Genomic DNA, 263,210 nt, shown 5'->3' on the forward strand with positions numbered 1-263,210 from the left:
CTCCAGGGACAGAAAAACCCATTTGGGTCCCGGAACGCTGCACGAGACCAGTAGACGCAGACTCGGGAAGGAGCAACGACCCTGGGACTTCAGGGGGAAATTGACTCCTATCTTCAGTTGGCTGGGTGCCAGGGTCAAGTCGCCAATACAGGTTCACTACCAACGCCTGGAGATGGACGACTCCGCCCACGAGGTGTACTTACGACCCATCCGGAGATGAGATGTAACTGGACAGGAGCCAATACCCGAGCCCTCCTATGTATGCCTGCTTTTGCCCAGGTCCCTAATTACCCTGCCGACTTGGTGCCATCATCCCAGACCCTTACGTTCAGAAAGCTCCCTGGTCATAGCTATCCCACTGGCAAAGATGATGACTGGGATCCACAGTTGTGTCCTGCTGGCCATGACATCCTAACTGAAAAGTGTCCGTTTACGTAGGACAAGAGCTGATCTTGTAGTACCCAGTGACGGGCAACTTCCACGCTTGCACTGCAACCTAAGCCAGGGGAATGGGGTCTCCCCAGAGACGGGTAAGCAGTGCAGGGGCGGTGGACGACCTAAGACAGGGGCTACTTGATTCCCATTGACATGCAAAAAACAAAAAAGGGGGACTTGCTGGTAGCAGGCCCACCCTGGCCCCTGGGGACTCAACCCCCAGTTCTTTGTTATGCATGTCAATGTGGCCAGCTCACAAGGCCATGACGCGGGCTTGCAGTTCCCTGTTTATCTGCCTCGCACATATGTGTCTCTCGGGAACATCTTGACCTGTTCGAGCCTCCTGATAGGGGATGGTGACATGACGGTAACCCAAGGACGCAGTTATTACTCTTCCCTCCTCACTTTTGAGTAATTTCCCACAGCTGTTAAAAAGATATATAAGGGGAACAAATCTGGCAATAAAGCGCGCACATGCTCCCTCCTGGATGAAGAACCTTGGTGTCCTGTGTATTTTTAACCCCGCCGTCCCTCGCCGGACTCGGCTCCGTTAGCCGGACGCGGCACCTGGCATGTTTTAGCTATAGATATTAAAGATTGTTTTTTTTCAATTCCAATTCATCCCGAGGATAGTCCACGTTTTGCATTTACTATCCCTGCATTAAATCATGAAGGTCCTGATCAGAGATATGAATGGAAAGTACTCCCTCAAGGGATGGTTAACAGTCCAACTATGTGTCAAATATATGTTAACAAAGCAATCCAGCCACTTATAAATCAAAATCCTGAACTACAAATATTTCACTATATGGATGATGTATTATTGGCACATAAAGATAAAAACATATTGCTGGAATGTTATGCCACACTTACAAACTTATTAAAAAATTATAATCTAGAGATAGCAATAGATAAAGTACAATTAAATTTTCCAATTAATTATTTAGGAGTTCTATTATCCTCAACCATGGTCCGTCCACCAAAAATTCAAATACGAGTAGATCAACTCAAATCACTTAACGACTTTCAAAAGTTATTGGGAGACATAAATTGGATAAGGCCTTATCTAGGTATACCAACAGGAGAGTTGGGACCTTTATTTGATATTCTAAAAGGTCCATCCGATCCAAATTCACCCCGCATGTTAACTCCTAAAGCAAGAAAGGCATTAAAAATTATTGAAACATATATGGAAAATATGCATTTGGATAGAATTGATATAAGTTTGCCTTTATTATTTATTGTACTACCAACAAAAAATATTCCTACAGGAGTATTTTGGCAAGAAGGTCCATTATTGTGGATACATTTATCTTATTCTCCTAACACTATTCTTACTAGGTATCCTGAGGCTGTAGGACAATTAATACTCAAAGGAATAAAAGCAGCGAAGGGAGTGTTTGGAATTTCTCCCAATAAAATTATTACTCCATATACTATGGATCAAATTGATGAGTTAGCTAATGAGTTAAATACTTGGGCAATAATCATGTGTAAATCTAATGTTACATTTGATAATCATTTACCATCTAATCCTTTGTTGTCTTTTTGGTCTAAGCATCCTGTAGTTTTTCCTAAAATGACAAGAAAAACACCTATCATGAATGCTCCAAATATATTCACTGATGGGTCTAATAATGGTACAGCAGCAGTAGTTACCCCAGATCGAACTTTTACATTTTTAGTACCAAAACAATCAGCTCAAAAGGTAGAGCTTAATGCAGTTTTACAAGCTTTTTTGATGTTTAAAGATTCTGTATTCAATTTATTTTCTGATAGTCAGTATGTAGTTAATGCTATAGTATCTCTTGAAGATGCTGGTAGGATTTCCCCTTCTTCTACTGTTTTCTCTTTGTTTTCCACTATACAAAGTCTAATCTGGGACAGAAAAGATCCATTCTTCATAGGACATATTAGGGCACATACAGGATTGCCTGGAGCCCTTAGTTTAGGCAATGATTTAGCAGATAAAACTACACATGACATACATATTTTCTCTACATTTGAAGAAGCTACAAATTTTTCATAAAATGTTTCATGTTAATGCTAATACTTTACAAAAGCGTTTTAAAATAACTAAGGAACAAGCCAGACATATAATAAAACAATGTCAAAATTGTGTGACATTTTTACCACAAGTTAATCTTGGAGTCAATCCTAGAGGACTGATACCTAACCATATTTGGCAGATGGATGTCACACATTTGCCAGAATTTGGAAAATTAAAATATTTACACGTTACAGTCGATACTTCTTCCGGATTTTTGATGGGCTCCCTTCATGCCGGAGAAAAAACTAAAGATGTTATAGCTCACTGCTTACAAAATTTTGCCACTGTGGGCGTTCCTAAACAGTTAAAAACCGATAATGGTCCTGGCTATACCTCTACCTCTTTTAAACAATTTTGCTAATCATTTGGTATTACTCATATAACAGGAATCCCATACAATCCACAGGGACAAGGCATAGTTGAAAGAGCTCATCAAACTATTAAAACATACTTATTAAAGCAAAAAGAGGGAATTGGAAAGGGGTATATATCCCCCAAAGATAAACTTAAAATAACGCTTTTTACTCTAAACTTTTTAAATTTGGATTCATCAGGACTTAGTGCTGCGGAAAGGCACATGTATCCAAAAAATGTACATCAGCCTAAAGTGCTTTGGAAAGATATTCTAACAGGACAATGGAAAGGTCCTGACCCAGTGATTGTCTGGAGTCGGGGCTCTGTTTGTGTTTTTCCACAGGGAGAACAGCAGCCGATTTGGATTCCAGAGAGATTAACTAAAACAATTTCTACAGATGGAAAAGAAGATGATTTGACTCAAATCCATAACAGCTGATATCCAGAACTCCAGCTTGGCCATTCTTACATCTGCGACAGTGATTAACCAGGATGCTTTTTTCAATAGCTATTTTATTATTGCATTTTTCTACATCATAAGGTTCTATTTTTATTTTTTGAGCTCATACAAACCTAGGTTAATGTTTTTCTGATCAGTTTTATTTTTTGACTGTGGAGTTTTTAAACATTGCAATGGAGATTTCACCTAGGTAAAGCTACAAGGCCTTTACTATTTTCTTATGTGTTGTACGTTTGTGTACACTCTTGTGTTTTGTGTTGTATGTCTGTATGTGCGTATGTCCATATTTCTTATATGAGGAGCGCTCATGAAAAAATGGATCTGAATTATTATTATTTTTTTTATTCACGTGATTTAAATGGTTTAATTTAAATTAGGTAAACAGCTGTTAAGGATTGTTTTTAAAGTAGGTTAACAGATCTGTTTGTTTACTTTCACCTTTCCTTTTCATTATATTTAATAATTCTTTTCAGGATAATGTCTTTTTAGCATCATTGCCAGAATTCCTATCTTCATCCCAGTGCTGGTGAAGACAAAGATAAAACCAGACTACAGCTTCTGTGATAGCTATCACAGTAAACTGTATAAACTGATGCATCAATGAATTTAACTCAACAAGTAATGCTCAATCAAGGAGTCAACTTACTTTGGGAGGAAACGGATTTTGGGAGGAAATGGACATATTGATAGATTCCTCCGCTTTGAACTGCTTGCAGAACTTGCCTGGACTATGTAACTATCGTTTGGTGCAGCGAATTGTGGTAATGCTGGCATATCTTTGCTGATGGTGTCACTAGTGATGCAATTTTTATTTCCTTGCCAGCACACCCCATGTTAATTGTGGTAGTGCTGACATATCTTTGCTGATGGTGTCACCAGTGATGCAATTTTTCCCAAGGAGCCGTCAATTGGCTTGGTGTCGTGGCATTTCTGTATCCTCCTCCCTTCTGCTAGTGATGGTCTAAAATTTGGGGGCCAATGGCTTATGCTGGACCGGTAGTCAGTGACGGGTATGATCCAATTGCAGTGGTATCAACCTAAGACAGGAGGCTGACGCCTAAAGGTCAGTTTTCCGATGACGGGTAAGAACCATATGTTGAATTGGACAACCTACCAGGCACGGTCCTTAAGCCACATTGCTTGTTGTTTAATTAATCAGAAGGGGGGAGATGCTGGGAGCCATTAGCCAAGTAGGTATGACAATTTCCTTGCCAGCGTACCCCATGTTGCAGTGACATTGAATGTAGGTGACCTTGCTTAAGGACCAGGGCGGATTAGGGTGTTCCCGGTTTAGGATAATTGGGTTTAGGGCATTCCAGGTTTAAGATTATTCCTCCTGGGAATAGGGCGTATCCTGCTGCCTGAGTTCCCCTTGAGTTCTCACGGGATTCAGACAGTAATTTTTGGGAGATAGAAGCCCAGTGGAGGTGGATTTGGGCAGAGAACGTGGATTTCCCCAGAACGTGTTTGTAGACGGCTAGTGTGAGTTCGGGAATAAAGAGTTCTATTTGAATCTACAAGCTGTGTGGTGGCTCGTGATTGTGTGCCCAGCCAGACTGCGGCATTTGTGCCCAGCCAGACTGCGGCAGCTCAGCCTTTTCCTTTCATGGAATCTCAGGGTCACTCCTGTGCTTCTCTATGGGCCAGTGTCAGCTTCCCCACAGCACAACAGTTTCAGGGCAGTCCATGCTGATGTGGCAGCTAAAGTTTTCAAGATCCAGTGTCCCTGCAAGTAAGGAGATCACAGCTTTTTATGACCTAACCTCAAAAATCATTCAGGATCATTCTATTGCAGTCTGTTAGTTTAACGTGATAAAAAGCCTTTCCAATTTCAAGGGGGGAAGGAAATATATATCAAGTGTCAATAGAAGAAGTGTCAAAATCACATTGTATAGGATGAAAAATATCATCATGGCCATCTTTGACCTCAGCAACTTCCAACATCCCATTGTTTGGATGTGTTAAATAAAAATCATAGGAGGCCATTGTTTTGGACTAAGATCCCACACTGGGCTCCAACAGACCGGACTAAAAATCAAAATGGAGTCACCCATGCTGAAGTTCCATATCATGCAATGAAAAATAAGTTCTTATCTGACCTAAAAATTCAGGAGAATGAGACAACCAAATTTCCCAAACAGTCCCATTGGTGTGACAATGAAGTTCCCTCTGCATATATCCTTCAATATTTTAATCCTTGCAAAAACTAACCTAGAGTAATCTGATATTAACTACTGAGTAAGAGCCTGTCTCAAAACAAAAAAAATATATATATATTAAAAGAACTCGGAATGTAGCTCAGTGGTAGAGTACCCCTAGGTTCAATCCCAGTACTACAAAAGTAACTTTAAATAATCAATCTACTTTGTGGAGAAAGCAATGTCTTGATGTACACCAATACACCAGGGATTCTGGTCATACAAACAAATTAAACAAACTAAACAAGCTAATGCTGATGATGTCACTGTTTCTACAGCCTAACATATAAAACCCTTCTCTCAGTGGCAACTGGTGTGGAACTGAGGGCACTGTGGGAAGGATACTTGTCACTTATCCAGCCTGCCACCACTGGATAAAATACCATGAAGGAAAGCAGGTCTGCGACGTGAATCACCTTGAGGAAAAAAAAAATGCTATATTTTCAGCCTATCACACCTAACTCTAATTGGAGCAGTCATTGATCTCTTGTAAGCTTTCCCTAATAAATCCTGTCTAGCATGCTGTCTCTGGGCACTTTATTTGGCCTTTCAGCAACCTACCCCATTAACCTGGCACAGCTGAATTGTGTACACTATTCCATCAAAACATTTATTCTATTTTATGGAGTGATAAAGCTAATCAAGATCTTTAAATTGTTGTGTAGTTCTGTCTTTTGTTGGGCATATTGTCACTTATTTAGGCATTGATGGACTTTCATGTTGCTTAGATTCTTACAAAATTCTTAGATTTTATAGTTGTTACTATTATAATTTTTGAGGTGACAGGGATCACACCCAGGGCATCACACATGGTAGGCAAGTGCTCTACCACTGAGCCGCATCCCCTGCCCCGTTCTTTTAATATCACAAATAGTGCTTTGCATTCATAGGTGTTTTTCTTCTGCTCCGTCTCCCACAATTCTGAGTAGGGATTGGTTCTTCATGATGACTTGTGTCTACTGTGTGGCAGGGGGAAAAGCAACCATTCTCGCTATTGGTCTTGAAGGGAAATTAGGCCAAATTATTCCAGAATGAGAGAAAATGAAAGGCCAAATAGCTAGGGAAAGAGAAGATTTTTGGAAGCTTCCCCCAAAACTGAAAAGGAAATTGAGTTTTTCATGATCCTTGAGTGAAGAGGCCCTTTTCCCTCTCCTGCATGGGTGGCTATTGGGAGTCTGGGAGTAGAAAGCCCTAGCCACAGCAAGAAGATTTGACCCCCCAACTGACAGCAGAACTGCTCCTGGCCTTTCAGGGCCTTGGATGAGGGGCGTATTTGTGGTAGCAGAGTGGACTGAAAGCCAGAGAGCTTTTATGGGACTAGACTAGTTTAGACCAGCAGGGCTTCACATGACCTGGGGTGAACCATCCGTCATAATAATCATTGGGATTGCATGTCCTGCCAGCACTGTTGGGTGGGGTATTGGAGCATATAAAATTTGACTTGGAGAAAGGAAAGAAATGTGACTCTTAGATCCAGGGGGAAGGGAACACAGATTACTTCTGATATAAATATTTAGGCACTGAAAACGATCTGTTATTTGACGTTTCATGGAGATGGCAAACCCTAGCATCCAGATCTCTTCTTTCAGAAACATGGGTTAAGAGCTGTGGGAAATGGTCACTCAAAATGAAATAGGATCTTTGCATTAACATACTGACTTACTTAGGATTTCTTTATATAAACTCAAATTTTTGGATGGCCAGGATAACATCTTAAAGAATTAGTGATGATCTTGTTCTATCTTTCTGGTCAAGTTTTTGGTTAAGAAGAAAAAAACAAATTTGCAAAGATTTAGTACACAAATATTTATTTATGAGGGGCTGGAGTTGTGGCTCAGTGGTAACTCACACGTCTGGCATGTGTGAGGCACTGGGTTCAATCCTCAGCACCACATAAAAATTAATTAATTAATTAATTAATTAAATAAAAGTATTGTGTCCATCTACAACTTAAAAAAAGTATTAAAAAAAACAGAAGAAAAAATTAGAAACAGTCTAAATAATAGTTGTAAATATGTTGAATAAATTATGGTACATCCACCCAGTGAAAGACTATGAGGCCATTAAAAATTAATTGGTAAGCTCAATATGGTGACACACACCATGCTTGGGAGGCTGAGGTAGGAGGATTGTGAGTTCAAAGTCAGCCTCAGCAACTTAGCAAGACCTTAAGTAATTTGGTGAGACCCTGTCTCTAAATAAAACATAAAAAAGGGCTAGGGATGTAGCTCAGTGGTAAAGCACCCCTGGATTCACTCCCCAGTACCAAAGGAAAAAAAAATCAATTGGTAAACCGGACATGGTGGCACATACCTCTAACCCCAGCAATTTAGGAGGCAAGCCAGGAGAACCAAAAGTTCCAGGCCAGCCTCAAAACTTAGTGAGACCCTGTCTCAAAATAAAAATACTACATGAGGATGTAGCTCAGTGGCAAATGCCCCTGGGTTCAAACTCCAATATACCAAAAAAAAAAAAAAAAATCAACTAGTAAAAAGGAACATTTAATGGCAGAGAAAGATGTTTATGTATTGTTAAACAAACAAACCACAGCACAACCATAGTTTTGTTTAAAAAATTATATGATTGGAGGGGCTGGGGATGTGGCTCAGCGGTAGAATGCTCTCCTAGCACGTGCAAGGCCCTGGGTTTGATCCTCAGCACCACATAAAAATAAATAAATAAAATAAAGATATTGTGTCCAAATACAACTAAAAAAATTTTTTTTAATTATATGATTGGGAAAAAAGGTTGCATATCAAGATGTTTCTCTGGGTTATGTTCTTTTTGTTTACCTATATTTTTTTAATTTTCTACAACACAAAGACATATTACTTTATAAAGAGATAATTAAATTTAATCATAAAGATAATTAAAGTTTTGAGTTTAAAAAATGATAGGGAGATAAATACAGCTGTATTACTTTTGCTTTCTACCAAGTATTACTGCCTCATACTTAGCTTACATTATTAATTTGCTACATTTATTGATAACCAGCTGTCAACAAGGTTTAATATATAATCCTCACAACAGTTCTATAAGTAAGTATCATTGTTCCCCTCAACTTGCAAACAAATATAATAAGAGCAGAGACTAATAGTTCTCCCCCAATCAAAGTTTGAAAATTATAGGAAAAGAATTTGAATTCAATTCAGCTGTCTCTGGTTCCAAAACCTGAGTGTCCCCTTCTGTCCCTTGTCTTTTTGCTACTGTTGTCAAAACACATATATTTAAGACCTGATTATACCTGACTTTTCAGGATCACCCTACTATGGTTTGGATATTGTTTGAATGTGTCCCCCAAAAGTTCATGTTCTAGAAGCTTGGTCCCCAATGTGATGGAGCTGAGGTAATGGAACTTTGAAGACATAGACCTAGGCTTTTCTTAATTTTAGTACTGAATTCCTCATTTTAACATAAGTGCTCTTTCTAATCCAAAAGTTATGTTCTTTGGGGATTCTATGCATGGGGTTAAACTGATGTTAAAATAGTTTGAAAAAAAAGCATCAGTTTAAGTCCTGTAATCATTTCAAGTGTATTATCCATCCTTCAAAATTAAGTTTATGAGATTTAAGACAATTATGTTTTCATTAAGTTCTTTTGTTATGCATGTAAATTTCTTTTTTGTATGATTAAAGAAAGATTATGATAAAATGATTAGTTCATTTATATTCATTTTTAGCAATTACATAAGAATTTGAATTTCCATATTTGAATTTGTTCATTCCTGTGAATGATTTTCTTTCTTTCTTTTTTTTTTTTTTGAAACCCTCAAAGATTAAAAAGAACTATCGGGTTTCCTTAAAAATTACTCATTCATTTAAAATAAAAAAGAAAGAGATGGGATCTAGTGGAAGGAGATTAGGTCATTGGAAGCACTGGCCTTTAAATGGATTAATGTAGATTTTGAGGTAACCTAAGATAGCAGATTATTATAAAAAGAGAAAGCCAGGTCCCTGAATCCCTGTGGCTCCCTGTCTGTCTCACATGTCATTAGCCAAAAAGTCCGCACTAGACCCGAGCAGATGCTAGAACTATACTCCTGGGTCTCCAGACTATAAGCTAAATAAACTCTTTATAAGTTTCCCAGCATCAGGGAGTTTGTTTGTTTGGTTTTGGTTTTGGTTTTTGCTCGGGGTTCTTTATTTTTCAGTACTTGGGGATTGAACCTAGAGATGTTCTACCTTTGAACTACATGCTCACTTACCCACCCACCCACCCACCTGTTTTAAAATTTTGGGACAGGCTCTTGCAAATTTGCCCAGGCTGTTCTTGAACTTGCAAAACCTCCTATCTCAGCCTTCTGCGTAACTAGAAAACAGGCTTGTGCCATTGTGATAAGCTTCACCATCAGGTGTTTTTCTGTTATAGTAACAGAAAACATACTAAAACATACTCCAATTTTCCAATGTTTTAATAATAGATTCCTTTGAGAATCTAAACTTGAAAAAAAATGTACATAGGTTAAAATGCACATAAGGACAAATTTTTAAGGCCTGAACCATGGACCCAGGTTAGACTCTTAAGGTAAAACAAAGAGGACTTTGCAAACCGGCTAAGCTCTACATATACAGACCCAACAGGAAATCCATCCAGCTGAATATAAAGTCACTAAGTCAGCAGGTGACCGTACAATTAGAAAGTGACATCAACTCAAGGTCAAGGGTAAAATGAATGCAATATGGAAGTGAGCCACAGAATGTATAAAAAGAGGGTGGAGACCAATAAGGGTATTCTGGAACTTGTAAGGGCTGGCTGACCTAGGAGGGAACCAGTCTCCTGTGGCTTCACAGAGGAAGAGGAGTTGGGCGAGCCATGGAGGAGAAAGGTCTTCCTTGAAGAAGTAGAGGCTAAATCAGGATATAATGCCAGGGAAGTGTCCTGAAGCAGGAGGCCCAGTGCTGAGTTTCCCACAAAGGCCCAATGCACACAGATTCCCAAGTCCACACCACTGCTTCTCGTGCCTCCCTCTCCCACTCAGTCAGCATGTCCTCCACATTCTATATCTTGCTTCTACACTGTCTCAGTTCTCTCTCTTGTTTGCACCTGCTTGCTGACTTTTAGCCTCAGGTTTATCTGCCTATAAAAATACTTATGGGTAGATCCCCTTTACCATGTCCTCCTCTTACATACCTGCAATGGCATGACACTTACCCCCTATAAGGTAATCCAGATCTTTTATAGTGAAAATAACTAATATAATAATTATTAAATATCTACACTAAATTAAACAATAGAAAATCGCTTTTTGGGTAGGATGAATATAGTCATTGGAAGTTTTAAAGGGTTTGACTTAATATACACCAGGTACATAACTTTACATTATACCCTGCATTATCTCATTCAATCTTCATAATATCCATGTAAAGTAAGTCTAATTTTACAGATAAGCAAAGCTAGGTCCAGGAAAAATTGACTAATTACACAGCTAGCAGATATCTGACCCAGACTCAGTCCCAGGTTTAACACTAAACTATCTCTTTTAAGTACTCTGAGTGCTGTGTTTTTATAATAACCTATGCCTCTGTCCTGATAGCTTATCCTGCTCTCTAGAACCTTCCTGAACAAATTGGCACATTACCCTCACTTTCAATAGGTTTTTAGAATTTCCTTCTAGTTGAGCACCCCCAGCTTCTTTACCATGGCTCTTGGCAGAAGTGATGAATATCTTTTGTTATTCATACACATCTTCTTCTAGGCAACTGGTAGAGCGCTTCATACCCCACACTGGAATCTGTGGCCACTAATATGTCCACCAGTCCATTCACATTCAAGCAGGTCCTCAATTTCAGAATTCTATTCTTTCCAAATTGATACCTCACAAAGAACCTCTTCTTAACCCATTCATTCCTTTCTTGTTCCTGTTATTTTCTTCTATTCTATCTTATTTACCTCTAAACTTGGACTCCAAAAAAAAAAAAAAAAAACCTGTGGGATGAATGGATAAAGAAAATGTGGTATATATACACAAAGGAATATTACCCAGCCATAATGAAGAATGAAATTATGGCATTTGCCAGTACATGGATGGCAGAACTCTATAGTTATGCTTTTTTAAAAAAGATGCAGAACTCAAAAGGAATGAAAAAAATATTCAGAAAATAGTGAATTTACAAGAAATATAAAACTTCCTTACAACATTGTTCATAATGCTATAAAATCAGAAACAACCTAAATATCTAACTAAGGGACAATAGTTCTCAATTGAGGTGGTTTTGCTTCTCGAGGGGCATTTAGAAATGTCTGCAGATATTTTATTTATGGGAGGGGGGTGGTTACTGGGGATTGAACTCAAGGCACTTGACTATTGAGCCACATCCCCAGCACTATTTCATATTTTATTTAGAGACAGGGTCTCATCAAGTTGCTTAGCACCTCACTTTTGTTGAGGCTGGCCTTGAACTTGAGGTCCTCTGCCTCAGGCTCCCAAACCACTTGTCAGCAGGTATTTTAGTTGTCATAACTTTTCGGAGTGATATTGGTATCTAGCAGGTCGAGGCCAAGGTAAGCATTCTCAGTGTCCAGGACTGCCTTTCACAACAAAAAATTACTGAATACAAAATGTTAATAGTGCCAAGGTTGAGAAACCCTGCTGTAGAGGGTGGTACTGTGTGGCATTATGGTCCCTCCATACAGAGGAGTGCTCTGTAGTCACCAGAATGAATGGGAGATCCTCGGAAAGATGTTCATATTTAGCAACACATGTTACAGTCTAGTATAGATATGTATTCTCAAACTTTTTAGAGAGGTGGGAAAGAGCATTTGGACAGAGTGCTCAGTTTACTTTGGGAGTGTTTGAAGCTTTTAAAAAAAAAAAAATGATGGGTAGAGTGCAGTCTGGAGACACTGACAAAGGAGTGTAGGAGCAGTTGCAGCTGCTTTCCGAGGATGCTTTGGAGCTTTTAACTGAAACTAAGAAAAATATCCAAAATAGATCCAAGTCTGTAAAAACAGAAGCTGCAGCAAGAGGATTCAGTGCCAATGCATCAACAAAAAAGACAACCAGAGCTAATGGAAGGAAATCTTCCTGTTTTTGTGTTTCCCACAGAGCTAATATTTTATGCAGATGATCAGTCAACACATAAACAAGTGTTGACACTGTACAATCCCTATGAGTTCGCCTTGAAGTTCAAAGTTTTGTGTACTGCTCCAAATAAGTATGTTGTCGTTGATGCTGCAGGTGCAGTAAAGCCTCAGTGTTGTGTGGATATTGTGATTCGTCATAGAGAGATGTTCGATCCTGTCACTATGGTGTAATCGATAAATTCTGTCTCCAAGTTTCTGAGCAAAGCCAGAGGAAGGCTTTAGGAAGGACAGAGGTTGTTGCTACTCTTCTCCCATCTGCAAAAGAACAACAAAAGGAAGAAGAGGAAAAAAGAATAAAGGAACATTTAACTGAAAGTTTATTTTTTGAACAATCGTTTCAACCAGGTCTTACCACAATGGCTATACTTAGAACGTGAGCAAGGATTTCAACCAACTTCTGAGTAAATTTATCTTGAAAATATGAATGTGGACTGCCTTTTATCTCTATTTCACTCCATTAACATGCTACAAACTATTGAATGATTTCAAATAACTGCAAATGTATAATATATATTTTAAATTTCTCTATAATTTTATTTGAAGGATGCCAGCACATTATGTTACAGACAGACAGCAAGGCTGCTTCTGAGTGACACCTAGGAAACTATTTGAAGAAACTTTTTTATATCTATACCTGTTATGCAAAAGACTTTAAAACATTTAAAAAAATGATGGGTAAATAAATTGTAGCTTATTCATCTAGTGGAATACTATACAGCAAGGAGAATGAATGAAATTACTGTTACACATAGCATATAGATGAATATCACAAACATAACTTTGAATCTGAAATCTCACAAAACTAATCTGCAGTGTTTGGAGTTATAATGTTAACCATGGGTCAGGTGGACACCTTTGTACACAGTACTAAATGTGTCCAATGCCCAAAGAACTTATACTCTACAACAAAAGAAGTAATCTACTTTCTAATAAAGTTCATTTACAAAGTTCAAAGTGCCAGCCACTGTTTATGATCATGCATTCTACAGTGGTTACAATGTAGAGACATCAAGGAAGGGAAAGTAAGGTTCATCCAGAAAGTAAAGTGTTCTTTTGCTCCTTCCTGGTGTGCAGGAGGGGCACTTCAACAAGGATTCTGGTATTTTGAGATTCACTGGAAATGATAGTCTGTGGACCACCGGGTGTATTTCTGATGGACAGTCCAAGAAGTTACAGGCTGGAGCCAGAGAAAACATATTAAAGGTCAAGTACATTGAAGGGAAACAGATTTTTAAAGGTAGGCCTCTATGGAAAGGACAGATTGTCTCTGAGTAGCAGAATTATGGATGATTTTAATTATCTTCTTCATGCGATTTTCTACAGAGAACATGTATATTTTTGTAATAAAAGAAGAACTATGAAAGGTGTGTTGTTTTTATAAGGACCCTTAGAACAACAGAATCCGAATCATTGAAATCTAAGATTGAGAAAAACTTTTGCGCAGAAATTGTGAAATCTGGCCCCTCAAGTGCCAGACCTGTAATGGATAGGAAGGAAGCAGTCTGAGTGGCCGCTGGGCAAAGTGAAGGCAGATACCCAAGAGGCTTTGGGGAAAGGGGGGGCCTGGAAGAGCAGAGGAGGCTGGTGGACAGTCATCTCCCAGCTCCTGCCATTTCTGCCATGGAGGAATGTGGAAAGGGCTGTTAGATCTCATGATTCTCCAGGAGAAGCCAAACAAATCTTCTAAATAGCGTTAGGCTTTTGTGTCAAAGGTTTAAGGAAACGATCTTAAAGGACAGAAGAACACATACATAGATAATAGGCTAGGCTGTTCCTGTGAGGCCTATTGCAACCTCCTGCTTGAGTGGTGTTTAAGTTTGCCTCCTGCTCTGTGCAGAAATCTCTTCTCTGTTTTAGCAGATCAAGGTGAAGAGGGAACTCTCACCTCCCACCCTGGGCCCAGCAGCATCTGGAACACACTGATCCCCATAATCCTTGTTCTTGGGAAATATTAATGACTTAATCTCCCAAGCTCGCTCTCACTCCTATGTGTCTTTCTTTCTCAGTGAGATTTCCATGCAAGACCCAGAGAAGTCCAGATCAGAGCAGGGCACGTTCTGACTCAACTTGCCACAGACTGCAAAAGTGCCCTCGTAAGTCCTCAGTCCCAGCGCCTCCAGAGAAGTAGCCAGAGGGATTCCCAGCCATGGGTGAGGTGACAGCAGAGGAGGTGGAGAAGTTCCTGGACTCAAATATTGGCTTTGCCAAACGGTATTACGATCTCCACTACAGGGCCAAGGTCATCTCAGACCTCCTTGGGGCCAAGGAGGCAGCTGTGGACTTCAGCTACTACCACCCTCTGAGCAGCGTGGAGGAGAGTGAAATCATCTTTGATCTCCTGAGGGACCTTCAAGAGAACTTGCAGGCTGAGAAGTGTACCTTTAATGTCATGAAGAAGCTGTGCTTCCTCCTGCAGGCAGACCGTATGAGCCTGTTCATGTACAGGGCCCGAAATGGCATCGGGGAGCTAGCCACTCGACTCTTCAACGTCCACAAGGATGCCAGCTTTGAGGAATGCCTGGTGATGCCCGATTCCGAGATCGTCTTCCCTCTGGACATGGGTGTCGTGGGCTATGTCGCACAGTCTAAGAAGGTCATCAATGTCCCCAACACAAAAGAGGTACTCTGTTCCCCATAAGAGAGGGTGGTGAGATATTATTCAGTGGGGCTCTGGGTACAAATGGGTGGGGAGCTGCTGGTCACCAAGTCTGGGCTGATGACAACACGGTGCCTCTAATTATTTACTTATTTTATTTTGAAAAAAGTTCAGACTTAACAGAAAAGTTTAAAATACTACAGACAACTGGATATTTTCATCCAAATTCACCAATCATTTGTATCTTGTCAAATTTGTTTTCCGACCCACTTGAGAGGAAGTTGCAGACATATGCCCCTTTGTCCCTAAGTACTTCACTCTGGATTTCTAGAACAAAGAAAGGTTTTATATCGCCACAGTATAATGACTGAATTCAGGAAATGCAACATTGCTGCAGTATTATCATCTAACCCACAGGTCACTTTCAGGCTGTGCCAACATCCCCGTCATGCCTGTGCAGCCCTGTCTCTTTAATCTACTTTAGCCGGAAACAAGTCCTCAGTCAATCTTTGTTTTCCATGGGGCTGATGTTCTTGGAAGTCACAGACCAAAATATATTTTCAGAAATGTCCTTCATTTGGCCTTGTCTGATGTTTCTCTATGATTAGATTCAGGTTGTGCACTCCTGGCGGGACTATCATTGGGGTGATATTGTTTTCCTGGTTGACATCAGGAGGCAGGATGGATGGCTGACTCTCTGGTTTCTGGAAATGTTAACATGGATCTCTTGGTTAAGCACTGGGCTCCTTCTAAGAGTCCAGCAGTCCACTGGATTCTACCAACAGTTATGACAAAGTTCTCTTTGGTTACCGTGGGCAAATCATGTCTCCTTTCTGGACATTAGCTTTCAAAATCTGCTATGCAGGGTCCACATACTCCTCTTCACCGGCCAACTCCAACACATCCTTTTAGATTGCTGCTTAAAAGTCACTTACTCAGACTGGGTATGGTGGTGCATCCCTGTAAACCCAGTGAATCAGGAGGCTGGGAGGCTAAGTCAGGAGGATTGCAAGTTCAAGGCCAGTCTCAGCAATTTAGCTAGGCCCTAATTAGCAAGAACTTGTCTCAAAATTAAAATTAAAAAAAAAATCGGGGTGGGGGTGGGGGTGGGGTGGGGCTGGGAATGTGGCTCAGGGGGTAAGCACCCCTGGCTTCAATCCCCACTACCTTCCCACCCAAAAAGTGTCACTTACTCAGGAAGGCTCTCCTGATTCCCCTGTTATAGAGTGACCTTCCTGAAATCGCTCATCGCAATAAGCCCGCAGCCAGGGCCCATGTCTGATTTATTCCCCAGGCATTTATCCTAAGATCCAGCACAATGCAGGTGAGGAAACACAGCATAAAGATCACAGCCAGGTAATTATGCAGTAAATGTCTTGAGCCCATGTCACACCCAAAAGAATGACTGCCCCATAGTGGAAGGCCCATGTGGGGCTCACTTGCCATCACATTGGCCAAACCAGGAGCCCAAGTTCAACTATTTCCAAGATTCAGAACCTGGACTTTTTGTGACTTTGTCCCTACCTTACTATGGCCTTATTTCAGATGAAGGATCTTCTTAAGTTAAAAAAAAAAAAAACGGAGAGGCAGGGGGGCATCAGAGATAATTTTATTCAACTGTTTTATTTAATATTTAAGAAAAACAGATCCAGGAGATCTCAGAAAGGGGATCGTACAGGATCACCAGAGAGTTATGGCCAAGCCAGGACTCCATACCTACTATTGCCAGTATTCAAGAAGGTCATCAAGTCCAGGCTTGAGCCTCTGTGGATACACACCAGATGGACTCCCTCATGGCGTTAGTTTCTCCTCTTATTTCCCCTGGGGCTTTCAGTTTTTCTATTTTTTTTATGATGAATACATAAATTGTAGTTTACTCATCCAATGGAGTACCATATAGCAATGAGAATGAATGAATTTACAAATATACATAATAATATAGATTAATATTGGACTCCAGATCCTACTCAAAGAGTCTTTCAGGAGGACTTGTCTAACTGGATTGGAGTCTGTTATCTCTCCAATTCTCTCCAGACTTTAATTGTACCCCACAGGATTATCTTATTGCTTTCATAACCTTTGATAGCATAACTCTTAATATCTCTGTCCTATAGATGATGAAATTGAAGGCCAGAAATAATATTAAATAACTTTTTCAGAGTCACACAGTAGAAAGTAGCAGGCAGGGATTTTAAACTGGCTTTTTTTTTTTTTTTTTTTTTTGGTACTAGGGATTGAACCCAAAGGTGCTTTACCTCTAATCAATATTCCCAGCCCTTTTGTTATTTTGAAAAATGGCTTATAATAATTGCTGAGGCTATCCTTGAACTTGCAATCCTCCTGGCTCAGCTCCTGAGTCACTTGGATTATAGGTGGGTGCCTAGTTACTCTCTGGCCTTTAGACCATGGTCTTAACTCTGGTGTTCTATACTTTCTCAGTATCTAAAACATGAGGGCATGGGACTGTGTGTCCAAGAAAGGTCATTTCTAATCAAAGAGAAGAGAGTTAAGATCTTATCCTTTGAGATGAGATCTGGGTGTGAAATCTGTCACTTTCTAAGAATATGTGCTTGGCAAATCACTTAGCCTGATTGGATGGATTTCCTAATTTATAAAACAGTGATAAGAGAAGCCTGGGGCCCTTCTTCCTTTCTGTAGCAGGAGGTTTCAATCATCTGACTCTTCATATAACTCCTCCATTATTTTGGGGGACTCCTGTGCATATATAATTAATTAAATGATCTTTTCTTCTGTTAAAGTGTTGTACATAAATTTAATTTGTAGCCCAGGCAAAGAAGTCAGAAGGGCAGAGGGAAGCTAGTTTTCCCTCCCTCTATTGACTCTCGAATTTGGGAGGTCTGCTTCAGTTTCCTCTGGTAAAAGAGGTTGAAAACACTAACATGTATCTCAGGGTTGTTATGAGGATTTAATTAATTAAAATTTATACACAGAACAGTGATTGGTATACAGTAAAAAAAAATCAAAGATTTTGATAAATTCTATTTTGATAGATAAGGAAACTGGCACAGAGGGCTTAGGTAATTTGCTTTAGATAACAGCTAGTTGCTGGGCATGGTGGCACATGTTTGTAATCCCAGCAATTCAGGAGGCTGAGTCAAGAGGATTGCAATTTCTAGGCCAGCCTCAGCAACGTAAGCAAGGTCCTAAGCAACTAAGAAAAACCCTGTCTTAAAATAAGAAATGAAAAGGGCTGGGATTTAGCCTAGTGGTAAAGCACCCCTGGGTTCAATCTCCAGGACCCAAAACTAAAAGCGAACAAATAAAAAGCAAACCGCAATAAGAGTTATCATCCAGCATTGTAAGGATTAAGCAAAATTATTCTTTCTCATCTAGTAGTGTTCTTGGCACATTGTAATGGCTCCCATTGGTGGTTCCCATTCCTTATTTGTATTATTATGTTGTTAAGGACTTATTCTAAGTGATAGGTACTTCCCTGGGTCTCTGTGGAATATGAAGAAAAATCTAGTCTTATCTTTCTAGAGCTCTCGGTTCAGATTCTGTTTGTGGGAAAGCAGAGAACAAAGGTGCTGAGAGCTTCTGTAGACTCTGGCACTATGGGATGGAGGATCTTAGAAAGGTCCTTGGATTTCCCATATCTAAGCCTAACAGTTTATGGAGCCACCGTGCTAAGGGATGGCCTGTTACTTTCTCTTCAACCCTCAAAGTTCACCCTGGCAGCCAAGCCTGTCCTTCCCTGGAAGCTCTTGAGTCTGGGACAGTCTCCCTAGCTGTGACTCAACCCCGAGGGCGAAGTCAGACCAGTATTTGTGTGTTGTTTGCTTCTGTCCTCCTCGGGAAATCTTACTCAGTTCTTGCCTTTGGGCAGGACACAGTCTTGGCTGCCAAATAGAAACTGGAAGTGAAGCAGGGGAGGAGGAAGATGTTATGGACCAGGGTCTGGGTTGTCCCTGAAACCTCAAGTCATACTTTTAGCCCTCAGTGTTGGCAAAACCTGGGGAACGATTACAATCACTGCACTGTTGGGATAGGAAAACACGAATGGAGTTTTCCACGCTCTAACGTACCTCCCCACCCTAGAAGACTCCTACTTATTCTTGGGGTCTCCTTAGGAAGACTTGCAGTTAGGATTGCCAAGTAAAATATAAGATGGCCAGTTACGTTTGAATTTTATATAAGAAAAGAATAGTATTTTGGTATAAATATGTTCCGTGCAATATTTAGAACATATGACTAAGGAATTATTTATTACTCACCTGAAATCCAAATTTAACTGGGTATCCTGTATTTCCTTACTAAATCTGAAAACCCTACTTGGCACTCAATATTTATGAGTGTATTAAGCTCTAATTCTTTTTCCTAGCAGGAAAGCCCATGAAGCTGTCTGTCCCCAAGCACAGTTGTCTTATTCACCACAGGTGACCAGCACCTAATCTAGTGACTGGGACAGAATGAGACGCTCTTTGCAATTGACTGAGTGAGTGAAAGGGTGGACAGCAGCCCTTTCCCAGCACCTCCTGTGGCCAACCAGTCCCATTTTTGAAGGCTGAACCCTGATAGGACAGCATTCTAAGACACTCACGTTTAGTCCTTCCCTTCCTGGAGATCTGGGACCTGGCAAACTAGACAAGGAAACAACCTCCAGAAGGGCCTGAGCCCTCACTCTGTTTTTGCCAAAGGGGAAACCAAGGCTCAGAGGGATTCCAACTACTGACAGTGCATTGAGTAGCTCCTCAATCCAATCCTAGAACAAGCCCCTCCCTCTCTGGGGCTCCAAGATCTGTGAAGGGCTGCTTCATATTATGGTTTGAATTGTATGTTCATGTTTTACAGGATCCCCTACTATATTGTGAGAACCCAATAAGTTCATATTATTGGTCTTGGCATCCTAGTGCCTGACCCAGAGCCAGGCTCAATAAATATGAATGAATGAATGAAGTGATGAGCAAATCAATGGATAAACCAATAAGTCAGTGAATGAATGAGTGGAGTGACTGTGGCACTTAGCAGTAAAGGAGTTGGCTGTAAAATGAGGGGGGTGAGAGTGTATTGTGGCAGGGCTGATGTAAATTACTGAGGCTATATGTGAAAATTGTCTGGCCCTGAGCCTAGCCCATCATTACTAAATCATTAACAGATCTCATCATGGGATACAATAAAGCTTAGCACTGTGAATGTTTGAAAAAGAAAATTGGGAATCAGGAATGAGAAGGGTGCTACATTGCTTTTCAAAATCTAAACTGTAAAATAAGTAAATAAACAAACAAATAGATAATAAAATCTAAACTCTACCATGTCCTCCAAGACCCTGATGAATGCGGTTCCTGCCCCCTGTCTAACTTCCTCGCCCTCCATTCTCCCTCTCCTTCTAGATGCTTCAGCTACACTGATCTTTCTGTTGGTCAGAGCTACCAGGCTCATTGCCACCTTTGTCTTGCATTCTTTGTGCCCCTTGCCTGGCTCCTTTCAGCTCTCGGCTCAGCATCACTTCTCTAGAGAAGCCTCCCTGACCACCATCATTAACCAAAGTGGCTTCGGCCTGTCACCTCTTCCATCACTTCCTACAGCATCACCCAGTTTATTTCCTTCAAAACTGTTATACCACAAGCTAGAGGGAGAATGCTTACCATGAACCTGCTTTTTGTTTGTCTTTCCCATTTAAATGTAATTTTTAGCACCCCTCTTGTTCACGGGTATGGCCCCAGGCTCCAGAGCAGTTCCTGCATATAGAAGGCACTTTGTTAATTCTAACCAAATAAATGGATGACTTTGTGCTTTTCCTAGCCAGGCCTCTGATTCCTGAGCTTTAAAATAAATGGTTTGAGCTAAATGTCATCTAAGTCCTCTTCTGCCTCTGATCATCTGAAAGTGTATAATATGATGATTTAGAACGTACTGAACACATGCAGATGACAATGATTGCATAGATGCCAGTCAGTTGGTAGCTGGAGTGCTCATGAGGGAGTTCCAGGGCTGGTAGATTCATGGAAAAGAGGATTCTGGTGGATTTAGAAACATCTGCTTCAAATGCAGGCAAGGCTCAAGGGTCTGCTTTTCCTATTAGAGGCAAACTCACTGCATGAAATGAATGTGAGCATGCCCTATCCTAACCCATACTCAGGAATTCGTCAGTGTCCTTAGAGAATGACACAGAAAACTCTTCTTGGCTAATGCCTCTTTAGAGATTTTGCTTAATCCTCAAATGCTAATTCAAGTAGAATGCTACAGGCTTCTCTTAATTCCTTTACCCTTCACCTGGTTTAAAACAGCTTCACTGACAAGGGCATTGTCTATTTAATCTCACTCTAACCAGAAGAAATCCAAAAACGAAGAATATACCCTCAGAATTTTTGAATCATGGGAAAGATTTGGCAGACTTGGTTTTAGAAAAGTTCTATGAGCCAGGCACGGTGGCACACACCTGAAATCCCAGTGGTTTGGGAGGCTGAGGCAGGAGGATTATGAGCTCAAAGCCAGCCTCAGCAACAGCAAGGCGCTAAGCAACTCAGTGAGACCCTGTCTCTAAATAAAATACAAAATAGGGCTGGGGATGTGGCTCAGTGGCCAAGTGCCCTGAGTTCAATACCTGGTAACCCCTGGAAAAACGTCAAGTTCTATGAATTGGCTCTGTGAAATACATTTCCATTCTCACAAAGGCATGTGCTGTGCATGTTTGGGTTGGCTTGTGTCCTAAGCCACACTGAGAGTTGGGAAACTCATGGAGGCACCAGCAGCAGAAAGGTGCATTCTTTCAAATTCAAGATAACAATCCAGGCTCTGTCTCTTCATTCTGCACACATGGACTGCACCACAGCCTCGACTGGCTTCCCAGGCTGCTTTCAGTGGGGGATGTGAGGGGATGTCTCCTCTGCATCCCTATAACTTTGAGTCAAGCTCTATGTCCCTGTGTTACTATTACTGATTTATCTGTGAGAGGCCTGAATCTTAGTCATCTCATATTCCTGGTGTTTGGCAGAGGTCTGACACATAGTAGGGCTTCCATTGAGATTTATGGGGAGGGGATATCTGTTGAACTGGCTATGTGGTACTGAAACTAGATGTTAGAAAAGCTGAAAATAACAAATCCTTTTGTTCAATGACCTTGACCCCATGCTATCCACATCCCGATTTCTGTGAGAGGTAGCAGAACTGAGGACAGGTTCTGAAGTCAAACACACACACACACACACACACACACACACACACACGTAACATTAGCTTCGAGTTAGTTCCCCCTTCTGTAAGATGGGCTCATGGTACCTATTTCATTAGCTGTTAGGAAGAATGTCTTACTTAGCTTTTCATTGCTGTGACGAAAATACCCAACAAGAATAACTTAGAGGAAAAAAAATGTTTTTGACTCACAGTTTCAGAGGTTCAGCCCATGATTGTCTGAATCTATTGCTCTAGGCCCAAGGAGAAGCAGAACATCATGGCAGAATGGCGTGGTGGAAGAGAGAGCTGCTCAGCTCACAACAGAGGGGAAGCAGAGAAAGAAAGTGCTCTGCTCACCAGGGACAAAATATAAACCCCAAAGGCACAACCCCCTTACCTACTTCCTCCAGCCACACCCTGCCTGCCTACAGTTATAACCCAGTCAGTCCTTTTAAATTATTAATCCATCAAATGGACTAATCCACTGGTTGGGTTACAGCTCTCTGATCATTTCATCTCCTGCATTAACACAGGAGTTCTGGGGGGACACCTCATACATATCAGGAAATGAAAACGAGATGATGAAGGTAAAGCGACATGCGCAAATACCTGCAAGTGATTGTCATTATGATACTCATTCAAGATTCTATTTTGGGCTTAATTGTCCTGATCTCAAAAGCCTCCTCCAAACCTCCCTCTCTAGAATGTCCCCCCTCCCATCCTCAGGCCCCTACAGGTCTGTGTCTCAGACCTTCTGGATTTTGGAGACTTCATCTCTGGCAGGAGTCATCTCTGGTTGCCCTGCTCTTGCCCCAGGGGAGTAGATGGCAATGCCTTCATTCCCTCCTCAATGAAGGGCTCTGGGTCATTTTACTGTGCTTGCTCTGCATTTGCCTTCTCATGTTGGTCTCTGCTTTCCTTCAGGATGAGCATTTTTGTGACTTCGTGGACAACCTCACAGAGTACCAGACCAAGAACATTCTGGCTTCCCCTATAATGAATGGGAAGGACTTGGTGGCTGTATTGATGGCTGTGAATAAAGTAGATGGACCCCACTTCACCAAGGGAGATGAAGAGGTAAGAATGCTTTAGAAGCTGCTGGGGTGACCATGCTGGCACATTCTCCTAGCTCATGAGGTCCCCCAAACTGTGCTATTTGGCTGGCCTCAGTTTTCCCAACTGTAAGACGGGGATTGGTCTGAGGCTCTCTGAAAGAGGTGGGATAGGATAATGGTGAAGACGCTAGGTTTTGCAGTCAGGAATAAAGGAAAAATTGTTCTTGCTTTTCCAATCTCTCACTGACTTGGGCAGGTCACGTAGCTTCTCTGAACCTGTTTTCTTATTTGTAAAATGGTGATGATTTTACAGAAAGTAATAGCTGTCATTAATATCCTCACATCAACATTCTATATTCTGTGAGTTTTACATTCATAATGCAACATTTTATGAGTTTGCTTTCTAAATAATCCTTCTTCTTAAATCATTTCTGATGAAGCTTTTAAAATATTCAGACATTTGCTGATGGCAAAAGTGGCCAGAGTGTGGATTTTTCCTTCTCATCTGCTCCTCCTATGCTGTTTGATTTTTTAGATTCTTCTCAAGTACCTCAATTTTGCAAATCTACTCATGAAGGTTTACCACTTGAGTTACCTGTACAACTGTGAGACTCGGCGTGGCCAGGTAAGGGTTTGGCTCTAGGAATGGACTGGACATGTCCTTTTACTGAAGCACTGATGTGGTTAGAACTGGCAGGACAGGTCGGAACGAAGGTGCCTGGGAACCATTCTACAGTCTCCAGTGAGATCCCCAGTGGTATCAGGCAGAGGAGGTTTGTAAAGCTGAAACCCAGAGTGATTATATACACAAAGTTTCAAGTTAGACATCTTGGATTTTAATTCCTGCTCATTACCTACTCCTACACCCTGAGCATATCAGATGGCCTCTGAGCTTTAGTCTTCTCTTTTGAAAAACAGAGCTAGTTATGGTACCACCCTCAAAAGATTGCTATCAATAGTAAATTATGCCAGGCTGGATGGCACACACTAAAATCTCAGCTACTTTGGAGTCTGAGGCGGGAGGATCATAAGTTGTCCAACTTGGGTAACTTAGCAAGACCCTGTTTTAGTTATATAGCATGCTTAAGGCCCTAAGTGGAATCCCCAGTACCACCACTCCCCCTCATCCACATAAATGAGATAACATATGTAGGGCATTTGTGTCCAATTAATATTCATTAGTTTTTTTGTTTTGTTTTGTTTTTTGTAGTACTGGGAATCAAACCTGGGGCCTTGTGCATGCTTGGCAAGTGCTTTACTACAAAGCTACATTCCCAGGCCCTTTTTATTAATATGTTTATTAATAACATATAAGATAGAAAACGTACAGAGTTGATCACAGTATAAATCAGCCAGTTAATTCACCTCTTCAAGCCTCAGTTTCTCAATCTATAATATCTATTTCTTCAGGTTATTGTGTCAATTAGATGAAATAAACTCAAAAATAAAAACTTAAAAACTTTACAGGATTGTTATTTTTATCTAGCTGAGTGAACTACTGCTCTGGGCCTCAAAAGCTCTGTATACTTTTTTGTATTTCTGTAGATACTGCTGTGGTCTGGGAGCAAAGTCTTTGAAGAACTTACAGACATTGAGAGACAGTTCCACAAAGCCCTGTACACAGTCCGTGCCTTCCTCAACTGTGACAGATATTCTGTGGGTCTCTTAGACATGACCAAGCAGAAGGTGAGAAAACTTCAAGGTCAGACATTTCCAAAGAAAATCACTGCCATGACCAGTGTGTCCAGTCTAGCAGGTTCTGGCAAGGGGCTATGCGGGATTAGAAAAATAAAGACTCACAGATGCAGATTTTGAAGATAAATAGCTGGGATCAGGTGGAGTGCTGCTCTCTGATGGAGAAGCAGATCTAAAGAGATATGCCAGCAATCTTTATTTATATATATCTCATTATCAGGCTAAAGACTATGCAAGTATTATTCTTGGTATCCAGAAAGTTACAGGGATGGAAACATTTATGTAGCTTTTACACAGTTGAAGTTTATCGTTGCAATATTAGGAGCTTTGTGTAGTTCTCAAAAAAGTCCATTGTTTAAAGTTACTGTTAAGTGGGCAGCTTCCAAAGTAGTGGACCTGGTGAAACACTGTTGTTGTCTAGCAGGAGAGTCCCTCAATTCCCAGGAACTATGTGCCTGATATCAATGTCGAGGCTGATAAGACTCGGCATCCTGCACCCTTGCAAAGGAACACTCCCAGGCCCTAGGCTTGCCACAGCCATGAGGTCATCAGAGACCCCAATCTCAGACACTGTTCTCCCATTCTCTGTCACTGCTTTCCCAAAGAAGAGTCTTTTTTTTTTTTTTTGTCACGCATGCCATCGCACAGGGAAGAGGCTGGGGAGTTTGCATGTTGTGAAATTCTTACACAGGTCCTAACTGAACATAGGCATTCTGGCCTTTAAAGGGGAAAGGTTACTCTAGAGCTCAGGTGGGTTAAAACAAGCCTACACTCCCTGGTCATTTAGAAAGGAAAGTGTAAGTGAGAAGAAGGTTGGTGAGGTGAGTGAGAAGTTTTATTGGTTGGCAGTCCAGAAGAAGATTGCCAACCTCTGGATTTCTTAGAAAATGTACTGAAAGCTGGGTATAAAACTTTCCTATAGTTTGTCAAACCCAAGGTCAATGGAAGTAGAGACAGGTGCTTCATCAGGTCCTTAAAATGCTCAGGGGCCAGATTTGTAGCCCACATGGCAGCTAAGGAGGCAGAGTTTGATGCGATCCCAAGCAATGGTTCTCAACTATGTTCTCCCATTCCTTTATTCATCTCTCTACCTCCTGAGACTAATCATTTTCTGTTTTAGAGGAGAGCTTCTGATTGTCCAGATTTCTCCTGCACAAGGTACAGGAGGACTCAATTTCCTTTTATGAGCCTTGTTCTACTGAGCATGGTGCATAGACCATTGCGCACCCTCCTCATATGGAGTGGAGTGCATCACAGAATCTGGGGTTGGAAAAGATCTTAGTTTAGTCCAAAGGCCTCCAGATTTGACAGTTCATCAGAATCTACTGAGTGGCTGAGTCAAATTGCTGGGCCACGTTTTCTGATAGTCTACATCTTTTGCTTAGTGTTTTATAAACATCTGTCCATACCAATACACATCAATTCTTTTTAATAAGCCTTTATATTGAAGCATAACATAGACCCAGAAAGGGGAATTATCACAGACTGAATATCCCTGTGTAATCACTATCAAAACTAAGCAATGTTACCAGCCCCTCAGCAGTTTCTTTCAAACCCTCTTCAATATTCCCACAGCTGCCTCCCTGAAGGTAACCACCATTAGACATTGACCACCATATTTGTTCTGCCTATTTTGAGATACATTAAATGGAATCATACAACACACATTCTCCTGTGCCAGGTTTCTTTTGCCCAACATTTTGGTTATAAGGTTCATCTTTATTGATCTATGTAGCAGTTTAAACTTGTGGAATGTTCCAACATATGAATAATCCACAACAATTTATTGATTTCTACTGTTGAGGAAATTTGAATTTTCAGATCTCGGATGGTACGAATATTGCTATTGTGAACGTTCTAGTATGTGTCTTTTTTGATCAGTTGTACCTGTTTCTGTTAGGTATTTAGCTAGAGTGCATTTTGGGGTAATAGCTTTAGAAGCCATTGCCTATCTGATTTTCCAAATGATTGAACCACATTTTGTACTCCCACCAGCAACGCATAGGGTTTCCACTCCAATACTTGGTGTTGTCATTTTTACTAACTTTCCACTCTGGTGGATATGTGGTGTTTTTCCTTTTGATGGTAACATGTATTTCCCTAATGACTGATGAGGTTGAACACTTTTTCATGTTTACTGACCATTTGGATATCCTTTGTTGTGAACTGACTGTTCCAATCTTTCCCCATTTAAAAAAATTATGTTGTCTTTTAAAAAAATCATTGATTTGTAGATATTCTTTACAAATTCTGAACACAGGTCTTCTGTTGATTATATGCATTACAAATATCTCCCCCGGCTCTGTGCTTCATTCTCTTAATGATGTTTTTATTGTCGTTATTTGGTACTGGGATTTGAACCCAGGGGTTCAAATCCCAGTACCAAATAACCACTGAGCCATATCCCCAGCCCTTTTTTATATTTTATTTAGAGACAGTGTCTCACTGAGTTGCTTAGGGCCTCACTAAATTGCTGAGGCTGGCTTTGAGCTCATAATCCTGCCTCAGCCTCCCAAGCTGCTGGGATTACAGACACGTGCCACCATGCCGGACTTAATAGTGTGTTTTGATTAATATAAGTTCTGAATTAAAATGTAATCCAGCTTATCAATATTTTTTTATGGCTATTGATTTTTGTGCCACATATAAGAACTATTTCTTATCTCCAAGGTCATAAAGATATTTTTCTGTGTCAATTTCTAAGAGTTGTATTGTGTTAACTTTTACATGTAGTTCTACAATCTACCTAAATTTTTTAATGTATAGTGTGAGTAAGGCAAATATTAATTTTTCCATATTGATATCTAATTGGCCCAGTACCTTTTATTGAAGAAAGCCTCCTTTTCCTACTATTCAGTTGAAAAGATCATCTTTCTCTATCATACCTTTATCATCAGTCAAATATGTGGGGGTCTATTTCTGGATTTTTGTCTCATTGGTATGTTTATGTTTATATATTCTTCTATAATACCTTACTGCCTTGATTTTTTAATTTGCAAACATACTTCCTAGTTATAAAAGTAGCTGTAAATTTTTTGCTATATGTTAGATATTTTCACCATGTTTTATGTCTCTTATATGACTTTCTGTATTTTTATTTTCATATTTTTGTTCTTCAACTTGAATATTTCTTTTGTTTTATCTTTTATTAATCACCTAGCCTCTCTTTGATTGTGTCTAATTGACTGTAAAACTTTATATTGAATTCTTCATTTCAGCTATTTTTTTAAATTTTGTTTTTCTTGGTGTGAGGGATCAACCCAGGGCTATGCATATGCTAAACACTGGACTACTAAGCTATATCCCCAGTCTTCGTGTATGTTTTTTTTCAATTTTAGATTTTCCATTTTATTCATACATACTTTCTCTTTCTCTCTGTAATTTCCAGTTTTTTGTTAAGATTCTCTCCCTTTGTTTTTCCTTCCTCCTCCTCCTCCCCCTCCTCCTCCTTCTCTTCTTCCTCCTCCTCCTCTTTCTTCTTCTCTCTCTCTCTCTCTCTCTCTCTCTCTCTCTCTCTCTCTATCGCTCTCGCTCTCGCTCTTGCTCTCTTTGTTCATCTGTGGTGCTGGGGATCAAGCCCAGGGCTTTAAGCATGCTAAGGAAGTGCTCTGCTACTGAGCTATATTCCCAGTCCTCTATATTATATTTAATTTCTTAGACATAAACACGATTACTTTAGAATCTGAGCCGGCACTGTGGCACATACCTGTGATCTTGGTACTTTGAAAGCTGAGGCAGGGGGCTGGGGATGTGGCTCAAGCGGTAGCACTCTCGCCTGGCATGCGTGCGGCCCGGGTTTGATCCTCAGCACCACATACAAACAAAGATGTTGTGTCTGCCAAAAACTAAAAAATAAAGTATTTAAAAAATTCTCTCTCTCTCTCTCTCTTTAAAAAAAAAAAAGAAAGAAAGAAAGCTGAGGCAGGAGTATCACAGATTCAAGGCCAGTCTCAGCAACAAACAAACAAACAAACAAAAGACCAAGGTAGAGTCTGTATCTGAGAGCAACAGTATCTGTGGATACCTTCTATAGACCTGTTTCTATGATCTGTTTCCCTTCTTGATCTTTTAGTTAATTCTTATCTTTCACATTTCTAATCATTTTTGTTAGACCATTAGAGATATGTATGAAAAATTATAGAGATGATTTAAAACTCTGGAACAATGTTATTTCCTTCCAAAATGGATGATTTTACTTCTGGCAAGCAATTAGGTTGCTTAATCAGGGATTATGCTGCTTTCAAGCGGGTTTGCAGTCTCTGTGAGAGCTGGTCTGCTTCCGGTTCAGTTGTACTCCAGGATATAAATTTTGCAGGAGGGTGTGGATCCCAGCCTAGGGTGTTTTCAAGGATTTCTCTTCCTTGACAGGCCCTGAATTACAATTTTGTCCTTGACCAGTGAGTCATCTGTCAGCTTTTATCAGTTTCTTAGCTTCTCAACAACTTTGGCGTCAGCAAGTGGGTTGAAATGAAAAGTAGAATCTGGTCAGGCTTCTAGCACTGGCATCTTGGCTCATTAAGTGCTTGCTGCCTTGCTAGCTCTATGATTCCTTAAATCAATGTTTTTACATACATACACCCCAAATTTTGCAATTTTCCTATTGAGAGGCTTGATTTGAAATAAATAGCCATGATTAATCAAAGTAAAAATCCCCTTCTTTGTTCTGTAGTTCATATCTGAGGTTTTTGAATAGTCTGGTTAATTTATCTTTCCCCTGTTGTTGGGCATTAAATGTATTTCTAAATATTCTTGCAATTAAAGACAAAGCTGCAATAACAACCTTAAAGTTGAGTCCTTATGTACTTAAGTGAAAATGTCTATAGAGTTGTAAAAGTGAAATTATTAATTTTTATTTTGCTTTTCTCAAAATTTTTTGTCTAAGGGCTATACAATTTTCATTCTCACTCATACTGCATTAGAGTCTTTTTTACCAAAACTCTTACCAATTCTTGACATCATACTTTCCACCCCCTATTCATATGGGTAAAAACTGGTGTCTTTTTTCTTCCAGTTTTTTTTTTTTTTTTCCACTGATTACTCAGAAGAGGAACTATGTCCTTTTGTTTGTGATTTGATTTTTCTTTCTCCATGCACTTCCGGACATATCACATGTCAATTGTTAAGAGTTGTCTGTTTCTTGTTAATTCATAGGAGCGCTTTGTATATGATGGAGATCATACATCTGTAACATGTGCTGTAAACTTTTTTCCCTATAAATTATATTTTAACTTTGTTTATGACATCTTTCAACATATAGAAGATTTAAAATTTATTTTATGGCTTCTGAGCTCTATTTTTTATTTAGTAAAACTTCCTTACTGCCAATGTTATAAAGATAATCTGAAAAAAATCTCATGTGTTGACTTTTAGTGTTTTTGTAGTATTTTGGGTGGTGGTTGTTGTTTTGGTACTGGAGAATAAACCCAGGGGGTGCTTTACAACCTACATTCCCAGGGATTTTTATTTTTATTTTTTTTTTTTATTTTGAGACAGTGTCTTGCTAAATTGCTGAGATTGGCCTCAAACTTGTGATCTTCCTGCCTTAGCCTCCCAAATTGCTGGGATTACAGGTGTGCACTAACCCAGCCTTATAGTTTTGATTAATATAATTTAATCTTTTATTTATCTTGAAATTAAGTTTATGATGTGAGAGAGGGGTATATATTTTTTTCCTTCTATGTTTCTCCACTTAAAAAACAGCCTACCTTCAGGATTGGGGATTCAGTGGCAGAGTGCTTGCTTTATACATGAAAGGTCCTGGTTTTGATTTTTGGCACTGAAAAAAAAAAAAAAAATAGAAGAAAAGAATGGTCTACCCTCTAGCCATTCTTTAGCATGCCACCATTTTGAATCCTCTTTATTATATATATTGCATTTCCATGTACCACATAGGCTTATTTTTCTGATTTTACCTTTAAAAATAAATAGCTCCTTACACGATTCTGGTGTAGTTGGCCATATACTATGATATTAGTATATGGACTCTAATTCTAGTGCAAATATTTATATGACTTTTATACTCTTGAGTCATATATTTTTGCCAAATATTACTAATTCCAGCAATATACTCTTGGCTTCTCCTTCAGGAAGTAGCAAATAAATTAATCATACGGATAAATGATTCCTTTTTAACCAAAATAATTTGTTTTCCTACCTTTCCTGCCTTCCCTCTTTCCCTTTTTATTTTAATTTAAAAAAATTTTTGATAGAGTCTCACTATGTTACCTAGAATGACTTAGAACTCCTAAGCTTAAGTGATCCTAATCCTGAGTAGCTGGGACTATAGGTGTGCACCACTATGCCCAGTTCTTTTGTTTTCCCCCCTTCAGCATATTTATTTGCAGTACTGGGGATTACCCCCAGGGCCTCGTGCATACTAAGTACACAGTATACTACTGAGCTATATTCAGAATGCAATCAAAAGAATTTCCAAGCTGGGCACATGCTGGTAATTCCAGCAACTCTGGAGGCTGAGTTAGGAGGATCATAAATTCAAGGCCAGCCTCTTATTTTTGAGACCCTGTCTCAAAATAAAATAAAATAAAAATGTGTTGGAGGTGAAGTTCATGGTAGAACACTTGCCTAGTATATGCAAAGCCCTGGGTATAATTCTCAGTACTGCAAAAACAAATAAACATCAACAACAAAAAATTCTGCATAGTCAAATTTCCACCAGGCGCACACCTTAATCCCAGTGGCTCGAGTGGCTGAGGCAGAAGGATCAAGAGTTCAAAGCCAGCCTCTGCAAAAGCAAGGCGCTAAGCAACTCAGTGAGACCCTGTCTCTAAATAAAATACAAAATAGGGCTGGGGATGTGGCTCAGTGGCCGAGTGTCCCTGAGTTCAATCCCTGGTACCAGGGATTGTACACTTCAAGTGGAGTCATTTTATAGTATCTTAGCTCAGTTTCTGTTGCTATAACAAAATTCATGAAGCTATATACTTTTTAAAGAAAAGAGGTTTATGTAGCTCATAGTTCTGGAGCTGAAAGTCTTAAGATTGGGCACCCCATATGTTTGGCCTCTGGTGAGGAACCAGTGGCAGACAGGAACACATGTGTATAACATCACATAGTGAGAGAAGCCAAAAAAATCCAGGGGCCAGGTTCTCTCTTTATAACAACCTGGTCTCTCAGGAACTAACTCGGGTCCGTCAAAAATTAAATGACAAGGGCAGCATTACATATTACCTAGCCACCTTCCACAAGGCCCCACCTCCTCAGGGTTCCATCACCTCTACATTGTCACACTGGGGACCAAGTCTCCAGCACAGGAAGCTTTGGGGGATATACTGAAAGCATATCCTAACCATAGTCTATGATACATCAGTTGTATCTCAATAAAGCAATTAAGAACAAAAAGAGAAGAAGGGAGGGGAGGGAGCAAATGAGGGAGAGAAATTTGCCCCACTCTCCACCCGACCCTGCTTGGCCATTCTCTTCTCCTGGTACAGCCTTTAGATCCACTCAGTGTTTGGCCACACAAAGCATCAGCCCAATGTACTTGTTCTTCTGGGCTCCTCTGGCCTCTCCAATCTCCTTCCACCACTGTTTCAGTTCTTGCTCCATCTACCTGAGTACTCGATTGTCTCCTTTGTGGAGTGGTGAGTTCCTCTAGGAATAAATCGTGCCTTATTTATCTCTGTATATCTAGCAACAAACAGGTTGTGGGGCTCAGCTAGGCCCCAGTTTAGATCTTCATTCAGAACTGAATTTCTTCCTGTTGCTAGTCATCTAGAAAAAGGGCTCAACTGGGCAGAAGGCTGAGGACATGAAGGCTGAGTTCCATGTGGACTCCCTTGTGCTTGTCCTTTGGATGGTATGAGAACAAGCAAACCATCACGCTAAGATGTGTTGTTCAAACAGGAGAGAAGCAAAGGAAAAGTGCGGTTGGCCTCCTACCCATAATAACCCAGGCTAGCCAAGTACAGTTTGTGCCTATGTATTACAGCTTAATGAACAGCCCTGGAGGTGGGAGGACCCAGACTTGACCCAACACAAGGTTTGCAGCTCTGTCTGCAAAGGAAACCCAGCGCAGTAGCAGGCCAGAGACTGTGTGGGGTCCCACTGGCTCCTCCTCTTGAGACTGCGTGACCATACAGATCCTCTCCAGGCTCTTTTCTCTCTTCTCTGCCTGTCTTGACCATGTGAAAAGAAAACTTGAGGATAAAATTGATGTAACAGAGCTTTCTTGAGTAAAGAATGATTCATGAATTGGGCAGCACTCAGGGCCAAACGATGTCCAAGAGACATCTGTTCTGCAGCATGCTCACTGAGGTTTTTTAGATTGAACTAAGAGGTAAAATACAGACATAACTTGACTTGTTAAAGGTAGACATTTGCCTGATTTGGACCTGATCCAGTCAGTTGGCTGCCTGGGATTGGCTGAAACTTCTATTTGCTGTGAAAATATGTTCCTAAATTGGGTTTTTGTTCTTTTATATAATAAGTTAGGTTTCGCTTTGTATTGTGGGAACTCAAATTGCTATGCAGGAACCCAAAGCACAGAGACAGCCTCAGGCTAATAACCTCCAATTTATTTTGATTAAATAGCTCCTCATTTTAGAGGCGGCAACCTTTCTTGTTGGATTTATCTGTTACATTTGGCACCATTGTGTATTTTTTTCTTTCTTTCCTTCTTTTTTTTTTCTTTCATTCTTTCTTCCTCCTTCTTTCCTTCCTTCCTTCCTGTACTCAGGATTGAATTGACTGAACCATATCTTCAGCCCTTTTGGCTCAGGGTCTCACTAAGTTGTTTAGGGACTAGAGCCTCATTTGGTTGCCAAGGCTGGTCTTGAAATTGCCATCCTCCTGCCTCAGCTTCCCAAGTCCCTGGGATTGCAGGTGTACACCACTGTGCCCAGTTTGGGCACCTTTCCAATCAGTACACACACATCTGTAACATCATTGTTAATAGATTATTATCTACTGATGTTGTTAATAATTATGTGCCATATTTATTTTAATAAGTCCATCTGGTTGAACATTTAAATTGTTTCTTATTTTTCACTGCTATCAATGGTATTGCAGAGGGTAATTCTTCCCATCATGTGTTAGTGTGTCTTTATGGTAAATTCCTAAGCCGTGGAGACCCCACTTTCCCTCTTGCGTCCCACAACACTGAGGGTGCCCCAACTCAGCTCCAGTGTTTTGGCTAACAATTAGACAAGCCCGGTTCTTCAGTATTTTGTAGGGCAGATGTGATTATCACGTAACTGCAATTAGTGATTCCAGTGAGTCTCACTGCTCTTCCATGCTTGGATCCCAGCAAGCTCTTCCCACCTTCTGGATTTTAGTGAACAGATGATTCATATCTGTTAACCTTCTTTTCTTAGTCTCTTTTTCTTTTTTTTTTTTAATATTTATTTATTTTTTAGTTTTCGGTGGACACAACATCTTTGTTTGTATGTGGTGCTGAGGATCGAACCCAGGCCGCATGCTTGCCAGGCGAGCGCGCTACCGCTTGAGCCACATCCCCAGCCCAGTCTCTTTTTCTTTACCTATTTTCAAAACACCTAAACTGATTCCTTCATTCCTAGGAATTTTTCGATGTCTGGCCAGTTCTGATGGGTGAAGCACCTCCCTATACCGGTCCCAGGACCCCGGATGGAAGGGTAAGTCTCTCTCTAGCCTTTTCAATATAAACAAATGCTTAATAAAATTCAAATATAAGACACAGTAGGCTGCTGAAGGACATTTCTTTTTTACACATGCTTTTATCTTCTCTGGGTTTGTTTGTCTCTCTTGAGTTAGAATAATTCTTCACAATCACCCAGGCCTGTCTTTTGCAGGGTTATCTTTAAATACTTACTGAAGTTTCACAGTAACCTGGTGACGTAGATTAAGGAAGAAATCAGTATCCTCATTTCACAGGTCTTCTAAATTCTAAATTCTAGAAAGACTTTTGTTGTTGTTGTTGTTCAATGCTGGGGTCAAATTCAGTGTCTCATGCATGCTAGGCAAGCACCCTACACCAAGCTATATCCCCATCCTGCATCTTGCAATAGGGGCTCATTCTAAAAATGAGGTTCAATATTTAGAATGAAAAATTGAGATGCCAAAAAGATGTGCATGGGATGTGGATGTGACACATGGCACATAGAACTGGCACTCAAACGGCCTACAGAACCTGTTGAGTAACTGAAGAAGCTTAGCAGGAACCTCAGAGGATCAGAAAATGTGTTAGTCAATTCTCCATTGCTGTGATAAAATACTTTATAAAATCAACTGAAAGAGGGAAAATTTCTTTTGGCTCATGGTTTAAGAAACTTTACTTCGTGGTCACTGGACTCTGTTGTTTCTGGCCCTGTGGTCAAGAAGACCATCATGGCAGGGAGCATATGGTGGAGTAAAGCTGCTCACCTCATGGTAGCCAGGAAATGGGGGGAGAGAGAGAGAGAGAGAGGGAGAGAGAGAGAAGCCTTATAACAAAGGCCCTCTGCCCAGGCCCACTAAGCTAGGAATCCATCAATGGATTAATCCATTCTTGAGATCAGACCCCTCATACTTCCATCACTTCCCAAGGCCCCCCATCTGAACATGGCTGCTTGGGGACCAAGTCTTCAACACAGGAACTTTGAGGGAACATTTAAGATTCAAACCAAGCTGGGTGCCATGGTGCACACCTATAATCCCAGTGCTCAGAAGGCTGAGGCAGGAGGATCACGAGTTCAAAGCCAGCCTCAGCAACTTAATGAAGCCCTAACAACTTAGAGAGACTCTGTCTGTAAATAAAACATTTTTATAAAGGGCTAGGGATGTGGCTTAGTGGTTAAGTGCCCCTAGGTTCAATCCCAGCTATAAAATAATAATTATGATAATAATGATGACCATGATGATGATGATAAGATCCAAATCATAACAGTAAGAAAGACAGTCTTATTCTGAATTGAGTATTAGTTCAGCTCTCTTCCCATAAGAATCTTCATTCTGTGTGAAATGGTATATCAGTTTCTCCCAGAGGCCTGATTCCACCCAAATAAAGAGCCCAGAGTGTGCACTCACACATGCCTGTATGACTGTGAATGATAAAGAGTCTTAATTCAAACTCTGGAAATTCAAAATTAACACCTTTGTGAGCTTCATATACACGACAGATGAGATTTCAAACTTGGAATTTATTTTGTCTGCTATATTTTATCCAAAATGACCTTTGTAAACTGTTGCCATCCAGTTTCAAATTATGTTTTTGCCCACACAATTTTATGATTGCATTTCCAAGGCTGAATCAATGCTGGGGATGTAGCTCTGTGGTTGAGTTCTTGCCTAGCATGTGCAAGATCCTGTTGTGCCATCTAGGGGGGCTGGCTTCGTAGTCTCCATTTAGCAAAGAATTGAAGAACAGTACACAGAGACAGCAAATAGGAAGTAGGCTTATTGCAGAGATGACAGAGATACAGAGATAGACATCTCCCCAAAACCCTAAAGCTGGGAATCCAGTGGAGGAGTTTTGGCCTATTCTTTTTATGGAGTCTGGAATTTCCTCCTTTCCTTATCTACTCCCTTGTCCATGTGCTCCTCACTATTATTGATTAGTGCCTTCTCTGTCCACGTGTCTGTTTTTGTTTTTCTGTTGGATCCCCCACTTAGGAGCACAAGTACAGAATTATCAGTTTGTTTGGGTCCCCCATTTGTGTCCACGAGCACTTTTATCAAGCAGGAAGTTGACATCATCGGAAGACCTTCTCCATGCTCATTTGTTCCGGCCCAGCTCCCAACCTCCTCACTCGACATCTTGCCCTGACCACCTAAGCACTTCTACATCTCCCTCACTGGGTTTGCACAAAAAATAAAATAAAATTTAAAAAAAATGCATCATGTCTTGCTGTCAATACTATTTCAAAAATACTATGTCACGATGGGCACGATGGTGCATGCCTGTAATCCCAGCGCCTTGGGAGGCTAAGGCAGGAGGATCACGAGTTCAAAGCCAGCCTCAGCAAAAATGAGGTGCTAAGCAACTCAGTGTCTCTAAAGAAATACAAAATAGGGCTGGGGATGTAGCTCAGTGGTCGAGTGCCCTTGAGTTCAATCCTAGGTACCTCCCACCCAAAATATTATTTGGGTTATCCTCCTTTTTTCTTTTTCTCTCCTTTGGTGCTGGGAATGAAATCAAGGGCCTTTGCACATGGTAGGCAAGTGTTCTGCCACTGAGCTAAGGCCTCAGCCTGATGCCCTTCCTTTTCAAAGACAGCTTTTAATGTGCAGCTTTTCCATGTTGGCAGAGTTGATGTGTTCTCACAGGGCTTTTTTTTTTTTTTTTTTTTTTTTTTTAAGAGAGAGCAGAGAGATAGAGAGAGAGAGAGAGAATTTTTAATATTTATTTTTTAGTTTTCGGCGACACAACATCTTTGTTTGTATGTGGTGCTGAGGATCAAACCCGGGCCGCACGCATGCCAGGCGAGCACACTACCGCTTGAGCCACATCCCCAGCCCTCACAGGGCTTTTTCTCCAGCTCATGTACAATGTGAACCTATATATTTTGGAAAGCTAGAAGCTGGAGAACTGGAATAGAGATCCTCATAACGTTCGACAATACCAGCTTTAATACACTCTCATTGCCTTGGCTGCGTTGATATTCAGCTCTCAGAGCTGAGCCCTTAGGTCAGAGGTCAGAGACCATCTCCAGCTCCAGGTCAGCCAGAGAAATGTCAGGAGCTAATTCTTCACCCTCAAGCAGATTGCAGCACGTGTAGTAGCCTAGAGCAAGGGAGCCCCCCACCCAGGACCCAGGAGGCCAAGAGGCCCAGGGGAATCTGGAAGATCAAGAAGCTCTTAAGAGCTTAGAGGCGGCCATGCAATGGCACAGCATGATATCATTGTCCAAGTGGCAAAAATGTTATCTGATGGCTTTGGAACTACATCTAACATGAAGTCACAAGAAGACTGCCTTTCAGTCCTGCAACAAAAGGAGGAGAGGAAAAGAAAGACAACATGGACTTTGACCCTTTCAAATCAATTGATGTGTCGCTTTATTGTGTGCCAGGAAGTTCTATATAGAGGCTCTTACAGCACTGCTTTCAGATCATGGTCAAGTGCAGCTCCACTGGAACAGATGGCAGTGTGTGTTCTGGGGTGAGTTCCAAGGACACCTGAGAGAAGTCCTGCACAAATCCATGGTGGATCTACTGAAGAAACACAGCAGAGGAGGTCAGTCAGCCTTGCATTTTGCCCATTTAAGAATGACACGTAACTGTTCTGAAAGTAGCAGAGACTGCAGACAGCTGTTTATTTCTGGGGACAAAGAGAACGTGATTAGTCCTGCTTTAACTGGATCATCTGATTTTATCATTCTGATATGTTTGATCAGAGGTCACAATGAAAGCTTTAGAATTAATGGATGCAGGTGCCAGGCTTGGTGGCACACATCTGTAATCCCAGCAGCTTGGGAGGCTGAGACAGGAGGATCACCAGTTCAAGGCCAGCCTCAGCAACTTAGCAAGGCCCTAAGCAACTTAGCAAGGCCCTGACTCTAGATAAAAAAATAAAATAAAAATTGCTGAGAATGTGGCTCAGTGGTTAAGTGCCCCTGAGTTCAATCTCTAGTACAAAAAAGAAAAGAAAAGAAAAGAAAAAATTAGTTGATGCATCCTATGGTAGTGAAACGGATCCAACCAGCTATTGAGTTACCCACTGAAATCCTCTCTAGCTTGAAATCATTCAAGAGAAGAAATTAATAGACAATATAACCATCCAGGACAGGGACAAGTACTCTTGGAGTTAGAGATACACTAAAAGCTTTTGAAAATGGAAGCTATAGAGATTCTAATAGTCTGAAAATTTGGATATATTGAGATACTTTCTTCATTGCTAAAGCATGGAAAAGGACAAAATTCTCTAACTCTGGAACAAGAGAATGATAAATCTCACTTCACAAAAAGGACAGAAACATGGGCTGGTTGAGAGCACACCTCTGTTGGAGTAGTTTGCAAACAACTATAAAAAAATGGGGGCTGCATTGAAAATTGTCACAAACTGAGCATGGTGGGGCACGCCTGCAATCCCAGACACTTGAGAGGCTGAGGCAGGAGGATCACAGGTTCAAGGTCAGTTAGGGCAACTTAGTAAGTCCCCGTTTCAAAATTTAAAAAAAATGAAAAGGGCTGGCATAAAGCTCAGTGGCAGAATGCCCCTGGGTTCAATCCCCAGTACACACACACACACACACACACACACACAGAGAGAGAGAGGAAAAATAAAGAAAATTGCTACAGTTAAGTCACAAGAAGGATCCCAGTTTGTGAAAGAATTTGGTAGAATTACAAGTATTTCACAGTACTGAGCAGACTTCCAGGGAAAGGGAGACCAAAGAGGAGATGATAAATGCTTTGACCTTGATGACCACTAGTAGTCAACATGGGTCCAGTGAAATGTGCCTCGCCCTCCAGCGTCTGTCCCAAGGAGCATATCAGTGGTAGAATCCCAGCAGATCCCTGACTTACAATTAGAATATATCTAGAACTTAATCCATGAGCTTTGACTGTTAAGAAAACCGGAACAAAGCCAGACCCAACCCTACACTTTAGTTTGTTATGGGGTTAGCACAGCCGTCAACGATGAAGATCCTAAATGCCACTTTGGACAACTTAAAAAAGAGGATTATCTTACTTTACCTTTACTCCATGGTGAAATTGTTCTTTTATCTTGTGGGAAAAAAATGATTTTTAAAAAACCTTCATACATACAATCAAAAATACTTTTTATCTGCTATAAATCTTCAAAAGTTAATAGAAGTAGTGAAAAAAAAAATTTCTTTCCTCAAATCCTTCCCCATCTCAGTCATCTGAGGTTTTGTCTTTGCAAGAGTAAAGTTGTCATGGAAAAGACCATGGTCCAGGAAACGAGGATTGGGGTTTGGCTGGTTGCTTGATTTTAGGCTGAGCTTGACCAAATAGCTCCTCAGGTCCTCCACCTCCCCAGCCACTGGGTGTTGTCCATGAACTCATCTCTGAAGTCAGCCCCAGGCCTTAGACACAACTGTGAGGAACACACGCAGGGGCCTGAGCTGGGGACCAGACAGATATCCACAGGACTGGCCAGAAGTGGATCTTCTGGCAAGGGTGTGGGCTTGGTGGGAGAAAGCCTGAGTTCTAGCCTTTGCTCCACTAGCTCATCTCTCTGTCTTGGAGAACAAACCTCCAGATGGCTGGCCTTCCTCATCTGACACACCCGCCAATTAGGCTTACCTAGCAGGGCCTGGTTCTAACTCAGAATGCTTTTCCCTGTGGTAACCGTAATTGCCATCATGCCTTTCATGTTCCCTGTTATCATTGATCAGGACTCTCACATTCATCTCCCACATTCATCTCAGAGATACGACTTTTGTTTGGGAGCGGTGGTGCATCCCTATAGTCCCAGTGACTCCAGAGGCTGAGTCAGGAGAATCCCAAGTTCAAGGCCAGACTCAGCAACTTAGCCAGGCCCTAAACAACTAAGTGAGACCCTGCCTCAAAATTAAAAAAATAAAAAAGGCTGAGGATGTGGATTATAGCTTATATATCTTTTTGTTTGAATTCCAACCCCTTGAGTCTCCCCAAATCTTGGATCTAAAACTCCCTCATAGCAGCTACATCTTGCTTCATCTCCTTTAAAAATTAAAATGGTGTGTATTTTTTTTAATTATTAAAAAGTTATATAGGCTAATTAGGCTTCATGAAAAAGCAAAGTTTTTTTAAAAAGCGCTAGTTTTTAAACTGCTGCATCTCTGTGCACCATGGTCTGGCAACAGCTATACTGGTGACTTTTCCAAAGCTCCTTGTGTTACAGTGTTAGTCACTTAGTTCAAGGTAACAAAGGTGCCCTTGATGGTTCTGTTTGGATTTCCCAGAGTCTGGTGAATTTAAGTGTGAATGTGGCCTTGTAGGCAACAGACTAAGCTATAGTATGTTGAAAAAGTCCTGTTTACCTAAAGCACACTGGTTTTTTTGTTGCTTTTTCTGAAAGCACATTGATTGATTCTGCTGTGGGTTTAAAAAAAAAAACTGTTCTAGAGAGTCTCATAGAGACATAGGTAAGGCAGCTTGCCAGGCACGGGAACCTGGGGCTTGCTGGGGAGTATAGCAAGCAGCCAGGCCAAGGGCAGATGGCCTTAAGGCAAAGACATGAAGGTAGTCAGGAAGGTCCTAGAACTCCCTGGCCAGGGGGAAACAGTTTTGCCAAAGCCCCAGCAGATGACATGACTATCTTTTCTTTTCTTTTTGGCACTAGGGATGAAGCCCAGAGATGCCACTGTGTTACTTCTCAGGTTCTAATTGTTTATTTTGAGACAGGGTTTCACTACATTGCTGAGAGGCTCACTAAATCGCTGAGGCTGGCCTCAAACTTGTGATCCTCCTGCCTCAGCCTCCCAAGCTCCTGGGATTACAGGTGTGTGACAGGCACTATCTTTGCTTTTTTAGAAAACCATTTACAGGATGCAACTTGACTATTTAAAATGCTTTGAGTTAGAGGGAGCTCAGTCATAGGGTGTTTGCCTAGCATGCACGAGGCCCTGAGTTTGACCCCCAATACCTACCTCCCCTCAAAATTCTATACTATTTATTGAAAAAGCAATACATGAGCACAATGAAAAGCTCAACTCTTACACATTGAAGCTTCCCTCCCTCCTGTTCAGCCTCCCCAGGCAGCCACAGTGCTAGATCCATCTTTCTGGGAACGTCTGTCTACACACACATCCAGATATTCAGAAGTACATATTCTACCATCACCACCCTCAATAAATGTGGTGATTCTATTTTGTGCCTTGCTTTCTGAAGTGCATATCTGGGCATCTTTCACTATCAGCACAGGTGCAGCTGGAAAATTGCTAATCATCCCTGTATGGGCACAGATAGTTCGTGGCTTATGATGGTTCAGCTTACAATTTTTTGACATTAGGATGGTGGAAAGTGATCTTCATTCAGTAGAAACTGAACTTTGAATTTGAATCTCTGTCCTGGGCTAGCACCATACAGTATTGTATTCACTCACAATGCTGGGCAGCAGCAGGGTGCCATGGCTCCAGCCAGCCCCCGGGGTCATGAAGGTAAACTGCTGACACTCCTGTTGCTAGGCTAGAGTGTTCAGTAGGTTGGGTGAATTTAATGCATTTGGACTTAATGATATTTCCAACTTACAATGGGTCTATTAGGATGGAATCCAGCACAGATTGAAAAGCATCTGTACTCAATTTTGTTTAATCCCCTTCCTAATGATAGATACACAACTGTCTCCGGGCTTTTTGTTTTATTTTATTTTTTATTAGTTCATTTTAGTTATACATTATATTGGGGTTCATTTTGACTTAATTATACCAACATAAGATAAAATTTGCTCAATTCAGTCCCCAGTACTTTCCCTTCCCTCTCCGCCTCCATCCTCTGTTCCCTTTTCTTTCTTGATCTTTCTTGTATTTATTTATTGCTTTTTTAAAAATTTGCATGCTATGGAGATACATAAAGGTGAAATTCACTATGGCAAATTCATGTATATGTACTTAGAAATCTCCAGGCTTTTTAGAGCAGTGTGGATGAGACCCCTGGATGGGGCAAACCATACTTCCACTCATAGTTGGGGATGTATCTACAGGATCACTGCCATATGTGGAGTCACTAGCTTAAAAGAAATGTGCATTTTAATCTGGAGGGATATTGCTAACTATTCAACTGCATTCTTAGGGTCACAGCTGGGAAGAACTTTAAAGATTATCCAGTCCATTTTTTTTTTAATCTCTTCCATTTGCCTTTAAAACAGTCAAGTTGACTGGGCACGGTGGCACACTCCTGTAATCCCAGTGGCTCAGGAGGCTGAGGCAGGAGGATCATGAGTTCAAAGCCAGCCTCAGCAACTTTGTAAGGCCCTAAGCAACTTAGCAAGACCCTGTCTCTAAATAAAATATAAAAAAGGACTGGGGATGTGGCTCAGAGGCTAAACACCCTTGGGTTCAATCTCCAGTGCCAAAAAAAAATCAACAGAACAAAACAAAAAAACAGTAAAAGTTGGCAGCAGCTGCCTTGACCAGGAGAAAACAGAGAGGAGGAGGTGAGGAACAGGAGTGGGAGAGAACACAGAGAGCTACAGGACCTGTGTATCCAACTTGGCTTCTATTTTATGTACTTTATGTGATAAGACCCTGAGCTTTGTTTGGCGAAAGAGGTCTACTGCTTAGCAACAGCTTCGAACACTAACTTAATGTTACAGCTGGAGACACTGAGGCCAGAGAGCACGCATCATACAACCAAGACTGGACCCAGTCTTTTCGACTCAGTGGAGTCCTAGCTCCATGCCAGTCCTTATGCTGTGGGGTCACCTCGCCTCCCACTTCGATGCTTCCTATTCTGGGGAGCTCTCCACTCCCAGGGCAGCCTACACATTGGGGCAGTGCAAAAGCTCTGCCTTTGTTGGTCCAAGTTTGCCTCTTGGAAATGTTCAGTCCCGGCACCATGACCAGCAGTGGGCTTTAAGGAGCAAGGCCTCAATTGCAGGAGGCTGAAGAAGGTCATGATCATCACTTTCCTGTCACCAAATGGGCATTCAGACATTCTTGCCTGGGTCAGGAATTCTCTGAGCCTGGAGGACTGGGGTTGCACCCACGTATCTACATTTAAATATCTAGGACGGAAATGACACAGCAAAAAGTCAGCTGATGGTAGGTGTGGAGGAGAAAGGGGGCCAGAGCCAAGGAGGCCCCCTGTGTGGAGGCTGGCTGGGTGAACTATGATTCTAAATGGATGGGAACCTCCGTTCACCTTCCCCTCCCTTTTCTGGACTCTAGCAGCAGTCTTTATCTCTTTCTTCTTGCCCTCCAAGTTCAGATCCCCTTGGAAAATTTCCCATCCCTCTTCTCAGCCTCAGATCCCACTGTCAGCTGGTTGCACAGAGAAGCACACTGAATCCTGAGGGTCAGCTGAGGACAGTGATCACCAGAAGCTAGCAGGGAGCACCCTCAGAGGGAGGCATGGCAAGCTGGGTGCTTCCTGAAAACCACAGGGCAAGTGACAGAACAAGATCTGGGAGTCCAGTACTCCCCTGCCCTGGGCATGTAACAAATTCTGTGTGTTCTTTTCCCTCTAAAACAACAACATCAAAAACAGCAAGGTCTGTCTCATGGTCACACTCCTTTTGAAGTTCTGTCTCTCACTCTTAATGTACTATTTTTCTATCTATTTTGCCAGGAAATTAACTTTTACAAGGTCATTGACTACATCCTGCATGGCAAAGAAGACATCAAAGTAATTCCGTAAGTTTCATCTCAAAACATGCAGAATTGTGGGCACCTTACCTACGTCCATAGGATACTCATTCCCGAATGAACAGCAACCCAACCCAACGTAGCCAGGCTCTTGGTTAGAGGCAGAGAAAGCAGTGGAGGCATTGTGGAAAGGTAATGACGCAGGGTAGGAGATGAGACCTGATAGGGGAAGGGATTTGATCCAAGTCGCAAGGGGCCAGTTGTTAATCAGGGGTTCTGAGTTCCAGGCTCACAGCCAGTGTTAATAAGTAGGCTGTAGGGGCCTCAGTTTCCCATTTATGGAATCAGTGTATGGGATCAAGTCAGGGTGTGTTCTTTTCTCTCCTTCCCTGTCTTTCTTTCTTTTGTTTGTTTTTTTACAGTCTAGGGGATCAAATCCAGGGCCTCCCATATGCAAAGCAAGCACTCTAGCATAAAGTGGCATCCCCAGCCCTTTTAATTTTATTTTGAGACAGCGTCTTGCTAAGTTACAGGAGTGTGCCCCCACACCTGGCAGATCAGGACTTTTCAGTAGTTTTCCAAGGAGCTGCTTCTGGGGTCCAAGAATGGAGTGCAAAAGCATGATACTGGCAAAGAAAGTGACTCAGCCCGAAGGAAAGGTTATTTTCTACTATTCTCTTCAAATGTGACCAAGAAGGATAATGAAGAGGACAGGAAAGGACTCTATAGAACCTGATTGTAGGTAGCAGGGACTCAAAGACTGTTGAAGAATTGAACAGTGCACTCCTGTAATCCCAGCCACCCAGGAGGCTGAGGTTTGAGGATTACAGTCAAGGCCAGCCTGGGCAATTCAGCGAGATCCCGTTTGAAAATAAAAAAATTAAAAGGGCTGGGAGTGTAGCTCTGTAGTAGAGCACCCCTGGGTTCAAAACTCAGGACCGTGAAAAGAAAAAAAAGAGTTAAACATTGGCAGCCCTTTGTAGCATTGACCTGATCTGTTGCCTGCAGAGCATTTGCAAAAACTTTGTCACCTTCTTATCTATTTGAATCCTCTCCTTGTTCCAGGATCCACACCCACAGAGCTGTCTTGAGACAGGGCTCTCTTTCTCAACTTACTTGCTCGATCCTTGAGACTGCAGTCAAGCTCTGTGAGAGAGTCGTGCCTTTTGTCTCTTTCCCCTGACCTCTAGTTCACCTGAAGGGACTGACTCTATATTGTCCTAATCGTCAAACCAATCCTCAAACTGTGGGTGTAATTGGAAACGCTGATTGTACCCTGGCCACCAGACCAAAACTAACGATTTTTTATCTTTTGCTAGTTGAGGATGAGAAGTTGTGTCAAGTTCTTCTGTTTCTAGTTTTTTTCTATTATCTTCCATTCCTGCTTGAGTAAGAACTGACTCTGATTCTGGTCTGAGCTCATCTCTTCTTTTTAACCTTGTCAAATGCATATTCATCTGCCATTCTGTTTTCTAACCCCTTTTCTAGAACTACAAGTTTATTAAACTCATTCCCTGGGTTGGAAATGATCAGTGGTCAGTAACTAGCTCCCCCATGTTTTATCATCACTTGTCAAACATCACATCTGACTAGCCTCTGTTAGCATTACCTTCCACAAAAGTAACCTATTTTAGACTTTTTTTTAATGGCAGTATTCTGTTTCTAATACTTTTTTTTTCCCTTTGGCTAAACTTGGTATTGAATCCAGGGGTACTCTACCACTGAACTACATTCCCCAGTATTTTGTTTGGTTTTTGAGACAGGATCTTGCTAAATTACCCAGGCTGGTGTGAATTGCAATTCTCCTGCGTCACCCTCCTGAGTAGCTGGGATCATAGTTATGCACCACCATGCCCGCCTAATATAAATTTTGAATCAGCAGGATAGGCTACGTTGTGCTGTGGTAACAAGGCCTTGAGATCTCCATGTTATAAACAACAGAGTTTTATTGTCCCATCCCCTGTGTTGCCATTGCCATTTGGTGGGTGTGGTTGGAGCTATAATGAATGGAATTGTGGTCAGACAGGGACCAAAGCTGATATATCAGCTATCATTTTGAACCTTGAAGTTTCAAACCCAGAGGAAAGAGAGAAATGAGGAAACACCCTGGCTTGTAAAGTGTCCATCTGAAGGTGACACATCACTTCCACTCACTCACATTTCAATGGCCAAAGCTAGTCACACAGTCATACTTAACTTCAAGGGATAGACAGTGCAACCCGACTATGTGCCCAGAAGAAGGACAGCCAGGATGTTGATAAATACTCTGAATGGCTCACAGCATTTGCCACCCACACTAACAGAGGGGAAAACTGAACAGTAAATCAATAATTCATCTAACCAAAAGAAGGCCAAATATGGGTTTAGGAAAAAACTGAAAGGTAGGAAAAATAGAAAGTACAAGTAAAATTGATATTTAAATCCAAATATAGCAATAGTTTCTTTAACTATAAATCAACTAGATGTTCTATCTATAGAATAAAGATTGACAGACTGGATAAGGAAAAAAACCTATTGCATTTCATTGATTCTGAGAGGCACAAGTTTCTACTTTTTGACATTTATGAAGCAAAATCAATGATATTGTACAGTTGCTGTGAGCCACACAGCAGTCTCCACGTAGTTATCTTTGCCTGTGTATGTGTGAACTTGGTCATAAGCATATATAACTTCACTTGAGTTAGTGTTGAGCAACCACTACTGGATGCTATCCACAGGGAATTTAATTGCCACATAAAGTAACAGGAAGAGCTGGGTGTGGTGGTGCATGTCTGTAATCCCAGTGACTCAGGAGGTTGAAGCAGGAGGATTTCAAATTCGAAGCCAGTCCCGGCAACTTAATGAGGCCCTAAGCAATTTAGGGAGACCCTGCCTCAAAATAAAAAAAATAAAAAGGGCTGGGGATGCAGCTCAGCAGTTAAGCACCCCTGGATTCAATCCCTGGCACCAAAAGAAAAGAAAAAAAGTATCTGGAAGAGACAATGCTATGAACCGGGTACAGTAATATGACTAATTCCAGTCACTCAGGAGTCTGAGGCAGGAGGATCCTAAGTTTGAGGCCAGCCTGGGAAACTTAGAGAGATCTTGTCTCTAAATAAAAATATTTGGAGATGTAGCTCAATGGTAGAGCACCCCTGGGTTCAATCTCCCATACTGAAAAGAAAATGATTTTGCTCTAGGGGTATTGAAACAAAAGTTGTCTTGAATGGCACAGTAAAAATAAAATTTCAAGTGAAAAGCACTACAACGCAGATCAATCAGCAGCATTTTATCTTTCTCCGTCACACAAAAAAATTGGTTCCTAAAAAATGATTATTTCCAGTGGACAAAGTGGTGTATACCTATAATTATGAGGAAGTTAAGGCAGAAGGATCACAGGTTCAAAAACAGCCTGGACAACTTATCGAGACCCTGTCTCAAAACAAAAAGGACTGGAGAGGAGATGTATCTCAGTAATAGAGCGCTTGCCAGCATATGAGAAGCCCTGGTTCAGTTCCTAGTCTCTCTCTCTCTCTCTTACACACACACACACACACACACACACACACACACACACATATATATTACTTCCTAGATACAATGAAATACCATATACCTTGTCCAGTACTGGGGATTGAACCCCGGGGGCACTCTACTACTGAGCTACATACACCCCTGCCTTTTAATTTTTTATTTTGGGACAGGGTCTTGATAACTTGCTCAGGCCTGCCTCAAACTTGGGATCCTCCTGCCTCAGCTTCCTAAGGCTGGGATTACAGGCATGTGCAAATGTGCCTGGCTATAGAAGACTTATTGGAAGGATAAGAATAAAGAAGTTGAAAATAAAAGCTTAAAAAGATACATCATATGAATGCTAACCAAAAGAAAACTGGCATAACTATATTATACTTTTTTTTTTTTTTTAGTGCTAGGAATTGAACCCAGGGACTTGTGCATACACTAAGCATGCCCTTACCACTGAGCTGCACTTCAGCTCTGGTGAAACTATTTAATATGAAATTTAAAAAGATGTTATACTGAATAACATTAATAGAGATAAAGGTAGTCCCTTTTTAAAAATATTAGTTGTAGACGAACACAATACCTTTATTTTATTTATTTATATGTGGTGCCGAGGATTGAACCTAATGCCTCACACATGCTAGGCAAGTGCTCTACCCCTGAGCCACAACCTGCACCCAGATAGTCCCTTCTTAATAATAAAGGGATCAATCCACTTTGATCATACAGGAAGACATTATACTTCTAAATTTGCATATATCTAAAAAATATAAAGCAAAAACTGGCCAAAATACAAGAATATATAGACAAATACAGGTTCACTAGTCACTAGGAGGAGAGTAGGACAGAGTATACAATATCTGCGTAGCACAGATAGCAAACATAACCTAATGCATCTATAGAGAACATTGCTCCCAACCTCCCAAAGTATAGAACACTCAGTTTTTTTTTCAAGCATATAGGCAATGTTTATAATATTTGCTTATATACTGATCCATAAAGCAAACCTTAATAACTTTCAAAAGATTGAAATCATACTGGGAATGTCCTTTGCTCATAATAAAAATATGAAATTCCAATTACAAAAAAATAATCAGAATCTGGATGCGGTGGTGCACACCTGTAATCCCAGTAGCTGGGGGTTAAGGTGGGAGGATGGCAAGTTCAAGGCCTGCCTCAGCAACTTAATGAGACCCTGTCTCAAGAAAAAAGACTGGAGATGTAGCTCAGTAACAGAGCATCTGTGGGTTCAATCCCTCGTATCTCAGAAAGCACAAACACAAACAAAAAATAATCAGTAATGGGCTGGGGTTGTGGCTCAGCAGTAGACCGCTCGCTTAGCACGTAGGGCAAGTGCCCTACCACTGAGCTAATCCCCCAGCACAGTGACAAATACATTTATAGAAGAGACTCCATTTCATTAATTTTGCAGAGAAATGAAAAAGAGAACCACAATGTGTCACCATTAGAATCCACCAGAAGGGTTATGATTAAAAAGCATGGAAATACTAAGTACTGGCAGAGACTTAGAGCAAAGGTAACTCCCCCTGATGGGAGTGTCAATCACTTTGGAAAGCAGTTTGACCTTTGAAGAGATGCACAATTTTTTTTTTTTCCAATCCTGGGGATTGAACCCAGGTGTACTCTGCCACTGAGCTGCCTCCCTAGCTATTTTTATTTTTATTTTGCTATAGGGTCTTACTAAGTTGTCAAGACTACCTTCAAATTTGTGACCTCCTGCCTCAGCTTCCCACATCACTGAGATTACAGGCATGCACCACCATACCCAGCTGAGATATGAACATCTTATGACCCAGTATTTCTACTCCTAGGAATATGCCATATAAAATTGAGAGCATATACTTATTGGAGTGTTCCTAGAGGCACTGTTCACATTATCTGTTTACATTGGCAGAGGAGATGCCCATCAACCCTTGAATGGATAAATTGTTCTATTGTTCTGCATGGGGAAATTGCATGTCAATAAAATGAATGAATTATAGCAATATTAAAAAGAAGCCAACCAGGTGTGGTGGCAGGAGAATTACAAGTTCAAGGCCAGTCTAGGTAACTTGTCTTAAAATAGAAAATATGAAGGACTAGGGGTGACTTAAAATAGAAAATATGAAGGACTAGGGGTGTAGCTCAGTGGTAGAGGCCCCTGGATTCAATTCCCAGTTCTGCAAAAGAAGAAGATAAATGAAAAGGAGAAGGATCCAGATAGAATAAAATAATTATACATTGTGTAATTCTATCTAAATGAAGTTGGAAAACAGGCAAAATCAAATTAGAAGGTATAAGACATCATACTTAGGTGGTACAACTACAGAAAAGCAAGAGTGTAATGATCATGCTAGAATAATTATTACGTTTAGGGTTAGGGAGAAGGCTATGATTGGGAGGGGCATGTCAGGAATCTCCAAGGTGCTGAGAATGCTGTTCTTGACATCTATATGGCTTCATATGTATTCGTATTCTAATGCTCAATGAATTTTAATGCATTTTTCTCTGCATATTTTTCTCCCAATAAACAATCAAAAAGTAATGAAATTATGCATCACTTAAGAAAGGAGACACATTGATTTAGTTAGTTAGTTGCTTATTGTACTGGAGATTAAACCCAGGTGTGCACTACCACTGAGCCACATTCCCAGCCTTTCTCATTTTTATTTTGAGATAGCCTCTCTCTAAGTTCCAGAGCCCATCCTTAAACTTGCAATCTTTCTGCCTTAGCCTCCTAAGTTGCTGGGGTTACAGGTGTGTACCACTGCACGCAGCTAGGAAGGGGACACGTTTTGAGAAATGCTGGGCAATTTTGTCATGGTGTGAACATCATAGAGTGTGCTTACACAAAGTAAGATGGCTATGACATCACTAGATGATATGATCTTATGGGACTTTGTTCATATGTGTGGTCCACTGTTGACCAAAACATCATCATTTATGACACATAACTATAGTACCAAAAATTATAATATTATTATTATCTCCACCAAATATAAAGCATTTAGCTTAGTCACTAGTGCCTGGCAGGAGCTCACTGTAGATGAATTTTCAACTCTCTATATAGTATGAAGCTACTAACTCCATGAGGAAAGTAATGGTTTGTGTTTTTGCTCAGCAGTCAATAATAATCTGTGAAATGGATGTTGTCACTTTTCTTCGGTCCCCAAAAGACCCTACATTGAACTTCACCATTTGTCTTTACAGGAATCCACCTCCTGACCACTGGGCTCTAGTAAGTGGTCTCCCCACTTATGTTGCCCAAAATGGCCTGGTAAGTAACACAACTTGAAAAGGGGAAAAGTTTGATTGAGATGAAAGAATGAAGGGATTTCGGATGCAGCAATGGAAAAAATGGGGGGAAGTGTGGATCTCCAAAGCCCGAGTCTCTTGTTTTTCAATTTACTCGATAGAAGGTCCCTAGAGATAAACAGAGAATTGACATTTGGGCAAATATGAAACGCAGAGAAATAATCTTTAGACGAAAAGATGGTCACTGACAAATGTGTCAGGGACAAAGTCATGACTGGGTGGTCTACCAGGCTCCCCAGGGACTAAGTCTCAATCTCATGTCAGACTTAATTGCCATTGTCCACCTCCCATCCCCATTGTTTCCAGCCATGTCACACAAAGCAGAGCTCCAGAGCTTTACCTCCCACCTTGCCCCATTCACTAAGGCCAAGGGTGAAGCAGTGGTGTCTCCTGCGTCCGAGATTAGGGTCATGTCTGCTGCACATCACCCCCATATTTGGTCCTGGTCACGCCTATATCCTTTCCCCAGAACATACTACACAATGGTGCCCTGTGGCAAGGTGTTTATTTATTGAGCATTTTCTATTACAGACACTGTCATAGGCTCTGAGGATGTAAAGGTAGATGGACCACGATGTACTGTTTCTCTTCTGAAACTCATAATCGAATGATGAGATGCCTTTATTAACAGATATTTATACTGCGATGTGATAAAGCCACGATAGAGGATACAGAATAGGGGACTCATAAACCAGTCTTCATTTCCTAGAGTGTGTTGGTCTGAGTTGAATTTGAAATCATTAGTTCTTAGGCAGGTGGGGGCAGGAAACAGGATTCCAGGTAGAGGAAACCTCATGGGTGTCAGTCAACTCTCCATTATTGTAACAAAACCCTGAGATAATCAGCTTATAAAAAGGAGAGTTTTATTTTGGTTTCAGCCCGTGGTTGGTTGGCTTTGTTGCCTTGGGGCCTCTGGTGATACATCATGGAGGAAAGCTTAAGGTGGAGCTAAGCTGCTCACCTCATGGCCAGGAGGCAAAGAAGAGAAAGAGGAGCGGTGGGTCCCACAATCCCCTTCAAGGACACGCCCTCCAATGTCCGTAAGACCTCTCACTTAGGTCCCACCTCTTCCCAATAGTTTCCATCACTTCCTGAGATCCCTGAGTTGGGGGCAGAGCCTTTAGTATATTGGCTTTTCAATCCATATCCAAACTATGGACAAGCAACATGGGCATAGGAGTTTGGAGCAGCACACTGTGTGCAGTTTAGTGTTGCTGCTGTGTTAAGTTTAAGACAGCAAGACAGGGAGAGAGGGGGCCAGATAAGGCTTTGGATGCCATGTCCAGAGGGTAGGACTTGAATCTACAGGTGATGGCTTTTAAAGCAGGAGACCAGTACAGATGCTTTTCATCTTATTTGTTTGGGTCTTATTGTTGTTGTTTGCAATACCAGAGGTTGAACCCAGGGCTTGGTGCATGCTAGGCAAGTGCTGTGCCACTAAACTACCTCCCCAGCCCTGCTTTTCATTTTAGCAGGATAATGCTGGCAGGTCCATAGAAAATGGATCAGAAGAACTAGGACTGGAGGCAGAGTGACCAGTGAATGATTCAAGTAAGGGATGATGAGAATGTCAACAAATGCAGTCACTGTGAAGAATACTGTCATCACTGCCCATGGCCATCTACGTAGTGCTACAATGAGGCACCAAATAGATGTTCTCTTTTAATACAATATTCAACAAAGACAAGATGAAAAGGAGATAAGAGGCTGACCTGATATCCAGAGGGCAAAACTAGCAGGACTTAGCCTTGGTGGGGAGCAGAGAGGATGGAAGAGAGAAGAGTCAGAGCTCATTTTAAGCTTCCAGACTGAGAGTGCTGCCATCAGGTTTGGATGTAAGATGAGGAGGTCAGCTTTAAACAAGGTGAGATTGAGACATTCTTCAGGAGCAAGTGATCAGCAGGTAGATGAAAGTACAGTCCCCACGCTATGGAGAGAGAGGAGGGGTGGATTAGGAAGCTATCAGGACCAGGTAGTATTTGAAACTATGGTGTTGACAAAGTCACCCAGGGAGATGTGAGGAGCAGTGGGTTCCCAGGGTGCAATATTGGAGGATTTCAGAATTTCCAGAGCAGGTGGAGAAAGGGGTGTATGTAAAGGGGGGAAGCAGGAGGAGAATTCAGAGGTGTTTGCAGACCCAGGAGAGGCAGTCATGGAAACCAAAGAAGTAGAAAGTTTCAACAAGGAGAGAGACCAGCCAGGTGTGGTGGTGCACATCCATCCTCCCAGCTACTCGGAGGCTGAGGCAGGAGGATTCTGAGTTCAAGGCCAGTCTGGTCAGTTAATTCAGACACTGGAGGGATGATGAGAGGATGAAGAAAAGACAAACAGACACACATAGAGAAAAATCTGGGGCCAGGTGGTTTAAGCCATGGCCTGGTGAGGCTTGTTTGACACCAGAGCTAGCTCAGCACATTTATTATACAGGTTTTGTCATCAGAAGGTTATTTGTGAGACAGTTTTAGCAGAGCAGGTAGTCTGAAGGATGCAGCGAAACTTGGGAGACATAGAGGTCATCTTGTTGTGCCCAGAATTCTCTACCCCCGGGAGTTGGTGTCTGAATCCAAGGTTCTGACTGTTAGAGCCACACACCTTTGCACATAGCCACCCCTGGCCGGCATTACCATAGCAACTGGGGAATCTTGACCTGCACTTTTGCACAGTCAGCTCCCAGAGCAAATGCAGCCATAAGGGAATCAGGGACCGGGGTTCAGATCACTTCTCTCCACAGTGAGACTCTGTCTAAAATAAAAAGGGCTGGGGATGTAGCTCAGTGGTACAGCACTTGCCCCACATGAGCACATGGATTCAGACCCCAATGCAGAAAGAAAAAAAAAAAAAAAGGAAAAGAGAAAGAAAGACAGGCAGATAGACCAAATGCAGCACAGTGATCTGGTGAGACAAGAACTGAAGGCCCCATCATATTTGTCAATTAAGAGGTCTTGGTGGCCCAGATAAAAGCAAATTTGGTGGCAAAGTGGAGGCAGAAACTAGCATGTGGTCCACTGAGAAGTGGCGTGCAGTAAAAGGTAGAGAAGGCAAGAGAAAAAGGGAGAGTACCTGTGGGTGGTTGCTATGGAGACCACGCTGTGTGAGGGAAGCATTTTGAGGATGGGAGATACCCACGCTGGCTCATGGGCTGAGGGAAAAGGGCCCTCGGAGAGGTTGCTGACCAGGAGAGAACAATGGGAATGGACGGACCAGGTCCAAGGAGAGGCAGGAGGACGATAGAATGAGTAGGCAGTCCTTGGACAGGATCTGGGCAGCTCAGCCTCTGACACCGACAGTCCACGTCTGTGTTGACGGGCAGGGTTGCCGCAAGCCCATGTAGTAGCCTTTTGAGAAGTAAAAGCAGGCCCTCTTCTCAAGGGAAGACTACAGCGAGGTCAGGAGCATGGCTCTGCCAGCAGAGCCCAGGCTGGATCTCAGGGCCAGCCGCCCCTCAGCAGGTGCAGTATGTACACTACCCAACTGCAAAGGCGGCCAGCCGCAGGAGGGAGCAGATAAGTGTCATTTGGTTCCTTTTCTATTCTCATCTTTTTGGAAGAGAAATCTAGCAATGTAGAAGCCAAATTACAACACCTGCCATTTCTTGTTCTACTTTGAGGTTTCTACCCCAAGGAAAAATGCCTTCCTGCCCAAGAAAGCAAAACAGAACCCCAAATGTACATGAATCAAATATGTTTTGCATAGCACTGTTTCAGATTAGAAAAAGCAACCTGGATACAACCCAAATGCTCAACAAAAGAGGAACGGCAAAATGATGGCAGCACTCTCAGACTGGAAGCTTGAAATTAAGGGTACGGCAGCTTGTACCCTTAATTTTTGCAAAGTTTAGAAATAATTCGAGGTGGAGACAATCCTGAGAAGTATTCAGGTTTACAAGGGGACTTTTCTTTCCAGTATCCTCTCTTAATAATCCAAAAGGATCTCCGGTGTAGCTACCTGTGAAAAAAAAATGTGAATGCTGTTGGCAAGGACATGGTGTTTGTGAAAAGAGCAGGCCCTTTACCAGGTGCCCCTCGGGGCTAATGGCAGTCCCTCTTCCCTCCACTGCTTTTAGATTTGCAATATCATGAATGCACCTGCCGAGGACCTTTTTGCATTTCAGGTAAGTCGTTTTGGATTTGTTCTCTTAGTCACATGACTTCCTTCTCCATTCGAATCCACCGCTTCCTTGGGAAGCCCTCTAAATGGAGTGAAACCAGGATGGAAAAAAGCCATGTGCCAGTGGAGGTGGGGAGGGAGCTGGCTGGGCCAATTCCAAGGTCTTGTTCTATTTCAACACTCGCACTCTTTGCCTTCTGGCCTCAGGACCTTCACTTATGCTGTTCTCTCAGCCACCACCCTCTCCTGTCCAAATTCCCCGTGTCCTTCAGTAACAATCTCAAATGCTACCACTTCTATGAAATTTTATTCTGATTTTTGTGGCTGTGTATAATTTCTTTTTTGAAAAGTGCATGGAATATCGTTTAGAATTCCATTCAGCTTTGGCTTTTATCATGTAAGAAATGCTGGTGGAAGCCATCTTCTGGGCCAGGCTTTGGCACAATCTACTCTGGCTACCATAGTGGAACAGAGAGACCTGGTGGTTGTCTTCGTGGGGCTCATAAGAGAGACACCTGAGTAATGGTCAGTAGAAATGTAGGGGCTAGCCTGGTGCAATGGCACAGGCTTGTAATCCCAGCAGCTCGGGAGGCTGAGGCAGGAGGATCATGAGTTCAAAGACACCCTCAGCAACCTAGTGAAGCACTTAGCAACTTGGTGAGACCCTGTCTCTAAATAAAATATTAAAAAAGGGCTGGGGATGTGGCTCAGTGGTTAAGCACCCATGGCTTCAATTCCCAGTACCAAAAAAGGAAGGAAGGAAGGAAGATAGAGAATAGAGAATGTGGAGAGGAACTCTCAGGAGCCCTGACCTGACCTGAGAGAAATCAAGGAACATGTCCTTGAGGAAATTATTTGTGAGTAAGGAGAGGGGAGAAGGCTGCAGCAAAGAGATGGATAACTGGAAGGGATAGCGTTGGCCAGCAAGTGAGAGACTTGCTGAGTGAGAGACTGAGAAGGTGTGGCAGGAGCCGATTCTAGAGAAGTGGATAAAAAACAGATCGCACAGGGCCTGGAAGGGCATACCAAAGGGAGAGTTCGTCTCTCTTACTATTTTCCCCTTATTTCATTTTTTATTATCCTTAGTTTTGCCTTGGACTAATTTCTGCCAGTATAATATTGGCTTTCTTTGATCAAGGAAGGGTTGGTTCTTATCTTTCTTGACATCCTCAGCTCTAGATGTCTTGTCAATGTTCTTTGGGTTGAGCATACCAACCATAAGAAAAACAAATCATTAGCAATCAGGACACAATTAAGAAGGAGATAAAAATCACTCAAGAAAAATCTGTGCTTTTTTTTTTTTAAACTTTCCAGTTTATTCAAATACAAATAACAAGTATCATCTCACCACCTTAAGAATCTTGACAATTCAGAAATGGAAGATACCTACTCCAGGAAAGATACCTACTTCCTTGACTTCTGTCTTTCCTCTGGCTCCTAGGGGACCATAAAATACCACACTGCAGTGACATTGCTGGTTTACTTTACGGAAGATGAGCCACCTGAGGAACATCTGCCTTACTTGCCTTGGTTTCCCCAGCTGGTAGCTTGGTTTCTTGTACATTGTAAATATTGATGAATCAGTGAAAATAGAATCTAGAAATGAGTCACGTTATCTCTGTTTGATAATGATGAAAGCAAGGCTCCCCACAGGCATCCTCAGCTGACCAAGAACCTCATTGCTTAGCAAGGCACACACTCTTCCCCATCTGTAGGTAGGAAAATCAAGGCCTAAGGAAATAAAATTCCAAGCCAAAATTACACAGAAAGTCAGGCCAAGGGCAAAGAGTTAGAGGATATAGCCAGGTGATTCATTCAAAATTATGAAAACCACCAGCATTTGTTTTTTCAGTGCTGGGGGTTGAACCCAGCGGCTCTTTACCACTGAGCCATACCCCCAGAGCTATTTATTTTTTTTTTTTTGTTTTGAGGCAGGGTCTTACTAAGTTGCTGAGACTGGCCTTGAACTTGTGATCCTCCTGCCTCAGCCTTCCAAGTGGGATCACAGGTGTGCGCCACCACAACTGACCCAGAATTGTTCTCTGAAGCCAGCCAGTGCCCTGTGGTTTTCTCCTATATATGAAAGAGAACTACACTCCCTGGCATGTTTCTGCACATTACTGTATCCCTGGTACACAGTCCACTGCCAGGCACCTACAGCCCTGAGATCGCAGGGACGGAGACAACGTGGCTACCTGGTTTTGTATCAGGCACTCCACCAGATGGGCTGTTTGCTCAGGCTTCTGTGGCTGATACTAAATCCATACAAAATCCAACAAGCTCCACCCTCTTGCCAACCCCTCTCAGCCAATCAGGGTCACACCACAGCCCAGAGTCCATCACAGCTGCCTATACAGCCCAGACCCAGAAGAGAACCTAAGATCTGCCCCTCTCTTTAGAAAGAGCCTCTGGATGATTCTGGATGGATGATCAAAAATGTCCTTTCAATGCCGATTGTGAACAAGAAGGAAGAAATTGTTGGGGTGGCCACGTTCTACAATCGCAAAGATGGGAAGCCCTTTGATGAAATGGACGAGACCCTCATGGAGGTATGGCGTGCTGGGAGGTCCTTGCAGCTGGGATTCGGAGTCTGCTTGTGGCCAGGTGTGGCTTTCAGAGCTGCACATTGCGACAGGAAGGCCACCTGAGGCAGCCTCGACCACCATCTTCTTCACTCTCGCTTCTGCCCCACGTGTCATCAGAGAGATCCATATTCTGCTTTTAAATACCATATTTTAGAGTAGTTTTAGGTCCATAGAGAAATTGAGCAGAAAGTACAGAGTTTGCACATAGTCCTTGTCCCCATGTGGCAAAGAAGAGTCCCTTTTTGTGAAGCTCTTACACATAAAAATGATGCTTAATGTCTGTTAGTGCTTTAAGAAGGCGCATTCACACCATTGTTTTACCTTGTCCTCACAACAGCTCTGCATTGTGGGCCGCGCACAACCCCTGTTATAGCTGAGTAAAGAGAGTCCCAGGGAGTCTTGCTCTAAGAGTCAGGATCAAAGCTGGGTGTTCTGTCTCTGAGTCTTCCTTTCTTTCTTTTCAGTCTTTGACTCAATTCCTGGGCTGGTCTGTCTTGAATCCTGACACCTATGAGTCTATGAACAAACTTGAAAATCGGAAGGATATTTTCCAAGACATTGTAAAATATCATGTAAAGTGTGACAATGAAGAAATTCAGAAAATCTTGGTGCGTAATATTCTTTACTTGATTTCACCTTAGTAGAGACTAGCAGAGTTGAAGTGAGACTTGAAGTCCACAAAGGCACAGCTTGGGTGTGAGTTTGCTCAGTCATGTCTCTCCAGCTTAGCACAGAGATGTGGCAGCCCTCAGATGACGGATGGATGAGTCCCCAGAAGGTGGTGCGTACTAACAGCTCTTTGTGGCCTGAAGACAGGTATCCCTTGCAGGGTTATCTCAATCTGGGGCCTGACCCTGGCTTAAGAGCTCTAGAAACTCCACTTTTCACTGAATCCAGTGTTGACTTTGTACTGGAGACAAGATCAACCAACATAGCCCCTAATATGAGAAGAAGCCTTATCTGATATAGACCAATGGACCATGGTCAGTTTCTCAGAGCCTCACTCTGTGGTTAGCTCACAGAAGACCCAAGAAAGTCACAGAAAAGTTTGGTGTGCAAAGAAGTAGTTCATAATGAATAAGGAGTCCTTATCACTTTACAGTTTATAAAGCAAATTCACATTTGGGCTCTTTTTTGATGCTTTCAAGTTATTAGTCCCATAAGATGGGCAGGATAAAGATTTCTATCTTTATTGTAAAAAATGAAGAAATCAAGGCCCCCAAAGTGGAAAGAACTTGTCCCCAAATCACCTAGACTGTGAATAGGTCTCACTTAACCTTTATCATAATAATGAATAAATTCTCCACTTCTCTCATGAATGGGCTGTCTCAGGAGGTGATGAGCACCCCAACACAAGAGTTATCCACATAGACATTGGATAGCATGTATCAGGGATGCTGTAGAGAACATTGCTCCCTGGAGTGGGAAATTGGACTAAATGCTTTCAAGGATATGTGAGAATTGTTGATTCATTGTTCCTGAGGTTTTGGTCTTAAAGAGACCAAGGTCTTAATAGTACACTGAGTTAGCCAAGTGGTATTGGCTATGATGCCCAGCCAAGCTCCCAAGACCTTGGCTTATAGACCTCTCAAGTTGAAAAAAACATAGGTCAGTATTCTCAAAGAAAGTTTCTTAAGCTGTGAAAATAATGTAACAAATTGATCATTTAATACCAATATCTGATAAATTCTGAGGACAAAATATCCAGTTTGGATGATTTTCCTCATGGTTAGCTTGACTCAGTTCATAAGTTTCAGTCAAATGATGGATATGTATGGAGGTTTAGCCTAAGTTGAAAGCTAACAGATTTTACTCTGGGCCAAGAAATCAGAAACAAATAACTGGGTCCAGGTTCCCTGCTCCTCTGGCATCTAGGGAATAAGCCCAGAGAGAGAAGTCACCCAGAGAGAAAGTGCCAGGATCATGGCCAAATCCTTCTTACTCTCAGTCAGTAATTAAAACAATAAAAATATTAGCAGCATTATTTTATTTTGGTGCATACTATGTGCCACATACCATGCTAAGTGTTTTACATGCATTATTTAATTCAGTTGTGCATATTTTTTAAAAAATGACTCTGTGGCTGGAGGTGGTGGTACATACCTGTCATCCCAACCACAGGAGAGACTGAGGTGGGAGGATCACAAGTCAGAAGCCAGCCTTTGCAACTGAGAAAGACCCTATCACATTAAAAAGTAAAATAAAATAAAAGGAAAGAATTGGGATGTAGCTCAGTGGTAGAGTACCCTAGGGTTCAATCCCCAGTACTGGAAAAAAAATAATAAAAATTAGAAAAAAAAATTACCTTGCACAATTGATATGTGCTGTATGTGCTACAATGTCCGATTGCACAAATTTTAACTTACTGGTTAAAGGCTTTAATTATCCCCATTTTATAGGTGAAGAAACTGAGCTTCAAATGCATTTGATAATGCAGAGCTCAAATTTGGATGCAGGTCTCCATAGCGCCAAATCCCGTGACTTTGAATATGCTCATCAATGAATGTTGAATGGCAGTTTCTTTGAGTGGGTGGTTCTGATGCAAAGACTTTGAAGGAAGGGGAAAAATGGAAATGGAAAAGTGGAGGCATATCAAGTTTTCAATATAATAACATTTCTTTTTCTCTCCTGTTTTGGGGCTGGCAGAAAACCAGAGAGGTGTATGGGAAGGAGCCATGGGACTGTGAGGAAGAGGAGCTAACTGAGATCCTGGTAAGAGGAGCCAGCACAGAACAGGCCCTGATGTGTTATCTGCTCAGGGTGCTCCTGAGCGTGTGTGCGTTACTCTCTTCAAAGCGTGTTCCTACCACTCTATTCTGATCCTCCCAGGACCCCAGGATGGAAACAGGGTGGTGGGTAGCAGGGGGACCCAGGAACACTTCCTATCCCCTAATCCCTTGACTCCATTCCTTTTTCAGCGGGGAGAGCTGCCAGATGTAGAGAAATATGAAATTAATAAATTCCACTTCAGTGACTTGCCCCTCACAGAACTGGAGCTGGTGAAATGTGGGATACAGATGTATTATGAGCTCAAAGTGGTGGAGAAATTCCACATTCCACAAGAGGTGAGATCAAAACAAACATCTGTGATTTTTCCGTTTTTTTTTTTCCCCCTTGCTTAGGAAAAAAATAAATAAAGATCCCTCCATTTGTAAAGTACCTTTAAAAGAGTGTGCCCTCAGGTGTTTGGGGTTTAAAGCAGTCGTCATGTTGCATGGTTGAATTTTTTATTAGAAAAGAGACACGCTGTTCCTCTGAACTTGGGATCTTCAGAGCTTTGGTTTCTTGCAGTGGGTTCTGAGCACTGCGTTCTGAAGGCAGGGAATAAATAGATATCTGACCAGGGTGGGAAACGTGGGCTAAATCCATTTTAATCAGGGCTCTTTCCCTGCAGGATTCCTTATGAGTGTTCACTGAGTCTGGGTGATGGGGACTGGCTAAGACAGTGGGATGGGAGGTATGCATGGTCTTCAGAGTTTCCCAGACTTTCATTAAGTAATGGTTCTCAAAGTGTTGCTTCAGAGTACATCAGCACCATCTAAGAAGTTTCTCTCTCTCTCTCTCTCTCTCTCTCTCTCATACACACACACACATACACACACATACACACACACACACCCCTAGAACCGATTTTAATAAACCCTCCAAGGTAATTTTGATGTTCTCACAAATTGGAGAACCACAGGATTAAAGAACCCTTTTTGCTGCTGCTGCTGCTGCTGTGAAGCACCTGTGTCTCTGAGGACAATTGCTCTCTGAGGCACAATTTGGGAATCACTGATGGACGCTCGACCCGCGGGATAAGGGGGATGATTCTCTCTTACTTTGTTTCTAGCAACAACAGACATCTTCATAGCATGGAGCAAAGTGCTTTCATAGCATTTCCGCATCTGTTGCTAGTTCCCACCTCCTAGTGTCTTCTAGCAATGGAGAGCCCTGGGCACCTGGGCAGGTGTGCACTGTCTCGCTGACATGGGTGTATTCGCAGGCCCTGGTGCGGTTCATGTACTCCCTGAGTAAGGGCTATCGCAAGATCACCTACCACAACTGGCGGCACGGCTTCAACGTGGGACAGACCATGTTCTCCTTGCTGGTGGTAAGCAGGGCAGGCCTGGTCCGCAGGGTGAGAGGATCTGCCTGGGCTGTGGGCCCAGGTCATGTGGGACAACCTCATGCAGACTCCATATGGCAGTGACAGCATTGTTATCCTCTACCGCCTTTTAAGAATTCCAAAAGTAGTACATGCATAAAAGAATCCCAAGAATAAAGAAATGAAGAGAATACAACATGAAAGGAAGCTGCAGTCTATCCCAATCCTGGTCTGTTATTTGGAGATAACCAAAGCACAAGTCCTTCCAAATTTTCTTTTTGTATACACTTGCATACACACACACACACGTACAGAAACATGCACACCATTTATTTTGTTTATAAGCAATGGGATATTATTCTGTTTTTCATTTGAAAATGTATATTATCACATTCTTCCATTTTATAGGTAAATCATACTCTTTCATTATATATGCATACATACATATAAAACACATTTTCTATTATATGCAACACACCAATTTTACCATTTTAATCAATTTTGCATGTATGATTCAGAGACATCAAGTACATTCACAGTGTCATACAACATGTACACTAAAACTTTTCATTGTTTCAAACTCTATACCCATTAAATAATAACTGCAACTCTCTCTATTCTGCAGTCCCTGATAGCCCCTATTCTGTTTCCTATCTCTATGAATTTGACTACTCTAGGCCTTCATGTAGTGGAATCAAACAGTATTTATTCTTTTCTCTCTGGCTTAATGTCTTCAAGGTTCATCCATGTTTTAATTTTACAGCTGCATAAAACAGTCATTCTTGATATCCATGGGTTTTTTTTTTTTTCTAGGACTCTCCTCCCCACACATACTAAAATCTGCAGATGCTCAAGTCCCTTATATAATGGCATAGTATTTCCATATAAGCTGCACAATCCTCTTATATACATTAAATCATCTCTAGATCACATTTAGTACCTAATAAAATGTGCCGCAGTCTGGCTGGGCACAATTCAGGAGCCACTTGTCAAAAGAAACGAACTTTATTTTTAGAACCACACACTCCAAACAAAACTGCTCCTCAGAAAAACCCTCAGAGCCCACCTGCCACCACAGGCTTCCCACAAGCCTCTCTCTCAACCTCAAGCCTCTCCACCTCCCACAATCCTCCTGCTCTTGAGGCCGATTGGCTGGGTCGCGTGGGCGGAGCCAAAAAAGTCCCCCAATGAGCAGCTCCGTGGTCTGAAAGGGCAGGGAAACAGCCCAATGAGCATCACCGCAGAGGAGCCAATCAGCTAGATGTTGCTGGGGCGCTGTGAGCCAATCATCAGCTGGCAGTCTGAAAGTTTGCTGGGGCCCCTTCAGCTGTGGCTCTCAACAAAAATGGAAATATAAGTGGCTGGGCATAGTGGTGTGTGCCTGTAATTCCAGCAATTTAGGAGGCTGAGGCAGGAGGATCACAAGTTCCAGGCCAGCCTTAGTAACATAGCAAGGCCCTAAGCAACTTATGAGAATGTGTCTGAAAATAAAATATAAAAAGGGCTGGGGATGGGCTCAGTGGTTAAGTGCCCCTGGGTTCAATTTTCAGTACCAAGAAAGAAAGAAAGAGAAAGAAAAAAAAATGATATTAAAAATAGTTATTATGTTGTAATGTTTAGGGAACAACTACAGAAAAAAGTTAGTATATGTTTAGTACAGACAGATTTTTAAAAATACATATTTTTGGTCTGTAGGTGGTTGAATCCACAGATGTGGAGCCCACAGATGCAGAGATAGGGCTGTTTTTTTTTGTTGTTGTTGTTTAAATATACCATGATTTCTTCACCCAGCACCCAATTGTGGGTGTGGACATTGTTTTCAATCTTTGCTGTGACAAACAGTGCTACTGTACCCTCTGGGGGACAGACCTTCATGCGTTTGTATCAGTACTTTGGGCTCAAAGGGTTCCAGCCCTTTATCTTTCATTGGAAAGTGTTCCCCATGCAGGGCATGACACAAGTCTGCTTGGGCTCACATTCCCTGTCCTCATTCCTTTCCCTTCAGGGCTGGAAATGTCAGGTCAGAGCAGGTACTGGAACCCAGAGGTAGGCATTCTAGCCAGGCCACTGCCAGAGGTGACAAGGACACAGCTTAGATCTGCTTTATTCCGTAGGATCAAAGTCAGCATTGCCTCTCCAGAACCCTTCCCCAACCCTTCTCCAGCCTCTTCTCCAGCACCAGCAGGAACAAGGGTTAACTATGTGGAGAAGCCTCAGGAAAGGAGGATTCCTCCGGGCTGTGCTTAAACCAATAGACCAGGTTTGGGAGGTTTGCTTTACCCATCTGGCCACGTTCATAAACTTTCCAAATCCTGAAACCTGATGGTTCCAAGTTTCTCAAAAATCATCCAGAGCAACATCCTCTACCCCCACTGTGCAGATTGGGATACTGAGGCCCAGAGGCGCATGAACCCAGCTAAGGTCACCTAGTAATAAGTGGCCAGCTCTCCCTGTTTGCCTGGGATCATCCCAGTTTCAGTATGGAAAGTCCAACTTCCTGGAAAACTCAGCCTGTGGTAAAGCTCTGCTCACCTCAAGGTCAGAACCATGTCGGTCAGCGCCAGGCTTTCCCCCAATCTGCCCTCTCAGCCCTGCTTCCAGCCCCCCACAACACAGGAGTGACTTGTACCTCTGATTGTCCTTCCAGACAGGAAAGCTGAAGCGATACTTCACTGACCTAGAGGCCCTTGCCATGGTCACTGCTGCCTTCTGCCATGACATTGACCACAGAGGCACCAACAACCTCTACCAGATGAAGTGAGTTAGCCCTTACTGGCTCCCCGCCCCTCCCCAACCCTCACCCCAGGATTTATCACCTAGGTCTTTATGGTCCTCGGGCTGGGTGACCAAGGAAAAGGCCCACTGTCCACATCTTCCCACTTCCTTTTGCCCTTGGGATCCAGCTCTACTCCTATGATAGACAGAATAATGGCCTCCTAAAGACATTCACATCCCAAACCCCAGAGCACGGAAATATGTTATGTTGACTTACATTCAAAACAGACTTGCAGCCAGGTGCGGTGGCTCACACCTGTTACCACAGTGACTTGGGACACTGAGGCAACTCAGTGGAGAATTGCAAGTTTGAGGCCAGCCTGGGCAACTTAGTGAGACTCTGGGTCAAAATTAAGTTTTTTAAAGGGTCGGAAGTCAGTGGTAGAGCACTTCTCTAGCTTGTGCAAGGACCTGGATTTAATCCTTAGGGCTGGGGGAAAAAGAAAAGGTGGGAGGGGGACTTGGCTGATGTGGTAAAGGAACTTGAGGTATAGGAATGGTCTAGATGGACCCCTTAGAGTCCAAAGGGTTCTTGTAAGAGGGAGGCAGAAGGTCAGAGAGGAGAGAAGATTCTCCCCTAGGATCTCCAGAAGGAGGCCACCCTGTGGACTACTTTAGACTTCTGAACTCCAAATCTGAAAGATAATCCATTTTTGCTGTTTTCAGACATTAAGTCTGGGGCAGTTTGTTACAACAGCAATAGGAAACTAGGACATTAACTCCCGCACTCTCTCCTCCCCGTCCTAGTTTGAGCCAAGATGTTAGTAACCGATAATGTTCATTTGTTCACGTGTATTCATAATGCTTCTCATGTAGTTGGTGAACTACGCTGGCCAAAGGAAGTACCATGGTGAGCAGAACACACAGTGCCTGTCCTCATAGTGCTTATATTCCAGCCTGCCTCTGAAGCACAGTCCTTGAACTGGTCTCATTGGATCCTTCTGATCACCACATGGGCTGGACAGAGTAGGGGCTAGTGTTATCCCCATGACACTGATGCAGAAATGGAGGCCTGTAACTCACTAATAAGCACTAGGATTCATTCTTCTGAGTTTTTTCAATAGTCCACGCTGCTCCAAGGGTGAAGATTGTGTTTACAGTTTACACTGTGGGAATCCAAGTATGGAGTATAGTGCTCATCACATAGTAAGTGTTCAACAAATATTTATTACACTTAAAAAATGAACAAACACACTGCTGGAGGGAATTCAGTGGCTTCCCCTTACGAATGGAGGACTAGGGCTTTGCTGATCTTCAAAGCATGGCCCGTGCCAGGATGAATGGATGGCTTCAGGGGATCCATAAATCTCTGTAGCTGTGTGTGGTATGATATGGGTTTGTTACTTTTTCTGAGGGTAAGGGTCTACACTGCTCAGCAAATTCCCTAAAGAGTCCGTGAGCCAGACTAGAGTCAGAATCACTTGTGGAGAAAAGCTAAAGACAGAGCCAAGAGATTTGGTGTTTGGTCCTAATTTTCCCTCGTCTCACTGTGCAAGGACCCGTGCAGAATCCTTCTCAATCTTGAACTTCAGCCGTTCTACTTGCAGATTTAGAGGTGTTGGGACTGGATAATAAAGTCCTTAACCTCCATCTTGACCCTTCCATGTTGATTTAACCTCCCTCCCTCTTTTTCTTTCTCTTTCTCTCTCAGATCCCAGAACCCACTGGCCAAGCTCCATGGGTCCTCCATCTTGGAAAGACATCACTTGGAGTTTGGCAAGACACTACTGAGAGATGAGGTAGGACGGGGCTGAGGCCTCATCTCAGAAGAAGCCTGAGCACACCCAGGCAGCCTTCTTGCATTGGCCTAGGCTGCCACGAACTCCCGCCATCTAAGGTGACCACTGGGAGGTGGCTTACTACAGCCAGCATCGTTTCTCATATCTCCCCGCTGGTTTTCTCTTTAGAGCCTGAATATCTTTCAAAACCTCAACCGCCGACAGCATGAGCACGCAATCCACATGATGGACATCGCAATCATTGCCACGGACCTCGCCCTGTATTTCAAGTTGGTATTTTTTTCTCACTTTAATAACAAGAAGACCAATGATTATGAAAACAATAACAAACATAGTTCCAATTGATCTTTATTATGTGCCAGGCTCAACACTATAGCCCTGTGAGTTATCATTCCTCTCATCCTGTGGATGGGGAAACTGAGACCCAGGGTAGGAGATTTGCTAAAATCCAATAGCAAATCGGCACAGTCTGAGTTACAGCCTGTCTTCACTCCCAGCCATTGTTCTAGTTTGGCTAAGTGTGTCGATTTCATCAGTCCCCATCTGAAATGAGAAGTGTTAGCAGCACAGGTATGTCTTAACCTAAGACTTGCTTCCTTTAAAAAGCTGATGTGTTTCGTAGGAAGAGGACGATGTTCCAGAAGATCGTGGATCAGTCTAAGACATATGAAAATGAACAGGAATGGACACAGTACATGATGTTGGAGCAGACGCGAAAGGAAATTGTTATGTGAGTTGAAACGGGGCTAAGCCCTGACCCTCGACAGCTAGGGTCGTGAGGTGGGGGGCTGCATTGGTAGATCTTGCTGCTTTTAAAAGATCTGGGACATCTTCCATTTTGGAGGCCTCCAGTATATTGGGGAGGGGGCAGTTATTCCCAAACCAAATAGCACAAGTTATAATAGAGGTTTAGTCTTTATTTTAGCACTAAAAATATAAGAAACCACATCATTTATTTCTCTGTACACAAAAAGTGTAAAATACAGGATTTGGGTGGCAAAGTGATATAACTTTCAAGTTTTGATAAAACAACAACAAAAATACTATTCTATCGATGGTTTGTGTGATACCTATGTGTCACTTAAAATATGTAGGCTTGAGCCAGGCAGAGTGGCACATGCCTATAATCCCACCCAACTGCTCAGGAGGCTGAGGCAGGAGGATTGCAAGTTCAAAGTGAGCCTCAACAGAGTCCCTGAGCAACTTAGTGAGACCCTGTCTCAAATTAAAAAATAAAAAGGGTTGGGGATGTAACTCAGTGGTAAAGCACCCTGGGTTCAATACCCTGTACCAAAAAAATAAATAAAATATATAGATTTAATGTTTTAGGTGTTCCTTTATATATGATAATGTCCCACCATATTGTTGTGCTATCCACAAATTAGTTTTATGTTTTGAATAAAATTTATAGTGCATGCATTTCAGTTTGTGTATCTCCTTTCAATTCTCACAAAGTGCTTCTGTGATTCATCTCGATTGATGATGAGGTGAAAAGTATAAATCTGTGGTCTTTTTGCAAATATGTAGCCCAGGCCAAATGGTTCCTGCTTTTCTTTGATGGGTTCACAGAAATGATGTTGGTAATCAAGAAGGGTCTCAAGGGAGGATCACCAGGTCCCAAGGAAGCATTTCCTTGTTTATTCATCCCCTGATCCTTCTGTGGAAGTGAGCTGTGATTAAGTCACAGCAATGCAAATTTCTGTACAGAGGAGAGACAGCCACTGGGACAGGGAAAGGAGGGCCAAGATGCTCCTGCTGCGGCCCTTTAGCTGTCCAGTCAGGCCTCTAGAAAGGTCCCCTGATCCTGGGGAGCAGCATGACCGGCTCCTACTCAACAAGGGTGCAGGTTCAGGTTGGGACTGTTCCCAGGAAGACCAGGAGCTGTCCCATCAGACATTTCAAAATGGTCCAGCAAAGAATTGAATCCATTGTAAGATTGGGAAAAATTATCTGTTCTCCTAATTAGGTATTCATTTAAAGTGATTCCAAGAAAAATACCTACTGTGCTTTGGAGGAATTAGGAAGCTGATTCCAAAACTCTCATGAGGAATATGTATGCAGAAATCATCAGAAAATTCTGAACTAGAGCAGTAATAAGGCAGGTCGGTCCTAGGCATGGTTAGTTGTCAGGTCAATGGAACACGCTTGAAAGACCACGCGTGTGCTAAAAGCGGATCTCCTACCGACGGAGAAAGCATAAGATCTTAAAGGGCACTGGGACAACTGGGTGGCCTGTACAACAAAGTAAATTCCAGACAAATAAAGAATTTTTAAATAATAAGGGAAAGAGAGAGACAGGATGGGGAAAGTATGAAAGAATTAAAAAGAATAATTTCAGAGTGCGTTTTCCTAAGTACGGACTAAAATTCACATCATAAAAATAGGTGGATAGATTTGATGGCATAAAAATTAAGAATTTCTGCACAACACAGAAATTCAAGGCCAAAGTCACAAGGCACGTGATAGGCTGTAGAAAACATTGCAACACTTCTGACAAAAAAAAAAAAAAGAACTCATCTCCTCAGCAAAGTGTTAATACAATTCAAGAAAGACTAACCCAATCAAAAATGGACAAAAGACATGAACAGATGTTTCCAGAAAACTTATTTTCAGAGGGATGAAAAAAACCAATGAAAAATGATGACCTTACTCCAGAGAAGTTCAAAACAGAACTGCAGCAAGTTGCAATTTCTCGCCCCTCCTCTTGGCAAAGATGAAAATATTTAACCCACTGTGTTGGCCAGAGCCAGGGGAAACAAGCGATCTCATTCACTATGGTGGAAGTATACAGAGGCATAGTCCTTATGGAGGACAACTGAACATTACCATCAAAATTGCAAATGACCCTACTCTTCAACCCTTCAGTCCCACATATTTCCCCACCAGGCATTCTCCTACATGTGCACCAAAGAGTGCATACACACCAGGTGTGGTGGTACACACCTATAATCCCAGCAACTCAAGAGGCTGAGGCAGGAGGATCAGAAGTTTGAGGCCTGCCTCAACAACTTAGTGAGGCTCTAAGCAATTTAGGGAGCCCCTGTCTCAATTTTAAAAATAAAAAGAGCTGGAGAGGTGGCATAGTGGCTAAGTACCCCTGGGTTCGATACCAAGTATCTTAAAAAAAAAAAAGTAAATATATATGTGTGTGTGTGTCTGAGTGTCTCTGTGTGTGTATACATATACATAAAATATATATCTAAAAATATGTATATATGTACGCACACATGATTTGTATTCCCAGAAAATATTGAAAACAACCTGGTACACAACTGGTACCCAAGTTACAGAAGTGACAGTGCTTTCATACAATGGAATGTCATACAACCTTTGCAAACAAATGATATCATATAAAAGATGTGATGTTCAATTTTTTTCAAAAGCCAGGGGCAGGACTTCGGTTGTAAAAGGCAAGATAGTCTTAAGCAGGAGTCTTCAGGCTGAGACGCACGTGTTCCCAAGGGAACCCCAAATCTCCCAAACATGAATGGGCATCAATAGCTTTAAGGGAATCAGTGTTCTTTCTTAATACTAATCACCTGGAGAATGCAGACGCACAGTGGGTGGGGCATTCCTTCTCCTCCCACTTTAACAAAAGAAGATAGGTGATACTAGGTGGTAATACGAGGAATGGAACCCAGGGCCTGCAAGCATGCCAAGCAAGTGTTCCACCACCTAGCCACATGATAAGCCTTCATTTCACCCTTTCTTGTAGCCCAGTGCAAAAATCTTTGGGTCATCAAAACAGAGGTATTCTTTGAAATATTGGTGACTTTTAAAAATTTTAATTTAATTTAAAGGTTTCTTTTTTTTGTACTGGGGATTAAACCCAGGAGTACTTTACCACTGAGCTACATACCCAACCCTTTTTATCTTTTATTTTGAGACAGGATCTTGCCAAGTTGCTTAGGGTCTCAGTAAGTTGCTGAAGCTGTTTCAAACTTGTGATCCTCCTACCTCAGCCTCCAGAATTGCTGGGATTATAGACATGCACCCAGCCTAAAGTTTTTTGTTGTTTTAAAAGCAAAACAAGGTATTGAGAATGGAGGATTTTGTCCTGGGATATACGATGAGTTGGCAGCATCTTTCATTTAAAATCATAGTTCCTTTAATAATCATAATTCTTTCAGAAAATATATCACTGCCCAGGGACCATAATATTAGAGCAAAGGCACATCAGAATAAGTACTGAAGGTGGCAGCTCCTGATTTTATACAGACTTCTATCTACATTCTATAGCTGTCTGTCTTAGTCAGCTTTCTGTTACTGTAACCAAATACCTGAGATAATCAACTAAAAAAAGAGGAAAGGCTTTGGTTTTTGGTTCATGGTTTCAGAGGTTTTAGTCCATGATCTCTTGGATCTGTTGCTTTGCAGCTGTAGTGACAAAATATATCATGTAGTATTGCATGGCAGGGGAGGCCCGTTCACCTCACGGTGGCCAGGAAGCAGAAAGCTAGGAAGAGGAAGACCCAGGATACAAATTCCCCTTTAAGTATATGCCACCACTATCTCTCTTCTATCTTCTGTCTTCATGTCTGTCTATCTAATTTACCTACAAACCTGTTCATCTATCTATCTCTACCTTCCTTAGAATTAAAAATAGAAAAGAAAATAAATGAAAAAACTTAAAAAAAAGATAAAGTGAGTATCATTGGGACACACTCTAACATGCTTATTTGAGTTGAAAAATAAAGTCAACTTCTTTCTGAGAGAAACAAGCCTGATCTGGTTGCTTTAGTGACAGCGAAAGGCTGGCATTTCCTATGACATTGGATGGCAAACATTTTAATAAATTAAATAAGTGAAACCTGCAGCTTCCAAGTCTTGAAGAAAACACAATTGAAACTCATCATAAGATAAAAGCATTTTATTAAAAAGCACTGCAAATATATATTAAAATTAACATTTTTAATTTATCTAACCCATTCTCAGTGTCTACAGCTAACCCAAGTATTGCTGAGAAAATGTCAGGGGTGTCATATGAAAAGTCTTGGCTAAATCTTTATGGCGTGCTTCCCAGAAATTGAAGAAATAAAAGATTCTTAAGCTTTCTTTCAATTAAATGGAAGGAAAACATAATTGAATTGTCAGCTGATAGGTCATTCAACATAATGATCACAGTATAATTTTTTAACAGTTTACTTGGAAGAATTCAAAGAATTGAGTGATGTTGTTATAACTAAACTCCATTTTCAGGGGTTTTAAGTACTTACACTTATAAAAATGAAAAATGGGCATAAAATAGATGCTGATTCAGTCTAGCGATAAAAAATGTTCATTACTTAATTGATTGTTAAAAAATAACTGTGTCCTGCAGGGAACAGTGACTCATGCCTGTAATCCCACTGACAATGGAGGCTGAGACAGGAGGATTCCAAGTTAGAGGGCAGCCAAGGCAACTTAGGGAGACCCCTGTCTCAAATCAGTGAAAAGCCTGGGATATAGCTCAGTGGTTGGTAGCCCTGGTGGGTTCAATCCTCAGTATAGAAAAGAAAAAGAAAATCCTATCTCATTAAAAGATAAATTCCTAAAAACAAACTAGTTTTGAGTTTTAATAATTATTATAGGAATAGAAAATATATTTTGGTGATTTTTTTATTAATTTTGTAATAACAAAAGAAAAATTCTGAACACTTAAAGGCTTATTGTCAAAGAAAACAATCTTAATTATATAATTTCAACTAATGAATGTATTCAGTTACAGATAAGTGTGAAAGGGTATCAGTGAAAGATTCTCTGGCATATGTTTGCATACATACAGGCAGACACACATATCCATACGAATGTACACACACAATATCAGGATCAAATTCTAAGGGGGAGGTCAAGTAGAACTGTGAGTTTACAGAGAAGACCTTGTGTGTGTATATATATATATATATATTTTTTTTTTTTTTTTTTTTTTAAACCATGGATGATGGGTTATTATCAAATTGCTGTGCTCTTTAGATTCCTTTGGACCTAAAGAATGATGTAGCTGTGCATGGTGGTGCTTGCCTGAAATCTCAGTGCCAGGAGGATCTCAAGTTTAGGGCCAGCCACGGCAACTTAAAGAGATCCTGTCTCAAAATAAAAAATAAAAAGGGATAAGGATGTAGCTCAGTGGTAAAGCACCCTTGAGCTCAATCCCTTGTACCGCCCCCCCCCCCACGCACACGCACACAATCACACTCACTGATGTAACAGTTTTATTTTTAAATGTCAGTATTTATAATATGGCATAAAGGGCATAAATTAGACCCTTGGTAAATATTTGAACCTGTGATAAAATAGTTTAAGAGGTACAAGAAGGTAAGCACTTTTCAAAAATGTTCAAGCTAAGCATGTTCAAAATGCTGAAGATCTAGAAAGCAGGGTTTTGCAACCTCAGCACGGTGGACATTTGGGGCCAATAACTCTTTGCTGTGGGGGCTGGTGGGATGCTGAGCAGCATCCCTGGTCTCTCCTACTAGAGGCCAGGAACAGCCCCTCCTCCCCAGGGGTGACTGTTGATTATCTCCTGAGAAGCACTCTATAGAGCAGTTTGGGGTCCATCCATTAGTTGTATAATTAGAACTGCTTTTGTCCCGGGTAGAATGGGACAGTCATACACTGGGGGCTTTGGTGCCAGACAGCCTGGGTTCCAGTCTTGGCTCTCACTGTATTGGTTGCCTGACCTTGAATTGTTTACTTCACCTGAGCCGCAGGTCTTCAGCTGCTCAAAGAAGATAATGGCCCAGCTCATGGACCTGGTTTTCCCAGTATGAGTCTGATAAGCCCCCCCATCCATGTGATTCTGATTGATATGATAAATTCAGACGTGGTCATTCTTATTAACACGATTGGAACTCAGAGCAGAGCATGGCCTGATCTCCACACGCCAATATTCCCTGTGCTTGTGCATTGCCCTTGAATCATGTTACATTTTGCAATCAAGGTTGTAGATCAAGGATGAGGGCTGGGTTTTGCATCTCCAAGGTTCTAGGGTTTCTGGGCATTTCTGCATTCTAGCAGTTCATGGGCATTTCTCTTTTGAAACTCAGCATATCTTTTTCTGTGTCCCACAGTCTCTCCCCTGACAGTACATATTTTGTGGATTTTTGAGCTGGGGGTAGGTGGAGTGTTCTGCAGCATTGCTTAGGTAGAAGGTGGTGGTAGGCACTTCCTGTCATATAATAAGACATATGCATTTGGCCTTTGTCCCCAGTTCCTCACACAGAGTTCTTCAGACCCTTGGAATTTCCTGAGTGATGGGAGTATCTTTTGTTCTAATGAGGTCACTCTTGGCAAGACCCTAGGTAACTTCATGATGGGGGCTGGTCACCAGAAAGACCAGGCCTTTGTTAGAACTTGGTGTGTCAGCCCTGCCTCCAACCTCTAGGGAGGGGACAGGCTAGAGATGGAGTCATCCTCCATGGCTCGTGGTGTAAGCCATCATGCCTGTGTGAGAAAACCTTCAGGAAAACCTCTGTACCTGGGAGTTTGGAGAACTTCTGGGTTGGCAGGCACACAGAGGCTGGCATGTCTGCGTGCTCCCCTTCTTCTGCCCCGCATCTGTCATCTGGCTTTTCCTGAGCTCCGTCCCTCATAGTAAACTGTAAAGGAGAAGTAAAGTGTTTCCATGAGTTCTGTGAGTCGATCCAGAAAATCATTGAACCTGAAAGAGGATTATGGAGATCTCATCATCCCAACATGGTAGCCAAGAGAGACAGATACGTGGTGACCTGGGATGTGACACACAGCCAGCCTCTGAAGTAAGGGTGGGCTTCAAGGCCTGAGCCCTTATACCCATGGAGTATAACTCCCGGTAGTTAGCGTTGGGATTGAATTGAATTGTGATAAACAGAAACATTCTGAGATGTCCTAAATTTAGTTACAAGGTGAGGGACGGGGGAGAGGAGAGGTAAGAGAAACTATTCAGCTAACAACTTCAGCCAAATCAGCAACAACAACAAAATACCTACTCCATGTTGCTAACCAGGTGTGGGGGTGCACACCTGGAATCCCAGTGATTCTGGAGGCTGAGGCAAGAGAATTGAAAGTCTGAGGCCAGCCTGGGCAGCTTAGAGAAACTTTGTCTCAAAATAAATAAAAGGAAATAAAAGAGGCTGGGGATAAAGCTCACAAGTAAAATGTCCCTGGACTCTATCCTCAGTGCAGCCAAAAAACAAGCAAGCCCTATCTATTCTGTGTTCCTACATATATTGAAACCATAACTCAAAACCTTGGAAGAATGACCTTGAAGGTGCCATCACATTCTGCTTATATCCCCAAGTGAGAAGCAAGTGCATCTCCGTGCAGACTATTCTATTTCCAAATTTACCCACTTCACATTGCCCACCCCTCTTATCTCTAGCCCATGTGGGTTATAGAGCTTTCAATCCCCCAAATTTAAAAAAAAAATACTCTTTACTCTGGCTACAGACATTTTTCCAGCTGCTGCTGGTAGTTGTGGGAACTTGTCCCAGAACCTGACCCTTTTCCTGGCTAACATCTGTCATGGCTCAATAAACCTTCTTATTTCAGAGATCCCTTGATCTGTAGTCTTGGTTTTATGAGAGGAAACCCCAGTGGTCCTTCCGGTGCTTTATCTCAGAGTGCTCATGTCATGAGCTTCCTGTGGTCTGACGTCCACGCCTGACCCCTTGATGTGTCAGGAACCAATGGACAGCCGCTGGACTCTTGCACAGCAGTTTCTCGTGTTGGTCGCCCTACTTCAACGTGTTTAGTCTTGGGCCAGGTTGCCTAGGAACTCTAGAGAAAGAGTGTGGCTGCCCAGGCATCTCCAAGCCCTTTAGTGTCTTTACTTAATTCCAGCTTTTATTCTTTATTTTCCCCCCTAAGTACTGGGGATTGAACCCAGGGCCTTGCAGACATGCTAGGCAAGTGCTTTATCCCTGAGCTACATCTCCAGACTTTTCTTGTTTGGAGACAGGGTCTCTCTATAAGATGCTGAGGCTGACCTTAAATTTGTAATTCTTCTGTGACTCTTTGGGATTGCAGGCATGTGCCACTGTGCCTAGCTGAACTTCCTTCTTAGATGCCATGTCTACCTGGACACTTCTATCACCACCTCCATGTCTTGCCCAGACTTTGCAATGACTGTTTTGCTGGGCTCTCCAAGTATGTTCAGTCCCTTCTGCAGGAATTTTGCAAATCTGACCGTGTCACTCTTCTGCTCAAATGTTCAGTACCTTTTCCTATTGCCCTGAAGATGCAGACCTGCCCCTCCCTCTGCCCAGGCCCTGCTTAGGCTGCACCTGCACATCACTGGGGCTCCTCTCCCATCGCTCCCTCCTGCTCACCGAGCTCCTCCCACCGCTCTGACAGTGCCAGGCTCCCTTCACCAGGCCTCTGGCTCCAAGCATTCTCTTTGCCTAGAATTCATCTAGAATTTTTCCTTCATTCTGTTGCTACCAAGTTAATGGATTCACATTCTATAGTTGTCAGCTCAAAGGACACTTCATCAGTGAAACCCTCCTGACTTCCCAGGTCCACATTGTCATCCCCAAGAATGGACCCCCTTTCCTCCAGAGCTTGTGTTTTTAGGTGTGCAGATCCTCAACACATCTGCAAGCTCTTGGAGTGCAGGGATTACGCAAACTCACCCCCACGCGGCATCTGGCACACATCTCTGCATAGGATGGATAGATGGGTGCTCCCTGTGGTCTACCTCCTGATGGTCCCCTGTCCCCATGCTCTCCACTGCACCTCTGCCATGGTATCCTTTCTTCTGTCCCCATCTTGGAGAGTGTCATAGTCAGCTTGAGCTGCCATAAAAAATAATCATAGACTGAGTGGCTTGAACAGTAGACATTTATCTCTCCCAGTTCTGGAGGCTGGAAGTCCAAGATCAAGGTGCCTGCTGAATTGGTTCTTCTGTTGCTGTTGTTTTTTTTTCCGGGGTTGGGGGAGGTTGCTGGGGATTAAACCCAGGGATGCTCTACCCCTGAGCCATACCTCCAGCCTTTTCATTTTTCTGTTTTGAGACAGGGCCTCACTAGTTGCGTAGGGCCTTGCTAAGTTGCTGAGACTGCCTTTGAACTTGCAATGCTCCTGCCTCAGCCTCCTGAGTTGGTAGGATTACAGACATCGCACCACCGCGCCTGGCCAGAGTTGGCTTTTGCTGAGGGCTTCCTAGCTGCAGACAGCTGCCTCTGACTGTACCCTCACGTGGCAGGAAGAGGAAGCTCTGAGGTTTCTTTCTCTTCTTATATGAGCACTAATCCATCATGAGGTCTCGACCCTCATGACCTCATCTAAAACGAATTATCTTCAAAGATCCCGCTTCCTAATACCATCACATTGGGGGTTAGGAATTTTATATGAATTTGGGGAGACTCGAGCTTCAATCTGTATCTATGAGCTCCTATGCACCCCCAAGTTCCTGCTCTACTGTCATCTCCTAGATGCCCTCTGGGCTGAGCCAGTGGCTCTCACCTTTGGATTTTTTCTTTTCGGTGACTTTGAGCTCCTCCACACCTCTCATTCATGCCCAGCCTAGCTCCCAGGGCTCCAGTTCATGTTCAGCGATGGTGCTGCCATGAATGTAATGCCTGTCTTTAGGGCCTGAGGTTTCTGATTTGCTGTTCTGGCACCTAGGTATCTGCCCCCAACCCTCTGCACACACTGAATCTCTGTCTATAAAACAGTTGGGTGCGTTTCCCCACCTCTGGGAGTGTTTTTCATGTGATCTCTTTTGTCAAGGAAAACAAACATCCAATGCTCCCCTAAAGCCACATCCTTAAACTTAATATGTGAACAATGACAGTTACAGGAAGACAGAGACTTTTGCATGCATGGCTGAGCATGATTGATTTAATCTAGCTGCTAGTGAGCTTCACATGTCCATGACACATGACCCTAAGCATAGGCCACGTATTCTGCTGTCACTCTAAAGCATGAAGGTGTTTCTAAATGTTTGCATTTCTGAAAGCTTAAAGAAGTATGTGAATTTTTGAGGCTAATGTAATTAAAGATTTTATTTAAACTTCTTAATACTTGATGAGTGACTTTTTTCTTACAGCCTCCCAGACTAGCCTCTGTGAAATGTGCCAGGTTCAGCTGAATGATTGCAAAATCACTCAAGCAGCAAGTTAAATCCAGAGCTCCAGCCTCCTTTAACTGTTCCCTCTCCTCTGCTCCTGCCCGGCCTGCAGGTCTCACCTATGGCACTCCCTGCTGCAGACAGGGGCTGCTGCAGGTCAGCCCTGTAGCCCTCCTGCTGCTGCCTGGGTTGCTGCTCCCTCCTTCTTTCCCACTTTCTCCTTTCGACTCCTTCCTCTGTGGGCTCCCAACACGCCTTCTTACGGCGCAGCTCTGAGGAAATGGTGGTAGGCTCCGAACCTTCTCATACCCTCCACTGCTTACCAGATACAGGGTACACACCACGTGGCCCTGGATTATCTTCTCTGAAATGCCTTCTCAAATCTCTGCCCCACCTTGTGCTCCAATTCTTTGTTTCTCTCCCCTCCCTTTCATTTTATGTTCTCTCCACCAATGTCGGAACACCTGTCCACCTTTCCATCAGTGAGAAACTCTGCTGAGAGTTCACCTCGGGACCCTTTCTCCCACCCCATCCCGTTCTGCTCTCCTTCACACACAGGGCCCTTGCTCTGCCGGTCCTACTGCTCTCTACCCCATGCCTATTCAACAGGGGCCCATAGCCTCTGGTGGAGCCAAAGGTGGTTCTTGAGGGGAAGAGGGGAAGATCTTAGATGTTACAATGGTCTGTGGCTGTCTGAGCAGATATACACTGTATCTGTGGAATTAAGAGTTCATAGGGCTGGGGATATAGCTCAGTTGGTAGAGTGTTCGTCTTACATGCACAAGGCCCTGGGTTCAATCCCCAGCAACACACACAACACACACATAAAAGAGTTCACTGTGAGGGCAATTTAAAAATATATATATCTAAAAAGGATTTTTGGCAGTTAGGGCAGGGGACAGAAATGAGAAAAAAAAATTGAGAAACATTGCTCTTTATGCTCAGCCAGGGAGAGGGATTCTGCAGGTGTGATGAGATTTAAATGAAATTGATGGACCTGTGTGGTGGGGCACACCTATAATCCCAGCGGCTCAGGAGCCTGAGACAGGAGGATCACCAGTTCAAAGCCAGCCTCAGCAAAAACAAGGTGTTTAGCAACTCAGTGAGACCCTGTCTCTAAATAAAATACAAAATAGGGATGAATATGTGGCTCACTGGTCGCGTGCCCCTGAGTTCAGTCTCTGATACCACCCCCACAAAGTAAAATAAAATTAAATTGATAGTTATTCAGTGCTTAGAATGGTGCCCAGTGCATAGAAAAAACACAATATGTTTTTATTGTGCACATACGGTGTCTGGGCACTACACAGAGATTTTTACATATATCGTCTCATTTAATGTCATACTTACCCTGTGAGGGAACTACCATTATCATCAGACAGGCTTAGGGAGCTTGGTTTCCTGGTTTAATGTCAAATCTCTGATAACCAAGAGGCAGGAATAAAACCTCTGTCTGACTTCAATGCCTGACCCAGGACCCAATAGGGAAGTGAGCTCTGTCCTCACAACAGGGTGAAGTCACCTACTATTGGGGGACAGAGAAAGAGAGAGCAGTGAATTACCCATACATGCAGCCTGAAATTGCCTTGATCTGATGGAACTCCCCTGTGTGCCCAGGGCCATGATGATGACCGCCTGTGATCTCTCAGCCATCACCAAGCCCTGGGAGGTGCAGAGCAAGGTATGGGCCCCTCCTGACCCAGAGGCGGGGAGCCCGTCCTGCTGACAGCAGGTAATGAGGCCTGGAGTCTCTCAAGTCTGACCCAGAGTTCACGCACCTTTGCTCCAGCCACCTCTGCCAAGACTGAGGAATTTGCTTTCTGTTTTTTCCAGTGACAATAAAAAGTGGGGGTGGCAGGGCAGGGGTGGGTTTATCTTTGTTGCTAAGTTGGAAACACAAGTGGGGTGGAAGCAGGGACAGGATTGGGGTTGGGGCTCTGACCTGGAGTGTGTGTGTGTGACAGTGTCTATCTGTTGCAGGTGGCTCTACTGGTGGCAGCGGAGTTCTGGGAGCAAGGCGACCTGGAGCGCACAGTGCTGCAGCAGAGTCCCATTGTGAGTAGACAGGGGATGTTGGCTGATTGCTAGGCACGTGTGATCTCATCCTGACCCAAAGACATAACCCCTGGCATAGAGATGCATGACCTTACCCTAATGCACGGCGCCCAGAGGGTCCCTGATGGCCCTCAACCTCATTGCCTGAGAACAGATTAGAGATGCAGATTCACAGGCCTTCCTTCCAGAAGCTGGGCGGGGGGGCAGCTAGCAATATGTGCTCTGATGAGCCCTCCTGTTGGAGGACCTTGTTCTGGTGCAAGTGTCCTTAGCTCACTCAGCTGCACAGAGCCTGAGAAGCGGACACCACGACTTAGAGTCTTGTCACTCTTTCAGTGCCAACAGTGTAGGGGTCCACCTCCCCTGGGCCGGTGCTGACAGTGCAGAGTGAACAAGGGAAGACTTCATGAAGCTGTGAGCCTGACACACTTGAAAGTTCCCTTGGCTGGGACAGTCAGCTGGCTTCCTGGGAGGCCAGATACAGGGTGTCTCAAAGACCCTGAGGGCAGAGCTCCGAAGTAGAGGAGAGTTTGGAGAGGAGGGGGACAAATCACTCATGGGGAACCAACTAAACCAAGAGTGTGTAGGGGTGAGGGGCCTCCCATAGGAGAGAGCAAGAGGAACAGGTAGGGTCATGAATGGGAGCCTTGAGGGCCAAAAAGAGTTGCGGTTCTTGCTGGGAGCAGTGGTGCCTGCCTGTAATCCCAGTGGCTGGGGAGGCTGAGGCAGGAGGATCTCAAGTTCAAAGTCAGCCTCAGCAACTTAGTGAGGCCCTCAGCAATTCAGTGAAAGCTCCTTCTAAATAAAATATTTAAAAAGGGCTGGGGGATATGGCTCAGTGTTAAGTGCCTCTGGGTTCAATCCTTGGTACTAAAAATAATAATGTGTATAATCATAATATAGACAAAAACATGCATACATGCATATAACCACAATATCCTCACCACACTCACAAGATTAATAATTATACTTTAATATCATCCAATCCTCAATCTCTGCTCTTTTTTCTTGATTGAGAAAAAGAATTCAGTTGATTTGTTCAAATCAGGACCCAGTCAAGGAACAGACTGTCCCCAGTTATTATGTCTATTAAGTCTCTTTTAAATCAATAGTAGGTTCTCCATTCCTACCTGCTCCCTGGCTTTTTTTTTTTTTTATGACCTTTACTTATTGAAGACCATAGGTCTTTTGTTGTGTAGTTTCCTACATTCTGGATTTTATAGATTTTATCCTTAGGGTATTATTTGACGTGGTCCCTATTCCCTCTTATTTCTTGCAAAGTGCTAGTCAGATCTGAAAACTTGGTGAGTTTAGGATTTAAATTCTGTTTAACTTTTTACTATTTATTTATTTATTTATTTGGAGGGGAGACATTTGTTGAGTATTTTTCAGAAAGTAAATGCATATTAAAGGGGAAAACATCCACCTTATCATAATATCTAGTGTGAAGATCTTCCCCCCTCCCTATTTATTTCTTTTTAGCAAGAATGCTTCATTAGGTAGCGTGGGCTCTTACTGCCCAGTGCTGTTAACTCTTTCTCCCCCTGACAGCCCATGATGGACAGAAACAAGGCGGATGAACTCCCTAAGCTTCAAGTCGGCTTCATTGACTTTGTGTGCACCTTTGTCTACAAGGTAGGCCCTGGGCTTCCTCAAACCCAGATAGATGTCTTTGTTAAGCCTGGGATCCCTAAGACTTCAGGGATAATAAACACAGCAAGGTAACCAGGGGGGATACTTCACGAAGTGCTTTCCATCTCCAGTGGCATTTGGACCTCAGAGCAGCTCTAGAGGGACAGGGTGATTGTGTCACCAGGCTGGAGCCTGGAGCTTAGCACACCTTAGTTGTTCAGTAAATTTTTGGGGGCCAGATGATTCAGCCTGGTTTCAGACAGGGGAAGAGGAAAGAGCACACACATAGCCTCCTAAACTGGTGGGAATGTGACAGGCCAAAGTCCAGAATTTTTCTTGGATTTTTTGTTCAAGGTTAAAGTCTCCCTCTGGAGAAACCCACTGCTTCCAAATGCACCTCCACTCTCCACTCCCTTTAAATTTTTTTATTTTGGTGACATGATAGGTGAAGAGACAGAGTTTAGAGATGAGCAATGCCAGGTCCACCTTCCCTGGACCCAGCCATGAGGCAGACTCAGTAGTCTAGGGCTCTGGGCTCTGTTAGCAGCCCCTCTTCTGCTAGGAAGGAGATGCACAGATACCCCCAGAGGGCCCGAGTGACCCTCTGGTGCAATGCAGACCCACGGGGCCCCTGGTCCACAGGGCTGCGTGCTGACACTCGCCCTACCAGCGGTATTATGATGAAATGAGGGAGTCTGGGCTTTACCTGCGTAATCACAGCTGTCCTTAGGGTAGGCACGGTTCCTGTTCTAATTTCTGGCTGAAAATGACCTGCCCGAGGTCACAGAGCTTGTGGCAGAGCTTAAACACCTACCCAGGCATCTCTGAGCTCAGCTGGCTCTGGCGGGGACTCTGCTGTAGTGTGTCCTTACCAGGGAAATCCACTCCATCCGCCTGCATGTTTCCTCCCCTATACATGCAGGAGTGGTGGATCTTACACATCCTGGGATCTTCCCAGGACCAAAGGAAATAAACTGCTTCATGAACTGTAATTTGCTGTGCTCACAGCATCATTTTTTTAAAAAAATTTTTGTTACTTGTATACAGACACGATAACTTTATTTATTTGTAAGTGGTGCTGAGGGTTGAACCTAGTGCCTCACATGTTCTAGGCAAGCACTCTACCACTGAGCTACAACCCCAGCCCCAACAGCATCATTTTTTATCCTTAGCATTGTAAGAACCCTGAAGAGTCACCTCAACATCTCAAAATCCCAATTGCATTCTGCACATGTTTACGGTATTTTTGTGTCCCAGACCCTGGGGTCTACCAGGGCCACGCCAAGAGATGAGGCTGTAATGTTCCTGCCCTCTCCAGGTGTCAGCCTCTGGGTGAGGCAGGCCAGGGGAATCATTTCTAGCAAGTGAGATATGATATGAAAGGGCTTTGGGAGCTGGGCGCTGCGGCGCATGACTGTAATTCCAGTGGCTAGGGAGGCTGAGGCAGAGGGTCGCAAGTTCAAAGCCAGCTTTAGCAACTAAGTGAGGCTCTAAGCAACTCAGTGAGATCCTGTCTCTAAATAAAATATAAAAAGGGCTGGGGAGGTTGCTCAGTGGTTAGGGCCTCTGGGTTCAAACCCCGGTACCAAAACCAAACCAAACAAAACAAAAAAATGGGGTAGGGGTGCTCTGAGAGGGTCCAATAGGGAGTCTGATTTACCTAGGGGGTCAGAGCCCACAGTTACAGGACACTGAGGAACAGAGACTTGGAGTGCCCAGAGGGCTCCTGGTGGAGAGAGGCAGGGGGCCCTGAGCTGTGGAGGGCGTAGACACCCTGGTGAGGGCTTGTCCCTCACCCCGAGGGAAGGCTCTGCAGAGCACATTACCTGGGGAGGAAAGGCATCATGGGATCCCGTGGATGGGAGGTCCAGTGGGCGCACCTGCATCCAGAGACAGCACATTCTGGTGTCCTGCATTCCTAACCGTGCCTGACCTCAGGCTGGGCCCCTGGGGCATGGCCTCTGGGCCAGAGGCTCATTCTCTCTCTGTCCCAGGAATTCTCCCGTTTCCATGAGGAGATCACCCCCATGCTGGATGGGATCACCAACAACCGCAAGGAGTGGAAGGCGCTAGCTGACGAATATGAGGCCAAGATGAAGGCGCTGGAGGAGGAGAAGCAGAAGCAGCAGGAGGCCCAGCAAGGTCTGCCCAGGGGAGGACAGGAATCCATAGCCTGCTGCACCTGCTTTGTCCCTATTCTGTGTAGGAGGGCACTGAGGCCAGTGGTCACTGTCAGCTAAGTGGCAGAGCCTGGTTATCAGATGGAGGCCTTTGGGCTCCAGGCCTCCCAGCTAGAGAGGCTGACTGAGGCTGTGGACACCCCACCCCAAGGCAAAGGAAAGATCTAGAAAGGTCAGTTGAAAGGGATTTTAGAGGCCATGTTTCCAGCCTTCTGAATCCTGCCTGTGCGTACTACAGAGGCTCTGTGCCTGACACGAGACTCCCACTCAGCGCCAGTTAGGTCTTCCTTGAACTCACCTGATCCTCTTTGTTGAAGCTTCCATCCAGCTTCAAGTGGGATTTGTCTGCTCCAACTCTTCCCCAGTGACACTGCCACTCGTCATTTCTTTGATCAGCTCCTCCTAGGACTTGGCTTTGAGTCCCTGCCACACCCTGAGTGCAATCTGTACTCTGTCCCTCTTACACATGGTCGCAGTCAGGTCCACAGCTCTGCTCTGCTCTGGGCACTGAGATATGATCCTACATGGGCAGCTGCAAATATGGAGGCACCCTGTTGATTTTGCCAGTTGTTCTTTTCATACCTCTGAGGGCCTCCTACCCATCACAGTCATCACAGATACGTACAGCTATTGCAGTTTTCCAGAAAATGGCAGCAAAGTCTCTGGAGGAAGAAGTGTTTTTCTCTAATTTGCATAAATTATCTTTTGAGCTTGTGGCAGGTTTGTGTGAACTTGTGGCCTGCATTTTTTTTTTCAAATATATACGTGTGTGTGTGTGTGTGTGTGTATTTGAAGTGCTTAAGACTTTCAGGACCTTACACAGGCTAGGCAAGTGCCCCACCACTGAGCTATGCCTTGAGCCCCTGCATTTTATTTTTAATGTGAATCTCCCATCCATATTTTAAAATTTGGATAGTTCAAATTTAAAAATACAGATTTCCAGCTTTTCTTTTTAAAAGATCAAGGCCTGGCCACATCAGCCTTTCATTTCTGCATAAGTGATTGAAGCTGAGTGGGTCTCTCCAGTTTGTCACAGTTGCTAGTCCCCCCGACTCCCGTGTCTCCCAGACATTAATGCCAAATGTGGATCATCATTTGTTATCATCTCTGTCCTATTTGTGTGTGTGCGGCGGTGGGGGGGGGGGGACTGGGGAATTGAACCCAGGGGGTGCTCTACCACTGAGCTACATTCCCAGTCCTTTCTATTTCTTTGAGACAGGGTCTCCCTAAGTTGCCCAGGCTGGGCTTCAATTTGGGATTCTCCTGTCTCAGCCTCCCAAGTAGCTAGGATTTCAGGTGTGTGCCACCCACTTACATGTGGTTTGCCTTCTGCATGTGTGGTTATCTGTTGGTGTCCTAAAGCCTTTGAGTTTTCAACTCTTAGAACAAACCAGGTCAAAGGGGAAGCCCACTGCAGCCTCAAACCAGAGTGCTTAACCACTGAGTCACATCCCCAGCTGTTTTTATATTGTATTTAGAGACAGGGTCTCACTAAATTGCTGAGGCTGGGTTTGAACTCATGATCCTCCTGCCTCAGGCTCCCAAGCCACTGGGATTATAGGTGTGTTCCACCAGACCAGCTGCAACCTCCTTTTAATCTGTCATGATCTCTTTCCTGTCTGATTACAGCAGCCTCCGGAAACCAGCCTGCAGGGAATCCTAACCCTGGGGGTGCACCTGCATCCAAGTCCTGCTGCATCCAGTAGCACCTCCGGCCACTGCTGGTCAGAATGGCACCATCTATTCAAGGAAAGAGGTCACCCAAGCCATCAGAAAGTCACACACCTTGAAAAGTGAAAGCGTCGCGGGATTTGAGTGATGATGGACAATCCATTTACATCTCATCTAGTGGGTTTTGAACATTTTTGTTTTCTAGCCTTGAGAATTGTCCATTAAGCTAAAACCAATATTCTAAGTTTCATAGACATCAATTAGATTCCAGGTTCACCTGCTTGCATAGAGTCATTTTTGTTCTTATACTTCTGTTTAATGTTTCATTATACAAGTTCTTGGTTACTCTCAAAAGTAGAAAATTATAAATTGAGGGCTGGGGTTGTGGCTCAGCGGTAGAGCGCTTGCCCAGCATGTGTGAGTCACTGGATTCGATTCTCAGCAGCATATATAAATAAATGAATAAAATAAAGGTCCATCAGCATCTAAAAATAATATTTAAAAAAAAAGAAAATTACAAATCGAATCCCCAGGTACCCACCACCCGGATGTGAATATCAAGATTTGGCTACATTTACTTCATCTTCCTTTTTACATTTCTTTTTTTCTCTTTTCTTAGCTGAAATACTTTAAGGTAAATGTGACATACCTTTTCACTCCATATCTTTTCACTCTTCCAACACATCTTGAAAGAACTAAGGGATTTTTCCAGCATAAGCAGGGATTCACACATAGCACAGGAACAGCTCGTGTACGCAGGGATAGCCGTGCAGACCAGTCCTGAATGACAAAGTCCTTCAATACTGGACATGGAGCCCCAGTAACTGTGAGTGCTGTCAGCCGACAGCCTCAGTGCCAGCCCCTTCAGGGTTCTCCTCAGGCACAGGGATACTCTTTGCATTTCCGGAAATCAGCCTGCAGGGAATGAGTGCCCTATACCCAGCGACTGACTCATGCTGGAGAAGCCTGGCCATCTTGACCCACCATGAGGAACTCTGCAAGGCCTTTCTAGCTCCAGGTCTCCCGCGGGGTCCATCAAGGCTGTTGATAAGTTCCCATCACCACTCCCCTCCCTTCCTCTCCCCAGGTAAATCGCCAGGCTTTCCTTACTAAGCATCCTGCAGTCCAAGTATCCCTTTGAGAGTCTGCTTCCTGGGGAACCCAACTTGTGGCAACAACCCTTCATCAACTTCCCCTATTGTCACAAAAATGTCTTTGAGAGCTGATCTGCTTGAATCTGACCCAAACAATTTTCACACATTGAATTTAGTTGCTGTGTTCCTTTATACTTGCTAGATTTTAGGAAGACAGACGTATTCTTGAATCTTCCATTGATTTCAAGGTGTATAAATAAGTTAAGGTAAATCATTCTTAATTGCAGACCTTCAGTTTCAATTCATGGCATTCTGTCGGTTTAAAAATAGAGATTATTTCTTTAAAACCAAATCAAAGTACACTCTGGTGGGTCAGCAATGCCTGCCTGGTACAAGTAGTATTCATGCTATAGTAACCGTGTTGAAAAAGGCAAAAGAAAATGAAAGTGTGGTTCAATCCCCAGCACCAAAAAGAAAACGAAAGTTGAAATTGGCAAAAAGATGCTGAAAAGTCTGCTCTAAGCTTCTGCTAATTGTCCAAACTCGAATTTTCTTTCTACTGTTTTCCTCTCCCCAGCTTTATTGAAGTAGAACTGACAAATAAAAATGACTTCTATTCAAGGTGATGATGTTCTGATAGACCTATATACGGGGGACTGTCACATGATGGAGCCAACTCATGTCACTACCTCGCACAGTACTGTGGTTCTGACTCTAAGTCTCTATCAGTGACCAACAGTGGTTCTTTCCTCTTTTCCTTCTCCAGGGACTCATGTAGAAGCGAGGTCACTGTCCCACATTCTGGACTGATGTCTTTGTTTCTGTGATAGTGTACAACACATTCCTGTCCCCTATTCTCTTGCAAACAGACATTTCTCCCACGTAGGTTTTGCAGAAGCTGATTGGTTAAAGCAGTTGCTTTGAGGAGGCGGAACCACATGGTTTCCCGAACTATTCATAAATCCCCAGTCTACTCTAACTCCTCTTTTTATATAAAGGGGGAAATTGAAGACCAGTGAGAGGCTGGAGCTGGGCCAAGTTCATGCGGTTTCCAGGCTTCCCTCTAGCACACAAGAACGCAGTATGCAGGACACACACCACTGTGATTTCCATAGCAGATCAATCTGGGTTCCTGATGCACAAGCCCTGACCTTATTTGCAGGCCATGTCAAAAGGGAGATGGGCCTGGCCTCCCATCTTTTAACTCCCAAGCTAGATTTTGTCCTGCCACACACAAGAGCATTGGTCTTTTAAGCAGGGGCATGTCCCTAAGCATATTATGTGTTGTGGTTAAGTGGCAGAGTGGAGAGGAAAAAAAAAATTGTCACTCATAAACACACAAGCATTGCTGCTGGTAGTCTTGGCTTTGCCACTACATTACTGAGTCCCTGGGACAAGTTCCTTCTGTTCTATTTCTCAGCCTTCTCAACCCACCAACTGAATATCAGGCAAGGGCCCTGCCTCTCAAACAGGGCTATGGTTAGCACCAAATGAAACTGCAATGATGAGGATCATGGTTAATGTTTACCAAGTGCTTACAGTGTGCTAGGTACTGTGTATATTCAACTTTGTCCCCACAACAACCCTAGCCCCATTTATCACATGAAGAGCAAACTCAGAGAGGTTAAGAAACTTGTCTAAGGACAAACAGCTGCTAAGTGATGGAGTCAAAACTCAAAACCAAACTGCCTAACACCAGAACCCCAGTTTGTAATCCTTTTCCCTATACCATGCAGCTTCTGATAATCAGTTTTTTAGAATGTAAAGGACTTTGAGTATCATCTTGTTTCATAGTTGGGAAAACCAAGAGCTGAAGAAATGGTTCACATGATACAGAAGTGTGATGCAGAGTCAGGTCTCAAACCAAAGGCAGGTCTTGAGGCTCTATGGTTGCCATTGTGTTCCTTGCTCCATGGGTGGTGCCCACTCAGACGGCTGGTTGGTGGGGCGGGTCGCCCTGCAGTGAATAGAGCAGAGTCCCGTTCTCCCAGGGCTTACTTCCCATCTAATGGGGTAAGGGGCAACAGACATGGGGCAGCAGTCACACAGAGGCCCTTCCTAATGACTCAATTCACACTGGAGAGCTCTTCTCTATGTAGAAACATCCCTGTTCATTTTAATGGGAAAAATTATGATCCACTCCCCTCCAACTTGAGAAATCCAAACAATTTTCATAGACTGAAAATTATCACCTGAACAAGGAGAAATGCTTATATACATAATAAACAACAATTTGAGCTGGACATGGTGGCACATGTCTGTAATCCCAGCAGTGAGGCCCTGTCTCTAAAATAAAATATAAAAAGGGCTGGGGATGTGGCTTAGTAGTTAAGCTTCCTCTGGGTTCAATCCCCAGTACCAAATAAATAAACAACAATTTGAAAATGGTTTTTACATGACATGAAATGTAACAGGTCATTGTACCTGTTCTTGTTTGTGTGTAATTATCTTCATTGACATTTTGACCTTTGGGGGGCTCATGGGCATCTTGTATACAGACTGAATTTAAAAATCAAGTTCAATTACCAAAAAGCAACTTTAGGGCAAAATGAAAGTTAAACTCTTTTAAATAACGTACATGCATGGGATGCTCTTGGAAGATGACCCTTGCTCACCCAAACATGGCACACGGTTCAGATCTGCTCTCCATGAGACACTTTTGTAATTATGGGGTGGTGAGTGGTTTTGCCTGAAACTGTCAAAATATCTCCTAGAGTACATTTATGTAGTGTGTGTGAAAAACAGAACAAGGAGGTCTTTGTTCAGGAAGTGCCACATGAGACTGCCTGTGCGGTTATTATGAACCGTGAAGAGTACAGTAAAGAAAGGTAGAATAGCTAAGAGAAAGTGACACTGGAACTGGAATTGAGTCCCCATTTAGTGGCCAGAGTGTCCTCAATGAGCTCACAGAACCAATAAAGAAAGACACACCTGGGCAGGGCTGTGGGTGGTATTGTCTTTTTAATCTCCATAGTGTATTTGTTAAGTTTATTTATAAGCAGATCACTTCACTATTTACAGTACATGAGCATAGAGATTCTACAGTTTTTGTGATGTAAACAATAACTCCACCGTGGGAGCTTGAGAAAAGAAGCCAGTTCTGAAGTATTTACAGACGTTAAAATAGAACTTTATACTCACAGAATAATAATACATAGAGCAATTTGGTTAAATTATCTATGAAACTATAGAATCTGACAATGTACAAATACAGGAAAACATTTTCTCATTTAGAAGGTAAGACAGATAAATCACACCAGAAATAAAATAGGGACGATGACAACCACAGGAATTAAAAGCAAAGAAGGTTTCTTCCTTGCCTCTTACGGATAAAGTATTTATATAAATAAGGACACAACCCAACAAAATGGAAAAAATATATAAAAATCCTCTACCAATTAAAAAAAATAGCAAAACTAAAAACTCGATTCTCAATCATTAGCAGTGTCCTTTAAAAAATTAAAGTTTAGCTTTCTATTATAAATAACAAAGCAGATGTGTCCCTCTGTGTAGGTGAAATTCTTGCACCTTTCTCAAGAAATGCATCAATGTAATTTCCACTCACACACTACACACACACACACACAGGTACAGATGTGTGTCCACGTGCATACGCAAGTGCACATGCGCGCGCACACACACACACATACACACACACTTCACAAACACAGCCTTACACTCACACACCCCAGGCTGTAGTTACCTTTGTTGAGCTTCCTAATAAATAATGCCCCCTACAGTAGTACCCCTGGGGATGACAAAACCTCACAAGTTTAGCCACTCCCTGGTTTGACCCTGTCACAGAGCCAGGGAAAGCCCTGGCTCCCTATTGCTCAGAATTCTCTAGGCTGCATGGTCACACCAAGAGAAAAGGATTTTGAGTCCAAGATTTGGAAATGCTGGAAGGGACCATAGGGACCACCTTGCCCCATCGATTAAGGCTAGCTACAGACACCGTCTCTAGACGCCTGGGGGTGGGGAGAGGGAGCTTGTGTTGGTTTCAACATTAGCAGCTGCCTCTGGAGGAAGCAGACTCGCTAAGCCAAAGTTAACAACATGGCACAAGGAGGTGAGGGGGTGGGCGTGAATTTCTGGAGCAGATTGTACTGAGCTGGACTTCCGGATGGTCGCCTTCCCCCCAAACCATCTGGAAATCCAGTGTTCCATTGCCCTGTGCCACATAGCACCCGACCACACTCCCCTTGGGATTTCCAACTAGTTTCAATCGGAATCAGAACATCCCTCAAGAAACAAAGTTGGGAATAGTTTATGACTTTGTATTCCTAACATAAATACATTGGACAAGAGTTTTAAATACAAGATACAAAAACAAACAAAAAAACCTGTTTGGCTATTTGGTGGACCACATCAAAGGTCATGGCCAGCGCGCCCCCCAAATCCCACCAATCCTCTTTGCTTGACCTGAAGGTATAATGTGGGCCACTAGCAGAGGTTCACTTAACAAGGTCAGCAGCTGGGCTGCCAGTATTGCAGTTACAGTAAACCCCTCCCGGGCACCTGGATGTAGGGTTCACTCTTATCTTCTCTACTCACAGGATACCTAATGCATTTCTCAGATTGCATGAGTCTAAGTGGCTGCTTCTAGAATCTTCTGACCCTGGTGTCACAGTGGGCTCTGAACACACAAACAGTTCACTCATGCCATTATATTTAATTCCCACAGTTGGAGCTGGAACCGCAATACGGCCAGCGCAAGGGATTTATTTGTCTTCTCTCTGAAAAGTGCTGATAGATACGGTCTTGGACACTAGATGGCGAACGCGTATTGATAAGGCAAAGTGCTGAGGTGGAAGCTGACCAATTCCCTTCACAAGTACCCACTGAACAGGGTTGGCAAAGCGAAAAAGGAGGCTCTTGGGGAAACCTTTGATAAAAAAAAAATCACAGCAAGGAGGGGGTTCTAGCTATATGAACACCTCTTTGAGGAACTGTGGCACAGCATAGGCACTGACCACTGACAAAACCATATTTTACAGGCCCCCAAGTTGGATAGTTAGATTTCTGTACTCCTGGATGTAACAAGCCATTCTTATGAAAAAATTTGCAAAAAGCTGTCCCCCTCAATCCTGAAGCCTCAGTCACTGCTGCTATACCATTAGAAACAAAAAAACAAAAGCTGCCCTAAACATATGCAGTGTGATCCGTGCCTCCTGTTGCCCCATATGTTTTACAATCATTTGAAAGAAATGTGTGAAAAGTGCCTAAGTTAAGCTGTTGGGGGTGGGGGGAATAGTGTATTGCTAGAATTGTCTGAGAAGAGAGAAACAGCCAGTGGTCACAACAAACATTCAGATTAAAAGCTATTCGAAGGGGACAATGACAGGGTTAATGTGAGATTTGACATCACCACCTAACCACGCAGGGGAGAACTAAAAGTTCCTTACTGTCCCCACTAGAAACTATGGCTTAGATCTGTCCTGGGGAGCTGGCCTCCTCATGTAAGGCAACTCGGCCAGAACCATGTGGGGCCTGCTGCGGGCTGGCGACCGTGCAGAGAGCCCTTACCCTGGACTGGAACTGGGCTCGGCCAGAGAATGGAATTGGTTTCACAGGGAGTGATGAACTCCTCATGTTCCAGGATGGGAATGCACATATCATTCAACAGTCTCATTTGCTGGATGAAGAAGCAGGGGCCTAGGGCCACACCTTGGGGTTTCTTATTCTCAGATGGCTTATAGATAAATGATTTGCTCCATGAACCCATTTTAATCAACGGGGCTATTTTTAATCTTTTTACAAAATTAGGTATCAAGACCTAAACCCATCATTCCCTGTTTCTAGGGCTTCCAACAAAGGCTAGCAAAGGGCGGCTCCTCCTACTGGCTCCCTGCTGGGGCTGCCATCTTGGAAGGCCCCTCTGCTTTCCTCCCTCACACCTGCCACCCTGTCCCAATGCCTAGGACAGCACCTCACGTGGTCATAGGAGACCTATATTTGCCAGTGCAGAAACATGGAGCCAGGCTGAAGTGTTGGAGTTTTCTCAAAGTGCTTTTATTGGTGAATGCAAAGTCAGCTTCTGCCTACTTCCTGGGTGTCCTGCAGCTGGCACCCAGGGCTCCCCTTTACCCCACGTCTGTTCTGGGTCAAGGGCACCCCTGTGCATGTTGACTTTTCCAGCTCACAGGCTCTCCCTCCATTTACCCTGTACCTCCAGACTCTGCAAACAGTCCTGGAGCCCATCTCCGTGTGCAAACACCTCAGGAACTTTGGGACCAGCTTTAACATATTGCACATAGATACTGGTTGGTTTCCTACTGCCCCATTGGGAAGAGGTGAGAGAGTCCTTCTTTGGCCAATGAAACAGTTTCACTTTACTTTGCTATTCTACATCCGATTTCTTTCCTTGGTCATATCTGACACTGGAATATGGGATTCCCGCAAACTGAGGACAGTTGCTAAATCTCAAATGCTAAGAAAAATACTGAAATTTTGACATGAGTAAGTCAGATGGACACATCTCTAGGTTGATTCTCCTTCCTGTTTGGGATGACCCAACTCTCAAGATACAGGCTCAGCTGACAATTCAGCTGAACTCAAGGCCTACAATGGATCATGGCCGGAGCTGTCCATGCAGAAGGATGGGCTTCAATGCCTGCCCTTCCCCTCCACTCACCTCCCGCACAGGGGCCTCAATCGGTATACTGCATGTCGAGGAAAAGTCACTCTTGAAAATCTGACCAGCAAGGCTTTAGGCCATGAAAGACATCAGGACTTGGGGACTCAGTCCTTGAGGCTCAGAGCATTCTTCCTTCCCACATTTCACTCTCGGAACCCTGCTGCTTTCCTGAGGCTCCATACTCCGGGCTACCAGATCTCTGGGCAGATGTAGACACCAGATAGGTGCTATCTGGCTCAGAGCAGTTTTCTGGTTGGGGTGGGGCAGGACGTGAGGGGGAGGGAGTGGGGGCCTGAGCTGCACGCCATCCACTCATATCCTTTACCTCTTTGATGCATTTTCCTTCAGTAACCAGAGCCCCCTAGAGTGAGGATTCTGATTCAGCCTTGTACCGACTGAGGAAGGAGATGGAAGAATTCCACTTAGTGGTTGGATCAGACAGTTCTGGAAAACACCAGCACGGCACAGAGATGGACAGTACAGCTTGCCCTGCCAGGGCGGCTGTCGACACAGTCTACAGGAAGCTGTTATGGCAAATTACATGTAAACATCATTGAGAGCAAACACTAGGACAGAGCTACAATGAGATGGTTGCCAATGGCAGCTGCTCCCTCTGGGTTACTCCTTAATTTGGTGGGAAAAAGACCAAGGTTGCCTCATCCTGGAGAAACCTTGGAGTCTCCTTGGTAAATAATACACAGCACCGAATGGGTCTTCCAGATAGAGGTTGTCTACAAGGCTGATCAATGATAGGCCTTGTTGCCTTTGTTCTATGGGATGACAAGCAGAGACTACTGGACGCCCTTAGCAGGCATCCTCTCTATCAGCAGCCCCCAGCCTGACCCTAGGCACCTTAGGGTCCAATGCCAGCCACACTCAGGTCCCTGTTCTGCTCAAGGATGTTGTCTAAGTGACTTCAAGTGCCCTATACTGAACTGGTGTAAAGGGGCAGCTTCAGCTGACCCGGAAGCAGGGGAGAGACTCATCTTTTGCTAAAAAAAACAAACAAACAAAAAAAAAAAAACTGCATTTCTTTAAGCTCAGGAACCACTGGCCCAAAGTAAAACCTCTGGCCTAGTGCAATGGAGGAAAAAGCAGACATGGGGCTTTGAGATCATCTGGACTACTTTTCCCGAACTCTGTGGCCTAGAGAGGAAAGAGGCTGAGCAAAGTTACCAAGGAAATTCTTAGTGGTGTCGGGACTCAGCCAGTTCTCCAGATGTGAATCTAGTGTCTTTCCCATCCACAGGGTGAAATCTCAAGTTTCCTCCTTGATGCATGCCAACTAGGTCTTAGTGGAAGCAGCAGCAGGATTTTAATTCTGTTTCATTCCATAACCATTGATTATGTGCCTTCCATGTGTGATGCAGTGAATGGCTATGAAGGAATTTAGAATGATCTGTAGAAAGTCCCTTTTTTGGTTGATCCTTATAAGCCTCACCTTCTCTAAATATGTTCCTGTCTGCTTGCACTCCCTACCTTCCCTGTGTGTCACAGTAGAATTGAGAACCTGTTGCTGAGGAATGGCTTTAGGAAAGTTTTCTTTCATAGATTGAGGGCATGACAGACAGGTATGGGCAAGCATGAACCCTAGTCAACATATGGCTCTGTATGATTGATGAAAATCTCCAAAGATTAGACCAGGATATCGAATAGATTAAACTCTGATCAATTTGTAATGACTGCCCAGAGCACTGTGTTGTGGACTAATAGCACATCTAAGGTTCAAAGAATCAGAGTGCTATGATCGATTAGTTATGTCTGCATTGGCCAAGGATGTGGGAATAGTTGTACATGTGCTGGGTATTTGCCATCTTGAGCTAGACATTGCCTTAACAGAAGTTAAGACTGTTAGAACTGCCTAATTCTCCCTCTCAATGTATTTTATAGAGAAGGAAACTGGGGTTCAAAGAGGCCAAATGACTTGATGCACGTGAGTTCAAATTCCCTATGTCTGCAAAAGCCATCTCCTCCAGCCTTATCTGGGGGCAGGGAGTAAGTTCACAACCCAGAACAAGAGAGTAGGCTCAGTTTACCTACTGAGGTATTTTTTTTTTTTTAATCAACTACCAATCTCCAAAGACTAGGCCTGGCATTAGCAACAGATTAATTTGGCTAGTTTAGATTTTATGAATCACTTTCAAACTTTTTTAAAGTGGCAGGACCTTTTTCTTTCCCTTCCAGATGCAAAAATGTCCCAATAAATCCTGATGCATGAAAGAGATCAGGAGGAGTCACTGTATGAAGCAGAATCAGTGAGCTCATATTCTGCCTGGTCACAGTCTCCCTCCTGAATGGCTCCAAGGCACCCTTAGAACATTAAGCTGGACGTGGCTTTGACGTCGCTCAAGAACACAAAGTTTGAAGCAAGCTTGGAGAATGCTTGTTGATCCCCAGTCCTTGGGGCCTCCTCCTGCTCCCATGCCCTACCCCACCAAACAATGTTACAGATGAAGAAAGGCAAAGGCAGGAGGATGGGCTGGCATCTGGCCCCCAAAGGATAACTGCTCCTAGCCTATCTGTTTATCCCACCACCAGGTATGTCTCAAAGCCCTGATGGTATGTCCATAGGCTGAGGTAAGCCCCAGGCCTGCTCAGGATCAGAGCCAATGGCATGCCCAAGCATGTGCTGGAGCTGGAGTTCACCCAGGGCTGGTAATGTTGAGCTGGCCCCAAAGGAGTCCTTAAGCCTCTCTGGACTGTTGCCCCATTGAGCTGAATTCACCTCTACCAGTGCCTGAGCTTTGTGTCTTTACCCAGCTACCACAGCAGCCTGGGACCGAGAATCAGAAGGCTGGTGTGGGTCACTGCTCTGCCTTCTCTCTGGCTATAGGACCTCTGGCAAGTCATTGTGCCTCACAGCACACTGCCTGCCTCTCCTGGAAACAGGTACAACGTGCTCACCCTGCCTTCCTCTCAAGGCACGAGGGTGTGAGCACTCACAGGCAGGCACTCTTCAAGTGTGAGCTGGACACTAGACAAGGGCTGTCATTGTAATTTGACCCAAATTGCTCAAAACAGGGCAAGGCTTGGTAGAAAAGATGGAGAACCTTTCTCCATGGCTCCTAGTCATGGCTGCAGGCCACGATCCCCATGATTCCTGGGGATCAGCCTATCAGTTACCCAGCACCCAGGGCAATCTGGCCAGGGGAGCAGAGCAGCTCAATGGCAAACACCTCATGACAGTGCATAGTTAAAAATCAAGGAAGCAATACAATAATCCCAGGCACAGTACATCTGAGCCATAAATACATTATTTTAAGGATATACTTTTTTTTTCTTCAATTAAAAATGAGTTTATAATCCTGATTCTATTCACAAGTGACAATTTCATCATCACACACTACAGACAAGAGATGTTATGGTGAACACAGCTGCAGGTCTACAAGAGGAAGTCAGTCGGGCAGGAAGGGCAGAGGGTGACTGACCCGGCACTTCGCGGCGCACCCAGGACAACCCGTCAGAAGCGGGGACTCTAATGTGGCAGTGGAACATCAACACCATGGAAACTCACAGACAGAAGCAGCTTTGTGCAATGTAAACATTGATCTGTTTTTTTTTTTTTTTAAAAGGACAGCAGTTTCAAGTCTCTCACGCTCGCTCGCTCGCTCTCCTTCTCGTATACTTGTTTCTTTGAAAACGTAAACATATTAGAAGGGCCTTGTCTGAGGTATTGAGGTATTCCTCGAAGGTTAAGGCTGTGATCAATGCAGGCTCTGCTGGGCCTCTTTCAGTAAGCTGTCGAAATCCATGGCTTCGTACTTGCTTTTCCCAGAGGCGGGAAGGGCCTCTTCTGGATTGCAATCTGGGGGTCAGGGAGAGGGGAAGGCGTGAGCACCGTGGAAATGTGGGATGCCCAGCAAATCCATGCTTGTCCATGGCTCTGTGGAGCGGATTTGGCCCCAGGCATCAGAGAGCAGGGATGAGCCCTGGGCAGTGATCATTGATGCCATCCTGCTATGGTGTCTCTGCCACACCATCAGCATCTCAGAGCCTCCACGGCCCTGTTGTAGAACAAGGGGCCCCTGGACTAGGACATTCCAGAGCTCCTTTCCAGCTATGACATCCTAGAGTCCTCCTTCCTCACAGCTTCTTGCCCTTTAGTTTCCTGTTATTGAGTCACATGAGGGAGGGCCAGCAAAGCTGGGATCTTGACCTTGTGCAGACAAGGGAACCCAATCTTACAAGCCTCCTGACACTCACCCTGTACTCTGAAGCCCACTTCATGCTCTCCCCTACAAAGAATTCTTTCCTACACTGCACTTCTGTGTCCGTCTTCATCAATATGTACCCAAAAGGCAAGTGCATGATGATGGTATTATTATACCAAGGTCCACTAAGGGGCACAGCTACTGCCTTGTCAGGAGTCACCATGGAAAGCCCCTTCCTGGACCAAGGCAGCAGTGGCCCTGTGAGTTAAGAGGGCCAGCAGAGCCAGGGTTCCCAGAGGCCAAGGGAGATTCGACAGTCCTTAGTGCAAGTCACAGGACAGGACCCAGTGGGCCAGAAACCAGAAGAAAAACAACCTGGTAATAGATCAAGAGCTGCAATTATACCCAGTCAGCACACAGGGCTTGGGCACGGAGCCACGTCTAGAAGGGGCATTAGGTCAGGGTATCATTAGAGGAAGTCGTTGCCCCTGATGCTCTGGGTCTTACCAGATGTGGCAGGGTACTTACCATAGTCAGTGTATCTGGGCCAGCAGAAGTGCCGGAGCCCCCCAGAGCTCAGCTGGAAGGAGGGCTCATTGCGCTTGCTCAGGGCAGCGCCATTCCTCAGGGAGAGGGCTGCATGCTCAGAACACCGGTAGGTGATGAAGCCGTACTTCTCGCCTCTGGGGGGGAAAAGACAAGGGGACCATGTTTCCAGGCTGGCCTGGTGGACATTGTCAGAGCACGCATTACAAGAAAAACAGAAAGCCACAAGGATCTGCTGCCCACATCACCCAGCCCCCTAGTCAGAGAAGATGACGTTTGCTGGGCTGATCTCTGCTACATGATAATGAGAAGATAAGGTCATTGGTTGAATGTTTGTGAGGTCAGGTGTGAGGCACGTGTTTGGCTCTTTAGGTGACCCTGTAAGGCGTGTCATCTGCACCTTATCATAAGGAAATCACTTGCTGGATTCAAGGAGCTACTCAAGGGCAAGCCACAGAGCAGGGATTCAACCCAGTCCTCCCAAGGTTAAGGTCAGTGCTCCAGGCACTCCCTGCATCTCCCACTCTTGCTGCCCCTGCCCCTGACCTGTACCATCCTACTACTGTGCCATTCCCACCCACAGTAACTAAGGGGCCCGACTTCTCCACATCCTCACTAGCACTTATTTGCTGTTTTTTCAAGCCATCTAATGGACATGAAACGTGTGACCGAGAAACTATTTCCTTTGATACTGGGGATTGAACCCAGGGGTGCCTTCCCACGGAGTAACATCCCAGCCCTCTTTATTTTTTTTATTTTGAGGCAGGACCTTGCTAAGTTACTAAAGTTAACCTGGAACTTGAAATCTCCCTTCCAGAGTTACTAGGATTACAGGTGTGTGCTATCATGTCAGTAAGAAACGGTTTTATTATTGATGTTCTTCATTATTTTTATTTATTTTGTTGGTACCAGGGATTCAATACAGGTGAGAATTGAGACAGGGTCTCATTAAGTTGCTGAGACTGGTCTCCAATTTGCAATTCTCCTGCCTCAACCTCCCAAACTGCTGGCATGACAGGCACTTGCCACCAAGCCAGGCACTCATTATTATTTTTAAGTCACAATTTAAAAATGCTAATAACTTAGTTTGCAGGTGTAATGGGAGATAATTTAGAAAAATTTCAAAACTGATAGTTTTGACATCTCAATTGTACATTCATAGGCAGCCTGTTCTTTTTGCAGTTTCCCTGACAGACGAAACACTGTTTCCCAAGTGAATGAGGAAAAACCAGAGCTGCCTGCAGAAAGGAGGCCCAGTATTTCTACTGCAGAGGAAGGAAGTGGTGTGAGTGGCATCAGGACCAGGCGGGGCAAGGCCCCTGTGCAAGTGTGTCTTCCAGCTGCCAACGGCTGTTGTCCTGCACTATCTCCAGGGCAAAGGCCCTGGAGTGGACACATGGGTTTCAGTTTTGTTTTTTCCAGGAAGGTGCTGCTCAGTTAACTTGTCTGAGTGCCCCCAGAAGGAGAGTAACAGAAAGAATAAGCATGCCTGTCATGGGTGTTCAAAGTTTAGACAAAGGAACACATGGGGACTGCCTGGCACGTAGTAAACCCTCAGCCATTACTGGCTGCATGACCAATGCTGCAGGCTAAGGTTGGATGTTGTTGCATTTGTTACACACAGACCTTCTCAGGTGCCTCCTATGCACCCAGCCCTGGATGGGGACCTGAGTCTGACCTGCCTGTCTTGACTCACCTCTTACTTCTTGTCAGCACCTGACACTCTACAATCTCGCCAAACACCTCGAAGCGCTTCTTCAGCTCTCGGGAGCTCATGTCACTGGAGAGATTTCGAACGTATACCACGCGGCCTTCACCCTGCTCGAGAAGGGGGACAGAGAGGGACTCGGTCATGGTCATTGCTCCCATAGTCTCCTCATCCCTGTCTATGCCTGGCCAAGCAGCAACACCAGCTAGAATCAGAGAGAGGACAACACCAGAGGACCTGCCCTTGTATGGAGCAGGGGCTGTGGCGAATGGAGGGAAGTGGCCTCCAGAGGGAGCAACTGTACACATGAAGGCGGCCAGCAGAGGCTGGCTGGGAGGGAGGGGGCTTATCACCCTCAACTGAATTGCACATTAGGAGCTTTCTCGCTCATGTTTGGAGTGTGACAGAGAGAAGCTGGGTGGAACCACAGGACACTAAGGACGAGTTAAGAGCCAGGTGGTTTTGCAGGGGTCACAGCAGGCTGGAAGGAAGGGGGCCTTAGGGCTATGACAGCCACCATTGTCTTTGATGTTTTCCTGCAGGGTAAGGTGGTTGAAGCCGCAGAACAGATATTGTGACAGAGAGGTCACCTCTAGGAGAGCTTGGTGCTATGCCAGTAGGTGCTCAGAACAGCCTGGCAGAAGGAGGGGGTGGGGAAGCCCAGGCTGCAATCTCCCTCTTCCCCTTAAGATCTGTGATTTGATCTGGTTGAAATCACTGCCTGGACACCTGTGCTCCTGTAGGCAAAAGAGCAGAGTGTGGTTTGGACACACTGTATTTCTCCAGGAATAGGCCATACTCAGCACTCCTCTAGCCACCCCACCTGGACACCCATAGTGTCCAGATGGCAAGAAAGAAAAGCAGGCCTGGGCTCCACAGCAGAATCGTGACAATGGTCACAGGAACTGTAAGCCTCATACCATGACATGTCTGCGTGCAGCTCTCTAGAGAAAGCCCCTACTCCCAGCCTTCTGGAAGTTTCTGGCATGCTTAAAGCCCTTTCCTGCCCCCACCCAAACATTCTGCTCCTGAGTTTTGCTTGTTGCTCCTTTTCACGCCCCCAGACCTGGCTCCATGAGACCCCTTCTCCCAGAGACCCCCTTCTCCCCAACCACTCATGCAAATGTACCTCTTAATAGTCCAAACAGAAATGTAAATTTCAGACATTTTAGACACGATGTTAATTTCACAGTGCTTATCCCAATCCTTAATTCCATTGCTTTCTCCTTCGTTTACAAGTCTATTGTCTTTCCCTTCTGCCCCAACCATGTGATGAGGGGGCCCTTGTCTGTTTTACATGTTGATACTGCCCAAAGCATAGGCTGGCACTAGGCTTGTCAAGACAGAGGCTTGTCAAGCAGGGGAGGCTTGTCAATCATGGGCTAGAGAAGATGCCATGCTCAGCTGTGGTTGTAAGCACTGCTTGCACACAGCTGTGCACCTCTGGGGCATGCATCTCTGGTGTGTACCCTGCTCCCTGAAGCACAGCATCCAGTGGGAGTCATCTGTCCTTTTGCATTTCTGTCCTACTTTCCCTCCCTCCTCTCTAGTGGTACCACACAGCTGGCTGGCTACAGCTCCCCACTGCAGGCTACTGATGGATCTTTCACAGCCTGGGGACAAACTCTGGGAGAAGATCAGGGAGGTGGGTAGAGAGGGGGGAAGGCTCTTTTGGTCTTTTCGCTCTGATTAAGTTGGGGGAAACCTTAGGAAGCACCAAGCCCAGCGTCCTCATGTGCAGATGACAAAACTGAGGCTCAAGGAAGATTAGGACCTGTCCAAGATCACACAGAGGGTAGTGGCAGGGCTGGCTTGTGACACAGTCAGCCTGGTTCTGCTTCCCACTACTCCACCTCTCCTCTTGGCCTCCTCAAGACCCCTGAAGCTAAGCTCTAAATCGCCACCAACTGTGTACCTCATGTCCAGCCTATTGGCTGAACTCTGCCTGGTTGCCACTTTTAATAGCCTTAGGTGACCCTGGTGATATTCAGATGAGAAGATAAAACTGTGTTCTGTGGGCCACAGTCCCTTAGTCCAAAGGCAGGGGTTGAAGGCTGAGCGGCTCAGCGCTCTCAAGCCTGCTAGCCCCATTTGCTCAGGGCTCCTGGGGGCTCGGGGCTCGGGGGGGCCCCAGATCACTTACAATGGCCTTTTCCCGCCGCTTCCTGGCGTGCCGGATGCTTGGGGTTCCGTCTGAACACGGCCCTCTGCTCTCACATCTGTCAGTGAAAAGCAAAGCAGAGGCACTCACTCTCCGGAAGGAGCTGGACGGGCGGGCGGGGCACGGGACTCCTGGGGGCGGGACTGCTGGGAGGCGGAGCTTCTGGGGGCGGGGCAAGGACTTCTCTAGGGTCCATCAGAAGTCCAGCTTCCCCTGGGCGATGAGAGCCCAGGGTCTTGCACTGGCCTCTAGGCCTAGACACCTGGACCGCTGGGGCACTAATTATGACCCCACCCTTCTGTGCCTTGCCTTTCTCTGCCATTAGGGGTGGAAAGGGCTAAAAATCCTATGAAGCATGTTTTCCAGATGAAACACCAGAGCCTCAGGTTCAGGATGGGATCTGCCTAAAGCTAGAAAAGGGAGAGGTCTGAGTGAAGAGATATTCTGGCTCCAGAACCAATGCTCTCTACTGATTGGTGCCCCAGCCAGGAACAGCTCCCCTCTTGCCCTTCCCAGCTCCCTGTGTCTGGCTGAGCTCTGGGGCTTATCATCCACATACTGCAGCCCTCCCCACTCTTCCCTACTCCAGTCTGAGTCCTTGAGAACAGAACTTAGAGGATAAGAACACTGGCTCAAATAGCCAGTGTTAGGGCCGGGCTCCATCGCCTGCTGCTGGGTGGCCTTGGACCAGTCACTTAAGCCCTCTCAGCTCTACTTCTTTACCTATAAAATAGAGATAATCAATTGAGTCCACCTCCTCCTTGGTCATTGGTGAGGATTAATTTTTTTTAAAATGCACATAAATGCTCCACCCAGGAACTACAATAAACACTTGCTCAGTTTTTTTTTAAATTTAACCTCTCTAAGCCTTAGCTACCTCATCTATAAAATGAGGATAAAAAGCAGCTAGGCCCTCCACATGCATCTGTGAGGCTCAAATAGGGTAAGAGGTATGTGATTTGCAAATTTTAAAGTGCTATAGAATAGGGCTGGGGTTGTGGCTTAGTGGTGGGGCACTTGCCTTGTACATGTGAGGCACTGGGTTCGATCCTCAGCGCCACATAAAAACAAAATAAACAAAGATATTGTATCCATTAAAAAAAAAGTGCTATAGAATAACTGGTCACCACTCATTTGCAACAGAATTGGTCAACATTCCCCACCTAAAGGGCTAAGAGTGTCTGGAAGGTGTTGTGGAGTTCAATTTATGCTATTAAACTAGCCTCGACATGCTGCTTATTGCCTGAGACTGGATAATGGTGAAGACAGTGGGGCTGGAGAAGGCCAAGTAGTTTGCCAGGCTTGTCAGGTACCCAGCCCTGCCCAGCAGCTGAGCAGGGACTGAGATAACCAATTTATTCCTTCTAGTGAGCAGACAAAGCCAAACCTCCACATGACCCAAAAGTGAGATGAGAAAAGGAGAACCTGTGGGAGTTCCAGAGAGGGTCTCAGCTCTGGGCCTGGGATTGCAGGCCCAGCTCTAAACCTGAGCCAAGCAAGTCAGAAAGAGGTCAGAGAGCTTCTGCTCTGGTCATGGGGAATGGCTTCAAGGTCAGGAGAGCTCTGGAAGTACTCTGAGCAAACCTTCACAAAGGATCCTGTCTTGTGTGGAAATCAGTTATTTCACAGCAAAGCAAGGCTAGAACTGAACCTTGACCATGGAGGGTTTCAAGGCCAAAGCTGCCCCTGGAAAGAAGAATGCAGCCAGAAAGACAGGCCCAGAAAGACATCCTCAGAGAGGTCTGCTGGAAGACAACCGGGACCCATGTCTCCCGCCTTAGTACGGAAAAGGGCTGATTAGAGAAAGTGCTAGGGAACTCATTTTGAGTAACAGATGATTTAGGGCTTCTCAATGTTGGTTTTGTGAGGAGTTCACGAATCCCTAAAATTGATGTTTATGCACAATTTAATGGGGATAAAGGCCTTTACTTTAAGGAGATATTCAAACAATTAAGAGCCATGGGTATAAATGTGCAATTATAAAGCTGACTTTTTCTAAGAAAAGGTACATCTATATGACCTGAATTCTGATCTCAGAGGATGGCACTTTGGCAATATCATCATTACCTGGGAACTGGCTAGAAATGCAAATTCTCCTCTCCCTGCAGACTCAGGTACTTGGTGGAGCTTCCAAAGCAGCGCCCTAAACCATCCAGGTGATTCTGCTGCTCTGGAACCAGGAAGGCCACCTAGTGGCCACTCAGGCACACCTTGGGCACAGGGGCAGGAAGGGCACTGATCGCCCATACCCCTGCCCAGGATGAATCAGAGAGCAGCCAGTTCCTCCAAATGTGCCAAGCCTCCATGCTCTCTGCCTAGCTCCCCAGCTGACTTTTGGACTGGCTCCCTCTCTTGTCTGGTTCAGTGCACAAAGATGGTGTGAGCAAACAAGCTCATGACGCATAATCTCTCCACTGGGCTTTTAGAGGGGCGGCTCATGCTGAAGTCAGGAAGCAATGCACAGTTTAGGAGGCCCAAGAAATGGGAATAAAGTTCATCACTGCTTTAATCCAGGTATTTTTCAGAACACTAATTATTTTTTTCCTTGTGATACTGGAGATTGAGTCCAAGAATGAATGAATGGCCAAGAGACCTGGAACACACCTGAGTGCCACATGCCAGGCTTTGCTTGCCTCCAGGAACACACCACAACTCACCCAAGAGGGGGCTATCTTCAGGGCCTCTGACCAGCACACAGCCACACCAGGAGATGCAGCCCTAGTATCAGAGGACTTTTCCCACATCTCCTTCCTCCTCTGGCACCCTGGGGAAGGGAACCCTCAGCTGTCCACTGCCCCTCCCGAGGTCGCCCAGCCTTACCTGAAGTTCCTCCGGGTGGCTGGTGACCAGGAGCGGCAGGATGAGGAGCCAGAGCTAGAGCGGCTTCTGGAACAGAGCTGCCGACTGGCCTTGCTGGGTGGGCTCTGGTAGGGGCAGTGGTCAGAGCGAGGGGGGCTGACCCCTGAGTCCTCTTCTTCATCGTCCTCCTCCTCCCTCTCCTCATCTTCCTCCTCCAGGAGGAAGCTGCTCTCACCACTGCTGCTACTGCTGTCCTCAAAGACCGTGTCATATTCAGGACTCTTGCACGAAGCCAAGTCTTCGTCCTCCAGAGCTGTCTCCAGCAGCCCAAAGTGCTTGGTGAGGCTGGCGCGGATCTCGTGGTCTCTCAGCTGAGCGCTGTCCTTGGGCGGGGCGCTGGCCTCACAGCTTCGGGCTTCCTCCTTCCTAGAGGCCTGCATTTCAGCCTTTGAGGAGGCACCTTGCTGGGGCCAGTCCTCAAGATGGACCCCAGATGGCTCCCAGGACCTCAGCACCTTCCTCTGCATAGTGCCCTCTGGTCTGAGCACCTGGCAGTAATCATGGTCTCCAAAGGAACAGGAGAAGGGGCGCTTCTGGCCAGCCTGGGAGGCCGGCTGGGCCGTGGCATGCCGCAGGTGGGACAGAAGCTCGCTGCGCTCTGGGTGCTTCTTGGGCAGCTTGTGGGCAGGCCCGGTGGTGGCCATGAGCTGGAGAGCCTCAGGGGCGGGGGTGCTGGGGGCTGTGTCTTGGCCCAGGCTGTGCTTGATGTCCGGCTTGAAGGGGTCCTCCTCGGTGGGCTTGTATGGGGGTGTGGTGGGTGGGGTGAGTCCTGCCCAGCAAGGGGAGAAACACATGCAGTGAAGGCAGCTTCCTTCTCCAAGGAACAAATCCCAAGCCTTAATTTGGAATTTAGGATGGCAAAGAAGTGGCTATGTGCCACCCCAACAGACAGAGGGTAGGCCTCACTAACTGATCCTGCACTACTGCTTCAATTCTGTGGAGTTGGCATGTGACAAAACGAGTGTGCTGTCCCTTCTGTGGGTTGGTAATGGTAGCAAAAGCCCCCAAGTCATCAGAGAGCTTTTCCTGTTCCACCTCCCATCATCCAAAAGGGCCTGTTCCAGGTGTCTCCCAGCATGCATCAGGGCAGGCTTCATGGGCAAAACTGCCCACCTGGATCTGACTACCATCGTGTTCTTGCTGCTCCTGCACCTGACCCTGGCTTCCGTTCTCCCCAATGCACCAGAGGAACTTGCCCAGCTCCTCCTCTCTGGAGCTTCTGAAGGCCTACAGGGTAAAGACCAGACACCTCTGCATTTTAGCCCTTTTGTGGCTGCTTTTCCTGACCTGCCCTCTACCACTTAGAAAGACCAGGTGACCAGCATCTCCAGTGTGCCCTGGGAATTCCACTCCTCCACACCTCCACCCCTCTGCCTGGCTGAGTCTCTTGCCAGGCACACCCTTCCCCTTTGTCTTTCCAGTGTCCATTCATCCTTGAAGGCAACTCATGCCCCTTGCCCTGCACTCTGCCCAGCCCTGACCCTCCTGTGCTGTCAAAGCTTTTATGAAATAAACGCACATCAAACAGCGCTTGACAGGGCGTGAGTCTGTCCCTCACAAGACTGCGGGCTCCTCCAGGGAAGGAGGAGGACGTGGGACATGCATGGCCAGGAGTCTTGCCACGCCCCCAAAGGCACTCCCCCAGCTGCGCCCCCTGCTCACCTGCCGTGCCACAAAGCTCCACTGTCAAGGTCTGCTCAAAGCTCTTCTTGCCAAAAGGAGGGTCACTGATGGGGGCAGGGAAGACAGAAAGGAAAAGAGGGGGTCAGTAGCAGGCTCCCACTGCCCTGAGCATTTGGGGGAGGGGGGGTGAGGAGATACTAAGATGGATCCTGGTTATGCTGCCATGGAAGGGGTGTGGGGCACTGGGAGAACTTGCTGGGGGACCCTACCCTGGCTGTTGGAGGAGTTCAAGTTGCTTTTAGGAAACTCAGGCAAGGTTTGCTGGAGGGTGAGGAGAGGACAAGGTTGGCCTCCTTATTTTGACAGATGGGGCCACTGAGGTACAGAGGGGGAATGGAACTTGCCCCAAGTCACACGGCATTATCAGTTTTTCCCTCGGGAGAAAAGCACTCTTTGCAGCGTCCTGGGGAGGGCAGCTTATGAAATGGCCTGATGAACCCCTCCCCAACACACAAGTCTAACAAGACAAAAGCTCACAGAATAATATACCAATAATTTCTAAAAATCTACCTTTGTGACAAGGCCAGCATGAGGCACCTGGGAGAGTCTGAAAATAAGACAAAAAAAAAGAAAAATGAGCTTCCCTAACATGGCATCATGAGCAGACGTTTCCCCTCCAGAGACCTCAAATTTCCGGGGGGGGGGGGGGGGCAAGCACAAAAGCCCTTTGGGCAGGTGACCCAAACACCGTGGCCATGTTAAGGAAGGACAGGAATAGCTCAAGTCCACCTCCATCCCGGGGTCTTGGCAGGCCCATCACCTTGACTCTACAGAAAGAGTAGATGGGCACAAGGTCAACCCCTTCTGGCCACTGAGTAGCACAGTGGCAAAGAGCTCAGATCCCCTTGCCCCTGTGGGTTCTGGACAGTCCTGCTCAGGGCGGATCACTACACAGCTCTGGGCCTCACTTTCTGTGTCTTCAAATGGAGATGATCACTGTGCCTACCACACAGGTTTCTTGGAGAAATCAAAGGGGAGATCTGTGTCACATTTCAGACCAGTGCCTGGCATGGGATGTACCCAATAGAAGACGATCACCACTGTCATTAGCATTTAAAATTCAACTCCACTGTGGAGCTGAACTTACGGACACATCTCTGCCACATCAGCCCTGGTCAGTCTTCTTCGGGCACCTACCGCAATTTGTGATCATCCTCCTTTCTGTTTACTTTTGGATTGCCTGTCCCCCTCACTGAAACAGGCCCCAGGAAGGCCAGCATCTTGCTCTCTGTTCTTTAAGCAGTACCTTGACCACGCATGATGAAAAACTCAGAGGTGTACTGGTGTCTTCCTGAAAGTCTGCCCCAAAAGCCCAGTGTACAGACAGGAAAGTGGGAAGAAATCCAGAGAGGGAAAGGGACCTGCCACATGGGGTTGGGGACTTGAGCATGGGGGCTCCAGGGCACACCCACCCTGCCCCTCTCTCGTAGACCACTGACGCTTACCACCTCTGGAAGGGAGGCGCGGGCAGCTGGGGTCCTCATCCGTGTCCCCACACCCACTCTCACAGGGGCTCTCCAGGGCAGAGATCTGGGGTCCTCGTAAGAGCTGCTGGTCTTGGCCATTGTCCTCGTCTGTGGGGCTGCCCAGCTCTCCTGCCATGTCATAGGCCTTGGGAGCCAGGCATAGCGAAGGCAGAGCACCTTGGGGCTCTGAGGAGACCAGCAACTCATCAGTGAATGTCAGCCAGGGGCCCAGCTCGGGGTTCAGTCTCCGGGAGCGGCGCACTGGGCACACAGAGCTCTCCAGCTTCTTCCCCAGCCTGGCCCACGGCAGGCCTCGGCCCGGCCTCTTCCTGCCCCACTCCTCCTCCTCCTCTTCCTCCTCCTCCTCCTCTTCTTTTTCTTCTTCTTCCTCCTCCTCTTCTTCCTCCTCCTCTTCCTCCTCCTGCTGTAGCCGGGTAGAGCGGCTAACGTCCCCCTTCACCTCCAGGCGCAGCGGGCGCAGGCTTGGCCTGGGCCCAGTGTTCTTGGGGGAAGCCGCCACCCTCACCTCCTCCACTGGGGAAGGGTGAGCGGGGGAGGCCTGGTTGTCCTTGGGGGGCCTGGACCTCGGCCGGGGAGTGAGGGAGGCATAGACAGGCGTGGCCAGGCGGTAGGGTTTGCTGACATCGCAGAGGACATCTTGAGCCAAGAGTTCCCGCAGGATGGAGAACTCAGCCCAGGAGGCTTTGGAGTGGTGCCGGGGCCTGACCCTGGAGGGGCTGCTGCATGGCTGGGGGGGTGGCTCTGGGGCCTGTGGGGGCAGCTTCCTCTGGGGGAGGCAGTAGGTGTGCATGTATCGAATGAGCTGCACCATGGCCTGCACGTCCTCCTGGGGAACCTGGGCACTGGGGCTCGCCCTGCCTGGTGGCAGGGAGTCCCGGGGAGAGGCTGGAGCTGGCTGGGGACTCAGGCAGTCCTCCCCTGGCTCCTCCTCCTTCTTGGCAAGGAGCTGGGGACTCGGGGGCAGTGCTGGCTGCAGTCCCCTGTCGGGGGAGGAGGCTTTTGCCTGGGAGCAGGACGGTACCGAGGTGAGGTGCTTATGCAGTTCTGCACAACTCCTGTTGGGAGACCGCTGCATGGGGGCCTTCTTATCCTGGGTGCTGTCCGTCTAGAATGAGAAAGAGGCCAGAGTGAGGAGGGAGGGACACACTACTCCCTCTGCCCCATCCCCACGGCCAGAGCTGGCCCAGTGTGTTGCGCTGCATCATGGAAATAGCTAGGTTTCCTTCCCTCCATTCCCTGCCTTCAGCCCAGAGCCTGGCACCCAGCCATATTTGGTTGGTAAAGAATGAAAGAATACCCAGCCCCTAACATGTCTCCCAGCCATGGAATTTGGCCCTTGCAGACCCTGCCAGATGTACCAGAGGCCTGCTGTGAGCATCCCACATCCCCACCCCACACCCATCAGCAATAGGGCCAGGAAGTGGATTGGTGGCCGCCTGGGGTGGGCTGTGGGAAGGATTCGCAATAAACAGGGATGTCGGGAAGCATTCTGGGATGATGGGTATGTTCTAAAACTGGACCATGGTCATGACTGCCCAAGCGTACAGAATTACTAAAAATCATAGAATCGTTCTTTTTAAATAGGTGGCTTTCCAACACTCTGGGGGCTGAGGCGGGATGATCACTTGAGCCCAGCCTGGGCAACCCAGTGTGATTCCCACTCAAAAACAACAAACAGGGGGCTTTCATGACGTACAAATGGCACTCGAATAAAGTTGGTATAAAAAGAAAACAATTTAGCAGCTTCCCAGAGCCCAAAGGATAAGGGGAGGCTCCTTGGGCAGGTATCTGAGGTCCTCTGTAATCTAGCACCAGCTGATGTCACTTGAGCCTTCTCTGCCCCCCTCGCCGTCCACTTCCCTCCCAGGCCCAAATGTGGTTTTGCTGGGGCTTTCTAACAAAGGCTGCCAGCTGTCTCTCTTTCTGCTGGGCCTCCCAGCCCTGCAAAGGGCAGCACTGGCTCATGGAGGGGCTTGGTTGCTGCCCCTTGAAAAATGAAACACACAAGAGGGTAGGCCTTTGGGAGGTAGTGTAGGGACAGGGGCCTGTCCCCTGGGGACCCCAGCAAGGGGAGAGGCTCCCACACTGCACCCCTGTCAGGCAGGCACCTGATTCTGCTTCTAGAGTGCAGAACCATGTGCAGCTGTCCCCTGGAGGAGTGTGCAGGGGCAGGAGGCAGAAGACTGAATGTGGCTTTGAGGAGCAGAAACCCCTCCTCCTTAGGCTTGGACAATGAAGACCAAGAAAGAAAGGGGACATGCTTTAGCCCTTGGAGTTCAGAGCACCAAACTCTCCAATGGCTTCCCAGGAAAGAAATCCTAGTGCTCTGTTGACTGTGGCCTTCACCTCTGAGGATGATCCTACTTTGGTCTGTCACCCTGTTAGAACTTGAGCCCCACGCTGGCCGCACCTTCCTCGGTCAGCTCTAATCTGTGTTAATGTCTATCAGTGCCTGACGCACAGAGGCATGTCAAAGGCCAAGCCCTCCTTCCAGGAGCGCACTCTGCAAGGTCTATGTGAGCAGCAGCAAGAGAGGCTGCTGGGGACCAAACCTGCCATCCCTAGCCAGGGGTGACGGTGGTGCCCTAAGAGGCCGCCTGGGGTCTCAGGTAGACTTCTGGGCAGGTGCAGAAATACCTTGACACAAGACCGCTGACTTCTAGACCTGAGGCTGGCCTGGCGCCAGGTGGTCCCCTCCTTCTGGATGTCAGAGCTTGATGTCGGGGAAGATGTAGCCAGGAGAAGCTTCTGCAACTGGGGGAGAAGCAGAGGGAGAGATGCTGGGGCCCGGCCATGGCCAGAGATACAGAGGACCAGACAGCCAGCCCCAAGGCTGACCACGCCCTGATCCAGCACCACCAGACTATGGGGAGAGCATGTGACAGACTAGAATGATGGTCCCAATACAGTAAGTACAGGAAGTTGATTGGCTAGTGATCCTAAACACACACAAATGTCCCACTATCTTGTAAGTCCTTTCAGAATCACCAACCCAAGAGCTTAGCAATGATTTTGAGAAACCCAAACACATCATGGGCAATGCCTACCCATCCTGCTGTTAAAACAGTACCAGGCAATCTGCATACACTTGCACTAGACACATACATGCACGCGAGTGCACACACACACACACACACACAAAATCTGGGAGATTAGGTACCAAAATGATTCTCTGATGTGAGATTCCAGCTGATTTCCCTTTTGTTCATTCACACTACCTTTAAAAATTTAATTTCTTTGATTATGTAAGTAATACTTATAAATATCACACACACATACCACAAACACTAAAATGGAAAATTAAAAGAAAGGCTTCCTCCTAGCAGGGTGCAGTGGCTCATGCCTGAAAGCCCAGTGACTCAGGAGGCTGAGGCAGGAGGATCAAAAATTTGGAAGCCAGCCTCAGCAAATTAATGAGATCCTGCCTCAAAACAAACAAACAAACAAAAATAAATAAAAATAAAAACAACTGAAGATGTGGCTCAGTGGTAGAGCACTTCAGGGTTCTACACACACATACATACACACAGAGAGTCTTCCTCCTGCCCAAGGTCCCTTTCTCCTTCTCGGAGGCAAGTGCCACTAACTACTTTCTTGTGACCCTATCCCGGAGGTGGTGACACTGATCATACAAGAATACACATGGATATGTCACAACCAACCCACTCAGATATTTTTACACAGGTGGAATAGTGTTACAGTTAGCTCGTTAGACTTTTGTTCCAGGTTTTTTTTTTTTTTCTACAAAGATTGTTGAACTCCCCTGCTTCTGAGCCCCGTGGGCAGGCGCACAATGCATCCAAGCTGAGAGAACAGAGGCTGAGCACATCTGCAGGTTCTGCCCAGGATCCATCAGAGCCGAGAGCTAGGCAAGAAATGTGATGGAATTTTACATCCTGGGGGACATGCCCCCAAAGCACCCAGCGAACACTAAAGGCTGGGCCTCCTGAGGAGCCCATGATCTTGCTATACCCCAAACCACACACAGGCCTGTGACTCTCTGATTTTGGATTGGAAAATACCCTTGGCATAACAAGGACAGGGAGGCAAAATGAATGGACCAGAACCTTCTTTTTGACTCTCAGAATATAACAGAAACTGCTGACCTCAGAAAACACAGAGACATGCAGAGGTCCATGGATCCTTCGAAGTCCATGGGTGGATATTCTGGGATCCAGGACAAGACCTAGGGTCTGGATGACTTCATTGGGCCTTTCTAGAACTGGCAGTATACTGAGAGCCTAGACAGTGAGTCTGGTTCCTAGAAGCGTGAGCCTAGAAGCGTCTCTAACAGAAGTGCTCAGAGTGTGGGGTGAAGGCAGATGGAGACTTGGCCTGGAAACCACCTTTGACCAGCAGGGGTCGCTCTTTGCCTCTTTAAGAATCGGCACTGAGGATTCTTGTTACTTCCAAGGGTTGTGCCAGGACTATGAATTAGCTAATGTCTAGTGAGCAAGCATATATGTCAGGTACTGTTCTAAATGCTCCCTATGTAATACCTGCTGTATAGTCTCCTAATAGCCTTTGAGATGGAACTATTATCCAACCCGCATGGGTCAGGAAACTGAGTCAGAGAGGCTTAGGGAGGCTGTGTGCCTCAGGGAACCACAAGCACTGATTGGCAGGGATGGGATTCACACTCAGGCAGTTTAACTCCATTCTGGAAGGAAGCAGGGTCCCATTAGCAGAAGCCATGATGTGAGATTGGAAATATTCTGTGTCAGCACATAGTAGGTACTTACTAAATATTTCCCACTGCTTTGAGGACCTTAAAGACCCCAAAGAGAGAAGACAGAGTACCTTCAACCAAGATTCAGAAGACCAGGGTTCTAGTCTTCGCTGGTGCACCAACTTTCTGTTTGACCTTGGGTGAAGTCAGCCTCAGAGTTGGGCTTGGTGGTCACCAAGGACCTTTCCAGCTCCAACTCCCTGAGACCTAAGAACCCTCCCAGCCCTGACAGGTTCTGGTTTTCCGGCTGTGCCTCATTGGCCCCCAGGAGCCACAGATCCAACGTGAGGGAAGAGCCCAAGACAGGCAGCACGACTCAGCCTGAGTGGAGGGCAGCCCCAGCAGTAACCCACGAGGTCCAGACCCTTTGAAAATCTGATCAAAGCTGACATCTTCTCCCCAGGAAGCTGCTCTTCCAAGCACACATTCCGACACTCCTCAGACACTCTCACAGAAGGCATTTAATGTGCTGGTGGGAGTGTAAGTTGGCATGATCTCTTTGACGGGTAATCTGGAAAGATCTGTCTAAACTGAAAAATCCTATCTCCACGGACCTAGGGGATCTGTTTCTAGGAATTTATCCATTTACCCGGGGCAAAGGCCTACATATGACGGCAGCACTATTGGGGACAATGGTGGAGTTAAAGGAATATAAATATCCATCTGCAGGGACATGGTTAAACAGATGTGACACATCCTCAACCAGGAACACTATACAGCCACAAGAGGGACAGCACAGCTCCATACGTTCATTTGGAAGAGTTCCCAAGACACATTTTAAGTGAGAAAGTAAGGTGCAGAATGGTGGAGGAGCAGGCTTCCTTTTGTAGTAAAAAGAAAAAAAAAATTAGGTGAAGAGGAAAGTCACATAACAGATCGGTAACCATGGTTACCTCTGGGGAAGGACAAAGCAATTGTGAGAGGGCTGAGGAGGTTTTGCTTTTAACTGTCCACACTTCCTGCCTGGATGTTTACCATGTGTACATAATCTTTAGGAAAATGTTTGCATGCAATTTCAAGGATTTAACATAGGACTAAGGTCAGTCTTTGAAATCCCAAGGAGCCTACAGAATGTAGATGAAGCGTAGTCCCACTGCACAGGAGGGAAAGGTGAGACCCAGAGAGGCCTCCCACCTCCAGTCCAGGCCCTCCTCTGGAAACCACATCACTGTGATGCACAGGCACTCAGGTTGGGCTGGACTGATGCTTTGCACTCCCACCCCTACAGACAGATCCAAATGGCAGCCTCCACCACTGTCTCACTGGAAATAGGTTCTCACCAGCGAGAGCTCATCCACGTCTGAGGCTGGGGCTGGGGGCCTCTCCCTAGCGGGGCTGGGGGGCGCAGACAAGGGGGCGGGTGAAGCTGCGGGGCAGCATGGTGCATCTCCTCCATCCAGGACCGGGAAGGCAGCCAGCCCCACGTCATCTTCAGGGATGTCATCCAGGGTCTTGGTGAGCGCGGCCAGGAGGGCCTCATTCTCACTGTCGATCTGGAAGGAAGTGGTAGAGAGGGTCAGTCACCTGGGACATAGCTGCTCACCCTGCTGGACCACCACCCTCCTCCTGCCAACCCTCCCCTCCGAGTCGCCGACTCCAAGGATCACAGAATTTTGTCAGCAGGCAGTAGGTGGGAATGGAAAGGGATCTGCTCTGGAGTGGAAGACGTGGGGCAGAAGTCTGTCCACCTGAGTGAGGCTGCTCTAAACATGAAGAGCAGGAGCTCAGTGCAGGCCCTAGCCACCAGGACCCTGGGGCCCAGGCAGGGTGAAGTTCAGAGCTCAACAGTGACAATGATAAGCAGAACAACAAGAAACCAGCTACCATTTCTTTCCCTGGGGGACCCCAGGGCTTGCTGTCCTTGCTCATGCTGGGTGAAGGGGTGGGTATGGTGGTCAGGAGCTCTGGGTGAATCCCAGGGTCCACACTTAACAACAGTGGGCCCCTGGGCAAGTCAGTTTCCTCCCCTGTCAAACGGGGAACAGTTCCTACTCCAAGAGCTTCTTGTTGGGGACTAGATAAGTTAATATAGGTAAGATGCTTCCAAAGCAGTTCCTGGCACAAAACAAGCACTCTCTATGGCTTCTGCGCCATGATGACTATACCGCCATGCTCCCATGTCTATGCTCATGACAACGAGGTGGGGGGCGGGGTGGTGACGATTCCCCCACCTTCCCTCCCCTACCACATGCCTACTCTGCACCCAGCTTTGTGCTGGACACTGGTACACTGGTAATACAGCCCCTACCCTCCCTGCGCTTACCCTCCAAAGGAGAGTAGAGGAAAACAAGGAAAGAATCAAGACCATTTCAGAATGTGGGAAAAGCCATTAGGAAAATAAAAGGACGCTGTAATGGAAAGAAAGAATGTGGCCGAGGCTGAGGGCTATTTAGGCGGGCCACAGGAGCCCTCTCTGTACAGCTGACAAACTTAGGCTCAAAAGACAAGCAAAGAGCTTAGGAAAGAAGACCTGGGCAGAGGGGAAAGCCAGTGCAGAGGCCTGACTGAGGGACGGAGGGAAAGGCTTTGTCAGTGCCACCTCAATCATCCTACACCTCCAACGAGGGCAGCACTTTCTAATCTTCATTTTCCAGGTGAGGAAACTGGCTCCCGGCATTTCAGAAACCTGTCAAGGGCAACCCAGCAAATGTGGGGCAGAGCCAGGTCCTGGACCAAGGGCCCCACACACAGGTGCTCTGATCTCTGAGGGTGAGCATGCACAGCCCAGCCCTGGGCCAGAGGTGGGAGCAGAGATCACATTGCTTCCAGGTAAGCCATGGGGGCCTCAGTCGGGAACCCCTGCTTCCCAAGCCTGTCCTGGCAGAAGCACATGCTGTCACATGATGCCTCCCGCAGCACGCGTTCCCACCCCGGGTCAGGCTGTTTATCCCTTCCTCAGGAAGTTCATCTGAAATACACATCTCGTGACGGCCTTTTGGCTGCACTAAATCTGTTCCAAGCCTTGCAGCCGGAGCAGCAGCTGAGTAACTGGAAGGGGGGACACGGGGAGAGGAGAACAAACGCATTTGTAATTTTTAGAACAGAGCTAAGAATAAAAGAAGGGTCAAAAGAAGAACTTGATGTGGCCAGCCCGGCTCAGCCCTGGGGCTAGGGGCCCAGAGACTGTGGCTCTGGCATGTAATGAAGGCTCACCTGGCTGCCCCCATGCCCTACCTGCCAGCCTCCCGGGCACTCAGGCCAGACGCCCAGTGTTGGGTTCCCAGAACAATTTGTCCCACCTGATGGTGAGTTAAGATCTGGGAACTCGGGGCCCAGTGGCCATGTTTGGAGCTGGTCACACAGGGCTCTGCCACTGACAGGGTAACCCTGATCAGATTGTTCCCCTCGTCTAAATCTCATTCCCTTTCCCACAGAATGGCAAGATATGGCCCCTTCTGGTGTCCCCTGCAGGGCTCCAGGCAGGCCACGCCTGGAGTGGTGACAACAGCACCTAGCTCTGTGCCCTAGCAGCCGTTAGGGAACAGCCGGGTTGTTGAATGAAGGAATGAATGAACCGAACAATGAACAATGGCGGGAGACTGGGTTCTTCCGTGTCTCAGAGGCCAGCGTCTAGAGGGAAGCCATCCAGAAATGACATCACCGGTGCTGGATGGGATGAGAATTCCCACTCTTTCCCAGGAACTGCAGTAAATGGCCCAGAATTATTGTGGATTATCACACATATCAGAGCTGAAAGGGCTCAGGGTGATGTAGTGACCAGGCATGTCAAACACGTGGCACCATACCACTAGGTGACCGTGGTGCTGGTGGCTTCCATGCCAGTTTCTCTCTCTTGACACAGGGCTCCAGGCTACAACTACTAATCAATCGTGGTCGGTGCTCCTGAGAAAATCTAGCTGCTACTCTTTGGGCTGGAGGGGCCTGAGACCCCAGGAAACAGATCTGTCAAGGTCATTAAGCAAGTCAGGGATGGAGTCAAGGATGAGAACCTGGAACTTAGAGCGCTAACAATGGTTTTCCAAGCGCCAGGCCCAGGGCAGAAATGAGTAGGAAATGGCAGAGACCTCAAGAAGCACCAACCAGGTTAGGTGAAAATAAAAATGACTAATGAAAGCCCAGTCCCCAAGACTGCTCAGCTTGGGAACAGGCAGGTGGGGCTAGAGGTGCAGAGTCAGCTGGGAAGAAAGGCCACACCTGCCCAGGCCGGCCCAGCTCCCTCCAGAATAGGCCATCCCATAGGCACCCTAAGATAACACATCCCAGGGAGCTGGCCACCCTCTTCTTTTTTCCCTGGGCCCATTAGCTCAGCTCCCCCTGCTCCGCTTAGAAGCCGAGTGCAAATTAATGGAGAGTTAATCAGCTGAGGGAGGATATTAATAGACCCAGCCCCACCCCCAGCCTTCCTGAGCTGATCTCAAGCTGGAGGAAAAGGAGCCTTCGAGACATGTGAGGGAAATGCTTCACTGGGGAACGAGAGTGGCTTGAAGGAATGGCTCAGAACAGCCTTTGGGCTGTCAGGGCTAAAAGAACACTTGGAGATCCTCCACTATCCAGGGCCTTTCACTGAGGCCAAGAAACTCAGAATTACCTCTCCCCCATTTTTCTGGGGGAAGGTCCATGATCTCATCAGAGTCTAAAAGAACTCAGGGACTCTCCTTTGTCCCCAACAGATTAAAAGCTACTGATCCAGTCCATGTTCCCTCTTCACGCACACATGGGAAAACAGAGGCCCACCAAAGGGCGCTACCTGACCAAGGTCACACAGCACAGAATGGTCCAACACCTGCTTCATCTAGAAACAGTTACCAAGTGCCCTTGTGCTCCAGCCCTAAGAACCCCGAGGCACACAGAGAAATGGAACACAATGTCCCTGCCCCCAAAAGTTGTCAATCTTTATAACTGTAGCTTGTTCTTCACCCTCCCAGACTGTTTCCATAGCAATAGTGCCACTCAATTGTTAGAACACAGCTCGGACACAGGCAGCCAGGCGCGGTGATTCCCACTCGTCTCAGGGGGCCCCCGGATCCCAGCCCAAGGCTTTTTGTTTGGTTTGGTTTGGCTTAAAATAAATAAATATATATATTTAGTTGTTGATAGACCTTTATTTTATCTATTTACATGTGGTACTGAGAATCGAACCTAGGCAAGTGCTCTATGGCTGAGCGCCAGCCCCAGCCCATTCAAGGTTTTGATACTGGTTGTGTCTGACCTGTGGCAGGAAAGAAAACGCTGCAATCGAGTCAGTGTGTGAGGGCCCCAGATGAAGATCACATTGTCCCACGGTCTGAAGACACATGTGTACTGGCTGGTCACCCACAGAGGAAGCCACTGCCCAGCTGCTTCAGGAGGAGGCAACTCTAGAGCCAGGAGTCGAAGGGTGTGTTCACTGGATGACCACGTAGTAGGCCCTGACAGCGTGCAAGGCCCAGGACATGACCCACAGTATGGACACAGACCCACAGAGTATGACGGCTGTGTGGGGGTGAGGGCGGGCCCTATGCACACAATCAAATGCACAGCAGGTGCACAGGTGAGAAATGGACAGAGCCGGCCTTGGGCAGAGCTCTTCCAGCTGGGAGGACCATCTTCCTCACTGAGCTGGGGCCCAGGGGCTATGTGGGGCTTACTTGGGTCTGAAGCCATTCCATGCAATACAGGACTACAGCAGAGACCTGCTGGGGGCGGGGGGAGTCTGGCCAGAAGGAGTAGGGGGGCCAGTGCTGTCTAGGTGAGGACTGTCTCAGGAAGCAGTCAACACGCTCTGTACATCAGCTCTGCGCAACTCGAAAGCATTTTCAGAAGTTGGCCTCCTAAAGAGGGAAGGAGCCACACAGGGAGGGCCGCATCCTTGGTGTTCAGAGAAGAAAACAGAGGCCCCGGATGGAGCCAGGACCTCGGCCCAATCCTGTTGACTCCTCACGGGCGTGGCAAAGGGGTTCAGTGTAGCAGTGATGGTATGGGCTCCTTGATTTTAGCCTTTTCCCTGACCCTTCCTACTGTGTGACTTTGGGCAAGTTCCTTCACGTCATTGAACTTCACTTTTCTCACCTGTAAAAACTTACAGCTAGAACAGGGAAAATCTAGACTCTTGGCCTGGTGCACAAGATTGCATGGTCAGGCCCTGCCTACCTCTCCTGCCCTTTGACCTTCTCGTGGCTGCCTCCTTCTCTTCCTTGGGAGGCCTTTCCTGACCACCAGCCTGCAGAACCTTTTCTATTCCTGGGCTCATTTCCTCTAGTTCCCTGTCACAAGTGACTGCAGCTGTTTCCTGGTCTGGGGAAATGCCTCCTGCCAGCCCGTGAAGTCCACTGATGGACACGGTGCCTGACACACAGGGAGTTGCGTGATCCTTTCTAGAAGGACTGGTAAAATCTGTCAGGAGGACCACCTGAGATGGCGTGTGGCACACCAGCAGGGCCTGTAGCACAAGGTGTGGTCAAGTTTCCACACAGGCACAGACAGCCACATCTCCGTTCCCCAGTCTTTAATGGGGGAGAAAATATAAAGAATGAATCAGAAGGAAGCCAGCACCCAGCTTCAACAGGGCCCAACCTATTTCATCCCCTGCCCTCCATGCCTCACCCCCACACCCACGCACTCAGAGCTTGCTTTGTCCCAGGCCACATATTCTTCCACCTAAGAGATCAACCACCGTGAGCCCCCAGGGCACGCGGGGTTGAGAGGTCTATGCACAGTGGTTCTTGGCACTGCCTTTTGTTAAGCATACGCAGTGCCAGTGCCACTGTAGGCCCCACCTGGAAGATGGGGACAGCTGTATTTACAATTGAGAGTTGTCAGGAGAATTAAATGAGTTAATATATACACAGGGCAGTCCTACCACAGAACAGGTGCTCAAGAAATGTGAGTCCTTCTCAGAATGTCCTGGCTCAGAAGGCAGACTGGGTTTGAGTCAAGTTCAGCTACTGACTTAACTCTCCAAGCCTCAGTTTCCCTATCTGGAAAATAATGGCGCTGCTTCATGGGGGTTCAATGAGACAATGTAGAAAACAGACTTTGGAGCCCCCAGCCCCAGAGGGTATGACTCTGGGAGGTATAGAGGGACAGGTTACCCCAACCGTGACTTTCTTTTTTTGTACCAGGGATTGAACCCAGGGGGGCTTAACCCCTGAGCCACATCCCCAGCCCTTTTTACATTTTTTATTTAGAGATAGGGTCTTGCTAAGTTGCTCTGGGACTCACTAAGTTGCTGAGGCTGGCTTTGAACTCATGATATTCCTGCCTCATCCTCCCAATGTAAGCCATTGGGATTACAGACGAGCACCTCGGTGCCCGGCTCTAGCCCTTACTTTATGGAAGTGACAACACAGGCCAGATAAGTGGGTGAGAACTGGCCCAAGTCAGGTGCAGATCCAGAGGAAACAAGGTCTCAAGAGACTGGGTGGGCAGGAGACTCTTGGCATGAGAGGGTATAGAAGGTAATGCAGCAGGGCCAAGGACCTTGGGGGCACACAGGAGTGCTGGCACTGTGGTGGGCTGGTGAGGCTGGGAGGGCCTACCTGGAAGAGCTCGGAGTCGTCAGGGCTGTACTGGCTGGGCTCAGTCTCAGAGGTCTCCGGGCACCACTGCAGCTCTCCAAAGCAGGTGGCAGAGTCAAAGTCGCTGGCGTCCAGCTGGGAGAGGTCGAGCTCAGGAAAGTCAGCGCAGAGTTGCTCCTCCCCAGAACCCCCACCCTGCGGAGACAGGAAGGAAAAAGACAGATCAGAGCTGAGCACAGCTTGACCCATGCAGGGCCCTCCTACACAGGATGCTGCCAACCCGGACCCTTGGCCATGGCCAGATTTTGCCAAATGACCCAAAACTATTAAGATCCACCCCCCCCCCAATCATCAAATCGACCAGTAGCTAAGCCAAGCCTGGGGGTACAACCTCCCTGGGGCTCTCGCTCCTCCTCCTCTGCACTCCTACACATCCCTCAAGCCCTGCCCACACGGCACCTCTTTCCTTTTACTGAAACTGTTTTGTTGAAAACTTGACTAGAGCCTGTAAACAGAGTTACTCCTTTATACAGCTGCCCCCACCTTCAAGAAAACTTCTTTTTTTTGAAGAGAGAGAGAGAAGAGAGAGAAAGAGAGAATTTTTTAATATTTATTTTTCAGTTTTTGGTGGACACAACATCTTTATTTTATTTTATGTGGTGCTGAAGATCGAACCCAGCGCCCCGCGCATGTCAGGCGAGCGCACTACCGCTTGAGCCACATCCCCAGCCCCTGCAAGAAAACTTCTTAAAGCTAACAATCCTCAATATTAATGAGGAAACAAAATATAGCAGCAATAATAGCTGACATTATTGAATGATGACCAGATTCTGGAGAAACACTCATGTTCTCAGGGACTTTAGAGGGTTATCTGTGATATCTAAAACACACAAGGCCACCCATTTCAGAAGGCAAGAGGCAAATAAAACCATAGCACCCCTGTATCCTGAAACACTGTAGAGAATAAGGCAGATCTATGGATCATCTCCGAGATAAATCAAATAAAAGACTAAGTTGTAGAATATCCACAGGAATATAATCCCACATGTATAAACAGAACGAAACAACAATCAAGCTACAGATTGCTCTATGCCGCATAATAAATATCCAAACACACCTGCCTGGCAGTGGGGGGTGGGGAGAAGGGGGTCAGTGGGACTCTGTAACAGCAGGTGGTCCCAGGACCCGTTATATCAGCATCATCTGGGAACTTGTTATGTCAGAAATAATGCAAATTCTCAGGTGAGGACCAGCACTACTGAATCAGGGGCAATCACTTTCTCCCTCCATTTCCCAAGTTTAACTGTCACCCACAGAAGGGCTGCAGACTCAGAGCAGCCTTGCTGGGAGGCTGACACAGCAGTGGGACACCACAGGGACAAGGAGGGCTGCCCGGGCCGGCAGATCTGAGTCGAGATTTCCCCCTCCTCAGCCATGAGACTCTGGCAGATCCCTTCATCCCTCTGAAACCCAACTGCCTCATCTGTAGAATGGGGACAGAAACAGCAGTACCTGCCTTATGGAGCCAAGAGCAACTTACAGCCTGCTCCAGTAGGTGCTCAGTAAGTCAGCTAACAGTAATGACACCAAATAATGGTGACGACAACCACAATGATAAAAAAGGTGTTTCACGGCAGGCAGAGAGGGTGGGACCTGCCGCAGCAAAAAAAGAAAAAAAAAAAAAAAGGCAAATGGGTGACACTTAAGAGAAACAGGTTTTGCTCAGGCCTTTTCCTTAATTGTTCCCACTTACAAGACTTCATCAATTATGAATAAATGTATATTATTAGCTCAACTTGACACAGGAAAAAGGCTTTTATCCAAATTTGGGTCAAATGTCTTAATTGGCATTTTGCAAGAGTCCTGCCTGTACGGGCAACATCACAGCCACATCCTCACAAGTGGCCCATCTCTGGCTTTCAAGCCAGGCAGCACTGCGCCCAGCAAGTCTCTGTCTACAAGGCCATACCCCACCCCTGCGCTCCACCTGCCCCTTCTTTCTCCAATCCACACACATTCAGCAGTCCTAAATATTAAGTTCTGAGTTACTGTGAGCTGGGTCCTGTGCCAGCAGCTGCAGCCAGGGGTGAAAGAGACACCACTGTCCTCTTGGATCTCATATGTTGGGGGGACAGGAGGATGATATTAACAAATAATCACTTAAATAAAATGCAATTACAGTTGTACTCCCTTATCTGTGTTTTCAGTTGCCTGTTGATCCACTGTAGTCTGAAAATATTTAAAAGAAACTTCCAGAAATAAGCAACTCACTAAGTTTTACATGGGGGGGGGGGGCGCATTCTGAGTAGTATGATGAAATCTTGAGTAGTTCTGCTCTGTCCCACCAGGACATGAGTCATTCCTTTGTCCAGTGTATCCATGCCGTATAACTACCCACCCCTTAGTCACTTAGTAGCCATCCTAATTATCAGATACACTATCACAGTATTGCAGTGCTTGCATTCAAATCCAAGTAACTTATTTTACTGACTAATGGTCCCAAAGTGCAAGAGTAGTGACACTGGCAACTCAGATACACCAAAGAGAAGCCATGAAGTATTTCCTCTAGGTGAAAAGGTGGAAGTTATCCACTTAATGAGGAAAGGGGGAAAAAAAAACAAAAACATAAAACCCTATGCTGTGGTTGCTAAGATCTACAATAAGAATGAATCTTCTATCTATGAATCTGTGAGGAAGGAAAAGAAATTCATACTAGTTTTGCAATTGTACCTCAAACTGCAAAAATTATGATCACTGTGCTCAGAAATGCTTAGTTAAGATGGAAAAGGCATTAAATATGTGTATGTACGCATTGGGGAAAAACCAGAGTCCATAAAGGACTTGGTACTATCTATGGTTTCAGGAATGTATCCCCTGAGGAGAAGGGGGAACTGCCTTACAAATTGCAACTCCCAGAGGAATAGATGAACACTTCTGAACCTGGTTGGGAACCTGAAGACGAGAGGGAATTGGAGCTGCCTTACCCTGTGGGTCCCCAAGGCAACCCCAGTCCCCTGCAAGCTCCCGTCTGTCAACCACTTCAGTTATAAAGCACCATCACTCAACAGCTGCCCCCACCCCAGGAGACTTAGGCAGATCCTCTCCTTTCCTCCTGGAAGCTCTGTCTCCTTCACACCCAATCAGACTGAAAGGATGTAGCAGCTTTTGCCTGTTCTAGGCAGACATTTGATTTGTTTCTAATTTTCGGTCTTTATGAGTTAAGTCTTCAATATTTGTGTGTAAGTCTTTGTGTGGACATATGTCTTTGTTTCTCTTGGGTAAATATCCAGGAGTGGAATTGCTGAGTTATTTGGTAAGTTTATGTATAACTTTGTAAAAATGACAAACTGTTCTCCAAAATGTTGTAGCACTGAACACTGCCATTGGCTGTAGGAGAGCCCAGCTGTTCCATACCCTCACCAAGACCTGGTATTGTCAGTTGTTTTAATTTTAAGCATTTATCCAGGGGGATGATGAGCAAAGGCACTGCAATATACAGACTCGGTCCCTTCCTTTGTTTGATGCCATCTTAGTGGGGGTAGGGGATCTCATCAATATTTCATGCAAGATGGGGAGCAGCGTTCCGGGGAGAGGAACCTGCAGGGGCAAAGACAGTAGGGACTAAGCTAGAGGCATCAGTGAGGGGAAAGGCAGGTGGGGATGGGATCAGGGAGGGATTGTAAGGGATTTGTTTTTTCATTTGTTTGTTTGTTTGTTTTGGTACTGGGGATTGACTCCAGGACCGCTTAGCCACCAAGCCACATCCCCAGCACTTTTTATGTTTTATTTTGAGACAGGGTCTTGCTGAGTTGCTTAGGGCCTAGCTAAGTTGCTGAGGCTGGCTTTGAACTCACTATCCTCCTGCCTCAGCCTTGCTGGGGTCACAGGCATGCACCATCACACTTGGCAGGATTGGGTACTACTCCAAGTGAGATGGGGTGGGGTAGCCCAGAGGCAGGAAATAGCTGAGGCCATTGGAGCCATCCAAGACAGGTTAGGCAGGGGCTGGTCATCACCTAGGGCCCGTGGGACACAAGGGAGGGCCAAAAGCAGAGATACAAGGGTGCCGGGCAAGAGGGGGCCTCCCTGGCCAAAAAAAGTCCCCCCATGATAAGCTCTCTGGGGAGCTCTTTCACTGTGCTCCTGGTTCATCCCTCACCCCAGTTACTCAGAGTGGCTACCTTTGTAAATCTGTTTCCTGCAAATAACCTTAGAAGCAGAGTCATAGAATCAGACCAGCCAGGTCGGAGCAGCTCGGAGAGGTGACGGGGTAGAGGTTGGGGGTCATGGTGGGCAATTTGGGAGGTAGTGACCCTCCAAGAACCAGTTAAAGCTCCAGGCACACTCTCCCAAGATGCATGTGCACACACAAAATTTATATACAACTTTCAGGCCTTCACAGATGCGGCTTAAGAACCTCTGGCCTGGCTGATCTTTACTCTGCAGATATGGAAACTGAGATTCAAGGAGGGAAATGGATTTGCTCAGGGTCATTAGTGAGTATCCTTCCCTTGAAACCATGCCATGCCTTCTTTACAAAATGCTCATAAATGGCCAAGACGACTGCACTTATTGATCACCCATAGGGGCTTGACATACTGCAAGTGTAACCAGCATGTGAAAACCAAGAAACCTCAGCTTCACGGCCTTGTCAATTAGGCCTAAGACCACTCTCTGGCTAGAAAGCATCAAGCACTGCATTAATGGTGATTTCTGGCCTTCTCTGTACTGGAGAGGCTTTTGAAGGGGTGCCTTGAGTGACCCAGTTCTCTTCAGTCTGCACTGAGGTCTTCTCGCCCATCCTGGCTGCTTTCCTCCCAGAGGCTCTGCTAGTGGGGCTGGGCGGGCAATGCAGGACTAATAGCCTCTCCACTCATGATCCTCCAAGGGCTGTGCTCAGCGCCACATGCGCTTCCTCTTATCAGTCTCAAACAACCATGCAAGGCAGGTGCTGCTGTCCCCTCGTCACTAGCATTACTAGTGGAGAAACTCCAAGATGGAGTCACTAGTGTTAGTACGCTAGGGCTGCCGAAACAAAGCACTACATCTGGGTGGCGTCAACAGAAACATCTTATGCACAGCTCTGGAGGCTGAAGTCTGAGACCAAGCTGTCAGCAGGCGCGGCTCCTTCTGAGAACCCAGGGAAGGTCTGTGCCAGACCTCTCCTGGACTTTTTTTTGGGGGGGCGGGGGCAGTTACTGGGGATTGAATCCAGGACACTCGACCACTAAGCCACACTCCCAGCCCTATTTTGTATTTTTTAAATTTAGAGACAGGGTCTCACTGAGTTGCTTAGCACCTTGCTTTTGCTGAGGCTGGCTTTGAACTCACGATCTTCCTGCCTCAGTCTCCTAAGCTGCTGGCATTAGAGGCATGTGCCATGGCGCCCAGCTCTCCTGGGCTCTTTGATGGCAATCTTCTCCTGTCTTTTCACACTGTCTTTTCCCTCTATTGGAATCTGCGTTTATCCAAATTTCCCATATTGGATCAGGGTTCACCCTAAAGACCTCATTTTAACCTAATTATCACTGTAAAGATCCTGTCTCCAAAAAAAGTTCCATTCTGCGGTCCTGGGCATTGGAACTTCAATGTGTCTTTTTTGGGAAGACAACTGAAAAGCCACAGCACCCCAGATGTCAGAAAGGTGAAGCTGAGATTCAAATCCAAGTCTTTTCTCTCCCTACAAGGCCATCACCCACATCCTGTTTCTGAAAATGAGAAGCACCATTCAAGGCCATTTATTCAGAGTTACAGATGGGGAGGTAAAACTTCAGACCCAAGCTGGGAATGGCCCAAGTCACATGGCAAGTTCATGGATGAGCGAAGTCGAGTCTAGGACCAGACGTGCTGCACTGTGCCCAGCTCCTACCAGCCTCTCACCATGTCTGCTGGTCTCCTGGTGCCATGCCTTCAGCAACACCATGCCCCCCTATTTGAAAGGGCTGAAGCTTCCTCAAGCCAGGGAGATAAATGACCCTGGCAGGGGATTAATGGTGTTTCATCCAGACTCTCACATAAGTGGCTTCATTGGAAGCTTGTGTATCTTGTTGGAAATCGATTCCCTGCTTAAGAGAGAATGCATCTTCAGGAAAAATTGGTGGCTCCACTTTCCTGGCTGCAATCAGCAAATGGCCGAGCTTGGTGCCTGGTCCAGAGCCGATTTTTAGAATTATTGGTAGAAGGAAGCAGGAGGGGCGGGAGGGTGGCCCCAGTGGCAGCTTGGGTTCCAGACCTGTCCGGTATTCACCATGTGTCCTTCAGCAGGTCACCTTCCCTCTGGTTCTCACTGTCCCTCTGGAATAGAGAACTTTAAACTAGCCAGACCCTCTGGACCCTGCCTGCACACATCTTTCTTTTAATCCATCTCATTTCTGGGATCCATGGAGGCTTTGGGGAACTATTTTGGCAGAACTCAGCATCTAATGAACAGATCAATGAGTGACTTAATAAGTAAATTTCCAGGGGGAGGCAAAGGGCAGAAAGAAGGTCTTGAAATGGGAAGAAACCTAGAAAAGGTGGGCAGAAGGGCAGGCCCTGGCTCCGCTTCTGACCGAAGACTTCGAGATCAAGACATCAGCTTTCACTGCTTGTTTCTTTCTTTGTTTCTTTCTTTCTTTTGATACCAGGGATTGAACCCAAGGGCACTTAACCACTGAGCCACATCCCCACCCCTTTTTCTATTTTTTATTTCGAGACAGGCTCTCACTAAGTTGCCTACGGCCTTGCTAAATTGCTGAGATTGGCTTTGAACTTGAAATCCTCCTGCCTCAGCCTCCTGAGCCACTGGGATTACAGGCATGAGCCACCACACCCAGCCATTGCCTGTTTCTAAATGCAAAGTAGGGATTTTTTTTTTTTTTTAATTAGTCATACCTTTCCCCGGGGCTCTTACAAAGGTAAAGTAACATAGGTTGGGAGCCCAACATGTGTCGGACACACCATGAATGGTAGTCACAGGTTGCTATGGTCTGACTGTGTCCCCACAGAACTCATCCCCATGGTAACAGTATCAGGAGGTAGGGCCTTTGTGAGGTGGGTGGTCAAGATAGACACAGCCTGGCCAAGTGAGTCTGAGTAGATACCAAGAATGGCTGGAGTGTCCGTTGGGACAAGGGGGCTCAGTTGGTTGAGTTCCACTACTTGTGAAGAGCCTGCCTGAAGAGGAAGCCAGCACGGGCGACGTGGAGAGAAGTGGGGAGGGGGGGGGCTTCTGACAAAATAATCTGTCACTTGTCACACTTGGAGCCAGCTGTGCTTGAAGCCAGCAATTCTCTGTGCTTTGCCATTAGGAGAGCAAATCATTTCCCTTTCTAGATTTCATACCAGTGGGAATTTCTATCACCTATCAATGAAAACGTGATGACTAATTTATCTCTCCCATTAGAAAAAAAAACAAGATTCTCACTGTCTTCTAAGTTAATACAAAACTGCTAAAGAAGATTCCAGAAGGACAGTAGCAAGAGTAGCTGAGCTTAGTCCCCAATGAAATATTAAACAGCATCATCAGAAATAGGACTCAAACCATGCACATAAAGTAAAACTCCAGGAAAAGTTGAAGAAAGGAGGGGCTCTAAGCCCAGCCTGAAAGGACCAAGCACCATGAACTCAGAGATAAACCAGGTCACTGGAAGGGCATCCCCTCCCCCACCAAAACTCTCAAGACTAAAACCTTCAACCTGGCACTCAAGACCCCTTCCCCATGGAAGCATCTGGCCTTGGGCCTACCAAACCTGGTGATGGTCAGTCCTTTACAGCAGATCCCGAGCTCCAGCCAAACAGGTACCTGATCAGGGTTTGGTTTAAGGTAACCCAAGAAAAAGTCCCCAGATAAGAATGAGTCCTCCTGTTCAGAGAGCAAGATGGGCCGTGCTCAGAACTAGGCCACTTGGCTGTGCCTGACCTGGCCAACTGTGAAGGAGCCAGTCACCAGTGTGCAGCTCTTAATGACAGGCAGAACAAGAGGGAAGAATCCTGGGTCCCGAACACCGCCCTTGGCCTCTATCTGTCTTGGGGTCCCAGAAGACTCAACTTGGAGCTCATCTGGCCTCTGGCCATGTTGGGAGTTTTCTGTTACTTGCAACCAAACCTAATCCTATCCAGGTCCCCTCAGACTTTGGTACAATGCCTACCATCTCTTACCCGACCAGCTGGTTGGGTTTACCAATGCTCTCTGTCCTCCCATCCACATCCTTCAATATATATGGCACCCACCAGCGGGCCTGCTCCCACCAGCTGAGCTGTCTGTGTACCGGGAGCCAGTACCCATTTATTACTACAATCACAAAATTCAATTAAATTGTTTAAACACAGAAAATATGAGGACAAAAGAAGAATTCTCAATGAAAACTAAGTAGAAGGCTGTGGAAGGATCCAATAAACTTGAGTTGCTAACACAAAAACCTGCTGTCAGATTCTTTGTGGATGAGATCATGGTGAAAGATTAGGAGACACCTGTAATCATCTAGGATTCTGCGCTCACACAGCTTGACCAATGTCTAGTGAGTTCTTGGTCTGTTGGCATAAATACTCAAACTGGAAATTGGAGCCCTGGCACTGTGGGTGTGGACCCTGCAGGAAAAATGACTTAGAATTTCAATCCTGGCACCACAAAGAGTCCTGTACTGAAAGACCAGCAAAAAATGAACGTGCAGGTCATAGGCCTTCATTAAGATGATGTTAGGCATTAAGTTCTGTGATTCAGTGCTTTACCTGACCTTTTCCCAGGAATTCCTCTCCCTAGCCTCCCCCTGACCTCCCAACTACAGTTCCCCTCTCATCAGATAAGAAGGTGCCGATTATACAGGATTCCAGCCTTCCTAGCACAGGAAATATAGCCTCAGGCCAGACTCCCGGAACACAGCAGGGTGTGGGCACTAGAATTGTCTGCAGTCACTGCAGTCACACTTTTAGAGACCAGTATCTTATTTTGCAGATGATGAAATGGAGGTTCACAGAGAGGAAAGGAGGAGTCACCCAAGATCCACACAGCCAGCTCCTGGCAGGCTCAGGACAAACTGGGATCTCCCATGTCTCCTGTCCAAAGCTCTTTCCAAGGCCAAGTGTGGTGGCGCACGCCTGTAATCCAGCGGCTCTGGAGGCTGAAGCAGGAGGAGCGGAGTTCAAAGCCAGCCTCAGCCATTTAGCAAGGTCCTAAAGCTACTCAGTGAGACCCTGTCTCTAAATAAAATATTAAAAAGGGCTGGGGATGTGGCTCAGGGGTTAAGCACCACTGGGTTCAATTCCTGGTACCAAAAAACAAAACAAAAAAAAAACCAAAGCTCTTTCCAAAATGACAGTCCACTCACTTTCTCAATCGCTGTGGCCCATATACCCACATTAGATTCACGCCCCCCACCTCACCCCACCCCACCTTAAAAGGTGAGGGAAAAGATAGAAAAGGAAGAGTCCTGGGGCAGCTTTATTTTCTTGGTCCTCTTCTCTGCCCCTGTTGCCCCCAGGCAGCCCCCATCCCACAGGGGTCTGAGGCCTTGGGGTTACCTGAGGTGGCGCAGCTCCAGGATAGCCTGGCAGATCCCAAGACCAGCCTGCTCTCCTCTGGCACTGAGGTCTCAGAGGGCACCCCCTCTCCACCTTTGGCAGCATGGATCCTGGCATCTGACCAGGCTCAGGAAAGCGATGGTGTTTTTAAACAAGTAAAGGTTGAATTATATTCTGACACAAGTGCAGGGCGTTTGGGGGGCTGCGTGCTCTGCACATTGTGTTTGCCTGCACTTACAGTCAATTTTAGGCACTTGAACTCAAGGGCCTCTTGAATTCAAAGGCGAGTGCCGGAAAGGCACTATAGCTGCCAAGTGATGGGCAGGTAGAGTGGGCAGGATCCATGCAGCCAGGGCTGCCCTGGCCCTGGCTCTAATGGCTAGTTACAGGGTGCTAAGGCTCTGCGTCTGCAGACCAGCCTCCTGCATGAAGTGCTGTGGGGCCTCAGCCCTGGCCCAGCCCTCACCTCCCTAGACAGCTCCCTTATCATCCCCAATGAAGTGTCGCTCCCACATGGGCTTCCCCGGCCACTGGACCCAGCTCTGGCTTCCCAACACCCTGCTGCAGTTCCCTCATTTTTCACCTGCCATTCCCTGAGATTCCCTCCACTGGCCCTTTCACTGTGTTTTAAATTGTGAGAAACAGCCAGGTGTGGTGTTGCACACCTGTAATCCAAGGCTTGAGAGGCAGAGGCAGGAGGATTGTGAGTTCAAAGCCAGCCTCAGCAACAGTGAGGCTCACTAAGCAACTCAGTGAGACCCTGTCTCTAAATAAAATACAAAATAGGGCTGGGGATGTGGCTCAGTGGTCAGAGGCCCCTGGGGTCAATCCCTGGTATTAAAAAAAAAAAAAAAGTGGGAAATACACATATACAACATGAAATTGACCATTTTAACCATTTTAATAATTTTTGGCATTAAATACATCCACACTGCTGTTTGCTCATCACCACCATCCCCTCCAGAATTTTCTCCCATTTTAAATTCATCTACTTGTTTATTGTTGGCTCCCTCAACCACACGGCAGAAGCCGTGTCTATCTTGTCCCCTGGGGTATCCCCAGTGCCTGGCACACAGTAGGTACTCAATAAAGATGTGCTCAATAAACCTAATGAGTGCCATGTAAACTGTCAAGGGAGTTACACAGAAGCGAAAGAGCACAACTGTGGGAACTGTTTCCATATAGCCCCAAGACAAGGTCAATTGCCTGGTAGCCTCAGTTACCAGATAACAATTTCATGTCTTGTCAAACTCTACGGGGACAGAACCGCTGAGAGCTCCTTTTCTCTCCTGGTTCTAGACCCCTCTGCGAGGTCAAGAATGAAGACATACGATCACATGAGCCACCTGACACCAACACTCCCTGTTTCAATACCTCAGCTCTACCCAAGACGGCATTTTATCAGTGGCTGAAGGGCGGACACAAAAATAGACTGTAGGGATCAGATGCCACCCTCAGCTGCTCTCTGGACACTCAGGAATGGTTGAAAGGCCTTGGGAGGCCTGGGGACCCGGGGCCGGGGTGGGGTGGGAATGCACAGTAGTACACAGGGATCAGAAGGTAGAGCCAGAGTCAAGAATAGGGTGCCTTGGGCACCCAAAATTTCCGTAGTCAATTTTTAAATGCGATATTTTTAAAATAGGCATCGATGCAAAAATTCCATCCATAATTAATATAAATACTTACATCCTAAATAAAGGCAGGATCAGCACTGCCCCTTTTTCCTTTGGCCTCAAGTTCCAGTATGGCTATGCGTGACACTTGTGTTGTTCCTGCCTTTAAAATTTTTATATTTTGTTCAGCATGTACACATTCCCCCCAATTATTATGTTTTTTAAACACTGAGTTAAAATATCATTTATTTTGATTGCTGAATTTTTTGACATTCCCTTAACTTGCCTGGAGCCAAGTGCCTCTTAGCCTCACCCCGGTCTCCACCTGGGGAAGGGGGAACTGTTTGTCCAGGTGACTGAAATGGAAGTGCACCCTTGGTCATGTCACTTGGGCCTCTGATTCAGTATCTCCACAAAGGGACCTATGAACCTGGACTTGCCATGAGATTGTCCGAGCCAGGTCTGGTGAGGTGTTTTGGGTAGAAAAGTGTTTGGAAAACTGAGTCCTTCTCGAGGGTACTGCATGGGCTCTCGGGCAGCGGGTGCTGATGGTTTTGAGGAGAGCTGCAGAACATTTGCCCTATTTACAATGGAGTGAATATTGCTAAATGAAGAGTTTGCTTAAGGAGAGTCAGAAATGACAGCAGATCCCTGGTTCTCCTCCAAATCAGGACACCCTCTCCCATACCCACTTGCTTCCTGAATGAGAAGGAAAGCAGAGCCAGGCACGTTGGTGCGCATGCCTGTAATCCCAGTGGTTTGGGAGGCTGAGGCAGGAGGATCTCCAGTTCAAAGCCAGCCTCAGCAATTTAGCCAAGCCCTAAGCAACTCAGCGAGACCCTGTCTCTAAAGAAAATATGAAAAAGGGCTGGGGATGTGGCTCGGTGGTTAAGTGCCCCGGGTTTAATCCCCAGTGCCAATCACTCACTCAATCAATCAATCAAGGAAAGCAGAGTTTTGGTTGGCCCTCGGGAATGTGCCATTCAACAGACGAAAGGGCCATCATCAACATTCCAATCACACACTGGCAGCCGCTTTCCTTCCTTGCAATAATTTCTGGGGTTTTCTTAAACATGGAGTGTGCCTGGAGGAAGGGTGGAAGGCAGCCCTCCTACTGTTTTAGGTGGATGAAGGTATCTGGTTTGAGTTAATGAGAAAGTTCTGGAAATGGAGACTGGAGATGACTGCATGGCATGGGGAACATACTTATTGTAAATATCACATGTATTTTGCTATGGTAAAACAAAAATTTTAAAACGTCTCAGAGACCTAAAGACTTGCCAACCCTGCCAGGTGTGGTGGTGGACACCTGTAATTCCAGCCACCCCGGAGGCTGAGGCAGCAGGATTGCAAATCTGGGGCTAGCCTCAGCAACTTAGTGGGACCCTGTCTCAAAATGGAAAATAAAAAGGAGCTCAGTGGTACAGCAACCCTGGGTTCAATCTCCAGTAGCACCAGAAATTTAAAAAAAAAAAAGGAAAAGAGAAGAAAAAAGGTAGCACATTCGCCCAGAGGCCTTCTCCAGGGTGCTGCCGTGTCCCTGTTCCCTGTCTCTGTTCCCATGTCTCGAGTCCTGCCTGCCAGGAGGACAGAGGCTGAGGGAGCCGGGCCAGGGCTGGGCTGCACAGCCCTTGGCCTCTTAGCACTGTTATAAATAACACAGAGACAGGCAAGAAGGGGGTCCTGGCGGAAGAGTGAAGGTCACGCAGCCCCTTTGTAGCATCTGAGAAAATGTCACGCTCAACAGGCCAGGGAGGTTCAAGCTCCTTCAGGCTGGGGCTGCCAGGATGACTGTGGCCTTGCTGTGGAGCCAAAGCCCTGGGGAAACCCGCCTGCCCAGGACGGGCAGCCTCGAGGTGGTGGCTCTTGGGGGTTCTGAGCAGGGAGGGACAGTAGGTCCCTGAGGAGTCCCCCTTCCCAGTGGGCTGGGGCCTGGGCAGGCAGAGCCCAGGCCAGGGCTACACACCTGGGCTTGTGACCTCCCCAGGGAGAGGTGACTCAGCAGTCCTCCCCCACCACTGCCCCTGCAGCTGCACAGGGACGGCAGGGGACCTACAGCCCCATCTGCTCTGTGGTTCCCATGCTGGGCTCCCTGGGAAACCCCTGCCTGTTCTCCACTCCCACAGCCCAGCCAAGGCCCTGGGCTTTGAACAGGGAGGGTTTAGGAGGGAGTTAATGAGGTTTTGCGTTTTTATGAACCAAGAGCCGGCCATCCAGTAGAAAGCCATCATACTCCTGTTTAACCTCAGTGGATTCAATAGTATGTGCTTGGCAAAAGCCACATTTCTATCTCTTTCTTACACAGGAGAAATAAGGCAATGCATTTTGCATCTGGACTCTATATTTGCACAGACTCACACACACATACCTATTATTCATACACACTATTTCATGGGCAATTTAAGAGCTTTATGAGGTTAATTTGACCAAAACCCCAGATTAAACCACCACTTCCCAAGTACATAGTTCCTACCATTCAGTCTCTAAGCAGCTCATAGGAGCCCAGCAAAGTGGGCGCGCCCCCATATTACAGATGGAGAAGCTAAGGCAGGGAGGGGAGGGGATAACACGCTTTGCTGAGCTAGAATATGAATCCAGACACAAGTCCCAAACCTATTACTGCCCCCTACTCAGGTTGACCCCAGCAATTAATGACACTGCAGGAAGAGTTCATATCCTTGCTCTGTGCAAGTTCATGTTCAGCAGACTTAGAAATAATGGAGATGGGACAAAGTCTTCAAGGCCTTTTTGTACCTTTGGGTGTCTTCTTGGGTTCAGGAAGCCCAGGCCACAGACCTTCGAGGGATGCCCAAGGAGGACCCGGCAGGGGCTTGCCCACCACCCCAGCACTCAAGGCAGGACTGAGAAGGGTTCACCCTCCTATGGAGAACACTCCCCTGAGATCACAAAACTTGGAAGTCTTCATGAGGCCTATAAGGCCAAGATCAGGCCACCCCAGGGCCTGGCCTGCCTGCTCACCCACCATCTGGACCCAGCCAGGAGGCCATCCCAACACCCAGATCCTCCTCCCTCACGATGGCTGTGGGTTAGCCTCGGCACCAACTCAGTGACCGGCTCCCCTCCAGAACACAAGCTGTGAGGGGAGGGCCACCGTGTCCTCCACCGAATCCCCGGGACCTTCAGCAGGTGCTCCCTGAACCTTGGTGGGAGGTGGTGGGGCCACTCCCAGGTCCCCTGGCATCTTGCCTCCCGCCTGCCCCTGCACAGTGTGGGAGAGGGTCCTTCTGCCTCTGTGTGTCCCCGTGGACAGCCTGCTTCCCTTCTGCAGCCAGATGATGAGAAACACAGACCCACGGCTCCCAGATAAAGCTGGTGGGAAACAGATTCTCTCTGTCCCCAGCAGGCCCTCCTTGTCATGTGGCCAGTGAGGGCCAGAGGCCAGGGGGGAGGCTCAGCAGGCCCTGCGGCCCAAGGCACTGGCTGCTTCTGGCCACCATGGAGTCCACTTGTGCAGAGTGAGAACTGAGCATGCCCAGGAGCCTGTGTCCAGCGACTGGGTCCCAGGGTGGGCGCTGGTGTTCCCACACTCCCCGCCCCCAGTCTCCGCACTGCACACTGATGGACAGAGGCACCCAGACTAAGGCAGACGGGGACACAATCCTACAACACCTGATTTCATCTAAGCCTGACAGGCCGCAGGCAGGGAGTCAGGAGTCCTCAAACACACAACAGTGAGATGGAGCCCCTCAAATCCCTGCATGCATGTGACACCAGAATCTACTTTTCTGCCCTACTAGGATTTTCCTGACCCACTGGGATTGGGGATCCTGGGGCTCAAAAAATCCTTTCAGCTCTAAAGTAGACATTCTCCCATTTGTTTCTCACAACAGGGTCAAGGTTAAGCCACTTTCCCAATAGGAAAGCTGAGGTTCAGAGAGGGAAGTGACTTGCCTAAAGTCACACAGCTAAATTAAAAGGAAGCGTGGGACTAGAATCCCAAGACCTCTGGCTCCTGGTTGAAACAGTAACAAAAAACACTGACCTGGGAATCACAACGCTGAATTCTTTGTGCTAATGGCAAGGGAATGTGGACGGGTTCCTCTACATCTCTGAGCCTCAGTTCTTTGTGTTCCAACACTGGCCAGACTTGGAGACCATGATCAGTCAAATGGGGCCCTGGGACATGCAGGGTCAGCATGTGACATCTGTGCATGATTGAAAGTATATACCAAGGGGAGGAACCAACCTAGATGCCCTTCAATAGAAGAATGGACAAAGAAACTGTGGTATACATACACAATGGAATACTATTCAGCATAAAAAGAGAATAAAATCATGGCATTTGCAGGTAAATGGATGGAGTTGGAGACTATTATGCTAAGTGAAGTTAGCCAAATCCCAAAAAACCAAACGCCGAATGTTCTCTCTGATAAGTGGATGCTGATCCATAATGGGGGCGGGCGGGGGGCTGGGGGGAGCATGGGAGGAATAGAGCAACTTTGGATAGAGCACAGGGGAGGGTGGGGGAGGGAGGGGACAGGGCGGGTAGGAAAGACGGTGGAATGAAATGGACATCATTACCCTAAGTACATGTATGAAGACACGAATGGTGAGACTCTACTTTGTGCACAACCAGAGAAGTCGAAAAATTATGCTCCATATGTATACTATGAATTGAAATGCATCCTGCTGTCATGTATAACAAATTAGGATAAATAAATAAAATTTTTTTTAAAAAGTATGTACCGAGGGACGGAGCGTCGCGGTGGTGCATGCTGCACGGTGGGCAGATGTGTGGGAGATCTGCTTGCTCCTTGATGAGCTCCTCAAAGTGTGGTCCCCAGAGCAGCAGCCGCAGTCTCTCCTGGAGCGTGTTAAATACCACAGCCTCTGTGCTGCACCTCAAGCCTCCCCTGCCCATCAGGATCCACTTGACAAGATCCCCCGGAACATGCGCACATTCAGGGTTCACAGGCAAGAAGTTCAGAATCAGTGAGACCCAGAGAGCGATGAGGTGCCAGCCCCAAGTCCCCCCAGCCTGCTCTCCCCATTAGTGGAGGGGAGACCACACTGCACTCCAAGACACTAAAGGCCAGCAGGCCAGCGACAGTGACCCAAGTTTTCTCTCCCTCCCAAGAGGCTGGAAGGAAGGAAGGAAGGAGACCTCTGCGTTCACTGTGTATCTGGGAGGCCAGGAAAAGACCCCACGGGGGCAGCAACAGATGGGGACGGGGTGGGAGCACAGAGGAAGGAGGACAGGGAAGGAAGTCAGCATAAAAAATAAAAGCGACTGCAGGGCCCAGGCAGCTCCCAGGAGGCAGGCGACATGGGAAGCCCTGGGCCCTGGCTCACATGCTCAGTCAGGAGCTGCCAGAAGCCAGCAGGCCAGGAGGGGCAGAGGAGTAAGGCCCCCACAGCCAGGCCAGACACAGCACTCAGAGTCACTGCAGGAACCATGCAGGAGCTGGGCAGTGGACCTCACCCCAACAAGGGCCAGCCTGGAGAACATTATGTCAACCAGAAAAGCTAGACAGTGGGACTGAGAGGTGTAATCCTGGCCAAAGATGGAACCTCTTTGGGCTCAGTAAAACAGCATGAGAATTGTCCCCTCTACTCCCTTAGAGTCTTCATGAGGAATTAATGAGCAGAGATTTTGCAAAGCACGTGGTGCCAAGTGCTCAAAAGACAGTGGCCATTAGTGAGTCCTGAAACAACAGCTGGAACAGCAGCAGCCTCTCTGGGCAGAAGAGCCTTTTTGCAGCTTCCTTACCACCCCATCACTGAGCAGACCCTTAAATTCTGAGACTGGCTCCATCCACACCACCACCAACTCACACCCTGAGGTAGCCATGGCTTCCTGCCTCTGCTTGGGTCCCCCTTCTAGGCTGCTGGACATAGAGCAGCCACGGCCACAGATGTAAGATGTAGATCTGAACCACTGGCCCCTCCATTCCATCCCAGGCAAAGACCAGATCCCTGTCTGTGGTCTGCAAGGTCCTGAAGGGTCTGGTCCTGCACTCTGTGAATCTGCAGACCATGCGAGGAGCCCTGAACCTTCTAGAGCTTATCACGGTGGTAATGGAATTTTTAGTAACACCCACTATTGTATCCCTGGCTCCCAGCACATAGTAAGTGTTCAGTAAACACTCGGGGAGCAAATGACTAGGCGCCCGTGTGTTCTCTGTCCGCCATATCACCATGGGTCTTACAAGGTCAGGACATCCCCCCATCTACACGGGGGGGAAAACCCTGAGGGTGCCTGATCTTCAACCCACGCCCGTGACCCCCAGGGCCAGCACCAGAGGTCCAAATGTTTCTAGATCTGATTTTCTTGAAAGCAGCTTTGGGCCACAGCCAGGGAAGGCGTGTGCCGCCGGCCTCGGAGCGAGCGCAGATGAAGCCGTCTGGCCCGGTTGAGCCAAGACCGGGACATGCCAAGATTTAAAAGCATCCGGAACCCATTTATTTATTGTTGTTCTTGCACTTCCAGGCTATTTTGAGCTTCAGATTGATCAGTCGGTCCCTCCTCCCTCCAAATAATTGCTCCTGAAACACCCAAGATGCACCTGGCCCCACCTGGCAGGGCTCAGCTACCCCACCCTATCCATCACAGGACAGGTCAACGGCAGGAGCCCAAACAGGACTGTCTGTTCTCCATCATCGGAGGCCTCTGTGAGTAGTAAGTGCTTTCCCTGAGACGTCCCCAACAGTCCCCAAGGGAGGTATTATTAGCGCCAGTTGAGAAGTAGGGAAGTTGGAACTCAGAGAGGTGAAGAAACTTGTCCTGGATCACACAGCTAGGAAGTGCTCAGGCTGGCATATGACCCCAAATCTTCCACATACAAACGCCAGCCTCCTGGTACCTAGTTCTCTTGTCGAAGCTCCCCACATGTCCCCTGGGTTGCTCATCTCTGAGTTCTTGGTACCACCTCTGTCACCACATGCAATGGCCACCAGTGCTGTTGCACCACTGGAGAAAAGGTACCCTCTCCACACGCACGACTGTGGCCACATGGGCTGAGTGGAAATGCAGGTGACACTGAGTGACCCCACTTGTTATTCAAGCGAGGAGTGGATGAGTGGGTCATCTAGCTGTCACAGCTGCACACACAAGGAAACAATTAAGAGTCTGAGCCGGGGGACGTAGCACACGCCTGTAATCCCAGCGGCTTGAGAGGCTGAGGCAGGAGGATTGTGATTCCAAAGCCAGCCTCGGCAACAGCGAGGGCTGAGCAACTCAGTGAGACCCTGTCTCTAAATAAAATACAAAATGGCAGCTCAGTGGTCGAGTGGCCCTGAGTTCAATCCCCAGAACCAAAAACAAAAAAAAAGTCTGAGGGAAGAGGAATGAGGAGTTGATTGGGGTGGAGGAGAGCAGAGAATATTCACTTTCTAGTTAATGTCCTTTGCTCTTTGAAGGTTTTTATTTACTATATACAGGCCTCAACCCAACCTTCAAACCCTACTGCTATCCCCATGGAGGCGGCGTCCCTCGTCACCCCAGCTTGTCCCTCCTCTCGGGATCTCTCTGGGCATTTAGGCCACTGGGCCTGGTCCTCCAAGGCCTCAGGAGGGCAGAAGGCCCAGTGTCTCCCTCCACACCGGGCTGGGCCTCTGCTGGAGGCAGGGTGGGAGTGGGCCCCAGAATCCTGAGGAGTAAATAAATAGCTGCTTTCTATCTTGGTCCATGGCCTCCTGAAGCCAGAGGAGCTGGGGGGTGGGGAGGAGAAGAAGACAGCAGAGACTCAGGGTAAATTCCTCTCCTGGCTGCCTGCCCAGTGCTTGTCCCTGGGAAATGACTCAAGCCCCACTGATGCCAGCAGACAGTCCATTTGGGCCCTGAGGTCACCAAACCTCATCATGGCCCTGCTTATTAAATACAGAGGTGCATGAGATAAAGCCACCACTTCTCGTACTGAGGCAGGGATAGATGGGGAATCTGTCTCCGTCCCTCTCTCCCCCTCTGCTCACCGAGGGTGCTTTCTGCCGTGGCTGAGGTGGCTCTGTTTGGCTCTTGGCCTTGGTTGGAGCTTTGCACCTGTCCCATCTCCCCCAGATGGTAGGAAAGGATCTGTTCTGGGCAGCAGCCCCCTCCTGAGGCCATCGGAGAGCTGGGCAAGATTTGGCCCCTAACCGTTGAGCCTCTCCTGCGTGCCAAGTACTTCACTGTCCAACAACCAAGTAAAGGCAGGCAGATAGGCCATCCGGCCCATTTTGCAGATGAGGAAACGGAATCCCAGGGATGGGAAGTAACATGCTGGAGATCACAGAGCTAAGGCAGTGGTAGTCGGAGCTCGACCAAGGTCTGCTGTCGAGTGGGCCAACCCAAGGCCGAGCAAGGGAAGGGCCAGAGCTAACTGCACCAGCCAGGCTACATGCCCACGGCCCTCTGCCTTGGCTCGGTGAACACCTGCTCTCAAGGAAGCATGGGGCCAACAGTGGGGATAGGACAAGGTGTACCCCTACTCAGAGCTCCATTTACCCCCAAGATTGACCACCATGGAAAGGTAGGTCATTTAACTGGTAAGGAAAACATTTCCTATTATTAAAAAAAACAAGAGCACATTAATGACTAGGCAGTAAAGGCTACATTACTGTTTTGACAGATAAGATATAAAATGTTTTTTTTTGCAGTGTGGGCTCTGTTTAAACCAGCTGTAGATTTAGCAGTGACAGACTGTTAAGAACATTGATTTTGGAATCAGAAAGATCTACATTAATTTTTGGCTTAATCACTCAACCAGCTGTGTGACCATGACTAAGATACTCAACCGCTCTGAGTCTTAGCTCCTTCATTTGTAAAGTGGGAATGAAGGGTAAGATCAGGGTCGCATAGTAAGGGGCCTGGTCTTTTCATTGAGCCAAGGGTCCCTCTGCAATGGTAAAGCCTATAAACTACTCAGAATGTTCACGGATGCATAAAGTAAAAATAAATGTTTTTAAATGCATAAAATTAGGATTATAAAGGAAACCAATAATAAAACAATACATTTATAAAAGATTAAAAGAGTGAATTTCTGGTACATTTTCCTTATTAACATATTAAGTAATGAAAGCGAGTGGCAAGTCTAATTATTACCTATAATTTCAAAGTAGCAATGAGCCTAAATATTTCTAGAAAACTGCAACAATTATAATGTGATATGAAAATATCTGTGACTTGCGATGGTGATAGTCATTGGCACCACTGGTACTGGTTTCCCCCGCCACACCCCCCCACCACCACCACCTACATTCAAGGAAATGCTAGATTTCAGTTAGAGGTTAATGCAAATGAACACAATTCCTCCCCCACCCCCCACCCCACCCCCTCCAGTTCAAAGACCTGGCTGGCTAGGCCAGGCTCTATCCCCAGACACAACAGGGCTGGTGGTCCCACCCGTGCGCCCACAGGGGTAGCTCTGCGCCTGTGCAGGGCTCAGGGTAGGATGTGGGTCAGGCCAGGCTGCTGGGGAGAGAGGGAGGTCCGCAAAGCTAATCCAGAGCTTAGGCCAGAAGAGGGATAAGCCCCTGCCAAACACGCACAGGGGCTGCCTCGGCCCAGAGCAAGCGTACATGAGGTCCCCTAGCCTGTCCCATCCCGCGCCTTGGTTTGTCCCCTTGGAATGCTACTCCCGCCCAGTCCGTTTCCCTTCGGATTTCCCACGTGGGGAACTGGCCTGGCAAACCCCACTCAGCTGCTCTCAGCAAACTTAGGCCCCGCCCTGGCCCTCGCCCCGCCCACTGTAGCCCACCCATTGGCCAGTGTCCAAGACACAGCACTCTCATCCCTATCCCATACCCGCCCACGCTGTCACTATCTCTTACAAAGACTTGGAATAGATGCTTACCTAGTGTTCCTCTCCCACCCTGGTCACTCCAAGTTGGCCTCTCCCAGAGTCACCAAAACCACCTTTAAAACATGGAAATAGACAATGTCCTCCCACTCTGATCAGAATGCTCCCAAGATTCTCCTACTGCACAGAGAAACCCAAATGCTTCCTGCTCCCGGGGCCCTTGCTGGCCTCCAGCATCCTCTCCTGCCACTTTCTGACTCATCTCCCCCACCCCAGGCACCCTGACATTCTTTACATTTGTAGCTGGCCACTGCCCCCACCCCTGGGCCTTTGCACAAGCCATTTTTGCCTGGCTGGCTCCTTCCTCATGTTTGGATGGAATGTTACCCCTTCCCAGAGGCCCTCCCAGACCACTTCAGAATGACCCCTCCCATCCCCTCCCTCACACTCTCCCTCCTGGGGTCTAAATAAATGGCTTCCTGATCCATATCATTGTCTGCAATGATCCGGTCCACAGTGTGTTGTTTGTCCACCCCCACCAGACTGAAAGCCCCTGAATGAATGCTGTCTTGCTTCCCACTGGATCTCAGCACACAGTAGGCACTCTTCAGATTGCACAGAGTGGGCATATTTTGTGTGGGGAAAATGAGCTAAGCTCTTGGCATGTATCATGTCATTTAATCCAGCGACGGGCATCGTTCCGGTTTTACAGAAGAGGAAACTGAGGAGCCCAGTGGGGTTCCCCAGCTGGTTGAGGGATGTCTGAGCCCAAAGCCGGGTTCTCAATCACTGTTATTACACTGCTTAAAAAGAAACAAAATCACGCGCCCCACTCCTACTTAAATCATCCCCACAGAAGACGCAGGAAGGAGCCCACAGAAAAACAGGGACAGGTGGGGCTATGACACTGCATCCCAGGTCCCCTGATGTGTCACCTCATCCTGCTCAGAAGCTGCAGCCCCCAGGACCCTGGGCCAAGGGCAGCGGGCTGCAGGCTACAGCACTCATGTTGGCCTCAGATGCGCAGGCAGCGCCCTGGAAGCTGCCCCTGCTGCCCTCTCCTCGGTGCCCTTTCAGGGCCTCCAACCTCCCGATCAGGTTTCCAGAGCTGTGTTGTGCCCTTGGCTTAAGAAATTCCCCCAGGGAGACCTGCCTGAGAAGCTGGAGGGCCAGACCACACACAACCCCCAACCCTGCCCCCCGCCCCACACACACAGGCACAGACCTTGGAAGCCACTTCGTCCAACCTCCTCCACCTGAAGCTTTACTGGCCGCCAGGGCTGCAGGCACCTCATGGGGGAGGTCCTGGCTCATCTCCATTCTCATCTCCACTTACAGGAAAGGAAACCTGAGGCCCAGAGAGGTTTGCTAACTTCCCTGGGAGACACCCAGCTCAATGCGTAGCTGAGCTGGGTTTGGAACCCAGGAAATCGGATGCCCTCCACCCTTACATCTAACCATTATGCTTGAGTAAGAACAAAGGCTTTTAGCAGCTCAAAGGGAGGCCCAGGTGGCAGAATTCCAGAAACGCAGAGTGACAAGGAACCTGAGCCACAAGGGGCGCCATGCTCCTGTTGTTCATGGGAGGAAACTGAGGCCTGGAATGGGGGAGTCTCCTATGGAGGATCTGGCTGACCCTCTGACCACATCAAGCTGTCCCCAGAGCCCCCAACTCCAGGTAGGGCACAAGGGGGAAGGCACATGCACGGGGCACCAGCACAGGACCACAGCCCCATGGAGAGGGCTGCATTCCGATGTGGTTACGGCAGGGAGGGCAGGTGCTGGGCAGGCAGCGCCCATCACAGCGGCCTAGAGGCAGCTGCTGTGCGGAGCTTGCCCTGAACAGAACTCCCTGTGACCCTGTTAGCCCTGTTGCCGTGGGATGGGCTTGGCCAGGACAACGGCCTTCTTATATAGGGTAACACAGGAATCCTTCCAGTTCAAAGGCATTGGGCACAGAGAAGACAGGCTCCATCTCTGCCCTTTAGAGGCAAGCACACATCTGGGCCGTCTCACTCTTGGGAGTTGGCTTGTGCGTATGGTAGGCACCAGCGCACACGACAGAGCCAAGCAGAACACAGTGCACTGGCTCGGCCTTCCCAGACTGAGTTCCACCACCACGGGCTCCGGAGAAGGCCCCTTGCCTCTGGGGGCCTTGGTTTGCCCACCTAGATACACAGGATTCCAACTAGACCCTAACCCCCTTCCTGGCATGAATCTACAGTAACTATGGATCCCAGACCTCCTGAAACTTCCCGTGCCCTGAAGCATCAACATGGGGGCCACAACACCTGCCAGACTGCGGGATTTCACCCCTTTCTGGCCCTTGTTTAACCGAAGCTGTATTTGAACCCTCCTGAGATACTCAAATCATTGAGGGCTGGCAAACGCTTTCTGTAACGAGCCAGGCAGTGAATAGTTTAGATTTTTGAGCATTGATTCTCTAACTACTCCACTCTGGGGTGCAAAAGCAGTCACAGACCACCCATCCCACAGGGGCAGGGCCAGTTTCCAATAAAACTTTATTTATAAAAGCAGGTGGCTGACTGGATTTGGTCCATGGAGCTGTATCATAGTTTGTCAATCCCTAGAATCATCACTGCCCACCCCCCCCGACACACACGCGCGCGCACACACACACACACACACACACACGTTCTTTTCTTTGAGACCATGCTGTGCTGTCTTGGGGCACTGAGGTCTTGAGAGCAGATCTCTGTTCAGCGGGTCAGGCTGAGTGCCACCCCCCATCCCACCTCCAACCCCTGCAGACACACACATTTGACAATCTCCCTGCCAGGAACTGTTATGCTATATCCTGGGGACTTCCAACCCTCTCTGCTTAGATACTGTTTCCAGTCTACAATGACTGGTCAAGAATCATCTCGGGAACAGCACAGCCTGGTCCGTGATGGTGTTCTGGCCACTCAGAGACGGAGGCTGCGGGGGAGGCTGCACTCCAAGATGGAGGCTGCGGATGAGATGCATCAGGAGGCACCAACACTGGCAGCCCAAGGTGCGGCGGTGCAGGGCTCTGGGGTTTTCCAGAGGACAGAGGATGTCCTCATGAAGCCACTTCCTCCTGTCTTCCGCTGGGACTGAGTGATACATTTCTCCCTTCTGGCAGGAAAATGTCTCCTCTGAGTCAGGGGCTCCTCCTGCCAGGCAGAGCCACCCTCCTGCCCACGAGGAGCTGCCCGGAGCCTCCACCCTGTTCTCAGGAAGGCAAAGAGGAAAAAGCAGCAGCAGCCACCCCACAGGACCAGTGAGGGGTCACCGGGCCAGCAACACCCAGGGTGGAGGCAGAGGGACCCCCGGGGACCCACAGGGGGTGGGGTGGAGAGTATGCCCACCCCCTGCCCCGCTGACCAGAGGGAGCAGCCAGCACCTCTGCGTCTTCAAGGAGAAGAGCCACAGATGTCTTTTGTGGGGTTCAAGGGCAGATGCACAACACCAGCAGGTGGAAGCCATTTCCCCACAGGAGGAAGAATGTCCAAGTGAAGGTGGCGACACCCCCTTTGCTGGGATTTATAGAGAGGTTGGCACTGCTGACCTCAAAGGGGGACCTGAGCGCCGTGGACGGCTTGAATCAATCCACACAACGCGGTAATGAGATTGTACTCCATCCTGGCTCTCATCCTCAGCATCCATCTCAAGGTAGAAATTAATATTAGCCCACCTTGCAGATGGGAAGACTCCAAAATGTTATAAAAGGGAGTCAACAGTAGTCCAGCCAGCCAGAATTACCCACCCCAGCTCCCCAGTGCCAGCGCCTACACCAAATCACCCTCCTGAGCCAGTCACGGTGGTGGCACACCTAAAATCTCAGCCACTCTGGAGGCTGAGGCAGAAGGGTGGCAAGTTTGAGGCCAGCCTCAGCAATTCAGCAAGACCCTGTCTCAAATTAAAAAATAAATAAAAAGGACTGGGGAACGTAGCTCAGTGGTAGAGTGCCTCTGGGCTAAATCTCCAATGCAAATAAATAAAAATAAAATTCGCACTCCTTAAATGAAACCAAGAGCCCCAGCCCCACCCCCATTCCAGTCCTCTCCTCCCCAACCCAGCCTCACCCCCATCCCACAGGTGGAATGAGTTTGTTCTGGAATAAAGTCTTAGGTTTTCTTTGACCCCTCTTCCTGCTGGGAAATCTTCCATATCTTGAAGATTTCTGCCCGCCTCCCACTTCCCCATTCTACTCCATAAGCCTCCTGGGGGAGATCTGGAAGAGCCCTGAGCACTATTGATGCAAAGTCTATTTGCTAACTCCTGTTTTACAGCCGAGTCCTGCCCCTCCTCACCCCTTATTCCAAAGGCTCAGAACAGCACCCAGCACCACCTCGGTGCCTCCGTACATGCTGTTCCACCTTCCCCCACCACGCCCTGCCAGGTGAAGCTGTTCTCTGCACAACTTCTTCAACCCTCTGCCCCTCAGCGTCTTGCCCAAGGGTCCCCCCATCCTCCTGCCCTGCTGACTCCCACCCCCATGGCTTCAGCATCACTGCTAACAGGGAAGCTTGGACCCCAGACAGTGAGTTGCCATGTGCCCCAGGGATCCCCCCAGGGGCCTGGCAGGCACTGGTTCATCCCATGTTTGTTGAGTGACTGAATTTTATAGACATATCCTTTTATATATAAACGGAAAACCAGCCGGCTCTGGGATATGGCCCTTGTTATCTTAATCTCTAAAAAGTTATAAAAAGAAAGGAAGGGTACCAGGGAACACCAGACCAACCTGAGTAAAGGCCACTTGCTGTCTCTTTCCTCACTGGGCCTTCGTTCCAGACTGTTTGCAGAGGGCAGTCCCCCAGGAGAAACTCCCTCTAGCCCTAAGGATCCCTGCAGTCCATTCTGCAGAAATGGATTTTTGCTGCGAAAGCAAACCCCAGCACCACAGTACCAAAGGCGAAGACATGGCCAGCTTGCCACCCGCCACCCAGACCAGCCACACTGAAGCTCCTTGCACACCTCCGCGGACAGGGAGCTCCGAGGGGCAGGCGCTTCTCCAGAAACTCCAGCAGGGACTCGGGCTTAGAGCTTTGCCGGGTCCTTCTGCAGCCCCAAGAGAATGGAGCCCAAGAAAACCCAAAGGAATCAAAGTTTGTCTTTTGGGGTGCTAGGAATCAAAGAATACTCTTTTTTAAAAAATTTGTTTTAATTAGTTACACATCAAAGAATATTCTTAAGAAGAGACTCCGGCAAGGTGGGGTGGTGCACACCTGCAACCCCAGCAACTCAGGGGGCTGAGGCAGGAGGATAGCAAGCTCAAGCCAGTCTCAGCAACTTAGTGCCCTTGGATTCAATATCCAGTACCAAAAATAAAAAAGAGACTCAGGATTCCTCCAGGTTTGGCTCTAACCAACTGCTGCAGAATCTTTCTGGGGAAGCTTGTAAAACTGTGGTGTCCTGGGCTTCCCCCACCAGAGGTCCTGAATTCCTGCGGAGACCCAGGAATCTGCATTTTACCCAGCTCCCAACTGGAGAAGTAACCATTTTTGTCCACCCCCAGGTTCCTGGGGCCAGGAATCTGTGTCTCTCTCACCGCGTGGAGGCTGGGCCCGCTGCACAGCTGGGCTCCCTGAGTGACTGACAGGAAGCTCCTCAGTAAGAGCTTCCTACTTGCTCTTGGCTTATCTCACCAGGATTCCAAATGCAGGCACCTGCACAGGACACCCAGGACCAGGGGACTCCCCCAGGTGTGCTTCTCTTGCTGCCATTTCTTAAGCAGCAAAGGCTTCCAGGAAGCAGGCTGCAATCCAGCTCACTCTGGATCTGGCTGGTTTGGGGCTGTGGCAGCAGGAGTTTGGGTCCAGCTGCTGACTGCAGGGCTGAGCAGGGCCAAGGCAAAGGTACAGCCCCCAGGGTTAGTGAGTCCCACGTTCTGTGGGTGGGAGAGTGGTGGCTTCCGCCCACCCAGGAAGGGAGAGTCTGCTCAGAGCTGACCAGAGCATCATTATTGATGAGGCCGAAGAAAGGTCCTGATCCTGAGAAGGAAAGACATGCTGACTACTTTGGGTCCATTTGACCTCTGCACTGTCACCCTCCATCCCCACCCCTCCCCGCCCCGCCCCCGGGCCCCATGCTGAGTATTTCATGTTACCAATCATAACCCTTAGGTTATCCCATTTATTCCCTACAGTAATCCTACACAGTAAGTAGGATTACACTCTCTATTTATAGATGAGGAAACCAAGGCTCAGAGATGTTAAGTAACTTGCCCCAGGTCACCCAGAGAGGAAGGAGTAGAGCCAGGAAGCCACCCAGCAGTTTGATGGATGATTGGGGGCAGATCCTTAGGTTCTACTGCTTCCCCTTCCTCATCTCCCTCAAGGTCTTGGAAAAGTGTCTCAGAATCCTGCAAGGTGTCACACAGACCAGAGCAGACTCATTTCACCTCCATGAGGGTAAGGAGGGTTGGATTAATGAGGCATCCCCTGAGCAAGGAAGGACTTGGAAGTGCTGCTTTGAGAGAAGTACCTTAATGAAGGAATTCAGAGCAGTGACATCAGAGTCTGGGTCTGAATCTGCTCTACAGCTGTATGATCTTGGGCATGGGACCTGACATTTGTGCCCAAGTGTTATTTTCTATGAAACAAGGCCAACGATAGAAACGACTTCATAGGGTTGTTCCAGGGATCAAATGAGGCTATAAACAAAGCACTTAGAATAGTGTCTGGCATGTAAAAAGTATCATTTAACTGCCTGCTGCTATTTTAGGTAGGACAAAGTGATTTCATACTTATTACTTCCTTCAGTCCTCACCAACAACCCTGCTTCATTCACGGGGCCAAAGGGTTTGTCCCACCTTGCAGATGAGGAAAGTGAGTTTCAGCAAGGAAAATGACATCCACGAGAACATACACCCAGAAGCGTAAGTCTCCGAATTTGCAGGTCACTTCCCAGGTGAGCCCCTACCTTGCACTGGTCTCTTTTGAGCTGGGAGATTGCCCTAATTTGTTCTGTTGATGCATGTCTAATGTCAAAGAGCTGAAGGAAGTCCATGAATGGCCCACACACAAGGAACAGGCCAAGAATCTCAATGGCCTTCCCCAGAGCAGACATTACTAATCAATCTCAAGCTTCCCTCCCACTAAGCCACAGCAGAGCCCTGGATTCCAACACACAACTCTTTTTCGGGGGGGTTGGAGGGAGGCAGGTACCAGGGATTGAACTCAGGGGCACTTAACCACTGAGCCACACCCCCAGTCCTATTTTAGATTTTATTTAGAGACAAGGTCTCGCTGAGTTGCTTAGCGCATCAGAGGCTAAGTCACCAAGGCTGGCTTTGAACTCGCCATCCTCTTGCCTTAGCCTCCCAAGCCACTGGGATTACAGGCGTGCACCACCATGTCTGGCTTCCAAAAACGCAACTCTGGACAGACATTATCAGTTGATCATAGATGGGAGACAACCAGACCCAAACTTTCTATGGTATATGCAGAGCCTTGTATCCAAACTCCGGTTATTTCTGAATCTACTTATGACTGGAAGACAGGATCCGTCAGTCCTTGTCCCTACACATGTCAACCTTTCTGCAGTTCCCACTCATAAATTATAGTGTCCCCGTGGGCAGAACGTGATCACAGCAGCATCCATCTTCCACCTGGCTTAGCGCTGTCCCCACAGCTCCCATCAGGACTGCTGACTCACATCTGCAGATGGTCTTGGCATTCCGCATCAGCGGGTCTCCATGGCATGACTGTGGACACTGGTGAAATGTGTGATAAGCAATCTGTCACTAGTCACACTTTAAAATCTTAATCTGAAGAATGATTGGGTATTTAATATAAAATATAAAAGTGAGGTGGTTTGCAGGCATGTTCTTGTCCCTCCGACACCTCTGAGGAACAAGACCTCCCATTCCAGGTCTCGTGGGTCAGTGAGACTGGGCCCATGTACATCCTCTTACTCCGGTCCTGGGCACTCAGAGAGCCATCATGACTGGCTCAGGTCTGTACGCACAGCCCCACTCCAGTCATCCCATGGACATTAGCTAGTGCTACTGTAAAAGAAATACTCTTCTGTTGTCGTTGCTAAACCGATTCACACAAAACCTTGTAGCCATTTCTTCCATTGACTGGAAAAGCCCATAAGAAAATGGAGCCCCCATAGAGGAAAGTAGAGGTGACTGATAGAGTTCCTGGACCCAACCCAACCAGAACCTCACATATTCAGTTATGGGATCCAATCAATTCCTTTTGGAGGGATGACTTTTAATCAGCTCTCTGACACTTACAACCAAGACAACCGACAGCTAAATACATTCTGATGTGGGTGGGAAAGAAATCGAGAGGGGACGTGGCACCTGCAGTTTCTTCTACCTGTGCCACAGTTGGTGGTAACCTGGGCATGCCCAGGCAGGCAAGTCTGTGTTCTCCAGCATGCATGTTGCCACAGGGAAAGAATAGGTTTGAGAACCAGTGACCTTAACCCAGTGGTTTTATTCTAATGTCTTTTGTCTACTAGTGACTTTGGGCACCTAATAAAAGCCAGAGAGGTTGATGCTCAGGCCTGGAAGGAGATTCTGCTTTTATTGGAAGGTGTTGATTCATTTCCCAACATTACTGCTGGTTGCTAGTTTCCACTCTAACCCTGTGAATTCTCCACCTTTTCTACTATGAAAGGGATTCCTCCTCTTGACCTCCCAACCTTCAGTTCTGCAGACTGTCCTCAACATGCATGTGGTGCAGGCTAGACATGAGGCCACCCCTGTGCCAAGGTGTCTAGGAAAATATCTGCACAAATACCTGTCTCTTTACCTTGGCACCTGCCTCTGGGACATCTTCCCATGGCTACTCCCTAGGCCAGTTTGTGACAGTGGGCACCAGGTGGAAGGGAAGAGAGATGGGCAGGTTGAACTATGTGTGGTCTGTATTTTAGGGTAGGATTGATGAGACCCAGTACTGGGCAAATCGAGGGCCACAGGGAAAGAGAGTTAAGGAGTACACCTTGGCGTCAGGCCTCAGTGCCTGGTAGAACTAGAGAGGCAGGATGGGAATGCAGGGCTACAGGGAGGAGCTCCATCTTGCATTTGCTGAGTTAGAAGTACCTAAAAGTGGGTAAGCAGAGCCATCTGCCTCTCAGGTGATCTGTCACACTCACCTGGCCCAGGCTAAACTGAACATGCGTGCAAGTGTGCAGGCACTGAGATGAGGCGGGACAGGGAGAGCAGGGGTGTTAAGATACTCCATTTTATAAAAAACTACAGGGCAGAGGCACATGCTCTCTCCTCTGATCCCCAAAACATCCCTGTGAAGCTGTCTCCCCATTTCCCAGATGAGGAGCCCAAGACCCAACAAGATCAGATGAGTCCTCCAAGGTCACAAGTCCAGCCCATGTTTTCTGTCTCTCAGGTCCTATGCAGTTGTGGTTAAGGTCACTGGATCCCCTTTATTCTGACACCTACTCTTAACGAAAAACTATGCCCAGGCTTAACTGAGTTCCAACAGGAAAAAGGGGCACACAGGCTGGGGGTTGGGGACACATTGCATCTCTAGTCTCATTTGTGTCTGTGTGTCTGAGAGGAAGTTAACTAATTGGCTTCTGGGGTGTTGAGGGTGGCAGGCAGGGGAACAGTGGTGAGGACAGCCTAAGCAGGCCAATGATCTCTTTCTCTCTTATCCCCGTGTGACATCAATACTAGGACCCAGGAGTTCCAGTGCCTGCTCCAGAGACCTCTGCTCTGTGTGCCCTGTCCTTCTGTCTCTCTGCAGGCTCAGAACGCTTGGCCGGGCGGCCCCACTGGCTGCCTGCACACAAGCCCTTTCTTCCTTTCTTCCCTTGTGCCCCCCTACCTCTGTCCCAGTGGACACTTGGCAGCCCCCCAGAGGCCCGCTGGGAGTCAGAAGGGAATGCTGAGCATCTGGCCAGAGCCCAGGCCAGCGCTGTAGGGTCACATCAGGGCACCTGCTAATGTGTGAGACCCTGGAGCCAGCGGCACTGTGATTGGCTGGCGAGGCCACGCACCCAGCCGCCTCAGCACCCAGGACCACATGACCCCAAATCCCAGCTATAAATAGATGAGAACCTGTCAGCCCCCCTGCCCATATGCCTCTCCCCTCCCTATTGGCCAAGAACAGAAAGAAGGGCGCCGTGAAATGATGCAGAGGGCCCGGATGCTCAGCTCAGCAGCTCTGGGCCCAAACCCTCTGCTGACCTCAAGGCAAATACTCCATTTTCTAGAAATCCAGAAATCTGTCAGCTCTCCAGGCCCTGCTCAGCCCACGTCTTTGCCTCTTCCCCCGGTAACTATCTTGGTGTCGCTACTGCTTTCAGCCCCCAGATTTCTGAGTCATTTGGATCTCACTTTTATAGGCTGCCACCAACCAGGCATTCATTAGGAACTGGATCTGGGGAGAAGGAAGGGTAGGCATGGGCACATGTGGATTGCCAACATCAGCCTTTGGGAAAAAAAATAAAATAAATAAATAAAATAAAATTGAAAAATCAGCGTTTTTACACCTTACTGAAGATCATAGAGCACATGGGTGCAGAGAAGGGATCAGACTACTTGGCCCGGTCATCCCCAGGATGACCACGAGCCCTACCTAGCCCACCACTTAAGCTTCTGCTTAGGCATGCTAGTCCAGAGTACCCTCCTTGCTTCTCTTCTCTTGATCCTCCCCTGGCCCCTTCCTGGGCTTAGCTCACGACCACCTCCACTAGAAGATGTTCCAGGCTAATTCAATTTAGCTCACAGCTGCCCCAACCCCACTCACTACCCGCCAACGCACGCTCCCCTTAATGCACCGACTGAGTCACTTGCTCGGCCCTGGCCAAGAATGACATTAATGGTTATTTTCCTTTCTTTAAGAATGGTAAATAGACCTACCTCATAGGTCAAGCCCTATCAGTAGTAGCTGTCACCGTATGGGTAAAGATCAGAGGGACAGCATGGGGATGGGTCGGTGGCGCTGTCTCCCCCAGTGACTCCATCAGCACACATGCCAGGTGCTGCTACGCCTGCCTCAGTTCTGGCCCTCCACTCTGCTGCCCCCAAGACTCCAATCCCCAAAGCAGAAACGCAGCTATCTAGATCAGCCAGCTTGGGCTGGGAGAATAGGGATTTGCCCTACCCTGCCCGGCTCCTAAATGCCAGCGTGGTAGCAAACACAACTGGGGACTGGGGCAGGTGGAACCACAATGATCCCCTGCTGGCCTCAGTACACGCAAAACACAGAGGACACCGGAGCGGGCGCCTCTGCTCATCAGCAATGTGCCTAGAGACAGACACGCGTTCTGTCTCCCTTTCACAGGAGGAAACACAGGTTAAATGACTGTCCCGAGGTCATTCAACAGGCCTGGGCCTGGACCCAGATTCCAGAATGGCAGCCACCCAGAATCAGCAGAAATCATCCAGTCCAGTGCCCCAAAGGACCAAGCAAGGATAGCCAACCTGTCAGGTGACCACCCCATGTGCCCTGTCATGCTCCCCATGACAGGAAACTCCCTACCATCCACAGCAGGCCAGCTCATCCGACTGGGGGTTCTTCCGGCTGCCTGGAAAGCTCCTCCTCAGCCCACACTAGATCCTCTCCTGTGACCCCCATTCACCAGGGCACCCCTCTCCTGTGGTGAATATCTGCAGGAGGCTCTCACACCCTCCGTGGAAGCTAGTGTCCCTCCAGATCATACACTTGAACAGTAGTTGCCCACAGAGAAGAGCTGGCTCAGGGTCCCCTTGCTTTTTTTTTTTTTTTAATATTGTTTTAGTTGTTAATGGATCTTTTATTTTATTTTTTTATTTATATGCAGTGCTGAGGATTGAACACAGGGCCTCACACATGCCAGGCAAGTGCTCTACCACTGAGCCCCAACCCCACCCCAGCTTGCTTTTTAGTCCGTGTTCTCTGAGAGCGCATCTGTTTGCCCACTGTGGATGGAGTCACCTCCCTAGTTCTAGGCCCCAGGCTTCTATTAATGTAACCTAATGTTAGAACTATCCGTACTTTTTTGAGATTCCTGTTTCACACTATCCATCCTCCTACCTCCACGTGAAAACACCCCTTCTCTGCCAAGGATCTGCAAAACCACAAGAGGAATAACAGCCATTAAAGCCAGAAGGCCTTACAGACCCTCATCTAAACCTCTCTAGGCCTCATAGTTCCTGCACAGATGGGAGCTGTGAGGCCTAGAGAGGGAGAAGAGCCCTGTCTCAGGCCTGGTGATGACAGTGCACAGTCAGACCCCAGAGATCTTCCCCAGACAAGGCCTCTACCCCAAAAGTCATGTTCAACTTGAAACCCTGCACCCAATGCCAGGTCAGGAGGGTCCCACTGAGGGCTGGGAACCAGGGAGGTTGAGAATGTGAACCCTACAGCCTGGGGCAGGCCTTGGCCACACGTGGCTCCTGCTGCCCTCCCCATACAGCCCATGGTAAGCTGGAAGCTGGGCTGGGGGTGTGCTCTACCCTGACAAAATTCTACTCTCCACTCCTGCCTGCCCCCCCACCCACCCCCCACTCTGCAGCTCTGTAGTAGTGGCCTTGTTCCTGTGGGCCTAAGGAGTCCATCCTTTGCAGCCTGCCCAGCATGGGAAGCCCTTTCACCCAGATCTCTTTTCAGCTTCTCCAGCTAGGGGCAATCACTGGCTGCCAGGCAGAGGGGTTAGGAAACACCACCATGAGACGGGAGCCATCTGGCCCAGCTCAGTCCACGTGGAGGGGCTGGGAAGGGGCTTCATCTACTCCTTTATCAAATGTCACAGGGAACAACACCCCCCCCCCAGCTCCCCTCCCACGCTATCCTAGATATACCCAGGACCAAGACACCAGGACACAGGGTGCAGCACTGTCCTACATTCCCACCCTGGGGTGGGGACCTTTCTTGTGTCTCCCTATGTTCTTGCCACACCAGCCTCCTCCCGCGTTCCCTCTGGGCTCTTTCAGAAAGATATTCTAACATGAGGTTACTCAAGAAAGAGTCAAATGCTCTTCTTGGCAAGAGGTCTCAAAAGTCCCTCCTGGAACACGCCTTTCCTGATGCCCCACACCGTTTCCTCCCTCCCTCGTCTCCCCACAGCTGTCTGATTAGCCACTGTGTTTCTGTGTCTCTCAACAGCCCCCCACACGCGGCAGTCTATTGCTCACGGTCGGGTCCTCCGCGCCTGGTATGCAGGAGTCCCTCAATACAGACCTTCCAGAGGCACAAATGTTGCAGTGGGGCCTGAGGCGGTGCCGTGACACTTTGGGGTGAGGGTGCCAAAACTGAACCTGGAGGGAGGAAGAGGCAGCCCCTTCCCCAGACACAGGAGAACCTGATGCTTTCCAGTCACTGAGAACAGGCAGGCATGGGGCACCCTCACCCTCTACACCCTCCCACCCCACACCCCTGCCTCTGGGCCTCGCACATGCTAGGCGGGCACTCCACGGAGCCCCATGCCCAGCCCCCTCGCCCCTGTCTTAACAATGAGAAGACAAGTTCAGAAAGGTTCAGATCTGTTTGAAATGGTGCAGGCAAGATGCTGCAGTGAAGGGATTCAAAATTCAGGGCTCTCCCACAGGCTGCCACTGGATTGTCCTGAGGAGGAATCTGGACTTTATCCAGAAGCTAATGGAAATCCCAGGAAGACCCTTCTAAAAACCAGGTCTTGTTGGGAATGGCAGATTTCTAGGGTACTGACTCCCTGGAAGACTGGTCTGGGAGTAAGATTCCCCCACAAACACAGAGGCAAGGTCTGGGTCATCACCACCATGAGATATTTCTAGAATTTTCTGGATGATCTCTTTCCACTGAATCCTAGAAACTGGAAGACTGGTTCATGATTATACAGTCTGCCACACTTCTGTGTTCTCAACAAGGAAACTGAGGTCACGAGGGCCAGATTTTGCCTGAGATCACCCAACTTCAACTAGGCAGTGACAGATCCAAGCTGTCTTGTCTGGGGTGCTGTTGGGAGAACCCAGAAAGAAGGGGCATGAAAGGCTGTGACCTGCAGGAGGTCCCAGGAGGCTGAGCTGGGGCCTTGGGTGGAAGCTGAAGTTATTACTTGTGTCTCGTAAGGAAGCCCTTGTGACAGTCAGAGCTGCCCAAAGATGGTCACAGGCAGCCTTACGAAGTGGTGAGGCCTCTGTGACTGGGCGTGTGCACCATGACTACCCAGAGGGAGGGCAGGATGCAAGCACCAGTGGCCAGCAGTCTCGATGAGACAGCTTTGACTTTGAGAGCCTAGCTTCTGCCCTGGTCTCCTCCTGCTGCCTCCAGGGTCTCTCTGGCCACTAGAGATCTAGGGCAAGTCAGGGAAACCCATAGACCTTTTCGCCTCTTGCCACCTTCCAGGCTGAGAGTAAGGACCAAGAGACTGAAGGCTCTGGCCAGGAGCATGGGCCTCTTCTCACACCCTTGCCTTGGGGGCTCCCTTTCTTCTGTCGTGCCTACAGACCCAGGCCTGTGCGGAGTCCCGAGGCAGGCTCGTACATGTGGGCAGCCGGATCCCGTGTGAGTGTTTAAGAAGAGAGCTTGAAAATCCCTGCTTCTAAGTGCTCCCCTCTTGGGAGGCTTGAGGCCCTGGGGGGAGGATGGGGTGGTGCAGCTCTCATGGGGAGAGGACCAAAGAAGGCAAGAAGTTAGGATGCAGGGGGAGGGAGGCTGCCTAGCCGTTTCCTGAGGAGACCCAGGCTGTAAAAGGAGAGAAGAGGCCTCTGTGATCCATGGGGGACGAGGCAGCCACTTAACTCTTCCGCCCAGCCCAGCCCAGCGTGGGAGGGGAGTGGAATTTCCCAACGCATTCCTGGGCTCCCAGCCAAACGGCCCCCTCCCACCCCTGGCTCTCAGCACAACTCAGGCAGGGGCAGCCAGTGGCCCAGCGGGCGGTGGCTAATGCAAGGAGGGGTGGGCAGAAGAGGAGCAGGGCTCTAGAGACTGGGGAAAGGGGCAATAGGGGCACAGGTCTCTGGACTTCTCTCTGAAGAGCAGGTTGCACATCTGCAAAGCGGGAGAAGCACGTGGGAGTGCACGGTCCCTACGTGTGCGTGCACATGTCATGGGATAACTGAGAGAACAACTCTAAAGCCAGAGCACATGCTAAGTGCTTGGTAAACGGTACACGAAACACACCACGAAGCTGCCTCAGAACCAGTAACAGCAGCAGATCTGTCCCCGCTGACTCCAGCCCTGGCCTCAGACAAGTCGAAGTCCCTTTCTGAGTCCACAGCGGACAATGCAATGCCAACCTCCCTCTGCAGACTGAAAAGAGCGGCCTGGGAAGGAGAGCTGGGCAGAGGGCGGGGCAGGTGCTGGGTGGCCAGAGCAAGGGTGTGTGCACACGTGTGTGCAGAGTTCAGGGGCCTGGCCAGCCTCGCCCTCTTGACTGCCAAAGGGAAAAGGTTACTGGGCTGTTTCCCTCATAAACCGAGAACCACACACTGTTCAAACTTGCCCAAAGACCCAGAGCTAGCCAGTGCCGACCAGGGACCGGATCTCAGGTCACTCTGCATGGGGGCTCTGGTAGGTCACCCCCTGAAAGTCTTCATTGCATTCTAAATGCAGCTGGCACCAAAGCGCCCCCAACCCTCCCCATGCCCCCAACCCTCCCCACACCTCAAACGTAATTTCAAGATCCTCTGGGGTCAACAGGTGCCAACCACAGGTGGCACCACTGCTGGGGAGCATTTGGGTTCCACCTCAGCATAGCAGTGTGATTCAGGGGCTGAGGATAAGAAGTGTCTTAACTGCATGGAACAGTCCCACACGATGAAAAATGGCCCAGCCTAAAAAACTATGGCTTCCCTTTTTGGGAAACACTTTTCCTAGTGCAGAGGGAAACAAAAGCCCAGGGAGGGAAGGCAATTTCCCCACAACCACACAGCAAGCAAGCAATGGAAATGAGGCTATAGTTCACGCCTTTCTATTTCCCATCCAGTGTTCTATGACCTTCACCAACCATGCCGTTGCCTTTTCTATGATCCATATTATAACCACAGCAGTGCGGAAAGGGTCTGCAAGAAATAGACTAGTATGGGGAACTTTATAAGCTCGGAGGACAAGGAGTGGCGGGGGTGGGGAACAGCAGGGAAGGAAGGAGGTGGAGGGGAAGAGGGGTGGGCAGTCTGTGCTCCTGGCGCTAAGCACTAGGGGGCAGTGTTGGCCTCAGACAGCTTGGTTGTGTAGGGAGAATGTTAAAAGGAGGCCAGCCAGGGGGAGATGAAAGGACTCCATTAAATATTGATTTCTATTACACTTGATTTACTTTCCTTACAGACAGTCCAGTGAGTCTATTGCCACAACTCCCTCCAGCGTTGCCTGGGGAGGGAGGTTTGAGCAGAGAGAGAGAGAGAGAGAGAGAGAGAGAGAGAGAGAGAGAATGAGAATTGGATCCAAAGATGGCTGCAGATCAGAAAAGCCAGAGCTCCAGAGCTCCGGGGACTTCCTGCTTCCCCTCCTAGGACACAGGAAGGAGAGTGGCTGTCACTAGCCAAAGGTCTCACCACAAAGTGCACCCAGCAGCCAACTCTGTGGCCCTTTCTAGATTGCTTAGATGTCTCATCTCAGAGGCGTCTGAGGCCCAGCCATGCTCAGAGGTGCAGTGACTGATTAGCCCCTCTTCCATGGGTGCTGGAAGTGGCATTTCAGCCCTTGTGCCATCTCAGTCGTGACCTTTATTCTGTCCACAAAACACCAAGTGCCTGGCCCTGCTGCATCCTCCAAGCAACCTAAGCAGCGGGCAGGGCAGGGGCTCTCTGGAGCCCCTTCAAAAGGAAACTGTGCAAGGTCACACAAGTCCATGAGGTGGTGGGAGCAAGAAGCTGGGACTTCACGGCTCCGGGCATGACCCAGAAGTGCATTTTCACAGCTGCAGTTACTGCTCTGAGGGGTGAGAGTTCAGCCACGCGGGGCTGTCAGGAGGCTGTAAGAGTCCCCAGGCAGGGAAATGCCCTGCCCTGTCCCTACACACCCCTCACACACCCTTCAGCTGCCCATGAGCACATCAAGGCAGGGTGGGGGCAATTCAAGGTAGAGTTGCATAACCAGTTCCATCCTTGGCATCTACCCTAGAGCCGCCAGTGCCTGTGCAGCGCTCCCTGCTCTCCAACAGCAGGGACCTGCTGCTCAGCTGAGCTCCTAGGAGCCCATCTAGAACCAGGGAAGTGCGGAGAGGCAGAACCCAGCCTCCGAGCACACAGCTCCAAACTAGCAGCCTCATCTCCATGACTCCCTTGAGCAGGTCCTGAAGAATGCCAGTCACTTTCTGAGAAGGCTGACAGGGACTGGCTGCAAATGGCATGTTGATGCCAGTGCTGGGGCAGGAGGGAGAAGGGACGGGGCTCAGGCCTTACCCAGCAACCAGATTACAAATGAGGCAGGACCCCAGTCATGTTCATCCACGAGGGCCTCACACCCCAGAAGAGCCTGGCTCCTAAGGCATATGGCCTGCATGTGGGATGAATGAATGAAAAAACAAATGAATGTCACAGCTGGGAGTCAGAGATCAGCCCAAACTCCAGGAGTGAGGTGCGCACCTTGTAATCCCAATGGCTCAGGAGGCTAAAGGAGGAGGCTAAAGCCAGCCTCAGCAACTCAGCGAGGCCTTGTGTCTAAAATAAAATATTAAAAAGGGCTGGGGATGTAACTCAGTGGTTAAGTGCCTCTGGGTTCAATCCCAGTACCAAAGAAAGAGAGAGAGAGAAAGACCTTCCCAACCCATTCCCCATAATGCTGAGATGCCAATAACTGGACAGGTGGGTCACCATGGATACAGAAGGATAACAGGAACAGCACATCTTTACTGGGTCCTTTCTATGTGCTAGGCCCATCACTGAGCGCTTCCCTCTACTGTCTCATTCCAACTTTGCAAGCTTCCAGGGTATGTAACATTGTGCCACCCGCCCCACCCCACCCCATACCCTGCTTTGAACTCTCTACTGTGGTGTCCCCTCATGGCTGCTGCACTGTGCTGCCCCCAGATTTCCCATGGGGCCTTGGATGTTCATGTCATCATGGCTCTCCAAGAGGACATTCAGGTCAGAGCAGAGAGGGGAACCCAGGACAAACGCCTCATCTGCTCTCCTAACTGGGCTAAAATGGCCAAACCGGCGTGTAGTCTGGGCTGGAGTCCTGAGGCACATGGCCAGAACTTTCGGTGCTGCCTGACAGGTGTACCGTCTGCCATGGTGCCCAGCATAGGGCAGCCTGGCAGGAGGGGCTAGGCATGCTGAGCCCTGCCAGCAGTCACCCAGTTCTATGGGTCACCATCCAGCAGGCAGCCCTGTCCTTCCTGCAGAAGTACACTATGCTCCCACAACCAAAGACCTCCCCGCTCTTCCGAAGCTGCTTCTCCCCAGGCTCCAGTTGCCAGCCGGCCCCACCTTGGTCCTCCCTGGCTGTTCTAGCTTCATGACACTCTCAGTGTGCACTCCCACAGATGGGGACACTTGATTACTGTCCATCCTTCCCCCGCCCCTACCCCTTCCAGGAAGGCAGAGATGCTAGGGATCCTGTTCATTTGCTCAGTTCTGCAAATGGTGGGCAATCAAAACTGCTTATTCAAGCAAGGAGCAAACCCCAGTGGGAAGATCAAATGCACAGGAAGTTTGGTAGTGAGTATTCCCAACAGCAAGGGCCAGCAAGAGCCCAAACGGGCAGAGATTCAGGGCTTGGACAGGCAGTGAAGAAGGAGCCAGAACAGGCCTCCTAGAAAAGGAGCTAGGTTTTGCAGGGTGGAGAAGAGTTCAGTCATTTGAAGAGTAGAACCTCTCATGAGGCTGAGGTACAGCTTCTTTCCGTGGGGAAGGTCAGGCTGGAAGAAAGTAGCTGGGTAGAGACCAGGCTGGGAAACAGTCTCTGAGACTAGAAGCTGGCATGCCCACCCTTGCCCAGAGCAGGAGCCAGAGTGTCTTCCCTTCCATGGGCAGCAATGGTGGAGGAAGGTCAGTGGCCAGGGGCTGTGCACCAATCCCACAAAACTTGCTGTGGACAGGTGCTAATGGGAAGCCAGGGGCAAGTGTTGCCGCCCAGGGGCTTCAAGAGGCACAGCTGTGCTTCCTCTGCAAGTGGATTTGAAAAGACATATAGGTCTCACCCATCTATTCAAGCCACCACCACAGTGATCCCTGCCCCATGACCCCAGTGACAGCCTGTATAGTCATCCCAAATACCAAGAAGGTGCCAACCGAAAACACCAAGCCTGGACACGGCCAGCAGAGTGCAGGATGATGTCCAATGAATACCAAGCACCGTGCTCTGGAAGAAAACAGCATTGCCACAAAGACCAGCACCCCTGACACCCTCCTGTGACAGACATCAGCACAGCCCAAGCCACACCTTGCACACTAGGTATGGTCACCATCTGTCCGCTGACGCAGGATACGGTCAGGGTGAACACGGCACAGTATCTTCACAAGGTCACAAGCACTTTCCCATCAAATCCCACTGTAAAACCACCACCACCCCGTAGGCTGTGCTGGACCCTCTAGAATCCAGGTGGACACCCGACTGTACTGACGGGGCCACCTCCAGCCCTGCTCCCCATGCAGAAGCCAGAGCCAGCAGGAAGGCAGGGGCACCTGTGGCCTAGGAAGGTGGCTTAGGTGCTGTGGAGAAAGGTTAACTGCAGGGGGCTCTGGGGATGAGGGGCCCATCCCCACTACAAGGTGAATCATGTCACCCAATAATGTCCACAACCTAATCCCCCAGAACTGAGAAGATGCTACCTTCAGGGCAAAAGGAACTTTCAGATGTGATAAAAAATAAGAATCTTGAAATGGGGAGACTATCCTGGATTCCTTGGGTGGGTCTTTATAAGAGGGAAGCAGAAGGGCCCCAGTCAGAAGGGAGATGTAATGACGGAAGCAGAGGTTGAAGCCACGTGACCGTGACCGAGGAAAGTGGGCAGCCCTGAGAAGCTGGAAAGGCAAGGGAATGGATTCTGTCCTGCAGCCCCAAGGAAGGAACGCAGCCCCGCTAACATCTTCACTCTGCCCAGTGAACCCCATTTTGGACTTTTGCCATCCAACACGACAAGATAATAAATCTGTGTTAGGCCACTAAGTTGGTGATGACGTGTTACAGCAGCCATAGGAAGCTAATGCAACCCACATTCAATGTGTAAGTGAAAAAACTAAATCCCAGAGAAAGGGGAGTGGCTGGGGGTCCCTCAGCTGTGAAGAAAGACCAAAGGACAGGCAAGGCTCATTCCTGCACCCTGAAGGGAAGAGCTTAGACTGTCAGGTGTCCAAAGGGGACACCATGCTCCAGGGAGAACATCCCCCTATAGCTGCTCAGTGGAGCAGACACAGCACTGTCCAGGGAGGCCACGAGAAGCTCTTACCTGGGGAAAAAAAACAATAGCAAAAGATATCCATGAGTCCATGATTTCAGAAGGTTTTAGATTTTTGGAACTCTGCTATATTGTGAATGAACCTCAAGTCTCCCCCCGTAATTCTAAGATCTGACTCCGCTGATGCTGCTGAGACTCGAGATCATCTCACCACACCCTCCAGGCTTCCCAGTGCCTCTGTGGCCTCAGAAGAAAAATCAGGAAGAAGACCTCCCCTGAGTCCTGAATAAACCATCACTTCTAAACAATTATTTTATTATCAAGGAATCTTTCCAGTCCGCCTCACCCAGACCACATTCCCGGAGCAGGGTAAAGAGCCAGAGGCACAAGAACACATGTGTAGGCTCTGGCCCTTCGCTGCACAAACAGCCCCTGGTACCTCCCTGCACAAACACCCCCTCAGGTCCCAGCGTCACCTCCCTAAACCTGACACCCCAACCTACACCCTGTTCTCCCAGCAAAACCAGCATGGGAAATGGCCCTGCATGTCCAACTTTCCAGAAAGAGAACTGTTGTTCTGCAATACAGGGCAGACTTCCTTCCCTGGTGTTGGGGGACATCCTTGCCAGGGGCCAGGGAGTCACTAGAACAGCTGTCTCCCCACTCATTGAGGGGACCTGGTCCTCATTTCCATGACACCCACACCAGGCTAGTACCACCAGCCAAACTGACTTGGGAAGGAAGAGGCTGGTTCTACCCCCTGCTTTCAGCCCTGCCACCCTCTCCATGCACTGGGATGATTCCCGTCCCAGGTTCTCAAAGTGCAAGCAGGAACCTGGCTTGTCTCAGAGCCACTCAGATAAATAACATCCACTTTCCTCAAAGAGGCCACCTGCCTGATTTGGAGGGAGACAGATAATCATCCCACATTTGTCTCTGGTGGGATCCAGTGAAATCAAGTGGCAGAGTTTTTGGGAGAACCCCAGCCCCTAGGGCCAAATCCAAAAGCACAGTCCTTAAATACTGTGGGAGCCAGCAACAGGACAGATTATTGGCCTCACCATGGTTGAGAGGTTATTTACTTACTAGTTGAATCACAGTGTCTAGTCCAAATTTTAACTCTGTCTTAAACAAGCTGTTTGTTGTCAGGCAAGTTAGTAACTTCTCAGTTCCCTTTTTGAAACATGATGCTAATAATATTGTGCTCTTGCCAGGCACAGTAGTGCACGCCTGCAATCTCAGTGGCTTGGGAGGCTGAGACAGGGGGATTGCAAGTTCAAAGCCAGCCTCAGCAATGGTGAGGTGCTAAGCAACTCAGTGAGAACCTGTCTTTCTAAATAAAATTCAAAATAGGGCTGGGGATGTGGCTTAGTGGTTTGAGTGTCCCTGAGTTCAATCCCCGGTATCCCCCCGAAAAAATACATACACACACACACACACACACACACACACACACACACACACAGTGCTCTTGTTGTAGAGGAAGGACTTGGAAGGATAGATGCAAAGTATTAATCAGATTGTCTGGCTTACAGAAAGTACTGTAAATGTGGATTAGTCAATCATTAGGGCTCTGCTAGGCCTGATATTCTGTAGTTAACTTGATAAAAATACATTATTTTAGCCTGTCTTTCCTCAATACCCTGTAACCACATAACTTTAAATTTTCTGATTGATTTGCTTCATTTGGACTCCTCCATTTTTATTAAAAAAAATAATGAGCATAATAAATTATAAAGAATTTTTAATTATTTTTAAGATTTGTTTTGTTGTTGTTGTTTTACAAATACTAAACTTGCAATTTGGGTGGCAGATTTCTTGAGGGCAAAGTTAACTATAAAGTCCAACATTTGCATGAGAATTCAGAGGTAATAAAACTGTACATGTCACAAAGAAATTTCCATATGCATTCTTTTTTATTTAAAAAAAAGAAAAAAAAAAAAGAAAACTATGGGGCTGGGCATGTGGCTCAAGTGGTAGCACGCTCACCTGGCATGCGTGTGGCCCAGGTTCGATCCTCAGCACCACATACAAACAAAGATGTTGTGTCTGCCGAAAACTAAAAAATAAATATTAAAAAAAAAAAAATTCTCCCTCTCTCTCTCTCTCTCTCTCTCTCTTTAAAAAAAAAAGAAAACTATTAAAATGGCAACCTTAAATAAATTAAACAATTACTATGTGCAAGGTAATGTTAAAAACATTAATTCATTTGGTTTATACCCAAAGGACTTAAAATCAGCATAGTATAGTGACACAGCTACATCAATGTTTATAGCAGCTCAATTCACAATAACTAGACTATGGAACCAACCTATGTGTTCCTTAATAGATGAATGGATTAAAAAAAAAAGTGGTACATATACTCAATGGAATATTACTCAGCTTTAAAGAAGAGTGAAATTATGGCATTTGCCAGTAAATGATTGGAGTTGGAGAATATCATGCTAAGCGAAATAAACTGATCTCACAAAACCAAAGGCTGAATGTTTTCTGTAATATGCTAATTCACAATAAGGCAGAAGTGGGGAAGTAGTGGGGTGGGGAGGCACTAGGGAAGAATAGTATTACCTTAGATTTGGTAGAGGGAACTGAGGGAGGGGAGGGGAGGGGAGGGGATTTGGGGATAGGAAAGATAGTAGAATGAAATAGACATTATTACTGTATGTATATATATGACTTTATGACCAATGACTCTGCAACATGTACACTCAGAAAAATGAGAAATTATATCCCATCTATGTATGATATATCAAAGTGCATGAATGCATTCTACTATCATGTATAACTAATTAAGACAAATTTTAAAATTTTTTTTAAAAAGTAAATTGCAAATGCTCTCTTAGCACACACACACTACCTTAACTGTAAGATGGTGGCTATGTTCATTAGCTTGATTGGGGATCATTTACAATATATAGGTACACCTTCAGAATGGACTTTTTTATTCTTGGTACCAGGGATTGAACCCAGGGTTGTTTAACCACTGAGCCACATCCCCAGTCCTTTTTTTATATTTTATCTTGAGTCAGGGTCTCGCTGAATTGTTTGGGGCCTTGCTAAATTGCTGAGGCTGGCTTTGAACTTGCGATCCTCCTGTCTTAGCCTCCCAAGCCACTGGGATTATAGGCATGTGCCACCGCACCCAGCAGAATGACAACTTTTGTCAAGCGCCTTAATAAAGCTGGAAAAAGAATAAAATAATCACAGAGTCAGAATTGGATCCCAAGCAGTCTGTCTTCAGGACCCACAAAACCTTACTCTTAATGATGGCCAAGGCTGTTCTTGACTGTTGGGCAGCCCAGGTCAATGGGATCCTGCCACACACTGAACCAAAGCCCAGAAAGAAATTCCACTCCTCCCCTCTCCTCCCTGGAGGCAGCCTGCACAGCCCCTGGTGCCTTTTGTGACTGCAGGGCAGGTGCAGGAGAACTTCCGTAGGACAATGTGCCACATTTGCATAGCATTTGAGCTCTACTTTCACTTTACAATGTACACAACCTCAACCCAAGTCTGTCCCAGGCTTCTCCACACCTGCTTCCCTTCCCCATAACTGGCGATGATGACCCCATGGCTGCGGAAATACATTATTCCTCTTCTTCTCATTTAATTTTTGAAACTACCCCAAGGTAGATGCCATAGCACCCTCTTTAAATAAGGAGGAACAGCTCGGAACTGCAGCAGAAGCCTATAATCCCAGCAACTAGGAATGCTGAGGCAGGAGGATGGCCAAGTTCAAGGCCAGCCTGGGGAAATTTAGGGAGACCCTGTCTCAAAAAATAAAAGGGGGGGGGGGGGGCGGGGTTGGAGGAGCTGGGTATATGTCTCAGTGGTAGAGCAACGCCCACCCCCAACTCAGTTCCCAGTATTGAAAAAAATTTTAAATAAAAATAAACAGGAAGGAAACTCAGCTACTTGCCTCAGGTCACACAGCTTGTCAAGTAGCAGACTACTAATATCAAGGTTGTGTCCCTGGTTTAGGGGCACTGCAGCAGGGGTAGCCCCATCTTTGTCCCCACTGCAGTAATTCTTCCCAGGTGCCTCTGCCCAGAGCCCTCTGCCACCAACACAGTGCTTTCTGCCTGGCTGGAGCCTCCAACAGCGTGCTGTTTGCTGTTCCACTGAGGGCCACTGGCTCAGGCTGTGTCCACATGGCTGAGCCCAGGCCTGGAATGGTGTGTACAGAGGGCTCTCCTGCTTCCTCCACACCCACTCCTCGGTTTTCTTCCCAAAATAACACTTCAACCCACCAGATGAGTGAGCCGAACAGGAGACATGTAGCAGAAAAGTCCTGGGTTCAAATCACGGCTCTGCCACTAACAAGCTGCCTGACAAGGAAATGGCTCAGCCACGCTCACTGAGGCTCAAGATCCAAGGCAGGTGTGGGTGGTCTCTTGGTGGCCAAGTCCCTCCCCAACTCCAAGGCCCAGCCCTGCAGATGGCCCACACTCCTGGAAGCCTGGTGAGGGTGGATCATTCTTAACCAAATGCACTTCCTCCCGTTTGTGAGGATGGGGCAGGAGGAGTCCCATCTTTGCAATGAACCAGACCACCCCACTCGGGGCTCAGTCCTGCCTTCATTTGTATGCAGATCAGTGTGACACTGGTCAACAGCTGGTAAGGCAGGTGACTTAACCCTCAGCCTCCGGCTCTGGCTCTCCCCAGGAATAGGAAATGGCAGTGTCTCCTCCGCCCCCTGTTCCTGGGAGTCCCCCTCACCAGGACTCCTGAGACAGGCACTGCCCCTTTTCCAAGTAAATAAAGAGGCAAACAAGTGCCAATTACTCGCCTGAGGTCATAAGTAAAACTTAACTGGCTCCCAAAGAAGAGAAAGAAAAAAAACCACAAAACAGAATCTCAAGCCTGGTCCACGAGGAATCCTACCTGCTGTCATCAAAAGGGCAAGTTAAAAAACTGAAGGCCATGGAAAAGACCTTCTATAAACCTTAATGAAGATTAATAAGACCTTAATAAGGACAGATTATACAACAAAATGCGAAATGAAAATGTCGCAAAGACAGCATGAGCAGATTTTTTTAAAAAAAATTTTTTTGGTTGTAGATGGACACAATATCTTTATTTTATTTATTATTATTTTTTATGTGGTGCTCAAGATTGAACCCAGGGCCCCGCACGTGCTGGGCAAGCGCTCTCCTGCTGAGCCACAATCCCAGGCCCCATGAGTGGATATTTTTTAAAAGGAAAAATGTATATGGGAAGAAAAAAAAATGTTCATAGTGGTCCTTCTACACAAAGAAATCATGAGTGGTTTTTACTTCCTTTGGAAGAATGTATCTGTACTTTAATTTTCTTTAATAAAGATTTAATTCCTTTAAAATTTAATAAAATTTTAAAAGTAAGTTTGTGTTTTAAATTTCAAAAACAAAACAGGAAGTCTCAAATGAGACAAGGGAATTGTGAATGTAGAAAATTAATAGCCAATTCTTTAATTATGTCTTCTAAAATGTGACAAAATGTACAATTATTCAATATTTGTCAAATTAAACTCAAAGCAAGATGCAACCTCACAACAGAGATGCAAGACATCATGGAGCCTGAAAGGAAGACTCTAGAATATGGGCAGGGCTGGCCTGTGCCATCGCTGAATCCCCAGTTGATGAACTACTGGGAAGCAAACCCTAACCGCCCCACCACTCCTCCTCCCAAAAGATGGCACTGCCTGGGCGCATGACCACACAGGAGATTCCACGAGGAAGTGCATCTGTCAGCCAGGTCCCAGTATGTGTCTTTGAAGGTTATGTCTCCCAACATGAGCTAATGTGCAACGTCAGTGATAAAATATAATCCTAATCTAACAATCATGCAATTCACAAGGCTGCTTCTTCCTCTTCCCAGTAGACTTCATTACACTCTGTACAGGGATGACCTGCTCCCAGCACTCATGGAGCCCTTCATGGGCTGTGATTCCATAAGTATTTGTTAAATAAGTGAACAAAGTATGTATGATGGATAAAGACAAATGAAAAGTGAACGAATGGATGAATGAGTGAATTCTGATCTACCATGAAGGGAATGACTGGACTTGCCCCAGTGACAGGACCTTTGGCCTTACCACGGTGAGCTGTACCCGCACATGGCCTTACACTGCAGACCTATCCCAGCACCCACTAGCGCTGACCACAGACAGTGCTGTGTGTGCAGCTTTGGGAGCAAGGGTCATGGGATTAGGGGAGACAAGGAGAAAGGTAGCCACTTCTCAGGTGTGGGAGGGAAAGATGAATCCAGGCCAGAAAATGTCCCAAGCTGCCCACCTAGACTTTTTCTAGAACTCAAAACTCCAGGGATATGAAGACTCCCTATCAGAATAGCAGCGTCAGTGGCACCCAAGGCGCATATACTGGCCTCACCCCTCCAGCCCTGTGATGGTGGGAAGGGCCCCAGGTCTGGCTACACAGGTTTCTCTGTGTGGTGACCCTGCCTTGCACCCAGCTTCCAGCTCTAGGAACCTCCCGTTCATTAAGCTACCCAATTAGCCCCTCTGACCTCCACTCTGCACAGCTCTCTGAGCAGCCGGGCATTCAATCGCAGATCCAAGAGTGAAAATTGACTTTGTGTCTACGGTGGCTGCAGACGCTGACACCATTCGATGGAGGGCCAGCGAGGAAGCCCTCATCCATCAGGACAGCCTGCCAGGGACCCTCTGACTCCAGGAAGACCTCGATTCTGCAACTCACAGAAGCCTTGTGGATTTTACTCACTTCAAGTAAACAGTGGAGCGCAAGCGATGGCCCCAAATGTATTTATCCACTCACTTCTCATGGCTGGCGTGGCCATCCTCTCAGGAGCGACCTGCACGCACTTAGACCTAGCACATCACCTGCTCTGAACAAATGCTCCAACACACCAGCGCTCTTTCCATAACCTCCCTGTTGTTTGTGTACTTTGTGAAGAAGGACAAACTCCACAACTCAGGGCCTTTGCACTTGCTTTCCCACTGCCCAGAATGCCTTTTCCCCCCAAAATGGCTCCCTTTTTGATTTCTCAACCTTGGGCATGAGCATCACCTCAGAGAGGCCCCTGGACACCCTTCTCTAGTGCACCCTTCTACATCACATGTCCTTTTTTATTGACTTCACAGGCTTGAGCCTAGCTGGAATCTTCTTGTGAATTATCTGGCTCCCTGTGACAGCTCAAGGAGAGTCCTGGGAGTGAGTGAGCCAGTGCTATAATCCTCAGGTCCAAGCACAGTCGTCGGGCCACAGAAAACAGCATTAAGCACAGACAGGAAGGGCAGCATGCTTCCCTTCCAGGACAATTAATAACCAGGAAACCCAGGTCAAGAAGTCCAGGAGCCAGACCCGGCCCAGGAAGCATCCAAAAGCCACCAGATCACAGGGCAGTCAAGGAATCTCAGGTGGCCTCTGCTCATAGGCCAGCCAGGAAGGGCCCAGCCACTTGTGGTGGGGAAGGGGTGGGGTGGAGGCTGAGTCAAGTTTCCTAGGGTTAAACAAAAGGAGCATCTCATAGGACGATCAGTAGAGCCTACTGTGACAGGAAAAATCCCCAAATTTCCTCAGGACATGTGTCCTACAGCTTTTAGGAGGGGCCCCACAGAATCTACATCAAGACCCAATGATGGACCCCAAGGCCAGGGCTCTACTTCTTTTCTATTAAATCCCCAATATCTAGACAGTATTGGCACATAACAGGCACTTCAGTATGTTTTTTTTTTTAAATAACATTAATTTATGAAGTACTACTCAACATGCAAAACTCACTGATTCTTCAGACAGGACTCCTGTTACTACCTCAGGGAGATGAAGTAATATGCCCAAAGGCATGAGAGGGCCAAGAGAGGCCTTGAACTCAGCCATTCAGGCCGCCACACCTCCTGCAAGGCCAAGAATACAAATGACACCATCTACCAAGCTCCCAGCAGGTGCCCGGTGGGCAGGGATTTGGCATTATGGTCTCAGTGACCCTCTCCATGGCTCTGTGCCCTCCACAAAGAAGACAACCAAGGCCCACAAAGGTTGAGCCCCCTGAGCAGGGTCTGGAGCTAAGATCTAGCTGAACAGGGGTGCCATCCTAGGCATTTTTCAGCTCTGAAGATCAGCCATGAAACAGAAATGCTGCCATAGTTGTTGGGATCATTTATTGTGAAAATAAGAATGCTCTCAAAGAAACTCCACATTGCCCATGGCTCCTCCTAGAGCAAGACAGATCAGGGCCTGGTTACCCATCAGGCCCAGCCTCTGAGGTGTGAACTCTGCAAGGACCTTCTTTCTCTCAGCCTCAGTCTGTCGACCTGTTTAACCAGATGACTCAGCTCTAAGGTGTTGGGTATCTAAAATCTAATCACTCAGAAATCAAGCGAATATTAATGCGATATTATGTTGCGACAGCTTTCTATAGTTTATAAAAAACACTTTCATATGGAGTATCTCATCCAACAACTGTGCTATGGAACTAATATGTGCACTTTACAGCACAGAAAAGCATGTCTCAACTTAAGTGACAGTCACACTCCCATAGTAGATAGGTGGTGAACCAGAGTAGGGACCCTAGCCCTAGTCCAGGGAACTTTCTGCTCCAAACAGGGCTGCCAGAGGAAAGAGGGGCACCCAAGAAGGGTGCAGGTTCATATCAGTTTATGTGGGGTACAATAAGCTCAACCACACAAATTGATAAGGGACGAAATCAACAGCCTGACAGGCAGTTCATAGGAAAGTAAACACAAGTGAGTCTTCTCCATGCAAGAAAGACAGCAAATCAAAACCCCAGAGAGAGACACCAGATTGACAGAGATCAAAAAAGTTGAATAACATAACAGGTTGGGGATGATGTAAAGAAACAAAATTTGTCATTCATTTCTCTGGAAACAAACTGATAGAATTTTTGTGAGAAATATGGCAACATTCATCAAAATTTAAAAAGCATACATCCTTGGACTGGGAAGAGGGGTCCAGGTATTTATCCTATGCATAAACTCACATGTGTGCAAAATGATACCCTACAAAGATATCACTGCAGACCAGTAGCATGAAATTAAGAATAACCTGTCTGTCCAACAGAAGACTAAACAAACACTCTGGCCAAAAAAATGAGGTGGAGCTTTACATATTGATATGAGAAGATCTTTACAAAATAGCAAATGGAAAAATGCAAGCTGCATAAACTAAGCAGTTCGGAGTTTGCTTCTGTTGCTATTAAAAAAAAAAAGAGGCAGGAAGTCAGACCATCTATCTGCATGTGTCTGCATGGCTTATCTCTGGAAGAACACCTTAGAAATTGGTAGAGAATTGCTCTGGGGATGGCAACACAGGAATGGGAATACAGGGGATGATTTCCATTTGCAACTCTTATAATTTTTTAAACCAGGGCCTTTATTACATTTTCAAAATACATAACAGCAAATCCATTTGTCTCTTTCCCACTGAACCATGGTGTATGCTGAAACTGGCATGAAAATTAGCTGATGGAGCAGCTGGATCTTCCTGGGGGAGGGGGTCTGCTCCCCCACCCCTACCCCCCTGACCCTCACCAGTCTCTTCCCCTTGGGTCTGCTCCAATTGCAGCCCGCATCACAAGGTGGATCAGTTAACACTTCCAACAGCCTGGGTGAGTAACAGATTCTAAATCAGGAAGCCTGGGTTTGAATGCCTTCCCTCCCAGCAAGGCTGTTTATCTTGATCTGTACCCATCAACAAAACTATGCAGAGACAGATGCAGTATACAGTGTGGACTCAAAGCTGCACCTTGAGGGTAACTGAAGCCTGAGGTAAATGGCTACCAATCATGTGAAAGACTTGGAGGTGATCTGATATTGTCTAAACCAGGTTATTATCTGAATTACAACAGGGAGCCGCAGCAGGAGCCCTGGTGTGCACAGGCTGCTAAAGGCACAGCCCAGCCATACCTCTGCTTATGACTCTGTCTTGGAATGAGCTTCCAGATCCAAGATGAGTGTGTTCTGACTACTAATACTGCAGTAACTGTTCCCATTTTATAGAGGAGGAGATAGAGGTTCACATGGTGGGGCAATAAACTATGACTACATTCTTGTTCTTTCTATCTCAAGGCCGCGGGCAGAAATCAGCCCATAAATGAGGGCTGGGAAGCAGGAAAAGTGTGCTCAAGGAGGGAAGAAGCTTGCCTTGATACAGCTTACAATGTTACGTTTTTTGTTTTTTAAAGCACTGCTTAAGACTGATTGTTTCTGGGTGCAGGGATTATTTTTACTTTGTTTCCTTTGTCTATTTGTATCCTCTGAACTTTCAACAAATTAACATTTGCCACTTTTCTTTTCACAAGAAAAAATACAGTGCAGGGGCTGGAGATGAAACTCAGTGGTAGAACATTTGCTTATCATGTGCAAAGTCCTGGGTTCAATTCCCAGTAACAAAAATAAATAAATATGTACATACAGATGTGCACGCACACACACACACACACACACACACACACACACACACACAATTTCTATCAAAAAGTTGAAACACCAACTGCTAAGGACTATTTCCTCAAAAGAAGAGACTATGGGGTAGGGACAGCCTCATTTTCTCTGACAAATTAGTCCCTATCATTGGAAATGTTTAAAATATCACTTTAAAAGATGTTTCAGACATTAATGTTTAGTTTTTAAAAATACATGTTCCGGGGCTGGGGCTGGGGCTCAGCGGTAGTGCACTTGCCTGGCATGTATAAGGCACTGGATTCGATTCTCAGCACCACATAAAATAAATGAAGGTCTATCAAGAACTAAAAAAAAAAAATTAAAAAGTGAAAAAAAAATACATGTTCCATTTGTTGAATAAAACAATCAAGATACAAATGAAAAAAAATCCCAGGCAAGAGATAATTTCTCCAAAACACTTTGAGCTTGATGATAAACTATGGCACAATTAAATAAATGTCTGAGTTATATCAATGTAAAATTTTTTGTTTTAAATTTCATAATTTTGAGCTTCCATTTCCTAGACAAAATTGCTTGTACATTAGCTTGTTTTGTTCAGCTCGGAACAGAGCCTCCACTGGATATGGGTAGATCCCATCTTCCAGGCTGAAGCGGGGCCAGGCCGCCTGCCCAGTACCCAGTTGGTGCCCTTGGACCGCCTGTCAGCCCACAGTCACCTAACTCACCAGGCTGCCCAATCCTGTATCTGGCAAGGGCCAGGCAGAGTTGGGTGCCTCTTGGCCACATGGTACAGAGATTATGGTCACTCTTTCCACTTGATGTGAGCTTTCTTTAAATAATTACAGACCTCATAGTTGAGCTGACAAGTGGCTCTGTGTGAAAGACACCAGGGACAGGGCCCCAAGAATGGCCATCCTGAGTCTCAAAGAGCACCCACAGCCAAGTCTAAACCCCCAAGATATCTGAGAGTTCACGAACCACCTTCCCTCCCCTATTAAAATACTTTTTAAACTAAAACAGAGAGAAGAGTTATAAGGCAATTGGATTTATAAATTAAAATAAATGTTCAATACAGATAAAATAGTACTGTGAGGAAAAAGAAAGAAATCATTTTAAACATATAATCTATCACCGGAGGACAGATTATATATTTGAATGACTCGCTCTTTAAAAAAAAAAAAAAATGTGGCCTAAAGTTCCCAATTTTCACCCAATCTTGCCACCCCCGTTAATGACTTATCCAATGTTCCATGATTCACTGGGGAGGTTGGGAATCGGGGATTCTCTTGCCTGGAGTTCCTCCTCCGCTATCTCCTCCTTCCAACCCACTGTTTTTGGCACATGATCCCTTGACAAATTTCTTCCAAAGAGCAGTTCAAAGAGAAGTAGCACCTGTCACCAGGAAAGGGGATCCAATCAGGGCAGCTAAGCACCTGCAAGTGTCTTTGCCTACTGCATATGGGGGAAACACATCACCCATCCTAGATGGGCCTGTTCCCTGACTCCATCTGTCTGCAGAAAGTCCCCTCTCTCCTCTCTAATACCTGGCAGTCCTGCTCCAACCAGCATTGACCAAAGCAACACAGCCCGGTGATTCATAATCTCAGGCTTGTGACACTAAAACAGCTGCTATATAGAAAGATGAGACACAGATGGCAGAGATAGGAGAGAGAGGAACTCAAGCCCAGAGAGGGGACAAGATTTGTCCAAAGTCACACGGCAAAGAGGGACAGCCCAGGCGGGCCCCCCTCCAGACTCCCAGGCACAGCACAGCTCTCCCGGCTCAGGGCTAATCTCCAGAGCAGCTGCAACATTCTATTTGTTCTTCCCTAACTCACAATCAAGAGGAATCCATGGAAGTTACATTTTTCTGGGGGAGTTTCACAGTTGCAACTGTTACAAAATCACACAATGAGAGGATGTTGCAACTCCAGAAAGTCTGGCGTTTATTGCTCGAAGGAGAATTGGAGATAATTTGGGGAACTCAGCCGAGGCCAGGCCCAGACAGGAATGGCTGAGGGGCTCCTTTCAAAAATCATCCCTTCTCCACCAGGCAGACTTGAGGGGTCAAAAACCTCACATTGCTGTTAAGTTCCTGCAACGGTGACCTTATTGAGCAAGACACTTCAACATCCCTGGACCTTAAGCTCTTCACCTACAAAATGGAAACGAAAAGCCTCACAAGGGTATGAATTATGGATGAGCAAACGCTGTGTGAATTTCACAGCGACGTGCCACGAGGCATAACAGTAGTGGTCATAATTATTATGGCAATAATTATCATCATCATTAAGTCGGCTGAGGGCTTACTCCATAAAGTAACCTTCACCAACGACAGAGACTATTGCTCTATTGGACAAGGACTTTGAGGCAGGACTACTGAAGAGAACTTGGGCCCCAGGCTTCCTGTCCATCCTGGGGCAAATCCCACATGGCTTCCCCTCAGCTTGGGGCCTGCACTGAGCTGTGCAGATCACAGGTGACACCACTCATTCCACCAGCCTATGAGACCCAGGGGAAACCTAGTCACTCTCAAAGTCACCCTCCTCCTGAAACCCTCCCAAGACTTCACTTCTCCAGAACAGCCACCAGCTGGGACTGGAGCTGGAAAGCTTAGTGTCACTACTCGTGACTCTTCTAGGCACTTGGTTCATCCTGTTCTGCACCCTCACGGGTATCCTCCAGGAAGCTCAAATCTTCCAGCCCCACGGCCTACCCTGTCACCCGCTGCTCATGCACCAGCCACACAGGCTGCTCCTTCCCTCCCCCACCACGTCAGCCAGCTCCTGCTCACCCTTCAACACCCTTCTGCTACAAGAGCTATCTGGACATTCTCCACTGGCCACCCTCCAGGGTCTTCTGCAGATCTGTTTCCAGGGCAAGGAGCAGGGCTTGCTCAAATCTGCAATCCCATTTTCCCGCAGAGTGAGGGATTGCTTCATAGATAGAAAAAGAATAAGGAATCCAATGCTTGTCCACAGTTCTGAACTCATGGGATCTACAGATTCCCTCCACAAGCTGTCATCAGGCCATCCAATCGCTGGTGATTAGTGATTATTAATGATAATAACAACACCCAGATGCCACTCCACGCTCTCCAGAGACTGTATCTGCTCATTTTCAACCACTCTTTGAGATGCATAGTTTTACCCCATTTCACAGGTGAGGAAACTGAGGCCAAGGCAGAGTAAGTGACATGCTACATGTCGCACAGTTGCTAGTGTCAGACCCTGTTGTCACCTGACTCAACTGTTCTTGGCCTCTGTTCTATTCTGCCTACTCTGACCCTCCAAACCCCAAGCCCCAGCTGTGCTCATCACCTGGGACAGTGGCTGTCTCACACCTGGATCATTAAATTTCTAATTCTGGGTAAAGGAAGGATTTCTTCTGGGGTGCACTCTCAGCACACACCCCCCCCCCCCCCGCCGCTTGTCTCTGTACTTCATCCTGGAGCCCACCCTGATCTCCCCAAGACTTCCCCGACCCATCTGGCTACTCTGGCCAATCTGGGTCTACTCTGGCTCCAAGGAAACTGTGGCAAAGCAGTCTCCACCCAAGACACCCTAATTGTCCTCTGGGCTTTCCAGCTACAGTGCCTGGCCCAGGACCACCACCCCTACCACCCCAGGAAGGCGAGGCTACAGACCACAGGAGAAGGTTGTCACATTCCTGCGGAGGGGGACAGGGAACAGACCAGAAAGTACAAGCCAGGCAGCCTCTCCCTCAGCCACTAGGACAAAGAGCAAGAGCCAGAGAGAACTGGAGGCCCAGGGCTCTGCAGGGCAGGTACCTGGGCCACACCCACAGGATAGGGAGGAGCTGCGGCCTGACCCCAGGGAGAAAGTGCTGTGAGGTCACTGGGGCACTGGGGCAGGGCTTCTGAGCAGGACCCTGATCCCTCCTGCCTTCTGGCCCCTGGGGACCTCTGCATGGTTTGGTCAACAAAGGAACAATATCCCCCAGCCCTACTACTCCCCTCTGAGCCCTAGGTCTCTCAAGTGAAAAACAGGGTGCCAGAAGGGTTCAATGAGCTCAGCATAGTGGCCAGTCCAGATTAAGGGATTAGCTCATTCATTCAGTGATACACAAGAATAAAGTGAGCTCTTACCTAACAGCTTAAGCAAAACATAGCTCAAAATGGTTCAAAGAGCTGGGCGCTGTGGTGCTCACCTGTAATCCCAGTGGCTTGTGAGGCTGAGGCAGGAGGATCAAGAGTTCAAAGCTAGCCTCAGCAACAGCGAGGCGCTAAGTAACTCAGTGAGACCCTGTCTCTAAATAAAATACAAAATAGGGCTGGGGATGTGGCTCAGTGATCGAGTACCCCCGAGTTCAATCCCTGGTACCTTTCCCCCCACCCCCACAAAGCTCCAAGGCCTAAATGAAAGACCTAAAACTGTAAAATACTTAGGAGAAAACACAAAAGGCAAAAGACTCATGACATTGGATTAAATCATTTTCTTAGACACAACACCAAAGGCACAGGCAACAAAAGAGAAAATTGATAAACTGGACTTCATGAAATTTTTAAAACTTTATGAATCAAAAGACCCTATCAACAGGGTAAAAAGGCAACTCACCAAAAGGGAGAAAAAATTTGCAAATCACACGCCTGATAAGAGATTAATATCCTGAATACATAAAGACCTAAAACTCAACAACAAAAACCCAAACAACCTAATTCAAAATGGCCAAAGATATGCAAATGACCAATAAGTGCAAGAAAAAACAGCTCAATCACTGGGGAACTGCAAATCAAAACTATAATGAGATAACACCTCACATTCATAAGAATGACTCGTATCAAAAAAAAAACAAGTATTGTCCAGTGTGTAGAGAAACTGGAAGCCTGGAGCACTGGTGGTGGGAACATGAAACAGTGTGGCCCATGGGAAATAGCATGGTAGTTCCTCAAACAGCTAAAAATAGAGCAACCATAGGATCCTGCAGTTCTACCCCTGGGTATATACTCAAAAGCACTGAAAGCAGAGACTCAAAGTAGATCTTTATACTCATGTTTGTGGCAGCACCATTCATAATAGCTAAAACATAAAAACAACCAAAGGTCTCTCAATGAACACAGAAACGAGATTTAAGCACAAGCCCTCAAAGGAATATTCTTCCACCTTATTAAAAAGGAAAGAAATTTTGACACATGCTACCATGTGGATGAACATTGAGGACATTATGCTAAATGGAAATAAGCTATTTCAAATAAATAAATAGAGAAATATTGTATGAGTCCATTTACACAAGACACCTAGGGGAGTCAGAGCAGACAGGCGGTGCAAGGGTGGCTGTCCAGATTGGGGAGGTGGGTGGGCAGTTATTATATACAAAGTTTCAGTCTTACAAGGTGAAAAGAGTTGTGGAAATGGATAGAGGTGATGATTGTACAATATCAAGAATATTTAATGTCGCTGAACTGTACCCTTCAAATAGCTAAGATGGTGAATTTTATGTTACATGTATTTTGCTACAGTGAAAACAAATCAGTTGAGGGGAAAGGAAGGAAGGAAGAGAAACATTGGGTGAGTGCCCAGCATGTGCAGGGCCCCAGTCTAGGTCCTAGGGATGCAGTGGGAGCCACACAGGCAGCACTACCCTGCAGAATTTCCTTGCATGTCCTGGAGTATGACATGCCTTAAAGAGAACTGGATCCTGGAATACATGGTGGTGGGAAACGGAGGGTCAGGGAAGGCCTCTCTGAGCAGGTGGCACTTAAGGACCTGAAGGAGGGGAAGGGGCATTTCAGCAAAGAGTCTCATGGCAGAGGGAACAGCAAGTGCAAAGGACCCTGTCACCAGCAGGCAGACTCCGGAGCCCTAGCAGCATGGGCAGCTGATGGCCGTGACGTGAGCATCAGAAGTGGATTCGTCTGCTGCTCTCCCTAAACTGCTCTCTGGCCTGGGACATTGACCAGCACCCTCTAATCTCTAAGGGTCCTGATAAGTCAAATGACCACTGGTCTAAGGGTCTGTAGATGGTATACATTCCCTCTGGCTCCCTCTTTCCCCCCCCCTCTTTCAACCCACCTGCCTCTTAAAGTAGTCCCCATTCAAATAGGCTGTCCCACATGCGGGCCTGTGGCTGAGGCTTGAGGAAGGTAGATGTGCGATAAAGATAAATATCTGAAAATGAATTAGCGGTAGCATCCTATCATGTCACCCTGGGGAACTCCGTGTTCCCATCCGTAAAATGGGAACACTACCTCTTGTTCCCACAGGACTGATGTGAAAATCCAATAGAAATACCAGCAGATAAGGAGGCTAACCTGCTTTATTCAGGCTCTATAACTCGGCTTTTCATCTGTCCCCTGGTCATTCATCAGCTAAATGCTATCCTTTGTTCTTAACTATAGCGGGAAAAACAGGGAGAGGAGGGAACCAACAGAGTTAGTGCCAGACACTCTACAAATAGTATCCGGCCTTTAGGGCCGGAGCAGGGGTGTCATTGGAGGGAGCTTTTAAAAACAGAAGTTCAAGGGCCTGTGCACAAAGATTCTCTTTCAAAAGGTCTGGGACAGCCCCCAGATGCGTAATTACAGGTGTTTTAACTGCAGAGCTGATTCTGATGTGCACTCATGGTGGAGAGCTACTGATTAGCTCTCCTGAGCCTGGAAGGTAAGTCCTATTATTACTCTCATTTGGGAGCTGGCTAACTAGAGCACAGAACAGCTACCTAACTCTGTAGATCACACAGCTAAAAAGTCATAAAGCTAAAGTTTGAACCAGACAGGTGGACTCTGAAGCCAAGCTCCATTAATCACTAAGCTACACTATCTTCCGAGGCCAATCAGTGTCCCCAACGCCCGGACGCACACTGTAACCCCCATGCAGCCTTGGAAATCTGAGAGACAATATCTCATTTTCAGACTGTGCTAACTTTCAAAGAAAACTTTATGGCCGGTCTAACTCCTCATTCATCTGGCATCATGGAGGGATAACATGTGCACAGTAAGCAAAGTTTATAAGTCACTTCAAAGGCTAAACTTTTTTTTTTTCTGCTTTGGATAGACTTCCTATTTTTTATGGTAATATTGAAATACACGGCATGATCCTCACTCCCTCAGAGAACACTGAGCAGAACAGACCTGTCCTCAGGCACCAGACACCGTTTTTATGGCCAATTCACTTTGCACTTTCATATGTTAAGATATTCAGAAAGCAGGGGATGGTGTTAGGTTCCTCTGCCCCTTCACTAACTGGGGCCCCCAACGTCACCAGGGCAGCTATTCAAAGGTCTGCCCCTGGTACACCTCACCCCTCACCCCAGGACTACAGAATCACACTAACAGAACAGATTGGCTGCCTCTTGTGTCATGAGGCCTGGACCTGACAACCAAGCTTGAGAGAACTGTATGCAAACTAAGAGTGAACTGGCCCTAAAGTAGGAGGGCCAAGGGGTGGCACATACAAGGGGATTCAAAGAAGCAAGGACAGGTCAACACAGCATGGAGCTAACCCTCTTGGAGACTATGATCACTGGTCCCTGAGTTCCCCCTTGCCCTTCACCTCCCAGGGCCCCTCTTTCTTCTCCTGAGGCCAGTTCCTCTGCAGTAAGCAGCTAGGTCATGAGCATGAGGCTCCTTGTGAACTACTGGTTTCAATTTCCCTAGAACATGGGGACATTTGACCAAGCACCTCCCTGCACTCTCAAGGTTCCTAAAGCTCAAAGCCCCTCCCCTGTGGGATCAGAGCCACTGGCTGGATTCCTGACAGTGGTTTGACATTCCACCAAGCCCTGCCCTCTACAGGGGTATTCTGATAGGGGTTTCTAGAGGCTCCACAAAGTGTTTGCCTTTGATTCCTCTGTGTGCAAGGCTTATCTTTGGTGACAAGGGTAGTGTGCCTCTTATATAATACCCCCACACTCGTATCACCCACTTATCATAGCAAGGCTCCAAGTACAGAGAAGGAGCCTATGGGGACAGGCAAATGTTGGGTGAATTTTCTGAAAAATCAAACAGCATTTGTTCATTCATTGAGTCATTCAACAAATATCTATTGGGGGCCTCTGGGGTGCCAGACACTGTTAAGACCCTGGGGGATTTGATGGTGAGGCCCGCTTGCAAGGTCTCCTTTCCTTAGGGAACTCCAGTCGTGACTGGGTAGAGAAGAGAGGAAGGCAAAGAATAAACATGAACAAAGGTTGTAAGAGGCAGAGGCCTTGGTGTCACGTTTAACCAAGCTCGGGAGAATACCAGGGATGGGGACAGGCCTGTGCACGGTGGGTCCTGAGCAAACAGGTACCCTCTCCAAAGAATCCTCTCCAAACCAAATCCTGCACCCCATCTTGGCTGGTGGGCTTCTCTCCCACATCCAACTCACTTCCATGAGATCTACTGCAGAGGCACACAAGCGCACCGCCACCCACTGGCTGCACCTCGGACGCCTCGTCACCCCATTTCCCATTCCAGTCCTTTCTGTGTGCTCAGCCAGATTAGCCACACTGCAGTGGTCAGGACCATGTGCTTAGAAGACAGGCAGTTCCTCTGCAGTAAGCAGCTAGGCCATGAGCATGAGGTTGAAATCCCAGCCCCCCCCCCCCCCACTGCCTGGTCAGGTGATTTGGGGAAAGTCACTGAAATTCTCTAAGCCTCTTCTTCCTCATGCATCACAGAGGTGACCTCCCTGGCAGGATGAGGTTCAACATGACAGTGTACCTAAAGGTCCTTGATTAGGTCCCGGCACATACCAGGTCATTTCACATGATTACTCTTAACGACGATGATGGTGGGGCGACAAGCTCTGCACACTCCTCATTGCCTGCCAAGTCAAACTCCTCACCAGGACAGAAAGGGGAGCAGCTCAGTGGTAGTAGAGCAGGTGCTGGCATGAAGGAAGCCCTCCCTGGGTTTGATCCATAGCACCAAAACCCAAAAAGGAAAAAAAAAATCCCTCAGCAGAGTATCAGAGAGCACAAGGCAGAGAATGCAACACACGACTCTAACACAGTGCAGAATCACAGAGCAAAAAAGAGCGCATTCGTGAGAGGGGAGAACCAGAGAAGGTGGCACTGGAGCTTGGCCTTGGGTCATGCAGCTGGAGATGACAGGAGTGAGGAGAACAGATACTTCACAGGAGGAGCTCCAGAAGCTGCCTGGTCTAGGAGAGGACCTGCAGAATAGCACCAGTGCTACCAACTCTGGGCACAGCCTCTGTCCTCCCCACTGTGACATGGGATAATAGAGATGATCCCATTGAGATTAAAAGGGATGATACATGTGAAGAATTTAGCACAGGGAACTGGGGTGGTGGCTCAGCAGTAGAGCACTCACTTAGCACGTTCAAGTCCCCGGGTTCAATCCTTAGCACCACATAAAAAATAAAGGTATTGGGGCTGGGGATGTGGCTCAAGTGGTAGCGCTTGCCTAGCGTGCATGAGGCACTGGGTTCGATTCTCAGCACCACATAAAAATAAAATAAAGATACCACCTAAAACTAAAAAATAAATATTAAAATAAAATAAAACAAAGGTATTGTGTTCAACTACAACTAAAAAATAAAATATATTAAAAAAAAAAAAAGAATTTAGCACAGGGGCTGGCAGAGTGGTTTCCTTGAAAGTGTTAGTGATAAGGCCAGAGTTCACATTATGTGGTTGTGCTCTTGCCACAGGGGGTACAATGGAATTCTCTCTCTCTCTCTCTCTCTCTCTCTCTCTCTCTCTCTCTCTCTCATTTGATTTGACAAATAGATGGACACTTGGATGGATGGGCATTTGGGATCTCCAGTGCCCTGTCCAGGAGTCTACGTCCGCAGGCCATGCAGGGTGGGTTGCAGATGCTTTGAGCAGGGGCTGCTGTGTGGGATCACCAGCAGGATGAAGGCCAGGCCACCCTCAGTGCCAAGAAGCCAGGGCAGGGCCCTCTCCAATGTTCTGGGTACCACACTTCCCCGGAAGGAGCCAGAGACCAGAAATAAAGGCGTGAGCAGCCACGTTGCCAAGGCTGTTTGCCATGGCAACATCAGGGAGCGACTGGTGGGCCGGCTGCTGCAACTGCTCAGGGCCTGGTTCCTAGCGTCTCCTCGCTCTCCCTCTGCTAAATGACTGTGTTCTGCCAGGCAATCACAGGGAAAAGGACGACTGCTGAGCTGTCGCGGAGCATCCATCTCAGCCAACAGGGCTCGCCCAGCTGAGTTTCCAGACAGTGGGTCCCAGACAGTTGAGTTCTGCTACACAGAGCCAGCCCTGGCCACGCAGACCCCAGCAGAGGAGCCTATTCTGCCTCTGACGGGGACCTGGGGGCATCCCTCATCTGTTCCCCGTCTGTATGCTCACTTAAAGGTAAGAACATTAAGCATGTCGGTCTCTAAGGCACACCCAACTCCCTGAAAGCTCAAGTTGACATTTGTGGATTTTTTTATTTTATATCATTGTCATTGTCATCTTAATTTATTGAGTCAAGCAGTGCTATAAGCTTTCTGTGTCCTCTGCAATTACTTTGAATTATCCTAGGAAGCCTGTAATCCCAACAACTCAGGGAGGCTGAGGCAGGAGGATTGCAAGTTCAAAGCCAGCCTCAGTAATTTAGCAAAGTCACTAAGCAACTCAGGGAGACCCTGTCTCAAAATAAAATTTAAAAAATAAAGGGCTGGAGATGTAGTTTAATGGTTAAGCACCCCTAGGTTAAGTCCCCAAAACCAAAACACACACACACACACAAATGAAAAAAGTTATCCTAAGAAGAACACACTATTATTATCACCAATTGTGTATATGAAGCAACAAGGATCAGAGAGATTAAGACATTTGCTTAAGGTCACACAGCTAGGAAGTGGTAGAGCCCTGATTGAAAACTTAGGCAAACTCCAAAGCTTAGAATTCTTAACCACTATCTGTGTTTCTTCACCTCTTTTCAAGTGGCATCTAACTAGATTCAGTTTCCTAGAAGTCAGTATTGCAAAATTTGCTAAGGCGAGATTTCCTCCCCAAAATATAGGGGAAGCTGGGCGTGGTGGCACACGCCTGTAATCCCAGCAGTTCTAGAGGCTGAGGCAGGAGAATTGCAAGTTCAAAGCCAGTCTCAGCAACAGTGAGGTGCTAAGCAACACAGTGAGACCCTGTCTCTAAATAAGATACAAAATAGGGCTGGGGATGTGGTTCAGTGATCGAGTGCCCCTGAGTTCAATCCCCAGTACCACCCCAGACCACCACCACCACACAAAAAAAAAAAGTACAGGGTGAGAAAATAAAATATTCTAATAGAGGAACCTCAGAGCCTAGACAGGATCAAGGGCCTAGAGTTCAGAGTCAAAAAAACAAAGAGTAGAGCTGGGGATGCAGCTCAGTGGCAGTGTGCTTGCTTAGCATGTGCAAGGCCTTGGGTTTGACTCCCAGCACCAAAAAAAAGGAAAAAAAAAAAAAAGAAGAAGAAGGAAAAAAAAATTATATATATATAGTAAAGTTGCCCAAACCTGAATCCTAGCTGTTTGGAAGGCAGAGGCAGGAGGATCAAAAGTTTGAGGCTACCCTTGAAAACTTAGCAAGACCCTGTCTCAATATAAAAATGAAAAGGGCTGGGGTATAGCTGAGTAGCAAAGCACCCCTGGATTCAATCCCTGGTCCCACAAATCAGTAAATAGCTGGGTCTACATTATATTCATCTCCTTCCATAGTAAGGGCTACTAGTGATTGAACATCTCTAAATACTTTCCAGGCACTGATTCAACTAGTCTTCACCAAAACCTTTTAAAATGTGTGCTATAAAATATCAGCCCCATTTTTTTAAAAATATTTTTTAGTTGTAGTTGTACACAATACCTTTATTTTTATTTATTTATTTTTATGTGGTGTTTAGGATTGAACCCAGGACCTCACATGTGCTAGGCGAGTGCTCTACTGCTGAGCCACAGCCCCAGCCCCCCAGCCCCTCAGCCCAGTTATTTAGATAAGAACCCTAAGGCACAAAGAAATCCTATGCCAAGGCCACAGGACTGACTGATCCTAAACAAAGCCCAATTCTAAAACTCAAAGTCCTCGAAGTCCTCTAAATGATTAGGGCAAATGTTTGTTTTCTTACCTTAAACACAGAGAAGTAATTAAGGCTTTGGGAATATTTAATCAATGACTTTTCCCTCCCATTTGTAAAAGTCTTTCTGGTCTACTCTAGATCAGGTGGCATCTCAGTCTCTGTCCTAAGAAAAGAGCAGCATGGGGAGTCTAGCTGCCACCATGGCCCTGTGCACTGTGCCCAGCCCAGCTGTGTGACCTCAGCCCAGGGCCCTCCTCTCTGAGCTCTACTGACCCCACCCCACTGCTTCCAGGTGGGCCCTGCTTCTTTTACTGAATGGTCCTAATAAGACAATCCAGTCACCTGCAAGAGACACAGATGGGGCCTTCGACATTTAGTAACAATAAGAGCAGGAGGAAACTGTGGCCTGTCCAGAGGTGCTGGTGGACCTTACCCCAGTGGCCACCCAGTGTTTCTTACAGGGATTCCCACCCCAACCCTCCCTAAGAGCCATGTCCTAATGCTGAGCAGGAACTGATCAGGGAGTCAGAGGCTGGGGCCTCCCTGGGCACCTCAGTGCCTTCTCTGCTGAGAAAGCAAGCTGGATTTGGAGCTGTCCGAGGGCCCACCCAAGCCAGGGGTTGGGGGGGGGAGCTGCTTGAAGTCCCAGGTCAGCCACTCACCAGCTGTGAGACCCTAAGCCAGTGATCCAACCTCTCTGCATCTCAATTTCATTGCAAAGTGAAGAAAACAACCAACCTTCTGGGGTTACTGGGAGAAACCCATGTCATAGCATCAAAAGTCTCTTTACGGCTGGGCATGGTGGCGCACGCCTATAATCCTAGTGGCTCGGGAGGTTGAGGCAGGCGGATCATGAGTTCAAAGCCAGCCTCAGCAATTTAGCAAGGCCCTAAGCTACTCAGCGAAGCCCTGTCTCTAAACAAAATATGAAAAGGACTGGGGATATGGCTCAATGTTTAAGTGCCCCTGGGTTCAGTCCCTGGTACCAAAAAAAAAAAAAAAAAAAAAAAATGTCCCTAAGTCTATTTACAGCTAAACTGCACTCTCAGGGGTGAGATGACATGACATGTGGGCAGATGAAACCAGAGTGGCCCAGGAGTCGGTAATGGTGGGAGTTGGGTGGTGGGGGCTGGGGGTTCACTACACTGTCTCACCACTGTCTACTCCGGGACAGGCGACATTCTCCATGGTAAATGTACAGAAGACAGAGTTCTTCTCAGAGCACACACAAACACACAACACTCTTCTGCACTAAAACTCATCCGTTCAATGGGCAACCACAATGCCGATCTGGGATAGAAACAGTTCTTTCTTGCCCTCCAGAGCCCTCGGTTGAGTTGCTGGTCCACTCTAGGGGCAGTGAGAGGCACAGCCTGGGGGTAGCAGAGGAGGACCATTGGCTAGAAGGGCATCCCAGAGGACAGGCTTTCCACCTGGGCTTAAAGTTCAGGGGGGCTCTGTATGCATTAGCAGGACAGGAGGACGGTGGCCGCGGACATTCCAGTTCCCTTCCTGGCACTCATCCACCCATCCATCCTTCTGCAGCACGCAGACTGCGGAGTGAGGAGGACTGTGTGCCTGAAGAGGCTCTGTCTAGCACATGCACTCGCTCCTGGGGACGAGCGCGAGGCTGGCTGTGTGCCGGGAACTCGCCTGTTCCATGCCGGCAAAATGGCAAAGGAATCGGACAAAATCCTTGCCCTGGTGGAGCTCAAGGTTCTGGAGTGACTCCCTAAGTGACACAACCCACACAAGTGTGTCTGTCCCTTCTGCTTCATGTACGCCAGGCACATGCCAGGGGACCTGAGCCCAGGTCGTCACTTGATTTTCACCCACTACTCCTCACCACCTCATCTGGCAAGCACCGTTACCCATTATCTTCCCAGATGAGGCCAAAGCTGGGGTAACTGACCCAGGGAGGGCTTACAGCCAGCAGGGTGCCACCGCATCAGGTGGCTCTGGAGGGCTGGGCCAGAGCAGCTGAGATCCAGCCAGAGCAAGGGAATCCCTCAGCAATGGCAGGGCAGCTGGGCCTTACAGGATGAGTGCATAAGTGTGGAAATGGAGACACAGGAGGCCCAAAGAACCCTGTGAGTCTATTCTCCTGCTTCCTGGAGGGAAATCCAGGGCATATTTTGGAGTGAGCCTCAGAAGAACATGCTGTTATTATCTCCAGTTTTTGTATATAAATCAACTGGGATCACAGAGGTTAAGTCACTTGCTCAAAGTCCCACTTCTAGTAAATGGTAAAGTCCTGATTTAAAAATTAAGGAAACTAGACAACTCAGGATAAAGAATAACTCTTCAACTTCAAGTACCTGAAGGCCCTCAAACACTAGGTTTAAAAGTCGGGGCTTCAATTGAAAAGCACTGGAGAGCTGAGCTATCAAGCCGTGAAAGACATGAAGGAGCTCTCGTGCAAATCACTAAGAAAAAAAGTCAACTAAAAGGTTCCATATTGGTTGATTCCAACTATATGACACTGTAAAAAGGCAAAACCATGGACACAGCAAAAAAGATCAGTGGTTGCCAGGAAGGAGGGGACATAGGAATGAACAGGTGGAGCCAGAGGATTTTTAGGACAGTGAAACCACTGTGATACTACACTGAGGGATATGGGTCATTATACACCTGTCCAAACCCACAGAATGAACACCACCAAGAGTGAACACAACTGTAAACTGTGGGCTGTAGACAGTAACAACGTGTCCATGTAGGGTCATAAACTGAAACAGGTGGACCGCTCTGGTGGGGGCAGTGGGTAATGGGGAAGGCTGTGTTGGCAGGGATATATGAGAAACCTCTGGACCTTCCTCTCAATTTTGCTGTGAACTTAAAGTGTCTCTTAAAATAATAATATAATAATAATAATGCTGGGCACGGTGGCACACACCTGTAATCCCAGTAGCTCAGGAGGCTGAGGCAAGAGGATTGCAAGTTCAAAGTCAGCCTCAGCAACTTATTGAGGCCCTAAGCAACTCAGCAAGACCCTGTGTCTAATAAAAAGGGCTGGAGATGTGGCTCAGTGGATAAGCACTTTGGGTTCAATTTCTAATACCAAAAATAAATAAATAAATAAAAATATTTAAAAAATAGTGCTATCAGTCATGCACTCTAAGAGGACTGATCAGGACCAAGGACAAATAGGAGAAGGAAAGTCTAATAGGGCAAAGATCTATCCCATAGTAATTTTAAAAATCCAATTGTGAGTGGGACAAGGACCTAGACCAAAAGAATGGGAAAGAACAGAAAGATCAATCCAATCCTAATAAGTCTACATCAATCTAGTGTCCAAGGGATGAATCTGAAGCATCCATTCAATTACCTTGGAGGAAGACAAACAGGAACGGACCCTGCACATTATCTTCTAAATGATTTTATTTGGGTTCCATTCATTCTTACAAAATAAAAATTATGCTCCTCTTGTTTACATTTATTAAAAAAAAAAAAAAAAGATTGCAGACAGAGTAGTTAGCTCTAGGCTTGATCCTGTCCTTCTAAAGTGTTTCAAAGACAGAATTCCAAGTTTTAAAGGCAATAGGTCAATGCTCATATTATATACATCATATTATTTCATTATAATGGGCCTGAGAGCAAAGGCCTGTTATACCCATTCCATAGATTATGAAACTGAGACCTAGAGAAGCAGAGGGAATTCAGAGTTCTGCCTTCTTCTCTACATATAATGTGCCTTTATTTGCCCAAGGTGCTGGAAAACAAGGATGAACAAAAGCAGAAAGCAATCCCTGTCTTCGGGGAGTCTGGGGTCAGGTGGGGTCATCACCCATTAATCTTGGCTCTTCCACTTACTCCAAGGCTGTGTTGGCAGGTACTCTTCAGTGAGTTCTCTCAAACTGTGAAATCTGTAAAACTGTAAAAGAGCACCTACACTGTACAGCATCTTTGTGAGAATGAAATAGAACAGTGCAAACAAAAGGCTCGGCAGAGTGCAGTGATCTGGAGGATGCTCAACAACTGTGGCTGATGGTGACGATGAAGGAGAAGACAGCCCTGCATGCTGCAATGTTCTTGCCGTGACCTCACTTCCAAGCCCAAGGCCCATTTGCAAGGCTGCTTCTGACTCAAGCCAGTATTCCTTCTATTATTTCAGGGGGAAAAAAAAAAAGGGTGACTCATACCATGAACTAGTGGAGCTCTAGGCTGGCCTGCACCAGCTGGAGAGAGGAAGGCCCCAAGGTGAAGAGGAAATATGAGCCCCCAGGGCCCGGCAGCTTTCCTGGGTTTCTTAGGCACCCAGATCATTAGCACCAGCCAGGAAGCCCAGGGAAAGTAGAGCGGAGGTCTCTGGGGAATGTGTTCCTAGTTGAGCTCAGGTGAAGAAATTCCTTCCTCTGATCTCATGCAGACAAAGTGTGGGCAAATGCAGCCAACCAGGGCTACACTTCAACCTGCTGCTACGCATGGCAAGAACCCTGACTTGGCAGGTTGGCCCTGGCTTGCAGAGCTGTGGAGGCAGTGATATTCCAGACCTAGCAAGGAGGCACGAGGACTTCGAATCATTCTCCCAAGTCTTCCTTCCAGAGGCGAGGGCCCCTTCTGGGTGTTCAGTTCTAGCTTTAGAACCCAGAGACAGATACCAATTGCAAAATGCACCAAGTTCACAAACACAACTTTGCTGGTAATAGAACCACAAATGGCCATGATCCTATTGGGGAAAGCTCAGCATCACAAATTATCCAACAAAAACACATTAAAACAAGAAGGATGCCAATTTATTGATGAACAGACTGGTAAAAATGCAAATACCAAGAGTTATCTGGGTATGGATAAACAGCATTCCCACACACTGATGGGGAGTGTGTAAATGAGTACAATCTTTCTAGAAGGCAATCAGATGTATGTTTATCAAATGCCTGCATAGTTCCCTTGATGGAGTAATTTCACTTCTAGGAATTTATACAAAGGAAAGAAGGCATACACACAAAGATACTCATTTCAGTATTGCTTACAATAGCAAATAAAATAAAATAAAATGGTAAACAACTTGAATAAGCAAAAATTTAAAAAATTTGTTGAATACAATGAAAACCAATGAAATACATATAGCCATTAAGATATCAAGATATTAAGTAAAATATTTATTGATGTGGACAAATGTTCACAGCATACTGTTTAGAGGGAAAAAGGCAAGTTATAAAACAGGGTGAGTCCAAGTTACAAATTGGCATAAACAGAATGAATGACTCTTTTTAAAAAATTTTTATTTTTTTAAAGAAGTGGCCAATATGAGTAGGAAATAAAAAAGTATGGAAATATATATATATATAAAACTAACAGTGATTATCTTTGGATAATGTTACATATTATTTTTACACGTCTATTTTTTTCTTAATCCTTAGCAGTAAAAATGTTTTAACAATTCTATAATTATTTTTAAATAAGGTGTTGGACTAGATGATTTATAAAGTTCCTGCCATCTCTGACATTTTGGGCCTCCATGACTGATGCCCCAAGTGACTTCAAACAACCTATATTTAGTGTAGGCTTTTGCCCTCAGCTGCAGCTTCTGCATTCCTTTCTCCATGCACTCGCTGCCCAGCTGTCTCCCCTGTCAGCCTGGGAGCTTCTTCTTGGCAGGGCCCAGCTGTGCCCCTGTGTGTAATCCATGTGCCTAGCCAAGAGCTGAGCAAAGAACAGGGCTCAGCACACTGACAGGTGTCATGCCAGCTCAAAGAAATAAAAGGCACAATTCTAGCATCTAAAATCTTACTGGACACAGGACTCATACAATAAAGTGCTTGGTTGTAAAAGGCAATAAAAACCAGGAGAGAAAGCAGGGCAAGCAGGGCCAGGAAGGCCTATTAGAGGAGAAGGCCATGCAGGATAGGTGGGCAAGGCACTCACGGCAAGGGGCACAGCCTGAACAAAGGTGAAACCAGCCCAAAGTCCTTTGAGATGCATTCTTTAAACCTTTCCAAGAAACTTTCACAATCCTTGTTCTGCTAAATTTTTGTACTTTGGCCCCAATGGGTAAAAGTTGAGTCTATCCTAAACAGAAGTTCTCCCTCTAATTTAGCCCCAGGTTAGACATTAAAGACAACAAAAATCTTTTGGACAGGACAATGAATGAATTACATTTTTATCCACTTTCCCCAACCCTCCCAAGGCAAGAGACAGAGAAGGGAAGAGTTTAGGAAGGGTTGTGAGGAAGAAGGGGCTGTAGGAACAATCAGACATCTCACATGCAAACATTGCTCACCCCCACCACCAGTCATTGGATTCTCTTGCAGGCACCAAGTCCCATTTGACAGAGGGAGGAATGGAGGCTCCCAGAGTTACAATGGCTTGCTCCGGGGTCACCCAGCCAGAGAGTGGGGAAGGTGACTCCACTCAGGCCTTCTGACTCCAAGTCCAGTGCTATTTCGAGGTAACACACAGGACCTGGAGTCAGGAGCCCTGGGTGGCTCTGTCACCCGCTGGCTGAGTGGTCCTGTACAAACCGCTCACTCCTCGGAGCCTCTTTCCCCAACTGTAAAATGAGGAGGCGCGCGAAGGCCCGCCCAGGTCCTCTTCCGGCTGGGCTCTCGGAGCCTTCTAAGGGTGACAGCAAAGCTCGTCCTATCAATTACATTTCCCAAGTTGGGCCGGCAAAGATCATCATAAGATCCTCGGCTTGTCACGTGGTTTAAAAAAAAAAAAAAGCAAACGTCCCAGATTAACTTTCACTGCACTGCTTCTGCTGACAACTGATTACCCAATTTTCTAGTTTCCTTGGGTTAAATAGTCCTGCTGGGTAGTCTAACTGGCAGCTAAAAGAGCAAATAATTAATTATTGGTGAGCCAATGAAGATGGAGTTAAAACCCACGTCCAGACCGGACAGTCCTTGCGGAGAATCCTCACACCAGTCTTCTCAGTCTATTTCAGGCCTCCCTCACCCGTGTCTTAGTGTAAAGGGTTGGAAAAGACCCCAGGCAAGTGCGAGATTGGGGGGGGGGGGGCGGGGACAGCGTCTTCCCAGAGGCCGCTCCCCACTGTCACCGTCTCCAGCCCAGTCCTTATAGTCCCAGACTATAGTCAGGAGGTCCTGAGGCTGGGACCCGCCTTCGGCGCAGACACTGGCGCGGGGCGTGTGACGGAGCCCGGCGACGGCGGCGGGAGCTCCACCGCAGTTTCGTCAGAGGTAAAGGTACGCGCCTGGCGCGCGCAGCGTGTGCACACACACACACACACACACACACAAACATACACACACAAAAACACACACCCGCGCACAGCCCTCTTACCAAACACTCCCCACGACCTGGAGAAGCGCGATCACACGCACCAGCCCCTTCGGCTTCTGCCGAGAACCCAACCCATAGCGCCTGCCACCGACCACAGGGCCCCGGACGCAGGGGTGTCTGCAGAGGGCCAAGACCGGCCTTTTCCCGCGCGCGGCGGGCTTCTTCTCAGCTACACCCCGCGACGCCGCGCCGTCCTAGCCGCCAGCCCGAAGTCGCCACCCGGAGTCTACCGGGAGCCGAACGTCTCCGCTGCTGCGTCCCCCTCCAAGTCGCGTCTCACCGCAAGGAGTCAGCTTGCAAGCCTCTCCCCGCCCACCCGGTCCCATGACAGCTGCTACCGCCCAAAGACTGGCAGATTATAACAAGAAGCAAAGTTTCCCTCTCTCCTCCCACCTCCCGGCCCCCCTCCGTCTTCTCCCTCCCTTCCCGTGTTATGCAAAACGGGCCGGCACCGGCGTTCCCACTCCAGGTACCAAACCAGCCCCCGCGAGCCGCGCCCGGTTCAGCAAGGCGGCCCCTCTCCGCTCCCAGGCGTGTCCCCGCATCCGGGGTCTCCTCCAAGCATCCACGGCATCCCCAGCCTCCCGGTGTCCCGCAGTCGGGATCCCGCAGAAAAAGCCCCAACTCTGGAGCCAAACTTTATACTTGCAACAGGCATGGGGTGGGGAAAAGGGGGAAAAGGGTGGGGGGCGCACACGCCTTGCGCAGACATTTTCCGTAACTGCTAGTCCCAGCAGTACCCTCCCCCAGGTCTCCAAAACACCAGCTTACTCGCCCTCCCCCTCCCCCGGCACACCAGAGCACCCTCTCCTGTCACGCGCGTGTCGCCAGTGGGGCTCCGGGGCTCACCCAGAGCCCGGGACGCCGCCTCGCCTTCCCTTCCCCCTGCATCAAGGAACGCGCGCCGGGGCCGCGCGCCGCAGGGGGACCCAGGCGCCCCCAGACAGTCCTTCCTCCCCCATCCTGCCTTGCTTTCCCCCGGGGGGGCTCCGCCGGATAGCGAAACCAGGAAGGCGCTATCTCCGCCCGCATGCCCACGTGCCCCGCAGACCCCTATGCCCTTACCCGGCAACTGGCAGGAAACTCCGCGCTGCTGGCGCGGGTGGGGAGCTATGGGGGGCCAACAGCAGCACTTGGGGGACCGGAGGCTGGAAGACAGGGAGTCTCCGGGGATGGGGGTAAGAGCCGGTGCCGGGGCCACAAGTCCACGTGAAAGTACGGCAGCAAGTGCCGGGCGCTGAGGGCGCGCCTACAGCACCCCGCGCCAGCCTGAGGGTCCCTCACACCTTGGCGCGGCTCCACCTCCCCAAAGAGGCGCGGTGCCCCCAGATCTGCCCGCGGTGGGGGGGCAGGCTCCAGGTGCCCCAGGCTAGACCCTCCCCAGCAGCCGTGCGCCCCCAGTGCTTCAGCACGCGCCGGGGGACCTCCACTTCCCTACCCCTGTAACGGTGCGCATCGCAAGGCGGTAGAAGGGGGGCTCTGCAGCCTGGAACCCCCGATCTCCCCAGTGCGCCCACCGCTGCATGCCGGCCTTCACGGCTGCAGCTGCATCCCCTGCAGCTCGGCACTTCGGCCTCGGCTTGCGGCTCCGGCTGCCCGTACCTGCGTGTCGGCGAGATAGTTGAGGAAGAAGGAGGAGAGCTCTTCGTCCAGCAGCGCGCCGCAGTCGTTCCCCGCCATCTTCCAGCCGCGGCTGCAGCGTGCGGCGGAGTCAGCGCCGAGCCGGCCCGGGGGGAGGGAGCGAGCGAGCGAGGGAGGAGGCAGCGAGGCCGGCGGGAGGCGGAGGGCGGAGCTCGGGTCCCGGCTGCCGCAGGGCCTCTAGCTGCGGGGGCGGGGCCGCACAGCGGCCGCGCGAGCCAGGGGTCGCACCCCGACTTTCCTGCGCAGCTTCTGGCGCCCCGACCCGGTCCCGCAGCCCCCAGCAAGGAGAAAAGCACCCGCAGCCAGGTGGCTGTGCCCCAGCCAGCAGCCGGATGCCTGCGCAGCAATGCGGGCAGCCCCCCACTCCTGCCAGAGCGAATCACGTTGCGTTAGCGCTGGGCGGGCACTGCGAGACAACCTGCTTCTGCACAGCTTGGGAAACTGAGGCTCAAGGAAGCGTAGAATCTTCTTTGAAGCACAATGTGCTTCAGTCGCAGGAGGAAAAAAGCTCCGAAGACCTGAGATTGTCTACCCGGCTGCAATACCAGAGAGGGAAGGAGATACACAAGTCAAAGGCAAAGAAATCGAGGGAGGCTCCACGGAGGAGGTGGCATTTTTATTCTTTCTTTGAAGAATGCGTTGACCCATAGTCCGCTAAACTCGATCATCTCTCTCTTCCAGTGTCACCCAATAACCACCATCACCACCACCCAAAAAAATCAATGACTTCTCTTCCATAGCCAATAATGTCTTCAATTGACTGGGCTCCCATCAACTTCCCCAGACCGGATGGCTTTCCAGTTCTTGGGATGAAACCTCTCACAACCGGCCTCTATACCCAGCAGCTCTTCACCTAGTAAAGGCATCTTCTGGGCATCTTTTTCCACCACCCTTCAGACTATCAACCCAATGTCTCCCGTCCCTCCCTCATGGGCTCCCTTAGCTCTAGAAGCCTTTCTTTGAATACTGGTCACTTATCACTTTATGTTTTGTTTCAGTGAAGATGTCCGATTGATTGATTGATTGATTGAGTGATTGATTTTTGTGCCAGGAATTGAACTCAGAGGTACTCGGCGTTTGAGCCACATCCCCAGCCCTATTTTGTATTTTTTTTAGAGACAGGGTCTCACTGAGTTGCTTAGTGCCTCGCCATTGCTGAGGCTAGCTTTGAACTTGCCGTCTTCCTGCCTCAGCCTCTGGAGCCGCTAGGATTACAGGCATGTGCGCAGCTGAAATACATGATCTTTGAGTTTCTCCTTCCTGGACTCTAAGACCCATGAAAGCAGGCCCCAAATCTGCTTCTGCGTTCGGTATATTTCCATAGCAGTTTGGTATATCTTCATAGTGGTGTTTAATAAATAGTATGTTCTCTGAAAAAGCTGGAGGACGTGGATGCCCCCACCACCACCATGCACATGGTACAGATGAGGAAACTGACAGTGGCAGGAAGTACAGAACCACTGCTCAGGCCTCCTGACTTCAGTCTGGAGCTCTGTCATTAAGCCCTGCAGTCTGCCAGGCAGAAGGTGACATGCCACCTGGGTGAAGGCGGGAAGATAGAGGCCAGTTTTATTCGGCATGCCTGCCTCCTGCCCTATTCCCACCCTGTACTCATGAGGACTGCCCCACCCTGCCCAGCAAGGCCTCCTTTCCAGCCAGAGGAGGAAACAGTCCCCGGCTCACCTGCTCAGACTTGAACAGCAGAGCCAGAGCTTCCTTCTCCAGTCTGAGGTTCCCAGAACCGCAGGGTGTGATTTCACTCTTTGGGCTTCAGACCAGCATGCTTTTAAGGAACAATGCATGCCAACCAGGAGCCTACATCTAGCCTTGGAGCACTGGACTGGGAGTCCCGGAGTCCTGGGTTCTGGTCCAACCCCCCTGCCACATCTTGTTCCAGTGTTGGCCATTCAGGAAGTGAAGAGCATGGGCAATGGAGTCACCCTGCCTTGTTTTGAATCCCAGAGAGTTATTTGGTCTCAGACTTTGGTTTCCTCATTTTATACAAATGCAGATCATAAAATTACTTACTTCATAGGGATGTTATGATGATCAAAGAGATAATATATGTAAAGTGCTTGGCACAGCGCCTGACCTAGGAGGGAAAATGCTAAGCTCTCTGGTCCTGTTTCCTCATCTGTAAAAATGGGGATAAATATAAATCCCTTGAAGGGACCACTGACATTACTTATTTGCCTTCCTCCCAGCACTTACAGCCTGTTAGCTTAACTTGAACTTGAATCTTGGTGTAAACTAGCCAGGAGTTATTCTTTCACTTTAAACTAAAAAGATCATTTACTTAATCTCTCAGAGACCCAGTTTCCCCATCTATTAAAATGGTCACTGAGGGTGGCCTGTGGGGAAGGAACAAGAAGCTTTTGAAAAGAAAGCCGGATAACTCAGGTGAGGTGCCTTCTCACCTAAGTGCCTTACCAGCCCCAAGCCTATTCCAAGGACACAGAGATTAGTGAGAAAATCCCAACAATGGTGCTGCTCCCCTTAGGGACCTTGTAAACACTGAAGGAAACATATATGATATACATGACTAGTGTGACTCTACATCAGCTCTACATCATGTACCATCACAAGAATGGGAAGTCATATTCCATGTATGATATGTCAAAATACATTCTACTGTCATGCATAACTAAAAAGAACAAACTTTTTTTAAAAAGAAAAAATATATATATTGAATGAAAAAATTGTGTGTCAAATAAATTGCTTGGCCTCGCATCTGGCAGATAGGAAGTGCCCGTCATCACCATCATCATCACCATCATCACCAAGGACTTGAACTCTCCCAAGGCCCTCTTTTGCTATTCCTGCTGGACACCAGTTTCCAGAGACATCCCCATGCAGCTCGGCTCTTGATGGCTGTGGTGCCCTTTATAATTCAAAGGCCAAACTTGGAGAGTCCCCCAGGCCAGGCATCTCTAGTCATGGTCACGCAGCAGCCTTCAGAGCCTTGCCAGGGAAGGCCTCCACACCACTTGCCCAGAAGCTTTTTCTTTTGTTTTTACAATGGCAATGTGGTTAGAAAAGTTATAAAATGCCCAGTTTCTGGGATTTTTTCACAATCTCTGTATCCTTGGAACAGGCAAAAACTTAAGGGAGAAGGTACCTCTCCCAAGTTATCCAGCTTCCTTTTCAAAAGCATCTTGTTCCAGGAATTCCTTCCTTTCAGGCCTCCTTCAGTCTCAGCCTATCAATCACCTCTCCAGTTCATGCAGGAATCTGAAGTTCTTCATTGAGATTCAAGACCCTCAAGAACCCTTAGAGGTGAGTGTGATGGTACACGCCTGTAATCCCAGCAGCTCAGGAGGCTGAGATAGGAGGATCACAAGTTCAAAGCCAGCCTCAGCAAAAAGCGAGATGCTAATCAACTCATTGAGACCCTGTCTCTAAACAAAATACAAAAATGGGCTGGGGATGTGGCTCAGTGGTCGAGTGCCCTTGAGTTCTATCCCTGGTTCCCCCACCCCTCCCCCCAAAAAAATAAAAGGAAAAAAAAAAAAAAACCTCAGGTGCTAGACAATCTTAAGCCATTTGCCTGCTCTCTGCCCTCAGTGACTTTTCCCCCCTGGGAAATTTAAGAGGCCCAAGGCTGCAGGAGCCTCTGTAGACCTCCCAGCCCAGATGTGCTGGCAATTTATAGGTCTCAGCCAAAACTTTGCAGTCCTTCTGTAGTGAGCGTGTGCCAGACACCTGAGCTCACAACATCTCTAATCCTTTCAACAACCCTCAGCAGGGTGAATCATGATGTCCAGTTTATGACTGAGGAAACAAAAGCTTAAAAGGGGTTAAAGTGATTAGCTCCAGCGCAAGCAGCTAGAGACTCGGCTGAGATTTGAACAGAGATCTGTGCAGCTAACTGCCCCAGGGAGACTGGAACGGTGGCACATTTTTTATTTTATGACCTCCAAGTGAAGGGCAATATTAATGCCAAACTTGGACTTCATGTGGCTCCACTTCTACCTTCTCTGCTTTTTTATTGGCCTTGCCTCCCCGGAGAGTAGTGAAAGTGAGCCCTGAGCACAGTCTGCAAAACCCAGCCCTCTTCCAGCTCCTCAGCAATGGCAAGGGGAAAAGCAACCTACAGGGTTGGGCTTGACTATTTTAGTCTCTACCGGCAAATGCTCAAATGTGAAAACATCAGCATTTTCTCCCTTCTGATAATAGAAGAATGCTTTATTCAGATACTATGGCTGTGGTTCTCCAACTCTGGAGGGCATGACAGTCACCTGGGCCCTGTCACCAGAAATTCTAATTCAGTGGGTCTAATGGGATTCTAGTTCAGCCTTAATAGATTCCTCTAGATGACTCTTTTGCAAAAGACTACCCACCCACCATTCAGCAGATGTTTAATGAGCACCAGCTATGTGAGCTATGTGCCAGCCATGGAACTCGGTGCCACAGATAAATCAATGAACTCCACAGCCGCCATCCCTGCCCATGTTCAACACCAACTACTTTGTAAACTTGTATTGAATGAGGAAGGGAAGACATGGTCTTGATCATCACTGAGGTTTCTTGCCAGTGACCCACGACTCTGTGATTCTGTGGCCCAGGCCAGATTGCCAGGTGCTCACCAATTTCCCAGCTTCTGTCCAGGAGGCAGGGACTCCTGCCAAGAGAAAGCCATCTTCACCTTCCATTGAGCAACAGGACTTGGGAACTGTCGAAGAGCAATGGAAAGCGAGCTACCCACCTGCTTCATTGTAAAGACAGAGGAGTGCGGTCTGGTCACATGGCCCCTCAGTGGCACAGCCAAGACCAGAAGCCAGGACTCCAGATCATGTGTGAACTGCTCAGGCAGCCTCCATAGGACAAATTTCTTTTCAGAGATGATCCATTGGAAAGATATCACATAGATAGTGTCATTTAAGGGTCTCAGTTATGAACTTTTTTTTTGGTGAAGGGGACTACCGGGGATTGAATTCAGGGACTTTCGGCCACTGAGCCACATCCCCAGCCTTACTGTGTATTTTATTTAGAGACAGTGTCTCACTGAGTTGCTTAGTAACTTGCTTTTGCTGAGGCTGGCTTTGAACTCGAGATCCTCCTGTCTCAGCCTCTGGGGCCACTGGGATTACAGGCATGTGCCACCACACCCAGCAGAGTTAGGAACTCCTGAAAACCCTTCATAAACAAGGCAATGTCTTCTTTTTCCTATGGCAGTAATCTGTGAATTCACCCATATATTTGGGGAAACATTTAACAACTCACTTTCTGTCTCACATGCTACAAATGTTTAAAGGTTTTCCAAATCCACAGGTAAGGGGCACAAAGTGCTCTCCAGTCAGCCAGGACTGTTTCTCAGTTTTGCAAGGACTGTTGTCCATGTACCCTCCCCTGCCTCATAAGTGTCAGTCAGCAGGAGTAGAAAAACATCCATTTTTTTCTTATCTCTTACAGGGAAAAAATCCTAGATAAAACAGATAAGATGATAAAACAGATAAGATGATGTTCCCCAAGGTAGGATTTTTATAGGGCTCTTCTTATACCCATTGAATAAAAGGAGAAAAAAAGACCCGAGATGTATTTTTTTGTGTTTACAGAGAGGTAAATTCCACCAGGTTATTGTTAAACATATATGTGTATTTTATATATGTACACATATATCTGTATTAGAATGGTATATAATATGTATGTAAACTAGAATGGCAACATTTTAAAGATACAGTAACTTAATATTAAAGGACAACATAATTATGTGTTGTTTCTATTAGATAAAATTTAGTAGACCTATCAAATAAGACAAGCAGATGGAACAAAGACCTTAGTTCACTGTCACTTACTGGCTTTGGGATCTTGGGAAAAATCACTCCTTGGGAAACATCGTCTTATCTGTTTTACTTGACCCAGAATTTTGTGTGGATCAAGTTCACCTTATGTAAGACTTGGAACTTGACATTCATTATTCTAAAGTATCAACAATGCTCCTTTGGGGGAGTTTACCTTAAGAGTTTGGTTCAAAACATGGTGTGTGTACATACTTTGATTCAACAAACACTTTTAATTCTGGGGCACCAGGCACCATACTCCACGGTGATCACGATGCAGTCTTTCTTCTCACTTAACTCACAGCTCTGGTCTCCACAATGTGCGAAGGAGAGGAGACTTGCCGTGCAGTTTGGTAGGGTGCAGTAATTTCTTTAATGGAGAAAGTTGGGGGACCAGAAACTGGAGATGGTAATGACAAATCTTTTTTCCACTCTGAGATTCATGTTGTCCCTCTGCACAATGAAGGGCTTGAACTGGATCAGCCATCCCAAACCTCCTGCGGATGGGCATCTCCTGGGTCTCTGCCTGAACTGTGAGATGTTCGGGTTCCCTCTCTCATCTGCAGGAAAAGTCATCTGGACTGTCCGTAGTTTGGCAGCAGAGGCAGTTGGAGTCAGGATACTGAGAGGAGAATCCAGGTCAGTAGGCCACTCCAGGAGGTTTTTTATATGGGGAGTAATTGCTTGGGCTCTTAGAGCAGCCAGGAAGACTGCAGGATCCCAGAAAAAGGGCGCGGCTTCGCAGGCGCAGTATAACATGGTGGGGACAGCATCTGGAACAAGCAGGGAGAATCAAGGGTGGAGCGGAGCATCATGGGTACACTCCTGCTCTCTGGGCTTCCCTAAGAATCCTGATGGACACTTCAGGAAAAAAACAAGGAGAGAGTTGGTGTCGTAGCTCAGTGCTAGAGAGCTTCTAGAACGCACAAGGCCCTGAGTTCCATCCCTAGTACCAAACAAACAAACAACAACCAAAAAAAAAGTTGAGAGAGACTATTCCACCTTTGATCAGAGTTGTTTTATTGTTTCATTTTTAAATGATAAATTATTTTAAACTATACAGGTGATAGATACAATTATACTATCCTTGTATTAGAAACAGAAAAAGGACAAGTGTCTCTGACCACTCCCCTCTTAAGAGATGCCCACTATTAATGTTTCATGAGTGGTCCTCCAGATCTTTTGCTTGGATTTAGACTCATTTAGGTTTATAGAGAAACTCAGAGTTTTGTTTTTACAAAAATGGAAACTTACTGTAATTAGTATTTTGAAATTTCCTTCTTAGTGTGTTGTGAAAGTCTGTCCATATTAATATATATAGATCTTTATTTATTTTAACTTAAACTTATTTTCTAACTGGTACTAAAACATAAAAATTGTACATATTAGCCAGGTATGGTTGTGCATGCTCGTAATCCCAGTGCTTCAGGAGGCTGAGGCAGGAGGAATGCAAATTCTAGGCCAGACTCAGCAACTTAGTGAGACCCTGTCTCTAAAGATAAAGGGCTAAGGATATGGTTCAGTGGTGGAGCACACCTGGGTTCAATCTTCAGTATGGGAAAAAAAAGGTACATATTAGTGGGGTACTTTGCAGTGTTTCAATACATGATTATATTGTGTAATGTTCAAATCAGGTTAAACATACCTTATCATTTCTCTAGATGAAAACATTCAGAATTCTTGCTTTTAGCTTCTTGTATCTCATCCTTTAAATGGCTGCATGCTATTCCCCCATGTGAGTGTAGCATGGACTTCCTTTGTAACTATGGGTCCATCATGATTCTAGACTTGCATTCTCTAGATGATAATATGGTTCTGGTTATATCACTGAAAAATAGGCATAGGGGGAGGGAAGAATGGATGAGACAAAAGGGAATGGAGTGGGCTGGGGTTGTGGCTCAGTGGTAGAGCACTTGCTTAGCATATGTGAGGCCCTGGGTTTGATCCTCAGCACCACATTTAAATAAATAAAATAAACATAAATAAAGGGAATGGAGTGGGGCTGTGGTTGTAGCTCAGTGGTAGAGCACCTGCCTGGCACATGTGAAGCACTGGGTTCAATCCTCAGTACCACATAAAAATAAATAAATAAAATAAAGGTATTGTGTCCATCTACATGTGTGTTTTGGAAGTTAGAGATTAGTAAAAAAAAAAAAAAAAAAAGAGAGAGTTATAATTTTTTTAAAAGGTGGAATGGGAGCTGGCACTATAGCTCAATAGGTAGAGTGCCTGCCTCGCATGCACAAGGCCCTGGGTTCAATCCCCAGCACCACAAAAGAAGAAAAGAAAGAAAGAAAAGGTGAAATGAAGGGAAGGGAGTGGGGATGGGAATAAAAAAGATAGTGAGATGAATCAGACATAACTTTTGTATGTTCATATATGCATAGACCACAGTGAATCTCCACATCATATATAACCACAACACCAGGACCCTAATTAGAGTAAGTTATATTCCATGTATAGGTAATATGTCAAAATATATTCTACTGTCATGTATATCTAAAAAGAACAAATTAAAAAATTATTATTAAAAAAAGGAAAAATATGCAGAGTTTACTCAGAAAATAATGACAATGGATTCATTCAGCTAACAAAAATCTTTGGAATACTTGCTTTGAGTCTTCATCTTTGAATACACAATGAAGCCAGATCTGCATGTATGTGTTCAGTGAAGAACATTAATCATGTTGCTGCCTTGTTTGAAATTCATTCATCATTCCTTCATGAGCAGCCTACTTTGCACCAGGCTCTCTGCTAAGCTTTGTGGAACCATGCGAGTTGTGACTCTTCTGATTGCAATAAACAGAAACCTCTGCTCAAACTGGCTTTAACAGATAACATATTGGCTCTCCTAGTGAGCACATGAAGAGGGAGGAGTGTTGTCAGGAAGAGGTGGATGCTCACTTCCAGCTCTGCTGTCCTCCGCGCTAGCTTTCATCTGGAGGCAGATGCTCTCCTGCCGATGGCAAGGTGATGTGTTCCCGACCTATGCCCCACCCTCTCAGCAAGGTCCACAGAAAGAGCCCTCATGGGCATCCAGCAAAATCTTCGATTCACTCTGCATCCATTTGGTACAAATGCTCATCCCTTGGCTGGTCTGGGCTCTAATTGGCCAATATTGGGTGATGTGCCTACTTCTGGATGCAGGAGTGAAGCAGCTCCATATAAATCCCTGAAACCAGGGATTCTTAAGGAACCATTAATTTGTGGTTTTTTTAAAATTTTTTTTTAATATTTACTTTTTTTTAGTTTTCGGCGGACACAACAGCTTTGTTTGTATGTGGTGCTGAGGATCGAACCCGGGCCGCACGCATGCCAGAAGAGCGCGCTACCACTTGAGCCACATCCCCAGCCCCATGGAACCATTAATTTGGATGAGAAAAAAAAATTATATCTCTTTTTACTAATTTCTAACTGAAACTTAGCATTTCCTTCTGTTATGATTGTGGTCAGCAAGTTACAATAGTATTAAATATAACCATTATCTGGGCTGGGTTTGTGGCTCAGAGGTAGAGTGCTCACCTAGCATGCATGATGCACTGGGTTCGATCCTCAGCACCACATTAAAAAAATAAAATAAAGATATTGTGTCCACCTATAGCTGAAAAATAATTTTTTAAAAAATATACCCATATCTTTGGTCTGAGAATATAGCTCAGTGGTAGAGTGTGTGCTTAGCATACGCAAGACTCTAAGTTTTATTCCTAACACCAGAGAAAGAAAGTACATATAACTTTGTCATTAATAGAAATCACAGATATTTCATATTGCATTGCAGTTGTTACAGATATCTCAAAATATCATTAGACCAACTAGATTTAATGTGTTAGTAAAGAATTACATAGATTTTTATATATAAATTTTTCGTTCTATCAATTTGATGGCTAAGAATTTGATATCTAATAATTTGACAATTGCTTTCTTTTAGACCATATGCCATATATATTACACTTTCAAAAACATCAATCTAAAGAGAGTCCATAGGTTCTCATAAACTACCAGAGGGGGAAGACAGTAGAATGAACCTGATATAACCTTCCTGTGTCCATATATGAACACACAACCAGTATAACTCCACATTATGGACAACCACAAGAATGGGAAGTTATACTCCATGTATATGTCAAAATACATTTGTGTATGTCAAAATACATTCTACTGTCATATAAAACTAAAAATAACAAATACCTGTAATCTCAGCTGCTCAAGAGGCTGAGGCAGGAAGATCACAAGTTCAAAGCCAGCCTTAGCAACAGTGAGGTGCTGAAAACTCAGTGAGACTCTGTCTCTACATAAAATACAACATAGAGCCAGGGATGTGGCTCAGTGGTCGAGTGCCCCTGAGTTCAATCCCCAGTACCCCCCACCCAAAATAAGAACAAATAAAAAATAAACTACCAGAGAGATCAGAGCGGCCCACGGCAAAAAAAAAAAAAAAAGTCTGTATATAATGTAGGAGGTGGGTATCTCCCCAAAGAGAAAGCAGGTGCCTTTGCCAGAGGAGGAGAAAGGTGCTGAGCCAGCAGAAACAGCAGATGTCCACTCCAAAGATAGAGAAGAGCTGGATGGGAGCTCCCTCCAAGCCAGCTTGACTGCAAAGCTCCTGGAAATGCTTCAGTACAGCCTCTTCATTTAAAGATAAGACCAGCTAAGACTGAAGAGGACCAGGACTCACCAGAGGCCATTCAGCCAGTAGCAGTACCAGGTTCAGCCATGGCTCCCTGCATCTGTACCTGGCTGTCTCACTCCAGCCCCTTCAAGGTAAATGGTGAGGATATAATAAGACCCCCACACACATTCCAATAGTGTACATGACAGGAGAAAATGTGTATCCTGAAATGCTTATATTAAAGAAGAAGAAAGATCTCAGGTTGATAATGTAACCCTCCATCTTAAGACACCGGAAGAAGAGCAAACTCAACCTAAAGTGAGAAAAGGAAGGAAATAATAAAAATTTGAGCCAACATTAACCAATAAAACCAATAATTGCTCCTTTGAACAGATCAATACAAATTTAGTCTGTGCTGGGGATGGTGACACATATCTGTAATCCCAGCAATTTGGGAGGCTAAGGCAAGAGGATGGCCAGGAGAGGCTGGCCTCAGCAATTTAACAAGGCCCCAAGCAACTTAGCAAGACCATATCTCAAAAGTTTAAAAAAAAAATTAAAGGGTTGGGGATGTAGTTTGTGGTAAAATCTCCAGTACCACAAACAAAACTTTAGTGAAAAAGAAAGAGGAGACTCATATTGCTAAAATAAGAAATAGGAGAGGGGATATAATTACCGATCTTACTGAAATAGAAAGGTTCATAGCAATAATTTAGAAAACCCAGAAAAAATGGACAGATTCTTACAAAAATACAGACTATTCTAACTTACTCAAGTAGAAACAGAAACTCTGAATAGGCCTTAAACAAGAGCTTGAACTAGTAATCAGAACACAACCACAAAGAAAAACCCAGACCCAGATGGCTCCACTGGGAATCTATCAAACATTTACAAAATTAATACCAACTCTTTACAACCTCATCCAAAAAAGTCAAAGAGGAGGGAACATTTGCTACCTCATTCTCTGAAGGCAGTATTTGCTTTGTTACCAAAACTAGACAAAAACACCACAAGAAAAAAGAACTATAAACCAATATATCTTACAAATATGGATCCCAAAACAGTGCACATGAGAATTTAATGGCAGAATTAAATATCATAATAGAAAGATATGTATAAAGATGTCTCTGGTTCCCAAAAGATTCCAATCACCAAATGCAATAAAAGATAATGGAGATATATCAAGTTAAATTTAAGTATAAAAGTACAGTGGGACCATTTTGGAAAAATATGCATGGACAATTCGTAAGAATTTTTTGTTCCACCCAGGCACAGTGTCACATGCCTGTAATCTCAGTGGCTTGGGAAGCTGAGGCAGGAGGATCTCTAGTTCAAAGCCAGCCTCAGCAATTTAGTGAGACCATGTCTCTAAATAAAATATAAGAAAAGGGCTGAAGATATTGCTCAATGGTTGAGTACCCTGGGTTCAATCACCAGTACCCCCCCCCAAAATGTTTATTGTTCCATAGCAGGATTAATAATACTAATATGCCCTATGTCCCCTATCTTTTTGCAGTTATTTTGAGGATCATTTAAGATAAAGGAGGTGCAAGCATTTTAAAGCCCTCTAGTAGGATAATTAACACAGGGCTCTTCACAGTTAAAGAGCATAACGCTATTCATAAAATCCATTCTGTTTCTTTTTTTTTTTTTTTGGTGAGGGTTCTTGGGGATTGAACTCAGGGGCACTCAACCACTGAGCCACATCCCCAGTCCTATTTTATATATATATATTTTAGAGACAGGGTCTCACTGAGTTGCTTGCTGCCTTGCTTTTGCTGAGGCTGGCTTTGAACTCGTGCTTCTCCTGCCTCAGCCTCCTGAGCCACTGGGATGATAGGTGTGTACCACCGCACCTGACCTCCATTCTGTTATTTACAGTGAATTTTCTGCTGCCTCATGGCCTTTGCACCTGCTGTTTCCTTGACCTCAGATGCTCTCCCTCAGCTCCCCTCTAGCCTGCTCTCATCCTCATGCCTTTTCCAAGTCTCATTTCCGAGAGGCCTTACCTGGCAACCTGATATAAATTAAGTATCTCAAATGATCCTGGTTATTTATTTACTTGTAAGACCAGAGAAGGAGGAGGATCGGGAACCTTTATATCCTATGGTACCCACCAAGGCCCAAGACAACTGTTGCCTCATTGAAATGCCGTTAATGAAGAGTCATCCACATCTCTAGGAAGCAGAGAGCCAGGCCAATTGTACAGATGAGGAAACTGACACTCTGGGAGAAATGACTTGCCCAAGTTCCAGAGACAGTGAGAACGATCATATAATTTATTATCCTACACGAGGAGGCTTTTGCTCTGGACAAATACTAAACTGGACAAGACGTGGGATGACAGGTATAAGGAGGGACAGCAAGCAAAGACATGTGCTTACATTTCAGAAGGAGGACTGCACACTGGCAAGTCTAAGCCACTGCATTCCTTCCACTATATCCCGAGTTCTGAGAAAAGTCAAGTTCAGCAAATTACTTTCCCCACGTGCGCCTGATCCACAGGGAGCACTGTCCTGCATAGCCCTTGGAGCGGCTGAACATCACGCCTCTTTGCTGACTTTATTGTTGCCCAGAAGTCGTGAAGAGGCTGTTCATAGCAGGAGCCAAGATTCCCTCCACTACAGCAGAGGCAACAATAGAATGAATAAAATTAAACCCACATCTCCTTTGTAAAGAGGAAGGACGAGGTGAAAAAAAGACTTAGCTAACTCAGTACTTACAGAGGGTTTGCTCTACAGAAGTCTTATCTCAGCACCAGCCCAACAGCGTCCCTGCCCTTTGACCAGGTCTCCCTGTTCTTAGGAATTCACCCCAAAGAATGAGGGAAAAGAAGAGAGAGCGCTAACTAGGCAAAAATGCTCTCTGAGGTGAGTGGGCAGGAGGACTGAGTTCAGAGCCCTGTGTCAATCAGGTGTTGGAGCCCCATTCTGCCAGTGGGAGGGTGTCAGCCTCCAGTCCCATCCATCCTCCTGGCACCAAGGGTAGGGGTCTATTTCCCTCTGGACTTTGACCAAAAGGATGCAGCAGAAAGGATGTTGTGCCAATTCTCGGGCTGGTTTTTAGGATGCCTGGGAAGTTCTGATTTTGCTCTCTAGGAAGCCAGCCACCATGGAAAGAAATCCAGCTAATCTGCTGCACACCGAACACGTGGAAGGAGAAGAAAAAAAAAACCTGGAAGATGAGAAACCGCACAGGGACAGAAACCCAGCCAGCCCTGAGCCATTTCAGCCTCCCTTGCTGAGGCGCCAGGCATCGAGTGAACCGTCTTGGATCCTCCAGCCACGATACAAATACACAGGTTGGAACCCTGGGCAGCAGAGACAAGCCAGCTCCACCAAGCCTGTCCAAATTGTGGGATCATGAAGAAGTAAGTGGTTGTTGCAGCTTTGAAGCCAGTATTTTTGGGGAGCAATTTGTTATAGAGCCTTAGATAAGTAAAGGACTGGCTGTATGAATTTTGGCAAGTTAATAGAGTAATCTGAGCCTTAGTTGCTTCATCTGTAAAACGGGATGATTTTAGTACTTACCTTACAGAATTGTGCTGATGCTCAAAGGCCTCATAGTAAATATTTAGTGATTTTGTGGATTATCTAAGATATAGCTGGACCTCGGGAGCTACAGATTCTGTATCCACAGGTTCCCTATTCCCAGATTCAACCTTCCAGGGATTCAACCAACCATGGATTGAAAATGTCAGGAAATATTCAGGGGAAAAATTGTACATGTATGGAACACATACAGACTTTTTTCTTATCATGATTCCCTTGACCATACAGTACAACAACTACCTACATAGTTTTAACATCATACTGGGTATCATAAGTAATCAAGACGTGATTTAAAGTATATGAGAAGATGTGCATAGGGTATATGCAAACACAGTGTCATTTTATAAGAGGAATTTGAGCATCTTTGGATTTTGGTACCCTCAATGGGCCCTGGAATCAATAGCCTGAGAATACTGAGGGATGGATGAGAATGTGACGCGATTTCCTTCATGAGTTAAGTTTCCATGTTACTGATGGATTTCACTGAGTAGAATCATATGGAACCATTAGAAATCCCAAGCATACAGTCAATGCAGCAACTTAATTTATTGAATAATTGAAGTAAAATAATAAATTTTTAAAAAGAAGAGTAACACAAGTTGGGCATAGTGGCACATACCTGTAATACCAAGGACTAGGGAGGCTAAAGCATGAGGATCACAAGTTCAAGGCCAGCTTCAGTAACTTAGTGAGACTCTAAAGCAACTTATCAAGACCCTGTCTCAAAATAATAAATAAAAAGGGCTGGAGATGTTGCTCAGTGATGAAAGTGTCCCTGGGGTCTATCCCCAATACCAAAAAAAAAGAAAAGAAAAAGAAGGAGGAGGAGGAGGAGAGGAAGGAAGGAAGGAAGGAAGGAAGGGTAACACAAAAGTCTGGTTAAATGTTGGAAAGCAATGTGAAGAAATAAAACTGTCAGTGGGTTTGAGTGGTCGGCTTTATATAAGAATTTACCTTTAGGATTTCCTTAATGCTGACTGCAAGTTCTTATTAATAAATCATCGTAATGCAATTTCCAAATGGGAATAAAAAGATAAAAACATTGTATTTGAGTTCAGATTTTAGAGAAAATGTTCCCTACCAAAATTTACTTTAATTTGATCTTCATAAAAATAATTTAAGTGCAATTATTAAATAGAAAAACTGGTCATTATGTAATTTGTCCAGTGCTATTATGGGCCCAGCAGGGAAGTGTTTGCATTCCTTCCTTTATTCAATGAATAGCAAAATCCTGAGCCAGAGGGGAAGGTTTTCCATGCATTTGTTCTTTTTTTTTAATATTTATTCTTAAGGTTTTTTAGATGAATACAATATCCTTATTTTACATTTATATGGTGCTGAGGATCGAACCCAGTGCCTCATGCATGCTAGGCGAGCACTCTACTACAACCCCAGCCCCTCCATGCATTTGTTCTTTGATGCCTGTAGCAATTTTACAATGTCAATTCTGTTATTAGCTCCATTTCACAGATAAGGATATGATACTTTAAGAGTTTAAACTGCTTGCCAAGTCATTCCGCTTGGAAGAGGCAGAGCTGAGATTTGAGCTCAGAGCTCTGGAGTGTCTTCTCCCAGAAACCCTCACCTGGGCCTACAGCAGTACTCACTGTGCCAAATGTCTGTGGACTGAATAGGTGAACAGGGATGATCGTGCAAGTTAGTCAGCAACCAGAGGCCGCACTCTCACCAAGCAACAGTGCCGGGTCAGAAAACCTGGACTTGGTTCAGCCTCACTGTGCCGCCCATGCCACTGGCCTCAGGCTAGCCTCCCAGGCTGAATGAGGGATTTGGGAAGATATTTGGAAACGCCTGGCCCTGGGACCTTAATTTTAACTGATTATCATCAGTACTTTAATCCTAAAATCATACAAAAAATATGCCAATTGTACTCAAATTCTATTCAAAGTAGCAAGAGTCCCAAGATACAGATTCAAAGAATGGTTCTACTTTTAAACTGCTTTGGGCCGTATTTCTAGTATACTGACTCTCACTTTCTTTCTTTCTTTTTTTTTTTTTTTTTTTAGTTGTAGATGGACTCAATACCTCTAATTAATTAATTAATTAATTAATTTAATGTAGTGCTGAGAATCGAACCCAGTGCCTCATATGTGCTAGGCAAGTGCTCTACCACTGAGTCACGACCCCCGCAGGTCTCTCACTTTCAGACAATAGCAAGCCCAACCTCTCTCACCAATCATGTGGACTGAGTGAAGTAACCACTGGAAATAACCAAGTACGCAGTAAATACATATGTATCAAATGAAGCCATCATAATGAAGAATCAATGGAAACTTACATAACCTTTACAATTAGCATAAATCTGTTTTGATGTTTTCTAATCACTTAGCAAATCTTAGACGTTTCAAACAGCAGAAATGATAGTTTTTGTTGTTGTTGTTGTTTTGGGTACTGGGGATTGAACTCAGGCACTTGACCACTGAGCCATATCCCCAGCCCTATTTTTTGTATTTTATTTAGACAAAGGGTCTCACTGAGTTGCTTAGTGCCTCGCCATTGCTGAGGCTGCCTTTGAACTCGTGATCCTCCTGCCTCAGCCTCCTGAACTGATTACAGGTGTGCACCACCATGCCCAGCACACTTGCCATGAGGAAAGGAAGTGAACTTGTAGCTTCCAAGTAGGATCCTTTAGACAGGGACAGGTCTGCGTGGTTCATGGTTGCCTTCTGGGTCAGCACAGGTCTGGACCACAGAAAGAGTTCAGTGAGTGTGTGAAGAATGAATGACCTCATGTCCACAGCTCTGTGATGTCACAGTCAGAGCCAGGGTGGAAGTACCTCTGAATACTCCCCAACCTCTACCAGCCACTGTCACCCTGCTGGGGAGAGTGCTCCTCCTCATTCCTCTCTGTACCTTGGGCTTAGTTCTATTGAGCACCAACACCTTGAGAGAGAAATTTTTCTTTTTTAAGTATCTGTCACCCCAAACAAGTCTGCAAACGGATCAAGGCCAGGGCTAGCTCTTCATCATCTTGGGTACATCAGATCTCACAGTGATTGACACAGAGTAAGGGATCACTGAATATTTTTAAACTGAAATGAGTCAATAAACAGATCTTAGATATTTCAAACAGCAGAAATGATTGCCTTAAAGTTATGTCCAGTTTTTTTATTTGTGTGTTTATTTGATGCCTGTAGCAATTCTACAATGTAGCAATCCCTGCTTGGTACCAGGGATTGAACCCAGGGGCACTTAACCACTGAGCCACATCCCCAGCACCCCTACACACACACACCTTTTTTTTTTTGTATTTTATTAATAGACAGGGTCTCACTGAGTTGCTTAGGGTATCACTAAATTGCTGAGGCTGGCCTTGAACTATGATCCTCTTGCCTCAGCCTCCCGAGCCACTGGGATTGCAGGCCTGCACCACTGCACCCGGCTAAAGTTATATCTAGTTTATATGAATTGCCAAAGCAAGTGGAAAGGTGTTCTATATTATTAATCATTATGGAAATGCCACAGGAAACTCACAAATACTATTACTACACATTCTCAGTGATGACTAAAATCTAAAAACTAACACTACCAACTGAAATTCAGCTCTGACCTTATTGGTCTCCTGCCTAAAAATTCTTTCATGATGTCTCACTACCCCAAACTGAAGTCCAAATTCTTCAACCTGGCTCACAGGGCCCTCTGTGACAGACAATGGATTGAAAGATCAGCTAGTGGGTATTGTTGTATCCCTGTGGGCTGGAGTCGAAGAAGGGACAAGAAAGAATGGAACTGAGAGATGTTTAGGGAGCAAACCACCCTGGATTCTGGCCCTTTCTATATAGCCCAAATCTCAGTTTCCCCAGATTATCCAGCCATGAGATGGGTGATCTCTCGAGGACCTTTCAGTTCCAGGGCTGTGATTTTATGCTTCTCACTATGTTGCTCTCTGACTTTGTCTCTCTGTGTGCTCTTATCACTCAACAGACACCTTTAAGAAAATTGTTATCTGCAGATATGAGTCAGAGATTATTACCAGCTCATCTGCAGGAGGCTTCACAGCCCATCCTGCTGACAAGATTCTCTGCCCAGAGGAGCTGACAAGACTCTCTACCCGGAGGGTCATGTTACTGACCTGAAGTGCAAAAGAAAGTCTGGTGAGTGTCCTTTGAAACGGGACAAGAGGGAATGCACTTAGAACCGTGGAGACTCTCCTAGAGGATGCATGTTCTCTGGAATCTAGAAAAAAGGATCGAGGAGGAGAAGGCCTGGCCCAGTGTCTCAGATCTCTCTGATGCTCTGTGTCTGAGGCACTGTAAACACTACTGGGAAGTGTTTTCTTCCTGGTCAAGTGGAAAGGTCACTGAACTGGCCATAAATCAATGGGTCACTCTGTCTTGGCTTTACCTTGACAATGTGGGTTGACCTCAAGCTCAATTTCTTTAGCAGCTAGTCAAACCCAATAAGGACAACTCAAGCTCATCCAACATTTCACATTATTTTCAGATTCACACAAGCAGTAGATGTTGATTAAAGAAAAGTATAAAGCATGAATAATCAAAAAGAAAGAAAAAAAACCTCAATCTTACAATCCAGACATGAGCAGATGTTTTTCTATTTTAACCAAAATGGGATTGCAATTGCATATCCTCTTCTGTACCCGATTATTTTCTTTTAACAATATATTGTCAACATCTTTCCGCATCATTAAATGACACTTGATGTGATTGGATGCCCCTGGGTATTCTCCAGTTGAGGCCAGTCTCTGTATTTCATTTCACCCTCCAAAGACATAGATCCAGTCCCAAAGAGCTGCCAGGTGCTGTGTATTTACTGGACACTTTGTGGGCCACAGGGGAAAGAGTTAAAATGGTCACCATCCAATAAGCACCTGTAAACATCCCACTCATTAGCCATTTCTCTAAGGTCTGAGTTCCTTGCTCCCCACCCTAACCTCCCCAAACAACCCCCAGTTATTCCATTCTACTTCTACCCCATGCAGCAAAACAACAGCCAGGCAGGATGCCCCTTAGAAGTTAATTGTTCCTCACTTACCCATTCAGTCCTTTGATAAATGCTGAGCGTTAAATGGTGGGCATTGTTTTGGGAGCTGAGGGACTCATCACTGAATAAGAGGAAAAAAATATTAGTTTTCATGGGACTTTAATTCTTCACTGCTCACAAGTTCATTGAGAGAAATCCTATTATTCATTTAACACTCTCCTCTTTTTTGGACATGTAGGCCATTTCCAGTCTCCTACATCTCCATGACGAACAATACTGAGGTAATGACATATGTCATAATTTTCAAAGATCTTGCTTTTCTCATGATAATATTAAGAGATTTCACTAAAAAGAAAGAATAAAGGCTAAGAAAAACCAAGTCATTTCTTCAAGGTTATATATCTGGTTTCTTTTTTTGGTGGGGAGGGGGTGTACCAGGAGTTAAACTCAGAGGCACTCACCCACTGAGCCACATCTCCAGCCCTATTTATATTTATTTAGAGATAGGGTCTCAATTAGTTGCTTAGTGCCTCGCTTTTGCTGAGGCTGGCTTTGAACTTGCAATCCTCCTGCCTCAGCCTCCTAAATCACTGGGATCACAGGTGTATGCCACTGCACCGGTCTTTATATCTGGTTTCTTGGTGGCAGATTAAAAAGCATATTTTCAGGAGGAAAACATAAATCCATGCCACCTTGAAGCACCTGTTTCTGAATTCCTTTCCCATGACCGTAGCAACTGGAATTTACAGAACACTTTCTATGAGCTACCAACTCCAACAACTTCCATCTCACTTAATCCTCTTGCATTATCATTCCCATTCCACAGGTGAGTACAAGGACAACAAGTGACTAGAAGAAGCCCAGTGAGTCTGACAACAAAGTCCAGGCTCTGAAGAACTCCCCTTCCTTGGCTCATGGCTTTGGGGGTTCCTGACTCCCACCATAGCAACCTTGTCTTACAGTCTTAAAGCCTGCATGGAGGTTTGCTAATGCTTCTGACAAAGACCTTTCCTACACTGGCCAGTTATTCGAGGAAACCATTTTTACCAGAGTACCTTAATAATAAACATCATTCCTTCTCTGTGATATTTTTACATTTTCACAATCTCATATGCTATTGCTCGGTTGATTCTCAAAACAAAACAACAACAACAACAAAACTCATCCTTCAAGGCTCAATGGAGCATTTACCACCATACCATGGTGCTTTTGGACTATCTATCTGTTTCTGACCCTGAAAATAAGACCAGGTCTTATTCACTCCCAATGAATGCCAAGCACCATATCTGGCTCATAACAGGTATTTTATAAGAGTTTGTGAGTGAAGGAGCACATTAGACACTCTGCAGATTCCTGGGTGGGAAATGAAGGTTTGAAATCAGGGTTCTTCACTCCAATTCACCACCACAAGACTTTTTCCAACACCTTGAGCTCGGGCATTTCAGGTAGTGAGTTCTGTCTGATATTTTATTGCTGAAAATGGGTGGAAGAGTAGATAGAGGACAGAAAGGAAGGAATAATGGGAGAAAATGAGAGGAGGTAGTGAGAGAAGGGAGGAGGGATGGGAAGGTGAACAGTGGATAGAAGCAAGAAGAATGGATGGACGGATGAGTGGATCCAGTGTTGGCTTATCTAGAACCTCCCTTTGGAATCACATGCCCAGAGAGCATCAAGTAGGGGAGTGCTCCTTTCATTGAGATTTTGCATTCTAAGCCTTAACCAATATTTCATATGCTAGGTGAACCCAGGGATCATAAAAGTGATTAAGTTTGTACAGATAGTCAAACTTGATAGTTAGGACTCCCAAACTGAATCTCTAAAGGGCGGTGAAATCAATTTTCATAGAAGCATTTGCTTTCTATTCCATCAAAGAGATAAAGTTATATGAGGCACGGAAGAGCAACAAGGAAACAGAAATCTTGAACAATGCTATAAACCAGCTCGACCTCATAAACATCTCTCGACCACTCCAATTAACCAAAGTAGAACATACATTCTTGTCTAGTGTACACAGGACATTCTCCAGGCTAGACCCTGTGCTAGGTCAGAAAACAAATTTCAGTAAATTTAAAAGGGCTGAAACCATACAAAGTATGTTCCCTGGTAACAATGGAGTGAAATTCAAAATGAATGACAGAAATTTGGGAGATTCACAAATATGTGGAAATTATTTGTGGAGTTGGAGCATTAGTGTCGTAAAGGAGTTCAAGTTCACAGAACAGGAAGAACAAGGTGGCTCTCTAAAGGCCCATAGCCTGTCCAGGCACCAGGCACTGCTCAGAATGGCTGCAGGGGTGGTGAGTGGTGCTGGTAAGAGCTGGAGGGGGATCTGCACAGGTGGACTGCAGCCTAAGAGCTGAAGCTTGAGTCTGAAATGTGGGAGCTGAGGACCTTATCTGAGCACAGAGGAGAGCCGAGCTGATATTCAGATGTATAGGTCAGCATATTCCCTGCCTAAACTGGCTAGATGATAAGATCTTCTGAAGAGCTGGATGAAATGCAGATGTCCAGACTCAGGGACTGGAAGGTTTGATTCAGTCATTCTGGGAAATGTAGAGGGGAGGTTGGGTAGCAATCCGGGAGCGACAAGCGTGGTTTTGATCTGTGTCCTTCACATCAGGGCTGACTGAGTCCTCTGAGTCCTCTGTCTACCATGTGTCAAGTTTAACACTCTTCAGTTTTGTGGGACTGGTAGCTAAACAAAGCATGGCGATATGTTCTGTGGCGTGATATGCAGGAGAATCAATAGGAAAACATCTCCTACCCCAGTGACTCCAATCCCAATGAGCCCAGCCCAACACTCATGGGACTGTGGTCATCTCCTCTCCCTCCAGCCTCGTGTGTGCTGGGGAGAGGCAGCCCTGCCAACTGGTATGAACTTTGGCCCTTATGTTATCACTTTTCCTGAGAAATTTAAAAGTGGCCAAGCAATTCAAAGGTCTTTTATGACCAAGAGGACAAAAGTCAGCTCCAGCCATTAGCCATTGATTACTGCTCACCACACCTTGGGCGAGATCCTTGCTCTAGTTTGACAGAGTGAAACTCCATTCTCAGGGTTATTCCAGCAAATACCGGTATGATGTCAAGAGGCCTTATCACACTCGGGTTTGCTTGGAGAGGGAAGCCCTCTAACTTCATACTCATTAGAGTTGTGTACGCTGGAGGGAAAGAGACTCCATTTCCTGCCCCCAGACAACAGATTTACACTTAAAACAGAATTCTCCTTCTCCTCACAGGAGTGTCAATAGTCATCTGGATCAAGAACTTTAAAGAGATCCGGACCCCTTTGCTGCAGCATTTTCATTTCTGGAAAACTGGTGTAAGGAATGAATTTCAATCTGGACAAGGCTCTAGACAAAGTGGTGGTTCATGTGGCCTTATTTGTGCTAGCAGCAAAATGAAATGTCTGTGTTAGCAACCTACGGATTGCTAGCGTTTATTGCATCAGATTGTTGGCAAAAGCATTTTACCTGCATTATCTCACTGAATCCTTTCAGGAGTCCCATAAAGTAGATACTGGTGTTATATCCCATTCTACAGATAAGGAAACTAGCACACAGAGAGGTTGACCAAGATTACATAGCTAAAAACACATCAAAGCCATACTGTTAGCAGCATGAAAAATAGGTTTCTGTTAAGATGCTTTTAAAAGGATCAAAATTAATGTATGAAATGTCACGAGTAGATAAAAAAAAAACTGATTTATTTTTAAAGACTTCAATGAAATTTTTGAAAATACTATGGAGCTTCTCCTAGGTTGTATGACTTTTGGAGGTACAGTAGATGGAACCCAGGGGCTCTCCACCAATGAGTTACATCTCCAGCTCTTTATATTTTTTATTTTGAGAAGATCTCACTAAGTTGTGGAGGCTGGCCTTGAACTTGGAATCCTCCTATCTCAGCCTCCCGTGTTGCCACCATGCCTGGCATTTGTGTGACTTCTTTGGTGGGGAGTGAGATGGGTTATGTCTACTTTTAACAGTAGAAATACAGTAGAAATTCAGAGGGGGGATATGAACTTTTTTTGTTGTTTTATAATGGGAATGCATGCCAGGCATGGTGATACATGCCTCTAATCCCAGAAGCCTGAGACAGGAGGATTCCAAGTTCGAGGCCAGCCTTGGCAATTTAGTAAGAGCCTTGGCAACTTATTAAGACCCTCAACAACTTAGTGAGAACCTGTCTCAAAATTTAAAAAATTAACAAAGGCCTGGGGATGTAGCTTAGTGGTAAAGTACCCCTGGGTTTAATCCTCAGTACCAAATTAATTAATTAATTAAAATAGAAATGGAGAATTGATAATGCAAAAGGATGGTTCAGAGAGTGGGGGAGGATTCCAGGCAGCAGAAGAGCTACTGGGAGCAGTAAGGGCCTGGCTGGAGCAGCCCCCAAAGACCTTGGCAAGTTCCTGACTGGCCCACTTTCATTGACCTAGTGTCACCTCTGACATGTGCAGGGAATAACAGAGCAGAGAAGCCAAGATGGGGAAAGGTTCTGAATCCCAGATCCTGGGGCAGCCACAGGAGGTCTTCCAATGGCACCACTGGGCCCAAGAGGCTGGGAGGTTGTGCTTCCCTCATTCCTCTAGGGAGGGGTTGGGCAGTCAAACCTCACTGCATGCACATCATGGGGCCAGAGAGGGTGACTCAGGAGCTGGCCCACTTCTCCACCTCCATCTGGCTCCCCCCACCTGTCCAACCCCTTCCTTAACATGGACAAATAATGTTTGCTCAACCCAACATAAACCATGAATAACAATTTCTTTTGAAAATTTTATTTTTATTGGACTATAATATATTATCAAAGTGAAAATACAATGTTTGCTAAATAAACAGAGCTTCAAAATAGCCCTTGCACCCCCAGCAGAAATCTGAAAGCCCCCTGCCCTTGTCCCGCCCTGCCTCTGCCCAGGGAGTCCTGAGGGCTGGACCTGGCAGGCCGCACAGGGCCCATGAGGGCAGCGGGACAGGCAGGGCCCAGGGTCTGTGCCAAGGAGGCTGCAGAGAGCAGGGCCAGAGGGGACTCCATGAAGGTCAAGGTCAGGCTATCACTGCTTTACCAGCTGCTCCAAACTCCTAGCTTTATGTTTAAAGCTCCGTTAATCAGGGACCTTTTCCAACATAAAATAATAGACACATTATAGAAAATTTATTTCTGTGATGCCTATATTTATTTTAAAATACTTTTTCTAATAAATATCTTTTCCATTTGAACGTAAGCTGGAAGGAACATTTTGTTTTTACTTTAAACACTTCTGGTTGTTCCAGTGTGCTAAGAAATATTTGCTGTTTTTACCTGTCAAGTAATGTCAATTGTTATAAAAATGTGGTAAATACAAAACAGGACAGAAACCAAAAAAAAAAAAAAAGTAATATATTTCCCTTAAATATCTTTGATCTTATGATTCAGAAACTTGCTTTACAACATAACGCAGGAAAAAATATATCCCTTGGAAAGTACTAAATTCGTACTACCAAGTCAAAAGGCAGAGAGATGGTTTATACAGGGAAAAGTCTATTTCTCTCCCTCTCCGTTTCCCAACTACCCAGTTGCCTTCCTTGGTAAAAAACATTCTTGCTAGTTTTTACTCATTTTGGCAGAGTCTCTTTGCATCTGCAAACATATATGTGTGCCCCCTTTAGTGATTGTGTGTGTGTGTGTGTGTGTGAGTGGTGTGCATCACACTTAATTGTGGTACTCTGTCTTAAATTTTGTTTTTACACAATATGCCTTGAGGATCTTCCATGGAACACACAAAAAGTTCTGTTGGCTGGTGACCCCATCCCTGGCCTGAAGGCCCTATCTAGAAACCCTCCCAGCTCCCATCCTGATGCAAACCTGGGTACATCTCCAAGTGGAGGAGAGAAGAGGGGGTGAGGTCAGGGATTTCCCTCCCTTTCTTCCATTCCTTTCTTCTGTCTTTTCCTTCCTGATTTCTAAAATAAAACCAGCTTATTGCGTTTTTTCACTCTTATTATTAATGAAAAAGATGCTTATTATAAAGTTTTCAGGTAGTACAAAAAGAAAAAAGGAGAGAGTAAAAAGTCACAACTACTGTTTACCCCCAAATAGTTGCTAATAGTTTATAGTTTATTGTTCCAGTCATTTTTCTGGAATATCCACATTTTTTTTCACCATTTTGGGGGGAGGGTACCAGGGATTGAACTAGGGTGCACTCAACCTCTGAGCCACATCCCCAACCCTATTTTGTATTTTATTTAGAGACAGAGTCTCACCGAGTTGCCTAGAGCCTTGCCATTGCTGAGGCTGGCTTTGAACTTGAGATTCTCCTGCCTCAGCCTCCTGAGTCTCTGGGATGACAGTCGTGCACCATCATGCCCAGCTTTTTTCCCTTTTTTAAAGTGTACAATTCAGTGGCATTCAGTACATTCACAGTATCATACAACTGTCACCACCATCTATTCTAGAACATTTTCATCACCCGAGAAGGAAACCCCATGAGTCACTCCTCTTTTTCCTCCATCCCAGTCCCTGGCAACCACTGATTGTGACCACTAATCTCTCCATGGATTGTGTATACAGGGCTTCACATATAAATGCAGCAGGCAATATGTGGCCTTTTATGTCTTCTTTCACTTAGCCTAATGTTTTCAAGGGTGATCCATGTTATAGCACGACAGAACTTCATTCCCTTTTCTAGCCAAACAATGTTCCATAATATGGATATGCCAGATTTTACTTATCCCATTCATCATTTGAGGGACATGTGGATTATTTCCACCTTTTAACTGTTGTGAAGAGTGCTGCTGTTAACATGTATGTATGCGTTTTTATTTAAACACCTGTTTTTAATTCTTTGGGGCTTAGAGTGGGATTGCAGGGCCATTGTGTGGTTAGCTTACTGAGGAAACACCAACTATTCTCAGTGTGGCTGTGCTCCCACCACCAATGTACGAGGCTTCCAATTTCTCACCATCCTTACCAACACTTGCTATTTTCCCTTCTTGTGTTTGTTTGTATCATTCCGACCGCCATCCTAGTGAGTATGAAGTAGCATCTTATTGTGGCTTTGAATTGCATTTCCCTAATGGCTAATGGCATTCAGCATCTTCTCGTGCGCTTGTTGACCATTTGTATAAATTCTTTGGAGAAATATTTATTCATGGTCTTTGCTCGCTCTTCCCCACCTCCAACTCCAGTTTTGGTGATTGAACCCAGGGCCACACACACATACAATCCAAACCCTCTACCACTGAGGTACACACCCAGCCCTTTATTTTCTTTATTTTATTTTATTAGTAGTATATTATTTGTACTGGGGATTAAACCCAGTGGTGCTTTACTACTGAACTTTATCCCTAGTCCTTTTTATTTTGAGACAGGTTCTTGCTAAGAATCTCACTAAGCTGCTGACGCTGACCTCAAATTTTTGACCCTCCTGTCTTTGGGATTATACACACATGACACCATGCCTGGCGTATTTTCAATTTTGATGAAGCCCAATTTATCAATTTTTGTTGCTATTGCTCCTTTTTCTTTTGGTCTAAGAATCTGTTGCCAAATTGAAGATTATGAAGATTTGTCTCCTAAAAGCTTTATAGCTTTAGGCATTATATTTAGGTCTTTATTCATTTTGAATTAGTTTTTGCACATCGTGTGATGTAAGGTCCAGCTTTATCCTTTGGGATGTACATATCCAGTTGTTCTAGCACTATTTCTTGAAGAAGCTGTTCCTTCCCCCATTGAATGATCTTGGTAAGCTGGTTGAAAATCAATTGACCATCATTGTGTAAGTATATTTCTTTCTTTTTCTTTTTTTTTTTTTAGGTTTTTATTGCTTTGCTAGTAAAGGAGAAACACAGGGCACCTTTAATTATGTCCATCAGTAGGAACAGGTATTTTCTTTCTGTTTTTTTTTTTTTTTTTTGGCAGGGCTGGGGATTGATCCCAGGGCCTTTTACATGGGAGATAAACACTCTACCAACTGAGCTATATCCCCAGCCCATGTATGTATATTTCTGGCCTCTTAATTTGATTCCTTTCATCTATGTGTGACTATCCTTATACCAGTACCACATGATTTTGATTACTATATCTTTGTAGTAATCTTTGAAATTGGGAAGTGTGTGAGTCTTCATGTCTTGGTCTTCTTTTTCAAAACAATTTTGGCTATTTGAGATCCCTCGCAATTCCAAACAAACTTCATAATCAGTGTAATCTACTTTGGCAAAATGGCAACCGTAAGACAAAGGGATTTTGATAGAGTTTATATTCAATCTGCAAGTTATTTGAAGGAGTTTTGCTATCTTAACAAAATAAGTCTCCTAGCCCTTGGATAAGCAATGTCTATTAAGGTCTCAGTTCACTAACTTTTTTTAACCTTGTACATGCTAGGCTCAACACTTTTTTTTTTCAGTTTTAATAAACAGGGCCTGCATCTCCTTGGTTAAATTTATTCCTAAAGCCAATGCGGTGGTACACTCCTGTAATCCCAGCAATTTGGGAGATCAAGGAACCGAGGAAAGAGGATCTCAGATTCAAGGCCAGCCTAGCAACTTCATGATGTCCTAAGCGAGACTTAGCAAGAATATCTCTCAAAATAAAAAACAAAAGGGCTGGGGATATAGCTCAGTAGCTAAGCACCCCTAGGTCAAATCCCTAGTATAATCAATCAATCAATCAATTTGTTCCTGAGTGTTTTGTTCTATATAGTACCGTTACCCACAATTTATTTTATCTTATTTATTTATTTATTTACTTACTTACCTATTTTTGGTGCTGGGGTTGAAGCCCGGGGCCTTGTGCAGGATGGACAAAAGCTCTATCACTGAACTATACCAATGTATACACAACTTTTTAAACCAACTTTTTAAAAAAAAAAACTTATCATGCACATATCTTCATGTTAGTAATATAGAGATCAAAATTATTTTACATCACTTACTGAATATACTGCAATTTGTTTCAACAATCTCTTATTATTAACTATATTGGTCATTTCAAATTTTTAACTATCAGAAAGAAGGATGCAATGAGCTTCTTTGTAATGTACATCTTTGTGCACTTATCCAATTATTTCCTTTGGATAAATTCCCAGAAGCTAACTTATTAGGTCAAAGGAGAGGCATACTTTTAAAGCTTTGATGAATGTTGCCAAATTTTCCTCCAAAAATATCAGACCAACACCCACTCTGAACAGCAGGGATGCTCAAATTGCTTTTCCCCAATGTCACTTCCAGGGGAGAAAACAGGGGCCCTGGCATGCTCCGTCACTGGGCAGAAATTTTGAATAGGATGGCAACAGTCCCCAGTCAACAGAGATGACTTCCTCTTAGACCAGGAAGGGCCCTTCACAAACCTTTATGGGAATTTTTATTTCAATGAAATTTGAGATTTTGGTCTGTTTCTCCCTGTAGACTACAAGCTACATGTGGCCAGAGACTGCCTGGCTTGTTCACCATGTGGGCCTAGAGTCTTTAAAGTGCCTGGCACAGAGAAAGTCCTCAGAAAATGTAAATTATCACTAGGATGGGTGGGGGTCAAGGCAGCTTACCCTAAGTTCAAATTCCACAAGGTTAGCAATAGCATCTTTCCCTTTTGTGTCTCCAGTGCTAGCACAGATTTTGGCATACAGCTGCTCAGGATTTGTTGTTGACTGAATAAATGAAAGCAGCTGGCTTTAGAGAGTCAGTGGTAGTAAGAGATCTGAAAACTCCTGAATCCTTGTTGTTTCTGCCTGCTGCACCCCCTTAATTATTTACTTTTGGGGGAGGGTACTGAGCTAGAGTTGGCAGGTGGTGGGGTATGGCAGGAAGTGTGAGGGGCCAATGGTGAATTTCATTCATTATGTATTTAGTGAGCATCTACTGTATGTCAGGCTTTGGGCTAAAGGCTTGCTTAGATTAGGAAGAGCATTTGGGACAGGAGTCCAGAGCGTCTTGAATGCTATCTACTGTTTTTCCAATAAAACACAATTGAGATCAAAATGTGGTGGTGGAGACCTTACCACATCCCTGAACTACATCCCCAGCCCTTTATATTTTTATTTTGAGATGGGGTCTCACTAAGGTGCTTAGGATCTTTATAAGTTGCTGAGGCTGGCCTCAAACTTGTAATCCTCCTGCCTCAGCCTCCTGATTAGCTGAGATTACAGGCATGTGCCATCACATTGCGCTCTCTTACTTTTATTCTAATGTTTGCTGCACCTTTCAATATTCATGTTCCTTTGGTTTCTGTGCTTCAATAAACAACTATATTTCTGCTTGAAGTATGGAACATCACCTGTCAGTAGTTGTAAGTCCCCTCTAACACTCTCAAATGATTTTCCAGTGGTGAGGACCAGGAAGGGAATTTCCCCGTGCGTGCTCAGCTCTGGCTCATCTGTGTCCCCTTCCCTTGGATGCTGTCCTGTGGGCTGGAGTCAGCATGAAAGCTATTTTTGACTAAGTGGCTACCTAATCTTACATAACCCTCAGTGATTCAGGCCAAGGTCATTCGACTTAGTGCATGAAAGACACTTCAGACACCAGTGATCACCCTTCCCCACAGTCCCTCTAGAGACCCAGAGCTGGGAGGGCAGCGCTCTAGATGGTGGCTCTAGGCCTGCACTGCAAAGCCCAGCTAGGACGGTGGTAGCACAGTGCGCCTGTGCAACAGCCCCTGGGAGAGTCACCCAAAGGGCTTCTTCTCCATTTTTTCTGGAACTTCAGTAGAATTATGAACTCAGGAATTAGGGTGTCAGAACACTTGCTCCACTTCTTCTTTCCTGAGACACATGACCTGGCGATGTTCAGGGTCCCTGAGTAAGGAAGACATGGATTCCTCCTATGGAGAAGCAATTAAAACCCACATTTTTATCTCAATTTAATTTTATTGGAAAAACAGTAGAATAGCATTCAAGACTTTCTGACTCCTGTCCCAAATGCTCTTCCTAATCTAAGCAGGCCCTTAGCCCAAAGCCTGACATATAGTAGATGCTCTCTAAATACACAATGAATGAAATTCACCATTGGCCCCTCACACTTCCTGTCACACCCCGCCACCTGCCAACTCCAGAGCCTGCTGGTGGACCCTATGCATGCTCTAAGTGCATGCCCAGTTCAAACCCCAATATCTCAAGATTATCTTTCCAGATCCCCCTAAATAGAACTGGTTGTCCCTTGGTCTATATGTTCCTAACATATTGCTCCCACTTCTGCCCTGAGCTGGTTAACATACTGCCTAACCAGTGTGTACTCATCTCTCTTCCACCAGACCATGAGCTTCTGGAGGGCAAGATATGGCCCTTAGTGGTCACTGTGTCTCCAGCACAGATCACCTCCCATCACTTCCTGGGCCCCAGTGAATATCCACTTATTGGCTTAGACGCATGCCTTAGATGACTGGCAACGAGAATCAGGGCTTCAGCTCACAGCATTCCGTGCATTTCGAATCCAACAGGAGCCGACAGAGGAAGAGACACATGGCCGGCGGCTCGAGTGCACGTTCCCAAGCCACAGTCAATACAGCATCTCTATTTCAAAAATGTAATCTCGCTAATAATTGGTATTCATTATCAAGAACACAGCCCAGCCGCAGGAAAGCCACTTTAAACATTTTAGAATTGTCTTAGAATTTTGCCACTATGTACCCCTGACTCCTATCTTTACTGAAAGGGTGCCTGTCAACAGGTAGGAGGCAAAGGAGTTTATCAGCCCTGCTCTGTTTCCTGGGTACCCATCTTCCCCTTCTCTGTTTAATTCAGGGGCCCCCAGATGAAATCAAAGATACCTGCTCCCTGGTCTTCATTGATTGGCCCAGGGGCAGGTCTTGACCCAAGCTAGACAAATCACAGCCCCCAGCAGCACCTCTCATAGCTGACTTGAGGTACTTGACCTGAGGTGGCCAAGTAGTCCTTGCTTGGGATTTCTGGATTTGGGGTTAGAGAAAGCTTCAGGTAGACTGTGTCCTGTGTCCCCAACCTTGTTAACACTATCTGGACTGAGCGAGGAAGTGAGGCAAACACAGTGGATGGAGAAGGGGTCCATCTTGGATTCTAGTTGTTCTTTAGCTCTGGCCATACTGTGGTCCTTCCCCATGCTAATCAGCAGCTGCTAACACACACACAATGTGTCACAGATACAAGTTCATGAACATGATAACATGCACATCACTTATTTTTTTTTTTTGGTACCAGAGATTAAATTCAGGGGCACTCAACCACTGAGCCACATCCCAGCCCTGTTTAGTATTTTATTTAGAGACAGGGTCTCACTGAGTTGCTTAGCACCTCCCTGTTGATGAGGCTGGCTTTGAACTCTCCATCCTCCTGCCTCAGCCTCCCGAGCTGCTGGGACTACAGGCATGCGCCCCTGCACCTGGCAGCACATCACCTTTAAAGGTAACAGGGTGTTGCCTGGATTTCCACTTTTGGCTAATCACCTGTGGATGGATATCTTGATTGTTTTTTTTTTTTTTTTCCACTGTGATGAGCAATGCTGCAATAAACATTCTCATAAATTCATTTTTGCTCCCATGAATTATTTTATTAGAAAGGATTTGGGGGGCGCGGTTTGCTATGGCAAAGGGTGTTCAAGGACTGCCTCAATGCCCTGTGCCTAGTGCCTCTTTCAGGGTCATTGGACACCTTCACAGATTATACTATTACAGACTGAGTTGACCCAATGTTTGACCCTTGTTTGTCCTTTGGGAAGAGGGTCCAGGCTTTGGGTGCAATCTGCCCATAAACTGTGCCCAAAAATTCTGTTGAAAAAGTAGGTGTGGGGTCATCCATGGTCATGAGAATGTCCAGGGGATTTGGAGAGCACAAGGACAAGTCCCTGAGTGCACAGCCGACCATGGGTCTTGCTGGGCCTGGGGGTGTGGACAAAGGAATGCCCAGCTTCAGGGTCACTGTTTGGATCCCTAGGGGTTAGCCCTGAAGGCAAGGGAAGAACATGGCTCTGAGGACACACGTGGCATGCAATAGCAGGGCACAGGGCACAGTCCTCAGCCTGGGAGATCAGGGGACAAATCGGTCAAACCCTCCCCTTCCTGGCCACCCCCCACATTGTGACTTCTGTGCTAGTGCTGGATGGCAGTAGGGAACAAGGCACTGGAGCTCCCAGATCGTCTGCAAAGACTGATGCTGTAAGGAGAGCGAAGGTTCACGCCGGGACAGAGCTGGTGACTTGGGTGAACAGGCAGCAGCGCATCCTGCTCAGGGAGTGTGAAACCTTCCTGGGAAAACACTGGCTTTGATCTGAGTCTTGAAGAATGTGCACTGGTAAGTCCAATGAAGAGTGAACAGTGGCCCAGACACAGGACGAAGCCTACCACAGGCTGGAACCCAGAGTCTTCAGCAGAAAGCCCTGCCTGATTTAAATCAGAAGAACCCATTAGAAGACCGAGGAGCAGCAGGCACAGCAGTGCCCATCTGTAATCCCAGTGACTCTGGAGGGTGAGGCTGGAGGATCACAAGTTTGAGTGAGATCCTGTCTCAAAATTAAAAATAAAAACTGGGTGTAGTGGCCCACACCCTTAATCCTACTGACTCCCGAGACTGAGGCGGAAGGATTATATATTCAAGTTCTGTCTCAGCCATTTAGTGAGGCCTAAGCAACTTAGCCAGACCCTGTCTCAAAAAATAAAGAGCTGGGTATGTGGCTCAGTGGCAGAGCATCCCTGGGGTTCCCAGTAACACCTGTCCCTTAGACACAAAAAGTGGCAAATGCTCCCACCTGGCCTGGGGGCTCATGCTAAAGATTCTCATCTGGGAGGAATGGGGAGCCTTGGAGGATTGTAGAAAGAGAGAGGTATGATCTCTGTTCTCCAGGGGCAGGTATGAATAGATATTCAATCAAAAGGTAATGGAAGCTAGGCATGGGGGTGCACACCTATAATGTCATCGACTCAGGAGGCCAAGGCAGAAGGATCACAAGTTTGAGGTCAGCCTCAGTAATTTAGCAAGGCCCTAAGCAACTCAATGAAATCCTATCTCAAGAATAAAAAACAAAAAGCTCAGAATGTGGCTCCGTGGTAAAGCATCCCTGGGTTCAATCCCCAGTACAAAAAAAATTAAAATAATAAAAAGTAATGGAGTCCCTGTCTTTTTCAAATGTGGCCCATCCCGGTTCCCGAGGCTGTCTGAACGAGTCTCTGCATGCTACAATTGACCCCTTGGCTTAGCCTACTGTAGAGTGACTGGCCTCAACCATCTTTCCCAGGGTGGCTGGTGCTCCTACCCAGGGCCTGCTCGCTTTTAATAGATGGATAAGGCCTGCCCAAGTCACAGGGCTCACATTTCTAGAGAAGGACACAAAATTCCACAACTTGTCCACACCTTGCCTCCCATACAGACAAGTATCTTTGCCATGAAATAAAATGGAACAAGGTATTGGAAGTGAAAGTGCTTTGTAAAAAGAAAAGGGGCTACAGAACTTTATTTCTCTTTTAAGCAACCAAAGTTGTTTTTTTTTTTTTTCACCAAATAAAATTTTACTGCACACCCACATGTGCAGCTGCTCCAATGAGGTTGCCCTTTGGAAATACTGTGAATGTCACATGTTCAAAACTAAGGTTCTGGATTCTGCCATCTTTTCCAACTTCTCCTGCCTTTCCCTCTGCCTCTTGATTCTGACTCCTCCAGCCACCCAGGTGCTCAGTGCAGAAGCAGCATGGGTGCCCCCATTGTCACCAGCCCAGGGGGCTCTTCAACATGTGTCCCTGGTCCACCCTCATGGTTCCATGGCTGTCACCACCCCTCTGGCTGACCACCACTCACATGGATCCTGCCATAGCCTTACTTTGTCACCTGTCCCATTTGCAGTTCATCGCTCACATATTGGCCAGAGAATCAGGTACAAATCATAAGCCTTCAGCTTGACAAGTTTGCCTCCACCGGACTCACCTGTGGATCCAATGCCCGAATCAGGGCGCAGAGCATCAGCAGCCTTCCGGAAGCCCACCCTGTGCCCCTTGTCCCCCAGGACGACTCCTATCTTGACTTCCAGCACTATGGATTCATTTTGTCTGTTTTTTAACTTTGTATGCATGGATTCATCCAATGTGCACATTTTATGTCAGCCTTAGTCCACTCGTCACTGTTTGTGAGAGTCATCATGATGCTGTGCTTATCATTTGTTCATTTTCGTTGCATTATAGTGTTCCAATCTATGACAATCTCCTGATTTATTCAATCAAGTACTGAGAGGCGTTTGAGTGGCCTATGGACTGAAGCTTATGTTCTCCCGTTCATCGGTCGGTCTTTCCTCCCTCCTTATTGGTAATTGAACCCAGGGGTGTTTTACCACTGAGTTATACCCCCAGTCTTCTTTGTTTTTTGTTTTGAGACAGGGTCTCCTTAAGTTGCTGAGACTAGTTTTGAACTTGTGATCTCCTGCCTCAGCCTCCCTGGTGGCTGAGATAATGGGTATGAGCCACTGCACAATGCTTGGGGCTGTTTCAAACAGAGGGTATTGTTTTTAGTCAAAACACTAAAAACTATGACCAAAAGACCCAACAAGAACAGTTTAGAGGAGGGAAAGTTTCAGAGGGTTCCGTCTATAGAAGGCTTCCCCCACGGCTCTGAGCCTGAAGTGAGGCAAAATATCATGGCTAAGGATGTGGTGAAAGAAAGCAGCTCGGATACAGGATAGGTCAGGTGGGAAGCAGAGGAAGACAAAGAACTCCATTCACAAAACACAACCCCAGAGGAACGCCCCAGAGACCAACTCCTTCCATCCTATCTACCTACAGTTACCACCCAGTTAATCCATATCAGTGGATTAATCCACCCATTGTGCTATAACTCGTAATCTAATCATTTTATTTCTGAAAATTCTTGCATTGTCTCACACATGAGCTTTGGGGAGAATACCACATATACAAACAGCAATGGGTTATCATCAATATTTTGTCTTTGGTGCACGTAAGTATGTGTTTCTGTTAGGCATCTAACAGAGGAGTCGACTTGCCTCATTATGAAGTATGTGTTCACACAGTGATGTTTTTAAAGCACAAACTGAGGCATTCCCTTGCTTAAACACTCCTTGGTTTCCCGTTGCATTTAGGTTAAGTCCACAATTTTGTCTCAGCCTACAAAGACCTGGTTTGCCTGGCACCCACCTTCCCATCTCAGATCCTGCCCTCTCAGAATCTGCTTTCCCAGCACATCGACCTTTTTCCCATTCTGGAGGATTGCCAAGCTCTCTCAAAAAGCCCACCCACTTGATATGCCACCATTTCCACCTGACCTGCTCTGCTCATCCTTTATATCTAAGCTCAGTTAGAATTTTCTCAGGCCTCTCCTGATCCTCCAATCTGAACTAGCACTGTTTGTTACTGTCTCTAGTTGCTTAGTGCACAATTGCAATTACCACAACTTCAAATTGATTGCTGATCACCGCCTCCTTGCTCAGTAGACTGTAAGCATCAAAAAACTGGGACTCAGGCTGGGGATGTGGCTCAAGCGGCATGCGTGAGGCCTGGGTTCGATCCTCAGCACCACATACAAACAAAGATGTTGTGTCTGCCAAAAACTAAAAAAAAAAAAATATTAAAATTCTCTCTCTCTCTCTGTCTCTCTCTCTCTCTCTCTCTCTCTCTCTCTCTCTCAAAACGAAAAGAAACTGGGACTCACTCACATTTACCTGGCATTGAGCAGGAACATATTAGGTGTTCAATAAGCATCAATGGGCAAAGAGAGGGGACAAGATAAGAAGTCACACAAAGACCAGAGTAATGCCGGGCGCAGTAGTGCACCCCTGTAATTCCAGCGACTTTGGAGTCTAATGCAGTAGGATAATGAGTTCAAAGCCAGCCTCAGCAACTTAGCGAGGCCCTAAGCAACTCAGTGAAATCCTGTCTCTAAATAAAACACAAAAATGGGCTGGGGACGTGGCTCAGTGGATTCAATCCCTGGTACTTAAAAAAAAAAAAAAAAGATTAGGGTATAAATCTTAGCTCCATTCACGCTACCCTTGTGCCTTTAGCCCCAGCCTCAGTTTCCTTCTCTGTAAAACAGAAATAATCCTGCTGGCCCCTTGGGCACCCAGACAATGTAAGGCTGAGTAAAAATGCATGCATGTACATACCCTACCATAGGGTTGAGCACATGGCAAATGCTAATTAAGTGGTGGCTTCCATGTATCAACTCCCTGAAGCCTCCTCACAATCCTGGGGGCAGGTACTACTCAAAATCCTCATCTCACAGATGAAAAACCATAGAAACTAAGGCCTGTCAGGTGCAGTGGCACATGCCAGTAATCCAGCTGCTTGGGAGACAGAAGCAGGACGATCTCAAGTTCAGGGTGAGTCTAGGCAACTTAGTGAGGTCCTGTCTAAAAATAAAAAACAAAGAGGGTTGGGAATACAACTCAATGGTATAGCACCCCCGGGCTCAATCCCCAATATTCAAAAAAAAAAAAAGGAAGAAAGAAACTGAGGCCTGAACAGATATTAATTCCTGGCCCAATAATTCCAGCTCCAGAGCCTGGGCTGTCCCCCATTAGGGCTCTGGTGGTAACATGGGAAAGACCAGTGAAGAACAGAGGAAGGGGTGTTGGTGAGTCCCTAACCACGAACAGCCCAGTCACCCCTTCCCCTTGACATTCATTCATCCCCATGAAACCCTAAGGTTAGAACCCAGTATGAAAACCACCGGGTTACACAAACATCCGCAGTTATTAATAGCTAGAAAGAAAGGGGAAAAAATAGAAGGATCTGTTTACGTAAAATGTTAAACTTCTGTACAACAAAAGATACCACAAACAAGGTCAAAAGATAAATAAAAGTGTGGGAGAAAATATTTAAACTTCAGATGGCAAAGGCTTACTATCCCTGGTGTTAACACGCCCTTACTCATTAATTGGAAAAAAGAAATCTATGAATGACCCAGTGGAAAAAGGGGAAAAGACAGTGAATAGTTTACAGAACAGGAAATGAAAATGGGTAACCAACATGCGTATAAGTAAGGAAATGGAAATTCAATAATGAGCTCCCGTATTTCTCTTAATACTGGCAAAAAAAGAAAAATATTGTGACAGGAGAAAACCAACTTAATCATCATCCCATAGTTGGACTGTGAAAATGTACAGACCCTTAGGAAAAATTTCCCAAAATATTGTTATAGAAAGTTTGACAATTTTTGGAAATAATAATGCACAATGATAGATAGTGTAGGTGCAAGAATATTCTTTGCAATGTCTTTGTAATAGCAAGAACAAAGAAACATCTGCTTCCATCAATAGAGTTGTATATGAAAACAATAAGGTGATTCCATGTGAAAACATCTGCAGTGAAAAAAGAATGTTAAAGAATAATGTCTACAGTTAGATATCATTTTTTTAAAAAATATATTTTTAGTTGTCAATGGATCTTTCTTTCTTTCTTTCTTTCTTTCTTTCTATTCGGTGCTGAGGATTGAACCCAGGGCCTCACACATGCCAGGCAACTACTCTACCCCCGAGCCACAACCTTTTGTTATCATTTTTATAGAAAACGAACACAACAAATATGGTCAAATCACACGAATACTTAAGCAAAGAAAAAAAAGTAAGAAAATCAAATTTCTAATTACAAACTGTGGCACACATCTATAATCCCAGTGACTGCAGAGGGTAAGGCAGGAGGATTGCAAGTTCCAGTCCAGCCTGAGCAACTTGGTAAGACCCTGTTCCCAAATTAAACAATAAAGTGAGCTGGGAATGTAGTTTAGTGCTTGAAGACCTACGTTCAATTCCCAATTCTGAAAAAAAATTTTTTTTTTCTTCTAGTGTGTGTCAAAGGAGTTGGATTGGGTTGGAGGGTTTTAGTTTTGCTTCAGAGTCACTTTTAAGTTTGAATTGTTGCAATGAGCATATATTACCCTACAAATATTAATTGATAAACACTGCTCCTTAGTAATGACTTAGTGATGACTCAATGAATGTCACTTGTCCTTCTAGACTTACAAGACCTTCTTTCGCATTCACATTCACTCTGCTTCAGTTCCTACAAATCAGCTGCTCGTTGGAAAGAAGAAGCTAATTGTCTTGTGAAAAATTTCCTCTGATTAACCTCAGAGCTTGATCTGCTGCCTGGCCTCCTAGGGGAAGAGATCTTAAATCATTATTATTTTAAAAAGAAATATATGCTTTGAATATGTAATACATGCATATGGTAGAAAACTCAAAATGAACAAAGCGGTACATAGTGAACAGTAGGTCTCATCTCTTCCTAACATCCTAGCCAATATTCTAGCCCAGCTCTATCCCTGGAAAGCAATGAGAACACCAGCTTCTTTTGTATCCTTCTGGAGATATTCCATGCAAATATTAGCATAAATATGTGTATATTCTATTTTTTAAACACAAATGCTGTACATAATGCCTATACACACAAACGAGTATGTTCCTCTGGTTAGTGCCTTTCCTTTCTCTCCAGCCAGGACCTGATTAGTTTGAAGGCTGCAGCTCCTTCCTGCCAAATCTCCCTAAGGGAGGCGCCTCGGCTATGCATTCATCTACGCACTAACATTCACAAAGAAGTATTTATCGATCACTCACTCTGTGCCACGCACTGGGCTAGAAACTCAGATAAAGAAGGTCCTTATGCTGGGTGCAGTGGTGTAAGCCTGTAACCCCAGTGACTCAGAAGGCTGAGGCAGGAGGATCCAAAGTTCAAGGCCAGCCTCAGCAACTTAGGGAGACTCTGTCTCAAATAAAAAACAAAAAGGGTTAGGGATGGGGCTCAATGGTAAAGTGCCTTGGGTTCAATCCTTAGAACAAAATAAATAAATAAATAAAAGATAAGGTCCTTGTTCTCACCCAGCTGAACTTTCAGTGGGAAAAAAAAGAAATGTTATGTAGAAGAAAACAAATAATAAAAGAAGACTAACAAATTTCAGGTAATGGAATGCACCATGGAGAGAGTCATTCTCAATTAAGAAGAGAGAACAGGGACGAGAGGGGCAGGGAGAAGACAGGGGGAAAGAGGGATGTTTTTTAGATGGGATGGCCGGGAAGGGAGATGGCATTTAAGCTAAGGACTGAACACTAGAAGCAATCAATTTCCCCGACTCCCTTGCCCTGATAACTTACCATGGACAGCAACTTGACCTGATCCTGGAGGTGAAGAGGGTGGGCTCTGAAGTCCTGGAGCATGTGTTTGAATCTCAGCTCTGCACTGAAGGCTGCGTTAGTCTTGGGAAATTATTTAAGCTTTCTGTTTCTCAGTTTCCTCACCAGTAATATGCAGTGATATAAAAATAGTCCCCACTTCCTAGGATTGTAGTGAAAATTAAGTGGTTATGTAACAAGGGCTGGCAGAAAGAAATGATCAAAAAAATGATGACATTAGATAAAGTCTCAGATATGACACCAAAATGATGACCTAGAAGAGAAAAAACTGATCAAAATGCTTTACACCAAAATTAGAAATGTTTGCTCTATGACAGATATCCTACTGATGTTTAGAGTCTGGAAAAAATATTTACAAATTACATATAGAAGACTTGTATTCAGGCCAGGCATGGTAGTGAGAGCCTATAATCCCAGCTATTCAGGAGGCTAAGGCAGGAGGATCGCTTGAGACCAGAAGTTCTACAGACAACATAGTAAGACCCCCACCCCAATCATCTCAAAAAAAAAAAAAAAAAGACTTATGTGCTTATATGCAGAATATAAAAGGAACTCAACAATAAGAAAACAGGCAACCTTCCGACCAGGGTTGTAGCTTAGCTGTAGAGTGCTTGCCTAGCACATGCGAGGCACAGGGTTTGATCCTCAGCACCACATAAAAATAAATAAATAAAATAAAGGTATTGTGTTCACTTACAACTAAAAAAACAGAGAGAGAGAGAGAGAGAGAGAGACAAAAAAGAAGAACAACACAGGCAACCTAATTAAGAAAGCCCAAAGCTTGATCAGACAGTTCACCAGAGAAGATACAATGACGGTAAATAAGCACCTGGAGAGACATCCGGCAGCAGAAACTATTAGGTCAGCACAAAATAAAACCACGATGACAGACCACTACATACCAATCACAGCGGCAAAGAAGGCAAAGGACGAAGAGGAGGAGGAGGAGGAGGAGGAGAGGAAGAAGGAGAGGAGGAGGAGAGGGGATGAAGAGGAGGAAGAGGAGGAGAGGAGGAAGAGGAGGAGAGGAGCAAGAGAAGGAGAGGAGGAAGAGGAGGAGGAGGACAGGACAAGGACGAGGACAAGGAGGCAAAAACACAAACTGATACCACCAAATGCTGGACAGGACACCGATTGACCGCACCCTTCACACCTTGCTGGAATTTAATTTGGTGGTTTCTTATAAAGTTAAACCTACACCTAACATATAATTCAGCAATCCCATTTTGAAGTAATTTGCCAAGAGAAATGAAAACTTAAGTTCACATAAAAACCTGTTCATAAATGTTTATAGCTGCTCTATTCATAAACACCCCAAACTAGGAGCAACTCCAAAGTTCTTTAATGGGTGAACAGATGAACCATGGTACATTCATAGCACTAGAGAGCTGCTCATCAGAAAAAAAGGTACAAACTACTGGTAGTGCAGCAACTGAACAAAAGAAAGAAGCATCTGGAAAGATGGTCTGCTACTTGACTTTATTACATACCTTCTTGAAAACAAATCTCGAGGGACCGGTTGGAGGGCCCACCAGGGGCTGCCAGGGCTCGGGCTGAGAAAGGCTGTGACTAAGGGTACAAATAGAAGGAGTGTTCTGGGCTGACAGAACGGCTCTGTACCCTGATGTGGTGCTGGTCACACAACCCTACACCCAAGGTAAAATTCACAGAATCAGACATGTGTGAAAAAGTCAATGTTTCTGTATGTTATTTTAAAAAAATAAGGCAAATTAAAAGTGATCGAAGATATGGTCATTCTAACTCAGTTATTCCCTCCCAAGTCCTCCTCCGTCTTTTTTTCTCATGCTCTGCAACCAGAAACTTCTTTCACCTCTGGACAGCAGTTGGCCAAGTTCAGAGTAGAGGGAAGGGCACTGGAGGCAGAGGGAATGGTATATGCAAAACCCTGAGAGGCCACGGGGGCCCAAGCTTGCTATGCTATGTGCACCTGCAGAGGCTGGGGACACAGCAGTGGACACAGCACAATAACACCTCTCCAGGGAAACATTTTGGGCATTTTTGCTACTGATCTGGTAGGCTCGACTCCCTGCTCCCATTAGGGTCCTCCACCTGAACCACATCGTAGTGGGTAGGGGTGCAGTGTACCTGGTCTGGAGCCAGGCTGATGTAAACCATCAAGCCTGGGCTCAGTCACTCACCCTGAGTGTGCACACGGGCAATGCTACCATTCTGCGTGTCATTTTTCCCACCTGGAAAATGAATAGAAAACTACAATATGGCCTTCTAGGGTTGTCATAAGGATTAAATGAGGCTCCATAAAGTCGTGCGAAGTCCTGTTCACAGTGCTTGGTAATTCCAACAGAACTCAGTGCCTGGAAGCTGGTTTTGTTGCTATTAATATTAATCAGAGGCACCAGAGACCCTGACCCTAGAGGAGCTGTCTCTATAGAGCCAAATATGGAATTAACACAGAATCAGAGAGGGGGCTCCCAGCCCTGGATGCCTGTAGACAAAAGTCTAGGAAAGGACTCAGTGGCAGTGACATTCCCTGAATCCATCAAGTAAGATTGGGGCGTGGACTTGTGTTTGTCAGGGACACAGGCAGGAGAGTGGAGGACAGCTAAGACCCAGGAAGTTTCCTTCGATGACAGATGTGTGCTGCCAGTTGACATGGGCCCCCACCTCCCACCCTGCCTCCCATCCCAAAAGCTGGACTGTCTTCCAAAGGATTCCAGCGATGCTGTGGGTAACAAGAGCCCTCTGAGGTCCTCCCTGAGCCGAGGAGTCACGGGTTCTGCCTTCCCAGAAAAGCACCTTTGCTCCAGTGGGAGAATGCCTTTGGACTGATAAAGACTCGCCGTGTCCAGTTATGGTAGGAATATTGCAAGGGGGTGAAGCTATTTTTTGCCACATGTCTATCTCTCCAGCAGGCACAGTGACATTATGTGGGATCCAAATAGCCCCAGCCGTAGAAGGTCATGGAGCTGAAGGCTACAAAGAGCCAGATTGGGGGTGGGGAGACTATTTGCATCATCAGTCAGGGGTCCTAAGACCGTGAACTGTCACCCCTTCTTCATGCTCCAGCCCCATCCCACTCTCCACAAGACTCCTGTTGAACCAATTTCCCCCTGGGCCCCAAGTCTGGTGGCAAGTGTTTATTTTTAGCCTATGATTCCCTGAGAATGAGGGTAGGCCCTTATGGAGCAGAGGGAGGGAGGAGGGAGGAGGAAGGGAAACTTGAGGGCTTGGAGGGCCAGGGAGGACACAGCTCAATCCAAGCCCATTTTCAGCCCTGTGGCAGCCTGGGGCAGGGACAGGGCCAAGTCCTTTCCCTTCTCAGCCCACCCCTGGTTGGGCTTCTGTCCTGTGTTCCCTTTTTCTTCTTCCCTGAGGGGCCTGGAGACCATGGGCTTTCCATTCCTCTTTCTAGCCTCCCTTGGCCTCTTGGTCCTTTGTGTTCTCCTTTTCAACCACAGTGGATACAGAGGAGGACCCCTCAACTCCTTACTCTCTGTCCCTAAAGAAACATTCCCAGACCCATTTCCGTGCGACTACCTGGCACCATTCTGGACACTTAGGAAATACGGGCAGGCCGAAGGATGGATTTCACTGCTTCTCCCCGTAAGCCAAAGGCCTGCAGGATGGACGAGCCAACAAGGGGAAGTTATGCAGGTTTAGAAACTCTCTCAAAATCTTTAGTCATTGTCCCTAGTTGCTAGTTCCTTTCTCTTTTCTGAGAAGTTCTCTGGAGGCTTCAGGGCCTCATCTTTGTCTCTGGGATCCAGAGAGATGCACGGCTTCCTCTTTAGTTCTTCCTGCACCTTCCCCTGACCTTCTCTCCAGCATACCAAGCTCTGCCCCAGAGCCTGCCTGCGTGAGAATCTCCTGAGCTGGCTCAAATCCCGGCTCCCCCACACACCCATGGTGTGGCCCAGGCAAGACACCCTTCTTCCTGCAAGCAAGTGAAAATCTCTCTGGGGGATGGTTGTGTCTAAAATGTGTGGGTGAAGTGGCTGGCACATAGTAGGTGCTTAATAATGGCCTGTCGTTGTTGTTGTTAAGCATTCAATAAATGGCCCAGAAAACTAAGCCTTCTTTTTAAACATTTCTTTTTACTCTATACCTGATCATTTTTCCTATTTGTAGACTGCTTTAATATTTTATAAAGCACTTTCACATCCATTAGCTCAGCTGAACCCCGAACGACCCCTGGAGGAGGGCCGAGTTATTATTGCAGGATTGTTATTCCCATTACACAGATAAAGACAGTCATGCTCCAGAAAAACGCAGACCTGTCTGGCTTACCATCGTGTGTCCATGTGCTTAATGCCGGGCCGGGCCCAGAGTAGGTGCTTGAAACAGGACAAAGCAAAAAAAAACTTATGAAGGAATGGCCTGGGCGATGTCATCCTACATATCCTTTCCTCATCGGCAAAATGGGGATCCATGCTGTAGGATATACAAAGGAACTTAAAACCCTAGAATTCAGTTTCATTTTGAATAGGTGGAAAGGAGTGAGTCAGCCTTGTATTTGAGGGGAATAGCTAGGCAGGGCCTCTGACAGGGAGAGATGCGGCTGATTCCTTGCAGATATTCAATCTAATCTTCTGTCCTTACACCTGGGACTTTGGTTTCTCTAGTTAGAAGCTCAATGTAAGAGTGAGGAGCTGAATCCAGACTGGGGAAGCTGCTCAGTGGTGCAGTACTCACCGAGCATGCTCAAGGCCCTGAGTTCAATCCCCAGCAACTGAGGGGGGCGGGGAGGGGGGAGGAGGGGCAGGCAGACAGGAGAGCAAGTGGCTGTGGAGGCTGAGGCAAGAGGATCTTGAGTTCAAAACCAGCTTCAGCAACTTAGTGAGGCTCTAGCAAGACCCTGTCTTTATATAAATAAAATATAAAAAAGTGCTAAGGATGTGACTCAGTGGTTAAGTGACCCTGGGTTCAATCCCTGGTACCAAAAGAGAGAGGGAGGGAGGGAGGGAGGGAGGGAGAGAGAGAGAGAGAAAAAAAAAAAAGGAGAGAAGAGGTCACCAGAGCAGAAATTAAGATCCCTACTAATATTGACACCCTGGGGCAAAGATTCTGCTGCATTTAGGAGAGATAGAGTGAGCTGGATGGAAAGTGAAGGAAGAATTGAAATATGTGCAATCCCTTTCTAGGTCAAAAATCATTTTATTAATTTAAGGACATAAAAATGCATTATGTATAAGTTGATTTCCTCTGCAAATTGCCACAATCAGTATATTACATTTCAAAGTATAATCCTTCAGATAATAATTATAAATCTGTTTTACTTTTAATTTGTTGAATTTTTTAAAAAAACAAATGGAGCTATAGCTCTTAGATTTGAGGGAATTGAGTCTTGTGTTTGCCTATGGAGAAGCAAAAGTCAGCCATACTTAACTTCAGCAAAGCCTCTGGGTGCTTAAGATGTATAAACAGAGGCCATACTTTAAGAAAGTTGCTGAGACTGTGAAGAAGGGAAACCCCAGCTTGCTGATGACAATACGTGTCTATTGGAAATTATCTCATTATTGTAAGTGTACATTTTATTTGCTCGTAACAGTAAGTCATATTTTTCAGGATTTTACATTCATTTGGATAATTTTTTTTTGGGGGGGGGGTTTATCATGGATTGAACCCAGGGGTGCTTAGCCACTGAGCCACATCCTCATTCCTCTTTATATTTTATTTTGAGACAAGATCTTGCTAAGTGGCTTAGGACCTTACTGAGTTGAGGCTGGCTTTGAACTTACGATCCTCCTGCCTCAGCCTCCTGAGCTGTTGGGGTTACAAGCAAATTCCACCATGCCCTACTTGTTTGGATAATTCTTACATAGCCCTATAACAGAGGCACCATTATTACCCCCATCTAAGGGGGTAATGTGACTTGCCTAATATCCCATGGTTACAAAGGGGCAGAACCAGGATTTGAACTTAGGTGGAAGGCAAAGATGTGGATAGTTTTGCTTGAAAATTAGGCATCAGTCAGTTTCACTTATTAAGTTGCATTAGCTCAAGAGGGAATGGGGGCAACTAATCCTCCTCCAGCCTAACTGTCCCATGGAACCATATGAAACTCTCTTGTCCCAGGTTCCACATATACATAAACTAAAAAATTAATGCAACAGTCTTGTGACTTGGGTAGCTAGTGAAAGTACACCAACGCTCCTTAAATTCTGTTTTAGATTTGGAACTCAAAGTAATGTTATTTATTTGTTTGTTTATTTATTTATTTGGTACTAGGAATCAAACCCAGGGGCACTTCACCACTGAGCTACATCCTCATTTTTATTTTGAGAAAGGATTTCACTAAGTTGCTGAGGCTGACCCCAAACTTGGAATCCTCCTGTCTCAGCCTCCCGAATCACTGGGATTATAGGCATACTCCACCAAACCCAGGAAAGTCAAGGTAATTTTAAATACTTTCATTTAAAAAAAAAAAGATTATATATTTAATTCTTTGGGTGGATTATGAGATCATGGGAACCAGAAAAAAGCCAATTTACAATGTCCTCCTAATTCTGCCCAGCAAAAAACTTTGGCACACGGTGATACTGGGATGCAGATGACAATACTCTGTCCTCAGTTGGCTTACCTTCCAGCCAGGGACAACTGATGACAAGCCCCAAAACAAAGAGATGCACTCAACTACAGTGGCGCCTAGATGCCCTGGAAGACACCCTCTGAGCCCGAGTGCAGCACCAGGGCAGGAGGAGGGACACACCCGCCCACGTCCAGATGGAAAGGGAAGGAAGAAAGAGGGCACGGAGTTCTGTCTGGTCTTGCAACAGTGGCCATTCCCAGGGCCACAGAGAGGCGCTTCCCCTTGCTGACCACCTACCCTGTGCCCAGGCGCCGCGCAGAGCCGAATACCAGGACCCGCAGACCATTCCGAGTTTCCCGAGGCCGGGTTTTGAGACATGGCTTCAGGAGGACAAAGTCTACTTGGAAGTGTTTGGACAACTTATCTTATTTTATCTTTGAGATTTGTTTTTCAGCCTTCTTTTCTTTCTTCCTGTCTTTCTTCCTCTTTATTTTTTATTTTTTGGAGGGGGGGATGGGGTACTGGGCATCAAATCTTGCACACGTGAGGCAAGTGCTTTACCACTGAGCTGCACCACCAGCCTGAGATTTCATTTCTTCAAAGAGCAAAAAAAAACCCTCCAAATAAAACATACATTAACCTCCCCCCACACCTCCATCTCTTCATCAGGCCTGAGACCCTGCTGGAGGACCAAGGTGGAGCTTTCTTGCCTTTTGTCATCTTGAGAAGAGGAATGTCCCGGGAACAGATCTCCTCCTCAAGGTTCCTGGAGCCCTTCCCTAGCCATGATATCCCCAAGCTCCCACAACAATGGCGAAGAGGAAGGCACCTGTGCTCACACAATTACGCAGGCGTCAGGACTCCAAACCCGATGCTCTTTTCCTATCCCAGGATCTGCTAGACTTCTGTCCTTCAAGTCCTTCCTTCCTGGTTTTTGCCATGTCCCCATATCACCTGTATCATTTTTTACTTAACATATTTTTAAAAGTGTCCCTTTCCCCCCTTTAACTTCAGTGCCTTTGTTTAAAAACAAAATTTGAGATCACTGCTGGAACTGGAAATCTGTTTTCACTGACCATAAATAGAAGGCGGCCATAAAAATAAATGCAACAAAATGTTATCAAATCCCAGATGCTGTTGCCTGCTGCAGCCTCCGAGCCTGAGGCCTGCTCTCTCTTCGTTAAAAAGGGAGGCTCCAGAGAAGTGCTAAAAACTAGCTAGCACCCAACAAGGCTTTCCCCTTTGAGGAGCTGGAGGGGAACTGGGAAGGGGATACCCTTTCTCCCCAAGAGTGAGTCCTAGGTCAGGCTCATCTTCCTCTGGACACCAGGGGTGTTTATCTCACCCTCAGGAAAACACAGGGCAGGGCCACCTTCCCAGAGAAGAGGATTCACCCCTGCAACTCGGGCTCCATCCAACTGGTCTCCCCAGCCACAGCCCCAAAGCTACCTCCCTGGTCTCAGAAGCAAGTCTCTGTCTTCCAGCTCCATCCCTGCCCTCGATCCCCCTAGCACAGGGCCTCCCCTCTGACCCGAGCCCTTAGCCTCCCCCAGGCAGCTGCAACACCCCAGGAAATGCTGCCTCTGCTTCCTATTTCTGTCCATTCCTTGAATCCACCATGCCCAGCCCAGGAACCTGTCCAAGCTCAGATCTGTCCTGTGGCATCCTTGTTCCAACGCCTCTTCCTTTCCTGCTGCCCTCAGGATGGAACCTTTCCTCCTCAAGCCTCCCAGGAAGAGGAAGGAAGATATAATTCCTACCAATGGAAAAATAAATTTCTGGACGATTTCTTTTCTTAAAAAGGCTGGTGAGTACAAGAGAGACAAGAGACTGAGATTACCATGCCTTTTCAGTTTCCCTCCCTAGGAAAAGATGAGATCCTAAGAAGAAGGCTTCTTCCAAACAGTCCTAGTATGCCAGATTGATGGACCTGGAGTTAGGTATAAATGGGGTGGAGAATCCTTTGCTCCAAATAACACAGTGAAGAGAGCTGCATTCCTGGGGAGCCCCAGGGGGTGACCTGGAAAACAGAATTTTGACTAAGGCATGCAGCCCAATCATCCACACAGAGAACTAGGGTCTGTAGAGGCAGGTGGCCAGGGAGGAGCCAGGCTAGGTGGCCTAAGGCCTCTGCCTGGGATTGAGGTTACAGTTGCTGGCCTTGCTGATCACACCCAACCACTGGTCAAATTGGCTGTACTCAAATCCCTGGAGGACAAGTTTTCAGAGAAAACAAGGAAAATTGCCCTAGAATCAAAACAGCCTCAGGGATTGCTGAACCTCAGGCCTGGGGACCCAGGAAGGTGGACAGAGGCTCCAGGGAATTTAGAGAAGCTTTTGGAGGGCACCGGGCTTCCCACATGAGGAAGGTTAGTATTCCAACCAATTCTGTTTGATTTCAAAGGACACACGACCTCGGGTAACATGGAGCGACACAGAGCCTTGCTCCTTGCCACGATCTTCTTGGCTTATTAATACTCTGCCTTCCTGATTAGACTGTAGGCTCTCTGAGGCCATGGACCCGGACTCATTTCCTCTTGTTCCACCCTCTCAACTCTTACTACCCACCCGTTCTATAACAATGAACTCAATACTGAACTAATTTCTTACGCTTTTTTTAAAAATCATGCTAAAATACATATAACATAAAATTCACCACCTTAACTATTTTAAGTGTAGAGTATTAAATACATTCATAATGTTGTGTTGCCATCACCACCATCTATTTCCAGAACTCTTTCCGCCTTGTAAACTGCAACTATGTACCCACTAGACAATAACTCCCCATTCCCCTTCCAAAAAGTCTCATTCTATTATCTCTGATTTTTTTCTTTTTAACTGTACTGGGGATTAAACCCAGGACCTTAAGCATACTAGGCAAGCACTGTACCACTGAGCTATATCCCCAGTACCCCCATCTTTTTTTTTTTTAAAATTTTGAGGCAGGGTCTGGCTAAATTGCTGAGGCTGGCCTCAAACTTGCAATCCTCCTGCCTCAGCCTCCAAGTAGCTGGTATCAGGTATGTGCCACCAAGTCCTGCTTGTCTCGGTCATGTTCATTACTCTAAGTATTTTACGTAAGTAAAATCATATAGTATTTGTCTTTTCGTGGCTGGCACATTTCACTCAGCATAATGTCATCCAGGCTCATCCATGTGGTAGCACATTCTATTTTTAACTTTCTTGAGGAACTGCCATACTGTTTTCTACAGAGGGCCATTTTACATTCCTATCAATACAGTGCACAAAGGATCCAATTTTACCACATTCTCGCCAACACCTGGTATTTATTTATTTTTTTTATATAGTTTCATTATTTATTCATTCCCTTTCTTTCCTTTTTTCTTTTTTCTTTTTTTTTTAGCCATTCTAATGGATGTGAGGCTGTATTTCATTGTAGTTTTGATTTGCATTTCTCTAATGATTAGTGACATTAAATAAATATCTTGTCATGTGTTTATTGGTTATTTGCACATTTTCTTTGGAGAAATGTCTATTCAAGTACTCTGTTCAATTTTAGATATGATTTATTGTTGTTTCTGGAGTTCCTGACATATTCTGGGTATTAATCCCTTAATTCATTTAAGATTTGCAAATATTTTCTCCCATTCTGTTTTTACTCTTCCCCCTCACAGCCCTTTTATTTATTTATTTATTTACTTATTTATTTGTTTTTATTTTTATTTTTGAAACTAGGTCTTACAATTGCTGAGGCTGGCCTGGAACTTACGATCCTTCAGCCTCAGCCTCTCAAGCGGCCAGTATTATGGGTGTGCCCCACTGTGCCCAGCTTAAAAGTGCCTGGATACACAGAATTTTTAAAACTTTCATAACGTCCAGTTTTTCCATCTTTTTCTTTTGTCGCCTGTGACTTTGGTATCTTATCCAAGAAATCACTGCCAAATCTCATATGAAGCTTAGCACAAACCTATTTTTCAGGAAGCCCATTAGGTCCTCATTGAGAAAAGGACTGGGATTGAATGGTTCATATCTACCCATATCCACCCCTCTCCCCCCCCACACCACCCCAGCACCTGGAAACAGCCCACCGGAGAGAGAATGCACCACCTGGGCCACAAGACCCCTGAGTGCTAGCTGGGGCTCGCTCCCAATGTGCCCTTTTCTGGGCAATATTGGGGCAAGGCCCTTGACCCACTCGACTTCTGCTTCTACACCCTTCAATCCACAGCTCAAAGAGCCACAAAGCAGTCTTTATGGCTGTCATCCTAGCTGGATTGTAGGAGAACAAATAAGGCTGTTTGCAGATAATCCCCACACTGTTCAGATAGGAGAGTGTAATGGGTAAAGACTGGCATCGGCCAGGGAGCCCGGCAAAGCAAGATTGCCAAAGGCCTTTGTAAATTCTTACTGCGACTGTGCTGGTCTGGAACCAGCTCCAAGTCAAATATATACACAAAGAGGAGGGTCCGAAGCCCTTCGGTGGGGTCAGCCCCGGCAGCCCTGCTGCCTCCACTGGGAAGATAAGGAAGCAAAGGGACAGAGAGGTTATTTAATAGTTACAGGAACAACAACAGGTCATCAAGAATTAACCTCGCTAGGCCAGCGTTCAGTTCATGACTTCTTTCAGAAGTAACTTGGACTCCAAGTTACTGAATTTATGCCACATGGAGGTTTTTATTACTTTCCAGATCTTTTAAATTTATTTTTTAATTTAAAGTTTGTTTGGTACTGGAAATCAAACTCAGAGGTACTTAACCACTGAGTGACATTCCAGCCCTTTTTATTTTTTATTTTGACACAGGGTCTTGCTAAATTACCGAGGCTGGTCTTGAATTTGTGATCCTCCTGCGTCAGCCTCCTGAGTTATGGGATTACAGGTGTGCGCCACGGCATCCGGACCAAAGGAAAAAATTCTGCAAATGATACCACCGTTCTAATAATATTGTGGGGCTGGTGGAGCTTATGGGAAAACTAGCCAGCCCTTGGCTTGCTAGATTCATAGCAAGGTTCATAGCAAGGTTCGGTTTGATGTTTAGTTTAAATTATTAGTGACTGAACTAGAATGCTCGTAGCATATATTAATTTGTCATTTTGTATCAGGAGTTTAACACACTAGAATAGCACCAGGAAGTGAGCCCAGCCTGCTGCCCAGAGGCTACGTTTCAGCATTACTTTGTTGTCACTTGTCATGCACCCTGAAATTCTCAAGAAGTAATGTAAAATGTTGGCTTTTGGAATGGAGATGTAGCTCAGTGGTAGAGAGCTCATCTAACATGTGTGAGATCCTGGGTTCAGTCCTCAGCACCACACACACAAAAAAAAAATGTGTGTGTGTGTGTGTGTATGTTTGTCTACTTTTAAAAAGTAGAGGTTTTGGATAAACTGTAGAGTGGAAGACAGGACTCAGTGGTGGCTCAGTTTCTAAAAGTGACAGAATCTACCTAATTCCTAAACAGCAATAAGAAAAAGCAACTTGAACAACAATTTCAAGCAATCAACAGCAACAACGATAACCATAACGACATCCATTCTTTGATAAGCAAGACAAGAACTTTTTTTAAAAAATATATATTTGTTTTTAGTTGTAGATGGACACAATACTTTTATTTCATTTATTTATTCATTTTTATTTGGTGCTGAGGATGGAACCCAGCGCCTCGCACATGCTAGGCTCTACCACTGAGCCACAACCTTCCAAAGACAAGAACTTTTTGAGATGCTGAGAAGCGTTTGATCTGTAGCCTGCTGATGTAACCCTGCATGAGAATGAGGTTCTGGATGGAGGCAACTACCTGAGCAAGTATTTCCATACACGTGAAGGCTCACAAAGGTCTCCAGCTGGAGAAGATTAGAGGCCCACTGGGGCGTCTTGCCTTATCCCATTAACGGACTCATCCCTCACTTTCACCCCCACTCCCAGACCAACCCGATTGGGGATGTCATAGCGGTGTGCCACCTAGTGGTCAGAGTGAGTACTGCATAAATCTGCCCCAGGTCTTGCTGTTTGGGTTTCTTAAACCTTCATTCACTCATTTCTCATTCATTGAATTGTTAACGAATGTCTGGTGCTGAGAATATGATACAGAACAAGACAGACAGAGGTATTCCTTCAGAACCTTTAGTCTAGGGGTGTGAATCAAAACACAAAATACCAGTGGTACAATCGAAACTCATGAAAGTGAGATAGGAGGAGGAGGCATCTAACCCAGAATTGGTGGTCAGAGAAGGCTTCCCAGAGGAAGTGCCAGCCATGCTGAGACTGAAGCATGTTGTAGAAATTTATCAAGCAAAGGAGGGGAAGGGAAGAGACAGCATTCCAGGCAGAGAGAATAGCATACCTAAAAGCCAGGCTTCAAGGGAGCCTGGCCAGATCCTGCTGAGTGATACGTTTTAAAACTTAGAACTTCATCCTTGAGGCCATGAGACTTGTTTCTTCTCAGGAAAAAAATGAAGAAAACGTGTATAATTTGAGTTTCTCCCAGACCCTGGCTTACAACTCTTACCTTTTATAGTTCATACCCTCACAACCACCCCCTGAAGAGTGGAATGATGTTATTCTTTAATTTGTTGTTTTTCTCTCCTGCATGAGTTGCTCATTCTTATGCCCTTGATCTCTCTTTTCCTTCTGTCAGCAGAGATGTTTGTCTTGTGGCATAATCATTCCTCAGCCAGGCCAGAACTTTGGCTCCTGCAAGAATAGATCTGGCAATACCAAACTCTTTTCTAGAGCCAAAGTCCTTGCTGGGGAAACAGTGGCTACTGTCAGGGTGAGGTCCTGGGGACCTCATACCTCAGGGTCCTCTAGAGCATTCATTTAACTAAATGGCTTTCCCTGCACATGGTGGCACAAACTTGTAATCACAGTGACTCAGAGGTTGAGGCAGGAGGGATCATAAGTTCAGGACCAGCCTCAGAAGCTTAGTGAGACCCTGTCTCAAAATAAAATATAGGAAGAACTGGAGATGTAGCTCAGTGGAAAAGCACCTCTGGATTCAATACCAAGCACCAAACACAAACAAAACACAGTCCACCCACCCACACCCAAAAAAAAAAAAAAAGAAAGAAAAGCCAGGCATCTTTCAGGCCTGCTCAGACCTGGCTTAGTGTTGAGGAGGAGGAGGAGGTTCTGGAATGGACACTTGCACTCAAATGGTCCTGGAGTCCACTCAGGTTAGAAGCACAAGTGCAGGGATCAGAGCAAGGCTCTGGGGTCAGTTCCCTCCAATGGCTCGGCCCAGCCGTGCTTCGTCCTAGATGTGACTCATCTGTTTGATTGCAGGCCATTTACCTCACCTTCCTAAGCCACTGCTTCCCATTTCTTGAAAAGGGAAAATAATCATAAAACTACTTGATAGGGTTATTGAGAAGATTACATGAGATTATACAGCAAATATTCTTTGCATGGAGTCTGCCATACAGGAAGTGTTCAATAAAGGTTAAAGAACAAAAACGGTCTCTGCATTTCAATCGTCAAGGGCAGGTAGGTGCGCAGGCACGCCTGTGTGTGTGTGTGTGTGCGCGCGCGCGCGCGCGCGAGAGCGCATGTGGGTGGGTGGGTGTGCGCCCACACACGCAGACAGCAGTCCTGGATAATCAAAGATTGGAATTTAGAGGAATGGACTGTGAGGCAGGTCAGACACCTCACCCAAAGCGAGGTTGGCAATCGGCATGCCAGAGAAGCAGCCTGCCCGGGCATAGGGTAGGGTAACAGAGGGCCCTAAATGCACACAGCAAGCCTGGCGGGGCAGAGTGAGTGGCTGGAGGTGGGAGGGGGTATTTCCACGAAATGTGCACAATCCGACTGAAGCTTGGCTCCCCCAGTCCTGCGCCTTAGCCCACACTCTTGCCAATACAAACCAGTCTAAGAAAAAGAGGGAAGGGTAGATAAAGGCTGCAGGCACAACTGAAATCCAGTTTGAACAATAACATCATGAACCAGCCTCTAAGTTTCAGTGCCACTTCCTCCTATCTCAGGTCACTGGCTCTACACAGTGGCAAAAAGTCCAGCAAACACAGTTCCCACCAAACACAGTTCCTCTCTTTTGATAGGGCCAGCAAAAAACCTAGGGATGATATTCATTGGCTTAGCTTGGTCACATGCCCCTCTCCGAACCAATCACAGTGGCCAGAGAAATGAAATGTTCCGATTGGCCAGGTCTGTACCACGTGCCCAATCTTGCATCCTAGGTTGGGTCAGTCCCACCCACACTAACTGGACTGACTATAAAGGGCTCCCTAAATAAAAATAGGGGCCTTGTTTCTGAAAGAAGAGGTGAGGATGAGGAAAACAAGAGGCATCCTCCAGTCTGTCCATGTGTGGGACACTGCTGTTGCTGGCTGTCCCCAGAGCCAGGCTATCTCAATGTCCTCCAGGTAGTTCTTCTGCAGCCCCCACAGGGTTGGTCCTTGGGCGTGGGATTCTTGCAGCCCTGGATAGCAGGCAGGAGGAGTCCCTCTTGCCCACCAGAGAGCAGTGACACCACAGATGGTGTTTGATGAAGGGCAGATCCAAGGAGCAATAGTGAGAGCCAGGCCTGCACAAGCCCCAGCTAGATTCCCTGGGGTCCTTCAAGAGACTGTAAAGGAAAAGCAGATTCAGGCACTCATCAGGTTCGTCCACCAAGGTGCCTGCAGACCACAAAGAACTGCAGCCCTGGGCCGGGAAGGCTTCAGGGATGGTGTTCCTACTCTGCCAGGAGGGGCCCCATTTCCCAGGCCATCCCTGCAGAGCCCAGCACACTCTGAACTCCGCAGCCCTCTAAGGACACTCTCACTCTTGACACATCTCTGGAGCAGCTGTATTCATTCTATAACTAGATTAGCCCTATGGTAACCTGAGGTGGGCCACACCCTGTGCCAGGAGCTACAGTGAGGGACCTCGCAGAACACACAGCTCTAAAAGTACCACAAGGGCTATTTTTATGAAAGTATCTTGTTTTTTCCTCTTTAACAAATTCATTATTTATTTTATTTATCTATTATTTTGGTCCTGGTGATTGAACCCAGGGGAAGTTTACCACTGAGCTATATTCCCAGTCCTTTGTATGTATTTATTTCCTGTACTCCCATGTCTGTTGCAGTACTATTTATAATAACTAAGATATGGACTCAACCAAGGTGTCCATCTACAGAGGAACAGAGGAAGAAAACTTGGTGTATGTTGATAATGGAATATTATTTACCCATATAAAGGAACGAAACCCTGTCATTTGCAGCAATGTGAGTGAGCCCCAAGGATGTTAAATAAATATAATAATATTTTTTATTTTGAGACAGGATCTCCACTAAGTTGCTTAGGCCCTCACTAAGTTGCTGAGGCTGGCCTTGAAATTGAGACCCTCCTGTCTCAGCCTCCCAACACACTGGGATTATAAGCATGCACCACCACACTTGGCCTGCATTATCTTTTTCAATATATTTTTTTTAGTTGTAGAGGGACACAATACTTTTATTTTATTTATTTATTTTTTCATGGTGCTGAGGATCGAACCCAGTGCCTCATAAGTGCTGAGCAGGTACTCAACCACTGAGCCACAATCCCAGCCCCTGCATCCTTTATTTTTAACTGCACAAGTTATACATTAAGTGATTCTCCTTGTGAAACATTGCAACAATATATTTAAATCACTTGAATCCTTTCTCCCCAACTAACCCTCTCCAACAAAGTAACCTCATTAACCATTTAGTGTATAGCTGCTGAAATATTTGTCTACATAAAAACATCCTAATATATTCACATACGTAAACCTATAGCTTTTGTTGACGTTTTTTGAATAAGTCCCAGAGGGTGCATGGGGAGATGTCTTGCTCCTACCCTTTGTCCCCAGCTGCCCAGTCCCCTCCCAGAGCAGCCTGCTGGGCACCAGTTCAGTGTTTCCTTCCAGAAAGGCCAGGCCAGGAATCAGCAAACCCCGTCTGTGAAGGGCCAGGTTGTAAATGTTTTAGGCTTTGCAGGCTTAAGGTCTCTGTCACAACTAATCATCTTTGTCATTATATTGAGAAAGCAGTCATAGACAAAATATAAATGAATAAGTGTGGCTATGTGCCAACCAAACTTTATTTATAGACACAAATTTTAATTTCATTTTATTATCATGTGCCTTGAATTCCTCTTTTGACTGTTTTTCAACTATGTAAAAATCTTGTTGCCATTCTAAGCTCACTGGCTGTGCCATGACTGATAGCCGGCTAAACTAGGCCTGTGGACCCTAGTTTGCTAACCCCTGCTCTATGCCTATAAAAAACAAGTATGCATGAGCATTTTTTAAAAAGCATTTATTTAGTTGTAGATGAACACACAGTATACTTCTTTTTATGTGGTGCTGAGGATTGAACCTAGTGCCTCACACAGGCAAGGCAAGTGCTTTACCACTGAGCTACAGCCTCAGCCCCTGCATGAACATTCTTACCATTTTTTTTTTTTTTACATGAGAGATGCATGCTATACCACTGTCCTTCCTGCACCTTCTTTTTCTTAGTTTTTGATATATCTTAGAGATCATGCCACACCAGTCCACATACACGACCTCATTTTCACCATTGGATTTTATCTCATGCCGGTACACTTTACCATAATTCCTTGGCCAATTATTTATTGATGAATACTTAGGTTATTTATTTATTATTTCTTCTTTTTGGTAGCAGGAATTGGACTGAGGGTTATTTAACCACTGAGCCACATTCCCAGCACTTTTTTATTTTATTCAGAGACAGGGTCTCACTAAGTTGCTTAAGGCCTCACTAAATTGCTGAGGCTGATGATCCTCCTGTATCAGCCTCCTGAGCCACTGGGATTACAGGCATGCACCACCATGCCCCTCAGGAAGCATTTATTAAGGATAGTCTTAGAAGTGAACTTGCTAGACTAAGAGGTACATACATTGAAATATTTTGAATATATTGCATGTTACCTTCTGTAAAACTGCACCAATTTTCAACCTACCAATGGTGTGCCAGAGTGCCCATTTCCCTGGTCATGGTGAGGCTGAGTACAGGGCCATGCCCGCACATGTGGCTCTTCTCCTTGGAGCTGGAATGCTGCCCCTTCATTCATCTCTGTGTCTTCCTTGCTCCCCAGCACAGAGCCATGTAGCAGGTTCTGATGAATGTTGATCAGGGCAGTCTCATTTTTGCAGTCTTAAATTATAAAAACATATCTGAGACTTTACAAGTACTCTATAGAGTCTTCTTAGTCCTCCAAGATTAATTGTGAATATTAGACTTTCTATCTGAACTATATTGTTTTCTAAGCCTTGGGGTAGGGGGGACAGGAATCCTCCACTGGGATAAGAGTAATTGTGTGTGTGTGTGTGTGTGCACGCGCGCGCATGCTTGGGATTGAACCTTGGGCCTTTGCACATGCTAGACCAGTGCTCTACCACTGAGCTACATCCCTTCTTGTATTTTATTTTGAAACAGGCAGGACTTTCAATCTTCCTGCCTCAGCTTCCTAAGTGGCTAGGATTACAGATAGGTGCCACCTCATCCAACAAGAACTCTGAAGTAACGAGCAGCATGAGTCCAACACCTGGTCAAGCCAGAACATGGGAGTGCTTCAGATCAGGCCGCTAGGATCTCGGGAAGCAGATAAATCTGCTGGGAACTTCCTGATAACATCAGGGTTCAACTGAATGAGGCTTTAGTTTAGTGTAGTCCATTGTACAGAATGGAAGACTGAGGGCCCAGCGCCAAGTCACTTGTTCGAGGTCACAAAGCTAATCAAGGGTGGAACTGTGTGACCCAATTCTGATTTAGGCCCGTGCTCTTTCCACAAAAAGTGACATCAGAGGTCCACCTACAAACTCCTCCCCAAGCTCCTCTACCTCTAACTAGAAACAGGACATCCAGAAGGCAGCAGGAGTGGGGAATAAGGCTTGATTTTCAAACCAGAGGGCCCACCTTCAGATCACAAGCTCAAGTCAATTTACCCTTTGACCTCAGGGTCGTCTTCTCTGAAGTGAACATTCCCTACCACACAGGTAGTTTCCGGTGTGGTGCTACCTACCTTACAGTTTATATCCCTGCTTAACCTTGCCGACCTTGTGGTTCGTTCCAACTTAGTATAACCTGCCTCACAGGGTTACCTCTGATTTAAATGAGATAAATACATAAAGAACATTTGGGGAACATATTCAGTGGATTGTGTCACCCAATCTCTTGGGTGACTCAGTCCCTGTAGGGCTCGGCCTGTGAAACTGTATTTCCAACTGTCTTGGTGGGATGTTGCTGTGTCTGGTCCGGAACACACTCAGACAACCCTGAGGATGTGAGGGAATCTGTCGGTTTTCTCTTCTCAGCATCCCCCCACCCCTTTGTAACAGCTCCTGGTGTGGTGCTGAGGAACTGCCCCTGCTCAGCTCCTGGCTGTCAAGTTGAGTGATTGGCACCCTACCTCCCCACTGCAGGGGAGGGAGCGTGACCTGAGTACTGCCAATCAACAGAATCCATCCCTCAGCTCCACTGAGTGAGGGTTCTGCAGGGGGCATGGATCCTAATATAGAAGAATCAGGCTAGAAATTGGTGCAACCACTCTGCAAATCAGTGTGGAGATTCTTCAGAAAACTTGTAATGAAACCATTTGACCCAGCTATCCCACTTCTCCATTTATACCTAAAGGACTTAAAATCAGCATACTACAGTGACACAGTCACATCAATGTTTATGGCAGCTCAATTCACAATAGCTAAACTATGGAACCAACTGGTGTCCTTCATGGATGAATGGATAAAGAAAATGTGGTTTATATACACAGTGGAGTATTACTCAGCCATAAAGAAGAATGACTTTAAGACTTTGGCTGGTAAATAGATAGATCTGCAGATTGTCATGCTAAGTGAAATAAGTCAGTTCTAGTGTTCTCTGTGATATGTGAATACAAACACACAACAAGAGGCAGGGGAAAGACTAGACATTCAATGGATTAGACAAAAGAGAATGAAGGGAAGGAAGGGGCATGGGAAGAGGAAAGACAGTAGAACAAATTGGACCTAACTTTCTCACACTCATCTATGAATGCAGTGAAACTCCACATCATGTACAACCACAAAAATGGGATCCTAATTAGAATAAGTCATACTCCATGTATGTATAATAGGTCAACTTACACTTCAGTGTCATGCATATCTAAACAGAACAAAACAAATTTGCAAATCTATTTGTCTTTTATGTATTGTTTGAAATTTTAATTGTGATCAAAACACAAAGCTCATTTGTTACATATTGTCATGCACGGCTCAGAGAGTCCTGACCTTGTGGGACCCAAAAGGACCTCCCACCCAGAGGGCATGATTCCAGGGCTCTCCTGGGGCTGCTTCTTCCATCAGGCCCTGGTTCTCAACAAAGCCCCAGAATTAGGCAGCAGGACTCTTAGAGGTCACTTTGTTCCATCCTCTCCCCATCTATGTGGGGGAACTTGGGGTCAAGGAGGGCCAGGACTTGCTCTGAGTTATACACACAGCAAAGCCAACTGAGATATCCGCCTGGGGCTCTGTCAATAACTCCACCTTCATGTGGGGTGATAACAGCCAGTGGGCGGTGCCAAGAGGCTGCCCAAGTCTCCTTCTCAAGGACACCCCCTGCAGGGGCCCGCTTTTCTCCTTTTGGATGCAAAGGGTCTTATAACTCTTTCCTCAATGAATTCATTTCTGGAATGAAGGGAGCACACACATAAACACTGCTGTTTTAAATCATAAATGGAGGTTTTGAACATGGAAACAATTTTTTTCAGGGGACACAGATGAGCAAAAAGGGGAAAATAAAATCCTCCAGGAATCTCATCACCCTGAGCTAATGCTGCCCAAATTTGGGGAGCATATTTTTTGGGGGGTTACTGGGAATTGAACCCAGTGATAACTGAGCTACACCCCCCGCTTTTTTTTTTTTTACATTGTGATGAATTTACCAGACTTCTTCAGATTTTCTTTTGAGACAGGGTCTCACTAAGTTCCTGGGGGCTTGCTAAACTGCTAAAGCTGTCCTTGAACTTGTAATCTTCCTGCTCAACCTCCCAGTTCACTGGGATTACAGGCATGCATCATGGCACCTGGCTTTAGGCTTGTGTTCTGTGAAGATTTTTGTTATATATATGAGGCAAGGTGGAGATTTTCCCTGGGGGACCTAAACTATACTCTTGGGGAACAAATTGGGGCAAGTCTTGAGGGTGAGAGAGGAAGAGAAATTTCCCATTCTTGAGGGTTGGCTCAGACAAGGTTCTTGGTGCAAGCATCAGAAACCAGAGAGAAGGGGTTTAATTTGAAGGTCAATGTAAGCTTCCACAATTGATGAGAGGTGAGAAGAACAGGCTTGGATCAGCAGGAATTAAAGACACTCTGAAGGTCCAAGGAGCAGGAAGCAGGAAAAGTTCCCATTGTCTGTAATAGGCTGCTATCAACGGCCTCCCCCCACCAACTGCTACTGTCACAGAACCCTGGACAGAAACCATGGCATTTTCACACCAGAATAGAAGTCCTGGGAAGGAGCATTTTAGATCCTGTGTCTCTGCTGACTTCCAAGAGGTGAGAGGAAGAGTCAGACCCCTCTGTCTTCAAGTGGAGGCGGCCAGCAGTGGGCGCAGGAGCTGAGAACCACCCCTGCTCCAGGACAGAGGGGAAGGGCAATCTCTCTTCATGGAATGGGGGTGTCTTCAGGAGGAGGAATGAATTCAGTGCATCCCAGAAAGGGTGAGCATACAGGAGGCTGCTGCTTCCAGGGACAGTCTGGAAGTGAGCCTGGAAACTGATCCCAACCTAGCCATCTAACAAGTGTTGGTAAACCTGGGGAAATACACACTGGTATTTCAGTGTGTATATGTAAACAATAAACTGCAATATAAATTGTCCAGATCTATGTGTCATGGAGTCACCATACTTGTGTTAGAGATGTCTGTTCCTTTTCACAAAGCACTCTGACCAGCCAAATGCAGTGTGCCTTGACCAATGAAGTGGTTCCTATACTGGGTAGGCAAGGCATCTGGGGTTGGGCCTACAGATCTTTGGGATCTAATGTTTCTAGGTTCCTGCCTCTAGTCAACCAAGCTGCTTCTTTTCCACAGGGCCCCCATGTGGCAACATCAGCAACTGCAAAATATCTACAGATTAAGCTCCCTAGGTTTTCTCCTTCAGAAGCTAGGAGCTAAACTGACCCCTTGGCTTCAGAAACTGCCCTGAGAGTTATTCTGGGAGATAGTGTCCCACATCAGGTAGAGAGCCATTCACAGAAATGGTGGAAGGGAGCTTAAGTCACACAATTTTAGTAATAAAAATTATGGGACATAGCATCCTTGTATGTGAAAACTGAACCATGAGGATCCCTTGGCTCCCAATCTCCTACTGGCTATCATTCACCTACTTGCCATTGAAATCATCCCACAGTTTTCCAGCACGTTTGGCCACAAAGATATCATGTACTTGCTTGTCCATTGCCTTGCTCCTGTCACCATCCATCCCTTGCCAAAGAGACCCTAGGGTTTCACTTTGAAGGAAAGAGAGCAAATGCATTTCTCTGTATGTGCCCCTCAATGTCTAAAATAACTGGTCCTTTAGAGAAAATGTCTGCCAACACTTGGCACAAGTTTAAGGGTGGAAACTACCCAGGTTCAAATTTCTGGTTTGTCACTGTGTCCCCTTTGTTCCTGGGCATGGTGTGTAGATGATTCATACTGCACTGGGAGTCAGGAGTGGTTGTGTGTGCATGTGTGTGTGTGGGGGGGTGTCTGTGTCTGTGTCTGTGTCTGTGTGGTGCTGAGCTGAGGACTGAACCCAGGGCCTTAGGCAGCCCTCTGCCACTGAGCTGCACCCCTGCTCCACCTGTCAGAAGTCTTGATATTTGGTCCCAGTTTGGGACTTGCTGTAAATTTTTTTTTTTTTTTTTTAGTACTGGGCATTGAACCCAGAGGTGCTTAACCACTGAGCCACATCTCCAGCCCTTTTTTATTTTATTTAGAGACAGGGTCTCTCTAAGTTTCTTATGGCCTCCCTAAGTTGCTGAGGCTGGCTTTGAATTTGGGATCCTCCTGCCTCAGGCTCCTGAACTGCTGGGATTACAGGTGTGCACTCCCACGCCTGGTACTTGCTATAAACTCTTGAGCAAGGTGTTGGAGCTCTCTGAGTCCCCACATCTCTCCTCAGGTAAATAATCTCTTTAGTACTCAACTCAGAGGCCTGCTTATTGGTTTGAATGAAATTAAGGTTACAGAAACCCAGAAAATACAAATAAATATTAGCAGTAAGTAACACAGGGAGATTTCCTGCTGCAATATTGGTTTTTCTGTCATCAGAGTTGGGGAATGAGGTAATAGGTTTCTGGTTCAGAGAAACAGCTCTTAAAGGATGTGTGTGTGTGTGCGCGCGCGCCTGGGTCTTCATCTCTCCGGGACTGTATCATTCTGTCTCTCATGTCCTCTGCTTGCTCTCCTTCCCCTCCCCCTGCCCCAGGCCAGAGCTGCAGTGTTCTCACAAGTGGCATCTCAGGGCCCTTTTAGATCAAGTCTGCCCTCCCTTAATGGCTGTGGTTGACAAGATCAGACCAAGTCAAGACAGCCTCTGGGTTTTTCTGGGATTCTGGCTCCAGGCTTGGAAGGCAGAGCATTTCTGTTGCCTACAAGTCCCAGGAGAGTGTGAAAATGGAACCACAGTGGCAGATCAGGGCAGAGGGGCCTCAGGCTACTGCACTCAGCGGCTGGGGTGGGAATGAGGTGGGGAATGTTCTGCCAGCTCTCGGTGACTGATGTCTTCAGGCCCAGTTAAGCAGCAGCGCCACTGCCCCCAGCAGAGTCCTGCTTCCTGTCCACCTGCCACAGCTGGAGAGGCCAAGACAATGCTGAATGCAAATCCAGACTCCCCACCTCCTCACTGGGGAACCTTGAACAAGTCACCAGCCTCTCCAGGCCCCAGTTCTGCTGTTGGGAAATGGAAGAGATCAGGGCGAGTCGAAAGGGCCAGGTGAGAGCAGTGGCTCAGCAGGGGTGGAGGCCAAACCTGGCCCCACCTGTGTTTGTACAAGCTGTGAAGTCAAGACGCATTATAGGGATTTAGATGATCAGAGAACACGCCAAAAGAAAGGTACTGTTTCATAACATTAAAAAGGATATGAAATTCCAATTTCAGAGGCCATAAATAAAGTGTGGTTGGCACATAGCCATTCCCCATTCATCACGCATGGTCTAAGGCTGATTTTGCACTATAGGGGCAGAGATGAGGAGTGCGGCAGCGATCGGATGTGGCCCTCAATGTCTAAGTCCCATCTCGCCCTTTATAGAGTTTGTCAACCCTTGGCACAGGTTTAAGGGTGCACACTACTCAGGTTCAAATTTCTGATCGGTCACTTGCTGATCTTATGACTTGGGGAAGGCTGCTTAACCTGTATGTGCTTCAATTCTTTTTTTAAAGCAGTAGACTAATGTCTGCACATTGTATTATGGAAATCATCAAATGAGGTCATGTGTATGGAAAATTAAACATTTGTATTTTGGATTTGGTTGGAAGAAAATCAGAAGGAATGGGGGTCCCCGGTCCTGTCCTGGGCAAATGTTTTTTCAATGAGATACTCTGATGAACGCGGTGGAATCATTGAGGGGGCAAATGGAGGGGATAACTGGATAGAGGGAATTTTGTTTCTAGAAGTTCTGGCAGGAATGAATGCATGACTGTATCAGGTGACAATGGGAACCTAAGTGTGTTGTCCCAGGGTTTCCTTTTCCTTTTGTTTTGCCATTATTGAAGGATAAAAAAGAAGGAAAACTGTTTCCTTGTCTCCTCCTTGACCACCCCTCCTCCCCAAGAACACAAGATTTTTGACTCATGGAGTCTTGAAAAGTAGTTAAAGGTGGGGACAGCTCTTTCACAATGGGAGAGGGATTAGAGTGACCAGGGAGGCATGGCACATGTGTGACATCCATTTAAATGCAAAGCATAATGTGGAGCCACCAGAGTGAAGACGAGCTCAGGCTGCATTAATAGAAGCAAGTCTTTTAAGAGGGGAATGAGGGCTTTCCCTTTCCTCTGTCCTATTCTGGGAATTTACGAGGAGGTACACAAACTTGCTGGCACCTCCAGTCCTGCTCATGGGTGGCACTGGGCTTCTCCCCACCTTCACCAGCCTTGACCTCAGGGGCAGTTAAAAAATGCAAGCAGCTTTTATGCAGAACTCACCCAAATCTCCCCTGGGTCAAAGCTGCCTAGAGGATGGGTCCTGCTACAGATCAAGAATTCTACTTTATGAGCAGCTGCAGAAACATTAACCTGATCCCTGAGGGTAAAGTTTAGCCTGTGTGGAAAGTCCTGGGATTGCCTTGCCTCAGGAGATTCTATATCCTCCAGTGGCCTCAGAGACCCTATGGCCTATCACAGAGTTGGAGGGGTGGGGGGCACCCTATGGCTCCAGCCTAATCGCTCAAGCTTGTTACCCATTATTCGCTTTTACATATCCATGTCTGTAACAAGAAAGAGCACGGATCAGCTTTTTCAAAAACACATGCTATACTAGTTGCCTTTGGGTTATAAGGAATGCCAACACAGACTGGTTCAACCAGGAAAGGGACTCGAAACTCCTGTGAGTGAAAGGTATAGGGTGTTTTGGCTTTAGACTCAGCTGTCTCCAGGAGCTTAGGGTCTCTCTAATTCTGTCTCTTGGATGAGCTTCTTTCTTAGACTAGCTTTCCTCCAGGAAGTTGTGAAATGGTTTCTGAAAGCTCCAGGCTCAAATCTTGAAGCTTGTAGAAATGGAACTCACATTTCCCCCCAGGAGTCTGAGCCCAAGGCTTGGGAAGTGATTTTGCAGAACAGACTGGGATTACTGTCCATCTCAAACCACATCCTGTGGAAGAGGCACTAAACCCAGAGACTAAACAGACCAAAGTCTCGTACCCCAGGATTCAGGGGAAGAGACCCCATGAGAGTTGGGGGTCTTCTGAGGGCCTGGGTTGCTTACCCCACATGACTTGAGAGGAGAAAAGCTGAGTCCCTAAGGGGCAATGTGGATTCTTTGATTAGAAACAGGGAATCAGGTGATAAGCAGGAGACAGTAGGCATCCACCACCATATACCCTGCCTTGGTCCTCCCAGCCACCCAGAAACGGTGCCAACCCAATAGGAGAGAGAGAAATCGGGTCTCAATGAATACCTGGCAGTGTTTGAGGACTAGTCCTGTGTTTCTTCAGGATGCCAGACAGGGAGAGGACTGAAGGAAAGATGAGGAGCCATGGATGATGACCTTCTATCAAGAACTATGACTAGTAAAATGAGAGATGGCACCTGGGTCCAGAATGAGGGAGGAGGCTGTGTTATGTTAGTTAGCTTTCTGTCACTATAACAAACACCTGAGATAATCAACTTAAAAGAGAAAAAGGGTTACTTTGGCTCAGAGTTGGAGGTTTTAGTCCATCTTCAGTTGGCTTCATTGCTTTGGGCCTGTGGCATGCCAAAATCACTCACCTGGAGATTTGAAGGAAACAGGAAGAGGCTAGGGCCCCACAATCCCTTTGAAGGACATGCCCCCAATTACCTAAGGACCTCCCACTAAGTTCTACTTCCTAAAGGTTACACACACACACACACACACACACACACACACACACACTAGCACCATGCTGGGGATCAAGACTTCAACACATGGACAAATATGGGACATTTGAGATCCAACTGTAGCAAAGACCCTGGGACTGCAGGAGTTTTGTGGCAGACACTGTCCAGCAACTCTGGTCCTCTTTCTCCCTTCTTGAAGAGGCCTGTACTTCTCAGGGTTGACTCAACTCCAACCTGAGTAGTGAAATCACATCAGAATTTCATGAGAAGCTTTTTGAGAAATATGGATTCTCCGACCCCATCCATGGAGATCATGATTAACAGGCCTAAGATGGGTTCTGCTCCGTGCATGACTCAGGACTCCCTCCATGGCAAGCAGCAGAAACCCAAGTCAAACTGACTGAAGTAAAAAAGGAGGGGAGGGGGATCTATAGGCTCATATATCTGAATAGCCCAAGGGAAAAAAACCTAAGGCAGGCTGGACCCAGGGGCTCATAGCATGTCAGGTATATCTGCCTGCCTGCCTCTAACATTCTGTTTCTTTCCCCCTCCTTCCTTCCTTCCTTCCTTCCTTCCTTTTTTTCTTTTCTGGAATTGTTGAGTTGCTGAGGCTCGCCTCAAACTTGCCATCCTTTTGCCTTCGCCTCCCAAGACCCTGTATTACAGACATGCACACCTGGCTCTGTGTTTCTCTCTGTCTCTCTTTCTCTGGCTCATCCCTTGTCCTCATTTGCCTGTGTTGGCTTTCTTCTTGGCCAGCAGTTCCAAACTAATAGTCACCAGCTTGGGACTTCTGAGAGAAGACAGCGTCTCTCCCTCCATAGTTCTGCCCAATCCTAGAGGCTGCTACTCCAGCCTTGGCCCTAGGCCGATCCCTCTGCTTAGCCAGGCCTGAGAGGTGTTTGCCCTTGGAGCTTCAGGGGACCAAGCAGGGTCTCCTTGCAAACCACATAGTGGAGTGTGGAGCAGGGTTGGCTTCCTCAGGGGAGGAAGAAATGGATGCCACCCAGTCAAAAGTGCTACAGGGCTCAGAGTCTGTGTTCTTTACCGCCAGCAGCTAATTCTGGTTCCCAGACAAGATTGGGAATGACATCTGAACACATCCCTGGATTTAGGACTCATTGGAGCCTTCGAATCCCGTTCTTCCTAGGAAATCTGAAATAGGACTGAGTAAACAAAATAGACCCCCAAATGGCTCTGTTCTAGTGGAAAGGGGGCTGGGGGACCGTCCATTATCTCCCAAGCAGCCCCTAAGACCCCCTGGAGGGCCCCACTGAGTTCCCTTTACACACCTCTGGGATCTTATAGCCCTCATGAGACCCCTGAGCTCTGATTCATCATCCCGTGCAGCTGGTGCCATGGTCAGGGATGGGGGCTTGAGATGTCACCTAATGCCATCACTCTCTTCCACCCCAGCCCTCCCTAAAAAGCCCGTGGGGGAGGAGTCCACAGGGACAGGAGGCCCCGTAGCTGCTTAGAGGTGCGTCAGACACGCGCTCTGGATGCTCTGGCTTCGAAAGCCCAGCCTGGCCCTGGGCCAAATAACTCCCAGGCTCTGCAGAGGCTCCGGGGCTGCGTGGGCGCTGATGATGCTCCCGTCTGCCAGTGACGGAAGGGATGGCGGCAGCACAGCATCCGCTGTAGCACAGGGAGCTGCTACAGGGACGCACGGGCTGGGAGATGTGGTGGAGGATGAAGTCAATTTCACACTTTATTAGTCAGTTCAGGGCCAATTGAGGCCTTCCTGAAATGGGGCTGAGGCCCCGACTCTCCCTCCCTTCCCCAGCAAGAAAGGCCTCTCTCTTGCGTGAACCTCGTCCTGGTGAAGGAAGAGTAGTATTTCTTTCCACTCAGAACCCACCATAGTGAAGCAAGCGGCTGGGATCCTTTTATTCTGCAAGACAACGCGGCAGCTGGGAGAGGCCTGCCAAGAGGTGGGGCTTGAGCCACCTCCATCATTCCTCCTTCAGTAGACATGCTTGGAAGCAAGCATGTGCAGCAATCAGAGTTTGGTGCTAAATAAAATAATTACAATAATAGCAATAATAGTGGAACCCTCATCCATGCATTTGTTGCTTTATTCAACAGTTTTTCACTGAGCATCCACCATATATGGGCATGGTGCCAGGCTACGGGATTGCAGGGTGAACAAAACAGACTGCCCCTGTCCTTGCCCCTGCCCTTGCCCCGCCCCCGTGGAGCCGGCTCAGTAATAAAAAGGCAGATTTAACAGGAGGAGAAGGAGCCAGCCCAAGGACACACAGGAAGAACACCTGAACCCAAAGGAAGACTTCCGGGAGGAAATGACAGTCACTGACACTTGGAAGATGCCTTAGCAGGAGTCAGGGGATAGGGGTGAAGGGTGTTCCACCAAGATGAAAAAGCCCAGAGAGGGAATGCAGAATCAGCTGTGCCAGGGTGCAGAGTTCATAGTCAAGAGCCCTGGAAAGCCAGGCTCAGTAGAGGACACCAGTAACCCCAGTGACTTGGGAGGCTGAGGCAGGAGGATTGCAAAGTAAAGACTGGCCTCAGCAATTTAGCCAGCCTTAAGCAATTTAGTGAGATCCTATCTCAAACAAACAAACAAGACAAACAAGGAAATAAAAAACAAAGCCCTGGAAAGAGATATAAAGTCCAGAGTCTGAAGCTGACCCTGGTGATGATGGCTTTTTGAATAGGAGGAAGGCAGAACCAGGGATGTATCATGCATCTGTAATCCCAGCAACTCAGGAGGCTGAGGCAGGAGGATCACAAATTCAAAGCCAGTCTCTGCAACTTAATGAGATTGTGCCTCAAAAGATTTTCTTTCTAAATAGGGGTGGGTGTGGCTTAGTAGCAAAGCACTTACCAAACATGCATGAGTCCCTGGGTTCAACTGTTAGCATTAAATAAAATAAGAATAAAATAAAATAAAGGAAGGCAGGAAGAACTGGAGGGGGAAGGTGCATTCAGAGGCTGTTGGAATCAGACAAGAGTGCTCACTGGCTTTGGGGAGGACTAAAAGGGGACACTCTTGGGAGATCTGAGGGATGCTATCCTCCATGGGGGCTCCATAGGGGTCAGAAGAATAGAGACTTAACTGGAGTCAGGTGAAGATGGGTGCAGAACCTGCTCTGTTCTCAATTTCTGTGTGGCCACTGGCAAGTCCCTCAGCCTCTGGGCCTCCTTCACCGAATGGGACTCATTACACCCATCTAGTGAGACAGCAGTGCATGACAAGTATACCCAGCAGGGCATCTGCAAGGGACATGTGGGAGCTTGTGAAGAGAATGGTAAGAAGTCAAAACTCAGGCCACGGGAAAATATCTTGGTGTAATCATTCCCCTTCCTGGCTTTCTTAAAGCAAACACAATTCCCCTTCCTGGCTTTCTTAAAGCAAACAGGGCTATGTCCTCTCCTTATAGACCAGCGTTCAGATTCTGGCTCTGATCCTCTCTCTCTGGGACCTCTCTGGTCAGTTTATTGCTTCAAGCGTGTTTTATCATCTTTAAAATGAGAATAAAAATACCTACAAGGCAGGACTAATGTAGAGATTGAGATGTGTGGAAGGTGCTCAGTACAATGCCTGGCACAAAGTAGGTGTTGAATAAAAACATCATTAGGCTGGCCCTTCCCTCCCTCCCTCCCTCCCTCATGCCTGCCTGCCTGCCTGCCTTCCAGCCCAGAGGTAGTTTACCACAGAGCCACATCCCAAGCCCTTTTCCCTTTTTATTTTTTTATTTTTAGACTGGGTCTCCCTAAGTTGCTTAGGATCTTACTAAATTGCTGAGGCTGATCTTGAACTTGTAATCCTCCTGTCTCAGCCTCCTAAGCCACTGGGATTACAGACATGCACTACCTCATCCAGAAGGTCATTAGGGTTCTAATGAATATTCTTCAGTCTTATCATTACCCATCAAGGTACCATGAGCACTTGCTCTGTACAGATCTGTGCTGGGTTCATAGTTGAGTAGAAAAATAATAAAAACATCTGTAAACAACTTTAAGTGCTTACTTGATCTAACTGCTGCATGTGTGGAACATTTATTTCCCATATCAACCCTAGGACAGAGCTACTATTATTATCAGCTCCATTTTACAGAAGAGGAATCAGAAAAGGTAAAGAACTTTCCCAAAGAAAAAGTAAGGAGGACTTGGATTTGATCCTTCAAGGTCTGTCCCCAAAGCCATTCATGCTATCTGCTAAACCTTCTCCACTAATTGCTGCTCAGGACCTCTTTGGTTATAAGGAACAGTGACCTCACGTAGTGGTCAAGCACTCTGGCAACTAATTTCCTGGGTTTGAATTCCAGCCCTGCTACTTAGCATCTCTGAGCTTGGGGAAACTAGATATTGTTCCTCAGTCCTTTCTCTGAAAAGGGAAAGATGGTAACATCCTCAGAATCATCGTGAGGTAAGGGCATAAATAAGATGGTGCATCCAAGGTGCTTGGCCCAGCGCCTGGCTCACACAAATGCTCAAATGTTGGCTAATGCTTGAAAGCAAGAGGGGAATTTATTGGTCCCTATAAACAAACCACAGAAAAGGCAAGCATAGAGCTGACCTTGGGCCACTGAACTACAGGACTCAGATGCTGTCGGGGGTATCTGTGGGTCTAACTGTGACTCTTTGTCTTATTGTCTGTCTCACAATCTCTCCCCCCTCCATCGGTTATTTGCTCTCTCCTGTCCTTCCCTTCATATGCCAGCTTCATTTTCTTTGGTCCATGTCCTCAAGATGTGAGATCATGGGCCTCAAGAAGGGCTGCCAGATAAAATGCAGGACACTTAGTTAAATTTGAACTTCAGTTAAACTACCAATGATTTTTTTTAGTATAAGTCTGTTCCCTCAATTATTTGAATTTAGCATTGAATAAGATGGAGAAAGTCCCTACTTTCAAGGAAGCTACATTCTAAATGGGTGGATCAGACAATGAACAAAGAAATAAATCAACAAGAAAATAAGGAGTGGTCCATGTTGTGGTGAAAATAAGACAGGGTGGCTCATCTGTGAGAGCCGGGCTGGGTGGGGAGGGCTGGGGCCACCTGGACCCAGTGGTCAGTGAAAGTGTCATGAGGAGCTGGCATTCAGCTGAGACCTACAGGAAAGACACAGCCAGCCAGAGCCGTGTGCCAGGAAGGGGACAGTCAAGGCAAAGGTCAGGAATCACATATGGACTTGGATACATGGAGATAGAGAGGGAGCCAATGTGTGGCTCAGTATGGCTGTTGGGGCAGGGTGACAATGGGAGGTGGGACAGAAGGCCAGGCCCGTCATGCAGGGCCTTGCAGGTTAGAGTCAGGAGTGTGGGTCTTGTTCAGTTTTAAGTGAAGGAGAGACATTTCTAACGTACTTGTTGGAAGAATCACTCTGCAGCATGAGTTGTGGAAAGGTCACGATGGGACCAGAGGCCATAGGAGGGGACAGCAGCAGTCCAAGCAGGTGATGAGGGAGGAGGCAGCACAGAGGCTGGAGGAGGGGGAGGGGACCGACTTCAGATAGGTTGTGGAGGTGCAGTTGACAGTCCTGGCTGAAGGACTGATATGGGCAGCTGAGAGCAAGAGGAATCAGAAGTTGTCCGGAGTTTTGGGTGTGACAATTTACAAAGCAAGGATGACCTTAGCAAGAATGGCTTTGGGGTCCTGAATGCGGGTGAGTTATTTGTTGGTGTTGCACCTTACAGAGGGCTAAAGAAGTGTGGCTGACTTTCGGGGGGAGGAGGGACGAAGTGAGATCATTCAGATTCAACATTCAGTTTTAGTTTAAAAAAAAAAGTATTTCAGGCATATTGTAGTACATTAAGGAAAACAGGGCTGGGGATATGGCTCAGTGGCAGAGCACTTGCCTAGCATGCATCAGGCCCTGGGATCCACCCCCAGCACCTCAAACAAAGCAAAAAAGCAAATTATCTTCACAACACAAACTACGGAAGGTAAATCTGGACTAAAATCTGGTCCTGGCTGTGATTCTCAAGATGGAGGTGGTGGGAGATCCACAGCTCCTAAGGGCTCGCACACCTTGGAATCTGTGTGGCCTGAGACCTCAGGGATCTGTGAAGGGGCAAGGGATGGATGTTGAGATTTTTCTGTGTGTGTGTGTGTGTGTGTGTGTGTTGTGTTCATGTTTTTATCTTATGGTTACTATTCTGACTGATAGTGGTTTAAGGGGAAATGGTAGAAAATTTTTTCAGAATTTTTTTTTCTAAATCAAACACCAAAACCAGGAAGTACACTCACCAATGCCCACCCTATCAGCAAGGTGTCCACAGCTGTGCCCTCAGCAGAGGAGAGGGCCCTAAGAGCTTGGAGTCACTCAAGATGGCTAACTCTAATCACCAGAGAGTATTTGAGGACATGGCCACAGTTATGTTCCCAGGGGGATGATCTTTGACCTCTGAAGACATCCAATTGCTTTCAGTTTTGAAAGAGCTCAGGCAGCCATGGGGGATTTTCAGAGTTGTGAGTTGGGAGGGATCAGCTCCACAGCATGAGGGCAAAGGGTAGAGGCAACGGAGGGTCCGTCCAGACCAGAGAACATGCAGGGGCTGGGGCTGCTGCCTATAAAGCGTGGAAGGAATGCTA

At 46.2% G+C, this 263,210-nt stretch overlaps 2 protein-coding genes, 1 long non-coding RNA gene, 1 other non-coding gene and 2 pseudogenes across 7 annotated transcripts; 4 read left to right on the top strand and 2 right to left on the bottom strand.

Moving 5' to 3' along the window:
• The first annotated feature begins 12,475 nt into the window (after positions 1 to 12,475).
• LOC114103627 (motile sperm domain-containing protein 1 pseudogene) lies at positions 12,476 to 13,142 on the top strand (annotated as a pseudogene).
• Positions 13,143 to 14,726: 1,584 nt separating this feature from the next.
• On the top strand, positions 14,727 to 84,940 carry Pde6a (phosphodiesterase 6A). 2 transcript variants are annotated; one of them, XM_027949327.2, is made up of 22 exons: positions 14,727 to 15,200; positions 23,235 to 23,387; positions 23,901 to 23,990; positions 24,911 to 25,051; positions 34,597 to 34,671; positions 44,210 to 44,274; positions 50,938 to 51,004; positions 55,106 to 55,153; positions 57,549 to 57,698; positions 58,199 to 58,342; positions 60,381 to 60,446; positions 60,653 to 60,799; positions 61,723 to 61,830; positions 64,472 to 64,581; positions 66,251 to 66,338; positions 66,507 to 66,607; positions 66,961 to 67,068; positions 78,985 to 79,048; positions 79,348 to 79,422; positions 80,974 to 81,057; positions 83,049 to 83,196; positions 84,864 to 84,940. In XM_027949327.2, the coding sequence occupies exons 1-22, from the start codon at positions 14,727 to 14,729 to the stop codon at positions 84,938 to 84,940; spliced, it is 2,583 nt and encodes an 860-aa protein (XP_027805128.2). The 2 variants fall into 2 exon arrangements, with proteins under 2 accessions (XP_027805128.2, XP_071468347.1); XM_071612246.1 differs by lacking the exons at positions 23,235 to 23,387; positions 23,901 to 23,990.
• LOC139705812 (eukaryotic peptide chain release factor subunit 1 pseudogene) lies at positions 38,651 to 39,405 on the top strand (annotated as a pseudogene).
• A 4,001-nt stretch (positions 84,941 to 88,941) lies between the features above and the next one.
• On the bottom strand, positions 88,942 to 191,969 carry Ppargc1b (PPARG coactivator 1 beta). The gene is made up of 12 exons (XM_071612245.1): positions 191,670 to 191,969; positions 119,439 to 119,612; positions 113,241 to 113,453; positions 109,869 to 109,985; positions 107,190 to 108,336; positions 106,255 to 106,291; positions 105,724 to 105,788; positions 104,023 to 104,830; positions 101,185 to 101,260; positions 99,030 to 99,151; positions 97,316 to 97,470; positions 88,942 to 96,441 (listed from the first exon to the last, which is right to left on the bottom strand). The coding sequence occupies exons 1-12, from the start codon at positions 191,745 to 191,747 to the stop codon at positions 96,341 to 96,343; spliced, it is 3,093 nt and encodes a 1,030-aa protein (XP_071468346.1). The 5' UTR covers positions 191,748 to 191,969; the 3' UTR covers positions 88,942 to 96,340.
• Positions 189,803 to 211,757, top strand: LOC139705765 (uncharacterized). Of its 3 annotated transcripts, none has more exons than XR_011707577.1 (4): positions 189,803 to 189,970; positions 209,591 to 209,760; positions 210,846 to 210,888; positions 211,434 to 211,757. It is a non-coding gene; the product is annotated as an uncharacterized lncRNA (long non-coding RNA). The 3 variants fall into 3 exon arrangements; XR_011707579.1 differs by having other exon boundaries at positions 189,803 to 189,964; XR_011707578.1 differs by lacking the exon at positions 189,803 to 189,970 and adding an exon at positions 205,329 to 205,467.
• A 6,737-nt stretch (positions 211,758 to 218,494) lies between these two features.
• Positions 218,495 to 218,571, bottom strand: Trnag-ccc (transfer RNA glycine (anticodon CCC)). Its single transcript has one exon. It is a non-coding gene; the product is annotated as a tRNA-Gly (tRNA).
• Positions 218,572 to 263,210: the final 44,639 nt, after the last annotated feature.

Source organism: Marmota flaviventris, chromosome 5 (assembly GCF_047511675.1).
Source record: "Marmota flaviventris isolate mMarFla1 chromosome 5, mMarFla1.hap1, whole genome shotgun sequence".
In the NCBI taxonomy this organism is placed as follows: domain Eukaryota; kingdom Metazoa; phylum Chordata; class Mammalia; order Rodentia; family Sciuridae; genus Marmota; species Marmota flaviventris.

What these genes read in the sequence shown, in the direction of transcription:
- Pde6a (XM_027949327.2), top strand. Translation starts at nt 14,727, where the DNA reads ATGGGTGAGGTGACAGCAGAGGAGGTGGAGAAGTTCCTGGACTCAAAT. An exon ending in AGGACCTTTTTGCATTTCAG is followed by an intron (nt 55,154 to 57,548) that starts GTAAGTCGTTTT and finishes CCCTCTCTTTAG; the next exon opens with AAAGAGCCTCTGGATGATTC. An exon ending in AGACACTACTGAGAGATGAG is followed by an intron (nt 66,339 to 66,506) that starts GTAGGACGGGGC and finishes TTTTCTCTTTAG; the next exon opens with AGCCTGAATATCTTTCAAAA.
- Ppargc1b (XM_071612245.1), bottom strand. Translation starts at nt 191,747, where the DNA reads ATGGCGGGGAACGACTGCGGCGCGCTGCTGGACGAAGAGCTCTCCTCC. An exon ending in ACGTGGATGAGCTCTCGCTG is followed by an intron (nt 109,986 to 113,240) that starts GTGAGAACCTAT and finishes CTTCTCCCCCAG; the next exon opens with TTGCAGAAGCTTCTCCTGGC. An exon ending in GGAGCTTTGTGGCACGGCAG is followed by an intron (nt 104,831 to 105,723) that starts GTGAGCAGGGGG and finishes CTTGCTGGGCAG; the next exon opens with GACTCACCCCACCCACCACA.